Below are 213,687 nucleotides of genomic sequence, written 5' to 3' on the forward strand. Positions count from 1 at the left end.
ATTTATTTAAACAAATTTCACAGCTTAAAATACTTACAGCAGTACCCCTCGTCTGACATTTTTTATGGAAAAATCGTTCTGCATGCTGCTATTATTATTATGGATATTGTTAAAATGAAAATAAAATGCCGAAACTGTGTTCCTTAAATAGACCAGTGTCAACGCTTTTGAATTTTACATTTAGATATATAGGTCACGGGCTTCGTTTCCATAGTAACATCAATTTAATTCAAGAAACCACAATTTTCTAGTGAAATTTGAACAATTTTAGAACTTAGTTTTAATATATGAGTAACAAAGTATCAATGGAAACTGAAAAATGGGTATTACAAATCAAACTGTCCAATTTTTATTTGAAAATGGCCGTATTAAGTAACCTTTCACCCAGCTATATTCCCAATAACATTGGTTACCATCATCCATTTTCTTACATTCCGCATAACATTTCAATAAAACTATATAAAAGAAGCAAAATATTGATTATTATTCAGAGCGAAAGACACATAAAATATATTTCAGTAAATAATGGCTGTTTAAAAATAGTTCAAATAAAGAAAATGCAGAGAATTACGTACTTTCAAAATAAAAGCTATTAATTTTGCGCGGTAACTGACACGTAACGTCATGACGTCAATGACGTCATTTTAAAGCAACAATGTTTTGAAGCGTTTCTGCGGCAATTTATCAATTATTTCTGCATTATTTAACCATTAAGCATCAGATCGGAGACAGGTTCATGATTTCTTTACTGAAGAATGTATATACAAACACATTTGGTTTGTCGTAAACGTCGTCGTAAATCATCACGTTAGCTTCCGGTTGGGCATGCGCACATACAAATATGAAGGTAACCTACCTCCTTAAGTAATAGTAGTCCGTCGCACTCGTACCGTTAGGGTTAGGATTAGGGTTCTATCAGCAAATTTATTTTTACTACGCCTACACACGAAATTCTTTGGACACTTTCCGTGAAAATTCTCTTTGGATTTTTAACGCGATATCCTTTTAAGTTGTTAATATAATCAAAATCATGGAAGATGCTTAAATAAGACTTATGGACAAGCTATGTAAGTCTGTTTTGTGTTTAAGTATATTTATGCTTACATACAGTCGCCACCGCGTAACCCTTATCCGTAGGCGACTCATTATAGGCTGTTACTAATGTTAGCGGGAGGATCGTGCGCAGTACAGAAGGTGCTTCAATTCAAGAAGCTTTCCCCGAGTTCTTTAGCACCAAACACGAGACTCTTATTCCAATGTTAATAAGTTTTAATTGGAGGAGCGGGGCTCTTATAATACTCACGACCCCTAGAGCCATTGCATCCGCTCTCAAAAGTCAAGTTAATACACTACAGAACACTTTATTTCCCAATTACGAACCATCTCTGGTACAATATTGACTTGTACAATGTACAATTAGACATAAGTATGAAATTTAAGATTAAATTCTGATCAATGAAGACATTTAAATCAACAACATTTTTGAATGTAAAAAAATATACTGGCATAGCTAGCTATAAATAATCAAGTAGTTTTTACAATACAATTATTAATATTTATATAGATCTATCATAAATTACTAATTACATAAATAAAGTATAATTAGCAAACAGATTTTTTTGTGTGAGTGAGTGTGTTGGTCATGTGCGCGTGTGCTGGGACAAGGCGTTTTGTTGGGGAGGCTGCCTTTTTATAACGTGGCTTTTCTTGATGGATATTTATCCTTTTATAACTATATAAAGTTAACCATTTCCTATATCACCTGGTTAAAAATTGCGTTTGTAAATACCATTTTTTATAGTAAAAGATAAAATAAAAAAGGAAGAAAATACCTCATACGTTTACGAAATGACGAAAAGGAGACAATTGACCGAATTTTACCAAGTGTAGGACAAAATGACTCATTCCTGGAGACGAAATTACCAAAACGGGGACAATCGACTGGTGTATGAGTTGACTTAATTGCTATTGGCCGTCTGTACGATAGGAATTTAGTTTAAGAGAAATGAAAAATACCGAAGCTTCCAAATTCCTGATTTATTCTTCATTGAATTCTTTGCGAGCAATTGCAAATGCCTTGCCAACCTGAGAACAATAAAAAACAAAAAGGTTTATAAATGCAAGATATATTGAATGAAAATACTATGGTTTACATCTTGAACTCAAGAAACCTGTGGAAATAATCTATTTAAAAGGTCATTTGCTAAATAAAGAATTTACCAGTGTGTAAATGACGTCATAAACACAAAAATGGCTGCCTCCATAATCAGCCAATTTCTTAAATTTCAAACTGCCATATCTTTTTCAGTAATGGTTCGATTTTAAAAATTCTTTCAGCGTTATGGAAGATTTGACGATGACGGGTGTTGCACATTTCATTACTTCTCAAGAACGGACTCAATCAAACCGAGTCTGATATTATTCTTCTTGGTTGTATTCTTTGCTTCCAAAGGATCTTTTTACAGATTTTATTATTTCATATAAAGTGTCGGGCATTTCTTGCCCTTTAAATCATATTAAAATTTGTCCAATATTTTTTATGATTGTTTAGTTATGTAGACCAATACTAGATCGTTGTGCAGCCTACACAGGCTGGTCAGTTTACAGTCTGTCTTCGGTGTTGTTACATTTTTCTGATCCTTTGGGATCATGGGGTCTGTTCAATAGATGTGTAATAGAGTTCCGCTTAAGCCGGTGCAAGGGGGCGTGAGAGGTGTTGCACATTTCATTGCCTGTCATGAACAGACTCGATCAAACCGAGTCTGCTATTATTCTGCTTTGTTTCATTTTATGCTTCCAAAGGATATTTCAATAGATGTGTAATAGAGTTTTGCTTAGGGCTGGTAGAGGGGTGGTGGTGGGGGGAGGTGTTGCACATTTCATTGCAATCAAACGGAGTCTGCTATTATTCTGCTTTGTTGCATTCTATGCTTCCGAAGGATCTACTTACAGATTTTATTGTATAGTAACACCTTCCACTGCACGTTTATTGTCTTAAACTTGACTGCTTCGTTATCTGATATTCCAGGTTTTACTTCAACATTGTTGACCAGAGCACAGGTATAGGAAAATTTTCTCGGGGGTATATTCCGTCAGCTTGTGTGATCGAGCAGCTGGCTGCAGAATGCCGAGTTTACAACAGAATTATTATTACATAAGTTCTGGAATGAAAAGATATTGACTAAAAAGACTCAAAGCCGTTTGCGCATGTATATATGTATTGTTTCTTCCTCGGGTAACCAAGGAAATACTTGATAAGTTCTTTGGTTTGTAACTACAGATCTACCGTACACGAACATTGTCAGAAAGTTGATTTTACCATCGTCTTGTTGATGAAATGTTCAATTATTTTACAGCGAAACGAATTTGTTTATTGGCTAAGAAGACTAGCGTATATAAAGACAGGGTAATAAAAGGCATAGATCTTGGCAGTTGGCCAAGGAACTTCTGTGTTTATTAGCACAGTTGAGGGCTTATAAATTTCACAGTATGGTTCCAATAAACATGGGTCATTGTTTATTTGAAAGTCAGTCTACCTTATAACTGCATCAATAAGTGAGAAGAGGAAATAGGGTATTTTATTTTCAAACGTTTTAAAAATAAATATGTGATAACTTTAAAAATTAGATCTATTTTGGGCATTTCTTTATTTAAAATTGATCTTACGATTATATTTATATACAATACAAAATAAATTCGTTGTTTAAAAGAATCATACTCAAGAATGTATTACAAATTTCTCCATGTTTTGAAAGGAAAGGAAGTTCGTATTTTTTCAAGTTCTGTCTGGAGAAGTGAAAAATGTGACATTCACTCATCTAAAGTTTTATTTTACTAGATAGATAGAAAAATAGAAAAAGTATTCCTCAGTATACTGTGTATACTGTATACACAGTATACTGTGTACTATGTATAGATGAAACACAATAATTTAATTTTATCCTGCCACATTATATACCAATAATGATGGTTGCACGTATAAGAGAAAATGACTTTCCCATTCTTTTTGTATTGTATATAAATATAATCGTAGGATCACTTTTGCAGGTACGACCTTTTTCATTATTAAGATAATTAATTCAGCAGATAATGTTTGTCAATACAAAGATATTATTCAGTTTCACTATACCTGTGTTTTATCATTATTACTATTGTTATCATAAATTTTATTACTATCATTATTATTATTATTAATAATAATAATAATAATAATAATAACAACAATAACAATAATATTAATTTTACATTTACTTATGGAAAATAAATTTCTTTCAACTCCGCTGCACACATCTTCATGGTCTAGTGTTACATAATCGGTGATAAGCAGCAGGTAAATCGGGAGTTGTTTATTGAATTGGGGATGGGGGTGAGGGTGGGGGCACTTAATAACATAGTAGTCTTAGCAATACAGATAATATGTAGTATAAACACGTGGAAGAGTCTAACTTATATAGTAGTGGATCTAGGCCTTTAAGGTAACTTGACACGGACAACCAAGATGGCGTCATGAAATTTGGGTTGGTCACATTTATTTACTCGTATAGACGATATGCTATTAACAAAACGCGATAACTGTGGCCTTTATTTACTAATACCGGATCAACCCATAACAATGAAATAGGGAATCAGGTGGAAACATTACATGACAAATATCTTATATCACAAAACCGATGCAAGTTGCGGCGTGGTCTAGTGGTTAACACGTATGATTTGTAAGCTTACGGTGCTGGTTCGAATATGGGACGAGCTACTTTTTTTAATTTTTTAACATGTTTTTACCTGGAAAAGAATGCAGGTAAAACTATTTGTATCATGATTTTCTTGTGCACTTATACTAAGTACATATTAATATTTTTCAGAAGATCTCATATTAGAATCGATGTTAAATCTATTAACATTGCAAAATGAATAGAGAAAACTCTTGTAAGAATGAAAGCAAAAATAAATACAAAAGATAATATAAAAAAAGACCTGCAAAAATAGAATTAGTAAAATCATTTTTGAAAAGAAGGACTCGAACCTACACCATACAAACATAAAAAGAATAGAAATCCAACACACTATCCACTTGACTACAAATCTGTTATGGAATGACGCATCGTGTCTAGAGTAAAGAATACTACAATATACAAATGAACACCACTTATCGGAAAATACACCTGCTTTACCTGTTTTTGGATTTTACCAGGTACCGTTAAAATAAAATTATCGCGATCCATTAATACTACAGAGGTCTAAAGATGCATTTTAAGCATTAATACACACATATACAATTGTAAAAATGCATTTAATTTATAAAATTATAAAATTAAATGTTCTGAAACTCATTATGAAAACTATTCATTGTTTGTGCACATTTTGCAGAAAAGTTATATATCCAGACTGAATATAATTTATATCCTCATATCTTTGAATATGTCCTTTAGATGCTCCACCTATGAACAAAAGAATTTATGTAATGAGTTTTATGCTATTTGCTCTGGAATTTCGTTGGTAAATTATAAATTTCTATATTTGACACCCTAAAAAGTTGAAACCTGCCTGCTGTATGAGGGTCATTAAAAAGTTCCAAGTACATGTAAGTATTTTTGTTCTTATTTCTGAGACTTTACATCCTCACATAATTAGAGTTTTGAGTGCTGTGTTCATTTCTTAGTAATTCTACATTGTTTGTATTTTAATTTAATAAAACGTTTACAATCTTTTCAATCTGTGTCCTAGTTCAAATGTGTTTGCTACTGTTTGAATAACCCTCAATTTCAAAACTTCACTGACTTGCATGGAAATTTCATGGAAAGTGTGGGTCTTAGGCCATACTAAATTAATGTATGTTTCATGTAATTGAAAAGTATATTTTCTTGATTTTTCTGTTGCCTTCAAAACAATATAGAGCCAGTTTGATGAGGATTTCTGCATTTGAACATGCAAAGATCATTAAACACAATGTAATATATCCAAAATCGGTTATGTTTGGGTTCACTTTCTGTTCATAGGACTGGGTGAGTTATACGATAAACATATTTTTGGAATTGCATAGCCCCTTGTTACTGAATTTATTTTAAACAAAATATTGAAATTTGAAATGTATATAGGAAATTACAGAGCAAATAGCATAAAACTCAGAGGATAAGTTCTTTTGTTGATAGGTGGAGCACCTGAAGGACATATTCAAAGATATGAGGATATAAATTATTTTCAGTTTGGATACATAACTTTTTCGCAAAATGTGCACAAAAATTGACTAGTTTTCATGATGAGTTTCAGAATATTTGATTTTATAATTTTATAAATTAAATGCATGTTTACAATTGTATATGTGTGTATTAAATCATTAAAATTCATCTTTAGACCTCTGTAGCAGCATATCGTCTATATGAGTAAATAATGTGACCAACCCCAATTTAGTGACGCCATCTTGGTTGTCCACGTCAAGTTACCTTAAGGCATCGCCACAGTCACAACTCAGTATCAGTTCATATTTTCAGGCCGAGTATTTTTCTCTTGAAAATTGCACTAAAGCTTTAACAGCTGGTCAAATTATCATCAATATAAGAAGCATATGATGATTTATAGTACATATGCCGCTTGTAAAATATTTGAGTCTCGTTTAGACAGAAAATTTACCCCAAAATATTGAAATTTTATGTGCAGTAGAACTCCAATATAAAATATATTACAAAGACAAAATTTAGTTAATTTCATAGTACAATATGTATACTACAAACTCCTACGGATTTTTGTCGAAATTGTTCCTGGTTATTGCATTAGAAACAAAAAGACAACCCCATGTAAATTTAATTTAAAATGTTGTTTGTACATGCATTACTGACCACAGGTAGCCAGGTAAACCTATACATAATCCTATAATATTACCTGTTTATATACATGTAAATTATGTGTGAACAGATAACACAAATTGGATAAATTGATGGTGTTGGGACTTTTTTGTATAATTCAGTAATCAGGTAAAATTTCAAAATAATTTCTGAAGACTTTATTCTTCACGGTCTGCTTTACAATTGGCTGTAATTATCTTTGAAATGTATTGAATATATATCGAGTTTGACTGCAGATAAAATTGCAAAATTTTGTCATAAAAAATATCGAATAAAGGCATAATACAGGTAGTGAAATGCACATCCTTCTACTTGCATATGTTCACATAGATATTTAAAACATAATTATGACAAATTTATTGACTTTATAGTTACCACTTAGTCATCTTTTATTTTTATGAAAATTTGCATGTAAAATTTTGAGTCAAATGGCTGCCACTGTAGGCGATGCCTTAAGGATGATTAGGTACGACCGGTTGTATGCGCCTCAGAATTAGACCATATTGATCACTATAATAATATCATACAGTTACCTGAATCAGTTGGGCACCAGAATTGGTGTATTTCGTTTAAGCATGCTCCTTGTTTGAACAGGGAGTCGTATGACATAATAAGTTTTTGCACTGGTTGTGTAAACTTATTAAATACATCACAGCTGTCAAACTTTGCAAAATGTGATTTTAAATAAAAAGTAATGATGATTTAAAATACCCATGTGTAAATGTTCATGAATTTCTTATTACTTTTTTCCACTGTTACAAAATCTCCTCCACTTCCCACACTTTTTAACCATTTGAAACAATATTTTGTATGATGTAGTTTCAAGATCTGCCGAAACTATAAATATATGGTAAAATAATATGCATTACCCAGAATTAGCATACAGGGTATTCCCAAAATTTCATCTTTTTATATATTTTTGTTGTAAAAAGTACTGTTTTACCTCCATTTGTTTCACATGTGAATGTAAATAAATCTTGTTTTTTTTTCTGCCAGAAATGGAAAGATTGCAGTTAAATAGTTGCATCTCATTTGTATTCACTCAATTTGGAGAATGTTACCATAAAGGATGTCACCATCATCCACCTTTTATACTGCTGCTTGCAAATGGAGGCTAGACTGCATGGTGGTTTTTACTGCGATTGCTATGGTTAACCTTACTTGATACAAATATTACAAATCCCAGTAAATATATTCATTTTCATGATAAGAAAGTATTGCTTTTATGATAACTTTAATGTTTTGGACATACTTTTCCATTTTAATATCACTTAATCATATGACCTACGAGTACACTGATTCAGGTGATGGCATTTAGACATACCGCTTATAGGGGTCATGTTATTAAAATGGCTCTGATTTTAAATTGAAAGCTAGTTTTAAAAAAATTGGATCTCTTGAGGATGCACAAGTAAATGATGTATCAAAATAAGTTTATTTTGATATATTTAACCCAAGTTTAGACAAATGCATAGGAGATGAATCCTTATCCCCACCAATACTGGTAACTCCAGGCTAGAATATATATAGTGCAATTTTCCGCTAACTAGTTATAGTAAAAGGCCCTTTTCATGTCTATTAAATAAATATTTGATTGTAAAGAGGATTGCCATGGATTCTATGTGATTCTAGAATACAAATCCGTGTCGAAACTGCTGGGTAAAATGAAAGTGAAAGTAGGTATTTCCTAATGTCTGTCTATTTCGTAACATGCCTCAGTCACGTGACTTTAAATAGTTCTTCACCCAACCGTCAGTATTTTTGATAGCCTATCACTGTATATTAAGATAGCCTTTCAGGACATGGTTAGTCTTGTGAGAAGCGAATCAGTGAAATGTTGATTAAAAGATGTTATACATTGTTAATTTAACATTGAAAATGATAGCGGAGAGTACCGGATAACATTGACGTCATCTTAATTTCTAGGTCATTTCAAAACGAGGTGAAATTGTACATGAAAATATCTAGGTCATTGAACATGCGCAGATAAGATTTAGAAAATGGCGGAAGCCGAAGAACTGAAGGTATGACAACATTAAAAATATTTGAACTTTTCTTTTATCAGGAAGCTGCAGTGTCAACGGAGGTGATAGAAAATTGAGAACAATTGTTTGAATTCTTTATTTGTTTTATAAAATTCTTGGACAATACATTAGAAAATGTAAAATTGATTTTCGTCGCGTCTAAACATTAGCGACGCGTCGAAGAAATTACAACGCGTCTTAATTGTATTGAAATGCGTATTTATTATTTTATGATATGTAACACTTTTTGGGACATTTTTATTGCATATTTGTATTTAAATATATGAAATACGTGCCAATAAATTTAGTTCTATTCCGAATATTTGTTTGAAATGTAAAAATGCCGGTGTCACTTGTTTCCGCGATCTTGCAGAAATGATGAGAGAACACGAGATTCATGAGAATAATGCAATAGAATTCATAGTATATATTGTAAAATAGCTAAGTTACTTATATAAACAATTAGATCTACATGGAAATGTGGCATGTTTATTTTTTGTTATGTAACACAATATGGTAACATTGGATATGGAGAGTTGTGGAAACAGTTTGGACAATATTCAAATCCAAAGAAATACAGGCCATACAAAAATCTGGTTGGTCAGCCCATCCAGTGCTATCTTCCAGAAAAACTTGTAGCATCTGGACATTAATTAATTTTACATCTAGAGCTTTTTGCATCTTTGCTCCACTTGTCCGGTTGTCGTAAATTAAAAATGCAACCAACTTTTAATAAAATAATTCATAGTTGAATTTAACACCATCTAAATACAAACTCTGTGCCAAATCAAATGGTGTTGTAAATTTCTTTTGTAATTTGTTGTGTAATTATACCACTTGGCACATTTATGTCAAATTTGCTGTACATTTGTTGCATTTAAACCCATAAGGCCAGAGTTTTTTAATTTTTTGTTACTCCGATTTTGGGCAGAAAAATAAAACAACAGATGATAAGTGATCACTTCAAATGTGTTGCCTGAAAGGGTTTTAACAGTACTTTAATATGCATTTAACATTTAATATAAAGAAAATTACCATTCAGTATTTAACTTTTTATTAAATTATTATCATGAACATAAAATTGATGATTTCAAAAAGTAACAAAATCGCTCTTAGAGCATGGATACTATTTGCCCGCGGTCATAACATCTCCACAAGTATTAAATTGATGATTGAATAGGAAACCATCCGTCATTTTCAATGGTCTGATCGGCTGGTTTCATTTTTTTCGTGTACATACTTTTATTTTTAATTCTCAAACTTTTCTGACCAAGATTTTTATTTTATATATTTATTTATTTGTTGGGTTTTACCTCACACTGACACAATTTTATAGGTCATATGGTGACTTTCCAGCTTAAATGGTGCAGGAAGACCCCAGGTACCCCTCCGGGCATTATCTCAGGCAAGAACGGGCACTTTGGTAGAACCACCTACCTTCCTTCAGCCAGCTGAATATCTTCCTCACATGATGACCTGAGTGGGGCTCGAACCCACAGCCATTGGGGCAAGTGATTCGAAGTCGGGCCACTCTATATTTTATATTCATTGGTCAGAAAACGACTGCTTAGGAGAAAGCATAAGTAGCCCTGAAGGGGGTTTGAATGCAATGGAATATAGATAAATACCTCCTATCTGGCAGCTTGTCATATGTCTTCATAAGCATATCAAAGGTTTTTTCCCCCCTTCATAATAGGGGCCTTCAACAGGCCCCTTCCCTCAGAAATTTTTTTTTCAATCATGCAGTTTTCCCCAAAAATTGACTTTACATGAGGTTTTTATTCCCCTTTGCCCAAATACCGAGCTATTTTTTCCCCAAATCACAGGTCTGGGTCCCTTCCCCTCCTGGTAACAAAAACCCCCAAAAGCTGAAATGGATGACTCCTCTGTTTGGCAGCACTTTGTTGCTCCTTGGGTCACCTCAATATACCTCATCCCCATGTCATATATAACTCCCAAAGGCATGTCAAATTCACATTCAATGTAGCCATTGTTATTTACGTCGGGTGAATCTTCAAATGTTTTTCTAGCATTTTGTTATCTAAATTTTGCCAAAGTTTTTCTAGCTATTGTACCATCTTCTTGGCCTTTACAGAACTTGTTTTTCATTGTTTTATTGTCTATATACTGCATCCCAAATCAAAGATTCTGTTTTTCCATTGCGCATAAATGGTTCAAAGACAATCTTAAATTTCAGACAATCTTTTGTTTACGTACAGGAGATGCTTACATTTGAGCGGAAATCACGCCTATATGGCACTGACGGCTAATGCGCTGATGAATATCGATGTTGTCTTTGTCAGAACTCAGCAAAACATCAGTCGTCGGCCGAAAATAGTTTTGAAATTAAAAAAAAATATTTTTTTTAGAAAATGACGGAAAATTGGGTTGGCGGGTCTGCGTAATGAAAAATCAACGAACTCTGACCTAAACATGATTGCAATTGTGGAAGAACATTTTAAATAAGTTTATCCTTTGTTAATTTTTGTAAATTTTCTTTAAGTATTGTAGTTTGATTTGAGCAAAAATAAACCCCAGTAAAATATGTTATGTGTTGATTATTTACAGAACAGATGATTTGATAAACAAAAAGCATGTATTTTTTAGCTCGCCTGAACACGAAGTGCTCAAAGGTGAGCTTTTGTGATCGTCCTGTGTCCGTCGTCAGTCGTCTGGCGTCAACAATTTGACTGTTAACACTCTAGAGGTCACAATTTTGGCCCAATCTTTATGAAACTTGGTCAGAATGTTACCCTCAATAAAATCTTGGACGAGTTCAATATTGGGTCATCTGGGCAAAAACTAGGTCACCAGGTCATATCAAAGGAAAAGAGTGTTACCCTCAATAAAATCTTGGATGAGTTCGATATTGGGTCATCTAGGGTCAAAAGCTAGGTCACCAGGTCAAATCAAAGGAAAAGCTTGTTAACACTCTAGAGGTCACAATTTTGGCCCAATCTTAATGAGACTTGGTCAGAAAGTTACTCTCAATAAAATCTTGGACAAGTTCGATATTGGGTCATCTGGGGTCAAAAACTAGGTCACCAGGTCAAATCAAAGGAAAAGCTTGTTAACTCCCTAGAGTTCACAATTTTGACCCGATCTTAATGAAACTTGGTCAGAATGTTGCCCTCAATAAAATCTTGGATGAGTTTGATATTGGGTCATCTGGGGTCAAAAACTAGGTCACCAGATCAAATCAAAGGAAAAGCTTGTTAACACTCTAGAGGTCACAATTTTGGCCCAATCTTGATGAACTTAGTCAGAATGTTACCTTCAATGAAATCTTGGATGAATTTGATATTGGGTCATCTGGGGTCAAAAACTAGGTCACTAGGTCAAGTCAAAGGAAAAGCTTGTTAACACTGTAATGGCCACATTTATGACCATACCTTAATGAAACTTTGTCAGAATGTTAATCTTGATGATGTATAGGTCAAGTTCAAATCTGGGTCAGGTCGGGTCAAAAACTTGGTCACTAGGTCAAATCAAAGGAAAAGCTTGTTAACACTCTAGAGGCCACATTTATGACTATATCTTTATGAAACTTAATCTGAATAATCAGGATGTTGATCTTGATGAGTTTTAGGTCAAGTTTGAATCTGGGTCATGTGAGGTCAAAACCTAGGTCACCAGGTCAAATCAAAGGAAAAGCTAGATAACACTTTAGATGCTACATCTATGACCATATGTTAATAAAACTTGGTCAGAATGTTGATCTTGATGATCTTTAGGTCAGTAGGTCAGGTGAGCGATACAGGGCCTTCATGGCCCTCTTGTCTTAATTATTGAGACCTTTTTAGTGTTAAGTGCATACTCCATATATAAAACTATATTAAAATGCAGTTCCCGCACTGGGCTTAAAAAGTTTGAGTCATTTTTGTGTGGTAAGCATGGGGTGCAGGAGCCTGAAGGGGTTTCCGAATCTTTTTGAACATTTTGTATTATCCATTAGTAGAATTTGTAAATGGTAATAGTCTACTGTAACTATATTATATAGGTACCTGTAATATATATGATTGAGTTGATATTTATAGTACTTTTTACTGTCTCACCTAATCAGTGACCAAGCAAAGGCAGCCCATTTTTATTAGCTCACCTGAGCCCGAAGTGCTCAAGGTGAGCTTTTGTGATCGCCCTGTGTCCATCGTCAACAATTTGACTGTTAACACTCTAAGAGGTCACAATTTTGGCCAAATCTTAATGAAACTTGGTCAGAATGTTACCCTCATAAAAATCTTGGACAAGTTCGATATTGGGTCATCTCGGGTTAAAAACTAGGTCACCAGGTCAAATCAAAGGAAAAGCTTGTTAACACTCTAGAAGTCACAATTTTGGCCCAATCTTAATGAAACTTGATCAGAGTGTTATCCTCAATAAAGTCTTGGAGGAGTTCGATATTGGGTCATCTGGGTTCAAAAACTAGGTCACCAGGTCAAATCAAAGGAAAAATTTGTTAACACTGTAGAGGCCACATTTAAGACTGTATCTTCATGAAACTTGGTCAGAATGTTACTCATGATGATCTCAAAGTCCAGTTTGAATCTGGGTCATGTAGGTTCAAAAACTAGGTCACCAGGTCAAATCAAAGGAAAAGCTAGTTAACACTTTGGAGGCCACATTTATGACCATATCTTAATGAAACTTGGTCAGAATGTTGATCTTGATTATCTATAGGTCTTGTTCAAATCTGGGTCAGGTGGGGTTAAAAACTAGGTCACCGGGTCAAATCAAAGGAAAAGCTAGTTAACACTCTAGAGGCCAGATTTATGACTGTATCTTCATGAAACTTAGAGTGTTAATCTTGATGATCTTTAGGTCAAATTGGAATCTTGGTCATGTGGGGTCAAAAACTAGGTCACCGGGTCAAATCAAAGGAAAAGCTTGTTAACACTCTAGAGGCCACATTTATGACTGTATCTTCATGAAACTTAGTCAAAATGTTAATCTTGATGATCTTAAGGTCAGGTTCGAATCTGGGTCATATGGGCTCAAAAACTAGGTCACCAGGTCAAATCAAAGGAAAAGTTAGTTAACACTTTAGAGGCCACATTTATGACCATATCTTAATGAAACTATCTATGATCTTTAGGTCAATAGGTCAGGTGAGCGATACAGGGCCTTCATGGCTCTCTTGTTATGAATACAATGTACAAAAAGTACATTTCATTTTCTAAAATTGGCTAAGGAAAAGAAAAAGTATGAAGCTCCCAGTGCAATTAGCGCAAAGTTAATCAGGAAAACCTATAAAACCATTTTTGACAGCAGCAGTGACAGCACATTGAAAAAACAGGTTCCCTTGATCCTACTAGATCTATTATCAGTATCCATGCAAAGAAAAAGTTGTCCGACAGATTTAGTCCAGTTTCTGATGTAGGTGTCAAAAATATGCAGTGAATTTCAATTAAGTTATTTTCGTCACACAAGCAGGTTTGAAAATGTTTTATAAAGAGTGGAATTTTTAAAAACAGGAGTAAAATCATAAAACCGCCTCTATAGCCTAGTGGTAGAGCATTCGCTTTGAGTGCAGGAGATTGTGGGTTCGATCCCCGGCCGTGTCAAACCAAAGACGTGAAAAATGGTACCAGTAGCTCCCTTGCATGATGCTCAGCATTAAAAGGGAAACTGACTTCTCTCATACCCTCGATGCGATGGATTCCATCAGGAATGAGGTGTTGAGAGTGATTAATATAAGTTGTAGAACTTGCTTCAAAATCGACCTAAAATAAATTATGTATAAACTAAAATCATGTGGCTTTTATGAAAATATTTGAGGTAATATATTATTTTAGACAAAAAATACAAAATCAAGAATGGACTGTCATTTGTCATTAATGCTCATAACTGAACATATTCTTTTTTAATTTCAAGCAAATGGTATTAAGTTTCCGGAGAGCGGAACTTGTTGAGTTGCTGGGCTTTGTGGGAATGAACAAAGTTGGTGTTAAAGCAACCTTGCTACAGCGGGCAGTGACGTTGATAAACTCATCCAGAGGCTGTTCTGTGCCAGTTCAAATAAAAATTAGAGAACTTTATAGGTAAATATATTACGTTTGAAAATTCAGATCCCTGCTAGAAACGATAGTGTATATTTGCTTTCAGAAAATGGTGATGAGCTTCCGTGTGTCTGAACTTCAGGTTTTGGCAAGCTATGCCGGTTGGAGTAAATATGGAAGAAAAGTTGATCTTTTACAGCGAGCACTCTATCAAATAGAGAGACAACTTTCTCCAAGAATCCATCAAAAAATTAGGGAACTCTATCGGTAAATACTTTTGATGCGGCAACCTCTACACAGAATTCCACCTGTAAAAAACCTCTGTCAGTGTTTCATAGTGGGATCTAAACAGTGGTTTATTTATATATTAAAAAGTGTCACTTCATTAATTATGGAATGTGACCTTTTGTAATTTTACATGTAGATTCTTTGTCAGTGCGGAAGCATTATTTTCAAACCTTGGCAGGGATTTATTGCTTTTATAAGGAAGCTCTGTGTAAGAGATTGTTTATATGACTTAGGCTTTTTGATTTGTGTTCAGTTTTTGTTCCTTTACAACTAGAGCTAAACATTTCTCATAATGTTAGAACTTGAGAGTGAAATGGTTCCAGTTGATTTATACATAGAACTTTATTTCTTGTTAAAAGACCAAGTAGTCAACCAAGATAAATTTCATAAAATTGTTTTGATACTACCTTATAAACAAAGTAGAAAAAAAGACAATGGTACCAACTACCGAAAGAAATGTTTTTTTTCTTTCTTTTGAAGCCTAGCAATGAAAAAGGGATGCTTCATTGCTTGCAGAAATGTTTTGCTTTGGTGGTATAGTTAAATTGTTTACTTTGTTTTCGTTTGTATCGTTTTAAGTTACTTTGGAAAGAACCAGATATTTCCTATCTTTAATCTCCGCAAAATCTTACAATTTCTTTTTCTTTTCCGTTGTACAGGCAGATACACAACCCCTATGCTGTCGAGCCTCCGCGGTCGCGCAATGTGCCACGAGGTCAACAGCAGGTCACAGATCCCAGGTAATAAACTGATACAAATCTCTTCTTTTTTTGCCAATTTTGACAAATGGAATTAATTCTGTCAAGAGTTTTGCTTTCGGCTTGATTTAAAGCTTCTTGTTTTAATATTTCCTGTTTTATGTTATATTTTAATTTGACCAAATCACTTCATATGTTATTAATTGGATCTGGTAGATATTTACATATTTGATAAAGATTTAAAAAAAAAAAGAGAGAAGCAGATGTTTCTTATTCATTGAAGGTCATATTAAATTTTGCCTCCAGTAATTAGAGCTTAATTCAGAACAAAAGTCTGTATCATATTTTCTATAGTTATAAAACATTCAGTGATAAACGTTGTAAAAGGTAAATTTATGCAGAAACTTGCAACACCAGGTTGAGTCAGCCTTTAAAAATGTTTGTTTCCTGTACTTACGTTAAGAATTAAATGAATTATTCATCTCATTATATGAAAGGGGCAGCCTCCATTCTTCATCTCATTATATTAAAGGGGCAGCCTACATGTGAACATCAATATCCCAGTATTTTTAAAGTCAATAACAGTATTGTGTAAATATCAAAAATTGTTAATCAGTCGTACATCATTTATTTTGCTATAAAATGAGTATGGTATAAGGTCCATTTCATCCCTTCTATTTCATCTAACAATTCTGTTGTGCAAAGAATACTCTTTAGAGCTTTTCTATTTTACAGGTAACTAAAGTACTTTTAAAATAAATACAGATCTGATGTACTTTCTAGGATTCACAGAATCACTTTAGTAAATGGCTTATTATTTTCAGTTACAGACTTTCGAAGCACTTGCTTTGTTGTGAAATATTTAACATCCCTAGACAAGGCTTGTCCCATTAAATATGTTCTGTTTTTAGCATTTTCTGCAACCACCAAGTATTTGTCTAGTAGAGGCATACACTTGATTATTCAGGATATATTGAAGAACTGTATAATTGTTTACAATGATCAATTTCTCTGTTATTTAGTTATACACACTTTCTGTGCTTTGAGTCATTAGGTTATAAAAATATAAAGATATAGTATATAAGAAAAAGAACGCTTCATGATAAATGTTAAAACAAGGGTTAATGTTGGCTGTGCTGACTGATGCATTGCAAGGTGGATCTGATATGACCTTAAAATGAAGAAGAAAATTTGCCTTTAAGGACTAGCTTTAAATGGTTGCAAATTACTTTGTTTTTTTATCATTTTTTTAGACAATTAGAGCAGCTGTAAGTAAAAATCCAATTTATTACATGTACTTAGTATGGGAAATATTTGGAAATGAGTCGTCCTAGCACAGTATCTGGGGTATATGCTATGATTTTTAATGCCCCCTGGAGAAAGGGATTGGAGAGAGGGGCATTACGTAGTTGCCGCCTTGTTAATATAACTATTTAAAATGTGTATAAGATTTGCTACAGATCACTTTGTTTTGGATGTGAAACTTGTGTCAGATTTTGAAATCTATTGAATAATTATTAACTTAGCAAATACCCCAGACTGTCTGTCTTCCCTGTATTGGTATATCAAGTCATTTTCTGTAGAGCTTGAACCTTAATTTTGTATCTATTTTTGCGGTGCTTGTTTACAATATGCATGAACACAACTGCTACACATTTAAAGTAGTCTCGCTACTCGATCCAAGTTTCAGTTGTATGTTCTATATGAGCCGCACCATGAGAAAACCAACATAGTGCATTTGCGACCAGCATGGATCAAGACCAGCCTGCGCATCAACGCAGTCTGGTCAGGATCCATGCTGTGTGCTTTCAGAGCCTATTGTAGTGTTTCCTGCAGGCCTTTTTAACATGGCGCAGCGCCATGCCCCGTTTGAAGTGCCGCCAAGGTGCCCTTCAAGCTGCCCGTTTGCGCCATGTGCCCTTTTATTTTATCAGGCTTTTGGGATTTTTTTTGAAAAGTGCCCTTTCAAAAACCAGCCTGGATAGCCAATGTCCGCGGGGCATGTTCCGTGTATTGTACCCTCAATTAGCGGTTTGATCAACAGGTCGACACGTGGGTGCATCAACCGTGAATGACCCCGATTAAGAACTGACAGGATTATGCAATCAATTATGTTTATGATTTTTTAATTGGAAACAGTAGATGAAAATTTGTTTTTTTTAGCACGTCGTCGGAGAAGCTACATTTAGCCTTTTTACGGAAGAGATGATTGAAAACGGTCAGTTAACACATGATTAAAGGATAATTATTTTAAAAGGTTGTAATCAATTAAAATGTAGATTGATTGTCGCCATTTTTGATGCGCTCATTAGGCCTTTAAAAATAAATGTTGAAAAGTTTGCCTTTGGCGATCGCCGACCAACCCATGAAAAATGACCAGACTCAAAATGTTTTACATCAAGTTTTATCTACAAGATAATTTTATTCCTTCACGGGTATCATTTATAAAAATAATACAAGATAAACATTTAAGCTTCAGGGAAAGATACCAAATTCATTAAAATCGACAAATGTCTTGTTTAATAATTACGAAGTTTGTACTTTCAAAAGCACATTTATGACGCGCCGACGCAGAAGTCGCCACCATCTTGAAAATTTGAAAAAAAGTACATCGGTATGAAAATAAACCGATAACCTAGCGATTAGTTATAAAACCTGATCGAGATTTAAATGAATAAACTAAAAAATGCAAGGCCCTAGTTTTGTTTTAGTAAATAATTTTGTCAAAATAATTTTATATGGCTGAAATTTAAGTTGAAAGTGCACGGCCGCATTCAAGCAAGCCAAAATTTTGAATTATTATTCGCAATGAACCCTAGGTATTCACATGTTGTTTATTTTACTTAATACTGTATGATTAGATAGAAAAAAACCAGATTCTTAGTCAATCATTGATTCAAAAAATAGTGTATGTAGGCTGATCACTACCAAATAGAATTTTAAGCCTCTGCCGGTCTAGTCACAAGTAGTCCCCAAAAATAAATTAGTACTAATCTTTTTTCCTTTCCTAGTGCATTTTCTCGGCAGCAACGTGTTACTTTTACACTACCGCGTTTCAGTATGTATCACTTTGCTTCTAATGAAATTTGGCATGTTCCTATCGCATGCTAGATAAAAAAGGCGGCGTAGAAAATTTTTGTCACAAAAGAGAAATTGAAAGAAGCGAAAATTAGTAAATTCAGCGGGTTGTATTTAACGAAAATGTATTTTTCTTATATAAAATTTAACACCCTTTTATTTTTGTTTTTCTAAAGTAGCGATCTAGTTCTTTATGGGAATATAAGTGTCTGAAAATTGATATGCTAGAAAATGTCCGAAACACTGTTTGAAGTGGATGGATTTTATTTGAAATAAAGAACAGCTGGATTTAGTGGTGTTCAGCCTGTATCGCGAAACTTGATAAAAATAGTGGCAGACGATCTAATCTAGCAAATTTACAGCATGTACTTTTTTCGTTGCATTTTTACTTTCTTTTCGTATGCCCAAAACAAAAGAAAAATGTAACTTTCCATGTGATTTTGTCTTCTAATTCTTACTGACAACGAAGAACAATGGGTTTTTAAACAGCGATATAGGTACACCCGCCATTGATTACATGTAGATTTGACGAACTGCCTATGCTCTTAACGTAATTCAATGGTTGAAATGGTATGTGATGATTGACAAAATAAAGTTGGGCATTGATAGTTGTTCAATAAAACTTGTGCTTATTAAATTATCACCAGATATCTGTCTCATAGTGTTGTATCCAGAGAGTTATAAGATATCGCAACTTTTTACATCCTGGATACACACTATGTCTCTGAAAATGCAGCCAGCACTTCATGTTGGTAACAAAATAAAAATGTTTGAAAGTATGGTAAACATTATCTAAGGAATAATACAAATATCTACCCCATATCTGAGATATGAAAAATTCTCAAATGCAATGTGAAAATAGTATGTAAAATGGTTGTCTGTTAAAATGATGCCAGCAAGCGTACTTGGACGAATGCCCTTTCAGTGCCAAACCGCGCATTAAAAGTGCTCTTTTTCAACGGAAGCACCATGCCCCTTTTAGAGTCTGCAGGAAACACTATATTGCAATTAGAGAAACCGTTAACAAACAGCATGGATCCTGACTGCACGGATGCACAGGCTGGTCTGAATCCATGCTGGTCGTAAACGCACTATGTTTGTTTTCTCATGGTGCAGCTCATATAATTCCCATTCACATGGATCTTTTCAGTTTACAACTTTACCTAACCATCTATGGACTCCACCATTCCTCTTTGTAACAATTTTAAGGCTTGTGTTGAAATAGACTGCTGAATATAAAATTGTCTTGCCTTACTAAACTTGAAAACAACTGAAAATCTTTCCATTAACAGGCCTCGATCTTAACCTACTTTTGCTGGTAGCCAGCAGGGCTACCAACTTGTGAAATCAAGTAGCCCGACCAGGTTTCTGGTAGTCCCGTTTTGGAAAAGAGAAAAATATATTAAAGTCTTCGCCTTAATTTTTTTTCTGCACGTCCTTTTGGGCAAGTTAGTTAAGAAAACAACTTGCCTGAAAACATTTTTAATTGCCCGAATTCATTTTGTTTATAAATACAATGTATTTTAATTTATGCTTGATTCAAATTCAGTTATTTAAATGGTAGGCCCAAATAACCTACCCAAAATGGGCAGGCTAAGCCAACGTAAGTGGATAACCCCTGTTGGGAATATTAAAGTAACTAGCAGACAGAAATTATGGGAGAAAACTGTAGAAAAAAGTGAGGGCCTATACCAGTGTCTAGTTATATGCCAGGCGTGGGGTTCAAATTTGCATACCCTTCTAAAAATTACTTTTTTAGCCAGGGCCTTTAAAATATAGTGTAGCTGTTCAAATTTAACTGCAATAATGGATCAGCCTGATTAGCCCCCCCCCCCCCCCCCCCCCCCCCCAAAAAAAAAATGTTGTGTTTCTGGTGGCATGGCCAAAAAAAAGTAGGGTCGGTAGGTCGGTATTTTTTTTAAGCATTATTATCAAGTAAATGTAGCCTATTATCACAGTCCGGCGCGACGTGGACACAATAATCATCAACCCACCCGTGTTTAAAGCGAAAAAAAACCATTAACAATCATCGGTAATTATTTGTTGCTATACAAGTAAGTGGCCTTGTTTTCATCATCAATTAAAACCCCACTCAAAGAGCTAAAAGAAGTGTGTCGGTATCATGGCATCTGAAGTGGAGATCAAAGCGGTTTAGTTGCCCGAGATTGTCATGGCATTACGTCATGTTTTCGCGCCATGTGGCACATCACTGTCTGATCGTACGGCCTAGATTCTTTAAATTGCTGAGAAGAAATCAATAAAAAAGTATCTTCTTATTTTTAGCTCACCTGTCACAAAGTGACAAGGTGAGCTTTTGTGATCGCGCGGTGTCCGTCGTCCGTCGTCCGTCCGTGCGTCCGTAAACTTTTGCTTGTGACCACTCTAGAGGTCACATTTTTCATGGGATCTTTATGAAAGTTGGTCAGAATGTTCATCTTGATGATATCTAGGTCAAGTTCGAAACTGGGTCACGTGCCATCAAAAACTAGGTCAGTAGGTCTAAAAATAGAAAAACCTTGTGATCTCTCTAGAGGCCATATATTTCACAAGATCTTCATGAAAATTGGTCAGAATGTTCACCTTGATGATACCTAGGTCAAGTTCGAAACTGGGTCACGTGGGGTCAAAAACTAGGTCAGTAGGTCTAAAAATAGAAAAACCTTGTGACCTCTCTAGAGGCCATATTTTTCATGAGATCTTCATGAGTATTGGTCAGAATGTTTATCTTGATGATATCTAGGTCAAGTTCGAAACTGGGTCACGTAGGGTCAAAAACTAGGTCATTAGGTCTAAAAATAGAAAAACCTTGTGACCTCTCTAGAGGCCATATTTTTCAATGCATCTTCATGAAAATTGGTCAGAATGTTCACCTTGATGATATCTAGGTCAAGTTCGAAACTGGGTCACGTGCCATCAAAAACTAGGTCAGTAGATCTAAAAATAGAAAAACCTTGTGACCTCTCTAGAGGCCATATTTTTCATGAGATCTTCATGAATATTGGTCAGAGTGTTCACCTTGGTGATATCTAGGTCAAGTTCAAACTGGGTCATGTGGGGTCAAAAACTAGGTCAGTAGATCTAAAAATAGAAAAACCTTGTGACCTCTCTAGCGGCCATATTTCTCAATGGATCTTCATGAAAATTGGTCAGTGTGTTCACCTTGATGATATCTAGGTCAAGTTCGAAACTGGGTCATGTGCGGTCAAAAACTAGGTCAGTAGGTCTAAAAATAGAAAAACCTTGTGACCTCTCTAGAGGCGATATTTTTCAATGGATCTTCATGAAAATTGGTCAGAATGTTTACCTTGAAGATATCTAGGTCAAATTTGAAACTGGGTCACGTGGGGTTAAAAACTAGGTCAGTAGATTTAAAAATAGAAAAACCTTATGACCTCTCTAGAGGCCATATTTTTCATGAGATCTTCATGAATATTGGTCAGAATGTTCATCTTGATGATATCTAAGTCAGATTCGAAACTGGGTCACGTGGATCAAAACTAGGTCAGTAGGTCTAAAAATAGAAAAAACCTTGTGACCTCTCTAGAGGCCATATTTCTCAATGGATCTTCATGAAAATTGGTGAGAATGTTCAGCTTGATGATATCTAGGTCAGGTTCGTAACTGGGTCATGTGCGGTCAAAAACTAGGTCAGTAGGTCGAAGAATAGAAAAACTTGTGACCTCTCTAGAGGCCATATTTTTCACGAGATCTTCATGAAAATTGGTGAGAATGTTCACCTTGATGATATCTAGGTCAAGTTTAAAAGTGGGTCACGTGCCTTCAAAAACTAGGTCATTAGGTCAAATAATAGAAAAACCTTGTGACCTCTCTAGAGGCCATATTTTTCAATGGATCTTCATGAAAATTGGTCAGAATTTTTAAACTTGATGATATCTAGGTCACATGTGCTCAAAAACTAGGTCACTATGTCAAATAATAGAAATAACGATGTCATACTCAGTTGAACACTGGGTCATGTGGAGATAGGTGAGCGATTCAGGACCATCATGGTCCTCTTGTTTTTAAAAGCGAATGTGCAATATCCCGTATAAACTGACAGGTAAATGTGTCAAACGAAAATAGTAGATATCCTACCTCTGAGGCCTATTTGCCCTCAAGGAACATTATTGTTTGAAAAGAATATCTGACACAGTGTCGAGTCAAAAAAGACATGTACAAAGATTCATTTACTTACTAAACTTATTAAAAACCACAGCGACATCATACTGTTTTATTTTAAAACAATCATTGTTTTTATTTACGTTCAGGAGGTCCCGTAGGCCTAAACTATTCATCCGCAGTTGCAGAAATCTGTTTGCCAAAAATTGTTTTACACGATGTATTTAAATTGCTGCCCCTTTTTCATTATTTAAGATTTTTATGCCCCCGAAGGGAGGCATATAGTTTTTGAACCGTCTGTCTGTCTGTCGGTCTGTCAGTCTGTCGGTCTGTCCGCAATTTTCGTGTCCGGTCCATATCTTTGTCATCGATGGATGGATTTTCAAATAACTTGACATGAATGTGTACCACAGTAAGATGATGTGCAGTGCGCAAGACCCAGGTCCGTAGCTCAAAGGTCAAGGTCACACTTAGACGTTAAAGGATAGTGCATTGATGGGCGTGTCCGGTCCATATCTTTGTCATCGATGGATGGATTTTCAAATAACTTGGCATGAATGTGTACCACAGTAAGACGACTTGCAGTGCGCAAGACCCAGGTCTGTAGCTCAAAGGTCAAGGTCACACTTAGATGTTAAAGGATAGTGCATTGATGGGCATATCCGGTCCATATCTTTGTCATCGATGGATGGATTTTCAAATAATTTGGCCTGAGTGTGTACCACAGTAAGACGATGTGCAGTGCGCAAGACGTGCAGTGCACAAGACGACGTGTCACACGCAAGACCCAGGTCCGTAGCTCAAAGGTCAAGGTCACACTTAGACGTTAAAGATCATTTTTCATGGTAGTGCATTGATGGGCATGTCCGGTCCATATCTTTGTCATTCATGCATGGATTTTAAAATAACTGTGCATGAATGTGTGACACAGTAAGACGATGTGTTGCGCGCAAGACCCAGCTCCATAGGTCAAAGGTCCTAAACTCTAACATCGGCCATAACTATTCATTCAAAGTGCCATCGGGGGCATGTGTCATCCTACGGAGACAGCTCTTGTTATGCCCCCGAAGGGAGGCATATAGTTTTTGAACCATCTGTCGGTCCGTCGGTCTGTCAGTCTGTCCGCAATTTTCGTGTCCAGTCCATATCTTTGTCATCGATGGATGGATTTTCAAATAACTTGGCATGAATGTGTACCACAGTAAGACGACGTGTCGCGCGCAAGACCCAGGTCCGTAGCTTAAAGGTCAAGGTCACACTTAGACATTAAAGGATAGTGCATTGATGGGCGTGTCCGGTCCATATCTTTGTCATCGATGGATGGATTTTCAAATAACTTGGCATGAATGTGTACCACAGTAAGACGACGTGTCGCGCGCAAGACCCAGGTCCGTAGCTCAAAGGTCAAGGTCACACTTAGACATTAAAGGATAGTGCATTGATGGACGTGTCCGGTCCATATCTTTGTCATCGATGGATGGATTTTCAAATAACTTTGCATGAATGTGTACCACAGTAAGACGACGTGTCACGCGCAAGACCCAGGTCCGTAGCTCAAAGGTCAAGGTCACACTTAGACGTTAAAAGTCATTTTTCATGATAGTGCATTGATGGGCGTGTCCGGTCCATATCTTTGTCATTCATGCATGGATTTTAAAATAACTACGCATGAATGTGTGACACAGTAAGACGACGTGTTGCGCGCAAGACCCAGCTCCGTAGGTCAAAGGTTCTAAACTCTAACATCGGCCATAACTATTTATTCAAAGTGCCATCGGGGGCATGTGTCATCCTATGGAGACAGCTCTTGTTTAATTCTGTTTTTTGTACTTTCTTGTCAAAAGTCTGAATTTTATTACCATAGTATGTACTATTTATTTACTTTTAGAAATAAATAAATAATTAAGATCGTGCTGTTTGAAATTTTACAAATAATTGTATGAAACTTCGATCGTTTTTGTAGAATTTTGCCTACATTTCTGTTGACATCTTATTAAAATCGTTATAAGTTCAAACTGTATTACTTCTAAAGCGGTGCTGAAAATTTGAAGCGATTATATTAAAAAATGAATGCACTGCAAGCATTTTTTGTGTACGTGTCGATAAACATTTAAGTAACGGCGATACAATAGGTCGCAGGTGCTCGTGGAATGGAAAATTACTGGCATGACGTTTTGATATCCTTACGATTCGCGGGTAAATTCCAGTCGATCCAGGTAATTTTTAGGGATGTAATTTCTGAATTTTGTAAAGTTACTTTATATATTGCAAATCTGAAGTCATCAATTCATGCATAAATATACGAAAGCTAGTATTTAGGATGTTCATTTCAGATTCATGAAGTTCTTTTTGTAATTATTGTGAAAATTAAGGGATTTAAATTTCGGAAAAATGGCTGACCGGTGTAATGCGGACCGAAAATATCGTTGTCATTTAAAAGGAAACATCAGATAAATCGGTGAAATTTCATGCTTTTATTATTAACATGTTTGAAAACTTAGTAGCCCAACGGACTACCCAGCTTGGGAAATTCGGTCGTCCGTCTGAAAAACTGGTAGCCTCGGGCTACTGGGCTACCGTCAAGATCGAGGCCTTAATTTAAGCTGTTGAATGTATATTTTTATCTGATGTTAAGTAATGTCAGATAGACAGGTGTATAAATAATGTACAAGAATGAATTGTGCTGTATAATGAAACTGGATACCAGGTTGAAACTTTTGAATTCATATGTAGAGAAAAGTGTTTAAACGTTTGCTTCTCAAACCAATCGTCTCTCAATATGCCTCACTTCAGTAATTCCTTTTTTTATACATAATAAAATTACTTTAAGATTTACTGATAAAGGAAGTCTTATCAGTATTTCCGATTATCTATATTAAATGTGCAAACCAGACTGTATTATAATTATCTGCCAGTGAAAATGGCGCTCGCCATTTTACCGGATGTTATATAATCTGTGTGAACACTATAATTATCTTAGTGATTAATGCATGCAAGGGTTTTAATTGTGGTGCTGTATAGTAACATAAGAAAGTGTTATTCACAGTAGAAATGTTGTTGTATATGTTATGTTTGACAGTACATTGGTTATAGGGGAATGTAGTTGTATGGAGTGTAGTGTTTCATCAAATTTAACCTTTAACCTGCTGGTGGAAAGTGACTCTGCGTTTGCGGCCAGTGCAGACCAAGATCAGCCTGCACATTTGTGCAGTCTGATCATGGTGTGCACTGTTGGCTATTCAGTCGGTAAATTTTGTGTCAGAACACCCCTTCAAATAATAAATGGTATTACCCAAATTGAATGAGGGACCAGTCCATTTAAGAAATTAAGCAGGGTAATGGTTAAGGAAGTGGACACAGAATACTGAAAAGTCTTTGAATTTGATCCTAGTCTTTTAAAAACTGAAAACTCCTTGAAAATGACCAAATCCCCCCAAAATACAACTGAAAACATGCTTGAATTTTGAATAAAAAGTTCTTGAATTTCACTCAAAACTTGTTGGAAAATGTTCTGAGAAAAGTAAATTTATAAAAATAAAAAGTGAAGATAATAAGAATGAAAATTGTGCATTTCATCACAGTTTAACAGAGTCTAATATTTGCCACAGCACCATTTTGGAAGTTTTGGAACATTTTTAAAACATAGTTTGAACAAAAACAAAGACCTTGAAAAAAGATTTTAAAAAACCCTAAAAAGTCCATGAAAATTACTTGAATTTTGTCTCTGATTATTGGTAGAATCATATAATATATTCACTGTATGCGATTTCAGCAATCCTCAGTTGTTTTGAAAAGCTTTTTATGATGGATGTTTTGGGGAATAGCATAAAAGCATAGGAAGTTGTCAATAGTCAATTATAGGCCCACCCCGTTTACATACTAGGACCACAACCATGCATCCTTGTATGACATCTGAACTGGTATGTCAGTTAAAGGAGTTAAGTGATTCAGATAAGCTTCAGGTTTCTTTTAAGATATGGTTAAAATGAACACGTAAATGACATGCAAATTTTGTCGATGTACATGATTACAATAAAATGGTTGGTTACAAAACAAGTAGAGGTGTTGGGTTATGAAAATATGGAGTGTTTTCCAGTCAGATTCGTACTCAGTTATTTAGAGATATGTTAAAAAGTAGTTGGACAATATATTAAGACAAGAACTTATTGGTGATTTTCCTGATTACAGAACTTCAAGTACTGGTATGCAGGAGAGTAGCTTTATGGCTTGTGGGGAAATGGGTTTTATGGTTTAAGAATGTATGTTTTTTAGCATCCATTTACCTAAAGGAAAGAACACCTGTAAATATGTTCTCCATCTATTAATTATTTTTAAAAACTCTTTAATCCTTCCTTTTTCTGTAAGCATGCCACTTCCATTTCCTTCTGTACACTGTATCTTCCCTTTATATACATTGGCTTGTTGCTTGCTAAGGTTATGTTACTTTAATAGAGATAAATTTTCAGTCAACTGAACAAGTTCTTATTTATGTTGTGAATTTGTCAGTTACAGTTGGGGGTCAGTGGTTCTACTCAGTTCTTAACCAAAAGCTGGAATAGTCTCCATATGACCTGCATCATGTCTGTGTTACTCTTAACATAACAAAAACAAAAAAAAACAACAACAGAACAAAAGTTACTCATGGAAAATGAGTCAGAACTGGTAGGGAAACAAGAAAACCCAGATAGGTATCATAAACCAAATACTTACACAAGTTATAAGTAGTTTTATTAAAGTGCATTTTTCTTTGAATAAGCTGGAAAAAATTACAGTACAGACCGTTAACAAAAGAATTCATGTGTCATCTGCAGATAGACATTATCACCACTGCAGCAGCTGTCTATAGTGAAAAAATAGTTCTGTACTTTTATGATATTGTGAGCAGGCACTTTATTGATGTATGTAGTGATTTTTTATCTGATGACAGGGCACGACGGTATGGGTCCAGCAAGGTTACATCACAACAGTTACAGAACAGCGTCGGACAATCTGGTATAGTAACAGGTACTCTGCATGCTAGCTAGTTCAAGTAACTTTTTCAGCTAAGTCTTAAACACAACATTTAAATTTACGTTGTAACAATAATTTAGAACCAGTGTTGCCTAACCTTTAGCCTGCTGGCAGCAAGTAATTCTGCCTTTGCGACCAGTGCAAACTAAGATCAGCCTGCACTTCCATGCAGTCTGATCATGGTCTGCACTGTTCGCTTTTCAGTCGGTAAATTTTCAGTGAACAGCCCTTCGGACAACAAAATTTAATGGTATTGCCCAGCTTGAATGATGGACCAGTTCCTTTTAGAAATTTAGCAGGCTAAAGGTTAAACAAAAATACATTGCCTGGGCTTAACAAGCCCGGCTTTACTACTGGTTTTATCAGGAAAGTTGTAATTATTAGCTGAATTTTATTGAGTTTGCAGTATAAAGATTTGGAAAAAATGAAATTTTTAATAAACATACAAAATACATTTTGTACCCACTTGTTAGGGACAGGAAATGATAATCATGGTGATAAAAATATAATATATAACTGGTTAGGAAATGGGCACCGGACATGTGGTAAAATACAGACATGAAAAGTTATGTTGTTAGCTTTAACTATACACAGTAGTTGACTATGTCTATTGATTGTATACTATGTCATTATCTATGATACAATGTCATGTTATGAATGGCCTTAAGCCATTTTGAAATATGACTGACAATTTATATTACTGTCACAATCAGTTAGTTTGTAATAGATATAAACATCACTATTCATTTATGGCAAAGTTGTTAGGAACAACAGATTTGACATTATGATACTCCCATTTTAGCTCGACTGTATGAAGAGCTATCCTACTTACCCTGGCGTCGGCATCTTTTCGCGTCCCCGCCTTGGTTAAAGTTTTTTTTTACACTTTCTCTTTTTTCTCCATATCTCTGTAATTACTTGATGGATTTGCTTTAAACTTAAAATAGTTATTCCTCATCATCACCCACATCATATGGCGCAAGGGCCATAACTCTCGCACCAATATTTCATAAATTATCCCCCTTTTTTATGCCCCTGACGGGAGGCATATTAGTTTTCAACTGTCTGTTTGTTAGTTCGTTCGCCACAACGTTAACGTTTTGCATGAAGGCACTTTACTCGTGAACCACTGCACCCAGGACCTTCAAACTTCACATGCTGATAGTACTTATTGACCTGGTTCGCACAGGCCATGAAAAGTCCTTGAATTTGATGCCTACTCCTTGAAAACTACATGAATTTTGTAACAGTCAGAAACTACTTGAAAACTACTTGAATTTAGGAAAAAACGTACAAAAGATGGCAAAGAGTCCTTAAATTCGTCGGGTGCGAAGTGAAAAAGGACAAACATTTTAAACAGACCAAAATAAACTAAAAAACGACGAAAAACAAACAGCCGTTACCGCCATTAGGGCCTGCCACGGAGTCGCCGATAGTATGGTACGGTACTGTACTTTACGGGTTTTATGCTCTTTCAAGTAATTTTCACATTGTGTAATATATCCGCGATGCGTTGAAGGTCATTTTACATAAATCTTGTGTTACATTGTTTAATTTTGTCCTAAATTGGATTTAAATTGGTTATTTCTTGTCTCAGCAACAGTGACATTAAGCCCATTTTAGTCCTTGAAAATGGAGGAAAACTACTTGAAAACTCCTTGAATTTTTTTTGGGAAGGTCTGTATGAACCATGATTGAGTACACGACCCCTACTGACTTTGGGGTCACAGGGGCCAATGTTAACTTCTTGCATGAAGGCACTTTACTCGAGAACCACTGCACCCAGGACCTTCAAACTTCACATGCTGATAGTACTTATTGAGTACACGACCCCTACTGACTTTGGGGTCACCATGTCAAAGGTCAAGGTCACAGGGGCCAATGTTAACTTCTTGCATGAAGGCACTTTACTCGAGAACCACTGCACCCAGGACCTTCAAACTTCACATGCTAATAGTACTTACTGAGTACACGACCGCTATTGACTTTGGGGTCACCAGGTCAAAGGTCAAGGTCACCAGGTCAAAGGTCAAGGCGCTGCAGGGGCATTTGTCACCATTAGTGACAGCTCTTGTTACTTGGAATTTCAGGTTAAAGTTTTGATGCACTTCCACTCTATCTCAGTTATTCCTAAATGGATTGAATTCAAACTTAATGTAGTTGTTCCACATCATCACCCACATCATATGACACAAGATGCATTACTTTTGCACCAATATTTTATGAATTATGCCACCTTTTTGCTAAAGTATATTTATATAGTATTTTTTATACACTTTACCTTGATCTCTCTTATAACTTAATATTTTTGACACAGACTCAAGCTATTGTGCAATATCTTCATCCACCATTTGAGTCATTAAACACTCCAGTGACAGCTCCAGTTTCCTCAGATGTGCCCAGTTTCACTATCCAGCATCGAAATAGCCGAGCGCGCTGTCTCCTGTGACAGCTCTTGTTAGTTTGACTATATAGAGTATGGAGAGCTGTTGTACTTGACCTGGCATCTGTATTGCCTTCGCATTCAGGTTAATGTTTCAGGGCAAGTTTCTTAGTCTCACTATATCTTCTTGACTGCTGCCCCTATTACCATCAGGCTTCACATAAGGGTTGGTCTTGGTAAAGGGCAGACATCTGATAATTTAGGATAAGGTATCTTAAAGGTCAAGGTCACTAGAGGCCAGTACTGGTTCATATGTATGTATAGGTGCTATACACATGACACTTTAAAGAACCAGACTGTGCATTTTCAGCTAAGTTAGTTTGGCAGGCCTGTATATCTCATTTATTTTCTCCCTCTGTTCTGGAGGCTTTTTCCTGCTCTGTCTCTAGTCAGATCACTCTGTATCTGTACTTCAGAGGATGAATTTGATGCCCTAAATTTCTGCCTTTCTATGTACAGCACGTTTGAAGTGCTTATCATGAAAATGGGTGCTATATGAAATTATATAAAATCTAATGTTAAATGTTGGGTCAGATGTTATAACAATGCTGGTTTAATCTTTGGGGTTGGCCTCAGTTACCTGAAAGGTCAAGGTTACTAGGGTCAAATGTTGTAATTGTATTATGGCACGCTATATATTTCTTAACCTCTGCCCCTTTAATCATTAAATCTCAAAGATTTATCTGAATAATAGGCAGACATCTTTTGGATTAGGGCCCGGTACCTCCAAGGTCAAGGTAACTGGGGTCAGACTATGTACTATGTACTAGAATCCTTTATACCCCCACTTTAAAAACCCCCAACTCTAGTCTCCCCCGCAAACCCCCACTTCAACACATTATTTTTTGATTGCCCTCTTTTTTCGAATGGGCCCTGTTAAGCAAAGGTCTTGTTTTACATCTTATAACTGTATCATATAATTATGTCTCCCCAGGAGACATATTGTTTTTGCCCGTCCGTCCGTCTGTACGTCACACTTCATTTCCGAGCAATAACTGGAGAACCATTTGACCTAGAACCTTCAAACTTCATAGGGTTGTAGGGCTGCTGGAGTAGACGACCCCTATTGTTTTTGAGGTCACTCCGTCAAAGGTCAAGGTCACAGGGGCCCGAACATTGAAAACCATTTCCGATCAATAACTAGAGAACCTCTAGACCCAGAATGTTGAAACTTCATAGGATGATTGTACATGCAAAGTAGATGACCCCTATTGATTTTGGGGTCACTCCATTAAAGGTCAAGATCACAGGGGCCTGAACATTGAAAACCATTTCCGGTCAGTAACTTGAGAACTACTTGACCCAGAATGTTGAAACTTCATAGGATGATTGGTCATGAAGAGTAGATGACCCCTATTGATTTGGGGTCACTCTGTCAAAGGTCAAGGTCACAGGGGCCTGAACATTGAAAACCATTTCCGATCAATAACTAGAGAACCACTTGACCCAGAATGTTCAAACTTCATAGGATGATTGATCATGAAGAGTAAATGACCCCTATTGATTTTGGGGTCACTCCGTCAAAGGTCAAGGTCACAGGGGCCTGAACATTGAAAACCATTTCCGATCAATAACTAGAGAACCACTTGACCCAGAATGTTGAAACTTCATAGGATGATTGGTCATAAAGAGTAAATGACCCAGGGGGTCTTCCTCCACCATTAAAGCTGGAAAGTCGCCATATGACCTAAAATTGTGTCGGTGCGACGTTAAACCCAACAAAATAAAAATAAAAATAAATAAATGACCCAGATTGATTTTGGGGTCACTCCATTAAAGGTCAAGGTCACAGGGGCCTGAACATGGAAAACCATTTCCAATCAATAACTAAAGAACCACTTGACCCAGAATGTTGAAACTTCATAGGATGATTGGTCATAAAGAGTAGATGACCCCTATCGATTTTGGGGTCACTCCATTAAAAGTCAAGGTCACAGGGGCCTGAACATTGAAAACCATTTCCGGTCAGTTACTTGAGAACCACTTGACCCAGAATGTTGAAACTTAATAGGATGATTGGTCATGCAGAGTAGATGACCCCTATTGTTTTTGGGGTCACTCCATTAAAGGTCAAGGTCACAGGGGCCTGAACATTGATAACCAGTTCCGATCAATAACTTGAGAACCACTTGACCCAGAATGTTGAAACTTCATTGGATGATTGAACATGCAGAGTAGATGACCCCTATTGATTTTGGGGTCAGTCTATTAAAGGTCAAGGTCACAGTGGCCTGTTCATGTAAAATCATTTTTATGCCCCCCTTTGAAAAAGGAGGGGTATATTGTTTTGCAGATGTCGGTCGGTCGGTCGGTCTGTCGGTCGGTCGGAATGTAGACCAATCTGTTTCCGGATGATAACTCAAGAACGCTTGGGCCTAGGATCATGAAAGTTGATAGGGAGGTTGGTCATCACCAGCAGATGACCCCTATTGATTTTGAGGTCTGTATGTCAAAGGTCAAGGTCACAGTGACCCTGAATAGTAAAATGGTTTCCGGATGATAACTCAAGAACACTTGGGCCTAGGATCATGAAAGTTGATAGGGAGGTTGGTAACGACCAGCAGATGACCCCTATTGATTTTGAGGTCAGTATGTTAAAGGTCAAGGTCACAGTGACCCTGAACAGTAAAACGGTTTCCGGATGATAACTCAAGAACACTTGGGCCTAGGATCATGAAAGTTGATAGGGAGGTTGGTAATGACCAGCAGATGACCCCTATTGATTTTAAGGTCAGTATGTTAAAGGTCAAGGTCACAGTGACCCTGAACAGTAAAACGGTTTCCGGATGATAACTCAAGAACACTTGGGCCTAGGATCATGAAAGTTGATAGGGAGGTTGGTAATGACCAGCAGATGACCCCTATTGATTTTAAGGTCAGTATTTTAAAGGTCAAGGTCACAGTGACCCTGAACAGTAAAACGGTTTCCGGATGATAACTCAAGAACGCTTAGGCCTAGGGTCACGAAAGTTGATAGGGAGGTTGGTAATGACCAGCAGATGACCCCTATTGATTTTGAGGTCAGTATGTCACAGGTCAAGGTCACAGTGACCAGGAACAGTAAAATGGTTTTCAGGCAATAACTCAAGAATGCTTGGGCCTAGTGTCAGAAAATTGATAGTTGGGTTGGCCATGACCAGCAGATGACCCCTATTGATTTTGAGGTCATTAGGTCAAAGGTCAAGGTTACATTGGCCAGGAACAGTTAAATGGTTTATCTTCTTGTCCAAAACCATAGGGCCTAGGGCTTTGATATTTGGTATGTAGCAAAATCTAGTGGTCCTCTACCAAGATTGTTCAGATTATTTCCCTAGGGTCAAATATGGCCCCACCCCTAGGGTCACATGGTTTATATAGACTTATATAGGAAAAAACTTTGAAAAACCTCTTGTCCAAAACCACATGGCCTAGGGCTTTGATATTTTGTATATGACATCATCTAGTGGTCCTCTACTAAGATTATTCAAATTATTCCCCTAGGGTCAAATATGGCTCCGCCGTGGGGGTCACATGGTTTACATATACTTATATAGGGAAAAACTTTGAAAATCTTCTTGTCCAAACCACAAAGACTATGGCTTTGGTAATTTGTAATGTAGCATCATTTAGTGGTTCTCTACCAAGTTTGTTCAAGTTATCCCTCTTGGGTCAAATATGGCCCCGCCCCAGAGGTCATATGGTTCATATAGACTTATACAGGGAAAAACTTAGAATCTTCATGTCCATAACTTAATCATTCAAATTTGGACCACATATATAGTTTTGAGTGGCAAGATGAACCTTGACATGAGTTGACTTTGATCTTGACCTAGTGACCTACTTTCACATTTCTGTACCTACAGCCTTCAGATTTGGATCACATGCATAGGTTTGTGTACTGAAAAAAACTTTGACCTTGTTATTGACCTAGTGACCTACTTTCACATTTCTGAAGGTACAGGCTTCAAATTTGGACCACATGCATAGTTTTTTGTTCCAAAATAAAATTTGACCTTGATTTTGACCTAGTGACCTGCTTTCACATTTCTCAAGCTACAGCCTTCAAATTTGAACCACAAGCATAGTTTTGTGTACTGAAATGAACTTTGATCTTGAGATTGACCTAGTGACCTACTTTCACATTTCTGAAGGTACAGGCTTCAAATTTGGACCACTTGCATAGTTTTGTGTTCCGAAATGGAATTTGTGTTTACAGTGAGCAGATAATTTCTGTTCCTTGTGCAATTACTGAATGCATCAAGGGGGGCATTTCGTGTTCGACGAGCTCTTGTTTGGAAATAACTTGAGAACCACTTGACCTACAATGTTGAAACTTAATAGGATGATTAGACATGCAGAGTAGGTGACCCCTATTTATTTTGAGGTCACTTGATCAAAGGTCAAGGTCACAGAAGCCTGAACAGTGACTTGAGAACCACTAGGCCAAGAGTGTTGAAATTTAGCGGGATGATTGGACATGCCAAGTAGATGATCCCTATTGCAGCCAACCATCAGTGTCTCTTTGACTTTCGCTCCTGACCCCTATTGACTTCTTGCCTATAGGACTTTGCATTGGGGGAGACATGCGCTTTTTTACAAAAGCATTTTCTAGTTATCTTCTATGATTTCTTATTGTCTCTCTTACATTTTTCACCCACTCACTCTACACGCACATGAACACAGGAAATGTACAACAAAAATACATTTCGCGCATTTCATTTAACTTATATCGTATAAGAATGATACTTTCGTAAACATTTACAAATAGGTTTGCTGTCCTTGAACACCTGCTCACAGCTGTTGTTTTACTTGATGGTGGATATTGCAGTCGAAGTCTGTTCCCACTTACTTGTTTGTTTATGTCACAGGTTTGAGAAACCTGTGACATAAAAAAAGAAGTCAGTCACTCAGTACTTTCCTATTGTTTCAGGAGCAGTAGATTTTTCAAAGCGAGCACAGGACAGTTTGTCAGCGGCATCCTCATTACCTGTACATCCAGATGTTAGATTTAAACCCTTACCTTTCTATGATATCATGGGAGAGCTCCTCAAACCTACTAGTCTAGGTATGATATAAATATATGTATTTTCAGTTTCAGGCTGCAACAGATAAAATAATAGCTAACATCTTTGTACAGTCGACTCCACTTAATACAAACTGTCTTGATACGAATTTTCGGATTAAAGTCTGAATTCCCCGGCCGAGTCCTTCTATTTTCTTTGTAAAATTATTTCGGTAATGGCGAACTCGCTTCATACGAATAATCAGTAGATAGGAACACATTTTGGAAGTCCCAATAAGCTTAAATATTATACTTTTCCATCTTTTGATACAAATTAATTTTAGAAGTCGGGGCCGTTATAAAATGTGTTGAAAATAATAATATGGTCAACCTTGTGCCGCGTGGTAATTGGACAAAGGAGTAATTCCCACTTATTCACAAACAAACACTCGGTCCTTTGTGTGTCATTTCAATATAAAACAATTGAATCAATTGACAGGTCAAGATTAAAGAGGTGTAAATAATTCTAAACACATTATTGACGTTCTAGTGTCGATACAGGTAGGCTGTGTCTTATAAAATATACAAACTTTTATCACTCTTAGAATGATTGTTATATAGTACAAGCTTCAATGTTGGCGGTGGATATAATTTGGCGCTCTGGATCTCGACCGCACATTAAAATTTAAATTAATAAGTTTTACATGTGTAAGTATGACGTTTGTTGAGTAATTTCAATGTTATCTGAGTAAATTAACTTAATCAGTTTAAAACTATTAACTACTTTCATATATCGGAATCTATTCACCGATGATACCGGTGATACTGCCCAACTTGCTCGGACAAATTATCTGGTCATACATTCAATAATACGAATTTCGTTTGATAAGAACATATTTCTTAGGTCCGGATGAGTTCGTATAAAGCGAGTTTGACTGTATTTGTTTATATCAAAATTTTGGCACCTTTAAAGGTGAGCAATTGTTATTTCCCTATGTCCAGTGGCATCATTTGTCATTGTTATCAATGGTGTCGATTGTTGACACTGTAGAGGTCACAGTTTTTTTTTTGCCTTGTCTAAATGAAACTTTGCCTGAATTCCTGTCAATAAATTATTAGCTGAGTTTGTTACAGGGCCATCTGGTGTCAAAAATTGAGTCACTGGGTTAAATATTAGAGAGAAAAACTGCTAGGGGCAACATTACCTGTCTGGTCACAATGTTTGTCTCTGTGAATTACAAGTCATGTTCAAAACATGTTATCAGAAATGAGAACAGATCATAGATATACACTTGTACTTTGTTAACACTGTACAGGTTACATTTTCTGCTGTGATCTTTATGCATAACTTTGTAAGAACATTTATCTCAATAAAAATATCTTGGGGTCATACAGTAGGTCACTGATCAGGTTCATTATCATAGGAAAACCTGCCTGATTTACATAAAACAACATATTTGCTTTAATGAAATCTATGTAAAAAAAAGTAACGGCCTCTGAGGGTAAGTAGTTAAGGTTGTTGACTTTGAATCACTTGCCCCTCCCTGATTTTGGTTCATGCCAGTTCATTATGAAATAATGCATGAAGGGGCATCTTGGGTCATCCTCCACCATCAAAAGCTGGAAAGTCGCCATATGACTCATAATTGTGTTAAACCAAAGTCAAAAAGGATACTAGGCCATCAGGGCTGTGAACTAGGACAGTTTAGCAATACGGGGCTGTTTTTAAAATTAACTTTAAACAATGCGATATACTACCGTAGATACCCATGTATAATGCGCAGTTTTTTTACCCCTGGGACCACCCCCGAATCGTGGGTGCACATAATACACAGGTATAGACAATTTTCCAACTTCAAAACAAGTTTGTTACCGATGTTCGCCATTTTGGTAAAGGGAAACTACTCCCCGCGCTTACTGTCTCCGCTAAAATCTAAGATTGCCGTTACGTTCCGTAAAAGATCGAATGGTTTATTTTTCTTTCAAACAGAATTAATTATGTCTCCCCCAGGAGACATATTGTTTTTGCCCTGTCCGTCCGTCCGTCCGTACGTCACACTTCATTTCCGAGCAATAACTGGAGAACCATTTGACCTAGAACCTTCAAACTTCATAGGGTTGTAGGGCTGCTGTAGTAGACGATCCCTATTGGTTTTGGGGTCACTCCGTCAAAGGTCAAGGTCACAGGGGCCTGAACATTGAAAACCATTTCCGATCAATAACTAGAGAACCACTTGACCCAGAATGTTGAAACTTCATAGGGTGATTGGCCATGAAGAGTAGATGACCCCTATTGATTTTGGGGTCACTCCGTCAAAGGTCAAGGTCACAGGGGCCTGAACATTGAAAACCATTTCCGATCAATAACTAGAGAACCACTTGACCCAGAATGTTGAAACTTCACAGGATGATTGATCATGAAGAGTAGATGACCCCTATTGATTTTGGGGTCACTCCGTCAAAGGTCAAGGTCACAGGGGCCTGAACATTGAAAACCATTTCCGATCAATAACTAGAGAACCACTTGACCCAGAATGTTGAAACTTCATAGGATGATTGATCATGCAGAGTAGATGACCCCTATTGATTTTGGGGTCACTCCATCAAAGGTCAAGGTCACAGGGGCCTGAACATGGAAAATCATTTCCAATCAATAACTAGAGAACCACTTGACCCAGAATGTTGAAACTTCATAGGATGATTGTACATGCAAAGTAGATGACCCCTATTGATTTTGGGGTCACTCTGTGAAAGGTCAAGGTCACAGGGGCCTGAACATTGAAAACCATTTCCGGTCAGTAACTTGAGAACCACTTGACCCAGAATGATGAAACTTCATAGGATGATTGGTCATGCAGAGTAGATGACCCCTAACGATTTTAGGGTGACTCTGTTAAAGGTCAAGGCCACAGGGGCCTGAACATGGAAAACCATTTCCAATCAATAACTTGAGAACCTCTCGACCCAGAATGTTGAAACTTCATAGGATGATTGTTCATACAGAGTAAATGACCCTTAATGTTTTTGGGGTCACTCCGTTAAAGGTCAAGGTCACAGAGGCCTGAACATTGATAACCAGTTCATATCAATAACTTGAGAACCACTTGACCCAGAATGTTGAAACTTCATAGGATGATTGATCATGCAGAGTAGATGACCCCTATTGATTTTGGGGTCAGTCTATTAAAGGTCAAGGTCACAGTGGCCTGTTCATGTAAAATAATTTTTTGGAAATAACTTGAGAACCACTTGACCTACAATGTTGAAACTTAATAGGATGATTGGACATGCAGAGTAGATGACCCCTACTTATTTTGAGGTCACTTGATCAAAGGTCAAGGTCACAGGAGCCTGAACAGTGACTTGAGAACCACTAGGCCAAGAGTGTTGAAATTTAGCGGGATGACTGGACATGCCAAGTAGATGATCCCTATTGCAGCCAACCATCAGTGTCTCTTTGACTTTCGCTCCTGACCCCTATTAACTTCTTGCCTATAGGACTTTGCATTGGGGGAGACATGCGCTTTTTTACAAAAGCATTTTCTAGTTTCATATAAATTTAAAAGTATTTTGATGAAAGAAATGTTAATAAATCACAAAAATTATGATACTAATTAAAGATCGAGAATTATCTTTAACCGAGATCAAACTGTGAACAACATAATTGACACGAGGTGACACGTTAATTGACGGTAATTACTGGCTATTTGATCATGACAAAAAGACTATCACACCTTTTGTTATTGGTTTGAATTGAGAAGCTCATGTCATTTTGAAAGATACCATTCCGAAATATTGAATCAGCTGCTGTTTATTTATTCAAAATAGTTAATTAAAAAGGTAAAACAACAAATAAAACAATATTTTACTGGTTTTATTTTAGAGAAAACAAAAATCGATTGTACCGTGAGACCGATGCTGCTCTCCGCCACGGAAATAAAATTTATTACTGGTGTCGATGTAAACTCTACTTTCGTTTTCCATCCACCTCAAAATTGACAAAAAATGTTTTTTTCCCAGGATTTTGGGCCAAAATGGGGGGTGCGCATTATACATGGGTATCTACGGTACATTGCCTAACATATTCCTGAGGTATAACATGCTGTATTGGAAGTAGTATTTCTGCCATTGAAAATGGCAACTTTCAGTAATGATGAATATTCTGTGTTTCAGCCCCTAAAGGTCCGTCACGGTATCAAGAGACATATTTTGTATTTCACTTGACACCACAGCAGGCACAGGACATCGCGATGTCACGGGATTTCAGACCTTCAGCAAAATGGGAATATACAGTACAAGTACAACTTAGGTATGGCTTCTGTGATTGAAAAATGTTGTGTATCCCTCTGTTATGCTGGATATGTAATTAAAACTTTTCACACCTTACAAACTCACTCCTTTCTTATTTGAGACAAAAACTGGCTGTAAGACTGAGTTTTCTTCTTAGATATATTTCTCACTTTTCAAAGATGTAAAAATTGAGATTTCAACTTGGGTAAAAGATGAAATGTTGTGTATCTTGACACTGCAATCTCTGATTGTAATATAGAAGAAAAAGTTATATGTGAATGTTGCCATATGTAGGAAGTTATATGCTGTAATTTTTCAGATTATGTGTAGTAAGGCATTAACATACTGTGTTCCAGTTTATTTATTCCAGAAAATTTGTGTATACATTCTATATGTAACTGTAATGTTTGATCATACAGGTTTTGTTTCTTGGAGACAAGCTGTGAACAAGATGACAACTTCCCTCCAAGTATATGTGTTCGAGTAAATGGAAAGGTGGCACAATTACCTGTAAGTTTTTATGTCTTTATGTATGTGTAGATGATGGTGATCAAGTAGATGGTGTAGATCTGTAAGGCCTCCCCTTGGTCAAAAAAGTAAGAAAATCGATCTTTGTTTACCTTTACATTGAAAAGAATTCAAGGGGAGTAACTACCTATGGCTTGGGCATAGGTAAAAGCCGGTATAAGGACCCGGCGTCTGAAATGAATTTTGTATAAAATGTAAAATTAAGAGCACCCGCAAAAGCTTTAAAGAAATGCTGTTTTTCATTAAAATGTATATTACAAGGCATTACCATAACTCATCATTATGTTTTTAGCAAAACCTATGTAAAACTTTCCCAAGTTGGTGTTTTCACACGTTTTGCAAGTACATCAAACCAACCGTAATTACAAGTTGCCGCACACACACACGAGTCGATAGATGTTTGAGAAGGTGATATCGAAAAGGTGTTGAGAAGTTTGAGATAGTTTTGACAATACCTTGAAATACCTGTGTTTTCTATATATAGCATCTCATACTATAATGAAACTGTCAACTAAGTTGTATTTCATTTGGCGATTTTAATATGTAGTTTTCACAACTTTGTTAAATTAAGGGTGCCGCAACAATGGCTGAGCAATGCCGGGAAAATTGCATTTCCTTAAAGTGGAATTATACGCATTTCTCAAGCAAAAATCCAGCTGAAATAGATGTCTGTGTAAAAAGGGTGGGGGAAACTGTAGCTTTCAAACCACTATACGAAACTCTTCCTGTTGCCAGTACGAAATAATAACTTTCCAAATATGACTTTTCTTATTTTGACTGGGGCAGTCTTTTTAAGAAAAGTCAAACTGCGCGTAGGAGTTGCTTCCCTTCAACTTCAGAAATCTCTACCTACATGTAAGGGAGATCACTACGCAGAAGACTGAAGAAAAGAACTATTATTTTATTAGTCTGATTTCTTTATTTCTAAAGAATCAACTTTAAATACTTATGCGGCATTGTCGTTAATTTAACACATTTAAATGCACAGCAACCGAAAATTGCTTTTATAAAACATTCACCAAAAACACACTGTGTGCGATTAGATGCGCATAATGTCACTTTAAAGATTTACATGCTTTTGACATTCCTTTTTTTTTTTCCTGCGACCAATACAAGCATTATAAGCATTTTTCACTGCGTCTTACACATGAATGCGACCTATACTCGTATGATTACAGTATCTTCATTATGAAGTCAGGGAAACAATTAAATAAGGGTATTTGAGACATAATGTACAGTATTATCATTGGTTGTGTTACAATATGCATATAAGTCCATGACTTATGTTATGTTTGTAATATATTTTAGAATCCCATTCCAACCACAAAGCCAGGAGTGGAGCCAAAACGTCCCGGCCGTCCAGTCGACATCACATCATTATGTAGATTATCACCAACCATGCCTAATCATGTGGAAATATCCTGGGCCTCAGAATATGGAAGGGTAAATAAGACTGAAATATTAAATACTCACATGTGTGAAAACAGTAAGAAAAGAACTAAGATGCGGTTTACATTCAGAGTTAGTAGGAAATTGCTATAAAGCACAGAAAGTATCAAGGTATGTCTTGCTCATTTATCAGGTATAGCAATAAATATAAATACTTTATATACTTTATACCCCCCAAATAAACAGGCCCAGGGGCATTACAGTTTGTAAAAAAGAGGGGAACATTTAGTTTAGGGACCCAGTTTTTAAAATAGCAAATTTTATACTATATATATATATATATATATATAGCTCTAAATCAAACTTGCAGTGGATGTTACAAAACAACACTTTTTTTCAGGGTTATGTTGTATCGATAAACTTAGTGAAGAGACTTACCTCAGATATTTTACTGCAGCGGCTGAAACAGTTTGGTAATAGGCATGCAGACCATTCAAGAGCAATGAGTAAGTATTCAATGTTTTTATAAGCTCTGTTCAAACAATTGTGTTAATAGACCAGGTTAGTACTGGTACAGAATTGAGAAACACTGGTACTGTTACATAACTCGAATACTATTGGAAAAGAGAGCTAATAAAGAGATAATATCAAAATTTCAGGATTTAGAACTTAATATCAACAATAAACAGTTTCTGCCATCTTTATAAATTAGTCGTTACTGGTAGGGTCATGTTGTAAAAAAAAGATTTTGAATTATATTTCAGTTAAGGAGAAGTTACAGCATGATGCTGACAGTGAAATTGCCACAACTAGTCTCAGAGTTTCCTTAATGTGTCCAGTAAGTGTAGTAGGGTAGAGTATAAGGGTGCATTTATACTTCCTTGCTATTGAGCTAGCTTTTAAAAGGGATGTGGTAGAGTGTCCGCCTTATGTGTGAGAGGTCCAGGGTTCAATTCCCGGTCAGGCCTGAAGTATTTTCAGTCTGTTACATATTCCATAACTTCTTTTACTGGCATTCAATTTGTATTTGAACACGTAACATTAAATAGGAAGTTGCAAGGTTTATATGTGTGGTTTAGGAGAAGTTGATGATTTATCGATAAGAAAGGATATTGGAACTACAATGAAATCACAGTGAAGGAAATCATGCTCCTACTAATTAACAGAAAACTCAGAATTTTATTTACTATTATTGCAAATCTTTTTAAAGTGGAATTATGCGCATTTTTAGCTCACCTGAGCACAAAGTGCTCGGGGTGAGGTATTGTGATCGCTCACCGTCCGGCGGTCGTCCGTCCGTCCGTCCGTCCACACTTTCCTTTAAACAACATCTCCTCATAAACCACTAAGCCAATTTCATCCAAACTTCACAGGAATGTTCCTTGGGTGAAGCTCTACAAAAATTGTTCAAAGAATTGAATTCCATGCAGAACTCTGGTTGCCATGGCAACCGAAAGGAAAAACTTCAAAAATCTTCTTCTCAAAAACCAGAAGCCCTAGAGCTTAGATATTTGGTGTGAAGCATTGCCTAGTGGACCTCTACCAAATTTGTTCAAATCATGACCCCGGGGTCAAAATTGACCCCGCCCCAGGGGTCACTTGATTTTACATAGGAAAATCTTAAAAAATCTTCTTCTCAAAAACCAGAAGCCCTAGGGCTTAGATATTTCACATGTAGCATTGCTTAGTGGACCTCTACTAAAGTTGTTCAAATCATGACCCTGGGGTCAAAATTGACACCGCCCCAGGGGTCACTTGATTTTACATAGGAAAATCTTCAAAAAATTTCTAAAAATAAACCAGAAGGCCTACAGCTTCGATATTTCACATGTAGCATTGCCTAGTGGACCTCTACAAAATTTGTTCAAATCATGACCCCCGGGGTCAAAATTGACCCCGCCCCAGGGGTCACGATTTTACATAGGAAAATCTTCAAAAATTTTCTGAAAATAAATCAGAAGGCCTATATCTTAGATATTTCACATGTAGCATTGCCTAGTAGACTTCTACAAAATTTGTTCAAATCATGACCCCCGGGGTCAAATTGACCCCGCCCCATGGGGTCGCTTGATTGTACATAGAAAAATCTTCAAATTTTCTAAAAATAAACCAGAAGGCATAGAGCTTAGATATTTCACATGTAACATTGCCTAATGGACCTCTACAAAATTTGTTTGAATCATGACCCCCGGGGTCAAAATTGACCCCGCCCCAGGGGTCACTTGATTTTACATTGGAAAATCTTCAAAAATTTTCTCAAAATAAACCAGAAGGCCTAGAGCTTAGATATTTCACATATAGCATTGCCTAGTGGACCTCTACAAACTTTGTTCAAATCATGACCCCCGGGGTCAAAATTGACCCCGCCCCAGGGGTCACTTGATTTTACATTGGAAAATCTTAAAAAAAAATTCTAAAAATAAACCAGAAGGCCTAGATCTTAGATATTTGACATGTAGCATTGCCTATTAGACTTTTACAAAGTTTATTCAAATCATGACCCCTGGGGTCAAATTGACCCTGCCCCATGGGGTTACTTGATTGTACATAGAAAAATCTTCAAAATTTTCTAAAGATTAACCAGAAGAGCTTAGATATTTGACATGTAGCATTGCCTAGTGGACCTCTACAAAAGTTTTCAAATCTTGTTTTTAAAGTTACTTAAAGAAAATTTCAACTATATTTTCTCATAATTCTTTTGATTGATTTCTATTATGATCTTTTGACCTTGAAGACTTGTCCTTAAGTGCAATGATAACAGGTGAGCGATATAGGGCCATCATGGCCCTCTTGTTTAAGTAAAAATACAGCCGAAATAGATGTTTGTAAAAAGAGTGGAGGAAATTATAGCTTTAAACCCAATATACCAAATTCTTGCTGTTACCAGTATGAAATAATAACTTTCTAAATATGACCTGGGGCAGCCTTTTTAAGAAAAGTCACACTGCATGCAGAAGTTGCTTCCCTTCAACTTCAGAAATCTCTACCTATAGGTAAGGGAGATCACTGTGTAGAAGATTGAAGAAAAGAACTATTGTTTTATTAGTCCAATTTCTTTATTTCTGATGCATCAGCTTGAAATACTCATGCGGCATTATCATTAAATTAACACATTTAAATGCACAGCAACCAAAAATTGCTTTTATAAAACATTCACCAAAAACACACAATGTGCAGTAAGATACGCATAATGCCACTTTAAGAAAGGTGGCTGTCTTTGGTAAAGTTTGATTTCTTTAAAAGCTAAAATTTCAGCTAAATTTGATTTCACATTTTCATTAATTACAATTTGTTGTTTATATATGTAGGGCTGGGTACTATAATCAGTACGAAATTATGTTAGAGAAGAAAAAACGCTGAAAACATAGTGAAAGAAATGCAAATATTAGAAGGATTGGTATGGTCTTGGGAGTAACAGGGTTTGTTTTAATAGGTATTAGTGAAATAGTTATCTGATTTTACATAATATTATAGGTTATTTTAAAATTAAATTTTATTCTTGTTTATTTAAGTTGGGTAAGATGAAGATGCAGTTACCGTGTCGTGCAGGCACGTGTACACACATCCAGTGTTTTGATGCAACGACATTCCTCATGATGAATGAGAAGAAAGCCACATGGCTGTGTCCTGTTTGTGATAAACCTACTCCGTTCCATAAACTTATCATTGATGGGTAAGTACACGGTATATTACAATATATATACTTATTTTTGATGGGTAGGTTGCTTTGGAGATACTTGTCTACTGAATGGTGAAGGTGGCTGGTGACACATAATACCTGCTGGCTGGGAACACTGCTGAATTAGCATTCTTTCATTTAAAAAAGATATTCAGCTGACTTTTGGAAGAATATACCATGTGGATGCAAGTTCCTGGAATAATCTTTTTGATATTCCTATACCATGTATGCTTGAAAATTATGTGACCTGAATTGTGTATGAAAGGCTTCGGATGCAACAAAAACAATACATTGTTGATGAATATGTGCGTAAAGTTCTCATTTCCAAAAAAAAATACCATTGGTTAATATAGTTCTCGACAAGATTATTGAATAATCTTATTATGAATTTCAGGTTGTTTGTAGAGATATTAAAGCAGGTAACGGACATTGATGAAATCCAGTTTGTTGAGGATGGAAGCTGGGCACCAATAAAAGGCAATAAACACACGCACACTATCAACAACACACCAGCCAAACCTACAGCTTCCTGCTCTTGTAAGTTCCTTTTACTCTACAATAATGAAACATTATAATTTGAGGGGAAGATTAATTAGAATTAAAGGTTAGTCTACCATTTTGAGATATATGTCCAGCAGGTTGTAAACCTATTTTCTCAGAAGACACCAGGTCAGGATCCGAGGTTACAAAACTGAAAAATTTGGAGACCAATTGAAACATCAGATTGGTTGCTTTGCATCTGATAGGTTACTTCGGAGCACAATATGGAGATTCTCAGACTAGCGTTCTAACTGAGTTTATCATAACCGGGGAATGTGACTTGTAAGGAAGCAGACTGAAGGGCGACTCAGCAAGCTTCAAGTTTTTGTTACAGTTGATGTTAGATAAACTAAATAATAAATTGAAACTGAAACCATGTTACTTAGAAATATTTTATGTTCACCAAGTGGCCCTATCCAGAACTTCACACGATCATGGTCTTAAACTGTGAAGTATTTAAGAAGTCTCAATTTGAAATGTTTGGAGATCCTGTAAAACAGAGGCCTCCATACTATTTTGTTATAAGTGATCAAACTGGACATTAGGAGGGGAACATCAGTTTCACCATCTCTCAAGCATTCATTACTGCACATCTTTGTCTTCCTTTTTGCATGATGTGATTGTAATAGTGTATATAAACCTTGCATTTTCTCTTCATAAACATTTTCAGTGAATGATTTTCCTACAAGCTTATGCTTTTCCATTGAATATCTTGAATTTCTAATTAGAAGAATGTTCATGTTTGAGGCATCGCATTTAAATGTCACAGATTTAATATATTGTTAATATACTGTAACTGGCACTGTTTGATATGGCTTCAGATATGTCCTATACAACATTCAGGTCATTCCTTACAGTACCGTTGTATACCTGGCAATAAGTGTACTGTTACAGCTCAGCATTTTCAGAATAAGTTTTGTCTGGTTTTCTTGGGCAGTAAAAATATACAGAGTTCAAGAAATTTCAGTTAATATTCTGCTTAAAACTACATCTTACTCCTGCTTTAGTTTTTGATGTGAGGAATAAGTGTGGAATTACATCTAGTGAATTTCAAAAAGAGATAATATTTGGAGGTATACAATACTTCCTTTTACAGAAAGTGATTAAATTGTTGATGAACACATTCTAGCCATCTCTGTCATTAATCTTTAGTTCTGTTGGAAAAAGTATTCTCACTATCTAAGCTTTAGCCTGCTGGCAGCAATTGATTCTGCCTTTGCGACCAGTGCAGACAAAGATCAGCCTGTACATCCGTGTAGGCTGATCATGGTCTGCACTGTTTGCTATTCAGTCACTAAATTTTCAGTGAACACCCCTTCAAATAATAAATGGTACTGCCCAAATTGAAAGATGGACCAGTCCATTTTTAACCAGGTTTTCGTAGAAAACCAGTTATTAGAATGGGGTATGTTGTCGGCCGGGCGGGCGTCAGACTTGGTTTCCGCACAATAACTTTTGTTTGGAACAAGCTATAGACACCAAACTTGTTCTGTAGATAGATGATAAGGAGATGAAGGCTGGGATTGCATTTGGGTCAAGGTCAAGGTCGCTGTTGCTAAAAATAGAAAAATTGGTTTCCGCACGGTAACTTTAGTTTGCATTGATGTATTGAAATTAAACTTGGCATATAGGTAGCTTATAGAAAAATTAAGGTATGGATTGTATATGGGGTCATTGGGGTCAAGTTCAAGGTCAGGATAACTTATTTAATCTTCACACTTAGAAAATTTCACAGTAGCGCAGTGGTCTAGAGCATTTGGTCAAAAGCTACTTTTTAGTCAGTGAGACGGAAGGGCGTCGGTTCAAATCCTACTGAGATCAAAAAAAAAAATTTTCTTCTTTTTTTTTAGCTCACCTGTCACGAAGTGACAAGGTGAGCTATTGTGACCGCTTGATGTCCGTCGTGCGTAGTGCGTAGTGCATCGTCCGTCAACAATTTCTAAACAAATCTTCTTCTTGAAAACCACTGGGCAGAATTACACCAAACTTCACAGGAATGATCCTTGGGTGGCCCCCTCGCAAAATTTTTTCAGAGAATTGAATTCCATGCAGAACTCTGGTTGCCATCAAATTATCCCCCTAGGGTCAAATATGGTCCCGCCCCGGGGGTCCCAAGTTTTACATAGACTTATACAGGAAAAAAAGTTTAAAAATCTTCTTGTTTGAAACCACAACACTTGGACTTTGATATTTAGTTTGTAGCATTGTCTTATGGTCCTCAACCAAAATTGTTCAAATTGTACCCCTTGGGTGAAAAGAGGCCCTGCCCTGGGGGTCCCAAGTTTTATATAGACTTGTATAGGAAAAAGCTTTAAAAATCTTCTTGTCTGAAACCATACGACCTAGGCTTTTGATATTTGGTATGATGCATTGTCTAGTAGTCTTCTACCAAAATTTTTCAAATTATGCCCCTGGGGTTAAAAGAGGCCCTGCCCTGGGGTCACTTAGTTATTATGTGAGTTATATAGGAAAAATACTTAAAAAATCATCTGATCCTATTTCCAAGACTGTTTAATTACAGTTACCTGATGACCCCAAGTAATATGATGTCACTTGACTGTGACCTTGACCTACTGACCTACTTTCTTGTTTTTTAAGATACAGCTTGAAATTTTGATGACATACACAGTTTTGCCACAAATCGTAAAACTGAATTTCATTGACCATGAATGTGACCTACTGACTTTCTTCATATTTTATCATCAGTTTGACATTTGAAACATGTAGCTCATATTACTCAGGTGAGCGATCCAGGGTCATCATGACCCTCTTGTTTAAAGTACCTGTTGGCATTATGCAATTGAAAACCTGGTTTTCGTGGAATTTCCACATTTCTTGTAGAAATTTAGCAGGGTAAAGGCTAAGCTTTTTTCACAATTCTTCTAATATCATCTCGATCACAAGCTTTCATGATCTGTTATATGATATAGTGTTTGAGTGTAGTACATGTATTGTTGTGTCATATTGTTAGTAATACCCATCTTCCCAATTTTCCAGCTTCTAAAGAGAAAACAGTGAATTTATGTGGAGGTAATCATTCTTTCTAAGTTCTGTGCACTTTTCTTGCATACCTGCTCAAAAATAAAAATTCATCTCTGGCAAAACGCGAACTAGGATTTTCATTCTTTAAGACAAAGTTGTTAAGGTAGTGGAGCTATGCAATAATATATCATTGTAGGATTTTACATTTGGAGAATTTGTATCAAAGGAAATTGCCAACCAATACCTTAATTAAACTTAAATATCACTGTTAGGGGAAACTATGGTAGTACGAGAATGAAGGGTTTTTTGGAAATTGCCAAGATGTTTGGCTACATATAAGAATAAGTAAGGAGGAGTTTTTTTGTTTGTTTAGACCTTAAAAAGTAAAAATCTTCCTACAAAATGTTTACTTAATATAGTCATCAGACGAAGTTCAGGTCAGGTATGCAAGAACTGTAGATCCCTTCCTTGAGTAGAGAAATTTGATTTTACAGAATTAATCTAAGACTGCTAACTCTCAGACTCTCATTTAATACCATTCAACATCATGGAATGTTAGCATTAAGTGAGTGTAATTAAGGTTAGAAAGGCACTTTATATTCCGAGTTTGATATTGTCATTTGCTTACATTTTAGTTCATCACAGATCTGCCTATTTGTACACTGCTATGACTGTATATAATTTTTTACAAGGTCATTTGAAACTTCAATCATTTTAAACATCAAATTTCACCCTGTTTCATTTGCTGCCGGAATATGCATAGATTTAAGCATAGATTTTACGATTTCTTTGATATTGTATAGTATTAAATCTAGTGAATAAATATAATAAGTTCACCCCGAATCTGTAATTAAATTGTTTATATATATCCTGATAGCCTTTACCTAACTTCTGTTGTTGTTTTTAGATACCGAGGACTCTCCAACAGTATCACCAACCAAGAAGCCTAAGATGGAGGTGATAGATCTAACGTTAAGTGACTCGGAAGATGAAGTGGAACCTGTGCGACCACAGTCAAGTCATGAGATTAGTTCAGGGTGTGTTTCTCCACCAGTTATTAGTATTGATTCACCAGCGGGACCGTTATCAATATCATCTATATCGTCATTTGATAATGTTTCATCTTCACAGTCGCATTCTTCATACTCACCTCATTTGTCATCGTCGCCATCATCATCATCATCATCATCAAACAGTACAATAGGTTACAATTATCCGGGACCATCGGGGTCAAGGTCTCCCCCTCTTCGATCACCTACCTCTTCTCCACGATCGCACCTCTCTCCCCGATCTCCATATAAATCTCCTCTGAGGTCGCCTCAGTCCCCAATTGCTAGTCCTCACCCAATGTCGCCCTTGGCTACACCAACCAGTCCATATTTGCCTCCTTTTCCCAGCATGCCACCTTCTATGTCTATTCCAAATGTATATATGTCACCTCAAATGTCTACACCAATGCCTGGATTACCAATGGGTGAGGACAGAGAGATTGAAGAGTTCTTACAGGGTCTATATAGTGAATACAGATGATGTTCTCAGGGACTTTATATCGTCTTGGTTTGGATTGGCAGTCATGGCCGAGTATCTGGTCACGTACATGGTCTGTGTATGTAAAAGCTTTAAAAGCATACATGGTTACCAGTAGGTCATGTAAGAAATAGTTGGCAGACAAAGCAGGGATCTAAAGTAGGCCAGAGACATGTATAAAGATAATCCTATTTCTTTTGCTCTCATTACACTCTCATCTACTTGGGGGTCAGGCAGTTCTTTTATAATAAATGTGTTGATATACTTTTTCCAAAGAAGTAAAATGAAACTGGCTTGAAATTTATGAAGACTTAACAAATCCGATATAAAACATTGAGTTGAATCTTAAAATTAATTTTCTGTTTGTCAGATTCAGCAATAGTATCATTTGCCTCATCTGTCTCATTAATCATTGTAATCATAGTCTTCATATAGTTCTGTTTGTTTTCACTACAGCTAACTGTATTAGGTTGGTAGAGACACACTAAACAATCTTTATGTGACTTTCTGATTGCCCTTCAACTAAGTAAAATTACTTTACTATTATTTTGGACATTTTGTTAAGGATCAATTTTCCATTCTTTGTTCGAGAAGTTACTTGTGTGAAGAATAATTTCCCCTTCAATAAATTAGAAGTATAAAATGTTGTAAAAACAAATTTAAGCAAAAAATTACAGAAAAAAATGTCTTCTTTTTTTATCTGCTTATGTTTTTTTTTAGCATTAAACATGCAGCTTTGCAAAATCACAGGTTAGTTGAAGCCTATTCTTAGAAAAACTGCCATTGTTTTTCATTTATTGTATCCTGAACAGACTGTGATAAAATTGTATCATAAAAGTAATAAAAACTGTGAAATGATACTGTGAAGAATGATTCACTCTGGGTGAAAAAGTAGTTACCTACAGCACAAACAAGCCTCACACTGTCTCACAGGGTTGCCACTTACCTTGTTAAGTCAGTGAAAAATGATTTTTTTTTTCAAGGTCAGTGAATTGTCAGGGAAATCTTGATAATGGTCAGTGAAAAATGAAATTTTAGAAAAGTCTGGGGGAAAATGAAATTCTGGGTCGAAGTTTAAAATGTTCAGTGTCTGTGGCAGTCTTCAAGCAGTACTTATAAGTATTTCCAAACACATCTTGGTGTAATTGTGTATAAACATAATTTAAATGTGTTTGAATCAATTTCGTTTTTATGTTAACTTTGGAATTTTGAATACTGTATATATTTTTGGTATTTGTTAATGAAAGTTTGTTATATCTGAAACAAAATGAATATAAAAGGGTGGATTGGATGGCTGTAGGGGAGGAGGAGGCTGAAAAAATGATGGTATTGGTCAGTGAAAAGTATGGTTTAGTCAGGGAAATTCGTTTTCTTTTAAAGTAAGTGGCAACCCTGTCTCATTTTGAAGTTAAATTAAAGTTACTTCCTTAAAGGAATTAAAAAGTTGTATATATTGTTATATTGATATCAATATGTGATACACAAGGATAATTAACAAAGGCTTGTAGGTATAAAAGAATCAGACTCACTCTTCTATATCTTTGGTATTTTCATAAGAAATAGAGGTATTTGATAGGATGATTGTATTCTTCAGTGGAAGAAAATAGTAAATATGTACAGTTATACATACTAGTCATTATGAATGAACTATGCTGTATTATGATGCTCTGTTTTACTTAGTAAGAGAAATTGAGCCGCACCATGAGAAAACCAACATAGTGCATTTGCGACCAGCATGGATCCAGACCAGCATGCCCATCCTGCTGTTCGCTTTCAAAGCCTATTGCAGTTAGAAAAACCGTTAGCGAACAGCATGGATCCTGACTAGACTGCGCAAATGCGCAGGCTGGTCTGGATCCATGCTGGTCGCAAATGTACTATGTTGGTTTTCTCATGGTGCGGCTCAATTATTCTGATACAGGTCTTGTTAACATTATTAGCCCACCATCATCAGATGGTGGGCTATTCAAATCACTCTGCGTCCGTGGTCCGACGTCCTTCCGTCCGTCCGTCCTTCCGTTAACAATTTCTCGTTATCGCATCTCTTCAGAAACTACCAGGGGGATTTTGACCAAACCTTGTCAGAATGATGTATTGGTACTCTAGTTATGTCCCCCTGAAAATCAGACTGGTTCAACAATTTTTTAGTGAGTTATGGCCCTTTGTTTATTTCCATAATTTACATAGATTTATATAGGGAAAAACTTTGAAAATCTTCTTGTCCAAAACCACAGAGCCTAGGGCTTTGATATTTGGTATGAAGCATCATCTAGTGGTCCTCTACCAAGATGATTCAAATTATTTCCCTGGGGTCTAATATGGCCCCGCCCCGGGGGTCACATGGTTTATATAGACTTATATAGGGAAAAACTTTGAAAAACCTCTTGTTCAAAACCATAGGGCCTAGGGCTTTGATATTTTGTATGTGACATCATCTAGTGGTCTTCTACTAAGATTTTTCAAATTATCCTCCTAGGATCAAATATGGCCCCGCCCCAGGGGTCACATGGTTTACATAGACTTATATAGGGAAAAACTTTGAATATCTTCTTGCCCAAACCACAAAACCTAGGGCTTTGATATTTGTTATGTAGCATCATCTAGTGGTTCTCTACCAAGTTTGTTCAAATTATCCCCCTAGGGTCAAATATGGCCCTGCCCTGGGGGTCACATGGTTCATATAGACTTATATAGGGAAAAGCTTTTAAAATCTTCTTGTCAGTAACCTACAACATTCAAATTTGGACCACATGTATGGTTTTGAGTGGCAAGATGAACCTTGACATGAGTTGACCTTGGTATTGACCTTGTGACCTTCTTTCACATTTCTGTAGCTACAGCCTTCAAATTTGGACCACATGCATAGTTTTGAGCACTGAAAAAAACTTTGACCTTGACATTGACCTAGTGACCTACTTTCACATTTTTGAAGGTACAGGCTTCAAATTTGGACCACATGAATAGTTTTGTGTTCCGAAATGAAATTTGACCTTGATTTTGACCTAGTGACCTACTTTCTTATTTCTCAAGGTACAGCCTTCAAATTTGGACCACATGCATAGTTTTGTGTACTGTAACAAACTTTGACCTTTACATTGACCTAGTGACCTACTTTCACATTTTGAAGGAACAGGCTTCAGATTTGGACCACATGCATAGTTCTGTGTTCCGAAATAAAATTTGACCTTGATTTTGACCTAGTGACCTACTTTCACATTTCTCGAGCTACAGCCTTCAAATTTGGACCACTTGCATAGTTTTGTGTATCGAAATGAACTTTGACCTTAAGATTGACCTAGTGACCTACTTCCACATTTCTGTAGCTTTAAATTCAGACCACATGCATAGGATTGTGTACCGAAACAAACTTTGACATTGACCTAGTGACCTACTTTCACATTTCTCAAGCTACAGCCTTCAAATTTGGACCACTTGCATAGTTTTTTGTACCAAAATAAACTGTGACCTTAAGATTGACCTAGTGACCTACTTTCAAATTTCTCAAACTACAGCCTTCAAACTTGATGCACATGCATAGTTTTGTGTACAAAGAACTTTGTCCTTGAAATTGATCTAGTGACCTACTTTCACATTTCTCAAGCTACAGCTTTCGAATTTGGACCACGTGTTGTGTACGGAAATGAAATTTGACCTTGAGCTAGTCAGTAAGTCTTGAAATTTAGGAACATTCAAAAATGGCACATAGGTGGGCGCCAAGATCACTCTGTGATCTCTTGTTTTTATGTGTATAAGTCCATGTCCACTCAGAGGGAGAAAACATAAGTATACTGTCGCTTATTTAAACAGAAATAATTAGAAGAAGTGATATTTTCTTTCAGTTTTTCACTTGTGAAGTTTGCAGCAATTCATTTGAAGTAAATAAGTATTGGTTCACATTCCTATATATATATAGTCTGAATTGAAACTTTAGACTGTTCATGAATTGCCCAACAATCAAAAATCCAGACTTAACATTTAATTACATATGCTTGCTGAAGCAGTGCTAAAATATCTTGATTTGTTTCTGGAGTATTTTGACTACAGTAGGATTTTAGGAAATGCAAGCAAAAATAGAAAAATTGGCATTGTTTAAAGTTTCTGGTTTTCATCTTTATTTCTGACTTGGAACAATTGAGGATTTCGTTTTGATTTTTAACTAGCTATTTGCTAAGATAGAAGTTTTTGCTTTCAAATCTTAATCATTTGGACAAGAGATGATTGCAGTACAAAAATTGGTCAACAATGGGCAACCCTGTGAACTTTGATCACTGAAGTGTTTGCTTCAGATGAAGTAACCAATGTGTTGTCCTCTGAAAGTCGGTCACTAGAGTGTGTTTTTTTCTCCAATAACACACTCTGAAATTTGACTGAAATGCTCAACCCTTTGCAATTTTCCATTAAGTTGCCTTCTTAAAATTTGATCACCGAAGTTGTTTGTGTCTTTAGAAGTAAGGTAATTTTTCTTGAACTTTTAACATGTATTTGCTTATTTTAGCTATACAGAGACACTAATTGTGAATTGGGAAAACACTAAGTGCTTCTTGCAATCTAATTTTATTGGGCATAGGAACTCGGACTATATGTAGGGGAAACATTTCATGTTTAAGTTATTATCATTCATTGTTACCTTGATGCAATAATGAATTATCTATGATATTTGTATACTGTTGCATCAAAGTGGCTCGTGTAAGTGCTTCTTGTGCTCTTGTATAATTCTTTTTTATCCATTTTATGATCATAATTTTGTTCCTGTCTTGGTTTTAAATGGTTGAAATAATTCAATTTTGAATTTAATAGTAATCTTGTGTTAAGAACTGTACATTATTGAAAACTAAGATTTATTGGTTAGTGATATTGTTAAAATATTACACTTGATTCCAAAGAAGTTTTTAGTTTTATACGAGTAAGAGTAAAGACATTTGTTTTCTGAATTTTTATTTCATTCTGGTAAGACGAGATTTTTAACAAGTTTGGAGTGAAGTTGATATTTTATTCCGTGGTTGATTTGAAAAGAATATTTTGGTGTAAATATATTATGTTGTTAGTTTTTATTGTATTTTTAAATGTATTGTTGACTACAATTCTGTGGTTGCACAACTGCATCTGTGATTTTAAATATATTAAGTAAAAATAAAACAGATTACTGTACTGTAGATAATTCATCACTAAGCTCTCTATATGCTTCAGTACTGGAGTTTAATTCTGCAGAATGTAATTCTACATTTGAACTGAATGATTGATTGAAGTGATGCCAAACAATTGATGGAAGTTATATCAACCAATTAGTTTAATACCTTAATCATTAGAATATTGCAGTAATACACTGACGAGATATGAAAACGCAACAAACATATGCCTGAATATATTTTTTACTACAAAAAGTATCACCTTGAAATGTTCAACACATACACATCTCAGTGCTCTATACCCATTGTGTTAGAATTTAATCAGCACAACAGACCGTAAAAGTAACACAGTGGGTATAGAGTATCAAGATATAGATATGTTGAACATTTCAAGGTGATGCTTTTTGTAGTAAAAAATATATTCAGGCTTATGTTTGTTGCATTTTCATATCTCGTCAGTGTAGGTTGATGTCACCAGTAATATGGCTTTATATTGTCTAGCAGGACATTCCCGAAAAAATGTTTGATTTTGGTGAAGTCTTGCAAAACCCACCGTAAATTACTGAGGGTTGATAAAACTGCTTGTTAGTGGAAAAATATTTCAGTTTTTTTTTCTTTCGTTTTGTTTGCTTTAATATTTTATATAGACCGTTTTTTATATACATTATTCATGGACAGTATGTTAGAGGATGAAAAAAAAAAGATGTACCAGAATTTAATAACCATTAAATGATCAGTGAACTGGTGAACATTTTTGGAAATAAACTTTGCATTTTTGTCCTGAGAAATGCAATTTCATTTCGCTAGAAGTATCTGACACAGTAGACTGTAGAATTGCTTTATTTAGAAAGAAAACTTTTCATCCAACCTCTTTTCATTTTGTCGTCAACCATGTTCCTACTAAAACTAACTTTTACTTCAGAATATCAATCCCTTAACATAATTTAAGAAATTGATTTTGATGTTTTCTATTGATGTTAATTTGAAATACATATGTGTATTACTATTGTTTTAAAGCAGCCAACAGAAATGTACATATGAATTCAAGTGTGCTAAATAATATGATTTGAAAAGTATGTATTAAGATAAAAAGTTCCATGTTATGTTGATAATTACAGCCTGTTATAACAGTCTGTTTTAATGATTATTAAATAATTAAAATTACAATATGACTTGATTATTTTTAAGAAGTCATTTTGTGATTGGCAAGAGATATATTGATACAGTAAATTTATGTATTTATAGAAATTCTCAGCAAAAAAAATTTTTTTTAAACAATTATACAAGAGCACTGTAGAAGCACTTTTTATAAATTCTGTTGTTTTTCTGTTATATTTGTTGGTTGAACTTCTGAAATGTTTGAACTTGATTGTATATTTATATGTCTTGCCAAACAAATGGATTTCTTGTCCAGTGGCCCTATATTTCTGTCTTTAAGTATGCAGCTTGTGAAGACATTCATTGAATTCTGATATTACAAAGCAGTTGGCATTTAGTTTGCGGAGTGGCCAACTTCTAATCATTTAGCTTTTTAGCTCACCTGTCACGTAGTGACAGGGTGAGCTTTTGTGATCGCCCTCCGTCCGTCGTCCGTCCACAATTTCTTGTCTGCACGATAGTGGTTTCATTTATGATTTTATTTTAACCAAACTTGCACACAACTTGTATCACCATAAGATCTTGGTTCCTTTCTTGAACTGGCCAGATCCCTTTATGGGTTCCAGAGTTATGGCCCCTGAAAAGGCCAAAATTAGCTATTTTGACCTTGTCTGTGCAATAGCAGCTTCATTTGTGATTTGATTTTAACCAAACTTGCACATAACTTGTATCACCACAAGATCTTGATTCTTTTCTTGAACTAGCCAGATTCCATAATGGGTTCCAGAGTTATGGCCCTTGATAGGGCCAGAATTAGCTATTTTGACCTTGTCTGCACAATAGCAGCTTCATTTATGATTTGAATTTAATCAAACTTGCACAGAAACTTGTGTCACCATAAGATCTTGGTTCCTTTCTTGAACTGGCCAGATCCCATAATGGGTTCCAGAGTTATGGCCCCTGAAAGGGCCAAAATTAGCTATTTTGACTTTGTCTGCACAATAGCAGCTTCATTTATGATTTAATTTTAACCAAACTTGCACACAACTTTGTATCACCATAAGATCTCGATTCCTTTTTATACACCCTAAGAGATGTATTATGTTATCGCCTTGGTGTCCGTCTGTCTGTCTGTCTGTTGGTTAGCAATTTCCCTTCTGCTCTGTAACTCTTGAACCCCTTGAAGGATTTCAGAGAAACCTGACACAAATGTTCACCTCATCGAAACGATGTGCAGAGCGCGTGTTTTGGACGGCTCACTTCAAGGTCAAGGTCACACTTAGGGGTCAAAGGTCATATGACTTTGTTTTTGTGTGTATATTGCTCTGCATTTGCGTTGCATTGCAGTGCTCTTGTTTTTATTTGGCAGATCCTTCTTTTGTTCACTTACAATAATTTTTTTTAATTACTTCCCTTTTATGTTACTATAAATAGCTTATTTAGTAACTTTTTTATTATTGGCCGTAGGGAATTCCTGTGGTACAACATGGGTGGTACCTCCAATTTATAAGTGTATTTTGACATATCTGTACCTTTAAGAAAATTTCAGCTATATTTTCTCATGATTCTTTTGATTGATCTTGATTATGATTTTTTGACCTTCTTGTCCTTAAATGCAATGATGACAGGTGAGCGATATAGGGCCATTATGGCCCTCTTGTTGTAAGTTCAAGCTCTGCTTGTCTTATCATGTGAGGAGGCAAGGAGCAATTGGTGGTTGTGGAGTCATTGGATCTACCCTGGTGCACAGGCTCGTGCTGTCTGAGATAATGCCCAGAGGACAGAAGGGCTTTCTTACAGAATTTAAAGCTGGAAAATGGCCAAATAACCTGTCTTGTGCCATTGTGACTTAAAACCCAGCAATCGGACAAACTGAAAGATAAAGTCTGTTGAAATGTTATTTTTATTTTGATGGAGATTGAGAAAATGTTTAACTGTCATAAGTAGTTAATGGAGGAGTAGAAATAGCAAAATATTTCTGTATGACCACCGCCAGAACATTGAAATATTTAAGAATGTGATCTTGCTGAACTGAGGAATAGTGTGTTACTCTAGCTCCAGTCATCACACACACCATACTTATGGCCCTGGGCTTAATAAAAAATATGAATACAGTGAAAGGAGTTGGGGCACCAGTGCCCTATAGACACACATATGGTTTTATTTGCAGCTTAAACTTATTAGATTGTAACATGAATCATTTGTTGCACATTACATGGAATTACGAAAAGGGGGAATTGCATGTATGTGTTTTACAGATTATTATCTCTAAAGATGAAGACCAGGAATCAAATATAGATTGAACTTTGAGATTAATGAATCTATAAGATAAAATCTCTGTAGTAAGCTATTTTCAAAAGCCTAAGTGCACATCAGCATGTAGTCACATGAGAAATACATAACACAAACAGGATGTAGTCACATGAAAAGTTTAGGATGTGGTAAAGCAGGGATGTTTTGGAGACAAAAAAGAAAGTATTGAAACAAATTGTTAACTCGATACTTGAGATATGATAAAAGCATGTCTTCACCTGCATTAAAGCAACTAATTTCAAAGATATTTAGCAAAGATTAGTTATTATAATCTACTTGATACATACATATTTAGTTCAAATTGTAGCATTTAAATTTATCACCATTTCGCCAGCTTCCACGTCACGGAAGTTTTGCATATAAGCAGGTTTCTTGGAATCTACTCTGCTGGTTGCTTTCAAACTCCTCACAAATCTTTTACATCATAACACTTGCAGGCAAGTTGCAACCTAAATTGAGCTTTTATTTTGTCATAAGAATTATGCCCCTTTTTAGCACATCTGAACCGAAGGTTCAGGGTGAGCTACTAGTATAGGGTGGATGGTCAGTCGTCCACATTTTTACTTAAACATCTCCTCTGAAATTACTGGTCAGAATAACACCAAATTTGATTTGTAGCATCCTGGTGAGGTCCTCTATCAAATTTGTTCAAATGGGGGCATTTGGCTCCTTTTAGGGGTGGCTGGAGCTAAAAATAGAAAAACCTTTAAACAACTTCTTCTCATGAACTGCTTGATGGATCTTCATCAAACTTGGTCTGTAGCATCATTATAAGGTCTTTTTTCAAATTTGTTCTGTTGGTGGAACTTGACCCCTTTTAGGGGCAGCTAGAGCTAAAAATAGAAAAACCTTGAAACAACTTCTTCTCATGAACCGCTGGATGGATCTTCATCAAACTTTCTTGAAACCTCATTATATGCTCTTCTCCCAAATTTGTTCAAACGGGGGCACTTGGCCCCTTTTAGGGGCGGCTAGAGCTAAAAACAGAAATACATTTAAACAACTTCTTACCATGCACCACTTGATGGATCTTCATTAAACTTGGTATGTGGCATCATTATTATGGTCCTCTCCCAAGTTTGTTCAAATGGGGGCACTTGATCCCTTTTAGGGGCTGCTAGAGCTCAAAATAGAAATACTTTCAGTCTTTTTTAATATAAGATTTTTGATTCTTTTTTAAATTTGATACTTTGTCACAAGCAAGATCTAATTAGGCCAAAGTCAGCCTCAGGTGAGCGACTGAGGCCCTCTTGGGCCTTTAACCAAAACATTTTGTTTAGCCGTTAAGTGGATTTCTTAGAAAATTCTTTCATGTAACTGAACACTTTCTTACTCAACAATACTTTAGCACCATAAGATGGCCTCACAGAGTAGTTTCCATAACTCTGGTCTACTTTTTGTCAAATTTATACCCCCTTTAATAGAGTTTTTGTATAAGTTTGCAAGTAAGCAAATTTTTCAGAATCTACTTTACCAGATGGTTTCAGACAAAACTTTAGGGTCATGTGTTGAACTCCTGTTATTACTGAATGGACATTACCCAAACTGAAGAAATTGTTCCACTTTAAATACAAGTTTCAGAATGAGATGGTCCATAGTCCATCATCAGCATTTTAAGTGGTCAGAATTACAACTCTGCCTTGCATTTGAGCATTGACCTATCTCAAGTGTGTTTAAATGGTTACGCTCTGCTGCATTTAGGAGATGCCAAGACTAGACATAGAAAGGCCTTCAAGGAATTTCTTGTAAACATTTTGATGGATCTTCCCCCAACTTTGGGTGGAATTGTCCTTTTCCAGATTTGTTTTAACAGGTTTAATTGACTTTCTTTAGGGACTGTCAGTCTTGTAATGTTTGATCAAATGGTGCTGCTTAATGGCACTATGGGCCACCAGAGCTGAAAATAATTTTTAAAAAAAACTTATTCGCATGAGCCATTTAATGGATCTTCACTAAACTGTTCTTTAGCATCCTTTTAAGGTTCTGTCATATTCGATTGCTTTCACTTGGCACATTTCTCAGGTTTATTTGAATTGGTCTGTTTGAATGCTCAAAGACGCCAGAGCTTTAAGCAGTCTATACTCTACGTGGCATCTTTATGCTTCATTGTGTCTGAAAGGGCCGATGGACCGTTATTAAACTTAAACACTGACTGGCCAGAGCTTTAAATAGAAAAACTGTTAAACTACTACTTCTCATGAGCACTTGACCAATATGGCATTGGGTCATATCTGTTTTAAAAACAGCTCTAATTTATGTCAAATATATATTTTATGTCAAACAATAAGAATATTTAGCCTCCGAATGAGCTGCTTTAATGATTGTGGTGGCATATGGTTTTCAACAAAATTGTAATCACATGCATTTGATAATAATGATGTAACACATAAGTGGCTGGTGTTTTATATAATAGCCCTTAATCTTCGCTAATTTTCAAGATTTATGCATAAATAAAGCTTTTTTGATAACGTTTTTCGTAGTGTTTATTTCCATACATACAACTGCAGATAAAATGCTAGTCTAGATTATCGTAACTAAAAGGGGACACTTGACATCTGTGTTTAGTAATTTTGAGAATTGAGAAGCGTATTAATATGCAACTGTCCACCCAAAACATTTTTTCTTTAAAAGCCTTCATTTAGTTACTTTTAAAAATGATTATCCATGGTGTAAAATTTACTTAGAGAAAATATTTTTCTGAGGGGTCAGATCAAGTTGGTTAGTTTCTTGCTTTTCAGTGTACATAATGTATTGAGACCTTGAGTGAGGCACATTTCTAAAATTATTTTCTTAGAGAGTAGATTTTCTTATGTTATATAGCAAGTATTATACAGTCGCAATCAGTTTTCCAGTAAAGGTATTAATTGTTGAATGGTTTGGTGGGCAATAATAAAAATTATTTACGGGTGCATAGTTCTTGACTATTGCCCAAGTATACCATAAAGTGTTTAATATATAAAATGTCACAATAACATATGATCCTACAGCGTTCCTGTCACTGGTTTGATTATGGAAACAAACCTACTAAGCCTTATTTCCAAAGCCAAGAAACCTGAGCATTTACTGTTTAAACTTATTTGCATATTTAAGAAAGACTGACTATTTCAATGTATTTTCAGGTCCTCTACCCCATCGTTGATACTGAATGCACCGGCAGCGGCACCAAGTCCGTCGGCAATCTCGAGTGCACTGCATAATCTTCCACCACTTCCACCATTGACTAGTTATAAGAGTAGTGATAGTGCTGTACGGAGAACAAGCTTTAGTCCGGGACCATCTGATTCTCAAAATAATTCAGGCCTCAATCTTAGTGTGAACTCTAGAAACAGTAGCCCAGTGAAACACGGGGCACCAAGTTTGACCAGTCCAGCTCACAGTTCATTAATAGGCTTATCATCATCATCGTCTTCATCATCATCATCATCGTGGCTAACAGCACTCAGTGGACAAACACAAGGACAGAAAAGACCGCCTCCCGCTCATGCAAACAGTCTGCCCCCAACAAAACGTCCAATGGTGGAAAAAATTGCATCAGATTCGCCATCGTCCTCAAATTCAAATATGTCACCGCTTGTTGGTATGTATGCTAAATCTTATCAGAAGTTTTTTGGGAGCAAGTATTCAGTTTTGTTGTAAAACATGATACCTTTCTGGCTATGTTATAGATCTCGTTCTATCCTTTCTTTTTCAATGTAAACAAGCAGGCAAGAAACTGTTACACAATTGTAGATGAATCTTGCAAATTATTCTAGAAGCTTTGCAGAAAATATGTGAAGATATCATTTTAACATTTTAGCTGTGCCCAGTGCGATGCCAGTTACGCGAAAACAAGCAGCAAGTATGGCTGGAAAAGAGAATCAGTTCTGTTAAAATCAAAGTTTTGCATGCAAGTTAATTTTATCTTGCTGTTGAATATATAATTTACACAATTTTCCCAAAGAGAAAACCTGTTGACAGCTTAAGCATAGTTTTGTTTACTACTAACTATTTTATTGTTTTTTTATATCTAAACATTTTATTCAGTTTAATATTGCACTGAAATTCTAAACAATAACAAATAATTTTGATAATAACATAAGCATATTAAAGCCAGCTATTGAATGAAATGGTAATTTTAGCTCATCTGATTTTTGAAAAAAATCTACGAGGTATGTCATCACTTGATAGTCAGCATTGATTAAAAATTTTGGTTAGGCTCACCTTTTCTCAAAAAATGTAAGAGCTACAGCTTTGAAACTTTGCACACTTGTTTATCATCGATAGGTGACTGTGTAGGCCAAGAACCATAACTCTGATATGCATTTTATCAGAATTATGGTCCTTTTTTACTTAGAAAATTTGAATTTCTTGGTTAAAATTTTTCTTTAGGTCAACCTTATCTCAAAAACTACAAGAGCTACAGCTTTGAAACTTTGCAAACATGTTTATCCTCATTAGGTGACTATGTAGGCCAAGAACCATAACTCTTACATACATTTTGTCAGAATCATGGCCCTTTTTGTACTTAAAATTCTTAACTGTAACTCTTTTCTTTCATATTCTCCAGCACTTGCAGACAAGTGACGCAGTGCTCTTGTTAGTCTGTTTTGTTACAGTTAACACTAATTTTCACATTCATTGTCATTAAGAACAGATTTGTTGAAGTTAGTAAATAATGCTGTAAAAGGGAAACAAACTCTTGAGGTTATATATCAAGTGAGGTAATTCTTGGTTGAAATATTACTATGACCCTTTCTCACCTTTGAAAATTTGGTTAAGTTTTGTACGCAACCATAAAGCTGTTTATAAGGAACATCTACATAATTATATTGGATTAAAACTCAGCACTGAGATGCTGGAGAGGTTTTGTCTTGTATCCAAACACAAGTTTTATGACAGGTGGTCGCGGAAAATTTCTGGTATATACTTAAACAGCCAGTAATGCTTTTTTGAGGAGCTGGCTTTGAGGAAACCCTTGGACTGAATTAACATCTTTAAAAAAAAACATTACTTTGCTAAGAACTGGAAATAATTTTGAAAGTGTCAAAAGGAATCCCTAGATCATTTCTTATATTAAAAATCTGTAGCTTCCATAATGCTGTTCACAAAAGATTAAATTAACTTGAATCATGATGTGGTATTTTGCTTTAATAATCTGTATTAATATTTAATTGTATTAATATTGTGAGATGATTTTTATGTGTTGTTAAACAGCTTAAAAAAGAAATGAGCCGTGCCATGAGAAAACCAACATAGTGGGTTTGCGACCAGCAAGGATCCAGACCAGCCTGCGCATCCGCGCAGGCTGGTCAGGATCCTTGCTGTTCGCTTTTAAAGTCTACTGCAATTAGAAAAACCGTTAGCGAACAGCATGGATCCTGACCAGACTGCGCGGATGCGCAGGCTGGTCTGGAACCATGCTGGTCGCAAACCCACTATGTTGGTTTTCCCATGGCACGGCTCAAATGTTTTCAGTTAAGCATATAAAGTTGAGTATAAAATGATGTTCTAACCGTCATTTCAGATTTGGATCAGTTATGCAGTATACTTGACTCAGACAGGGATAGAAATAGCGAGGAGGTACGTAAATGCCAATGTTCTTGTGATAATTTTTTTTGTGTGTGGGAAAAATGTTCAGCCAGTCTTTGACTCGGCTATCAGGCCATGTTTTAATGCTGCTAGGCAGCGTACACATTTTCTCCCTAATTTTATATTAGAAATGTACCTGGCTAGAAACCAGTGGCTGCACTGGACCAGTATCTTGACAAAATTAATGTTATAATGGTTTCATTTCAATATTGCACATCAATGTAATATTTCATAGTGAAATCTCACCTGTGTCAAAAAAAACAAGATTCCTGGTCACTGGGACATGAAAATGGCATTATGCATGCTCAACATGTTTAATTTACCAAAGTAGCAAGTAGAGTAGATATTACCTGTAACCTTTCTTTTACATTGACATTAATTACTTTTAATTCCACGATATTAATTTCTATAAATATTGCACAGTTGAATTTTATGCTGTAAACAGTTCTATATAGAATTCATGATAAACTTATGTTTATAGTGAGCTGGCTTCTGCTGCTCTAAGAGCTTTAGACAGTCATGTTATCTTTAATATGCATTTCTTAGAAAGATTAAAAGTTAAAGAAATGTAAAAAAATATATAAGTAACCTGTTTTTGTCCAACTACAAATACTTGACCATTGGTTATATGGAAATAATTAGTTCTTTCTATGACCACATTTTAGTCCATCAAAAACATGGAATTGGCTGGATAGTACTAGTTATTTTTTATGCCCCCCTTCGAAGAAGGAGGGGTATATTGTTTTGCAGATATCGGTCGGTCGGTCTGTCGGTCGGTCGGAATGTAGACCAATCCGTTTCCGGATGATAACTCAAGAACGCTTGGGACTAGGATCATGAAAGTTAATAGAGAGGTTGGTCATCACCAGCAGATGACCCCCTATTGATTTTAAGGTCTGTATGTCAAAGGTCAAGGTCACAGTGACCCTGAATAGTAAAACGGTTTCCGGATAATAACTCAAGAACACTTGGGCCTAGGATCATGAAAGTTGATAGGGAGGTTGGTCATGACCAGCAAATGACCCCTATTGATTTTGAGGTCAGTATGTTAAAGGTCAAGGTCATAGTGACCCTGAACAGTTAAACGGTTTCCGGATGATAACTCAAGAACGCTTAGGCCTAGGATCATGAAAGTCAATAGGGAGGTTGGTCATCTCCAGCAGATGACCCCTATTGATTTTAAGGACTGTATGTCAAAGGTCAAGGTCACAGTGACCCTGAATAGTAAAACGGTGTCCAGATGATAACTAAAGAACACTTGGGCCTAGGATCATGAAAGTTGATAGGGAGGTTGGTCATGACCAGCAGATGACCCCTATTGATTTTGAGTTCAGTATGTCAAAGGTCAAGGTCACAGTGACCAGGAACAGTAAAATGGTTTCCGGGCAATAACTCAAGAACGCTTGGGCCTAGTGTCAGGAAAATTGACAGTTAGGTTGGCCTTGACCAGCAGATGACCCCTGTTGATTTTGAGGTTATTAGATCAAAGGTCAAGGTCACATTTGCCAATAATAGTTAAACGGTTTCTGATCTTCTTGTCCAAAACCATAGAGCCTAGGGCTTTGATATTTGGTATGTAGCAAAATCTAGTGGTCCTCTACCAACATTGTTCAGATTATTTCCCTGGGGTCAAATATGGCCCCACCCCCAGGGCTAGACACTAACCATTTTGGGCCACTGGTCCGAAGAGCAGTTTCCACTAAATTTTTAAATGAAACAGTTACTGGTCCTCCAAATATTTCACTGGTCCTTGTTGCTTTTCACTGGCCTCAGACCAGTGGACCAGTGTTAGTGTCGAGCCCTGACCCCAGGGGTCACATGGTTTATACAGACTTATATAGGAAAAAAATTTGAAAAATCTCTTGTCCAAAACCACAGGGCCTAGGGCTTTGATATTTTGTATATGACATCATCTAGTGGTCCTCTACTAAGATTGTTCAAATTATTCCCCTAGGGTCAAATATGGCTCCGCCCTGGAGGTCACATGGTTTACATAGACTTATATAGGGAAAAACTGAAAATCTTCTTGCCCAAACCACAAAGACTATGGCTTTGATATTTTGTAATGTAGCATCATCTAGTGGTTCTCTACCAAGTTTGTTCAAATTATCCCTCTAGGGTCAAATATGGCCCTGCCCCAGGGGTCACATGGTTCATATAGACAGAATGGTAGAACTTTTGTTTATAGTGAGCATATAATTTCTGTTCCTTGTGCAATTACTAAATGCATTAAGGGGGGCATTTCGTGTTCGATGAGCTCTTGTTGCATATGTAGTAGGAGCTGAAGTTTATTTGGTGTTTCATTTAATATGTTGATTGTTCTTAAAGAAAGTGCTCAACAAAAACATCAGATTGTATCCTGCTACCAGTTTCTAGCCATTGCTGTGTCATTAAGGTGTAAAGATTTTGCAGTAAGTCTCCTACTCATGGCTTAAGGTGATTCTTCACACCTGTGCAGGAAAATGTTTTTACAATAATTGACACTCATGTTAAGTCTGGACTGTTAAGGTTCTTTTGTGCTGGATAACTGCTTGAGATTTTGCTGTAATACTCCGTAAAAGATTAGAACTTTTAATAAGAGCCTATTTGGAAAATATATTTTTAATGAAACATTTTGCACTTTGATAAAAAAAAATGATTATCACTTTCACAAAAGAGTTACAAGTACAGTTTTATTTTGCAAGAATTGATGATGTTATAATTTGTATTTCAGATTGCCAGTGTTTTGCCATTCCCAGCTGATTTCCCATTGACTATGACATCAAACAATTCAAATAATATGAATGGTCTCAGTTCAAGGAACATTTTTAATGTCTCGCCCTCAGATGTTATATCCCTTGATTGATTCTAGTGCAGAATATTGAATGGAAGTGTTACCTCTGGGACTGTCTGTATTAAGACATGTTATCTCTGGGACAGTTTCGTCTTGTATAGGACAAGTTACCTCTGGAACAGGCTATATTTTGTCTGTATGGGGCAAGAAGAGTTAGGAGATTGTGTTGCTTAGTAGGAGGACAAACTGACCTACATTTGAAGACAACCCTAGTCTTAGTGTGCAGGAAGAATTCTGATGTCAGCAAGGAGGGCTGGCTTTGAGCTGTCCCATAAGTATATATACCAATTTATTCATAAAAGAGATGACTATTTTATTTCACAGCTGCTAACTGTTGAAGCAGTTCTGGTAGATATTTTGTAAACTATGCAGGGAGGACTGCATGAGTTTTATATATATGACATGGATCTTGTAGTCAAATGAAAATCACTTAACAAGTGTACATATTGATAAGGCCTAAAAAAAAATTGTTTGCTTCCAGTATATCGTAAGAATTTGCCACGGCACTAAATGTTTTTATGGCATTGGAAATTTTTTTTTTATTATTTTGGCTATTTTTTATACTTTTCAAGGGAAGTTACTCTTTCTTCATTGTAAAAAAAAAATTCAAAAATAAATTCCTTTCTACCTACCTTATTTTTTTGGGGCATGTTACAGGAAACAAACATTTTTTAGGCCTAAACATGCTTAGATTTGTACAATATGAAGATGTGTTAAAGAACAACTGGTACTGAGAGACTTACAGACTTGACCATTTTCTACAGTTGTTCTGTTTTTGTTTTTTTTATGCTCAAAGTAACAGAGTATGAGTTGAGATGTTGAAGACGAGTGTATAAAGGTGCTGATTCTTATATAGATACATTTATTTCTTACTAATGCAACTAGTGTTCATATTTATCATGTCCCTCTTTAAAGTGGCATTATGCATATCTTACTGCACATTGTGTGGTTTTAAAAAAGCAATTTTCGGTTGCTGTGCATCTAAATGTGTTAAATTAACGATAATGCCGCATGAGTATTTCAAGTTGATGCATCAGAAATAAAGAAATCGGACTAATAAAATAATAGTTCTTTTCCTCAGTCTTCTATGCAGTGATCTCCCTTACCTATAGGTAGAGATTTCTGAAGTTGAAGGGAAGCAACCCCTGCATGCAGTGTGACTTTTCTTAAAAAGACTGCCCCAGTCAAAATAAGAAAACTCATATTTAGAAAGTTATTATTTCGTACTGGTTGCAGCAAGAATTTGTTATATTGGGTTTAAAGCTATAATTTCCTCCACTCTTTTTACAAACACATCTATTTCGGCTGTATTTTTACTGTAAAAATTCGCATAATTCCACTTTAACGAGGAAGGCTTATACTGTACATGGGGCTTTTAATTGTGCAGTTTTTATTTCTGTGGATGTTTAAGCACAGTGAATTTGTTTGATGGTTACTTGAGATCAAGAAAAAAGGTCAAGGCGACTGAAGGTCAAGGCGACTGACATTGAGACTGAAAATGTTTTCCGCTCAGTAAGTGATGAACGCTTTGGTCTTCAAAGGTTTGTTGCCTGTGGTCAGTAGATAACCCTTATTAGCTCACCTGTCACAAAGTGACAAGGTGAGCTTTTGTGATCGCGCAGCGTCCGTCGTCCGTCCGTGCGTGCGTCTGTGCGTAAACTTTTGCTTGTGACCACTCTAGAGGTCACATTTTTCATGGGATCTTCACAAGATCTTCATGAAAATTGGTCAGAATGTTCACCTTGATGATATCTAGGTCAAGTTTGAAACTGGGTTAAGTGCCATCAAAAACTAGGTCAGTAGGTCAAATAATAGAAAAACCTTGTGACAACTTTAGAGGTCAAATTTTTCATGGAGTCTGTATGAAAATTGGTCAGAATGTTCACCTTGATGATATCTAGGTCAAGTTCGAAACTGGGTCACGTGCGGTCAAAAACTAGGTCAGTAGGTATAAAAATAGAAAAACCTTGTGACCTCTCTAGAGGCCATATATTTCACAAGATCTTCATGAAAATTGGTCAGAATGTTCACCTTGATGATATCTAGGTCAAGTTCGAAACTGGGTCACGTGCCATCAAAAACTAGGTCAGTAGGTCAAATACTAGAAAAACCTTGTGACCTCTCTAAAGGCCATATTTTTCATGGGATCTTTATGAAAGTTAGTCTGAATGTTCATCTTGATGTTATCTAGGTCAAGTTCGAAACTGGGTCACGTGCGGTCAAAAACTAGATCAGTAGGTCTAAAAATAGAAAAACCTTGTGACCTCTTTAGAGGCCATACTTTTGAATGGATCTTCATAAAAACTGGTCAGAATGTTCATCATGCTGATATCTAGGTCAAGTTTGAAACTGGGTCACATGCCTTCAAAAAGTAGGTCAGTAGGTCAAATAATGAAAAAACCTTGTGACCTCTCTAGAGGCCATATTTTTCATGGGATATGTATGAAAGTTGGTCTGACTGTTCATCTTGATGATATATAGGTCAAGTTTGAAACTGGGTCAACTGCAGTCAAAAACTAGGTCAGTAGGTCTAAAATTAGAAAAATCTTTTGACCTCTCTAGAGGCCATATTTTTCAATAGATCTTCATGAAAATTGGTCTGAATGTTCACCTTGATGGTATCTAGGTCAGTTTCGAAACTGGGTCACATGCGGTCAAAAACTAGGCCAGTAGGTATAAAAATAGAAAAACCTTGTGAACTCTCTAGAGGCCATGTTTTTCATGAGATCTTCATGAAAATTAGTGAGAATGTTCAACTTGATGATATCTAGGTCAAGTTCAAAACAGGGTCAAGTACCTTTGAAAACTAGGTCAATAGGTCAAATAATAGTAAAACCTTGTGACCTCTCTAGAGGCCATATTTTTCAATGGATCTTCATGAAAATTGGTCAGAATTTTTATCTTGATGATATCTAGATCAGATTCAAAACTGGGTCACATGAGCTCAAAAACTAGGTCACTATGTCAGATAATAGAAAAAACGACGTCATACTCAAAACTGGGTCATGTGGGAAGAGGTGAGCGATTCAGGACCATCATGGTCCTCTTGTTAGTTTTGGGGTCAGTAGGTCAAAGTCAGTAACCTTGAAACTTAAAATGGTTTCTGTTAAATAACTAAAGAACGCTTGGAAACATAATTGTCAAACTTCATAGGAGTCAGAAGGTGAAAGTTCTAGGTCACATTTACCTCAGTACTGAAAATGGTTTCTTGTCAGTAACTGAGAACAACACTAATCTTAACTTCATAGGGTGATTTTATTTTGATTAACAGGTGACCCCCTATTGTTTTGGGGGTCAGGTCAAAGGTCAGTGTCTCCTTGACATCAAGACAGAAAATGCTTCCTAATCAGTAATAGGTTCTATTGCTGCCAATCTTCATGTTTTGATTGCATGTGGTCAGTAGTTGACGCTTATTGTTTTGGGGGTCAGTGTATCAAAAGTCAGGTATGTCAAAGCTCAAGGCCACAAGGTTCTCGAGAAGCCAGAAAATGATTTCTGTTCAGTAACTGAAAATTATATACCCAGTTTCCTCTGACAAACGATCATGGGGATATACCGGGTATACTTTTTACAAACAGCTCTTGCTAAACTGAGTTTAGAGACCAGTCTCAGAATGCAGCCTTGCCATTGGTCAAATTCAAAATTGCTATCAAAATCAACCAATCAACTGCCAGAGTTTTGAGACTGGTCTCCAAAGTGAGTTTATTGCACTCTTGATGATGATAAGCTTATTAATTAACAGAAATGATGAAAATCATTTTCTAATGCAAGTAAAGTAGTGTCAGATTTATTTGAAGTTTGGTTGCAAATGTGTATTTTTTTGTTCAAATGTGTGATTAACAAATTGATATGCAAAGTCTTATCAGTCTCAACAGTTGTGAAAGCAAGCTACATGAAATGTAAAGAACAAAAAACCTGAAAATCATCAAAATTAACTTGCTGTTAAAATACAGAAAAGAACTATAATGTTGTAACAAGTTTATTTATGCATTGTATGCTTTTAAGTGCTCATTAACCCTTAGCCTGCTGCAGGCGAATTTAACAGCCTTTGCAAACAGCTTGGAACCAGATCAGACGCCGATTAAATCAGCGTCTGATCAGGTTCCAAGCTGTTTGCTACTCTGACAATATTTCTTCCAATTTTGGAGCAAATTGAATGAACTTTACTATTTTAGCAGAGGACATTTCCAGCAAACGACAATTTATCTAGCATGCTAAGGGTTAAATACTTCAGATGTTAAAATTTGATTTGTCTTGTTTGGTATAAAACTTGCCCTTTTTGGTATTTTAGAATTTAATCGATCAACAAAAAATGCTGATGTTTGACAGAATCTGTGTTAAAGAAATAAGAAAATAGTTCATCCACTATTTTTTTGTAAAATGAGTAATTGTATAAATGTCATTATAGCTATTTTTTGTGTTTTTTTCCCAGCATTTAGGTGTCATTTTGGGTTTTATTTGATCCATGTAAAATATTGTACAGTATGAAAAGTTTGCAGATGTCAAACCAGATGATAAATTGTTGCAAATTCAGTTCAGTCAGACTAAAACATTCTATTATAAAAAAAATTTGCATCTTTTTGTTACATTTTTCACATAACAAAGGTTATGTCTGGTTAATGTATTACAAGCAGAATTTTAAAGCATTATTGTCTGCCAGTATAGATATCATTATACACATCATCATTCAATAGTATAGTTGTAGTATTTCCTGATATAGTTTCATCTGTTTTTTAATGTTGATTATTATATTTTAAATTTTAGAATTGTAATACTGAAAAACGGCTACAAGTGCTAAGACTATCATACTCAAGAAAAACGTATTCCAATAATTTGTTATTTTCACATTTTTTCATTTCTGTTTTCTCTGTACAAAATCTTTATAAACGAAACTATGCCGGCTTAACTATCCTTTGCACACGAAACATGCAATTTCAGATTATCTTGTAATTTTCTCCCTAATTTTCTTTCTGTGTGTAGGAAAGAGATGAAAATAGAAGTGTGATACTTACTGAATGCTTGCTGGTTAAAGTGACATTATGCGCATCTAATCGCACACAGTGTGTTTTTGGTGAATGTTTTATAAAAGCAATTTTCGGTTGCTGTGCATTTAAATGTGTTAAATTAACAACAATGCCGCATAAGTAATTAAAGTTGATTCTTTAGAAATAAAGAAATCGGACTAATAAAATAATAGTTCTTTTCTTCAGTCTTCTGCGTAGTGATCTCCCTTACATGTAGGTAGAGATTTCTGAAGTTGAAGGGAAGCAACTCCTGCGCGCAGTTTGACTTTTCTTAAAAAGACTGCCCCAGTCAAAATAAGAAAAGTCATATTTGGAAAGTTATTATTTCGTACTGGCAACAGGAAGAGTTTCGTATAGTGGTTTGAAAGCTACAATTTCCCCCACCCTTTTTACACAGACATCTATTTCAGCTGGATTTTTGCTTGAGAAATGCGTATAATTCCACTTTAATAGTTAAAACTATTGCCTCAGGTACAAAGGATCAAGAGTCAGTAGTTTCAACTGTTGTCTGGCAAGTCATTCAGTAAGTATTTTATTCTCTGACATTACAAATAAAAGTTTGTATTTTTCTTCTTCAAGTTCTGACTTTATCCCAGCAAAAATTTAGAGTTGAACTATTGACTGATTAATAGCATGAAATATGGTCCGGCAATTTACAGCTTTTAACTTTCCCTCTATTAATATTTTGAAAACATTTAAAGTCTTCTCTGAAAGCACTGCCCTGATTTTAGAATAACTTGATTAAATAAAAATCAAAACGAAAGTGGGGGTCATGTTTGATGTAAGAAAGCTTCAAATTATAGTGGTGGTGTAAGACCTAAGTTTCCATCTGTTATTCCATTTTGAAAATGCTACCTAGATATCAAACATAGGCTCAGATGTGTGATTTCAGCACAAAAAACTTCAAATAAAGTAAGAAAAGCAACTGGGAACTAATTGAATATGCCATTTTACAACTACCATTTTTTTCCACACCATTTTCATATTTAGTGTCTGTATACCTTCAAACTCAGTTTTATGATCATGGAGCCTGATGATATTGTGAAATATACTTATCCCCAACCCTTTTTTGATCTGAGCAAACATGAAAGTTCTCGAGTCATTTACCCTCCCCGTTTGTTGGTTCAGAGGATATAGTTTTGTATTGTTCAGAAACCCCCACAACTTATTTTATCTTGGTCTCATTCTGGTGAAAAAAATCAGTTTAACCCTTAGCCTGCTGCAGGCGAATTTAACAGCCTTTGCAAACAGCTTCGAACCAGATCAGACGCCGATAAGCTGTTTGCTACTCTGACAATATTTCTTCCAATTTTGGAGCAAATTGAATGAACTTTACAATTTTAGCAGACGACATTTCCAGCAGACGACAATTTATCTAGGATGCTAAAGGTTAAAAACCTCTCAATATCAAATCCTGTATTAATCCCCTTCCTCTTCTCACCTATATTGTAAGTTGACAAAGTTTTATAATGCCTTTGTGAGTTATTACAATTACTGTGTATGTATACTTTTCTACATTTCTGTTGAATGTTCACATTTTACTCGCATTTTATTTATTTCAGTCAAATTTTGTAAATAGTGTAAATTATATTTATGTAAATATTTGAGTATAATTAGTCTTATAAATGAACATTATCTTGCTTGTAAATAACTTGATAATGTGAAATTCTCACCAAAATCAGATTAAATGTAAATAACTTTTACAGAATTTATGATATTTTAATGTCTTTTATGATGGAAAAATCACCCTGGTATTATCTGGCTAAATTTAATTGTATATCTTGGGATATCAAGCCTAAAACTTTGTCTGTTTTAAGATGGCCTTTCTACAGTCACACTTAATTGCAACTTTACACATGTCTGTCCATATATGTATTCCAGTTACACCTGCGAGGGTATGCATATGTTTTTATTACACATGTTTCTTCATATATTATATTTCTGGAATCGGGTGTGGTCACACTTGCATGTACATCTTCATTTCAGTAACAAGGTACAGTGACAAATGCCTGCATAAAAGTGTTAAGATTATGTGTGACACATGTTTCTGTGATCAGTGATTTTTAAAGCTAGATGATGTACCTTTCTGTTTCTTCTAAATTTTGAAATAAGTTATAAATAGATGTATCTAGTTTGAAATATATTTTCTAAAGTATAAAGAGTAAGTCCTGCCTGTTCATCATCTTTAAAGGAGATATGTAAGATCCTGTCCTGTGTAGCTTAACATTTGTAACTTTTGTTGAAGAACATAGGAGGTTTACAGTGAAACTTTTTTTTACTCAAACTCAGATAATTCGAATACCACCCTTTGCTCAAACTCTTCGTCAAGTCCCGCCAAAGTCCCTGTGTTGTATATTGTTTCTGTGGCTTGAATTACCGATAACTCAAACAAATTTTGCCAGTCCAGGCGGGTTTTAGGGAACGAAGTTTGACTGTATTTTATTTAACTATTTTCCTAATTTTGCATGTTTTGTTGCTTATTGTTAAAAAAGTTATTAAAGTTAAAATAGAAAATTGTTTAAAGAGTCTTGCCTTCAAATATGCCAAAAGTTGCGAAATTGAAACATTTTTTCTTGTGTATAATTACAATAAATAGTGTAAATAATGTTATCCAAAATTGTTCTATGTACCTGTAAGTGCGTAAAATAATGCACAGAAGAAATGTATTATGCAATTCTTATGGTGACCAACCTAATACAGCATCAGTCTGCTAATGTTTCTCTAACACTTACCTACTTCTAGCTACTACACAAGTCATATAATACTTATCAAAATATACCGATAGAAACAGTATGGTTTTAGGCGTGGTTTTTTGTGCTTGGTGCAGCAAAAAATGACTTTAATACTGATTTTTAATACAGGCTGAAAATTTACAATTTCTTTAGGTTAGTCTGGAGATGAGACTGTGATAGTACCGTTATATTATGTAGATATCCCTGTCGTGTAAGGTAACAAAGAAATGTGGTCATTGATTTTGAAATAGCATTTTGGAACAATTTGCAATTTTATGGTTTTGTGTTTTTAAATTAAAAGTTATTTGCTGAAACATATAACAGGTGAAACATATAGAACGTGTGACATATCTTAATGTTAAATGTTAACTGACTGTCAGAATACAAATAAATCTGTGAATACAGTGATATAAAGTTGTTAGTTTTTGTCGAGCCCGCTTGCGGAAGCGAAGACATAGTTGTTCAAATGGCTTTTCGGTGTATGTGCGTGCGTGTGTGTGTGCGTGCATCCGTCCGTCCGTCCGGATTTGTTTGTCCGGACCATAACTTTGACATGCATGGAGCAATCTTGTTTATATTTGGCATGAATGTTAACCTCAGTGAGACGGAGTGTCGTGCGCAAACCCCAGGTTCCTATCTCAAAGGTCAAGGTAACACTTACAGGTCAAAGGTCAAATTCAAAAATGACTTTGTCCGGAGCATTTCTTCTTCATGCATGGAGGGATTTTGATGTAACTTGTATTATAATTGCTGGTTACTAACTTGCTAATGTTACTTGAATATATGAGAAGTGTTAAGATATTTAACATTGATTATATGTGGTGTAAAATAAAGATAAAAACTTGTGAGGGAACAAGTTAAATCATCTTAATACAGGAACATTTCTTGAGTGGACTCACTCGCCGTATAGAACTGAAATACTGCTGAAAAAACAATGTTAGATCAAAGAGACAAATACAGTATACTTTGTTTATGTGCAGAAAATAGACAACTTGTACACTAACCAGTTTCACCAGGTGTTATTAGTATTTGGAGGCTGACCTTTTTAGAGCTGTATAGTGTAAGTAGGAAAAAGACTTGGTCAGGCAGAAGATATGAAATAAAATCTTCATCACAAAGATACGATGATAAGTTACTACACTTCTTGCCTTTTGGTTTCTTAATGCTGAAGATTTAGCCTTTATCCTATTCTTAAGTGACCTGTTCCAATTTTTTGTGTAAAATTGAATTTGCCTGAAAAATTGTTAAAACCTTTCTGTGTGAACTGATGTTGATCTTCAGTATAAACTTATTATCGTAGAAAGTTTTGAAAATATCTCATTAAAGTATTAAAACAATGCCTGAAAAGGAGTTAAACATCAGTTAACAAAATGACTTCTTCTCATGAACTGCTTGATGGAACTTTATCACACTTGGTCTTTAGCATTATTATTAGTTCCTTCCCCAATTTTGTTCCAGCTGGGGGCATGTTGACCTTTTTAAGGGCTGCTATTTAAAAACTAGACATAGAAACACATTTAAACGAATTCTTCCTAAGACTGCTTTTGGTGACATTGAGGCTGCAAACGGTTCTCCATAAATATCTACAGAGAACGCCTTTGTCTACAGGAAATGATTGTTTGGTCATTGGATGACCCTAACAATGTTTTTGGATCATAAAGCCAAAGGTCCCAATAACATCAAGACCGAAAATGGTTTCCTATCAATAATGGGAGAATGCGTTTGCCTAAGACTATCATATTTCTTGAGTTGTTTGCCTATGATCAGTAGGTGTTCCTTATCGTTTCTGGGTCAAGTTCACTGAAAATGGTTTCAACTGATTGTCAGGAAAACGCTTGTGTTTATTTTGGGTTAAATGTTTTTAGGTAATTTATAGGTATTAAGGTCAAAGTTCAAGGTCACAGCATAACTGAGACTTGAAATTACTTACCCGTTACAGCTAATTTGCAAATAATTTCCCGACCTTATATCAGTTATTTAGAAAGATACGCGGATAGATGAAATTTTATCTTCAGACATTATAAGAAATATCCTAGTTCTGTAGCTGACAGTTTAAGTCACGCACCAAGAAAGAAAACATTGGTCATTTCGTTCAGTATAGTGGTCAAGTTTAGAGTATACATGTATATTGCCGTCGTGAACTTCTGAACCCGACTCGTCCAGATCCCAATGGGCGTGAGTACGCATGTTTAAACTAAAATGTTTCAGGGACTCTGCGTTCACTATATAGGACGTTTTCTCTTTGCCGGAAACTGAAATTTTAACCACAAAAGGATCATAACCGCGTTCTTGGTTTTGAGGTTACACCTGTTAACAAGTAATATATTGTGCTTGCGCTGCGTTTCTAATAGGATATGAACTTTAATTGATGATAATAATAACATTAATGTGAAATTTAGTCATTTGTTTACAGCTATTCTGAAGCCTCAGCCACATCAGCCATTGTTCATATATTTATTGTTTACATATTATGTAAAAACAAGTACAAAATGTTTATATAAATCAGCCTACGCTAATATCCTACGAACATAAAATATATTTTCGTGCACATTAAATGTACGTACATCAGTCATTATAATTATGATCCTAGGTCCGCGCTTTGGTTGACAATCTGCGGTCTTTTTTTACCTTATGACATATAATAAGTAGAAAATCATTAATGTTTTGTTTCAAGTGACAGACAAGAGTATTGTCATTATATTATGCGTTAATGCGGTGATATTTCGCCAATATAAGACGTAATTTTCTATCAATTTCGCTGTCCATAAGAAACAGGCTGGTTGTCATTCGCGCGGTGAAGCGGAACGCGCATTACGGTGTAGTTTTAATCGTTTACCTGGGCTGTTTGTCAAAATTGGAAAGAATAATAGATTGTTATTTTCGACATTTACATTTGATCTACCATTAGCGGTACTTTCCGACGTGTTTATGTAACGGAATTTTCAGTTGTAAATTGTGAAAGTATGTAGAGGTATTTTCACAGTAGTTGGATTTTTTCCAGGGACTTTTTACTAATATCACTGCCTTATTCGTGAATAGTAATTGTAAATTACTTTGTCTTTTTGTAAACAAAATGAAACATTGACGTGTTAAGCGTTAACATCTTCAAGTGATAGGTTCGTGATTCAGGAAAAATTCCGTATGGATAAAATGTGGTGATTTATTCTGTAGAAACGTGCAAATTGAATATTCAATATGAAGACAAGTTTACGGATTATATTAACAATGTACATGTATCTGATGACCGGTCCTGGAAAAGTGACCTCTACTATGCCAAAAGGTAAGAACAGAATAATTTATGCATTTTGCTCAAATGCACGAAATGCACGTGATGTATCCTTACTTTCTTTAGAGTCATCATAGATACACGTGTATGAGTTTGAATCGCAACGTTTTACTTACATACCATACATATACACATGTATACCTACCAGTGACCATATATATTTAATTTTTACTGAATTAAATTCTCCCAATTAAATCTCACTTGAAATTTGATCTTAAAGTTCTAGTTAAATCTTACTTTATGTTTCGGGTAATATAAAAGCTTACACGATTTCAAAGACGTATATACATGATGTAAAGTATAACGCCAGTTTGACAGTTACCCAAATCAATACGCATGTCTAGATATTTAGCACATTTTGAAAGATGTTTAATACACATGTATTATTTGTGATTTAGTCGATACTGTACGTGCTACATCTTTAGCTGCATCTCAACTTTAGCAGGTTCACCTATTTACCACCGCAGAAGTATTGAATCTTAATCATGCTGTAATTGGAAATACCCCCACTGTGTGTTACAAGAAATAGCGATGTCGGGGCTATCATATTGTCCATTGAGGCCAGTTATTGAAATACTGTCCTATTTTCTTAAAGTGTGGTCAACTGTAAAGTTTTTTCGCCAAAAGGGCGCCCATTACTGGCAAAGAATGACGTTGAAAATGGCAGGTCATCTAATATATGATTCCGCTTCAAGAACTCGGAGGTCATTTGTTCGAGTCTCAAAGGTGTCGCATTCGACCTTTGTCTCTGCAAAAGAAAACGTGTTTATTAAACAGTGAGACAGTCAACCTTAATTGTGTGCCCTGTCGTAGCTACTCCCGAACCAGACATCTTCCTTGTTTGTGAGCAAACAAAATGGTAATTGTTAAAAAGTCACCTACACATAAAGAAAATGTCAAACGACAACTAAGAAATAACGATACTGATGAAGATAACGTTCATATACACACCGTCGCCATCTATTCTGAGTTTTTTGTTTCAGCTATTTTGCATTTTCCATTTAGAGAAAAACGGCCTGAAGTTACTTTGGCCATTTGGTAAAAAAAAGGTTATTTTAGGTATTCATGATTCAAATATTGGGTTTTATTGAGAAGTTTTATTGCAGTTTATTTTTTCATTTTGGAGAGTTCAATCAGTTTTTTTTCTCTGTACCATTTGAGCCGGAGGCTGGTATAAGGTGTGAGCCAGGGGCTGACGGAGATGTCACTGTGTCAGTTTGTCTGAACATGGTCATCAGGTCACTGAGGCCTCCAGCTATATTGAAATTTTAATCGAGCTGTTAACGATTATTTGACATTAAATTTATAATGTGGATCAGTGAAATTTACGAACGCGGAAATAACTTTCACTTGCTTTTTTGTAGGGAGTATATGTTATCTACAGCTGACGGGTGTTTTTTTTCCATTTATTATAATGTTAAAACAGAGATACATTACACGAAACAGGTACGACCCATTTTCCATAAAAATATAATTGATTTAAACATTCGGAGCGATTAGTTCGGATATAGTAGCTCTCGTCTGTTCGATAGTCCTTGAGAATAAAAACGATACCAGTACGTCAGTCCGTTCCTAGTAAAAAAAAACTACTCTACCTGATATTGATTGAACAGCTTATTTCTAGCAAAATGCTGGCCGTAGGTCTATGTAGATAAACAAGTATCAGGCCGTCGATACTGCAGTATCTTGCCAACCACAGATATTTGATAATACTGTGATATCAAGCACACGGGAGGTCTCTGCCATTACTGTAGTATCAAGCCCACGGCAGCTCACGGGAGATCTATGCGGATACTACAGTATCAAGCCCACGGCAGCTCACGGGAGGTATATATGCGGATACTGTAGTATCAAGCCCACGGCAGCCCACGGAAGGTCTATGCGGATACTGCAGTATCAAGCCCACAGCAGCCCACGGGAGGTTTATGCGGATACTGCACTATCAAGCCCACGGCAGCTCATGGAAGGTCTATTCCGATACTGCGATATCAAGCTCCCGGCGGATCTATGTCGAAACTTCAATGTCAAGTCCATAGCAGGTATGGGCCGTAACTGTAGTACCAAGTCCATAGCAGCTCTGTGTCGAAATTTCAATATCAAGCCAACGAGAGGTCCTCTGCTAATACTGCAATATCAAGTCTATGGAAGTTGTCTTCGGTAATACTGCGCCATCAAGCTCATGTCAGCTCTGTGCCGACACTTCAGTATCAAGCAAGTGGCAAGTCTATGCCAAAACTGCAGGTCTATTTCGATAATCAAATTCAATGTAGGCAGGTCTAAGCGAAAACTTCAATATCAGCCCCAAACCTGCAGTATCAGACCCACGGCAGGTCTTTCTTGAAACTTCAGTATCAAGTCCACGGCAAGAGTATGCCGATACTATATTATAAAACACAAGACAAGGCTATGCCGTTACCACGTTACTATGACAGCTCCATGCCGAAACACAAATATCAAGCCAGCGAGAGGTCTGTGGTAACACTGCGATATCAAGGCCACGGAAGGTCTGTGCCGATACTGCGATATACTCATGACAGATCGATGCTGAAGCTTCAATATCAAGTCCATGGAAGGAAAGCTGATACTGCAGTATCAAGCCCACGACAGATCGATGCCGAAACTTCAATACCATGTCCGCGGCACTGCAACATAAAGCCCACGGGTACTATGTCGACACAGTAGTATCAAGTGTTCACTGTAGGCCTATGCGGAAACATAAGTTTCAAGCCCACACAAGGTGTATGCCCATACTGCAGTACGTCTATGCCGGCACTGCAGTATCATGCCTGCTGCAGGTCTGTGCCAAAACTGCAACATCAAGCCCACGGCAGGTCTGTGCCGAAACTGCAATATCAAGCCCGCGGCAGGTCTGCGCCGAAACTGCAATATCAAGCCCGCGGCAGGTCTGTGCCGAAACTGCAGTATCAAGCCCGCGGCAGGTCTGTGCCAAAACTGCAGTATCAAGCCCGCGGCAGGTCTGTGCCAAAACTGCAGTATCAAGCCCGCGGCAGGTCTGTGCCGAAACTGCAATATCAAGCCCGCGGCAGTTCTGTGCCAAAACTGCAATATCAAGTCCGCGGCAGATCTGTGCCGAAACTGCAAAAGGTCTATACCAATACAGCAGCATCAAACCCACAGAACTTCAGTTGGAAGGTATATAATGTGCGTAAGCACTACACGTATCAAGTCCACGATAGGTCTATGGCACTAAAAACTAGGATATCAGCTGCGACTGGAAACTCTAACCCGAATCGCAAGTTTTGCATGTATTACAAACCACCATAGAAAAAAACGTTGATCAAACGTTTTGGTAATAATGTTAGAAATTCCATCTTTATAATTCGGCATCTTAAATTTGGGTGTGAATCAGTAATACAGTATAATTTTAACATCATGAATTTTACACTTTCATAAGCCTTTGAGATATACATTTGAGTCTCAAGAACATCTTTTTACTGATATTGTTATAATAACGCTGTTGTAACATAAGATGACAGGTAAACAATTTCAAGCCATTTCGTAATGATTATGTTTGCATAATTGCTATCTAATTATTTTGTAGTTTTACATTAATTTCACTCATAGATATCAAACAGTTTTCGGTCTCAGCTGAGTTTAAGAAGCAACAAACAAATATTTGTTTGTTTAGCTGAGTTTAAGAAGCATATTTAACTAAAACTAAATCAAATTCCAGTCAATACTAAATAATCACTTGAACATAATTAAATTTATTAAACATGAATTTAGATACCATTGTCAAAAACTGTTTCAATATCAAACTCAGCTGAGACTGAAAATGTTTGTGAACAAAAGGCCAGTTTGTGACTATTCCCCTACAAAAAGTGTACATCTGTACGTTTACTATCCTGCAAACACAACAGAAACATTTCTAAACATCTATGTTGGAACACCCCCATCAGTCGTCCGCAGAAACGTTTCTAAACATCGGTGTTGGAACACCCCCATCAATCGTCCACAGAAACGTTTCTAAACATCTATGTTGGAACACCCCCATCAATCGTCCCCAGAAACGTTTCTAAACATCTATGTTGGAACACCCCCATCAATCGTCCGCAGAGACGTTTCTAAACATCTATGTTGGAACACCCCCATCAATCGTCCACAGAAACGTTTCTAAACATCTATGTTGGAACACCACATCACTCGTCCACAGAAACGTTTCTAAACATCTGTGTTGGAACACCCCCACCACTCGTCCACAGAAACGTTTCTAAACATCTGTGTTGGAACACCCCCATCAGTCGTCCACAGAAACGTTTCAAAACATCTATGTTGGAACACCCCCATCAGTCGTCCACAGAAACATTTCTAAACATCTATGTTGGAACACCCCCATCAATCTATGTTGGAACACCCCCATCAATCGTCCACAGAAACGTTTCTAAACATCTATGTTGGAACACCCCCATCAATCGTCCACAGAAACGTTTCTAAACATCTATGTTGGAACACCCCCATCAATCGTCCACAGAAACGTTTCTAAATATCTATGTTGGAACACCCCCATCAATCTTCTGAATATCTATGTTTGAACACCCCCATCAATCGTCCACAGAAACGTTTCTAAACATCTATGTTGGAACACCCCCATCAATCGTCCACAGAAACGTTTCTAAACATCTATGTTGGAACACCCCCATCAATCGTCCACAGAAACGTTTCTAAATATCTATGTTGGAACACCCCCATCAATCTTCTGAATATCTATGTTTGAACACCCCCATCAATCGTCCACAGAAACGTTTCTAAACATCTATGTTGGAACACCCCCATCAGTCGTCCACAGAAACGTTTCTAAACATCTATGTTGGAACACCCCCATCAGTCGTCCATAGAAACATTTCTAAACATCTATGTTGGAACACCCCCATCAATCGTCCACAGAAACGTTTCTAAATATCTATGTTTGAACACCCCAATCAATCGTCCACAGAAACGTTTCTAAACATCTATGTTGGAACACCCTCATCAATCGTCCACAGTCTGAACATCTATGTTGGAACACCCTCATCAATCGTCCACAGAAACGTTTCTCAACATCTTTGTTGGAACACCCCCATCAATCGTCCACAGAAACGTTTATAAATATCTATGTTTGAACACCCCCATCAATCGTCCACAGAAACATTTCTAAACATCTGTGTTGGAACACCCCCATCAATCGTCCACAGAAACATTTCTAAACATCTATGTTGGAACACACTCATCAGTCGTCCACAGTCTAAACATCTATGTTGGAACACACTCATCAATCGTCCACAGAAACGTTTCTAAACATCTTTGTTGGAACACCCCCATCAATCGTCCACAGAAACATTTCTAAACATCAACATGTATGTTGGAACACCCCCATCAATCGTCTACAGAAACATTTCTAAACATCTATGTTGGAACACCCCATCAGTCGTCCACAGAAACGTTTCTATCTAAACATCTATGTTGGAACACCCTCATCAATCGTCCACAGAAACGTTTCTAAACATCTATGTTGGAACAACCTCATCAATCGTCCACAGAAACGTTTCTAAACATCTTTGTTTGAACACCCCCATCAATCGTCCACAGAAACGTTTCTAAACATCTATGTTGGAACACCCCATCAATCGTTCACAGAAAACATTTCTAATACATCTATGTTGGAACACCCCTCATCAGTCGTCCACAGTCCTAAACATCTATGCTGGAACACCCTCATCAATTGTCCACAGAAACGTTTCTAAACATCTTTGTTGGAACACCCCCATCAATCGTCCACAGAAACATTTCTAAACATCTAAATGTATGTTGGAACACCCCCATCAGTCGTCTACAGAAACATTTCTAAACATCTATGTTGGAATACCCCCATCAGTCGTCCACAGAAACGTTTCTATCTAAACATCTATGTTGGAACACCCTCATCAATCGTCCACAGAAACGTTTATAAACATCTATGTTGGAACAACCTCATCAATCGTCCACAGAAACGTTTCTAAACATCTATGTTTGAACACCCTCATCAATCGTCCACAGAAACGTTTCTAAACATCCATGTTGGAACACCCTCATCAATCGTCCACAGTCTAAACATCTATGTTGGAACGCCCTCATAATCGTCCACAGAAACGTTTCTAAACATCTATGTCGGAACACCCCCATCAGTCGTCCACAGAAACGTTTCTAAACATCTATGTCGGAACACACCCATCAGTCGTCCACAGAAACGTTTCTAAACATCTATGTTGGAACACCGCAATCAATCGTCCACAGAAACGTTTTTTAAACATCTATGTTGGAACGCATCATCAATCGTCCACAGAAACGTTTCTAAACATCTGTGTTGGAACACCCTCATCAATCGTCCACAGAAACGTTTCTAAACATCTATGTTGGAACACCCTCATCAATCGTCCACAGAAACGTTTCTAAACATCTATGTTGGAACACCCCCATCAGTCATCCACAGAAACGTTTCTAAACATCTGTGTTGGAACACCCCCATCAGCCATCCACAGAAACATTTCTAAACATCTATGTTGGAACACCCCCATCAGTCATCCACAGAAATATTTCTAAACATCTGTGTTGGAACACCCTCATCAGTCATCCACAGATCTATGTTGGAACACCCTCATCAGTCATCCACAGAAACGCTACGGCTGCTCCTTCCGGCCAGCATTACCCGCTTTATGTGCATCTATATTTCCTCGTAGTCATGTCTCGGCGTTTAACACACTTTTTCACGGTATACGTATGCAACTACCGTTTTGAAGGCTATTGATGATTGATGAAAAACTCACCGCAATATTACATTTTCGATCACACAATGACACAGCGGATATACTTTCAACTCAGTTTTTTGTTGTTACATTTGTTAATTTGAATCTTTTAAGTTCCTTTACGTGACTTTTTCAATTCATATTGGGCCCCGACATTACGCAAGTGATAAACAATTCTTTTCTGCAGCTCATTTTTTCCTTATTTTATTTGCAGATGAACTACCTTTCATGTTGTATTTCTTTGTTTTGGTTGTTTTTTTTTTTACTTTTCTTCTTTCTTTTCTTTTCATTTTAGAGCATTACGTATAATTATGTGATAGTTACAGCATTATGTCAAGCGCTCAGTTGTCTCTTCATTATCTTTATTTCATTTTAGCTGATTCGATAACATGGCCTGGGCCTCGTATTCATCAACGGTTAAAGTTTGAATCTTAGACTTACTATCCGCTAGTATTCTATTTACCATATCATTGTTAATGGCAAATTCACACGTGTAAGATTTGACTGAACTGCTTGTAGCTTTTATGCAAAGATGTGCTAATTAAACACTGACATATTATCGTGTTAAAGTCTAAGACGAATATGTACCAATTGTTCATCGTACCATCCCAATAATCTCTTACAAAAGATCTTTCGACTGCTTTGCTGTAACTTTGATGTCTCGACTGCTTTGCTGTAACTTTGATGTCTCGATTGCTTTGCTGTAACTTTGATGTCTCGACTGCTTTGCTGTAACTTTGATGTCTCGACTGCTTTGCTGTAACTTGGATGTCTCGACTGCTTTGCTGTAACTTTGATGTTTCGATCTTTCGACTGCTTTGCTGTAACTTGGATCTTTCGATCTTTCGACTGCTTTGCTGTAACTTGGATCTTTCGGTTGCTTTGCTGTAACTTGGATGTCTCGACTGCTTTGCTGTAACTTGGATGTTTCGACTGCTTGGATGTCTCGACTGCTTTGCTATAACTCGACTGTTTTGCTGTAACTTGAATGTTTTGACTGCTTTGCTGTAACTTGGATGTTTCGACTGCTTGGATGTCTCGACTGCTTTGCTGTAACTTGGATGTCTCGACTGCTTTGCTATAACTCGACTGCTTTGCTGTAACTTGAATGTTTTGACTGCTTTGCTGTAACTTGGATGTTTCGACTGCTTGGATGTTTCGACTGCTTTGCTGTAACTTGAATGTTTTGACTGCTTTGCTGTAACTTGGATGTTTCGACTGATTTGCTGTAACGTCGTCAAAGTTTCCATGGCTGAATTTCTCGTCATGCCTCCTAGATTGCAAGTCTACAGTCTCCATAATCACATGACTGTATTTTCATTAAGCTTTCCGAGACGGTATTGTCAACGAACTTTCTATGACCGTATTTTTGTAAAACTTTCTGTGGCCGTTTTGTCGTCTGACATACATTGACATCAAACATTCCATAACTGCATTGACGTTAAACTTTGGATAAATACATTATCGTCAAATTTTCCATAACTACATTGTCATAAAAAATTCCATACCTGCATTATTGTCAAATACCGTGATACTTTACTACGTATACATTGTCGTCAAATTTTCCATGGATGACTGCAATGTTGTCAAGCTTTCCATGGATACCTTATAGACGAGCTTTCCGTGACTATGAAAGTACTACTGAACTTAGAACATTGGAGTCTGTGATTCATGTTAGGAAGACACCAGTAACTTTGGAGGGATATAGTACTGGTACGAGAACCGCCTAACAATTCCTATATAAACGCGAAAAACATGCATGCTTGACGTGTGTAAGGTATTTAGTGGCGGCATATTTCCTTTTTATCTCAGTTCTCCCACACTTGAAATAATTGGAACGCGATACATTGAAACATTGGATACACCTAGTTTTGGCTCTTATATCCTGAATTTTGCGCGAGAGGTACAATTATGTTATCTAATTTCCAGTAGTGAATAATGTCTATATACTTAAATCGCGTCATATGTTAAAATAAATATTTTAGATACCCATGTGTTGTATTTTATAAGCTTACTGGTTAATTAAGTTACAAATTTATATTTACACAAAGTTAATTAGTCATTAATATTCATTGGGTTGAATTTTTATGTTTTCAAACTGTTCAACCTTCTTATTTTATCATATCTAAAGGTTAAAGTTTGTATCCCACTTTTTGTTTCATCATTTCAGTAAATAACTAATGTGACCCATAGAATACCCGCCCGGGAGCGCTGTAGTTATACATTAAATGATTTCCAATCAGGCGGTCACAGGTTCGATACCTGTGCGAGGCACTGTTCGCCTTGATGATTTGACGCGCTCTTTGTCTCTTACTGTGAAGTAACGTGCAAGGAACATATTAATGCTAATAAGGGTATCCAGGTACACTAGGAATTACTTCAAATATGTCGATTTTTTCTGTTCGACAAGGGGAACACTTGTCTTTTTAGCTCGTCTGATTTTTGAAAAAAAATCTACGAGGTATTGTCGTCACTTGATCGTCGGTGTCGGTGTCGGCATCTGCGTTGGTTCTCAAAAACTAAAGAGCTGCAGCTTTGAAACTTTGCACACTTGTTTATTATCATTAGTTGACTATGTAGGCCGAGAACCGTAACTCTGGTATGCATTTTGTCAAAATTATGACCCTTTTTTTACTAAAAAAATTTGCGTTTCTTGGTTAAAATTTTTGTGTAGCTCCACCTTTTCTCAAAACCTATAAGAGGTACAGCTTTGAAACTTTGCACACGTATGTATCATCATTAGGCGACTGTGTAGGTCAGGAGCGATAACTCTGATGTGCATTTTGATAGAATTATGGCCCTTTTTGTACTTAGAAAAATAGAGTTTCTTGGTTAAAATTTTTGATTAGGTCCATCTTTTCTCAAAAGCTGTTAGAGGTACAGTTTTGAAATTTTTCATTATTAGTTGACAATATGAGCCAAGAACCATAACTCTGATCTGCAATTTGTCAAAATTATGCCCCTTTTTTGTACTTGGAAAATCTGAACTATAACTATTTTCTTACATATCGTCCAGCACTTGCATACCTAGGCGGTGCTCCTGGTCTTCGACGTATGCTGTTTCACGAAATATTCCCTGCTAGTTTAAAATGAAATGCTTTTCTTATAAAAGGCTAAATATGAAATTATACATTTATTAAAATGCATATAAGATGATTACTTTTACGTATATTCTATACAAGTATATACTATGATGTAATACTTGTTTACACGAGTGACAGATGATCGATCATGGTACGGTTTACGCATACATGTGTAACATCATTGTCGAAGTGTAACCACTCATTCACAAATGTAGGTTGACCAGGTTTAGTATATTCAGAAACGTTATGGCCATAGTTTACCTGAAAATGTATAATATGTATCATAAATTTGTAACGAAAAAAAATGAACTGAAAAACGATTTAAATAAATATAATATACCCATAACGACATAGCATAAAGGAAGCAGCTAATCTTTCGAGCTTCATTGTTTGCAAATAGAACAGGGCAATATTCTTTCACTATTTATGTAGCTCAGTAGGTAGAGCGTCGGTCTACGGATCGTTGGGTCGCCAGTTCGATCCTCGGGCGGGGCGTATGTTCTCCGTGACTATTTGATAAACGACATTGTGTCTGCAATCATTAGTCCTCCACCTCTGATAATTCATATGGGGAAGTTGGCAGTTACTTGCGGAGAACAGGTTTGTACTGGTACAGAATCCAGGAACACTGGTTAGGTTAACTGCCCGCCGTTACATGACTTAAATACTGTTGAAAAACGGCGTTAAACCCAACACAAACAAACAAACAAACTATTTATATAAAGGTTATATTTTACTTTTATTTTTGTATGACTGATTATTGTGACGTTTGAACTTTAGCTCATACTGATCGCTAACACAATGTATGCATTCTGTAAACTTTTGATTAAGATTAATTCATTTAACCAAAGTTTGACTGGGTTAGTGCCCATAACTTTCGGGACACTTAGAACTGCATTGTTGTAAATTTTGACCTTACATATTTGTTTGTTAGTTTTATCACAGTATTACTAAATGTTGTGAATGAGTCACTGTCCGTCCGTCCGTCTGTGAACAAAGTGAATATACTCATAAAAATATCGTAATACAGTTCAAATCAAAGGTCAAGGACGGTAGTAGTCAAGTTTCATGGTATTATTTCGAAACATGACATATTCTTGCCCCTTTTCCCTATCACAGTCACTGAAATGTGTTTTTTTTAAGAAATTGGCAAAACATTCATCATTTGAACAGCAAAATGTCTGAATGTTTAGCAGTTTGCCTATCAAAGGAAGTTTTATATTAACTTCAGGTTCGTTCATACACACTTAAAGTGACATTATGCGCATCTAATCGCACACAGTGTGTTTTTGGTGAATGTTTTATAAAAGCAATTTTCGGTTGCTGTGCATTTAAATGTGTTAAATTAACGACAATGCCGCATAAGTATTTAAAGTTGATTCTTTAGAAATAAAGAAATCGGACTAATAAAATAATAGTTCTTTTCTTCAGTCTTCGGCGTAGTGATCTCCCTTACATGTAGGTAGAGATTTCTGAAGTTGAAGGGAAGCAACTCCTACGCGCAGTTTGACTTTTCTTAAAAAGACTGCCCCAGTCAAAATAAGAAAAGTCATATTTGGAAAGTTATTATTTCGTACTGGCAACAGGAAGAGTTTCGTATAGTGGTTTGAAAGCTACAATTTCCCCCACCCTTTTTACACAGACATCTATTTCAGCTGGATTTTTGCTTGAGAAATGCGTATAATTCCACTTTAAGCTTGCACTGGATCTGCCATTTCTGTTATAAACTGAACTCACGCTGCCGAGTTGAAATACTGTTGAATAGTACTTGTCGATGACAAACAGTAGCATTATACTTGACTAAACTCATTAACTGTGAACGCCTTTATATATCATGTATGCACGATCGATCAACAAAAATCCGGAATATTAATGAAATAGAATTGCCTAAGGACACTTGTATAGTAGATACAAAAAGATCTACATCGTTTTGTAGTGTTTATCTACTGAATTAATGTCTAATTATTGGAATACCGAATTTGTTTTTGCATACCGTGACTGTGCATACGTGCTTCATGTGGTTTCCTTGTATTATTTTCATCATCCGTTATCTGACGTCACGTCAGTTAAGTAAAAGAACATCCCTGGTTTTTTGAATTCGATATATCCAGTTTCGACATATACTAGTGATTTAGAACAAGATTATCCCCCCCTTAGGAAATGCTTCAGATCAGGCTCCTAGTGAGTCCCGGAAATTACTGTTACTCAAACTGCATTAAGAGACCACGAAAGGGAATCTCTTAACACAATGGTCTCTTTATACAACATAGATAGTTCTTTATCAATATAAATAGAAACTGAAAAAGTGATCTTTTAATGCAAATTGTCTTGTAATAGACGAGGTCTCTAAAGCAAGTGTGACAGTAATTTCAAAAATAAATATGCCAAAAACAGAGTCTATATAAGAGAGTTAGTACGCAAAATAACTGAGCTGACAGAGATAATATCTTAACTTATCCCGATATCATCCGTAATTACAGGATACAATTATTTGGTTGAAAGATTTATTTAAATATGGGCTTATCTGGGTATGGGGACACTTTATCTGGCAACTAAATGTACTTAAAACCCAGGCATTGTCATGAGGTTGACGAACGACTATCACAATAATATTAACAGCGCATTATTACAAAATCTTCGTAATATGTTTATATAATGTACTTACATTGACCTTAATTCCTGTGGTTTATCAAAGATATAAACGACTAACATTAAAATAAGTTCACGATTCATTATTTTGAAAAAAATAATTTAATACTGCATCTCATCGCAGTCGAAGTTTAGATATTCTCGACAAAGGGTGTCTTGATAAATGTATTTCAAGATTAAATTACCGCCTTGATAGCCTAGTGGAAAAGAGTCTGATTCGAGTGCGGGAGGTCGTGGGTTCGCTGCCTGGCCGCGTCATACCAAAGACGTGAAAAATTGTAATGGTAGCTTCCTCGCTTGGCGCTCAGCATTAAGAGGATAGTATTAGGACTGGTCAGCCCGATGTCAGTATGTGACTGGATGGGGTAATATTCACGTGTCTATGTCGTGATAGTTCAGTGTGGCAGCACAATAAAGCTGGGCATTGTGCTCACTGCTACAAGTGGACACCGTCGTTTACTAGTTTATGACTAAAAAGTTGAAAATGACGCCAATCCCGAACGCCTAAAATTATCAAAAGAAGATCAGGTATCCGCTTCCCTTCCTTTTTGGGAACCATATTTTTGCTTTGTCACAGTGTTACATTACGGTAAGGCAGACTGCAGAATCCAGTACCAGAAATTATTGAGCAATGTTCGTTTATATTCCTTTCATATTCGCATTTTGTTTTGTAGTTTTATACGGACAACAAAAGGGAATTTGATGACACTCGGTATAAAGATAGTTTACCAATTTATTTCTACTTTTACCTGACAGAGAATGTATTTATAGACATTCACTATTTATAGGTTATTAGCTTTGTATCGGGGAAATATGCACGAGTTCTTCATTGGAAATATTGCGCGACTTTAGGAGCGCAATATTCTTCCGCTGAAGAACGAGTGCATATTTCCCGATGCAAAGATAATAACCTTTTTATTACATACGCATCTACACGTATAAATATTATGTAGATATCATAAATATGTTCAATAGCCAGAATAGGATTGACAAAACTGAACTAAGTAGAAACAAATAGTGCAACAACACACACTGAATTACGTCACGCACCCGATATGAAATTCAGGCGTCAGTGTATGAAAAATATTGACGTTTCCGGTACAAGTGTAACTTAGCGGGGAATAGAATAGTGTATGTAATAATATACCTTACTTTTAAAGAACAAGCCAAGAAGTTGAAAGCGCCATGTTCACCCTTTATATCCCATATCCTTAAAGTGGAATTATACGCATTTCTCAAGCAAAAATCCAGCTGAAATAGATGTCTGTGTAAAAAGGGTGGGGGAAATTGTAGCTTTCAAACCACTATACGAAACTCTTCCTGTTGCCAGTACGAAATAATAACTTTCCAAATATGACTTTTCTTATTTTGACTGGGGCAGTCTTTTTAAGAAAAGTCAAACTGCGCGTAGGAGTTGCTTCCCTTCAACTTCAGAAATCTCTACCTACATGTAAGGGAGATCACTACGCAGAAGACTGAAGAAAAGAACTATTATTTTATTAGTCCGATTTCTTTATTTCTAAAGAATCAACTTTAAATACTTATGCGGCATTGTCGTTAATTTAACACATTTAAATGCACAGCAACCGAAAATTGCTTTTATAAAACATTCACCAAAAACACACTGTGTGCGATTAGATGCGCATAATGTCACTTTAATTTATATCAATTACTTTTTGAGCAAGGCGTGTCACAAGGTGAAAATGTGCATTTTTGACTATTTCGAGGGCTATAACTCTAGAAATAGGGGGCGGACCCAGATAAAAAATAGGAGGTGAGCAAGTTCATATCATGATTAAGACTCACACAAGGTTTCATGAATCTATATCAAACACTTTTGAGCTAGGCGTGTCACAATGTGAAAATGTGCATTTTTGACTATTTCAGGGGCCATAACTCTAAAAATAGGGGGCGGAGCCAGACCAAAAATAGGAGGTGCGCAAGTTCATACCATAATAAAGACTCATGCAAGGTTTCATCAATTTATATCAAATACTTTTTGAGCTAGGCGTGTCACGAACTTCGGACGGACGCACTGACAAGACCAAATCTATATGCCCCCACCACTCATTGTGTGGGGGGCACAAAAAGGGGCATAATTCTGTCAAAATTCAAATAAGAGTTATGGGAATTGTTTCTCCTGGTGTAGACTGTGATGGTTATTAAGTATTTTAAGTTTCAAGTCAAAAGCTTTGATAGTAACAGAGATATTTGACTTTATCGAAATCTTTGACCAAAAATACTAAGTTAAAAAGGGGCATAATTCTGTCAAAATTCAAACCAGAGTTATGGGAATTGTGTCTCCTGGTGAAGACTTTGATTGTTAACAACTATTTTGAGTTTCAAGTAAAAAGCTTTAATAGTAACAGAGATATTTGACTTTTATCAAATTTTTAAAAAAAAATCTAAGTTAAAAAGGGGCATAATTCTGCCAAAATTCAAATCAGAGTTATGGGGATTGTTTCTCCTGGTGTAGACTTTGATGGTAAATAAGTATGTTAAGTTTCAAGTCAATAGCTTTCATAGTAACAGAGATATTTGACTTTATCAAAAACTTTAACCAAAATTTCTAAGTTAAAAAGGGGCATAATTCTGTCAAAATTCAAAGCAGTGTTATGGGGATTGTTTCTCCTGGTGTAGTAAATAACTATTTTAAGTTTCAAGTCAATAGCTTTGATAGTAACAGAGATATTTGACTTTACAAAAAACTTTAACCAACGGCGACGCCGATACCGACCGACGCCGACGCTGGGGCAATAGCTCTACTTTTTCTTCGAAAAGTTGAGCTAAAAATGACTCATTCCTGTAATTTATTTCTCGATGCAGCTTTAAAATAAGATATAATTAAGCTTTCAGAAACAGCCTAATATTAATGATTGAAACAATCTAAAAGCATCGAAAATTACGCTGTTTTGTATCTTTGCGTAATGGCGGACAAGTTTAAATATATTTTGGACACTAAACACCTCGCTGTAAAGAATAAATAAAAAAATTGACGTAAAAATATCTCTGTAAGAAAAAAATATCAAAATCAGTTGCATGAACATTGTGTTCGTTTACATGTGTTTCCATAGTTCATTTGTATATTAGCTGAATGATGGGGTCACCATAGACCTGAACCTTAACACTTACCCTGCTAAATTTCAGTAATGAACTTGTCCTTCTTTCAATTTGGACAGTACCGCGTATGTGCAGGCTGATCATGATCTGTACTGGTCGCAAAGGCTGAATCAATCGTGTCTAGCATGATAAGGGTTAAACCCCGACTAAATATTAAGTTTGGCAATATCACGTTCAGTATTATTCAAAATTTACAAAAATAATGAACTCCCCTATCTCCCGCTTTGCTTTAATTGGATTTAGCGCTTTAAATGAAAGTTAAGATATTGCAAAATTGAAAGATTAAATCCTTGTGGTTAAGGCATAATTTAAATCTATCTTATTATGGAAAGTTTAAATAAAAGGCAAAGCTTACTGAGTTGAACTGAACTTGTAAATAAAACAAAGAGGTTGTACTTAAATAAGAGAATTCACGGGATATAAATCAGACGTGACACATATTCTGATGATGATGATGATCATGATGGTGATAATGATGACGGCGACGATGATGACGATAACAGTAAATACAATTGTTAACAGACTTTGATTTGTACTGTATTCTTTATTATAGTTTCTCTTTTGACTAGATCTTCAAACGTTCAAACGTCACAATTATCAGTCATACAAAAATAAAAGTAAAACATAACCTTTACATAAATAGTGACAGAAATGTGCCCTGTTCTATTTGCAAACAATGAAGCTCGAAAGATCAGCTGCTTCCTTTGTGCTATGTCGTTATGGGTATATTTACATATTTATTTAAATTGTTTTCAGTACATATTTTTTCGTTACAAATTTATGATACATATATACATTTTCAGGTAAACTATGGCCATATCGGTTCTGAATATACTAAACACCCTCTAGTGCCCCTGTTCTCATTTTCCTTCAATAAAGAATGGCACTTTACACATTTCTCAGGCGAATGAACATGGCTAGCTTTTTCTTGTAATATTGAAAAAAAATATTTCGACCGTTTCATAACAAAATCTGCATTAATGACAAGAATAAAGCATTTTTAAAGGACATTCCAATTTACCATTACAATTCCAAGAGTTACGATGCCCTTAAATAAGCCACCGAACGCGTTAGTATATTACAGCGAGGGATTTTAAATTTCGGCCCATTTTGGTGCTGACAACTTTACATGATACTCATTCATGATATGGAAATCTTTCTTTCTGGTTTTCAAAGAAGGAACAAGCGGCTGCTATATCTATTTTCATTTGAAAACGGAAGAATCTTCAGTCAAATCAGTCAAGTTAACAGTCTTTACTTTTAAAGGATTCAGTGTCTTCTTTAGTCACATTTTTTTAAAGTGACATTATGCGCATCTAATCGCACACAGTGTGTTTTTGGTGAATGTTTTATAAAAGCAATTTTCGGTTGCTGTGCATTTAAATGTGTTAAATTAACGACAATGCCGCATAAGTATTTAAAGTTGATTCTTTAGAAATAAAGAAATCGGACTAATAAAATAATAGTTCTTTTCTTCAGTCTTCTGCGTAGTGATCTCCCTTACATGTAGGTAGAGATTTCTGAAGTTGAAGGGAAGCAACTCCTACGCGCAGTTTGACTTTTCTTAAAAAGACTGCCCCAGTCAAAATAAGAAAAGTCATATTTGGAAAGTTATTATTTCGTACTGGCAACAGGAAGAGTTTCGTATAGTGGTTTGAAAGCTACAATTTCCCCCACCCTTTTTACACAGACATCTATTTCAGCTGGATTTTTGCTTGAGAAATGCGTATAATTCCACTTTAATGAAACCTTGCATGAATCTTTATCATGATATGAACTTGCACACCTCCTATATTTCATCTGGGTCCGCCCCCTATTTCCAGAGTTATGGCCCCCGAAATAGTAAAAAAATGCACATTTTCACCTAATTACGTGCTTCACCCAAAAAGTATTTAATGTTAATTCATGAAACCTTGCTTGAGTCTTTATCATAATGTGGCCTTGCACACTTGGCATTCTTCTTGAGAATTTTAGCATTTATTACATAGTTATAGTCCTTGAAATAGCCAAAATAGTGGATTTTTTGTTTGTGATGCTCATAGCTCAAACAGTATATGGTATAGAATAATTAATCCATTTCATAATTTTTTATTTTGAGGCTATACCCCATCAAGACTGCAAGCATTTGAATGATTTCCCCTTATTTGTGACAAATGTACCAGTGTGGGGCACACCCTGTGTGCTACAGACACATTCTAGTTATTTATTTTTTGTTAAAAGTCAAATATTTCTGTTACTATTAAAGCTTTTGTTGAAACTCTAAATAGTTATTTACTATCAAAGTCTGCACCAGGAGACACAATTCCCATAACTCTGTTTATAATTTTGACAAAGTTATGTCCCTTTTTAACTTGGATTTTTTTTACTGGCAAAGCTCTAATTCAGAGTCAAGCACTGAGAAAAGTCGAGCGCGCTGTCTTACGGACAGCTCTTGTTAAACACTGAATCGCTATATAACTGTGAAGACTTTCAAACAGTTCGTTTGCAGAAATATTTCGGCCAATTGTGAATTCAATATCCAGTGAAATCATCAAATTAAAACTTAATTTTAGCCAGAAGAAGGCGTATTTAGCTGGATTTATAGGACGATTCTAGAATATTAAATAAGATTACTCAGTTTTATTGAAAAATAACTTACCTTTATGTGTGACATACGTGTTTAGTTTTTGTACAGAGATTTGCATGCAGAAAAGATATGATGAAAAGTCTTTCGGAACGGTTTAAGCTTTTTGGAAGTACTCGAGTACAAATGAATATCTAATTAACAAAGTGTATAAATGTCATAAAAATATACTAAAACGTTTTCATTTCAAAGAACACTTTAAGTTTATACTGTCTTAAATATAGCAGTCTGTCGCACATCTTATGTCCATTTATGAAATTGTAACAAAATTAACACTTATTATTATTCGCTGCTGCCCAGCGACAGGACGTTACCACAATTGTACTCAAGTTTTACAGATGATATCTAAGGGCCCTCTTCCTAAAGTCCGAAATTACGTTAGACCAATATTAAACTGATAGACCACTTACTTTTAAGCATTGTATGGCGGCTAATTTGTGCCATTTCGCCTTCTCGCCCACGGCTCCACCAAGCGCCACCATACTAGCTTCCCTACCTTTGCCTTTTTATGTAGAGAGGATTGTTATAAGGACAATTATCCAAGAATTGTGTTGTAATTTTATGTGCGGTTACGAATTTGTTTCAGGGTAGCCTTCTACCTTGTTACATGATTCGCCGTCATAAAACCAAGTCCTAGAAGATATCGTAATTATCTCTGACTCTGGTCAGATCAGATAAAGCGCACTGGGAGTTGTGGTTTCGAATAATTACAGAGAAATAATTGAACTTTATCATGGAATATTTCAAATACCGGTATTCCAGGTTTGCGAATAAAAAAATAATAACAATAACATGAAAAGAAAACATATTTTGTTGTACAATTTTCAATATTCATCTTATTTCCTTTGTAAAGAATCTCCAATCACAGTGTGTACATACCACGTGGTTTGTGACGTCATTTTCGGGTATTACGGCAAGAAAATTTATAAACAAATCCGTCGATTCAGAACTTTAAAAACATTTCATTTTTTCACCGATTTGAATAATTCTTTTACGAGGCTCAAGCCAAGATTGTGGGCTATAAACACAAGGCAATGTTTTTCTGAAATTCTAAACAGTTTTTGCAAAGGTCCGTTCCAACCCTGAAATTCGGCAAATTCTTGGAGGATAATACGGCAAGAAAAACCCGTGTTTTACTAAATAATGCAGGATTGCTTTCCTTTACATTGCTGTGTCTTTCACCGCTGTTTATTTCAGTTCCAAGAAGGCCAGCGAACCACTTGACTTGAAATAAAATGGTAGGTTTCTCTATGAAAAATCTGTCTTCCGAAAATGCTAATACGGCAAGAATGATACGACGGCAAGCAGATTCATGAATACACCTATTGTTCCTTTACGAACAGTTCCGCGGATTATTGAGTTTGAGACTCGTTTCCTCATGTATAATACCTGTTTGCAGATTTCTTTAGCTTTTAAGATTAATTTCGGTATGATGTGATATGAAAGAACGGCTTTCTTTCAATGCTTCTTACAGATCGTTTAGTTGATCTATTAGAATTTTTCTGTTTCATTACATGTTATCTAATAACTAAGAGCTTTCAAGAGTAATTTCTTAATATCTACTTTATTTATAGTCTCAAAAGGTATCTTAAAGGCCTAGATTCACTACTATATAAGTGTCCCCCCCCCCCGCAATCCAATATACAACTCCCATCTTATCTGCTGCTTATCAGCGATTATGTAATAGCAACTGATTACAGGGCAATTAGCACAGCAGGGACCCCAACTAGACCATGAAGATGTGTGCAGTGGAGTTGAAAGAAATTAATTTTTCTTCTGTAAATGTGGAATGATAATAATAATAATTATTATTTTGATATAATGTAGAAGATAATAACTATTACTTTAATGTTGTAATAATGATAATAATAATAATAATAATAATAGAAATAATCATAATCATAATTACATGTATCATTATTCTCTCATTATTATCATTGGTATATTATTATTATTATTATTATCATTAGTATATTATTATTATTATTACTATTATATTACTTAAAGGATGATAAAAGATACAGTAATAATATTGAAAACAATAATGATAATAAAACACAGGTATAGTGAAAACTTCCTGTCAGCGAGTTTTTTGTGCTGACAAACAATATTTTTCGATTTGGAAATTGATTTTCATGTATTCATGTAATCAACATTATTTGAATATAAAATTATTGTGTTCTATCTATATTCAATTTTCATTTTCAGTATGTTGTCAAAAGGGACTTTTTTCATTCTTTGCTTTGTAACTTTGAAATTCACATTCTGTTTTCAATTTAGACAAATGTTATTTATAGTATTCTGCAAGCTTTAGATGAGTGAAAGTCACATTTTTCAGAAATATCACAATTCTCCAGACAGAATTTGAAAAAATAAAAATTTGCATGTTTCTTTCAGTAAGTTTCTCATTATTTCATTATTGTGAAAATAAGTTTCTGATTATTTTATTATTGTGTTTGATCAACAAATTTTTTTTTTTTACATAGAAATGCCAAAAAACTAGTATAACTTTAAAAATTACCAATTATTCATTAATTTAAAATAAATTACATCGTTTCCCCTTCTCACTAATAGATACACTTGTAAGGTAGACTGACTCTCCAATAAACAATAACCCTTGTTTATTGGAGCCATACTGTGATGGTCATTAGCCCCCAACTGTGCTGGTGAAGACAAAAATCCCTTGGCCCACTGCCAAGATCTAGGCCTTTAAAGATGAGTCCTTATTTATCTATACTGTTGCATCCTTGAATGCTAACAACCATCTTAAAATATTCAAACTGCCAAAATGTATACAAAAAGTGTTTAAAATTGAAAATACATCCTACATGTTCACATTATGTGTATACTTATAAAGCATTAGTGAAAGTTGGGTCTCTGAACAATGTCTATCAATAATAGTAATTGATAATGTATCGAAACTTTATATAGGATTAAGTCATTGAGATTTCGTGATTATTGTGGTAGATCTACTAAACTTTGATAAAAAAAAGCTTGATGTTAGCAAAGACAAATACTCGGATGACATATTTTAATTTCTTCAGAGTAATGACGAGAAAAGAGACTAAACTTAAACTTGAGAAACGATCTAAGACGTCAGTGTTCAGACACAGAATCCAACAAGCGAGTTCAAATGTGAAGTTTGTTACATCGTGGATACGTTCAGAACATAAAATGTTCAATCAAGTTACTTATTAACATAAAATTAACACATTTAATTATAGTACGTGATTGTGCAGACAGTAACAAATTTCAGGGGTGTGAAAATCCCAATATTTTTCACTTGTCCACGGACAAATGAGACTTAAAAATCTACTTGTCCGCAGTCAAAACTTACTTGTCCAGATTTTCAACATTTTAGCATGCAAATTATTCTTTATTTTGGACAATAATCTACAAGTAGTAACAAAAGCGAACATAACAAAGTGTGATACTGTAGCTGTTTCAAAAAATAAGCTTTCGACACTTTAGCTTGTGTTCGTCCGCGAGGCCGTCGAACATTCAACAGAAATACCTAAAGACTGCTCATCTTGCCATGTGAACCCATGTGAGAAAGCATGACACTTTCTGACTGTTAAAAAAACAAACTTGAAACTTCCTGACTCGTACTAGCGAGCTCTTTGTGCTTGTACTATTTACTTCAATTTTTGTTGGCAGAAGAACTTGTAACCGTTGAACAAATTTGTCCAAAACATTGTGATAATTGCTTACGTTTCCGGTTTCTATTCGACAAGTTACCGTGTGCAAAAATCGCACGAGATCATGACAGGGAACCAATCAGAACACAGAGAAAGAGCTGCTAAATTTAGACACAGTATGGTTTTCCCAAAACTGGAGAAATCGAGAGGCCCTTGGCGGGTGAAACATCCGTTTCTTACGTCAAATTCTTTTATAAACTCCATAAACTTGAAGTACTGTTCAGCGTTCCTAAATTATTCTTTCCTTTTTTCATTTCAAACCAGAAAATTTGTGCTTGTCCGCGGACAAACGGAATGCGAAAACTCACTTGTCCGCAGTCAAAAAGTCCCGAGTCGGACAAGTCGGACATAGGAATTCCACACCCCTGAATTTTAGAAATTTGTTAAACGTTTTGAAATCATCGGAGAAACATAACAGTGAAATAAGTAAAATTGGAAATATTCATTTTTATCAGACCCAACAAAGCAATGGCAATACAACAAATGCAAAATCAATAAAAGGGTCACCAAGCTAGCTTTGTAGTTTCCATATACGCAAGGACATATTATGTACATTGAAACTTAGTAATCAACGTTCATAAATGAAGACTGTGCAGCATCTTTATGTGATAAATTTGTATTTCAAAATTATCTTTTACTCAAAACAAAAATTTTACTGACGATTTGCAAACTAGCACATGTATATGATATAAAGTTATTGTAAGAGCAAAGCATTTCCATCTCAACTTTGCATTTGTCGTATCGTCCATTAATCACATTTTAATCAATGTAAACTATATATAAATACCAAAAACATACATGTGTATGCAATACTTCTTGTATGTCATATTAGAATGTAAAATGCAGATTCACCTTTAAAAAATATAGACAATATACAAAACTTAATGTGTTAAAATATTTTCTCAAATATTTGGACACTTTCAACGCGTAAACCAACGACTAGAACAATATAATAAATTCGAGTTTGAGTAAAACTTTTTTGTATCTCATAAAGACCACACCAACGTGAGAGAAAGAATTATTGCATGACCTTTGAATAAAGCGTTAGTGATTAGCCAAAGAGCACACTTAAGTGTGATATTGATCTGCTGCTGAGGCATACCTATCTGTTGGTGAATAAAACATATAGTTATCACAGACGGAAACAAGGGTCGGTGTAACATCTTCCAAATACAGGTCATGTAATGGAACAGTTGTCTACTACTAAATTATGACCCTAGTTATGGTAAAGACCGCAGAATCATTATTGAATCTAACTTGGGCTTATCATAAAACTTAAAAATCATATATCCAGTCATATATTGATGAAACCAGAAAGTGCTAAAACTTTATGCCCTAAAAAGGGGGCATAAAAGTAAAAGTATGAAAAGAAAAGAAGGTTTATCCTATTCGATAAACGTAACATTATAAATTTGAGTTTTATCAAAACTGTACAGTATTACATGCATTCTTCAGACCCCTATACGTATGTTGTCATAGTATCAAATTATTTTGGCAAACGAAACAATATCTTTAATGAACAATATTACTATCGTTCAAAATATCGTTTTAGAATCATGGTCGTAAAATGGAATGTAAGACTATACCTATACAATCTTTTTACTTGCCAAACATTATTCGTAAAATGTATTTTCAAGTTGTGTTAAACCGGCAGACTTTAAAAAATAATCTCGAGACGGCTATGACAGTCCTTTATCGCTCACACAGTACAACTGCTTGAACAGCAAAGCCCACCCCATCCTTCCTATGGACTGAAAGTGCATGAAAAGGTAACAATAATTTTGAAAACAGACCACTGAATTATTCTTTCTAATAAATTTTAGGCATACGGAAAAATGTTTTGTCAACACTTCAAAAATGAAACAGTGCTTTACTGTTTATAAACGGTTCCGTCTAGTTTAACATATCATGCACTAAGTAGGTAGACCCTATTTAGTATTTACTTACCTGCTGACAGAAGTATTTAGTTTTAAAGAACCAAGTCTCAACTGCTGTTAGGGACAATATGTGTATTCATGAATCTGCTTGCCGTCATATCATTCTTGCCGTATTAGCATTTTCCGAAGACATATGTTTTCACAGAGAAACCTACCATTTTATTTCCAGTAAAGTGATTCGCTGGCCTTCTTGGGACCGAAATAAACAGCGGTGAAAGACACAGCAATGTAAAGGAAAGCAATCCTGCATTATTTTGTAAAACACGGGTTTTTCTTGCCGTATTACCCTCCAAGAAATAGCCGAATTTCAGGGTTGGAACGGACCTTTGCAAAAACTACTTAGAATTTCAGAAAAACATTGCTTGTGTTTATAGCCCACAATCTTGGCTTGAGCCACATGTAATGAAACAGAAAAATTCTAATAGATCAACTAAACGATCTGTAAGAAGCATTGAAAGAAAGCCGTTCTTTCATATCACATCATACCGAAATTAATCTTAAAAGCTAAAGAAATCTGCAAACAGGTATTATACATGAGGAAACGAGTCTCAAACTCAATAATCCGCGGAACTGTTCGTAAAGGAAGAAGAGGTGTATTCATGAATCTGCTTGCCGTCGTATCATTCTTGCCGTATTAGCATTTTCGGAAGACAGATTTTTCATAGAGAAACCTACCATTTTATTTCAAGTCAAGTGGTTCGCTGGCCTTCTTGGAACTGAAATAAACAGCGGTGAAAGACACAGCAATGTAAAGGAAAGCAATCCTGCATTATTTAGTAAAACACGGGTTTTTCTTGCCGTATTATCCTCCAAGAATTTGCCGAATTTCAGGGTTGGAACGGACCTTTGCAAAAACTGCTTAGAATTTTAGAAAAACATTGCCTTGTGTTTATAGCCCACAATCTTGGCTTGAGCCTCGTAAAAGAATTATTCAAATCGGTGAAAAAATGAAATACTTACGGTGTTTTTAAGTTCTGAATCGACGGATTTGTTTATAAATTTTCTTGCCGTAATACCCAAAAATGACGTCACAAACCACGTGGTATGTACACACTGAATCAATTCGTGCGGCATGTGTTTTTATTGACGAAAACTACAACCCGCACTAAATTTGTTTTGGAGCAAAATTAATACATTAGCATCATGTCTCTGCTGCGCGCATAATACGCTCTACGGAAACATATCGCGTTGTCTTTATTTTTAGTTCACATGATGAAAGATTTGCTTTCGTGAGGACGCAAATTTTTCACCGGGGTCTTGCTCATGTGAACAACGTTAAAGGTATTGAATCACGCGAGTACCAACATACATATATGCCCCCCCCCCCCCCCCACCCTCCCTTCGAAGAAGGAGTGGTATATTGTTTTGCAGATGTCGGTCGGTCGGTCGGTCGTACGGTCGGTCGGTCTGTCGGGCGGTCGGTCGGTCGGTCGGTCGGTCTGTATGAAGACCAATCCATTTCAGGATGATAACTCAAGAACGCTTGGCCTAGGATCATGAAAGTTAATAGGAAGGTTGGTCATCACCTGCAGATGACCCCTATTGATGTTGAGATCTGTATGTCAAAGGCCAAGGTCACAGTGACCCTGAACAGTTGAACGGTTTCCTGATGATAAATAAAGAACGCTTGGGCCTAGGATCATGAAAGTTGATAGGGGAGTTGGTCATGACCAGCAGATGACCCCTATTGATTTTGAGGTCAGTGTGTCTTAGTTCAAGGTCACAGTGACCCAGAACAGTTAAACGGTTTCCGGATGATAACTCAAGATTGCTTGGGCCTAGGATCGTGAAAGTTGATAAGGAGGTTGGTCATGACTAGCAGATGACCCTATAGATTTTGAATTCAGTAGGTCAAAGTTCAAGGTCACAGTGACCAGGAACAGTAAAATTGTTTCTGGGCGATAACACAAGAACGCTTGGGCCTAGGATCAGGAAAATTAAAGTGACATTATGCGCATCTAATCGCACACAGTGTGTTTTTGGTGAATGTTTTATAAAAGCAATTTTCGGTTGCTGTGCATTTAAATGTGTTAAATTAACGACAATGCCGCATAAGTATTTAAAGTTGATTCTTTAGAAATAAAGAAATCGGACTAATAAAATTATAGTTCTTTTCTTCAGTCTTCTGCGTAGTGATCTCCCTTACATGTAGGTAGAGATTTCTGAAGTTGAAGGGAAGCAACTCCTACGCGCAGTTTGACTTTTCTTAAAAAGACTGCCCCAGTCAAAATAAGAAAAGTCAGATTTGGAAAGTTATTATTTCGTAATGGCAACAGGAAGAGTTTCGTATAGTGGTTTGAAAGCTACAATTTCCCCCACCCTTTTTACACAGACATCTATTTCAGCTGGATTTTTGCTTGAGAAATGCGTATAATTCCACTTTAATAGGGAGATTGATCATGACCAGCAGATGACTCCTATTGATTTTGAGGTCATTTGGTCAAAGTTCAAGGTCAGATTGGCCAGGAACAGTTAAACGGTTTCTGGACGATAACTTGAGAACGCTTGGGCCAAGGGTCATGAAAGATGACAGAGAGGTTCATCATGACCAGTAGATGACCTCTATTGATTTTAAGGTCAGTAGGTCAGAAGTGAAGGTTACAGTGACCGGGAACATTTAAACCGTTCCCAGACAATACCTTGAGAACGCTTGGGCCTAGGATCATGAAACTTGATAGGGAGGTTGATCATGACCTGTAGATGACACCTATAGATTTTGAGATCTGTAGGCTAAAGGTCAAGGTCACATTGACCCGGAACAGTTAAACACTTTCCGGACGATACCTTGAGAACGCTTGGGCCTAGAATCACTAAACTTAAAAGGAAGGTTGATCATGACCAGCAGATGACCTGTTGATTTTGAGGTCAGTAGGTCAAAGGTCAATGTCACATTGAACCAGAACATAAGAACTTTTGTTTACAGTGAGCAATTAATTTCTGTTCCTTGTGCAATTACTGAATGCATCAATGGGGGCATTTCGTGTTCGACGAGCTCTTGTTTCCTTCTGCAAGTCTACCTTCACATGTATGAATCATTAATTGATGACATTGATATCAGTATACTGCTTAATTAATGAAAATAATTTTAATTGATCCACCACTTGCGAATGTAGACTATTGCACGAACACAAATATTACACATGGTGTAAATATTTCGTCATGTGAACAGGGCATCCGTAAAATATGTGAATAAAATCACCAGATGTATGATAATCGGACAATCAGATACGCATATTTTATACTAAAAATGGGGGGAATTGGTGTGAACAAAAAACGTATGTTCTCATTAGCATGTAATGCCGTTTGATATAAATGGGAAAGAGGTGTGCATTAAATACAATACAACGAGGGACGTATAGTGTTTGAACTGACCGTCCGTTTGTCCGTCTGTCCGTCATACTTTTTTGGATAAACAACTCCTCCTTCAGTTTCCATCCAATTGTCCAGTGGTATATTTAAGACATACACCTACTTTGTTAGATTAAATTATCTCGAGCAGTCGGCATAATATGACGTGCGCTTGAGATAAAATGTTATAGTATTTGTTATAGTCTTATTTTTTTCAAAATTAGATTTTAATATTATTTTGTGTGATTTGAATGATCATACAGTTGACATAAGATCACTAAACTGGTGTCCGTAGGTAGACATTCCATTCGTCCGTCCGGAAGTCTTAGTCTGGATAACTTGTACAGTTTTGAATGGGTTTGGCGCAAACGTGCAGAAATATATAACCCTAAAGTAAAATTGATCATATTGTAAGAATTTTTTGAGCTATGGCCCTTCGAATATTACAGATTGGTGTATTGTGCATTACCAATAATCTTGTCCGGGTAATTCCGCTAACAGTTTTCAAGGGATTTGGCCTAAAATTGCATTTATCACTTATTTTATTGTTATTTTTTCAGCAATCAATATCCGGCTGGTCGGTGGGAAAGATCCTTCACAGGGACGTATAGAAATCCAGAGTGCCGACGGTAACGCCGGCGATAATCCATGGGGTACTATTTGCAATGACCAATACGAGGTAGATAATAAAGCAGCTACTGTGATATGCCGGCAACTTGGTTACCTCTGGGGGGTAAGTACAAATTTGATACCTCTTGAGAACGGTGTGAGTGGGTGTAAATACAGCATGACTTCCTTAGGGCGGTAACTATACACAATTTGGTTACATCTGAGAATTGGGTGGGGGTAGTACAACTTTGTCATCTCGGGGAGAATAAGTTACCTCGGGGAGTTTGGGTTAATTAAATACAACTACCTTGGGGAGTGTTTGTGTGTGTGTGGTGGGGGGGGGGGGGATAAGTATGACTTAGTTACCTTTGGGAGAGCGCGGCGGGGGTAAGTATGGCTTAGTTACCTTTGGAAGAGCGCGGTGGGGGTAAGTAGGACTTAGTTATCTTTGGGAGAGCGCGGTGGGGAGGTTAAGTTACTTGGAGAGCGCGGTGGTAAGTAGATAGTACCTTTGGGAGAGCGCGGTGGGGGTAAGTAGGACTTAGTTATCTTTGGGAGAGCGCGGTGGGGGTAAGTAGGACTTAGTTATCTTTGGGAGAGCGCGGCGGGGGTAAGTAGGACCTAGTTACCTTTGGGAGAGCGCGGTGGGAGTAAGTAGGACTTAGTTATCTCGCGGACAGTGCTACATCTTCACCTTGCATTAAACTGAGACTGCAGGACCGCGGCAGAAATGTTTCTTAAATGACTTCCGACCCAAATCCTCAAAATAGTTACTAACTCAGGCTAGAGCCATTATGATTTTCTTCTTTTATTACACATTTTGGAGGATAAATATGTTAATATACTGTTTGTATTACTTTGAATAAAGAACTAGTTTGTTCCATTTTGTAGGAAGGAACTGCAAATCGGGTGTTTTTATCCGGCGCCACTGACATGCCAATATTCCTTGACGAATTAGATTGTAACGGTTCGGAGACGTCCATTACTCAGTGCAGAAGTCGCGGCTGGGGCCGACATAACTGTTACCATCACGAGGATGTCGGCGCCATATGTCACAATACAACAGGTATTAAAATTTTATACATGTTTGCCTTTGTCTTATTCATGGCCAAAGTGACATTTTTCTAGAATATTAAAGGTGTACTCACAGCAACAGTTGCAATCAAACCTCTTTTTAAAAGCAAATAATGCAACCAGTCAACATGATAGCAGACTCGGTTTGATCAAGTATGTTTATGAGAGGTCATAAAATGTGAACACACTTCACGCCCCTAGCAACCGTTCAAGCGGAACTGAACATTGAATGGACTCTGTCTTGATAAAACTCTGATTCAAAAAGTGCAGGGCGCTTTTTTACGGCAGACACATTCACTGTATAACTGCTGTTTTGAAGGTTAATCGGATCGATAAGATGATTTCTTGTAGGCGTTTAATGCAACATAATAGCAGACTCGGTTTGAGTTAGATAATGAAGCGTGCAACACCTTTGTTACTAGTATTAATCACTTGTCAATAAAGGACACAATTTCCTTAAAATGTTTGAGCATATTTAATTTTTACCCCAAACTGTCTATTAGTAGCTTAGATAATACATTTTCCACAGTGTTTCACGTTTTCCAGCGCTTCAGTTTCGTTGTGAAAAAGGATATTATTTTTTGTTAATACAATATTCTCTGACATTGAGTCTGTACTTTTTCATATGTGCCCCCAAACGTTTCCAAATTTAGATAACAATCGACCGAGTTATAACCGTTTGATTTTATCCGCATTTTAGTTATGAACATAAAACATACGAATTTCTTGATAAATCGTAATCGTATTCGTCGTAGGTTTGAATATTTGATTGACATAGTAGAAAGTATTAATTAATATATTTTTATTCCACCCCCCTTCACCCCCCACGCCCGTCTTTGGCTTTCGGCTTTCACTTTTACATTTAATAAGCTTCATATGTTATCTGTTTATTTCCGTCATACCTTATGCTCAAATTAAACAAACTATAAATAAAATTGAATACAGTAAAAAAGAACCAGGCTAATTTGTAAAATACATTCCTATTGACAATGATTACATCATACTGTATAATGTGTTCCGTTAATTAGTATGCAAAGCATATTTCTCTTAAAAGTAAGAGCTAATCGACTTTTAAATTAAACCGCAATAAAAATGTCATAACATTTTCTCCAAAATATATTTTCAGTACATTCTTTCGCATGTTGATTTTACGACAACCGTTGTAATTAACACTGTCCGCCTGCACATGACTAATATTGATGTTCGGCGGGTTAACCAATCATTAAAGAGGGAAAAACAATATTTTACAGATAACATTGTGTTTTGCGTTCCGCCAGCACGTTTGACCAATTTATTTTGCCTATTCACGATTATTTTTTTATATGTCTGATCAGGTGTATAAGATTTAAGTTCAGCAAAATTATGTACCACTAAATCTTAAATGAAAGAAGAAGCGAACGGTATGAGTTAGGAGAGAACACGATGGTTGTACAAAAATGTTGTAAAGATGATAGATTAGAGTTAACTCCCTTGAAGCATTGAGCGCAGCAGACAAAGCCAGAGCTTGGTCAACCGCAGAAAGAAACTTTACAGAAATGATATAGTTGATAGATATTCTTTATTTCCTCCTATAAGAACAGCGTGCTGTTAAACGTGTTTGGGGCATGTCAACCTCGCACTTACCCTATGTACAACTAGTTAGACAAGACAGCAAGCTGTAACAAAATACCAGACGTATAAAGTAGCGTCAATCCGAGATATCTGTACACTGATGTACCCAATAACTTGCCCGAAGTCAGAGCGCCAAGAGCATAACTTTAAGGGGTTGGAACCCAAAGAATTGTTTGTTTTCTCCATAGTTCACTTAAAGACCTGCTCCAGTCCTACCTTTTAACCTTAAATTGTCACTGAAAAAGCATGAAAATCCTGACTATGAACTATGAAATAAAGTGTGGCGCGAGGCCGTTAACTGTTACCTATAGTAATCATAGGTTGCATACACACAGTAGAATTTGAATAGCCGCGGAGCAGGGCTTTAACTCTATAGATCTGTGTTAACGTGGTCGCGATTACCCGTTACCAAAATCACAAATGTTTTGAGCATTTTCCACACCCTCGTTACATACTCGCATTATATGATCCATAAACTTATATATTACAGAGAGAAATGATAAAAATGTGAAATCCGGCATTAATAGTATATAATTTATATTAGAATTTATTTTATGCTAACTAATGAAATAATGTATTCTATCAGTTAAATATTTTTATATCTCATCACTCACACTGTGAAAATATGAAATCTATATTTTCACACTGTGAGAGATAGCTCCGCCCCCTAATACATTGTGTATGAATTTTAAATTATTTGCTAAAAACAGGATGAAAATTGTAGTCGCACTTTGTTCTTTATAGTATATTTCTCGATCCAAATTATTTTACTTAATGAGAATTTCATAACGTTATGCAGCAACAAATAAAATAAAATGGAATTTTATGTTGTATGCGTCTTTCTAACGTCACAATACGTCTGACGTCATGTCTGTTTACGCGCGTCTGTTTCCCGCGCTGAGATTAAAAATTGTTGCAAAATGCACATCTCAACGTAACTGAGCATAAAATAAAAAGAAAATTTGTTTGTTTTTCGTGAATATTGAATATATCTCACCTCGAAGTGAGAAAGTGTTCACATTTTCACTCGCGCTACGTGCTTGTGAAAATATTTGAATTTTTTTCACTTCTCAGTGAAATATATTCCATATTCAGTCAAAACAAACAAACATCCTCTATATATACATACCTATACTTAGAATTTCCAGCCCAAGTAGCAGCATGAACAAAAATCTATTATCTAAGAAAGACTGAGATACGCGACTTCACCAAAAATATCAACACGTTGCACTTATTGTATTTGACTGAGATTTAATAAACGCTATTTCTGTTGTTTAATTTAGCTTATTTCTGGAGGAAATAATTTTAACAGTGACGTAGTTTTATTTCGGAGGCCAAACATTTGACTTAAAAACTGATATTAGTCTGCCATATACTCAAAATGATATGGAAGAAATGGACGTCTGCTTTCGTTGAGACAACGCTCAAATATTCTAGTTATGTTACAGTTCGATTACAGACCAAATCAAAACAGAAAAATGTTGGAGTGGTACAGGTGATGTACAACTATAAATGGGGAGACGCGTGTGACGATGGCTGGAACGATTATGCCGCTACCACTGTCTGTAAAGAGCTCGGTTTTGTGTACGGTATAGCTGAATGCTGTTCGGCTCTTGGACCTTCAGAATTCAGGTACATCACATCTCTTTCACTAAATATCCCTGTCTTTTTAAGATGATATAACAGATCGCTCAAATATTTCAAGTAGCTGTCATCTCACTCCTAAAATGTATTTTCCGGCTTTTTAACTTTTAGCATGTGGAATCTGTCAAGACTGGGGTTTTCTGCAACCTTAACTGTATTAAAGAGACATACGAACGTATAGTGGCATATTTCTACAACGAGATAGCGAAGTAGCTATCACGGTAATATTCCAAACTTTCAGGGAAATATGTGTATTTTTGTGATAATCTTTCAGAAAGTTTCGATTTACCATGATAATACTTTTAAGTATCGTCAAAGCTACCAAGCTGTCTCGTTGTAGAAATATGCCACAGTGCGAACGTAATTGATTCTACTGTTATCATAATCGAAATTGATTTGCTATCTAGCACTATTTAAACAGAATTCATACTGTTAATTGAGCCATTTGATGCTTAAGCATAGTAAAATTAAATCAGACATCAAGATATCGCACATAACAAAAATAGTGGCAATGAAATCGTTGACAGCTAACAGGAATATTACTCTTCGATAATTAATTTTAGAAAAGTATGTACATTACCCGTGTAAATAAAAATATAAAACTGAGATAGATCACTAGTGGTACGGGACGTTTGTCCTGTTGTTCCACAATTACTGTATTTCATTTTGCAACGGTATTTCATATCTTGCTGTGATTATTTACACCAGGCACACATTGCATAAGCACTTGTGTTGTTTAAAGCAAACAAACAAATAAATATCAAATACATTTAAACGTCACAACATTCTTTATGTTTTATGAAAAGTGGCGACGAAAGAGAAAAAACTGCATTGGAGTCATTTTCCTGCCTAGATTTTTTTTTTTGTACTCGTTCGTACGTCTCCTATAACACATTATATTTTTACAGCAACGTCGACCGATCATACAAGTACACGTGCACCGGAAATGAGACCAAATTAACTGACTGTAAGAACACGAGCTACAGGGGAATGTGTGATTATTCTCACCGTGCATCCGTTATCTGTCACAATACAACCGCGAACAATGTTGACACGAGTAAGCATAGTTTATAGACAGTCTTGGCACTCTCTGGCCACCTTATACAAATGAAAAATCCATAAAAATGGCCATTTAGACAGGACTGGTGGTGAAAAAAACCTATTTCTTGTTAGTAGTGCCTCCGGTGTCAACTGGGTAAAATCTTTAACTTTGAACTGCGTCATTTAAAGGTATGAAGTCACCTTTCACTATTAAAGCTTTGTTGGTGTAAGAAAGCATTTTAAAGCATTTGCATTTAGCAAATGATTTTCGTCACTTGCAATCTATTCAATATAGCTGGCATCGAGATTCTTTTGTCTGATAGTGGCTTACACTTATGGTAGATACTGACAGTAATATCTTTTTTATCAATAAATGCAGAATTATTGAAATTGTTGTAATCTGTGGCAGGTTTCGATATTCGGCTATCCGGTGGTCAGGATTACTGGGGCCGGGTAGAAGTGCGCCACAGCGGTGTTTGGGGTCAACTTTGTAACGATAGATGGAGTGATGCCTCAGCCAACGTCACGTGTAAGCAATTAGGGAAAGGCTTCATTGGGGGCGTGGCTTTTGGACCGGTGACAACGCCTGACTTGCCGTTCTGGTTGGTTGACGTTACTTGTAAGGGCACAGAATCGAGTATCGAGAAGTGTAACTACACGCAGTGGGGTGAACCTCTCCTATTTGGTTGCAACGCCGCATATGTGCTGTGCTACAAGAACACAGGTAAGGATGATCTGACGTCATACCTAGGATGGGATTTCCTTATTGTGACAATTTATTTGGCGTCAAACTAGGATGGGATTTCTTTATTGTACCAATTTAATTTGCGTCATACCTAGAATGAGATTTCCCTTTTTTGACAATTTATTTGGCATCATACCTAGAATGAGATTTCCTTTTTGTAACAATTTATTTGGCATCATACCTAGAATTGGATTACCTTACTGTGACAATTTATTTGGCATCACACCTAGGATGGGATTTCCTTATTGTGCCAATTTAATTTGCGTCATACCTAGGATAGGATTTCCTTATTGTGTCAATTTATTTGGCGTCATGCCTAAAATGGGATTTCCTTTTTGTGACAATTTATTTGACGTGATACCTTGAATGGGATTACCGTATTGTGACAATTTATTTGGCATCACACCTAGGATGGGATTTCTTTATTGTGCCAATTTATTTGGCGTGATACCTAGGGTGGGATTACCTTATTGTGACAATTTATTTGGCGTGATACCTATGGTGTGATAATCTTTTTGTGACAATTTCTTTGGCTTCACACCTAGGATGGGATTTCCTTATTGTGCCAGTTTAATTTGGCATAATACTTAGGGTGGGATTACCTTAATGTGACAATTTATTTGGCATGATACTTACCGTGTGATTACCTTATTTTGACAATTTATTTGGCATCATACCTAGGGTGGGATTTCCTTATTTTGCCAAATTATTTGGTGTGATACCTAGAGTGGGATTTCCTTATTGTGACAATTTATTTGGCGTGATATCTGAGATGGGATTTCCTTATTGTGACAATATATTTGGCGTGATACCTAGGGTGGGATAACCTTATTGTGACAATTTATTTGGCGTGAAACCTAGGGTGGGATTTCCTTATTGTGACAATTTATTTGGCGTGATATCTAGGGTGGGATTACCTTATTGTGACATTTTATTTGACTTGATACCTAGGTTGGGATTACCTTATTGTGACAATTTATTTGGCGTGATATCTGAGGTGGGATTTCCTTATTGTGACAATATATTTGGCGTGAAACCTAGGGTGGGATTACCTTATTGTGACATTTTATTTGGCGTGATACCTAGGGTGGGATTTCCATATTGTGACAATATATTTGGCGTGATACCTAGGGTGGGATTTCCTTATTGTGACAATATATTTGGCGTGATACCTAGGGTGGGATTACCTTATTGTGACAATTTATTTGGCGTGATACCTAGGGTAGGATTACCTTATTGTGACAATTTATTTGGCGTGATACCTAGGTTGGGATTACCTTATTGTGACATTTTATTTGGCTTGATACCTAGGGTGGGATTACCTTATTGTGACAATATATTTGGCGTGATACCTAGGGTGGGATTACCTTATTGTGACAATTTATTTGGCGTAATACATAGGTTGGGATTACCTTATTGTGACAATTTATTTGGCGTGATACCTAGGTTGGGATTACCTTATTGTGAAAATTTTATTTGGCGTGATACCTAGGGTGGGATTACCTTATTGTGACAATATTTGGCGTGATACCTAGGGTGGGATTATTTGGCGTGATACCTTAGGTGGGATTTCGTTATTGTGACAATTTATTTGACGTGATACCTAGGGTGGAATTACCTTATTGTGACAATTTATTTGGCGTGATACCTAGGGTGGGATTATTTGGCGTGATACCTAGGGTGGGATTACCTTATTGTGACAATTTATTTGGCGTGATACCTAGGTTTGGATTACCTTATTGTGACAATTTATTTGGCGTGATACCTAGGGTGGGATTATTTGGCGTGATACCTAGGGTAGGATTTCCTTATTGTGACAATTTCTTTGGCGTGATACCTAGGGTGGGATTACCTTATTGTGACAATATATTTGGCATGATACCTAGGGTGGGATTTCCTTATTGTGACAATTTCTTTGGCGTGATACCTAGGGTGGGATTACCTTATTGTGACAATTTATTTGGCATGATACCTAGGGTGGGATTTCCTTATTGTGACAATTTCTTTGGCGTGATACCTAGGGTGGGATTACCTTATTGTGACAATTTATTTGGCATGATACCTAGGGTGGGATTTCCTTATTGTGACAATTTATTTGGCGTGATACCTAGGGTGGGATTTCCTTATTGTGACAATTTATTTGGCGTAAAACCTAGGTTGGGATTACCTTATTGTGACAATATATTTGGCGTGATACCTAGGGTGGGATTATTTGGCGTGATACCTAGGGTGGGATTTCCTTATTGTGACAATTTATTTGGCGTGATACCTAGGGTGGGATTACCTTATTGTGACAATTTCTTTGGCGTGATACCTAGGGTGGGATTACCTTTTTGTGACAATTTATTTGGCGTGATACCTAGGGTGGGATTTCCTTATTGTGGCAATTAATTTGCCGTCATACCTAAGACTTTATTGTGACAATTAATTTGGCGTCATACTTAGGTTGGGGTTTCCTTATTACGACATCTTATTTGGCGTCAAACCTATGATAAGATTCCTTATTGTGAAAACTTAGTTGTCGTCGTAGATTTATTTTCTGGCCCTTTTGAACATTATATCTCACAAGGGTATTTGATTGGGAAAGGTATATCTTCATCACATATATTTGTTATTTGTTGCAGGAGTACAGGTAGATATAGTGGGTGGTTCAGTGCCATCTACAGGCAGGGTCCAGATCACATACGATGGATTGAAAGGGTCTGTATGTGCTGACGAGGAATGGACGGACAATGATGCATTTCTGGTAAAACCCACGTTGTTAAAATGACATTGTGGACCTGTTTCCTACCCTCTCTCTAAAAAGTGCCACGTTTTCTCTCTTGTTAAAACACCCCAAAAAGTGACAAGAACATCAGTTTTATGCTAGAACAATCAATAATGAAAAGCAATAAAATCAGTCTGATATTTTTCTGGATAATACATATTATAATAGTTTAGATATTTTAAAAATAAAAGCTGGGTTGTCATTGCCATGTTAAGGCGGTTGTATATTGGACCTCTTGATCATTTAAATATATATATCTTTGTAAGAACTCACTATAAGAACTCACTCCATCAATGAGCAGATAAAAAGAAATGTTGTATTTTTCAAAATATGTTTTATTAGCTCATCTGTGAGCGTTTGTGATCGCCCTTCGTCCGTCCACAATTTCTTGTGAACACGATAGAGACTACATTTTGCAACTGATTTTAATCAATCTTGGATTCCATGATGAATTCGTTAGATTCAATCATAGGTTCCGGAGTTATGGCCCCTTGAAAGAGCCAAAATTTGTTAATTTTTACCTTGTGAACACGATAGAAATGACATTTTCATTCGATTTTTACCACACTTACACTCAACTGAACTCACAATAAGATCTCAGTCCTTTCGAAAACCGGCTAGATTCCATCATGGATTCTAGAGTTGCTGCCCCTGAAAGGGGCAAAGTTTTCTATTCTGGCCATTTCAGTCATATAGAGGTTCATTTATGCTTTGATTTGATACAAACTTTTACAAAATGTTTATCTTGATGATCTCTAGGCCAAGTTTGAAACTTGGTCATGTGGGGTCAAAAACTAGGCTTGTTAACACCCTAGAGGCCATATTTTAGATCCTATCTTCATGAAACTTGGTCAGAATGTTTATCTTGATGATTCCTATGCCAAGTATCAAACTGGGTCATACGGGGTCAAAAACTAGGTCACCCAGTCAAATCAAAGGAAAAGCTTGTAAACACTCGAGGCCATAATTATGACCCTATCTTCATGAAACTTGGTAAGAATGTTTATCTTGATGATTCCTTTGACAAGATCGAAATTGGGTCATGTGGGGTCAAAAACTGGGTCACCCGCTCAAATCAAAGTAAAAGCTTTTTAACACTGTAGAGGCCACATTTATGACAATGTCTTCATGAGACTTGGTCATAATGTTTGTCTTGATGATTCCTAGGCCCTAGGCCAAGTTCAACAGGTGAGCGATATAGGGTCATTACGACCCTCTTGTATTCTTTTTTTTTTAACTTGAATTTATGAATTACGTTGATTCTTAAACAGAGGAATAACTCATTTCTAAAATAAAAACTGTTACATTTCTTCATTTAATACAGGTTTGTAAAATGAAAGGTTATGCCGACGGTGTGGTGAAGTCCCCGACGGGCAGCTCTGCAAACGTACCGCCATACTTCCTCAACAGACTTATATGTAACACTCTCACTAATTTGTTCATGTGTTCCACGTACGGATGGCGGGTAAAAACAGACCAGTGTAAACAAAGTGCACATGTCACGTGCTTCAGAAAAGGTAGTTTTCCGTGCTTTATTTCACATGCTATTATTCGTGATTTATGTAGCTATAGTATTAAGAAACTATGAATTATTAAGAAAAATTGTCGTATTTATTACATTAATACGTAATCGAATAGGAAGGTCGATGGTTCTACCAGGGTGGCCGCCCGTGATGAAACAATGCCCGGAGTGGCATCTGGGGTCTTCCTCCACCTATAATTAATATGTCAGTGTGATATTAAACCCAACAAAAAAAAAAATAAAAAAATAAAGCGTAATTGAAGTAACATTTAACAAGGTAGGTAAAATGAATATAAGAGACTGATTCACATACAGATATATTTAACTCATTTTAGCGAAGTTGTTCAATTACAGTAATCATTCGCCTGAAATTAATTTCTTTGATCAATTGCGTAATATCAAGGACATCTAAACATAATTATGTATACTTATTTCGTATATCATTAAGGGTAAATGCCACAGTTGCCTATATGTCTATAGGGCAAAAAATGTCCTACGGGTAGAATTTCTTTAAACTTTGTGTACTGACTGAGACAGTACACAAAGTTTAAAGAAATTCTACCCGTAAGAAAATGTTTACCTATGTACATAAAGGCAATTGTGGCATTTCCCTTAAAACATTTTACATACCTACTGAAGCCTGTATAAATATTGGATGCACAATCGTATACCTATTTCGCTCTACATATAAGGTGCGGAGTGGAATTGTTCCCCGTCTCTTATACACCAATATCAAAGAAAATAAAAAAAAAACTTTAAAAGAAATTTACATGTTTCACTTACCACTTGTCAAAGAGCCAGGAGGCAAAAAATGTTTGAACTGTCCGTTAGTCTATACATTCGTGACGCTCTTGTGTACACAACTCCGCCGATTTTGCCAGGACTATAATGCCCGGATATTTTGTACGCCCGTTTAAAAAAAACGGAGGCATAGTGAAATGTCGTTGTCCGTCCGTCCGTCAACATTTTCCATTTGCGGACTCTTAAGTCAGAGCTTGTAATGGCTACAGCTTGCAAATTCTACAAGATTCCATTGGTTTATGGGATCTATATGTCAAAGGCCAAGGTCACACTAATCTGGAGACTGAAAGTGTAACAGCAGTGACTTTCAAACTTAAAGACACTGACTAAGTACCGTTAGAGAAAGATTGACTTTGGAGTAAGTGGCTTAGGGGTTATGATCACTTCGCACACCCCTGTCGTTTCTGGGGTCACAGTAACTGGGAGACTGAAAATTGTTTTTGATGAAAATCATAAAGTATGTGGCTTTCAAAAATTACGTAATGACTGCGTACCACTGGAAGAAGATCCCAATTGATTTTTGGATCAGTGGCTCATTTATCAAGGTCACAGGTAACCCACTTCTATTTTTAACTGGCAGTTTAGCTCAGTTTCTTGCTGTTGTAACTTAGTATCCGACATTCGCCCTGTCCTGCCTATATTCCCCCATACCTTTCCGCACCTGTATTTGTTTTCATTCAGTTACTTTTTTCTAAGTATGCTCTCCAAAGCCATCCCTATCCTTCCTACACAACACACAAACACCTCCAAAGTAATTGTTTAAGCCCATTTTTACTGTCTTGTCCCTTTCTACTTGTGAACGGACTTGTTATGCCCCGTTAGACGGAGCTCTTTTTCTTGAGTTGTGTCCCTTCTTTTGACTTACTACTTTTGTAGTTTTCCTACAGGTTTCAATGTCCGCCTTATCCAACTGAAACTTGGTATACGTCATCCACATGAAATGAATATGTTCATATTTTTGGGACTTTTAAGTCCTACATTTTTGTGTATTTTGTTTCTGAGTGAGTCCTTCTCTGGACTTTGATCATAATATTATTTCATGAAGCATTTCCAGGGGAGACATTTGTCATTCAGTATTGACATTATTCTTGTTTCACATTAATACCGACGACTTGACATAATTATGTGACTTTCTGTAGTTCAGTTAAAGTGGAATTATACGCATTTCTCAAGCAAAAATCCAGCTGAAATAGATGTCTGTGTAAAAAGGGTGGGGGAAATTGTAGCTTTCAAACCACTATACGAAACTCTTCCTGTTGCCAGTACGAAATAATAACTTTCCAAATATGACTTTTCTTATTTTGACTGGGGCAGTCTTTTTAAGAAAAGTCAAACTGCGCGTAGGAGTTGCTTCCCTTCAACTTCAGAAATCTCTACCTACATGTAAGGGAGATCACTACGCAGAAGACTGAAGAAAAGAACTATTATTTTATTAGTCCGATTTCTTTATTTCTAAAGAATCAACTTTAAATACTTATGCGGCATTGTCGTTAATTTAACACATTTAAATGCACAGCAACCGAAAATTGCTTTTATAAAACATTCACCAAAAACACACTGTGTGCGATTAGATGCGCATAATGTCACTTTAAATTAAATCTCTTCATATGCCGAAGGAAAGGAATTCGATAAGACTTATATATATTTTCTTATAGTGCGATTAAGTGGAGGAAACGAAAATGCAGGCATTGTTGAATACTTTGAGAAAGATGCCTGGACAGGGTTTTGTAGCGAAGGATTCAAGCCAGAGTACGCTGTGTTGGTGTGTAAGGAACTAGGTCACAAAACCGGAAGTTTACTGCCAGCTGGAGCATACGGTTCATATCTATCAGCCCTTGGTCGGAAGAACCTGAAATGTCAGCCTAATGATACAAGCATTATGAACTGCGAGTATGACACCCAGGCATGCCGGGCCACCCAGTATGTATCGGTCAGTTGCCATGACGACACACCAGATAACGGTATGGGCTTTATTGCATGTCAAGAGATTTGTTTTATTGGCATTCTTAACTCTTACAAAATGGTAGAGATTTGGATGATATTCATTTGTTATCACTGTAAGAGATTGTCGAACTGCTGACTGCATTATTGTTCAGAAACCAGCTTTAAGATCGGATTGGAGTAGATCAACCAAACCATCTGAAATTATATTCGTTTTGTATATAATACACATTGTGTTACTCAGAACACTCGAAACTGAACAGGACCATAACGTTATTTTGGGTATGCTTGAATAATGATGCACTCCTGCAAGTTACACAAGAGGCCACGAAAACACATTTTTTATTAACATATAACTAATCTATGAATCAAATCACAGACCTCATCTAGTAGAATGTTAATTCGATATGTGTTTTCTATTTCAAGGTCCTCGGTATCAGCTGGTCGGCGACAGCCCCGACCCTGCGTACGGACGTGTGGACATCTACTTACACCACATCTGGGGAGAAGTATGTGCGACAGGCTGGACTGATACAGAAGCAGACGTGTTCTGTCGAACGTTGGGGCGAGGTTTCAAAGGGGGCGTGGCCGCTTATTATCACAAGCGACGAAGAACGCCTACACTTGTAACTGAAGTCAAGTGCAACGGAAATGAGACAGCGTTCACTGACTGTGTGATAGGAAACTACGCAACGTGCCTTATCTCACAACGAGCTGGTGTCGTCTGCTACAAGGAATCAGGTAGATATATCACCGGATAAACTAAACGCAAGAAAAACTCCTCAACAAATCAATTATTGCTCCCATGTCTAGAGTTTCAAAAACTTAACCCTTACCCTGCTAAATTTCTATAATGATTTTGTCCATCTTTCAATTTGGGCAGTACCATTAACTGTTAAAAGGGGTGATTAAAAAGATACTCACTGAATACTCAGATTATAGCTAACATTGCAAATCTTGATCATGATCTGCACTAGTCGCAAAAGCAGAATCAGTCGTGTCCAGCACGATTTTCCCAGTCTTGTTTATTGGACGGTATGCCATTCTTTTTCGTATGTTTTGAAGTGCATGTAGATCTTTATTGTTGAAAAAAAGCGCGCTTTATGAAACAAATTAAATCCACATATGTACCTCCGGTTTCTATCTTAAAAAATAATGGTATGCAGGTATGTGACCGTTCATGTCGATGAACAACAATTCTATTGTTTCAGTACAGCGCAGAAAACTGTGAAAATTGAATATAGTGGAGTCCCGTCTGATATATTTTGTAAATAGATATTACAGTCATTCTGGTGAGAATATCTATAATCAATACTAATCATTCCTATTATGCCCAGACTTTAGAGTAAATTCCTACTTTTTCGCGTCTTGCAGGCCTTTGCTAACCTTATGTGACAAGCTGCAATCTCAATAATGACATTTCAGTCGCTTATACAGAATGTGGGTACATCTACGTGTTAAGTTACGAAATCTCATCCGCTCCTTTTTTTATTAAAACTTATTGTTTACTACCCAGATGTGACCATATTTTTCTTAGTCAACCATTACATTGTTTTAGTATTTATGGGATTTAGTTTTGTATTCCAGGTGAGTGATTAAAACGATTTACAGATCATTATAGCAACTTTTTTGTCATATTGTTTACCTACAGCGAGACCGGAGCAGATTGTTTATCTCGATAAGTCCTGTTATAGTATGTTTCAATCAATTTAGAGGCGGATCTTTGGTTCAGTGTTGGCTGAGGGATCACGCTTTTCCAATTTAAACAAACCACATGCAGTACTTTTCAGATGAGACTTTATATCGAGGTCCTGTTAGGCATATTATAGGTCCTGTTACCTGGCACATTAAATACATTAACGGGGCGTCATCTACATGCCTTGACTAAAATTCTTCTCCAATTAAGAGTCAACTTAAAATACACTCACTTTGTCAGCCATTTTCTGTTAACCTTTAGCCTGCTAAATTTCTAAAATGGACTGGTCCATCATTCAATTTGGGCAGTACCATGTATTATTCAAAAGGGTGTTCAGTGAAAATTTACTAACTGAACAGCGAACAGTGCAGACCATGATCAGCCAGCAGGCTAAAGGTTAAAATGATATTAAACACTGCGATAATTAAATTGGCAACTCTTAAATGTAACGTTTAATAACGTTGCTATCAGAAAACAAAGAAAGTGTACATTTATGATTACACAATCGAATTTCTTTTTGTCGTGGTTATGTTGCTTGTTTTTTTTGTGTTTTTAGCTCGACTATTCGAAGAATAGTCTAGCTATTCTACTCACCCCTGGCGTCGGCGTCGGCGTCGGAGTAGGCGTGGGCGTTGGCGTGACACCTTGGTTAAGTTTTTGCATGCAAGTACATACAGCTATCATTTAAAGGCATATAGCTTTGAAACTTATTTATTCTTTTTCTAGGTCAATTACCTACCTCTCTGGGTCAAGTCCCATAACTCTGACATGTATTTTGAGCAAATTATGCCCCCTTTTGGACTTAGAAAATTTTGGTTAAAGTTTTACATGCAAGTTACTATCTCCAAAACTAATGCAGATATTGAATTGAAACTTCACATGTGTCTTCGGGGTTATAAAACTAGTTGATAGCACCAAGTCCCATAACTCTGACCTTCATTTTGGCCAAATTATGCCCCCTTTTGGACTTAGAAAATTCTGGTTAAAGTTTTGCGTGCAAGTACATACAGCTATTACTAAAAGGCATATAGATTTGAAACTTATTTTTTTTTTTCTAGATCAATTACCTACCTCACTGGGTCAAGTCCCATAACTCTGACATGTATTTTGAGCAAATTATGCCCCCTTTTGGACTTAGAAAATTCTGGTTAAAGTTTTACATGCAAGTTACTATCTCCAAAACTAATGCAGATATTGAATTGAAACTTCACATGTGTCTTTGGGGTTATAAAACTAGTTGATAGCACCAAGTCCCATAACTCTGACCTTCATTTTGGCCAAATTATGCCCCCTTTTGGACTTAGAAAATTCTGGTTAAAGTTTTGCGTGGAAGTACATACAGCTATTACTAAAAGGCATATAGATTTGAAACTTATTTTTTCTTTTTCTAGATCAATTACCTTCCTCACTGGGTCAAGCCCCATAACTCTGACATGTATTTTGGCCAAATTATGCCCCCTTTTGGACTTAGAAAATTCTGGTTAAAGTTTTGCGTGCAAGTACATACAGCTATTACTAAAAGGCATATAGATTTGAAACTTATTTTTTCTTTTTCTAGGTCAATTACCTACCTCACTGGGTCAAGTCCCATAACTCTGACACGTATTTTGGGCAAATTATACCCCCTTTTGGACTTAGAAAATTCTGGTTAAAGTTTTACATGCAAGTAACTATCTCCAAAACTACTACAGATATTAAATTGAAACTTCACATATGTCTTCGGGGTTATAAAACTAGTTGATAGCACCAAGTCCCATAACTCTGACATGTATTTTGGGCAAATTATGCCCCCTTTTGGACTTAGAAAATCCTGGTTAAAGTTTTGCGTGCAAGTACATACAGCTATTACCAAAAGGCATATAGCTTTGAAACTTACTTATTCTTTTTCAAGGTCAATTACCAACCTCACTGGGTCAAGTTCCATAACTCTTAACATGTATTTTGAGCAAATTATGCCCCCTTTTGGACTTAGAAAATTCTGGTTAAAGTTTAACATGCAAGTTACTATCCCCAAAACTAATGCAGATATTGAATTGAAACTTAACATGTTTCTTCGGGTTATAAAACTAGTTGATAACATCAAGTCCCATAACTCTGATATGTATTTTAGTCAAATTATGTCCCCTTTCGAACTTAAAACTCTTTTGATATTTAACATTTTGGGTAATAATTTCCTGCTTCTGTGACAATATTTCGAATAGTCGAGCTTGGCTGTCTTACGGACAGCTCTTGTTTTTTTTTTTGGATAGTCTCTGGATTTCGCTTCAACAAAGCCAAATTCATACATTTTCAGGAATTTAAAGGATTTCAAACTCCTACAGAATGCCAATTGCCAACTGCAGTTTCGATTGTAACTTGCGTGGCCTGCAATGTTACAAGCATCATAATTATATCATAATTATTACAGTAAGAGGAAACAAACTTTACTGTTGCATTTCCAAACGTGCTTTTATCTTCTAGCTCCAACTGTTTACCTGGCCGATGGCGGTATGAATTATGGGCGTGTCCAAATTAGCAATGATGACGTCAGCGGTACTGTGTGTGATTTTGACTGGACGGACACCGAAGCTTCAGTTGTTTGCAAAGAAATCAACAAAAACTTTACACAAGGTGAACCTTACAGGTAAATACTTAGTAGTCCGTCGTAGTTTTATGTTTTGACTGAAGGACGAAAGTATAATTATATCATTATGTAACTCACGACCCGACGTGCCATCTGTTTGAAAAGCACACTTCATCATCAGTTAGTCGGGGACCGTACAGATAGAAAGTCCTGACGATTTCATCAAATGAATTTCCTAGCCCACCTTTATTCAGAAGTTTCAAACAAGATTTGTACAATTATTTTTTTATGTTTCCAGTGGTTTAGCGTAACCACAAATCCTCGTGTTTAGTTTACGAATGTACTTTTAACCACAGGGATCCGTCACATGCTATGATAGCTGAGGGGAAAAAGTTTTATGATAGAGGGGATTTAAAAAAAAAGTTTTTTAAATGAAATTCAAGGGCTTTATATGTAAAAAAATCACCCATAAAAACATAAACATAGCCTCTAGCATAAAACTTTTTCCCCTCTATCATAGCATGTGACGGATCCCTGTGCTTTTAATTTGCTAGAACGCCCATGCATATGTAAAACCCCCATGTTCTGACTTTGAATTTCATAACTAAGACTACAGCCGCATGTATTATAATTATGAGTCACAGACAGGCTTTGTGCTCCGGTATCACCCTTCAAGTTTTCTTTTCCCAAAATGGTCGTATTTTCCTCTTTTGCAGTGATTTTCCCCAGTCCACAGGAGATGTAGTGATAGCCAATTATGAATGTTCGGGCCTAGAAAAGTCCTTGCTGGAATGTTCCAATGCGGGATGGAGGTCCGTGGCGGCTAGGAATTGTTTAGATCACAGTCACGATGTTGGAGTATACTGCTATGGACAAGGTACAGTACAGTCATATTATTCGCTGTTTCTGTCTCGTGGCGAGATATGTACACGTATATCCAATATTAAAGTGTGTTTACATAGTTTGAATGTCAAAAAGATACGAATGTATGTGTTCATAGAGGAACATATTAAACGGATATCTTCTATAGCAAACTATATGCTCGTTCTGCTACTTTCCAAGGTTTCTAACAGTTGTCTTCCCGACTGCTCATTTGATGAAAATAGTTGCAGAAATTGTATGCTTCATTAGTCTTTGATGTTGACCGGTTTTATGGCAGTATATGGCACGGTTCTCACAATGTATCTTGTATGGTTTTCTCCTGTTGTTATTTTACAAATTAATTTTGTTCATAAAACACATTTTTTTCATATTTTTTGTTAATGGCTGATCGTGTCAATTTGGGAAGTGTACTTGTTAATTTCATCTTTAGCACACTACGTATAAATTACTTTATACCGACCCACTTTTGTTCGTACGTCTGTTTTTCTTCTATAATAGCCCATGATGTAACTCCTAGTTTTTTTTGGTTTGCATCTGGTCGATTGTTTCATAGACTATATGCAACTAAATTTGTCTAAGTCCTTGTATAAATAGTTACTGCATCTGAAAGACGGAAAACACATGTTATAAAAAAAACTTGCGCCATACTCCAGTTTCACTGATTGTTTTATAGTACGTGTTATGGATGGTAAGAAGAACTCGAACTATGTGACTGGTCGCGTTGAAATATTGTCACCTACCAGCGGGGACCGACAGGACTGGAATGTGGTCTGTGGGGACGGATTCGAGCAAGCGGATGCGGAAGTAGTGTGTCGGGAAATGGGCTTTGACGCAGCTAAAGTCTTAGCCCCAGGGTCATTTGGTATGAAAATTTGTTACGAATTCTTTTGTATTTTTATTTTAATGTTAGAAATCACATTATGTGTGACATATTACTCATAACCATTAGATTGTACAGAACTTTTAAGCAATTGTCGAGTTCAATGTCAGGAAGAAAAGATATGCCCACGACTGCCAGACACGAATGCAGGTGTGTCGCGGAAACTACATATTCATATTGATGCTATATGTCTATATTTACAGGCGTTAAACCAATTTGGAAATTTTACACAAATCTGACATGTATAGCCGGTGGAAGTGACATATATACTGACTGCACATTCCAAGAGGGGACATGTAACATGGTTACCCATAACTACGCCAGTGTACAATGTTTCAAGTCGGGAACCAGCGCCGGTAAGTGACACCATTAATGTTTCGATATCTGTTTTTACTAATCAAACCCGCATTGCATAGTGGCGGGGCCTCCGTGGCCGAGTGGTTAAGGCCGCTGACTTCAAATCACTTGCCCCTCATCGATGTGGGTTCGAGAGTGAGGGCGTTGAATTCTTCATGTGAGAAAGCCATCCAGCTGGCTTACGGAAGGTCGGTGGTTCTACCCAGGTGCCCAGTCGTGATGAAATAATGCACGGAGGGGCACCTGGGGTCTTCCTCCACCATTGAAGCTGGAAAGTCGCCATATGACCTATCATGTGTCGGTGCGACGTTAAATCCAACAAAATAAATAAAATGCATAGTGGCATTGCCAGAAAATATCAGATCGTAACCTACTACTGGCATCGAGCTTAATATTAATTTTATGTTTCGATTCAGTACCTGGAAGAAGCCATCTCTCTTTCCTAACTGTTGCGTTTACTGTGAACAGAGAATGATCAGTCACATATTCAGCAGTACATATTTCAAACGAATAATCTAGATAACTTTTACCCTGCTAAACTTTTAAAATGGGCTGGTCAATCATTCAGTATGGGCAGTACCACTTATTATTCGAAGGGATGTTCACTGAAAATTTACTGACTGAATAGCGAACAGTACAGACCATGATCAGCCGGCACGGATGTGCTGGCTGATCTTGGTCTGCACTGGCCGCAAAGGTAAAATCACTTGCCACCAGCTGGCTAATTTAAGTAGGTTTAAGACAAATTATTCCAACCATAAAGATTTCAACAGTTTCATTTCAGTTGCTTTACCACCACGACTATACAAGGAATCTAAAATCTACCCTACACATTTTTCAGAAACGGAATACATAATAGAAGGTGTAAGTCACGGGCTGGTGATAGCCCAGCAGTACGGCATGAATGGAACAATCTGCGCTGACGACTGGGATGATACCGACGCCGACGTGTTATGTAGAAGTAAAGGGTTCAAAGGCGGAGTGGTTCTTGGTGTTCCGGAAATATATACAAGAACAGCACCGATCTGGTTTACCGACGTGCATTGCACTGGAAAAGAAAAAGATTTCTCTGAATGCGATAAGAACGAAAGTGTTCCCATAGAATGCTCTATGTCACTGAAAGCTGCAGGCGTGCTTTGTTATAAGAACACAGGTATATGTTTCAAAAGATGTGTGTGTTTGGTTGTATACTTGGTTTTAGAATATTCAACTTTTTAAATATTTAAGGGTTTATAATATTGAAGGAAAAAAGAGCTTGAACGGTCAGTTAGTTACGTGGCCTTTTGAGAGATGTCAGTAAGACTTTATTTTTAAGTTATATTTATATATATTTATAAGTTTATTTGTTATTTATTTCAAAGACAGGAATATGTTCTGTTGTGTTTCAGGTGTTCGTCTTAAACTCGTAAATGATAAGATGACCAACTTTTACGGTCGTGTTGAGATAGAAGTTGATGGTCAAAATGGAACAATATGCGATTCTGCTTGGTCAGCGTATGACGCAAGGGTCACATGTCGTCAGCTAGGGTTCCCGGATGGAGATGCATTTATGAGCTCATATTACGGACGCGGGACCGGTCCTGTAGTGTTGTCTGGGATGACGTGTGACAGCAGCGAGAAAAGCCTTCTGTCGTGTCCTAGTATGGGTTGGAAGGCGGTACAGTCTACCTGTCTTACCCATAAACGAGATGCAGGGGTCCGCTGTAAAAGGAATGGTATGTACAGAGTCTTTTACCTTGGTAAGACATCAATAATCATATATAACTATTGTAAATCGAATACTTGACAATATAACTTTTTTTCATATGATTGCTAAAACAGTTCTTCTTACAAAATTATCTGACACGTACCAGTCCAAGGCACATTGGCAATCTGGTCTAAATATTCCTGTGGTCTTTCACAAGATTATACTGCTTTCTACAAACAATTTACGATTTTACATATTAATAATTAATCTGCTTGCAGTTTTTACTGACCAAGCTGATAATTACGGCGCGGTGAAGGTCTGGCAAAATGGTGCCTACTATCTTGTTTGTGCCGACGAGTTTGACGATAGAGAGGCTGCAGTCGTCTGTCGCACCATGGGGTATCCTTTCGGCAAAAGTCTCTGCTGTGAAGCGTTTGGATTTCAGAGTCCAAAGATAGGGTTCATTGGCTCTAGGTGTACGGGAAGGGAGAGCAATTACAACGATTGTGCAAAAAGTTTCGGAAAAGCAGCAGCGTGTAGTTCAAAACAGTACGCGTCTGTCGTCTGCTCGAGGGAAAACCCGCTTGGTAACTATCATAAATACACACTGAAATGAACAGATACTTCTTATCATAACGCTTTGAAATAAACATCAGTGCACTTTTTGAAACCTTTTTCAGTATCTGTACGCATTATATCAATAATTTAGCCTACTTGTCGTCATTTACATACAACTGGTACTTAAGTTATTGAGGAACAAGTTTCAGTACAACCCTACATGAATGTAGCTACTGCTCTTTTATACGATATACATTTCATCATTTTAAGTATAGTTAGTGAATTGAATATATTTAAGTTTAATATGATTCATATATTAAACTTGTATATAGTTTCTGACGAAATAGGTAACATGTCTAGATCTCGAACACTCACAGTTTCCGGTTCTTACACTAGTTCGAAGATTGTTTTGAATGACCATTCTTTCTCCCTCCTCCAGGTATTGAAGTAGGTATAGAGGAGTACAGTGCTGGGATGGGTAGTGGGCCTGTTCTCATAGAGCATATGACACAGAAAGGTTATGTTTGTGCAGAAAACTTCGACGATAAGGATGCCACCGTGATCTGTAAACAGAAAGGATACACCGGGGGATATGCTTATAAGTAAGTGAATTTATTTATTTACAAAACACTCTATATTGTGAGGTAAATTTTCTTGTCAATTTTACAAAATAACAAAAGCAATCACTTTAATAAGCAAAGTAAAGCATAAAATATTACTTTTCGCTAAGAATTACAAACGGACACATATAAGCGAGTGCATTAGCATTATTTCTTAAAAGTGGGATATGTAGAGATATGAGGTACAACTAAATTAAAGCCTCTGCACAGCTGAAGTTTTCTGTGCTATTTAAAATGACAAAATAAAAATGTTTGAAAATAAGAGAAATTTGCATGTCAGCAAGTACAAAATACGGTAGATCTACCGAAACCACACATTGTAAAATATAAGAGATCAAATACAAGTTAATATACAGTATTACAGGTTAAATTCGTGTAATAAACTCGATTTTTCCCTTAGATATTACAATACTGATGTGCGCATGCGTGCTACATTAGACCTCCGCTGGATGCGGGGACCAGACTGTAATGGCACGGAGCAGCGTCTAGATGACTGCCCTGGTATTGATGTTGGTAATGTCAGTGGATGCTTCGTGTTGTCACATGCAGCTGTGTTCTGCTACAAAACACAAGGTAAGTGGTCAGATGCAAAACACAGTTCAAACACCTGTTATGTATTCTGAGTTGGATAATACATGGATCGTGTCACAAAACCTAACTCGAGTATTTTGATACAAACGCATTTTTAAGTGCACAAGTTCTTTCAAAGTACATGTTATTTGTAATGCCTGCAGTTAGGAAAGCCTTTCTACAATTAATCGTAGTAAATGAGCATATATACACGTTAAAGAACACTTACATACTAAATTAGAAATTTTGTTCTGGTTTTCATTTATAAGGGCTTGCCTTGTTAATGATTGGTATAAAAATGACTGAGTGTCTGCCGCTCATGTCTGCGGTAATGCTTCTTGGGTTTCATCCACTATCAAAAGCTGGAAAGTCACCATATGACATATAATTGTGTCTGCATGACGATAAACTCTATAAAAAACTAAAAAGTGATTGAGGTTTGAAAAATGATGTTAGAGAAATAAAAACGCTTATGTCCAGTATAAATACTACTTATATCTGTTGTCTTTCAGAACAGTCCAAGTTTGAAGTTCGTCTGCAGAATGCAATTCATCCTGGAGAAGGTTTTGTGCAGATCAAGGTCAACAATACATGGGGAAGCGTGTGCACGAAGAATACATTAATAAGGTGAAGATAGTTGATTAATAATGGCCGCCAGTTTTAATTTGCCACGCCAATATGTGGCAAAAAACAAATATTTCTGTACATGCTACCTTAAAAATCTTACACGTCAGTAAAGTACGTCACGTCCTCTTTTCAATTTAATTTAAAGCCACTAACAAAGCAGCAGCCAATTGCAACATTGAAAACCATTGTCCCATAGGAATGCGGTCTTTTCCCATGGGAAAGAAATGTGGTAAATCTTCCCATGGGAATGTTAATTTCCCACGGGAAAGTTAATTTCCCATGGGGAACTATATTTTTAGCTCGACTATTCGAAGAATAGTCTAGCTATTCTACTCACCCTGGCCCTGGCGTCGGCGTCGGCGTCACACCTTGGTTAAGTTTTTGCATGCAAGTACATACAGCCATCAATTAAAGGCATATAGCTTTGAAACTTATTTTTTCTTTTTCTAGGTCAATTACCAACCTCTCTGGGTCGAGTCCCATAACTCTGACATGTATTTTGAGCAAATTATGCCCCCTTTTGGACTTAGAAAATTTTGGTTAAAGTTTTACATGCAAGTTACTATCTCCAAAACTGATGCAGATATTGAATTGAAACTTCACATGTGTCTTCGGGGTTATAAGACTAGTTGATAGCAGCAAGTCCCATAACTCTGACCTTCATTTTGGCCAAATTATGTCCCCTTTTGGACTTAGCAAATTCTGGTTAAAGTTTTGAGTGCAAGTACATACAACTATTACTAAAAGGCATATAGATTTGAAACTTATTTTTTCTTTTTCTAGATCAATTACTAACCTCACTGGATCAAGTCCCATAACTTTGACATGTATTTTGGGCAAATTATGCCCCCTTTTGGACTTAGAAAATTTTGGTTAAAGTTTTACATGCAAGTTACTATCTCCAAAACTGATGCAGATATTGAATTGAAACTTCACATGTGTCTTCGGGGTTATAAAACTAGTTGATAGCAGCAAGTCCCATAACTCTGACTTTCATTTTGGCCAAATTATGCCCCCTTTTGGACTTAGAAAATTCTGGTTAAAGTTTTGCGTGCAAGTACATACAGCTATTTCTAAAAGGCATATAGATTTGAAACATACTTTTTCTTTTTCTAGATCAATTACCAACCTCACTGGGTCAAGTCCGATAACTCTGACATGTTTTTTGAGCAAATTATGCCCCCTTTTAGACTTAGAAAATTCTGGTTAAAGTTTTACATGCAAGTTATTATCTCCAAAACTAATGCAGATATTGATTTGAAACTTCACATGTGTCTTCGGGGTTATAAGACTAGTTGATAGCAGCAAGTCCCATAACTCTGACCTTCATTTTGGCCAAATTATGTCCCCTTTTGGACTTAGCAAATTCTGGTTAAAGTTTTGAGTGCAAGTACATACAACTATTACTAAAAGGCATATAGATTTGAAACTTATTTTTTCTTTTTCTAGATCAATTACTAACCTCACTGGATCAAGTCCCATAACTTTGACATGTATTTTGGGCAAATTATGCCCCCTTTTGGACTTTGAAAATTCTGGTTAAAGTTTTACATGCAAGTTTCTATCTCCAAAACTATTGCAGATATTGAATTGAAACTTCACGTGTGCCTTCGAGGTTATAAAACTAGTTAAGAGCAGCAAGTCCCATAACTGATATGCATTTTGGTCAAATTATTCCCCCATTTGAACTTAAAACTCTTTTGATATTTAACCTTTTTGGGTAATATTTTCCTGCTTCTGGGACAATATTTCGAATAGTCGAGCTTGGCTGTATACACGGTATATTTACATGGTTTTATTTTCAGTAATTTTGAGGCGACTGTAGTTTGCAGACAGCTGAACTTTAAATATGGCGTCGTTATTCCAATACCTAACTACCCTCGTCTGAATGGATCGGTCTGGTTAAGCAATATGAACTGTGTAGGAACAGAGGCAACGCTACAGGAGTGTCTATTATCTGGAATGGGGGAGACAATTCCTGACGAATGTCTTGCACACAAATACGATATGGCAGTCAAGTGCTATGCTAATGGTAAGTCAACAGTCTGAGTTACTAGGAACATACAGCTAGATTTAGACTGTATATAAGTATAATATATAGATATATATAATTTGACATAATACGTATACACGCTAAATATCATTCAGTATATAATTAAAGGTATACATTTAAGACATAAGAAGATGCTGCAGTGATTTCTACTTCCATATAAATAAATTAAGATGCCTAGAAACAGTTTTACTTATTGATTTATTATGAAAAATGAAATAGCCGTTCACGATTTCATGTGACTGTGAAATCAGTTTTGTTCGCGTTGGGCGAATTTTTCGCGTATTCTGCTCTTTTTAAGACCGCGCTAACATTCATCCATTATGTATACATAAATAGTTATCCAAATTAATGTCCTGTCCGGAATACTGCGAAATCATTTTTGTTCCCGAATACTACGAATAATGCGCATATATAAAACCTCGCTTTTCTGCCGTTTGCGCGAAATCTCATGCCAGCGAATTCAAATGATATCACAGAAATTGGGCACTAATTCTGACTTAATTACCACTCATCTGCATATGATCAATCTTTACTTTCAGTGCGAGTGTCCGCAGCTCCAACCCCGAACTTCGGTATGATACAAGTATTAAATGAAACATCCAATCGCTGGGTGGCAGTTTGTGACGTTGACTTCGACGACGTTGATGCACGAGTGGCGTGTAGAAACGTGGGGTATAAAGATGGAAAAGCCCAGTGTTGCTCGAGTCTCGGACCTAAACTTACATATTATAACCCTATAGAAGTTGCTAACGTGCAGTGCACGGGTCAAGAGACAGATTTCACCAACTGCACAAAGGATATGAGTCCAGGCGTGAAATGTGATTCCGGAAGTTATGCATCAGTGATTTGCACGGATGTTTCGCCGCCAGTAGAAGGTAAATACAGTAGTTGACCTAGATTAACACTCTAAATGTAGGCAGATCCCTCATATTGAATCATATGTTTGAGATACATTTCTAGCTCTTCTGATTTTTTGGAAAAAAAATGATGAGTTATTGTCATCACTTGATCGACGTCGGCGTCGGGGTTGTCTGGTTAAGTTTTATGTTTAGGACAGCTTTTCTCCTAAACTATCAAAGCTATTGCTTTGAAACTTGCAACACTTGTTCACCATCATAAGCTGACCCTGTACAGCAAGAAACGTAACTCCATCCTGCTATTTGCAAGAATTATTGCCCCTTTTGGACTTAAAAAATCAGTTTTCTTGGTTAAGTTTTATGTTTAGGTCAGCTTTTCTTCTAAACTATCAATGCTATTGCATTAAAACTTGCAACACTTGTTCACCATCATAAGCTGACCCTGTACAGCAAGAAACATAACTCCATCTTGCTTTTTGCAAGAATTATTGCCCCTTTTGGACTTAGAAAATCAGTTTTCTTGGTTAAGTTTTATGTTTAGGTCAGCTTTTATCCTAAACTATCAAAGCTATTCCTTTAAAACTTGCAACACTTGTTCACCATCATAAGCTGACCCTGTACAGCAAGAAACATAACTCCGTCCTGCTTTTTGCAAGATTTATGGTCCCTTTTGGACTTAGAAAATATCAGATTTCTTGGTTAAGTTTTATGTTTAGGTCAACTATTTCTCTTAAACTATCAAAGCTATTGCTTTGAAACTTGCAACACTTGTTCACCATCATAAGCTGACCCTGTACATCAAGAAACATAACTCCATCTTGCTTTTTGCAAGAATTATTGCCCCTTTTGGACTTAGAAAATCAGTTTTCTTGGTTAAGTTTTATGTTTAGGTCAGCTTTTATCCTAAACTATCAAAGCTATTCCTTTAAAACTTGCAACACTTGTTCACCACCATAAGCTGACCCTGCACAGCAAGAAACATAACTCCGTCCTGCTTTTTGCAAGATTTATGGTCCCTTTTGGACTTAGAAAATATCAGATTTCTTGGTTAAGTTTTATGTTTAGGTCAACTATTTCTCTTAAACTATCAAAGCTATTGCTTTGAAACTTGCAACACTTGTTCACCATCATAAGCTGACCCTGTACATCAAGAAACATAACTCCATCCTGCTTTTTGCAAGAATTATTGCCCCTTTTGGACTTAGAAAATCAGTTGTCTTGGTTGAGTATTATGTTTAAGTCAGCTTTTCTCATAAACTATCAAAGCTATTGCTTTAAAACTTGCAACAGTTTTTCACCATCATAGGCGGACACTGTACGTCAAGAAACGTAACTCTATCCTGCTTTTTGCAAGAATGATGGCCCTTTTTAGACTTAGAAAATCATGGGTAGGACAATATTTCTATTATACAAAAAAAATCAGATGAGCGTCAGCACCCGCAAGGCGGTGCTCTTGTTATATCGCTCTTCAGTTGGATAAACATCGATATTAGTTAATACCATGTGGTCACTTGCATACGTCACGTGTGTTTTACTTATCACATGCACGAAATAGGTATAGCAAGAAACACGTGCTGCACGTATTTATTAGATATTAGGAAACTTAAGAAATAATAAGATTATGTCTATCATAAAATGGATAATAGACCTCTCAAGCGTTTCTATGACAAGCAGATTTAAAATATTTGTTTACAGAATCCTCCCTTTGAAATATAATTATTTAATACCTAAAAGGGTATCATATGTTTTTTTTAATTATTGATGATACAATGATAAATTATTATTTTACCAGATTTACAAGTGGCTATATCTGAAGGCAAATCCTTTGGAAACATTGAAGTAAAAAGGTATGGTGTAAAAGGGGCAGTTTGTGATGCAGACTGGGACGACAACGATGCTAAAGTTTTATGTAGAGAATTAAACTTCACGGTAAGATATATCGCAATGATGAGATATCAATGCAATTTTATACATACAGAGACAGATTTAATTTCCAGGTATATATCTTCTGTTTCAAGAACATATTCTGAATTACTTAAAGCAAGTATGGGTCTTAACCCTTAGCCTACTGGCGGCAAGTGATTCTGCCTTTGCGACCAGTGCAGACCAAGATCAGCCTGCACATCCGTGCAGTTTGATCATGGTATTCACTGTTCGCTATTCAGTCAGTAAATTTTTAGTAAACACCCCTTCAAATGATAAATGGTACTGCCCAAATTGGAAGATGGACCAGTCCATAATAGAAATTTAGCATGGTAAGGGTTAAGACACCGGCAAAGGTCAACATAGTTTTGGCGCCAAAAGACGTTGTAGAAAAGACATTTTTGCATTCATATATTTTTCATTTATATGAAAACAGTCAGAGACTAGCTATCCTACTCATCCGTCTGCATCCATTTCTTAGACCCGAACTTGGTTAAAATTTTAATTTAATTCTCTTTCTCCCTCTCTTACCTATGCTTTTTTATATTTCACTTGATGGGTTTGGTTTAAGGTTAAAACAAGTGTTCCTCATCATCACCCGCATCGTATAATACAAGAGACATAACTCTGGCACACACATTTATTAAATTATGCCCACATTTTAATGTTTCGATGTATTTTAACTATATCTCTGTTACTTCTAAATATTAAAATAGTTGCTTCACGCCATCACACATATAATATGAAATGTAGATGTGCGTGATATTTTTTCTGGGATGGATGAAAGTGGATGAAAGGGAATGATACAGCCATGTCCCCCCCCCCATTCTTCCCCCCCCCCCCCAAAAAAAAAAATCTTCACTTATTTGAATTTATCTTGTCTATTCAAAATATTCACGCATGAACAGTTTTGTTTTCTCTGACAAAACTATATTGTAGGGTATCAATCACTTAGTCAGGAGGGAAACCGCGGGTCTCCTTATGGATGATTTTGGTAATTAATAATTTCAGTAAACAACATCAAAACATTTTGTAATATTTAAGTTTATTTAACATTTTTGAACTTTGACAAATTTGATTGGAAAGTAACAGCTAAAACATTACAAAACAAAATAATGATACTTCCGCCAATACCCAGACATTTTCTAAAAATGACAACCGGGCTTTGAATTAAGGTCCCCTTTTATATACCAGACCCCATTGTGACAGGAAAGGCCGTACCGGCGACAGTAACCATCAAAACAAATCAACACCCTTTACAATATTTACAAATTTATTTACATAAGATGATTATTAACAATGCATAGATGATATGAAAAAAAAAACAACTGATTATAAGAAAGAAAAAAATCAAAGTTCAGTATCTCCGGATACAAAAGATCTTACAGTTCCATTCTAAAGTGACGTGTCACAGTTCTTTAATTTATTTGCGAACTTTAAGTAGCACAATTAATATCAAAACGGATCTTGAAATAAAGTCCCTTTAAACCGTGAATACGTTGATTCCGTATTGGCTCCCTATGGTGGTAGGTGATTGCATCCCTGAGCTGACTTCAGAGGATAACAAAAATCAGCGTCTTTGCGGTTTACGGCACAACCATGGGACGTAAGCTCTGTGCTGGGAATATCACATCCAGGCGAGTGAAGACAAGTGAACCTCGGGCATTGTACTTCCGGGTTATGACATCACCAGGAAAATCGTCTGGCGGAAGAAGCTCGATCGAGCATAAATTTCTAGCAAGAAAAATTAATCAGACATAGATTCGTCTATAATGTCGGAAGGTGGTGTGCGCAAGGCATATCTAGTCCAGTCTATTTAAAGGGTAATGTCCCGCCAAATACAAAATTTCATGGGATTCACGGATAATCCGTATGCTATGACTATTGTCATTTTCACGGGATTCACGATATAGCCGGGAAATCTGACTACTTTGGCGCGGATTGAAATTGACAATTTGAGGCCCATTATAGTGGTTTTGGGGATAAAAACATAAATTACTGAAGTTTATAAAATATCAACTTTCTTATTACTGAACCGAATTTAACGAAATTTACATGGAAATTTAAGTTATAAAATACAGAAAAACATGAGAGGTATTTTATGCGTGAAATCTGACATTTACCTCAATAACTCAAAAATTTACAAAAAGATGATGCAATACCTGCATTTACACTACAGATTAAATAAGGCCCGTATGTCAATTTGTGACAGGATTACACCCAGGCATCGACTTGTATTTGATAACAGGTCTCAAAGTTCAAATTTCGTTGGGCCTACGATTGATTAGTGTGGCCAGAAACGGCCATAACTACGCAGCGCAGTGTAATCAAATAAGAACGAATAAAACAAAACATTCATTGATAGCTCTTGTTTCCTCCGATATGCTCAATTTTACTATCCAGAAATCGAAAACGCTGAGCGCCCTGTCTCACGTGACAGCCACCATTCTGACTGTTTTTATAGTTATAGTTGCATAAAAAATCAGAAAATGAAATTAAAATATAAAAAATCTGACTTTGATACTAACATCCAGTTGACAATGTGTTCATCACATTGAAAGCCAGGTTTTGTATAATTTTTAGCTCATCTGATTTTTTGAAAAAAAATGATGAGTTTTTGAATCATAACTTGAGCGTTGTCGGGTCGGTTTGGTTGCGTCGGCGTTGCATGGTTAGTTTTATGTTTAGGTCAGCTTTTATCCTAAACTATCAAAGCTATTGCTTTGAAACTTGGAATACTTGTTCACCATCATAAGCTGACCCTGTATAGCAAGAAACATAACTCCATCTTGCTTTTTGCAAGATTTATGGCCCCTTTTGTACTTAGAAAATATCAGATTTCTTGGTTAAGTTTTATGTTTAGGTCAACTTTTCTCCTAAACTATCAAAGCTATTGCTTTGAAACTTAGAATACTTGTTCATCATCATAAGCAGACCCTGTACATCAAGAAACATAACTCCATCTTGCTTTTTGCAAGAATTATTGCCCCTTTTGGACTTAGAAAATCAGTTTTCTTGGTTAAGTTTTATGTTTAGGTCAGCTTTTATCCTAAACTATCAAAGCTATTGCTTTAAAACTTGCAACACTTGTTCACCATCATAAGCTGACCCTGTACAGCAAGAAACATAACTCTATTCTGCTTTTTGCAAGATTTATGGCCCCTTTTGGACTTAGAAAATATCAGATTTCTTGGTTAAGTTTTATGTTTAGGCCAACTTTTTCTCTTAAACTATCAAAGCTATTGCTTTGAAACTTGCAACACTTGTTCACCATCATAAGCTGACCCTGTACAGCAAGCAACATAACTCCATCCTGCTTTTTGCAATAATTATTGCCCCTTTTGGACTTAGAAAATCATTTTCTTGGTTGAGTATTATGTTTAAGGCAACTTTTCTCATAAACTATCAAAGCTATTGCTTAAAAACTTGCAACAGTTTTTCACAATCATAAGTGGACACTGTACATCAAAAAACATAACTCTATCCTGCTTTTTGCAAGAATGATGGCCCTTTTTAGACTTAGAAAATCATGGGTAGGACAATATTTCTATTATACAAAAAAAATCAGATGAGCGTCAGCACCCGCAAGGCGGTGCTCTTGTTATTATTATGTTATCTATATGACGAAAGAACGAATCCTGCTGCGGAAATTTTGTGAAAGTATAACTTGATAACGTTTTGTATTATGTTGCAAACATGCATTTCTTCATCTTTTAAATAAGACAATAAATTAATGAACATAGTACTTTCATATTTATCAGAACCATTGCCTTCAACTTGCGTTTACTTTCATTTTTTTCTGCAATTGACAAAACACTAATGCCATGAATGTAAATTTGCATTTTCAGACTGCATGTTTTTGATGCACTTTTGTGTTGTTTTTGCCTACAGCATGATTTGAAATGGAGTTGTTAGTCCTTCTGACTATTTTCATGTATCTACACAATACAACTAGAACATAAAAGTATTACTGAGTAATTATGCTGATTGTTTTCTTTTCAGACTGGATATGCAACAAACGGTTCAAACAGTGGTGGGTTACCCATGATTTTGTCGTCAGTAAATTGTGTTGGAAGTGAAAAGAGTCTATCCAAGTGTGCATTTCCGCCATTGCAGGAAGGTCACGGGTGTAACAACCGCGGTACACGTGCTGCCGTTGTATGCTCCATGGACAGTGGTAAGTTCAGTAAAAATGTTATGCTGGTTGTGCCCCCGCCCCCCACCCCCCAAAAATCTTTTGGAGAACACTTAGATTTGCCTCATACGTCTGTACGACTGTCCTTCCTTCTGACTGTGTCCGTCCGTCCGTTCGAACTGGTGTCGTCCCTAGAGTCATCAAACATCATAGGATTGTAATTCAGCTTGTTACGTTTTATTTGGGATTTGATTCAGCCAGACAAGGGTTTTGGCCATTGACTTAACCATAAATAGGCATAAATGATCTTAAAAGTCTGTGTGGCATAATAATGTTTTAAAGGGTTTGTGACATAGAATCATGAAACATAGCAATGTTATCCATCGTGTTAAGTTGTGCACCTAGGGTTTTGTCCGAGATTTCACTTAGTCGGAACAGAACTATGACCCATGACTTAATCAAAAATAATTATGCATAAGGGACCTAAACGGTTGTGTCGCACGTATCTTATTAAAGGCACTCGGCTTTGTCTTTGTCTCTACATTTGTGCGGCCGGATGTCCGTCGGTCGGAATTTGTGTCGCTCATATCTGAAAAAGTGTTTGAGCTACAGTCATAAAACGTTATAGATTTGTCTTTCAGGATGTCTGGTTGAGCATCTAGGGTTTTGCTACGGATTTCATCCAGTAAGACCACATTTATGACCCTTGACTTAATACATAAATATACATAAAAGGCCTAGTCTCTCAAAATGTGTTTATTTTAAATCAGTTAATGTTACTGGTCATTTTCTATTGAGCAGAACCCATAAGATACCGAGTAGCTGATATGAAAAATAGCCGAGGTCGTGCTGAAATATACTTTGACGGACGCTGGGGAACAATATGTGACCTTTATTGGGAAGATGCTGATGCTGATGTGTTTTGCCGCCAAGCTGGTTACTTAGGAGGTGAATCTACAATACTGGTGACGAAGGGGAGCACGGAACAGCCTATTTGGATGAGCCACGTGGAGTGCAAGGGTGACGAGAAACGTTTCCTGGAGTGCAGAGCATCCTGGGATGCGAAAACTATATCACGCTGTTCACATTACGACGATGCTGGTGTAAAGTGTTATAATTCAGGTTGGGAACTAATTGATTGTATACTTAATTACAATAGCAGATAAAATTCATTTCATACGTAGTTGTCACGGGATCTGAAATGTTAGTCACTGAATAGGCGTGCACTAGTGACGTTCTGGTTTTTATAAGTATTTAAAACTTATTTTGAATATGAAGTAGTCTACACCAAATTGTATGTTGTATGGTGAGTTAGGTGTTTTACCACTCCCATTACAAATCAAATACACAATTCTTAGTTTCTGGAGTAAAATTGTTAACTCTAAAGAAGGTAAAATATGTTTGACATTGTACAAAACCGCATATTTACTATCTACAGTAAGTGCTGTGAAATGTAGTTGGATTGAGTTTGTGTGTGAAAGCCTGAACAGTCTTGGCCTTTCTTATTATTGGTTAAATTAAAGTGTTGAATCTAGTAATGTATTTAAGAAAATTGTTAAAAACAGAGCCAAAGATCAGTTTATACAGAATTGGTATAGTACAGTTCAGGATTCAAATAATTGCCTTAACTATAGAATGTATAAAGGGGAGTTTGTATTTGAAAATTATTTTAAGATTCTACCAACTGATCTTGCAATCACGTTATGTAAATTTAGATGCACTAACCATATGTTACCCATTGAGAATGGTAGATTTAATAATATTCCCAGAGAATTAAGATATTGCCATCTCTGTGCTTCGAATCTTTTAGGTGATGAATTTCACTATCTTTTTAATTATGCCCCCGAAGGGAGGCATATAGTTTTTGAACCGTCTGTCGGTCTGTCGGTCTGTCCGCAATTTTCGTGTCCGGTCCATATCTTTGTCATCGATGGATGGATTTTCAAATAACTTGGCATGAATGTGTACCACAGTAAGACAACGTGTCGCGCGCAAGACCCAGGTCCGTAGCTCAAAGGTCAAGGTCACACTTAGACATTAAAGGATAGTGCATTGATGGGCGTGTCCGGTCCATATCTTTGTCATCCATGGATGGATTTTCAAATAACTTGGCATGAATGTGTACCACAGTAAGACGACGTGCCGTGCGCAAGACCTAGGTCCGTAGCTCAAAGGTCAAGGTCACACTTAGACGTTAAAGGATAGTGCATTGATGGGCGTGTCCGGTCCATATCTTTGTCATCCATGGATGGATTTTCAAATAAGTTGGCATGAATGTGTACCACAGTAAGACGACGTGTCGTGCGCAAGACCCAGGTCCGTAGCTCAAAGGTCAAGGTCACACTTAGACGTTAAAGGTCATTTTTCATGATAGTGCATTGATGGGCGTGTCCGGTCCATATCTTTGTCATTCATGCATGGATTTTAAAATAACTACGCAGAAATGTGTGACACAGTAAGACGACGTGTCGCGCGCAAGACCCAGCTCCGTAGGTCAAAGGTCCTAAACTCTAACATCGGCCATAACTATTCATTCAAAGTGCCATCGGGGGCATGTGTCATCCTATGGAGACAGCTCTTGTTGTAGTTATTTCAGAAATGATACAAATTCTTTGCATTTACAGCTCGCCTCAATCGCGGTGACTATCGTACAAAACGGACAAATGGTATTGTGGAGGTATACGTCCCCTCAACCAGATTCGCTGCTAAGAATTGGAATACAATTTGTGCTGATACTTTCACCGACAAAGAAGCAGGTATATTTTTTTTATAAAGAATAGGTATTGGTCATACCTCGGATAATATGCAATATCTTTACAAAAGTTAAGTCAGTCTAAGGCATAGAAGAGCGTATTTGTTTTTGAGATACCCCATTTTTGAAAATTGTCTTGTTACTTACCTCTTGTCTAGACTGCGTATACTAGAATATCTGAAAAGACGAATAGAAATAAAATAATTTTATTTTTCTGGACCAATTTACTTGGTCATAATGATGACTTTCCGCCATCTTTTGATGATAGATGAAGACTTCGAGCATTATATCTGGCATAATTATGTGGGCATTTAGGAAGAACCACTGACCTTCTGCAAGTCAGCAGGTTGACTCCCTCACATGTGTATGGGTGTCGAACTATATTTCTATTTCGAGGTCAGCGATGTTTTTGTACTTTTTATAATGGAATGGTCCGTTATTTAGGTAGTGTTATTCGGTACGATAGTGGTTCTTACCTATATACGGCAAGGTAAATCATGCTGATTTCCCTAATCGGCAGACGAGTCTGTAAATTGAGCTCTCAAACGTCAAAATAAAATTATAAGTATGTGAAATAAAGAACTGTATAAGCATGCCTTTTTAGCTCGACTATTCGAAGAATAGTCTAGCTATTCTACTCACCCTGGCGTCGGCGTCGGCGTCACACCTTGGTTAAGTTTTTGCATGCAAGTACATACAGCTATCATTTAAAGGCATATAGCTTTGAAACTTATTTATGCTTTTTCTAGGTCAATTACCAACCTCACTGGGTCAAGTTCCATAACTCTAACATGTATTTTGAGCAAATTATGCCCCCTTTTGGACTTAGAAAATTCTGGCTAAAGTTTTACATGCAAGTTACTATCTCCAAAACTAATGCAGATATTGAATTGAAACTTCACATGTGTCTTCGGGGTTATAAAACTAGTTGATAGAATCAAGTCCCATAACTCTGACATGTATTTTGGGCAAATTATGCCCCCTTTTGACTTAGAAAATCCTGGTTTAAAGTTTTGCGTGCAAGTACAAACAGCTTTTATAAAAATTATAGCTTTGAAACTTATTTATTCTTTTTCTAGGTCAGTTACCAACCTCACTGGGTCAAGTTCCATAACTCTTAACATGTATTTTGTGCAAATTATGCCCCCTTTTGGACTTAGAAAATTCTGGTTAAAGTTTTACATGCAAGTTACTATCTCCAAAACTAATGCAGATATGGAATTGAAACTTAACATGTTTCTTCGGGGTTATTAAACTAGTTGATAGCATCAAGTCCCATAACTCTGATATGCATTTTGGTCAAATTATGTCCCGTTTCGAACTTAAAACTCTTTCGATATTTAACATTTTGGGTAATAATTTCCTGCTTCTGTGACAATATTTCGAATAGTCGAGCTTGGCTCTCTTAAGGACAGCTCTTGTTTATAAATAATGTATAGTATTGTTATGAAAAAATGAATTTTCTTTCACAATTTGGAAAGGACTTTCACATATTTTCCCGATATGTCAATTGTTAAATTAGAAATGTTATATATTAGCGGTTGTATGTCGTGTACTTGGCCATGATCACGGACTTGCGGTATGTTGTTCACCGTACGGATACAGCACGGCACCAATGGCAAAAATCCGGCCAAAATGTAACGGCACAGAAAATCAGATTACGGATTGCGAATACGTCAAAAATGACACAAGATGTAGCAGACAAAATTACGCTTCAGTTGCATGTTACAGTGGAACTAGAACTCAAACTGGTAAGCATTTCGGGTGGGGGAGATTGTGCAAATGCATTTTTAAGATAAATGCAATTTTATTTCACGCAATTGAAATGGTAAAGTCCCATGGAGTCCATTCCCATGATTTGTTAAGTATAGATTGAAAACTAAAGTAAAATCGTGCGGTGAAAAACAAATCTGCTACAGAGAACCGACTTTGTGCTGGTGGTGAGTCTGCCACGAGAGGACCAACTTTGCGGATGACACAACTCCAGCGGGTGGACCATCTATGATTTGATGAAAACTCCCACCGGAGGAACAGCTTCGCGGGTGAAAAAAGCCGCGGGAGGACAAACTATCTATTGACATACTGAAACAAACTTTGAATAAGTAATAGAGATATTTTAACCATTGCATTCGAATTAACATTCAAGTCAGTTTTAAGCATGTGATTAATTTGTTAGGAAGTAATATTTTGTGTATCACTTACCAGTACAAGAGTCTCTACTGTTTCCAGTTGATGACAGCTGTACACTATCGCAGAATACTATGGCAGTTGTATTATTTCAATATCATTGTCAGACTCAAGAAAATATTTGCTATGTTTCAACACATTATATCAGTATCTACAGTAAGTTTACATTATTTTCTTTTCAGAATATTCTGTCAGTCTAAAGGGATCACTGAAGTATACAGGTCAGGTTGTATTGAAATATCTGGGTGTTCCCGGTCGCATTTGTTGGACGGGATGGTCAGACGAGGACGCCCGCGTTGTCTGTAGAGAACTTGGCTTTAGAAATGGATCAGCCTATTATCATTACAAATCCAGTTTTATCTACCTTGATTATAATGGACCATACTGGACAAGCAGTGTAAAGTGTATTGGTAAGACATCGATCCTTTTTCGGGAGAGCCCATTCTCTTACGTTGGTAAAACTTTCGGCCCTGCCCTTTTGATTTCATATTGGTCGAATATTTATGCATTTATAAAATTGCTAATTCCGCTGTATCTCTTGCAATACGTGCAACATGATTTTCTAGAATCAGTCAATTTTCAAAAATTTGTAGTTGTTGTTAACTGAATTTGAACATTCGCAGTGAACAGTTCAGAAGGTGCACCGAGATACAATGTCTAAATAGTGTTTTGAAACGGGACACACTAGATTTCAATATAGAGAATCTGTGTTTTGATGACCTTTTACTTATCTGGCCGCGCTGATTTGTCAATTGTTTATTATTTTGTAGTTTCTTTTGTTATCCATAACAACAGTAATGATACAGCTTGCTGCTCAGCAGTTGTGGCAGTGAACGTCTTTAGGTTAAATTCATTGTTTGCACTACTGAAGTCAATGAGTTATAGTTTGAATATACCCTGTATACCTCAGTGTAGTAAATGAGGCATCTTTGAACCATCCTATTTTACAGAAATTGAAAGGAATTATAAGTAACACTCGCATTTATTTTTTACAGGAAATGAAACCCAGCTGAGTGAATGTCCCCACGCTGGGTTCGGTCATGTCAAGCAGTGTGAAGACAGAGGTCATTACGCTGGAGTCATTTGTTTTGATGAGACAGGTAGAATTGCTTGAGACTTTGACAATTTGTTTATAGGGGTCACAATCTAGTGCAGTGTATACGAGAGAATGTTGATGCTATGCAACATGGTAGCCGAAAACAAGTCGATTTAGAATTAAAGAAGTTAAATCTTCTCGTTGAAGTCCATTAAATTCTATTCCAGAATGAAGAGGTGCCGGTAAAACTTTTTAATAAGAAAGCTGTGCAAAAATAAGGGTTTGTCGATATTTTAATTTGACAGATTGTCTTTTAATTTGACACATTAGATACAACTTACAAATATTCTTACATTCTGTAGCGAAAATAAAGTGAACACTGCATTCATAAGAAAGTAAACAGGGTCTAAATGCTATTCAAATGTGTAAAAAAGCGCATTCTCATTCTGACGTACTCTTTGTTCAGTAAGTATAACATCTCAATATTTTAGAAATTCAGTAAGCTATACTAGAAATATCTGGCTATATGTGGTTTTCTTATTACTGAATAATAGTTTTAAAGTATGTATATAGATTTATTAATATGAAATAAGGAAGGAAATGGATTAGCACCATGTAACCTACTCCCGGCCTCGTTCTGAAACACCTATTGTTTCATCCTTAATACAGACTTATTTTTACATATTTTCACATAAAAAGTTTATTAATTGTTGATTCAAACAGAAAAAAGAATTAAAAATCACGATAAAATTTGTTAAGCGTTTTACATCTTCCCTGGTTAGAAATTATGTCACCACAGGCAAAATCCCAAAGCTACCAATAACATTCCTTCTTACCTACACTCCTCGTAAATAGATAATTTTAATTTTTATAATAAAAACTTGTATTTGTATTTGGTTATCCGCTATTGTTTTCGAAATGAGCTCTCATGCAGGTTTTATATTTAGACATTGCAATGAATAATGAAATATGAAATGAGAAACCTAAAAAAGATCGATGTACATGTTAGTTAGTTAGTTAGTTAGGGGTATTGTTTTGATGTGAATTGTTTGAATTTATCTACATTGTTTTTCTCATCCCTAAAAGAAAAGAAAAAACATAATAAAAGCTCTATTTGATGTTAATCTAGATGTTGCGTACCGTATTTCTGGAGGTAACCATCGTTACGGCAGGGTGGAGTTTACGTACAACGGAGAATGGCATACTATATGTAGTAACACGTGGGGAAGCGAGGAATCAAATGTTACATGTCGGCAACTCGGATTTGTCACTGGACAAACATACAGCGGAGAATACCTGGAAAAGCCGTCTGGAAAAGCATATGCCATCAATTATAGGTACACGTGGGTTTTATCATCAGAAATGAGTGGAAACATAATTAAGAATTATTTCAGATACAATAATTATAAATGATATTAATATGGTTTGCAACGGACATGCGTTTCTGAAAGAAAGTGAACTTCTCTGAGTTCAGTAAAGAAATCACAAGCGGTATCGCACATGTCAAGTACAAGGCCATGTATTTCATTTAGCTTTTCAGTCAACATTTGATGAGTAATTTAACATTTCTTAGAGGCAAGCTTTAAATCCTTTAGGATCATAGAGAGCATTTATTTTACTGTATTAGAATTCCGCTTAAGCCGGACGAGGAGTGTTGTATGTTTCACTGCTTATCATGAAAAGACTATGCTATTAATGTTGCTTGGTGGCGATCTATTCTTCCAAAGATCTTTTCAAAGATATTACTAAAGACACTGCTACTGTCTCTACAGTTGTGAGATTGTAAGAACATTTACATTCAAATGTCTACAGTGGTGCAACAATAACTGAAATGTTATTGGAAATAAATAACCACTATAATGCTTAGCGATTGAATCAGCATGCAACAAACCAATATTTAGTCCATATGTTACTATATTCTAGTAATGTTTTTCTCCTGCAGATGTAAGGGTAACGAAGAAAACTTGAACGACTGTCCTCACGAGGGTTTCCAGGAGTCGACATACTGTCAGACGCACAAAGATGACGAGGGTGTATTCTGTTACACAAGCGGTAAGAAATACTTTGGATGAGATTCCTTGTTAGTTTTAATGACTTATTAGTAGCACAATTTGTTTTCACCGTTTTAATGGTAATTTAGCTAGTAACAGCTACCTTTCCATTCAAAACTTTAGGGTTAGTTTTTCTCTCCTACCAGTTAAATTTTTTTTTAGCATTGAGGTTTTTTCTCTCGTGCCAGTTAACAGATATATTTAGCGCTAAGATTATTTTTGCTTTCATGCCAGTTAACTAGATTTGTTTTTGAGTTATTCTGTTCCTACCCACACGTGACAAACATATCCAATCGGAACATTAAGCTGGAACATTTCCAGGCTTAAGTAGTAAGTAGTGTTCTGTATCAAAATTTAATGATACGAACGACTTCAACGGGGACCATACCAAGGTGGGTCTTGTGCAAACACGGTTTTTAAGTTAAGGTTCAAGTGTTTAGCTACATCTAGATTCTATCTTCAGAAAACATATTCGTCTAAATATGTTAGATCTAGAATTCAGGGTGGTCAACCCGTGATTTTTCGGTAACATACACACGGAGAAAATCTCTTGATTCAGGTAACATTTTTGCTTCTTATGTTCTTATAACTTGACAGATTTTGATAAATTGAAAATCTTTAAAAGACAGGAAATGGGTGCTTTCTTGTCACAATTCATCTTCAAGAAATTCTTGATGCTTTTCGCGAATTGTTTGATGACAATACTAAGTTAAAGATGGAAGACTTTGTATGCAAAGGAAGGCACTCGTTTTTCTGTCGTTGACACTTTTTATTTTTGTAAAATCCATCAAATAACAAGGAAATTACAAACATAAATGTTACATCAATCGAGGGATTTTCGCAGTGTGTACGAAAAGTCACGTAGATTAGCCAACCTGGAATCTTATTTTGTCGAGTCAACTCCAGAATGGCAAAAATCTGATAACAGGCATTTACCTGTGTCTAATTTATACAGTTATAACAGAACAATCCAAGGTTTTCTTACTTGTTTTAGTGAAACTGTCTGGACCTGAGGGTTCTACAAGTACGAATGGAACAGTTTTGTATTACGTGAACGACACATGGTCTTTGGTTTGTGATGAGGATTTCGATGACGTCACGGCACGGAAAGTTTGTCGGGAGCTTGGCTTTGCAGACGGTCGAAGTATTTGCTGTTCAGCTTATGGCGAAGTAAATGTAAGGATATGATGATATGGATTTAACTAAAACTATCCTTTGGTTTGACAATCCTTACTGACATAAATAAACACATTGAATACATTCACATCCTTGTTAATGCACTAACTAACTATATCCACACAGTCTCAGTAGGCCCCTATATTTAAATATTTAAAGCTATTCTGCAGCATTGTAGCCCTGCAAACAGGTCGAATAAATTTTAAATTATTTCTAAATGTATGCATTTTCACTCTGTCAAATGCGAACTCGAAGTTTCTATGTATTTGCGTCTCGATGTGTAGCATTTAAAGAAGAATGTTGAAGTCTAGTCTACTATAGGAAGGCGTGACTATGTGTTGCAATTATAGGAAATAAAATGCATGTAAATTGTGTTTCAAAATGTTTAGTACTTTCAGAATGATCCTGTATGTTTGTTACTTTTAAAAGTGTTTTTGGAGCTATGACCACACATTCTGTTATAAATGCATTGTGTCTCATTTTGTTTGTCAGACATCAGTTAGACTCTGTCTCGAAGTAAAACACCCAGTCTCTTAGAATTCGAGATAGATCTACTAGGTTTCAGATAAAGAAATAAATACAGGCAAATTTAAGGTTCAGTAAAGTATTAGTGTAAGATTGTGTCACAGACGATATTTTCAACTATTGGCCTCTACTGGAGTATAATCTATCATTGGTCACATTTTGACTGCTGTTTGTGTTGTAGGTAACATGTAAAACACGGAATATGTAAAAGATATATTAAAAATAACGCTGTGGCAGAGGGCAATATTTTTAAATCAAGTTTGCTTACACATAGTCTGCCAGATCATGTTCTGGAATAAAGTTACAGAAGAACAAGTAACTAATTATGTTTGTTTTGAGACCACTGTGGCTGAACGATTATAGTCATATCACTTGCCCCTCACCGATGTCGGTTCAAGCCTCTCCCGGGACGTTGAATTCTTCATGTGAGGAAGCCATCCAGCTGTTTACTTACAGAAGGTCGATGGTTCACCTAGGTGCCTGCCCGAGATGAAATAATGCTCAGAGGGGCACCTGGATCTTCTTCCAACATCAAAATCTGTGAAATCGCCGCATATTGTGTCGGTGTGACGTTAAACCTTAAAAATAATGTTTGATTAAAGTTTAATGAAGTTTAACTCGTAATCACTGCTGGGTATTATATGCCAAACAATGACAAAGTTTGATAAGGTCTAACAAATTACTAACCTCAACTGTATGAGATGGTACGTTTTTCTTACATTGCAGCCAACAGGTCGATTTTCAAGACTGTCTCGTGTAAGAGGTTTTAAGTTTATTGAAAATATAGTTTAGATATGCAGGGCTTTTAGATTAGGGAATGCCATGCAGGTGCGGGATTTTATATCCATTTTATTCAGAAAACGTTCTTTTTTTATTTCAGAACATTGATTTTTTTCCAAACAATGCTTACACGTTAATTAAAACTTTATTAAATATAGTTTTGCAGTCTAGAACTCAAGTAATTTATAAGCAGGGATGCATATATTACATGTAAAGATTTCCTCCAAGTACGCGTTTGCATTGTGTAAAAAAACATGTCAGCCTTTCTTTTTACATAGCTCTATATGTATCGTTTTCATTCATGTATTATATCTGGAGGAGTGAGAGCACAGGCAGGTAGAATTACTATCTCTATATCATGCAGACTTTCGGAGAAGTAAGCCACAAATGGTTCCAACAACATGCGCTGCTTTAAGGCTTATGAATATGCTTTAAGTAGACACGTGTATGTAGTTGCTGAGTTAGAATTGTACATGTGGCATGCTGGTTACTAACAACATATTAAAGTTTTTATTGTACCTAACAATGAATTACTGCATTGTTGGAAGGAAGCTTAGACCAACAACACGGATAGATAATTGGCAAGTTGTATTACGTCGTTGTGCCAAACGGATCGTTGAAAATGAATACTACAAAAAAAAAAACGGCTTACATTTGGTGGAAACGTATAAGAATCGAAATGATATATCTTTTAAATATTTCTTTTGAATAAATATGTGTCGTTAAGACGCGGTTTATTATATGACTCGTGCTGCGTCCTCATGATCTAATTCCTACACGCCTGGACGCACGACATTGATTTTGTTCAACGACACCATCACTGTTTGGTAGCCTCTACTTCTTTGCTACTTTTTCGAGGAAATTATCAAGTTGAATGCTGAATATGTAATATGAAAAGAATATCATTTTCCAATTGATTACAGTAACAGTAACAGTAAGAATTTTCAAAATTTTGGTGACATGATTTACGTATATATTTCAAAGTATCAAGGACTGATACAGTTATTGAACATATTAAATAATCCGAAGACGCATTTTTAGATTTTTAACAGTAACTTGTTGTGTAAAATTTAGCCCACCTCTACATAAAGACTATATTTATTTCTCATTTAACTACAAGCAATACAAATTTACCTCTTACGAAATACCACGTCTTACCATTTCCTATGGTCTTCATAGTCTGGTTTGACTGTGCTTATCTTTTCACTTGTTTTTAATGTGTTGACAGGTATTCGGACCAAAACTAGGCAACTACAGTCTACATTGTGACGGGTCTGAGGAGAAGCTTGCCGACTGCCTCAAGTACAAAGAATGCTCCTCAAAGAGATACGCATCAGCTGTGTGCTTCGCAAGCACTTACACTATTGATGAAAGTAAATAGATACAAGTATTTGACAAATATTTTAAAACACCTCTTGATACATAATAAAACTTTGAAAAAAAAACAACAGAAAGTTATACAGTGACTATGAAACGGTTTTCGGCAGGTTGGTTTCATTTGGTTATATAGTTTTAGCGATTAGGTTAAATGCAGTTAAATAAAGAGCTTTGGTTGCTCTTTGAGTGGTTTTATATTTGATAATTTTTTCACCTTCTCAATTGCTTAAATACTTTTTTTATTTTAAACTATAATGTTCATTTTAGGAAAAAAAACTTTAATCGATGCATATGCATAAAATGTTCGCAACGCCTTAAGAAGGGAACTGTTTCTCCAGTATTTATTGTCCGTTTTATATTTTTTTCTCTGCAAGCTTTTCAGATGGACTTTTTTGCCTTGGATGGCTAATATAGCTATAACTGTTTCCTATCAATAAATTAAACTTTGAAAAATATTCCTTTTCTTGCACCAGACACATACACTTTTGGTCTTGAGAAACCCGGTCAAGGTCAAGTTGAGGTCACATATATGGGGGTCAAAGGTCGAATTTGCAGTCGTGATTGGGATGACAACGAAGCTAATGTGTTTTGTCGTAACCGAGGTTTCGCATTTGGTATTGCCTATCAGCACTCAGAAAACAACGTGTTGAAGGAGAAACGAGGCCCGTACTGGTTTGGAGGCTTCAACTGTTCGGGAGACGAGAAGACAATAATGGATTGTACACATTTAAACAGGACAAATCTAGATAACTGTACCAATTACGATATTGCTTCAGTTCTTTGTTACAACGAATCAGGTAAATTTATGTAGAGCTTTACTTTGTTATTGAAAATGAGTGAAGTAATAAGTGTAGAAACAACGTATTTATATCTACTTGTAAACAAAAAAATCCAAAATATCGTAGACCAAAAACTTTTACACAGTGATATTACAATGAAAAACATGTTTTGTTCTTCGATACATTCAGTATCGGAATGACTAGATATTTAAACTCACACGCTTGAAACGTATACATTAGACTAGCTGTTGCAAAATTTTATTATGTTGTGCTTACCTGCTTGTGTTTGTATTTGGCCTCATTCCTGACAATGTGATTAAGAGTTTATTTTCATTGACTTCGGGGTACTCCCCATGCTGGGGCTACAGTGGAGAGGGGTTGTTTGGGGTACTCATGCTGGGGGTACAGTGGAGAGGGGGTTGTTTGGGGTACTGCTCATGCTGGGGCTACAGTGGAGAGGGGGTTGTTTGGGGTACTCATGCTGGGGGTACAGTGGAGAGGGGGTTGTTTGGGGTACTCCTCATGCTGGGGTTACAGTGGAGAGGGGGTTGTTTGGGGTACTCATGCTGGGGGTACAGTGGAGAGGGGTTTGTTTGGGGTACTCCTCATGCTGGGGGTACAGTGGAGAGGGGGTTGTTTGGGGTACTCCTCATGCTGGGGCTACAGTGGACAGGGGGTTGTTTGGGGTACTCCTCATGCTGGGGCTACAGTAGAGAGGGGGTTGTTTGGGGTACTCCTCATGCTAGGAGCTACAGTGGAGAGGGGGTTGTTTCGGGTACTCCTCATGCTGGGGGTACAGTGGAGAGGGGGTTGTTTGGGGTACTCCTCATGCTAGGAGCTACAGTAGAGAGGGGTTTGTTTGGGGTACTCCTCATGCTAGGGCTACAGTAGAGAGGGGGTTTGTTTGGGGTACTCCTCATGCTGGGGCTACAGTAGAGAGGGGGTTTGTTTGGGGTACTCCTCATGCTGGGGCTACAGTAGAGAGGGGGTTTGTTTGGGGTACTCCTCATGCTGGGGCTACAGTAGAGAGGGGGTTTGTTTGGGGTACTCCTCATGCTAGGAGCTACAGTGGAGAGGGGGTTGTTTCGGGTACTCCTCATGCTGGGGGTACAGTAGAGAGGGGGTTGTTTGGGGTACTCCTCATGCTGGGGGTACAGTGGAGAGGGGGTTGTTTGAGGTACTCCTCATGCTGGGGTACAGTAGAGAGGGGGTTGTTTGGGGTACTCCTCATGCTGGGGCTACAGTAGAGAGGGGGTTGTTTGGGTACTCCTCATGCTGGGGGTACAGTAGAGAGGGGGTTGTTTGGGGTACTCCTCATGCTGGGGGTACAGTGGAGAGGGGGTTGTTTGGGGTACTCCTCATGCTAGGAGCTACAGTAGAGAGGGGGTTGTTTGGGGTACTCCTCATGCTGGGGGTACAGTGGAGAGGGGGTTGTTTCGGGTACTCCTCATGCTGGGGCTACAGTAGAGAGGGGGTTGTTTGGGGTACTCCTCATGCTAGGAGCTACAGTAGAGAGGGGGTTGTTTCGGGTACTCCTCATGCTAGGAGCTACAGTAGAGAGGGGGTTGTTTGGGGTACTCATGCTGGGGGTACAGTGGAGAGGGGGTTGTTTGGGGTACTCCTCATGCTAGGAGCTACAGTAGAGAGGGGGTTGTTTGGGGTACTCATGCTGGGGATACAGTAGAGAGGGGGTTTGTTTGGGGTACTCCTCATGCTGGGGGTACAGTGGAGAGGGGGTTGTTTGGGGTACTCCTCATGCTGGGGGTACAGTGGAGAGGGGGTTGTTTGGGGTACTCCTCATGCTGGGGCTACAGTAGAGAGGGGGTTGTTTGGGGTACTCCTCATGCTAGGAGCTACAGTGGAGAGGGGGTTGTTTGTATGTACTAATATTACACAGACATCTTAAGACAGGAATCCAGGTTGATCTTTTAAGGAAATAACTTATTCAGAACCAATTTTGAAAACATATAATTATTATATTCTCACATGTATATGAAATTAATGCAGTACAGCTTATCATACTAGCTTTAAAAACCATTAAAAAAATAAGACAGTTGTTGCGTAAGTCTGATTTTATCATACATTCTCTCCATCTGAAAAAAAAACTTATAAAGCTTCACGATGGAGGAGAAATGAAAAATTTGCTATGACATCTATTCATTGTAAAGATGAGACGAAGGCCTGTGTTGCTTAAAAAATCGCGGTGGAGAAATGTCTCACCTGGCCGTATATATGCGAGTTTTTCAATTTACCTCTCGGAAATGAACGTTATCAGCTAAATTTTCTTTTAGAAAGTGAAAGATATGTTCATCGAGAGTACTTGGCTTGTGGGTGTTTGTTCATTGTGGTTTTCATAAACTATAATTAGATCTGCACGTTTATCTGAGCATATTGTTTAAGAAAATAAACATTTTCAGGAAATGTTCATTTACAGGTGTAGAGTACAGACTTGCGGGCGGCGGTACCCACTTCGGACGTGTTGAGGTTTCTGTCGGTAATGAATGGGGTACAGTTTGCGATCAGTATTGGGATCGACGGGAGGCTAAAGTATTCTGTCGGCAATTAAATTTCACAGATGGAGAGGCAATTGGCGGTGCCCATTTTGGTCGAGGATCAGGGCCAATATGGATAAGTCATCTTGAATGTAAAGGAAATGAGAAACAACTGCACCAGTGTCCTCACAGAGGGTTTGCCAACGAATATTCGTTTGATTGGTGGTTTCCTCTCCCGTGTGAAACGCATAATGATGATGCAGGCGTTTACTGTTATAAATCAGGTAGATAAAAATGAAACACATAAATCAAGTAGTTCAAACAGGAACACGATGATGCAGGCGTTTATTGGTATGAATTAGGTAGTTAAAACTGAAACATGTTATGATGATGCCGACGTTTACCTTATAAATCAAGTTAATACATAAACCAGGTAGTTTAAAGTGAAACACAGCTATAAATTACAGCTATAAAGTAGGTAGTTAAATTAATTTGAACATATATCTGACTCAGTTAATATAACCGCCATATTTACAGTTTTGTTGCTGTGTTATCAGAGCATCGTTAAATATACCAGTAACCTTATAAATGACAAGAGTTTTTTTTTTGCTTTATGCCTTTTAAGAAGCGCTTTCATGGCATGTAAAACTTTGTATACAGATTTTTGAGGTATCATTATAGGTTTGTTTACACTTCTCTTCAAACGACCCCTCAATACTTTTGCAATATCTTTTGATATTACGAACAGAATACGTTTTTCAAAAATTTTCACGGGTGTAGAAAAGCATGTTAGAACACTAAAATTTCAACAAAATTATGTACCGTAATTCATTATCATTTTTTTTCTACGCCCATTGTTCATATTCAAAATGTCACAACATTTGTTTTGCTTATTTCACTGGAAGGGTTGATTATTTGTAGATATTCAATATTAGAAGAAAGTTCTGCGAATAATCTCCAATATTATATGTTTGATTTAAGTACGACTGAACTCTGGGCCTACTGCACACGCCGGTGGTTTAGAAGTTCACAAAGATGGTAAATGGTATGGTGTTTGTGACACTGGCCTTGACCTCAAAGCTGCTAGGGTGGCATGCAGAAGTATCAAGAAGGAGTACATAGATGCCCGAACTATACCAGGTAGATTTACAGACTTCATAGTTAGGATAGGAGGGAGTTTTGTCTATTCTTTGTTTAGAATGTATTTTAACACTTTCAAGTAATCGCCTGCAAAAGCCCGAAATGTTGAAATTTATCATAAGATTGGTGTTCTTCAGACATGCAAACTGCAACATTGTTTGTGAAGTTTATTTATAGAAAACTTGTGTCTGTTTCAATAAATATTAGCCAATCGTTTCAAAGAATTAATTTGATAAATGTTTTCACAAAAGAAAGAAAATAAAGAATTTCTTGACGATGAAATCTGTCTTTTTATCTATAGGTTCGGCTTATGGAAACCTGACTGGTGATATTGGCTTTACTAACGTGAAGTGTAGTGGTGATGAGGAGGATTTGGCAAATTGTCCGATGGACTTTACATCAACTTGTACAAGCGGGCACTATATTTCCCTGTTCTGCAGCAACACTACCATACAAGATACAGGTTGGTCATTATATTATATACATGTATAATACTACACATACTTAGTAAAGATTTATATCTAATTGCGCAAACAAGGGAAATATGTTCAGGAAACTCATTTATGTAAGGCATTTTGAATAATCAAAGTAACCTGATGTACTTTTCATCAAATAATACAACAGCCTGACGTCTCCATTACTAATATTTGCTTAGTACCTCTTCAAAAGCTAGATATATTTTCATCATAGTTTAACGTGGCTACAACATTTTTAAAGACGATTATCAATTTAAGAAAGGTAGTGGATATGTGATTCAAGGGAAGACGTCGTATTTTCTGCAGGTATGCCATTCATAAGTTATTAATAATAGATTACCAGATTTTTCAGCTTTTTTTGGAAACCAAAAGTATATACCCTTGTACATGTTAATACCACAGGTTTCAAAGTGCGTCTTGCACCCGATAGTTTAGCCAGTGATCTGCACGGGATTCTCGAGGTTCGCGTTAATGGTGTCTGGGGCAGGGTGTGTCTGCACGACTTTGATGACAGGGACGCTATGGTAGCGTGTAAACAGTTTGGCTATGATGGTGGTATAGCATATCTACATATTATGAAAAACGACAAACCGGTGTTATTGAGAGACGTCCAGTGCGTGGGTAAGGTGTTAGCTGTGTTACACTAGGTGTTAGCTGTGTTACACTAGTTGACCGTTCTAAAAATAAAAGTTGCGATACATGTGAAAGAAACTTTTTTTAATGGAAATTTTTAGAGGTTACCAAATTATACTGCAAATAAACTAGAAAATCTTCTACAAGTGAAAGTTGCTGAATGACTGCATGATATTTTAGATAAGTAATATTTTGATGAAAAAAGAAAATGTCAGATTGCAAAGATATTTAAAATATAAAATATCATATTTAGAAATCTTTATCTAACGTTATTTTATGACGATTATAGAATAAAAGCTCTGAACTAAGCATGTATGTAGTTACAAAGTGAGGAACATTTGTTGTTGTAAATTTCAGGCAATGAAACAACGTTTGAACAGTGTCCTAGCAAACAGATGAGCCCAGATTTAAAGAACTGTAATTACGCCTCTAACGATGCGGGAGTAATTTGTTATCGTAAAAAGAGTGAGTACAGTTTATCGCTATATTGTTACGCATGGCATTTTCATAAGATGTCCGGACACTTACGAAGGACTTAGTATGAGCAATTATTTTAGTAATTTATCAAAACTATTTCATCGAAATGCATGCTATGAACTTCAGAAAACATAGAAAACAGAAATAAATCAAAAAGAAAAAAAGACATAGTAATCCCAGATTTTATCTCAAATGATCTAAAAAAATGTGACAGGGATGATGTATTTTGTTGACATCGATTAATACATTAATACAAAAATGTATATTTGATGTACATACACGTGTATTGTGAAGATTATTACATGTCTCCATAAATCATGCTCTATAGTTCGTGTTATATGATTGGTGTATATTCAACACTGAATTGTGTTAGACATGAAATAAAAAAAAAAAACGAAAATGTATTTCTGCTGTCATGTAATAAATCACTTATTAAATAGCTTGTCGGTCCATAAGTGTATAGATTTAGATGTTTAACTATTTGGTAACCCTGTCAGATTTTTTGTAGATGACGTTGGATTTAACTATCGGATGGTCGGAGGTTCGAATCGGTCTACAGGACGTGTGGAGATAGGGTATGAGGGTCGGTGGGGAATGGTTTGTGCTTGGTCCTGGCAGAGTGCTGATGCCAGAGTTTTATGTAAAGCTTTGGGTTACACAGACGGAATAGTTGAATATACCGTTAATAAGTAAGTTTCTGTTTTTACATAGATAAGACTATTTGATTCAGAATGCTGACAAGTGGCGTACTGTCCTTTAACTCAGATATAATTGATAGGGTCTTGTCAAAGAATAAAAAGCCCTCCGTCTTTGAGAGACAATATCCCTGTCATTGGTCATTCCTTGGCTGCATTTGTTTTGAACACTGTCAAATCTTGAACAGGTCGTATATTGGTATGGAAATTATGTTTTACAAAATTTACAGCGTAATGATTATAAAACTTAATGTTGGTATGTTTTTGAAATTTTTAAATGTACGTTTTAAAAGCTTAAATTTTAAATCCAAAAATGTTTTCATTCAGTCAAATAATTGTTCAGTAGAAGTTTTAAAAACTGTTTTGTTCAAAATGATACAAAATGTTGCCGTTGTGCTAAAGATTATTGATTTTTTTGTAATATTCAAACAATAAAATCAGTCAGAATTGAATCTTTCCTTTTCAAATAATGTCATATTCAAACTGGAGAAAAGTCATTCAGAATTCAAAATTTCTTATCAAAAAGGATTGTTGATGACCAGCCTTCAGAATCATAAAATATGTTTTAGATTACGGAAGAGCTCTTACTACCATCTTTCGTTAGAGTGAAATCAGTAGTTTCCTCCCACTGAAGAATACGACTACGAAAAACCTCGAACTAAGGTACATGTCATTCTGACACAGTCTCAAAGGGCGATCAAGAAACAGTCAGCTAGAAATTGATGACTGAATAGAAAAATGATTGGATACTCTATCGTTTCAGATCACTTACATACAGTATGCCATGGGTTACCGGTTTCTTCTGTCTGGGAAACGAAGAAACGCCGATGACCTGTCTTAATACGGGATTTAACTCGACTTTCCTAACCGATCTTTGTATGGGTGGCCGCGATCCTGGAGCCTATAGTAATTGCTACAACGAGAAAGTGGGTGAGTCCAAAGTTGTTGGATTTTATTCTTATAATTATTGCTTGTGAGGCCTCTGTGGTCAAGGTTAATGACTTTTAGTCACTTGTCCCTTATCGATGTCGGTTTGAAACCTCGCTTGGGTGTAGAACTCTTCATGCGAGGAAAACATCGAGCTGGCTTATGGAAGGTTGGTGGTTCTACCCAGGTTCCCGCACATGCCTTAAACAATTTCCGGAAGGACAGATTGGGTCTTCTTCCACCATCAAATGCTGGAAAAGTTGCCATATGACCTGTAACTGTGTCGATGTGACGATAAACCAACAAAACTGTAAAATGCTGCCAAAAAGTATTAGTGTTTTTGTTTATTTGAGTTCACAGCTATAAAAGATCACGACACATTTTTCACCCAAAAATTGTTTAAATCAATATTTCAGACTCCATCGGACAGAAAAACATTTCCATCAGTGTAGAATTTTTGTTGAAGCAGGAAAAATAATTATATTGTTTTGTTTCTACGTGTGGTACATGTTCTAAAATATATCAAACTAGGCCACATTATCTGATTTTCTGACGGACGTACAAATAAAAGCTTAACTTGATACCAAGTTTACTTTAGGGCAAGTTTGTATAGTTGCCACCTACATTCTTGTTTATTTTTGTAGAGATTTACCGTGCATTATTAAGTAATTAATCACAGAAATTATAACTCTTACTAATCTCTTTATATTTGGACAAGATTTAGATATATTTAAATTGTAAATGCTGTTGCAGAAGGAAAAAATATTCGTCTTGTTAATGGACGAGATGAATTCAGGGGGCGTGTGGAGATATATGTAACGGGAGCGAACTCTTGGGGGACTATTTGCGACGACTACTGGGATGAAGATGACGCTATTGTCGTCTGCAGACAACTCGGATATTACGGAGGGACTCCTCTCAGACAAGCAGCTTTTGGTGCAGGTAGACAATATCTTTAATTTGCAAAAACACACCAGCAAGATTTTTTTCCCTAACAGATCAAGACAGTATAGCCTCTCCAAAGTCTGAGCATGTGCAATTGGCTTCAAAGGCTGAGTTTGTTCAAATATCTACCTATACGGGATTATGTCTTGGTAGTAGTTTCTTAAAGCACCATTAACTTAGGTTGATGTCATAATTTTTCATGAGAAACATAGAATGTTAACATATAGCTTGGAGATTAACGCAAAAAATCGTCTTTTTTTGAACGTTTGTAGAAGAAAGAATTACATGTGTTTATGGCTACTACAATATGAACACTTGCATCCTTTTATACAGGAACTGGTCCTATCTGGTTTGATAATGTGAAGTGCCGTGGGAACGAGAGTACACTGTTTGAGTGTGCACATCGTGGTATAGGAACACATAACTGTAACCACACTGAGGATGTTGGCGTCATTTGTCTTGGTAAGATCTTTTTGCAATATGTTACTTAACCCGTATCCTGCTAAATTTCTATAATGAACTAGTCCATCTTCCAATTTGGACAGTACCATTAACTGTTAAAAGGGGTGCTTACCAAAAAGATACTGACTGAATGGCAAGCAGTGCAGACCAGGATCAGCCTGCACATCCGTGCCGTGCAGGCTGATCCTGGTCTGCACTGCTCACAAAGGCAGAATTATACTTGCCACCAGCAGGCTAAAGGTTAAATAGTCACAATCTGCTTGGATATTTCAGCAGAATTAGAAAATATTCTTTTATAGAAAATGTATATCACCGTATACATTAACATGTAAATGTATCACATACAAGCGTATTGTATCTGTACAATTTCTTCGATGAATATAAATTTTTTGTTGCAGTAAAAATTTGTTCATTTTTATAGAGTCACCACCAATTACAACCGCAATCACGACTGTCAGTACCAAAACAACAACGAAGCAACCTTCTACGACAACAACAACAACGACAACAAAAACAACAACAAGCACGACAACTGCGCCACCTACGACACCATCGCAGAGACCACCAACCACACCAACATTAACCACAGCAAAATCTACCTCTACAACACCATTTTCAACCAAGAGAGCAACAACGACAACAGAAAAGAAAACCACCTCAACAACGACTGCAAAATCTACAACTGTGTCAAAATCAACCACAGCTCCAACGACTGCTTCTTCTACAAGTACAAGATCAAATAACATTACAGTATCTGCCGGACTGACTTCGACATCGAAAGCAAACCTCGGAGTGGTTGTCGCACTGCCTTTAGTTGCAGTATTATTGATTATTATTATAGTGGCTATTGTTGTTTGGAGATATAGAAGAGGAAAGATGCCGGGATATTCTAGAGAAAGATTTGATGATTCGGTGATAAGTCGAGAATCGGACGGCACGTTGTCTGCAAGCAATCAACTGTATGACTTGAACCTACAACCCACATCCTCTAGTGATATATCATCCCCGGGAGAAAATGGTAACATGAAACTTGGCAAAAATGGTAATGCATTCTACAGTAAAGGTTTGTCAAATGGTGATAGCTCCGCAGGTGCTTTTACAAACCCTCTGTATGAGGTTAGTAGAGACCTGGACTCAACAGAGAGTCAAAATAATATTGAAAAGACTCTTCCATCAAATGGGGAATTAACCTTCCCAGAGAGTGATATTTTTAATGATCATACAAGTGCATAATTCTTAACATTCCAAAATGCTCACTTTGAATTCAAAATTTATCGTGTAAGTGTTTTGAATGTTGACTTATAGTTGAGTTGGTAATTTGTTCATTTACAGTTCGCGAGTTGTTTATAAATTGTTTTGCATTTATTAACATTTAGCATTTATGACGGCAATATCTGGAAAAAAACAAGTTCTAGCTTCTGCATTATACATGTTTTTTATGTTTTTTATTCATAAACTTGCAGTTTTAAGCGTTGTGGAGACATTACATTATTTGAATGACGTATGTGATTTTTTGCACTGTCTTTGTAACATTTATAGTGCTCTTTTTTATGGGGTAATGATATGTCCTTTGTCGTACATTCATGGTCCGAAAATTGTGTTTATCCGGAATATGGTCACTCTTGTGTGCAGACATATTCGTATTCAAAATCTAGAAATTTTGAAGGCGCCCTAATTCTCAGAGTGACCCTTTTGTGTCCTCGGTATATACCCTAATGGTAAGGTCATATATTGCCGAGGCATACGTTTAGGACGTTTTGACAAGAAACATTCCTTCAAATATATAGTGTAGTTTTCGTTCACAAGGTCGACCCTCGGACTATGTGTCATTTCTTACCCTTTAAAGTTTTTGTCGTCTATATTTTTATTTCGGTATTACCGTTTCTTTTCTGTTAACCTTTACCCTGATAAATTTCTAAAATGGACTGGTCCATCATTCAATTTGGGCAATACCAGTTATAATTAGAAGGGGTGTTTACTGAAAATTTACTGACTGAATAGCGAACAGTGCAGACCATGATCAGCCTGCATGTGCAGGCTGATCTTGGTCTGCACTGGTCGCAAAGGCAGAATCACTTGCCACCAGCTGGCTAATGGTTAAAATAGGGTTGTTCTGTTAGTCTCTAGTATATATTATTGTTGCCAGTCTATTCTTTGCAACATTTGGATTATTTGTTACGAGTCTTCTTTCAGTTGTATGTTACTGACAGAACCAATACTAGGTGTTATTTTTTGCGATTTGTATTTTTTTTTGTACAAATTTTATACAAAAACTTTATAATATTTACAAATATAAGCAAAATTGAAGTGTAACCTTGTCGTGCAATATTTGTTTGAGTGTTTCAGTAACGAAATAGGTCCTTCAGATTTTAAACTAACGTTCAGTTTGTTATAGCTTACCATAACCCTTTTTTTACTAAATCAATGTTTTCTCTTGCCAAATTATCAAAATATCACATACAATAATTGTAAACTACATATAAGTAACACTGCCACGGATTACTGTTTACTAAGTCAATGATTTACGGAAGTGTTATAGTAAGGACTCGTTATTACACGTATATTACGATGTTCTACATGTTGTGACAGAACAGACATTGAACCAGCTGGTCTGGTCATATTTGCTGAGAACTTATGAGAATTGTGGAAAGTCATTATGTCTCCCACCACACAGTGGTGTGGGAGACATATTGATTTACTCCTGTCTGTGTGTATGTGTGTCAGTCTGTGTGTCTGTCACAAATCTTGTCCGCACTCTAAGTCGAACATTTCTCATCCGATCTTCACCAAACTTGAACAAAATGTGTTTGCCAATAAGTCCTCAAGCAAGTTCGAGAACTAGCCAGATCGGCCCAGGCACTTCGGAATTATGGCCCTTGAAACTTGTTTTTGATAATCAAAGCGTTGAAAGTCTGATAAGGCGGTTTAAGGCTTGGTGCATGGTTGACTCATATACTACTACTCAGATGATTAGGCAGTTGTGGGAGACATGCGCTTTTCTCAAAAGCAGCTCTAGTTAAACTCTACATTGTATGATACACTTTATGCAAAAAAGTCTACATACTGCCATTAAAAGCTTGAAAATTATATATTTCTAAAACACAGCGGTCTTCATAGAAAGCCTATCTTACCTGTTCTTGCTAATATAATATCTGATTTGCCTGTGAGGTGGGGCCTCCGTGGCCGAGTGGTTAAGATCGCTGACTTCAAATCACTTGCCCCTCATCAATGTGGGTTCGCGCCTCACTTGGGGCATTGAATTCTTGTGAGGAAGTCGTCCAGCTGGCTTACGGAAGGTCGCTGGTTTCACCCAGGTGCCCGCTTGTGATGAAATAATTCACGGAGGGGCATCTGGGGTCTTCCTCCACCATCAAAGCTGGAAAGTCGCCATATGACGTAGTAGTGTCGGTGTGACGTTAAACCCAACAAAAAAAATGGCCTGTGAAGTTGAAAGGTCATGTAAGGGGAAATGACAAACTACAGTGCACGAACCTCTGTAAAGTTTAGACTTCACTAAATCCATTAATTTACTCCCTTAAATTTTTTCCAAAACCATAAAAAAACAACATAGTTTTAAAAACAAGAAATTTATTTATTTCGTGTCATCGAACTTATAAACACTTGATCTTTATCGGGCAATTTAATGAATTAAGAGTCATTTTCATTCGTATATCCCGACTTATATAATAGTATAAAATTTGTAAGACTTTTGAGAGGAAGCAGAGATAGACTGTGTACGGCTTTGTAAACAGAAACATATCATGAGAGTTGTTAAATTATGTATTCATATTTGGTAATTGATATTTTCTGTTAAATAAAGTATATTTCTTTACAGTATTGTCGTTTGTTCTCAAGAGTAAATTCATTGAGATCTGTATGTAAAAGATTGTTATTTTAAAAGCATTGAATCTAATAATACTATTCACAATGTGTTAAAATTGTGATTATGCTAAAAGATTGTTTGGTTAAGAAATAGGACTATTTTGTGCCCCCACCACTCAGTGGAGGGGGGCATATAGATTTGGTGGTGTCCGTGCATCCGTCCGTCTGAAAAGTTTGTGACGCACCTAGCTCAAAAAGTATTTGATATAAATTGATGAAACATTGCATGCGTCTTTATCATGATATGAACTTGCACACCTTCTGTTTTTCGTCTGGTTCCGCCCCCTATTTCCAGAGTTACGGTCCCTGAAATAGTCAAAAATGCACATTTTCACTTTGTGGCGCGCCTAGCTCAAAAAGTAATTGATATAAATTGATGAAACCTTGTACGAGTCTTAATCATGATATGAACTTTTGCACCTTCTATTTCTTGTCTGGCTTTGCCCCCTATTTCCAGAGTTATGGCCCCTGAAATAATAAAAAAAAATCAAATTTCCACCTTGTGACACGCCTAGCTCAAAGTATTTTATATAAATTGATGAAACCTTGTGTGAGTCTTTATCATGATGTGAACTTGTGCAAATTCTATTTTTCATCTGGCTACACCCCCTATTTCCAGAGTTATGGCCCCTGAAATAGTCAGAAATGCATATTTTTACCTTGTGATAAGTATTTCATATAAATTGATGAAACCTTGCACGAGTCTTTATCATAATATGAACTTGCCCACCTCCTATTTTTCATCTGGCTACAACCCCAATTTCCAAATTTATAGCCCTTGAAATAGTATAAAATTCACATTTTCAACTAATGATGTGCCTACCTCATAAAAGTATTTGATGTAAATTCATGAAACCTTACATGAGTCTTTATCATGATGTGACCTTGCACACTTGCCATTCTTCTCGAGATTTTATTGCTAATCACAGAGTTACGGCCCTTGAAATAGCCAAAATAATGGCTTTTTTTGTGATGCTCATATCTCAAACAATACATGGCCTAGAATAATGAATCCTTTATGTAAAATGTTTGTCGAGGCTATGTAGGGTCACATTCGTAACAGATCGCATTTGTAACAGATTTCGTACGTATGCGATCGCATTCGTAACATGTAAAATGTGTTACGAATGCGTTTGTCCAACATGGGGGTTGACATGAGAAGCACATATGTATCATGTTGAGTTTTATACTGCAAATGTTCAATCAGTTGGTTGTCATCGCAACATCATTAAATGACTGCCATAAGCACCATGTCGTCGACGTCAAAAATGTCATAAAATTATTTGAGCCGCATCATGAGAAAATGGGCCTTCGGGAATCCTCGAACCTTTGCAACCATTGTGGCCCAGATCAGCCTGTGCATCCGCGCAGTCTGATCATAGCCCACACCGTTCGCTGTTATTTCAAAGAAGGCTTATTCTACCTGAATATAAAGTTTTCTGACCCTAATTCAGCTGCATAAATGCCAGGCCAGCCTTAATATAGTTTCCGCAAATTCACAAAAATGTCCGAATGCCAATTTTCCTGTGACTTGGCTCAATTTTATTATCATTTCTGCATCCACTGCCACTACCACTATAATATGATTACAACTTCAGCTACTTCTACTGTTACCTCGACTTGCTGAAATGTAGACCCACATGCTCGGGTCACTGGTTCGAACGCGGTGGCGACATACATTTGTAGCTATCTTTTGATATCCAGAGCTGTCTCAAGTTGGGTGACAAACAGGAAGTTGCTACGTCCTAGGACAAATTATATACAACTTGTCATGGGCGGAGTCGTTAGCCTTAAGTCTAGGAGGGCCCGACCTTGTGCATGCTGCGAACTAATGTCTATGAAATTTTAAGAAAATACACCTTAGTTTTAATTACCCTTACTCTACTGAGCTCGCTTGTAAGGAAATAGGCCCTCGTTTATTATAATCCCGCCGTAAAATAGTGGAGTTTGTGCGTTCGTGCAGTTATATATAGGTTCTTGTCCTTGGTATAACTTGCCCATGCATTGTCAGATTTTCAAATCATTTGGTACAAATGATCAGCTTTGAACTTAGATTTGTTTTGTTATTTTGTTGTAATATATACGTTTGTGTCCGGATCATAACTCGCTTTAGTCAGATTTCTAAATACTTTGGTACAAATAACCACCATTTATTGACAATCTGTAGTGATCATATTACACCTATTACCACAAACGACTCTAATTTTGGCACCCTGTAGAATTGTTTTGATGAATATTATGTTTGTTTGTTGGATTCAGAGCGCCTGTTTTCAACAGTATTTAGGTAATACAGTTTAGGGCAGTTAATCTTACCATTGATCCTAGAACGGACCAGTCCAAGATGATGATAATGATTATTATTATTATGATGATGATGATAATGATGATAAAAATGTCAAAAATATCAAAATCAGTACAACAGTATCTTTATGTTAGTAACAGACAACTTCCCAGCTTGAAACAGCACCGATAGGCGAAAATCGCAACAGATACGTGTAGTTATCACCCGGTCTTGAACGTGTATCCCTCGACACTCTAGTCGATGGTTAGTTCCCCCCATTAATATTGATTATACACTGGCTCATATACGAGTTTACACTCATACAATCGTTTACGGGTCTGGTAAAACGCAAAAAAGTTTTAACTGGGTGGATGAGAGACACTATATCTCTGGAAATTCCGGCCCTGACTGGGAATTCAACAGGCTCCGCCGGTTTCGTAATCTGCAAACGCAAACTCTCCACTGCACCAACCTCACCGATGGAGTTACCTGTGCCGCTCCTATAGAGATACAAAATAAAGTGTTTCCATACGACTGCAGACACCAGGCCCGGCAAGAAAACTCTCTTAGTAAATATAATCCAATAAAGTTCACGTCGGGGTTTTGAATAGGACATATTTCATTTGATGTATCAGTTGTCGTCAGTATAATTTTTTTTATTTTTTGATGTTCAGAATGCGAATTAGCAAAGATAAACAAAACGAAAACGAAAAACCTATCTTGCAGCGAACCCGCGCACGCCTACGACATGAGCAGTCTTTGAATAGTCAAGCTAGTCACTATTTAAAAGTATACATAAATGTATATATACCCGGTGTTCTACGAAAACAAGCTTTTACAAGACTCTATGTTTAGACTGCCATGCACTTGTTTTTAGTGCATTTTATTTGTTGTTGAAGGGACACAACCTATAAAAGTTGAACAGGGATTGTATGTGGTGTGCGTTTCCCTCTAATCATACAAATTCATATATTCATGCATTCAGTAAAAATGAAATCTTACAAACCAAAACCGATATGGGAAATTTATAAGTGACATGCACATGAAGTACCATGCTACTATGAACAGACCAGTCATGATAACGGTATTCTTTCCAAGTTTTATTGCCAGATAACAAACCAGTAACAACCGGAAATACCCCTCTAATCAACAAGAGGGTGGTCATGGCCCACTATCGCTAACATGAGTAATACTACATTATACATGTTATTAAATCTGCATTTTTGCCATTTCAGAGGCCATAACTCTAAGACAAATAGCGTGATGTGGCTACTCTTGGAGGAAAAAAGCAAGATCTTAATGATATATAATTTCAATGAAAGTTTGGTCAAAATCAAATAATAAATGTGATCTATGTCATGTTTACAATGCTAAAGTCAGCAAATTTTGTCATTTTAGGGGCCATAACTCCAGGACAAATGGTGCTATATAGCTGGTTTTCGCAATGAACCGAGATGTTATAGATATTTCTATACAAGTTTGGTCAAAATGAAATGATAAATATGGTCTCTATTGTGTTATATGGCTGTTTTTTAAGGAAGTGAGATCTTTTATAAGTTTAATAAAAGTCAAATAATAAATGTAATATCCATTGTGTTGACAAGGATAAAATCAGCATTTTTGCCAATTCGAGGGCCGTAACTCCAAGTAAAATGTTGCAATACGGTTGTTTTTGAAAGGAACCGAGATCTTATAGATCTTAAGTTGTGTGCAAGTTTAGTAAAAATATACAAAAACTGTGGTATCTATCACGTTCACAAGGCTAAAATCAGTAATTATTGCCATCTCTGGGCCAATAACTCCAAGACGAATAAGGTGATATGGCTGGTGTTGAAAGGAACCGAGATATAATAGATATATATACGTTCTGTGCAAGTTTTGTCAAAATCAAATAATAAATGTTGTCTCTATCGTATTCACAAGAAAAATGTGAACGAACGGACGGTCGTACGACGGACGACGTACAAAGGATAATCACAATAACTCACTTTGTCACTTCTTAAAAGTGAGCTAAAACATGTTACAAATGTGTTTCAGATGTAAAAATGCACTTTTTTGTTCATTTTTCCGATTGAAAATGACATGTGACAAATGTGACGTCACATCAAAAAATCGGCATCGATTACATTTGTCTCAAAAATTGTTACAAATGTGCTTGATTTCTGGTACATATGCAATCTCATTTGTAACACCTGTTGCTTATGCGATCGCATTTGAAACACCTGTTACAAATGCGATCTGTTAGAATGTAATCCTACAAGGCTATACCCCCTTAAGGCTGCAAACGGTTGAATTATTGCCCCATATTTGTGACAAATGTACCAATGGGGGCATACCCTGTGTCCTACAGACATTCTAGTTGGTACTATTTTGTTAGGATTTTTGCATTAATGAAAGGCCTATTTTTGAAACCTGGTTGTAGACGAGGATACTCCATCCCAAAGTTGAGTCCAAAAAGGGTGATAATTCTGAAGCTGTTCAGGATAGCTACTGTACTTACAAGTCTTTCGTGTGGAGAGGCTGTCAGTGACTTGCACAAAACAGATCAGTACTTTATGCGGAGGTCAGTTACTTGCAGAGAACAGGTTATCAGTAGTATTTCATGTAGAGAAGTCGGAAATACTTTCAGAGGACAGGTGGTGTGTAGTGGGTGACAAAATAAAAGAATTATCCCAGGTAAGGAAACTATTGAAGGGCAAGACATAATAACCGTGCACTAAATACCTGAAATTTTGCGTATGTGTAACTTTGAGACATATTCTTTATATGCTTCAAAGTTGTGTTGCTGGATAAATTGAAAGTGAATGTAGGTATTTTCTGATGTCTACCTAGTGTTTTATCACGTGTATGAGTCACATGACATAGGCCATATTTTGGGTACATTTAAATATAGACAGACCTTCAAGACAAGGGTAGTCTCGCAAGAAGTTTAACATAGAAAGCAGTAGCGGAGACATTCAATACTTTCTAACCTTTAGCCCCTTTGCCAGCAATGCGTTAGTGGAACAGTCCTGCGAAGTTTAGAGGATGCAGAAATATCCTTTTAAGAAAATATGAAGGAACGGACTGATGGTGGGAGGCCACATTAGTTCACCAGGAGTACTATGAAAGATCATTACCTGCATGCATATTTAACCGAGAGTCAATGCCATTTAATTTTAAACTAAATGCTAAAGATCCACATTGATTGATTGCTTCATGAAATATAAGATCTAGCCATTATTTCTATGCGGCGCCTCAAATACTTAGAAATGATCAATAATCTCCATTAGAAGTGAGAGAAATATCTGAAAAACAAAGCTGCTTTGACAAACTTATGTAAGCTTACAGACAGACTAAACGTGCTTAATGTGTTTTCACTCTACCAAAACGGGGCTTACAGTAAAAGAAAATGGCCAGAAAATGTGGGTAGTTGAAGTAGAACCGTCAGTTTTGGCAAATAGGCACAACTACATGAATGGACACGTATAACGTGCAGAAAAGTGTCATATTTACAGGGGAAAAGGGGAAAATTACGTCAAAAATCAAGACATTTATTTATCAACATTGCACCCAAACGCAAAACCTTGCATAAGACTTTTATTTATACTTACTAGTATCCGACTGTAAAGACTATATAGCTAAAGAATAAGCTTTGCGCCACAGCACTGGCATACTTATATCGTGAAATGTGAAGCAAAAACCCAATATGTCTGCAAAGTATAAGTTCTGTCTAAATTTCCGCCATTTTTGTTACAGCGATACATTTCGCTCACTTAATCCTTACAGCATACCACCATACGTCCTCCCCCCTTATAAAAAAGTTTATTTACGAATCATGCATAGAAGAATCAAGAGTATACTGCTGAAAGAACTGACTGACACTAGGTATGGCAGTGCGGGTTTGAGCTAATTATTTGGTGTGATACAAATGAGCGTGATAGTCATATTTGGTAGCTGGTATAATTACAGTTGTATGATTAACGCTTATTTTTCTAGTTTGCACAAATTTACGATGCATAGTCCTCAGAATTGTGATATACATAACAACTGTAAACTTTGAAAGTCTGAATTTCTGGCGTTGCTGCGATTCAAGACTTGTTCTTTTCTTGACATTAACTCTTAATTGTGATATACGAAAAGAGACACCACTTACATTTCATGAAAAAATACTATCTGTTACATTCTTTTAAATGGTAATAATAATATATATTTTGATAATTCCCAATTTAGCAAACGGAAATTATATTATATTTTGTTATTACTTTCATTCATTATACATGATGGCATGCACTCCACTTTGGTATCGGTCCGTCACACCTTTTTGTGTTCTCAACTCCTTATGTTTCCATCCAGTTGAAATGAAACTTTGTAAACATCATCAGTGTGATGTGGACATGCGCATGTTGTTAGTGCTTTTGCATCCATATTAGCTCGCCATGGCACAAATTGCGCAAGGTGAACTTTTATAATCACACAGTGTCAGTTGTCCTTTGTCTAACATTCTAGAAGGGGCCTCCGTAGCCGAGTGGTTAAGGTCGCTGACTCAAATCACTTGCTCCTCACCGATGGGGGTTTGAGCCTCACTCGGGGCGTTGAAATCTTCATTTGAGGAAGCCATCCAGCTGACGTATGGAAGATCGGTGGTTCTACCCAGGTGCCCGCTCGTGATGAAGTAATGCACGGATGGGCACCTGAGGTCTTCCTCCACCATCAAAGCTGGAAAGTCGCCATATGACCTGTAATAGTGTCGGTGCAACGTTAAACCCAACAACAACAAAAAACAACTAACATTCTAGAGGTCACAATCTTAGTCCAGTCCAAATGAAACTTGGTCAGAATGTTACCCTCAATAAAATCCAGTATAATTTAGTTACTGTGTATCTAGGGTCAAGAAGTAGGTCACTAGGTCACTGATAGGAAACCTTTAACACTAGAGGCGGCATTTTGTACTTCACCAGTATGAAACTTTGAATGTTTTTCTAATCGAAGGCATGTTCAAAAATGGGTTACATGAGGTCAAAAACTAGGTAACTAGCTCAAATCATGGAAAAACCTTGTTAACACTCTATAGAGGCCACATTTCATTTTAGATCAAAACTTTTTTCTCAGTTTGTTTGTCTCAGTGAAATCTAGGTCAGATTAAAAACTGGGTTACCAACAGTCAAAAACTAGGAAACAGTTTTAGATGATAGAAAAACATTGTTAACAATCTAGAGGCCACATTTTCTGTTTGACCTTCTTGAAACTTTGTCAGAATGTTTGTGTCTATGAAATCAAGATCAGGTCAAAAACTGGAGTACCCGAGTTCAAAAACGAGTTCACTAGGTCAGATCATGGAAAAACCTTGTTAACACTCTGAATGCCACATGTTCTGTTTGATCTTCTTAAAACTTTGTCAGAATGATTGTCTCTATAAAGTCTAGGCCAAATTTACAACTGGATTACATAAGGTTAGAAACTAGGTCACTTGCTCAAATTATTGAAAGACCTTGTTAACACCCTAGAGGCCGCAATTCTACTCGATTATCATAAATCATTGTCAGAATCTTTTTCACTGTAAAATTTAGGTAAATGTTAAAATTTTCGGCATCTAAGATCCTAAACTAGGTCTCTAGGTCAAATCATAGAAAAACATGTTTCACACTATGGAGGCAACATCTATCACTTGATATATTATAAATCTTTATTAGAATATTTGTCTCTTTGAAATATAGGTCAAGTTTTATTTTGGATTATCTAGGCCAAAAACTAGGCCACTTGGTCAGATCGTAGAAAGAATTTGTTAATAGCAAAAGGCCACATTTTCTACCTGATCTGCATGACACTTGGTAAGAATATATGTTTGTTTAAAATTTAGGACTAATTTGTAACTGGGTCATTTTGGGTAAAACTAGGTCATTAGGTCAAATCAAAGAAAAACTTTGTTAACATTTCAGAGGCCATTTTTTCAACTTGATCATCATAAACTTTAGTCAGAATATATGAAATCTAGGTCACGTTCAAAATTGGGATACCCAAGGTCTAAACTTATGTCACTAGTTCAAATTATTGAAAAAACATCGCTAATGATCTACGTCATTTAAATAAAAACTGCTCTGTAAAAATTTGTCTGTATGAAATCTAGGCCAAATTAGATACTAAGTTACCTGGGTAAGGGGGGCCTCCGTGGCCGAGTGGTTAAGGTCGCTGACTTCAAATCACTTGCCTCTCATCGATGTGGGTTCGAGACTCGCTCGGAGCGTTGAATTCTTCATGTGAGGAAGCCATCCAGCTGGCTTACGGAAGGCCGGTGCTTCTACCCAGGTGCCCGCTCGTGATGAAATAATGCACGGAGGGGCACCTGGGGTCTTCCTCCACCATCAAAGCTGGAAAGTTGCCGTATGACCAATAATTGTGTCGGTGCGCAATAAACCCAACAAAATAAATAAATATCTGGGTAAGAACTAGGTCAGCTTAGCGGTACAGGGCCTTCAGCGATTAAGGGATTCGGGCCCTGATGTATTTTAGTGTGACACGTGACAATGTGTCTGAAGGTTTTCAGTCATGGGAGACGTCTAGTACTATCACTCACTTGTGGAGAATGATTTAGTTACTCGTACAGGTGGCTGATTTCTGCAATTTCATTTTGGTGTGCCAGCGCGTTTGAAGAGCGCAAACACGCCAGTACGACTAATACCTTATTTGTCGTATCTGCTGGCACCCTACAAACGCGTAAGAACTACATATTAGCGCGCTAATACGACAAATATATCTGTGTCGTATCGGCGCGTTAATTGGTTGTTCTAACGTGTTGATGCCCATTAAAGGCCTAGATCTTGGCAGTGGGCCTTGGGATTTCTGTCTTCATTAGCACAGTTGAGGGCTAATGACTATCACAGTGTGGTTCCAATAAACAAGGATCATTGTTTACTGGAAAGTCAGTCTACCTTTAATCACACGTGTATCAATTAGTGAGAAGGGGAAACAGTGTATTTTATTTAATAAATATGTGATAACTTTAAAAGTTATACCTATAATTATTATCTGATTATAATATTATTATCATTATAATTTTTGATATTATTACTATATCCTATACTATTTCTATTTGTAATATTATATAATAATAATAATAATCAGATATTATGTTATTATTTATAAAATAATAATAATAATAAAGTAATTATTAGTGTTATACCCCCACCAAACATGTTTGGAGGGGGCAGCTATATAGGAGTCAGTTTTGTCGCGTCACGTTCCGTCCCGTCCCGAAAATTATATCTCAGTTATTATTAAATGGATTTGATTCAAACTTAAAATAGATGTTCCACCTTATCACCCACATCATGTGACACAAGGTGCATAACTCTGACACCAATTTTTTCAGATGTTCTACCTTATCACCCACATCATGTGACACAAGGTGCATAACTCTGACACCAATTTTTCATGAATTATGCCCCCTTTTACTTAGAATTTAAGGTTAATTTTGATGCATTTCACTGTATCCCAGTTATTACCAAATGGATTTGATTCAAGCTTAATTTAAAAATAGATGTTCCATCTTATCACCAACATCATGTGACACAAAGTGCATAACTCCGACACCAAGTTTTCATGAATTATGCTCCCTTTTACTTAGAATTTAAGGTTACTTTTGATGCATTTTCACTATATCTCAGTTATTACGAAATGCATTTGTTTCAAACTTGAAGTAGATGTTCCACATCATCACCCACATCATATGACACAAGGTGCATAACTCTTGTACCAATATTTCCTGAATTATATCCGCTTTTTGCTTAGAATTATACTATATAAGTCTTATATAGTGTTTTGATACACTTTATCTGTACCTCTCTTATTTTTTGATAATTTTTATACCTCCACCAAACATGTTGGGGGGTGGGGGCGGTGGGGGCGGTGGGGGGAGGCTATATAGGAGTCAGGTCGCGAATCTATTATCTCAGTTATTACTAAATGGATTGGATTCAAACTTAAAATAGATGTTTCACCTTATCACCCACATCATGTTACTCAAGGTGTATAACTCCGACACCAAGTTTTCATGAACTATGCCCCCTTTTACTTAGAATTTAAGGTTACTTTTGATGCATTTTCACTATATCTTGAAGTAGTTGTTCCACATCATCACCCACATCATATGACACAAGGTGCATAACTCTTGTACCAATATTTCCTGAATTATGTCCCCTTTTTGCTTAGAATTATACTATATAAGTCTTATATAGTGTTTTGATACACTTTATCTGTACCTCTCTTATTATTTGATATTTTTTATACCCCCACCAAACATGTTGGTGGCGGGGGGGGGGGGGGGGGGGCTATATAGGAGTCAGTTTTGTCGCGTCCCGTCGCGAATCTATTATCTCAGTTATTACTAAATGGATTAGATTCAAACTTAAAATAGATGTTTCACCTTATCACCCACATCATGTTACTCAAGGTGCATAACTCTGACACCAACCTTTCTTGAATTATGCCCCCTTTTACTTTGAAGTTTAGGTTAATTTTGATACATTTTCACTATATCTCAGTTATTACTAAATGGATTTGATTCAAACTTAAAATAGATGTTCCACCTTATCACCCTCATCATGTGACACAAGGTGCATAACTCTGACACCAACTTTTCATGAATTATGCCCCCTTTTACTTAGAATTTAAGGTTAATTGTGATGCATTTTCACTATATATCATTCTGATTGGCTTAGAGCTTTGAGCCAAAGGGAAGTAACCTTTTTTAAACTTTTGTACGAGTTACTTCCCCTTAAATTCCAAGAATAAGTCTATTTTTAGAAATTCTATTTCTTTTATTATTAGTAAAGACATTTGTGTGTGGTAACATGTGTCGGTAGGACACTTTTATGTATTCATGTTTAGTGTATCTCTAGTATTAAAGATTTTTATATTTACCTCATCCCTCATCCGGGGCACATATACTAGTATTCCTTATATACTAGTATTCCTTATATGTGCCGTTTCCATACCTCATGTTTTTATTTCGATGTAAATGAGATGTGAAACCAAAATTTGTAGTCCTGTTTGGCGCCATATAACCTATACTGTGTTGGTGCGCCGTAAAACCCATATAAATAAATAAATTATATGTGCCGCGGAAGCTCAGGATGAAGTACTCCAAAGACTAGTAAAATATTTTAATATATTAAGTTTTTTTTACGTTTTATATTGTTCTAAGTATTTTTAAAATTTCTTATGGTTGCCATTCTTCTGTGACAAGACCGTATGGTGGTGGTATAAGTCACTCCTGTGACATTAACACAGACTCAAGCTATTGTGCAATATTCATCCACCATTGGAGTCATTAAACACTCTAGTGACAGTTCTTGGCAGATTTAAATATTGTTGGTACACAGGTGTAACATCATAAAATACAGGTAAAGTTCGACTTTGGCTACAAACCACCAATTTTATATGTAGTTATGGCCCCTTTCCAAATTAAAATTTGTCAAACTCATGGTTGCCGGACAATAACTCACAAAAGGCTTGACAGATTTAGATACATCTTGGTACACATGTGTAACATCATAAAATACAGGTCAAGTTCGATTTAAATTGCACCTTATGGCCATGTCTTTCTTACGGTTGCCATTCTTCTGTGACAAGACCGTATTGTGGGGGTATTCGTCACTCCTGTGACAGTTCTAGTTATTATTATTATTATTATTATTATTATTATTATTATCATTCCATATTCGCGGAAGGAAAATTAATTTCTTTCAACTCCACTGCACACATCTTCATGGTCTAGTTGGGACTCCTGCTGTGCTAATTGCCCTTTAATACTGTTACATAATCGCTGAGAAGCAGCAGATAAGATGGGAGTTGTTTATGTTGGCACTTATATAGTAGTGGATCTAGGCCTTTACATACACCAAAGAACGAAAAACGTTTGGCGTTCTGGCGTCTTGGTACGTTTGAAGGGCGCCAACACACTAGAATGACAATCAAGCGCACGTATACGTTAAATATGGTATTTGTTGTATTGGCGCGCTAATGTGTCGTTCTTGCGTGTTTGCGCTCTTCAAACGCACCAGCACGCCAACATGCCAAAAGGACCAGTTAGTGCGCCAATACGAGAGACCCGGTATTTGTCGTATTGGCGCGAAAGTACAAGGAGCGTATTTATAAATTTATTCTTTATAAAAGCGTCATCCATACATGTATACATGAATATAAACATATACTGGGTGTCATTGAAAAGTTACCACTTAATATATACCTCTTTACTTTTTTATACAATATCGACGTCACTTTTTCATGGCCTGTGCGCGGTCTATTACTCATAGACCCTGTCTGATCATGTATCCTAACCCATTTCATGCCTGTCAGGTGAAAACAGCACATACGACGTGCAATTTCACGACATGGAAGTACGGCGTCAACCATGCCAATGGCCAGATGGCGTTGATCGTGCCTTAAACGTGGCATTCTTAGCACGGATATTCTGTTTTTTAACGTATTCCTTTTAGTATGTCGACTAACTTTCAAGTGCGATGAATGATTTGCGATAGAATTTTCGTACATGTCGACATTGCTGGAAAAAGTCATTTTGCACGTGCAGCCCGTGCCTCAAATGGAGTTAATCGAATTTGACAAATCTTTACACCAGTAACGTCTCAGTTGCATCAAAAATGTAGTCGTGTTATGCTTTTAACACAGTCCAATGCGATTTTTAAAGTATAAGGGCCATTAGGGTGGTAACTTTTCAGTGACTCTGAGTATATATACAATACATAAGGAAGACAACTTCCCAACAAATACTTTGCAATTCAGATCATATAGTATTGACATATTAGCTTATTTACACAAAGTGCACATATCCGGGAACGCTTGAAATTTCTGAATAGAAAGATCTATGTATAAAACGCATTGTTATTGATACATTTTTTTTATGAATTATCAGTTATGTTTACAAACACTGTCGTACGTTGTTGAAGAAATTGCAGCAAAGTTTGTACAATGATAAAATTATCCCGAGAGCTCGAAATCTTACATCAAACGCACGAAATTTTATCTCGAACGCACGATATGTTATGTGGAACGCACGGGATAATCATAAACATACCACCATACATTTGACAAATAATAATTAACTACAGTTTTACTCTCAGTAATTGATGGAAGAGAAGTGTTTGTACCCTTTAAAATATATGTACGTGCGTGCGTGCGTGCGTGCGTGCGTTCTTTATCATTATTAATGGTAGTATTGCAATGCTGTCAGAAACACGTTCATAATCTTATGTTTACAAGAAAAGGCATATCCACACTCTGATTGTTCTATAGATTATGAACAGTAAATGGAAGCTAAAGGTCACGAAATGGGGTACAGCATAGAAGAGCAATACGTTCATCGCGAAGAAAGTGTTCTTCTCAATAAATCAATAAAAACATATCAGCATATTTCCAATAAACACACAAAGTACTGAATATAACGTGCATGCAAGATGGCAGATATGAAAGTATAAATTTCTCACTTTAAAAAATGAATTGTATGAATATCCTCTTATACTATATACGGTAGTCGGGTTTCATCAGCCATCCTGTGCATTGAAAAAAGTCTTCGTTTGTTGTAAGATAAAGTATATCCATGGCTACTGAATAAAATTAATTCAGGCGAATTGCGACGCGCTTTTGATTATTTTCTTATGAAAGTACACATATTTTGTCAGAATTGCTTCCTTTCCTGAAGTTGATAAATTGTACATTTCGAAGTTCATGCACCTTATCCAACTCTTCTTGCTTCATCTTCAAAATCCCCTGGAATGAGACTCCTCTCGGGGAGATGGCAACATCACCAATAAAGTCTTTGCTGAAACTGTCTTCGGTGTCCAGCTTTTTAAAGTCTGTAGTCAATATGTGAACGATGGCCGAGTCGCATTCAGAAACAAACAAACTCCTGTCGTGAACACATATGCGCAACGGCTTTTTTATACTCCTACAAACTCCATGAACACATCCGTTTAAGTTTATTTTTACTACTAAATTCTTCACATGGTCAGTTACAAAAATATTCTTGTCCTCATCCGCAGCGACATAAGCGGGCTCCTTAAGCTGCACAGTTGTTGTATTCAAAGGAATATCTTTGATCACTTCTCCGACACGACTTAAAATTTTTATACCTGCAGGATTTGAGAATGTCACCGCTAACTTATCATTAACTGCTGCTATTCCCCTGCAGTTGCCTGGTGCTGATATTTGACCGGCGTCTTGAATCCTGTTGTCAATATACAGAAACTTAATTTTCTTCTCGTGTGGCAGCGTAACTGCCACGATATTTTCGCTGGTTCTCGTCATATCCCATGGGCCCGTAGAAAACTTAAGCTGTCCTTTTTTAATGAAGTTACAGTCATAGAGGACTACCAGACACCGTTGATAATCGGTCGCAACGACGCTTGTGGATTGCATTTCTATAAGTGTTGAATTGCCGACATGTTCATTACTGCTTTCTGAGTCGGCCTGTATATCGTTCTCAAATTCGCAGAACTCCAGTTGGCCCAAAGAGTCTTCTCTGACCGCAAGAGAATTTGATAGCGTATTCGGAAACAGCTGAAATTGTCTTATTTTCGTATCTGCCTTTATTGTCAGAAGAGCTGATTTCATTTCTGTTATCTTCACTGCAGTTTTCACTGTCGCTATGAACAACTGTTTTTTTTGCTTGGTCTCTTCAAGAAGGTCAAGGTCTGACTTTATCTCTTCAAGTGCATCAAGTTTAGCAGCGCATGAGTCATTCAGTTGTTTCATTTTTAAAGTATCTTCCCTTAACATTTTTGTTGATTCTTTCTCAATGTTTTGTTCCAGTTTGTCAAACTGTTTGTTTATAATATTTCTACGTTGCCTCACCTCTGTCAGGGCGGTTGCATTGCAGCGTCTGCTTAATTGATCTTTTCCTTGGATTCTCTTTTTCTGTGTTTTAAATAATTGCTCCATTTCTTTTAGTTCCTTTTTTACTTCATTATATAATGGAGCTTTATCAATATCTTTGGTAAAATCTGTAATTGCTTGCACAGAAATACATGTACGATGCACGGTTGCGATACAGGTATGACAGCCCAAAGCCTGGTGACCTTTACAATAAAATTTTATCGTCTCACCTTTGTGTTTTGCACAATCTTCCGACAGCGAGGTTGAAGCTTTTTTTCCTGGCATCTCATGCTGTAGTAACACTTTGTGATGTTTCGTCGGCTTCGGGACACAGTGGTAACTGGAACAGTCAAAACACAGGTAGTCCTGACAATCAACGCAGAACGCGGTTGCAGGTTTTTGTATCCCATCTACTTCGCAAGCTTCACATTTTAGATTTTTAAAAATAGTTTTATCATTTCCTCTTGATATTAACAAATGTGTGTGTTTTGTGTGTAATCTTTCAAGTGAGCAAAGCGAAATGAGATATTTTTCCGCCGGTTGAAAAGCGCGCGCAAATTTTATCGGTTATTATCGCTTTGCGCATTAAGGTAGCAGAGAACCATACATTATTTTAGTAATGTTCAACAAAGGAAGGTTGTTTTTGTTTGATACTTTTAAGATATTCCCGTTAATGTCATTTATACAAAACTCTTTTATCCAGGAAAAACTTCCAAAATTAATAACCTTGAAAATATACCTTAAGCATATACAATAATATATGGCCCTATGGTCTAATGGTAACATTTAATGGTAACACTCTTGTTGTCCGGGGTTAGATTCCCGATCCGGACACCGGAAATTCCTGAGACGCTCTTGTATGTCTTTCACTCAAACAAGGTGCAAGTATTGGATCTTCACAGACTGATTCGCGCGTATCTTTGCTTTACACAAAGCATGTTAAAGACCAACGAAGAAGGGTTAACATTTTTTATTTCCTTAATCCGTCCGTATCTTGTATACTGACCTAGAGCAAAGACATAGTAAGATCAAAGATAGTAAATGCACCGCTTCATAACTTATTTTTTGTAGTTCAAACATTTACAGGAACAGAATGTACAAGAAATAATTAATAATAGTATAATGCAAAGTGAAGGTTTATCAAACGCCGCCAAAATTAATAGACAGGGTAGGCAGGCATATTTTTTGAAAAGGAAGTAGAATTTATAGCATTTTCTTTTCTGCGGCGTTTAACTTCACACTGGTACAATGATAGGTCATACGGCGACTTTCCAGCTTTTGATGGTGGAGGAAGACCCTGGGTGCCCCTCAAAGCATTATTTCAGCCATGGGCGGGCATCTAGCCTTCCGTAAGCCAGCTGGACAGCTTCCTCACATGAAAGAATTCTACACTCCAAGTAAGGTTTTGAACCAACAGCGTTGAGGGGCGAGTGGCTTTAACCACTCGACTACTGAGGCCCCTCCTTAACATAAGATCATATAAATTCATGAGAGGATTTTTTACAGAGCCAGTTTTACAGCGACAAAAAATATATGCACCGTCAGACTTTAGTTAGGTAGGCTAGGTTTACTCTAAACAATCAATCAGAGGATTCCATATACCTTAATTAATAGACGCATTTCAAAATTACATCCTGTTTGGATCGTTTTACAGTATTCGTCGATCGTCGCTTTCATATCAGCTAAAATTACATTGAGTTCGGTTTCGAGGTCAGCGATGTTTTGTACTTTTAATAATGGAATGGTGCATTATTAAGGTTACCTGAATAAGGCAAGGTTAATCATGAACAGAAGAGAATATCATCTGTCTACATAACATATTAACAAATGACATGCAAGCATGTACAAATATATATATACATATTATACATGAGAGTGTAAACAAATTGTTACGTTATTTATACAAGGACATTGATACTCCTATCCCTTAGTTGCCTTAATAATATAATTTGAAATATATAGTCGATGTAATACTATATTTATCAAGTTTATAAATTTGAACATAAGGAAACTCGTTAAACCTGATGTTAAAATCAAAGGATTCCCTAATCGCAGATGACGTCTTTAAATATGAACTGGCAATCTGGATAACCGGATGGCTCGTACAAGGTCATTGCCCAACAATTAATAATTATTATTTATTTATTTGGGGTTTACAGGCGCACCAAATCAGTGTATGGTTTATATGGCCGCCAAACAGGACTACAAATATTTGTTTCACATCACATTACATCGAAAAAAACATGAGTATGGAATCAAAATTGTTACCTGCAGGAATCACGATTACAGCAAAACCAAGTGTTAGACCCTATTAGTCGCATCTTAAAGACATGGCAAGTAAGCAGTGGTTCAATATCTTTTCATACCAGATCGACCCCAGAACACATAGGGCCAAAATTAATGAAATATAAAAAGCGATGAATATGAATTTAAATAAAAGGTAGTAGGATAGCAAGATACAATTCCAGTGCCAAGAAGGAACAAGAAAGAATATACCAAACTTATGATAAATACTAAGACTCATAGACTGTAATTTAGTATGAAAATTTTAATGGACTGTATTTTTATCCCAAGTGAAGCAAAAAGCAATATTTGGTAACAAAATTAAAAGGAAATATAGTCAACATTTACACATTGATGAGAGTAATGGATTTCAAGGCACTGTCAAATGCATCCGAATACTGTAAATCATGAAGAAACATACGGGGGAGTGCTACTCTACACAGAATTTCTAATTGAGCATAAAGTAACAGACTTATCACTGTCATATTGAACATCGGTAATATGATGCTAAAATCAGATTTTCTTAAAAGACACCTTTTGGTCAGCTTAATCTTGTTTGATTTATATACAACAAATAGAAAAATGACATATGTTTGGGAGTCCCCTTTTTCGTATGTTATAATAGATTTAACAGATCTAAATTTATTTTTCAGAATCTTGTTATATTGACTTTTGTTAATCAATCTTTTTGCTTTTCATTAACTTATTTTTCTTTTCCGAATAACACATTTATGTTTCAGAACAATCAGTGTATGTTCATTCTCTCTCTTGCTGCCATTGTCGGTTTCGAAGTCAGCTGCTGAATCATCATGCGTACACGTGGAAATCGCTAGTTTGCGCATGATTTTCTCATAACTTGATTGATTTTAATTACATAACAAAAAGTGTCGAAGACAGGAAAGCTTGCTTTCCTCAATATAAAACATTAGCCAGACCGTGATTCTCAATATTTTCCTCTAACACTAGGTAACGTGCACACTGGGATTTGGACGAAGTGTTCGAAGAAAGTATTGAGAATTGTGACGGACACATTGTACCGAGGAAAGCACTAGCTTTGACTCTTTTTATCTTTTCAAAATCTGCCAAGTAATAAAGAAATTTAAGCAGAAATGTTACCTGAACCGAGTTATTTTTCCCGTGAGTACGATACCGATATCTCACGTGGATTGCATGTCACCCCGTGTAATTAAGGAACGTAATAACAATATTTCCGTTTGATTTTGAAGTTGTGCATTACCAAAATGTTTATTATTATTACAGTATGAAATTAGTATTTCATTACTCTTAACCCTTAACTAAACACACTCAGTTTCTAGTCTCTGCCTTCAGCGAAAATCATGTGACTATCAATTTGTAGCGGGCCCAAGGTCCAAGGGGCAGCGTAGATCCGATGTTCACTTCTAATACTTATGGTATTTGTGGAGTCAGTGTCCGGGTTACATCACAGGGCCACCAAATTAGGTACTCAAGATGGACATAGCTTCTTGCCTTGCAACCCATTCCATCACTTGAAAATTAGCTCAGTAGCAAAGCTCTCTTTGTTGGATTGTATGACGCTAGCTCAATTAACGCTCCACGAGAAGCATTACACATGCACACATTACGTCCGCGTAAGTTCCTCATGTGCTTTATGCGTACAGTTATTCAAGTTCACATAACCTCATCAGTAGCGTTATGCGGGAGACGTGTACATACTGTTTTGAGCAAGTCGAACAACTTCCCGCATAAAGCTAGGTCATGGTCGACAAAGCATGGTAACATGAGGATTGTTATTAAATATATTGATGATCTCGTCCGATTTGACCTCATTGTAAGTGTCTTCTTGGATCATTTTATCCACGCAATCCTTTTGCTTGTCCGACCGTCCGCCTATTTTGTCCGAGCAATTACTTTAAAACCGCAAAACGGAACTTCATAAAACTTGACATAGTAATGATAGAGAGCAAAATAGTCACACACTTTTATACTTTTTAATTAATCCCTCTTTTATATTTAATTTGTCCAAATGTGTCGACTAACTGTGCAACTGAAATAGTGGTTTCGTAACGGTAGGGGGCGGTGTGAGGAAGTTTGGAACGCAAGAACCATAACTTAATTAATGAGTTTTATATATTATGTCAATAATTGATTGCCTAAATGGAAATTGTATAAATGGATACTTAAAGGCAATATCTATTTTAAAGTGACATTATGCGCATCTAATCGCACACAGTGTGTTTTTGGTGAATGTTTTATAAAAGCAATTTTCGGTTGCTGTGCATTTAAATGTGTTAAATTAACGACAATGCCGCATAAGTATTTAAAGTTGATTCTTTAGAAATAAAGAAATCGGACTAATAAAATAATACTTCTTTTCTTCAGTCTTCTGCGTAGTGATCTCCCTTACATGTAGGTAGAGATTTCTGAAGTTGAAGGGAAGCAACTCCTACGCGCAGTTTGACTTTTCTTAAAAAGACTGCCCCAGTCAAAATAAGAAAAGTCATATTTGGAAAGTTATTATTTCGTACTGGCAACAGGAAGAGTTTCGTATAGTGGTTTGAAAGCTACAATTTCCCCCACCCTTTTTACACAGACATCTATTTCAGCTGGATTTTTGCTTGAGAAATGCGTATAATTCCACTTTAAGGGGTGTTTGTCCAAGAATGAATGTGATATCAATTAGGTTTTGTGATAGTGTAGATTGTATTTGGATGTCAGATTGTTGTCCTGTAAACTCGCGACAATGCGACGTGTCGCTCAGCATATGATACAACGAGCGATAATATGACATGACATCGAGACAATAATGTCCTTGTCGTGCGTCGCATTATGTGTCGACCGTCTACACTTCTATGTCGACGAATGACATGACTATACGAAACGATGCAAGATTGCAACAGGACGCTTGACATAGTATTAATGTTGCACGTCGTGTCGCATTGTCGTTCGCCTTGTTACAATGCCGTGCGTCATGTCGTGTGTTGCATCACATGTCGTGCGTCAATACTAGTGATATCATACTGAGTTCTGAAACATGTCCAATTCATGCGCGTTAATTCATATGGCTTACGAGTGATTAAAACGCTGATATTATTAACCATTTTGTAAGTTTCATTTATGAATATTATGGCATGAGGGTTGAGTTGTTGAAAAAATGTCAGTATTAATACACGAGGATTCGATTTTACATTGGAGTGCTTGTTCAGATTATTACGATTGAATTTGCTTAATTAATCAAGGGACAAAATTTAACTTTCTTAACTACTATGGATTGTTGAAGTTGTTTCCCTTCCCTTACAGGTTCATACACTTGACAATGTGTTATAAATGGCCAAATATGAAAAATAAAATTATTCTATTCTATTCTATTTTACGGTCCCACAGCGCTATATACAATATACATGTACTATATATACTGCCGATGATGTAATACAGGCGGACGCAGCACTTTAGTGGTAACATTATCTGACTACGAAACCAGATGTCATGGGCTCGAGCCCACGCTCCTCTAACTAAAATACCAACACCACGATAAAAGTCCCCTCTATAGGTGCTTTACGCCTGAGAAGCTAAAGAACCAGGGAAGCCTCTGGAACTGGAGCATGTTCTCAAGCTCGCACTGTCCTACTAACATTACTAACAGTCTTTTGGAGGAGTCGCCCGTATGGATTAACAGTGGCGGCTTTAAATAAGCTTCAAACAAACTACGTCAGACCACAGGTGGCAGTAACGTACCTAGGATACAGTATGGGTCCATGAGCCATATGCCCTTAAATTTACTACAATTATAATGTTTTCTTAGGAAAAATTGACAAAAAGCCATTTTGAAAAAAATTTTGCTCCTGTGACAACGAGCCATGAGAAAGGTGATCAAGAACAGTTTGACATGTGCATTGCTTCCAGGTCCGTATTTTTTTTTCAAAACAATATTTCCTTATCAATGGTTGGCCGCCTTTTCGGCAAAAGATTAATCTTTCAGAAAAAACTTACTTCAAGACCCAGTTCCAAACCGTTTACGCATCACGAGCGAGCAACGGCATACGAAACGATAGTGATTTCTCCACCCGAATAAATCCCACACATTTTTCGCATCGAAGTCCCCCCCCCCCCCCCCCCCCCCAAAAAAAAACACATCAAGCTCACAGTGCGAGTTTAAAATAACGTTATAACCGTTCATAACAGACTAAACACAAACTAACAAGACCGAAAACTAGGTTCAATCCTACTTTGTTACTTACAAATTCGCTATTTAACATTTTCGCTTTCGGAAATTACCTTCGCCTACCATGCTTACCGTTGACAAGACGGTGGTTGTAAAGAACGTTTTCATTGGCGGAGACAGTTTACGTATTTCAAACGTAGCGATAAAATCCAAAGAGTACCCGAATATAAACAAGCAGCGACGGCTCACGAGGATTATTTACCAAATTCAAAAAAAATAACAACTGGTAAGTAATTGAGTAGAATTGAACCTTATTTTTAGTCTTGATAGTTTACATTTAGCCTATTCTGACTGCTTGCAGTGCTATTTTTAACTGACATGGTGTACTTGATTTGTTTTACGGGGGAGACTTCGGTGCGAAAAATGTGTGGGATTTATTCGGGTGGAGAAATCACTATCGTTTCGTATGCCGTTGCTCGCTCGTGATGCGTAAACGGTTTGGAACTGGGTCTTGAAGTAAGTTTTTTCTGAAAGATTAATCTTTTGCCGAAAAGGCGGCCAACCATTGATAAGGAAATATTGTTTTGAAAAAAAATACGGACCTGGAAGCAATGCACATGTCAAACTGTTCTTGATCACCTTTCTCATGGCTCATTGTCACAGGAGCAAAATTTTTTTTCAAAATGGCTTTTTGTCATTTTTTTCCTAAGAAAACATTATAATTGTAGTAAATTTAAGGGCATATGGCTCATGGACCCATACTGTATCCTAGGTACGTTACTGCCACTTGTGCGTCAGACTATTTCATGGCAATATTTCAATTTTGATGACTTTTTCGCGAAAATTGTTAGTAAAACTAAATCCATTCCAAAACTGAGACGGACTAAATATCTAATCATGATAACTGCATGTGAATTTGTGCACCTTGGGATTTCTTTGGGATTTTGCTCCACAAGGCCACAGTTATTGCCCTTGACTCGGTCTCAAGGCCTTAAAATTTTGTGTCGCAGGTATCTCAAAAAGAACTTGACCTGGAGTCATAATCTTTAAAGGAATGTTCTTTAGGCTGTGAAGTTGTTCACCTGGGATTTTATTTAGGGGTTAACCCCTCGTACTCTAACCACCGCCACTTCCCACTCTCCCCAACAAAACCTCTTTCAGTTTCTTGATATTGTTTGTAGTGTCCATGCCCCAACCATAGGTAATGTAAAAGTTTACTTAGTTTTGCATTGTCAACAAGAATCATAATACTCTACAGTGAAAGAAATTGCAGGGCACCAATGTCATACGGACACGCATCTAATTTGTTTAATAATTTTATTAGTAATGATGTACTTTTAGTAAAAATATATATTACTATAAGCTGTTTCAGTTAAATAATGCAAGATGGAATCAAACTTGAAATCAATCTTGTATGCAAAGAATGCTTTTCAATGATGAAACCTTTATCCTGTTTTGGAGGGATACCAGCTAACTGTATTAACTTGTTTACTGTGCCCCCATGAGTTATTGGGGCATATAGATTTAGTTTTGTCCGTGCATCCGTGCGTCCAGCTGTCCGTCCGAAAAAGGTTTGTGACGCGCCTAGCTCAAAAAGTGTTTGATATAAATTGATGAAACCTTGCAAGAGTCTTTATCATGATATGAACTTGCGCACATTTTATTTTTCATCTGGCTCCGCCCCCTATTTCCAGAGTTATGGTCCCTGAAATAATAAAAAATGCACATTTTCACCTTGTGATGCGCCAAGCTCAAAAAGTATTTCATATAAATTGATGAAACCTTACATGAGTCTTTATCCTGATATGAATTTGCACAACATATATTTTTCGTTTGGCCCCTGAAATAGTTGAAATAGTCAAAAATGTACATTTTCACCTTATGGCGCGCCTAGCTCAAAAAGTATTTGATATAAATTGATGAAACCTTGCACAAGTCTTTATCATGATATTAACTTGCGCATCTCTTATTTTTTGTCTGGCTTCATCCCCTATTTTTAAAGTTATGCCCCCTGAAATAGTCAAAAATGCATATTTTCACCTAATGACGTGCCTAGCTCAAAAAGTATTTGATGTAAACTCTTGAAACCTTGCATGAGTCTTCTTGCACACTTCTTCTTGAGGCTTTAGCACCTATTACAGAGTAACGGCCCTTGAAATAGCCAAAATAGTGGATATTTGGTTTGTGATGCTCATAGCTCAAAAAGACACAAGGTCCATAACTCTGGCACGAATATTTTGTGAATTAAGTCACATTTTAACTTAGAATTTCAGTTTAATTTTGATGTTTTATTCACCATATCTCTGTTGTTATTCAATGGATTTGATTCAAATTAAAACAATTGTTTCACATTATCACCCAAATCATATGACACAAGGTTAATACTACTGGCAACAATGAGTTATGCCCCCTGTTTACTAGAATTGCGATGCACTTTTCCTCTGTCTCAATTATTACTAAATAGATTTGATTCAAACTTAAAATAGTTCTTCCACATTATTAGCCACATGATAAGACACATGGTGCATTACTTTTGCAGAATATTTTTCATGAATTATGTCCCTTTTATACTTATTTAATGTTTTGATACACTTTATCTCCATCTCTGTTATCACTAAATACATTTGACACAGACTTAAGTTATTGTTCAATTGGAGTCATTAAACATTCCAGTGACAGCCCCAGCTTTCTTAGATGTTCCCAGTTTTACCATTCAGCATCAAAATAGTCGAGCGCTCTTGTCTTTTGTGACAGCTCTTGTTATTCTTATAATAATTGCCTGTGGGACCTCCTTGGTCAAGGCTGCTGACTTCCAGATACTTGTCCCTCATCGATGTGGATTCGAAACCACGCTTGGAGTGTAGAACTATTCATGTAAGGAAAACATCCGGCTGGCTTACGGAAGGTTGGTCGTTCTACCAGCGTGTCTACATGCCTTAAACTCGGAAAGGACATATGGGGTCTTCTTCCACCATCAAAAGCTAGACATATCGCCATATGACCTGTAACTGTGCTAAAATATCCTACCAAAAGGTATTAGTGTTTTTGTTTATTTGAGTTTTATAAACGATCACGACACATTTTTACCCCAAAATTGTTTGAATCAATATTTCAGACTCCATTGGATAGAAAAACATTCCCATCAGTATAGAATTTTCGTTGAAGCAGGAAGAATAATTATATTGTTTTGTTTCTATGTGTGGTACATGTTCCAAAATATTTCAAACTAGGCCAGATTATCCGATTTTCTGACAGACGTACAAATAAAAGCTTAACTTGGTACCAAGTTTACTTAAGGGCAAGTTTATATAACTTTGCCACCTTCATTCTTGTTTATATTTGAGATTTACCATACATTTTTAAGTAATTTATCACAGAAATTGTGACTGTAACTAATCTCTTTATATCTGGACAAGATTGAGATTTGTTTTAATTGTAAATGCTGTTGCAGAGGGTAATAATATTCGACTGGTTAATGGACGAGATGAATTCAGAGGGCGCGTGGAGATATATGTAACGGGAGCGAACTCTTGGGGGACTATTTGCGACGACTACTGGGATGAAGATGACGCTATTGTCGTCTGCAGACACTCGGATATTATGGAGGGACTCCTCTCAGACAGGCAGCTTTTGGTGCAGGTAGAAAATACCTTTTATTTGCAAAAAACACCGGCAGGATTTTTTTCCTAACAATTAAACTGTATACCCTCTCCAAATGTTCTGATCATGTGCAATTAGCTTCAAAGGCTGATTTTGTTCAAATGTCCACCTACACAGGAAGTAGTTTCTTAAATCACCATTAATGTAGGAGATGTCAAAAATTTTCATGAGAAACATGGAATGTATAGCTTGGAGATTAACGCAAAAAATCGTCTTTTTTGAATGTTTGTAGAAGAAAGAATTACATTGTATTTATGGCTACTACAATTTGAACACTTGCATCTTTTTATACAGGAACTGGTCCTATCTGGTTTGATAATGAGAAGTACCGTGGGAAAGAGAGTGCACACCGTGGTATATGAACACATAACTGTAACCACACTGAGGATGTTTGCGTCATTTGTCTTAGTACGTGTTACTTAGATATTCACAATCCGCTTGGATATTTAGTTTATACAAATTTATTTTAGGTCGATTGTGAAGCAAGTTCTACAACTGATATTAATCACTCTCCACACCTCAATTCTGATGGAATCCATCGCCACGAGGGTATGAGATTAGAGAGGCCAGTTTCCCTTTTAATGCTGAGCGTCAACTGGTACCATTTTTCACGTCTTTGGTATGACGCGGGCGGGGATCGAACCTCTCGACCTCGAAGTGGACGCTCTAAAAGTAGGCTATCGGAGCGGCTTGATATTTTTAGCAGGCTTAGAAAATAACCCGTATTATATCTACATGTAAATCATTATTGGTAGCATATTGTTTCTGTACAATTTTATGATGTATACTAATAGCATGTTGCAATAAAATTTTGTTTATTTTCATAGAGGCGCCACCAACTACAACCGTAGTCACGACTGTCAGTACCAAAACAACAACGAAGCAACCTTCTACGACGACAACAACAACTACAACAAAAACAAGCACGACAATTGCGCCACCTAAAACAACATCGCAGAGACCACCAACCACAACAACATTAACCACAGCAAAATCTACCTCTACAGCACCAGTTTCAACCAAGAGAGCAACAACGACAACAGAAAAGAAAACCATCTCAACGACGACTGCAAGATCTACAACGGTGTCAGAATCAACCACAGCTCCGACGACTGCTTCTTCTTCAAGTACGAGATCAAATAATATTACAGTATCTGCCGGACTGACCTCGACGTCGAAAGCAAACCTAGGAGTGGTTGTCGCACTGCCTTTAGTTGCAGTATTATTAAGAGGTTAATATACGAATGGGTTGTGCCTTCTTGCCATAATGGCATTATGAAACTAGGTGCGCCATTATGGCTAGAAGGCACAACCAGCCGTTTATTGACCTTTTTATTATATACCTTCGCTTCATATTCATCTTGGTATTTTCATTTTACATATTTTTTCTACAAACTTATGGGACCAAAGCATCATTTGTATTGATATTTTCATCAACAGTGGCATCAATATTTGACAATCGGTCTGGAAATGATTCAGCACCCTTTCACCCGCCATAATGACGTTGCCACATGACGTCAACGTCAGAACGCGCTGACGTTCCGGTTACCCGGGGCCATTATGATTATGGCGCGTGAGGCGCACTGAGCCATTATGGCTTTGTCAATGGAGGCCGTTATGACCGTTTTAAACGGCTTTTTGTTACTATTTATAGTAACGTATATAATAATGACCGTTTTAAACGGCTTTTTTGTTACTATTTATAGTAACGTATATAATAATGATTATTATAATAAGAGGTTAATATACGGCTTGGTTGTGCCTTCCTGCCATAATGGCACACCTAGTGTAATAATTGCCCGAGGGCCATTATGAAACTAGGTGTGCCATTATGGCTAGAAGGCACAGCCAGCCGTTTATTGACCTTTTTATTATACACCTTCGCTTCATATTCATCTTGGTATTTTCATTTTACATATTTTTTACTACAAACTTATAGGTACTAAGCATCATTTGCATTAATTTTTTTCATCAACAGTGCCATCAATATTTGACAATCGATCTGAAAATGATTCAGCACCCTTTCACCCGTCATAATGACGTTGCTACATGACGTCAACGTCAGAACGCGCTGACGTTCCGGTTACCCGGGGCCATTATGATTATGGCGCGTGAGGCGCACTGCGCCATTATGGATTCGTCAATAGAGGTCGTACTGACCGTTTTATCTTTTGTTACTATTTATAGTAACGTATATAATAATAGTGGCTATTGTTGTTTGGAGATATAGAAGAGGAAAGATGCCGGGATATTTTTGAGAAAGATTTGATGATTCGGTGATAAGTCGAGAATCAGACGGCACGTTGTCTGCAAGCAATCAGTTGTATGACTTGAACCTACAACCCACATCCTCTAGTGATATATCATCTTCGGGAGAGAATGATAACATGAAACTTGGTAAAAATGGGAAAGCATCCTACAGTAAAGGTTTGTCAAATGGTGATAGCTCCGCAGGTGCTTTTACAAACCCTCTGTATGAGGTAGAGACCTGGACTCAACAGAGAGTCAAAATAATATTGAAAAGACTCTTCCGTCAAACGGGGAATTAACCTTGCCAGAGAGTGATATTTTTAATGATCATACAAGCGCATAATTCTAAACATTCCAACATGCTCACTTTGAAGTCTGAATTGATTGTGTATGTGTTTTTGAATGTCGGTAACTTATACTTGAGTTGGTAAGTGTTTATTTACAGTTCCCGAGGTGTTTCTAAATTGTTTGAATTGTCCCCCTTTGCATTTATTAACATTTAGCATTTTTGTCGGCAATATTTAGACAAAAAAGTTCTAGCTTTTGAATTCTAAATGTTCTTTGACATTTTCTTATTCATTAACTTGCAGTTTTAAGCGTTGTGGAGACATTACATCATTTGAATGACGTATATAATTTTTCCAACTGTGTATCATTTGAATGACGTATATAATTTTTCCCACTGTCTATGTAATGATTATAGTGCTCTTTTTATGGGGTAATGATGTGTCCTTTGTTGTACATTCATGGTCCGAAAATTGTCTTTATCCGGAATATGGTCACTTTCTTGTGTGCAGACGTATTCATGATATTTAAACTCTAGAAATTTTGAAGGCGCCTTTATTCTCAGAGTAGCCCTTTTGTGTCTTCAGTATATACCTTAATGGTAAGGTCATATATTGAGGAGGCATACGTTTAGAACGTTTTGACAAGAAACATTCCTCCAAATATATAGTGTGGTTTTCGTTCACAAGGTCGACCCTCGGACAATGTATCATTTCTTACCCTTTAACCATTATCCTGCTAAGTTTCTAAAATAAACTGGCTTGCAGGACCACATTCAATCTTATCATTCAAAGGGGTGTTCACTGAAAATTTACTGACTGAATAGAGACCAGTGCAGAGCAAGATCAGTCTGCACTGGTCGCAAAGGCTATTGTCGTCCATAAGAAAATATCGATATTAGTGCCGATCGTTATTATCTTATTTAATTTAGTATACATTATTGTTGTTTGTCTATTCTATGCAGCCTTTGGGGAATTTTCTTTTAGTTGTATGCTACTGATAGAACCAATTTTAGGTTTTAATATTACGATTTGTATTTTTTTGTACAAATTTTATATAAAAAACTTTAAAATAATATTTAAAAATATCAGCAAAATTTAATTGTATGACTTTGTCGTGCAACATTACATATATTGTAGGTCGTGCAATATTACTTTTAATATTCAGTAACAGAATTGATGTTTTGTGTATTCGTAAGAGTCAAGCTAGCGTTTAGTTTGTTATGACTTGTTATGTTGTTCTTGCCAAATTTGCGAAATATCACAAACAATGATTCTCAACTACATATACAGAATACTGTCATAGGTTTTTTTTAATTGACTGAATCGATGACTGACAACATTGTTCCAGACAGAACCCATTATTACATGTTTATAATGATATTCTACATATTGTGACTGAACAGACATTGGACCAGACCAGCTGGTCATATTTGCTGAGAACTTGAAAAAACAGTGGAAAATCATTGAAAATCTACATTGTATGACAAACTGAATGCTAGATACTACACAGGACCATTACAAGCTTGAAAATAAGTCTATCAGAAGCTTGAAAATGTGGCCATCAGAAGCTTGAAAATCTGGCCGCTAAAAGCTTGAAAATATATTTCCAAACGCAACAGTCTCTGCAGATGTTCTTGCCAATATAATATCTGAATTGTGTATGAAGTTGAAAGGTCACTTAAGTAAAAGCCATAAACTTCACTGCACGAACCCTGGTAATGTTTTTGAAATCTTAATTTTTAAAATTGACTTCTAAAAGACACTTCTGAAAATTATTCTGTTCCTTTAAATGTTATCTAAATCATAAAAAATCATCATGGTTTGGAAAAGAAAGAAAATTAACATTAATGTTATAAACACTGAATATCTATCGCGTAATTTAATCACTTTAGAGTTATTTTCTTTTCTTTTCTTTTTTGTATATCCCGACTTATGGAAAAGTATAAAAGTTGTAAAACTGTTTTGAGAGGAAGCAGAGACTGTATACGGCTTTGTAAACAGAAACATTCAGGGTGTCTTAAGGATAACTTCATGTATGGCTGCTGTATCCCACGCGAAAAATGTACTGCAAAAAGTATATGAAAACTCTGGAAACTGGTTTTAGTCTGTAAAACATTCTGGCGAAATCTTATATAGATTGAAAGGTTTCTTCAATCAGTGCATATCAAGATTTCTTTACTTTATTTACGTGCATTTTGTTACGGGATTCCCTGGGCGAGGACAACCCTGTAACTTTGGAGCATGGCGGTCAGTCACATTTAAAATGTACATTTTATTACTTTTTTGTTATTATACTCTGATGAAGTCCAATGGACGAAACATGTTAGTTTTGAAGTAAAAAGTATATTTCTGGAGTTCTTCGCTTTATCTATTTATTACTTTTTATGAAAATTTGTTATTACCCTACGCCCAACTCCTTTAATATGAAAGTATTCAAAGGTGGACTATTTCTTTTGATGTCAATATAATTCTAGTTTTACAGTTGCATTTGATGTATTTATTTTGGGACTTTTTACGCTTTTACAATAATACTATTGGCCGCCTTAATGAAGTTCCTGAGTTTCTATTCAGGAAATTTGATTTTAGTTGAAGACAGTGCTCATTAGATTTATAAAAAAAAAACGTGATTTGTATCGAATATCACTGGTGCTCTGTGTTTGATCCCGTCATTCTTAACAAAAATAATTATAACAAAATTGCGTTATAATAATAGAATTTCTCCAAATATCTTCAAGTTAATACATTTTTTTTATCCTGAATTATTAGGAGTGTGCTACTAGAGAACAACATATAATTTGCATTTGCAGCTGATGTAACTTTTGTACAAACATTGAGCACGTCAGATACCAAAATAAATTTCCACGAATATTTTCAATAGAAGTAATATGACGGCCCTTTCAAGTTGTTGGGGTTATACAAATATGTCCTTATAAAATCTAACAGCATATTAGCATTCCGTGACTTTCTCTGCGACTGCGCAAAACAATACCATGTATAAACGATAGATCGTTCTATAGGACTCCGAAAATTGTTACGATTTTTTTTATATTGTATCATAATATTGTAAGTCATTTTCATTCAATGGTCATTGTTTTGTTCACAGAAAAATTCTACATACAGTGAACCAACCATTCTTATACCTGCATTATTTTCGCAATATTTGACATCTGACAAACATTTTTATGAATTTGAAAATTAAGACTGTATGGAGAAAGAACATTTATGAGAACAACTCAATATTCAGTTCATCAAATCACATATAATATTATTTTTCGTCACTGCGAAAGACCGAGTCGTAAATTCTATAACTATATGGTTCCGCAAAGTACCATTAGCCAAATATATAACAGTCCGTTGTTCTTTTGGAGAAGTAGAAATGTTGGTTAGGTTCATGAAAAATATGGCAGTTAATACAGAATTTGGCCATGAAACTCGTGATTTGAGCCAAACTGAGCACATGATCTTTTTCTTACATCCTTTTGAGACGGATTCCGCAAAATCTAGAGAGTTGAAAAAAAACTGATCTTTTGCCAACGTTCCTCACAAATACCTTCTCAGATAGGTGAGGTGCCAACTTGCTAATGCTGCATAAGCACAAAACGCGCCTACGAGGAATTGAAGTAAGTACGTTATCTACCTTTTTTATTTTTGTTTTAGGGTCATATTATCTAATCCACTCGTGCGATCTATTTCAATAAAAATATCTGCATTTAGCTAAAGAGTTTGAAATACGGGTTAATGAGTATGTTTCGCATGCTTAAAAGATTGGTGGCCATTTAGCAATTACGTCGACTGTATAAGTTACGATATAGGTAATCAAGCTAGCAACGTTTGGGGAAAAAACAACATTTTTAAATTATTTTTTATGGGCCAAACATTTACATATACTAGGCAAAAGAGCTATCAAGTCTGTTACTAGCTGAATTAATTGACAATGGACATTTCACCCAATCTTTCTTCAGTATTGTAATGAATGTATATTTTTGGTAGTAAATTCATTTGTGAATTAATGAAGAAAAGCAAATTTGCAAGTCGGCTGTAATCAGCATGTACTTATTTTAGCAAGCTATAAAACTATCGCCTTGAAGTTCAAAATAATAACTAATAGTCCGTCTTGTAACTGATCAGAACGCTTTAATTTTATCAAATCATCTTCCCGAAACAAACTCCCTTGACGGATTCTATATAAGTCATATATCAAATATTTTAAGTCTATCATCCATTTTTCAAACTTTTATCACACTTCTGCCACTTGACCATCATATAATTTACTTTTAAGAGGAAATCCGACTACGATGCAAAAGACTACATGACTATTAGAAAAGTACGCTCTACTGACATTTCTTTGTTCAAACCGAACATTTGTTAGGAGACAGTCAAGATGCCGCCTTACAAAGAATTTCCTTCATTTTTTATCAATACAATGAACCAGAAAACATTAGGGATGGTGGAGCCCCGCCAGACATAACTTGTACAGAATATCCAGAATAACTACTTTTTTCTCCTGCAGCAAAATAAGAGGTAAGACAACCATTCAAGAACTGCCTAAGTTTCCGATCAAATTCTGTGAACTGATCCGTGACCACCGTGTTCTCATTGTATACACACATTATAAACATAAATACATTAATGGTGTTAGGTACTTTAAAAAATGATAATATTATTTATAAGAGTGCGATACATTGTGTACATACTAAACCGGATAATCACTTCCACGTCGTCAATTCCTTTAAGCCAACGGAAGCTGTGGTTATGAGAAGGCATTGCGCCGCATGGAGGATCATCTCGCGGATGTGCTTTGCAGTTGTACGGATTTTTGAACACAGCTAGACAAGTATGTCTGACGTAGTTTCTGAGCGTATTGTGCTAACAGTGCAGGGTCAGAATCAGACTCAAAGTAGAAAATGCACCGCCTGCTAGTCATTAGCAAAGTTATTTTTGTAGGTTAACGCGCCTTCTTTTAATCCTGTTGTATATAGAAGTTGATGTTTATACTAATTATGAATTTTGTCTGCCCAATCCTTCTGTTGCAATCGGTTAAAATGTAGCATCTCCTTAAATGACGTATTTTCTTCACTCCATTACGGAAGGCATTCAGGGGATCGCTTTTTTATAAAATTTCTTAGTGCAAAAGAAACAAAACATTCATATTAAAAACTAGGAGGTTTTTATCATTTATAAGCAATAAAATAAAATAGTTTAGGTCATCCAACAAATAGCTAATTTGAAAAGCAGCTATTTCAAATGATAAGGTTGCTTGGTCTCAGATGGTCTTGCTGTTGTTTGGCCACCGTAAGCTCGTGGCGAGGAATGAGTGGGATTTCCTGAGTCTGTCATTGTGTTGTTGCGCTTCTCGTAAGAAAAATGTGATTAATATACTGGAATCATGCAATTTTGTGTAAGACTCACCGCCGTCAAAGTAAAAAATGCTTTGTTTATAAAGTAATGAAAACTTTCAAGTGGTTTGTCGCCTGATTTATCACGGCCAAGAGTTCAAATGTGCAGGAATTGAACCACGAGATCGTTAGCCAGGGTGATTCAATATCTAAGTATCTGAAGGATTAACCGAGGTATATTACAGCTTGACCTTCCTTGTTTAAATTGCAATCAAATCGAGCCATGATAAGTGAAATATAAATATTACTCCAAGTCTTATTACCAAAGGTGTTGGTTTTTTTAGGGTTTTAGTTTGAAGGTGGTGCTAATACAATCTGACTAAAGTACTTGATCTTCTAAACGAAGATCTGAGAACGACCCATTCACATTCGTCTTCTGTATATTTTGGATTTCCAGTATTGCTATTTTTATGTTATCCAATCAGACGACTTGTTCGTTTGTCAAAGAGTAAGAAAAATATCCAGTTATTACAGGACTCGAACCCGGGACCCCTCGCTTACAAAGCAAGTGGCCTACCGACTGAGCTAACCGGCTATCTGTTACATTACGACATAAGAATTGTAAATATCAAAAGCCAATGCTACAGGTGGATTTGCAAGACGTTGTAAGCTAGGCTCTGATTGGCTAGTGAAAGGGCCGTCAGAACGAGGCAATGAATAGGTCGTTTTCAGATCCTATGCGTAGCGTAATAGGAGATGTACTTTAGTCAGATTGGTGCTAATATGAAGGTCTATGTAATCGAGAGAGAGAGAGAGAGAGAGAGAGAGAGAGAGAGAGATATATATATATATATATATATATACATATATATATTGTAGGTCTTGCCACGTGTATGAACTGAATTGAGCCATTTATGTGGGCTGTAGGACCAAAACAAGTTCAATATTGTTCATTAATGTTTTATGTTTAAAGGTGACGGTCATATAAGGGTCAAGGTCATTTATATATAGGGCAGTTTGTTGTTCTTGCCACAAGGATTGTCGAATGTGCGTATGAACCAAATCGAGTCATTAATGTGGGCTTAATGTAATCTGGTTCCTACAAACGGACGGGAAAACAGACTCAGGTTCTATCGCTATATGTCCGGATGCATGAAAACGCGTAAGTGGAAAATAGAATTTTCGCATTCTGTCTGAGCACGAGAACTGTTTATCACGAAGGGTGATTCGATCAGTATAGATTCATGTCTAGAGTAGATCTTGAAAAGAGCTGCATCATGTCTATAAAGGGGTACATCGCCAGATTTATGGTCAGTATGTGCTTTCATTTGTTAGAAACTGTAAGTAAATGTCAAAAAAGCGATTCAGAGAGTTCTATGCAACATTTCTTTGTAGAAAAAGCACGCACGTGGTCAAAAAAGTATGAAGAAAAGATCCCAAAAGCGTAAATAGTAATAGGCGTTTACTACGCTACTGATTTAAGGGTGTTTTTATCACTTATATACAATACAATAAATACAATACAATACAATACAATACAATACAACACAACACAACACAACACAACACAACACAACGCAACACAATACAATACAATCCAATACAATACTTTATTAGCATTAAACATCATATACAATGTTTATAGCTATGGAATTAACCTAACAATATGCAGTGAGAGCAATAGTTCATACATTTCTGAAGAACAAAAGTTATGAGTGAACAGAATAATACAATATGTTCATGACGTAATACGTATTTTGTTTGCAAAGAAAACAAATTTTGCAAGGTTGTTAATAATCTTTCTGGAAGAAGTTGACATAAGAGCATCAAATTTTTGAAGGGTTGGCCAATGGAGATAATATGGTTTGAAGTACTTAACTCTTAATTCTCGATAATGAGGACATACAAGAAAGAAGTGAAACTCCGTTTCCGTTTTTTGCATATTACATGATTTACAGATTATTTCTTCGTGCGGGATATTATGGTACCTTCCGGTTTCAATAAACAGGTCATGTGATGATACCCTGAACCTTGACAAAGCAGTTCTGTACTTGTTTTCAGTAACAGTTTCAAGATATTTTTCCAGTACAAAATTATGCTTAAAAATGCAGTATGTTTTCAAACGACTGGAGTATCACTTATATACAAGATATTGTATCAACTTGTTTTAATTGCGATGGAAATCCCTCAAAACGAAAGCAGGTCAAAAAAGTAGTCCGGCAAACGGACCTACTGAGGTGATACGGATTCAGAACAAGGAGGCGATAAGGATGATAAGCTGTTGTATGAAGCCTGTATTTTAAATGAAAGTTCTTGGGTAGGGTACAAAAAGGAATTTAGCCAAAACGCTACTTTCATAAAATATTGGCTTATAATATCAAAATACTGAATGGTTTGAAAATTATAGGATCCTGTCGTTTATCTTGGGTCTAGTCCCTTTAATTCCAATTTTTCCCAAAACTTTAAATAATCTCCAAAGAATCTGTGATTCTCAACTCCTCGAGTGAAATGAAGCACAGGTGCCAATAGGTGATCACGTTCTAGCATTCTTTTTGCAAACAGTTTAACAATTAAGCAACAAACAATCTCTGTTAAAATGGCATTTAATGAGTGTATATACTCTAGACGCAGTTCCGGTCTTCTGATATAATGGCTTGTTTAGAGAAACTAAAAATTTAATGGTTAATCAATGACTTGTTTGTATGGTATCAGTAAAACATGTAAACTTTGGGATGAACTGTCCGCAAGTGGCCGCTGATTTAATAGATGAAAAAATGATTATCAAATAGTTCAGAGATAACGAGTGTGAAATAGCAAGGGGTGAAGAGTCTGTTTTGGAAGATGTTTGTGGTTTAACAATTGAGAACAAGGTCTAGCGACACACTTTAAGTTACGTAACGTGGAATGCAGCTAACAATTCACCAGCTCAATATATCTGTCTCTATTTAAGCCAAGAAGGGGACACTTCAAGCGGTAAAATTTAGTTACAAACACAGTTCACATATAAAGGGTATCGTTTCAAAATGACTGCATCTTATAAGTGACCTTGTTCTGAAGACTGGAAAACGTACAAAGTCTTAAAGTCCCTAGAAGTCTAGCATACAGCTTTGGAGTAGAACTATACATTGATATAATAGGAAATTAGGACCAAAAACTTCTCAATTCAATGGAAGGTTTAAGACTGCCAAAAACCATACTCCATAGTTACATTACATAGCTTTCGTGATATATATATATTTTACTTTTTTTCTATGCAAATGGAGTACTGTAACAGTAAAATTGTACTTGTTTACAAAAATAAATGCTCAGTTTAAAATTGAAAATGATAATTATAACTAAGCTGATTGGAAAAGTCCCCACTATCTAACCACATCAAGCGTTTTTGATGGTATTGATGATGACAATGATATGATGATGATGATAATGATACTGCTGCTGCTGCTGATGATGAAGATGACGACAATGATGAGTCAAAATATGTTTCACCCATTCCTTTTATTGTCCAATTAAATTAAGGTATTGTTTTTTGTGTGTACTTCTAGTCTTCCTAGACATCTTCCTCAGATACGACATAAATAATTGAGGATAACATCAGAAAGAAATTGCATGACAACAATGCATTCACACAATCATTTGTTTCCTTTAATGTGATAAAAAGCCGCACAAACAATGTATCATGTTTATGCATAGGTATGTCGGCAAGTTTATTTTTGACAAAAGGAGACGCATTCAACAACAACAACAAAAAATATTTCTTTGAAGTTTTGTCTTTCCTTGGTAGATTAAACTGATACTTGGGTTGAATGAAAAAACAGTGTAACTCAATCACTTTAACGTACAAGTTACGACAATTTTCCGTTCAACCCTCGATTTGTTTTAATGTATAACAGGAAACAAAGTTGAAAAGCCGCATTTATCCAATTAAAGTAAACTTTCTGTGGAATTTTAGTTTTATTTTGTGCAATTGTGAAGTAGCCTACTTGATGAGTGATGCATTTCATAGAACAAAATTCCCACGGGAAGAGGAAAGATTTAACTGCGGTCTGCTCAAAAAGAGCAATCCTAAGTTGTAGTATGACAGACTTTATTAAACATATACATCACTCTCACGTGCTCTTATCTTCTCCACCCCTTGTTTATGCGATGCTCTCATCGGTTTGTCCAAACTGATGCCCATGTCAATATAATCCGGTGATAAAAGTTGATCACATGCTACCGTTAGCAGATACATCGCCGCCGCGATCCGACCATTCATATACCAGAGATTAATGTAATAATATTCTAGCGATACACAAAATTTGCTAGAAAACTTATTCTATTTATTTTTGAATTTGTATCAGTAAAGCTTTCGCTATGCATTCGGGAATTTTGTTATTTTTAACGGCAGTCATAGCGTATGTGACGGCACAGAACGTTCCAGCGGGATTTATTCCATTGCCTCCTCTACCGGTACAGACAGCCAAACCTAAAGTGACACCAAAGCCAACTCAAGCTCCAATTACGAAGAAGCCGATAGCGACAAAGGCGCCATTTAAACCGACGACAATGAAGCCTACACTGGCGCCAACGACACAACAGGCTTCTTCGGCTCATCAGGCAACAAGTCGGCAAGCATCCATAGCAACTCCAAAGCCCAAACCGTCTTGTGGTCTCAACATAAATCTTCCGAATACCAACTGCAAGGGAGGTAATAGCGCCGTGCAACAAACACTGCACACTTTGAAACAAGAACTAGACCGGACCCGACAGCAACATCAGACTCAAAATGCCGCTGTGCAGGCAATGATCACAAAACTCCAGACCCAACAATTCGGCTACGTCAACAAAATATCCGACCTTCAGAACGAAGTTAGGAACTTAGTGACCGCTTTCAATTCTAAATGTGGCTCAAAACCGATTTCCACTCTCGCTCCACCCACTGCAGCACCTCCGGCAACTGGAGGCTCAAGCCCGTTGCTCCAACAAGCCGTGCAGAACGTGAGGCAGGATTTGAACCAGGCAGTCAGTGACTTCAACAACAAAGTGTTCAACCTGAGCTCTCTAATGATAAGTGACCAACAGCAGGAAATGAAGGTCAGCTACTTACTATATCTTATTTCTGCATTTAATGATGTAAAAAACTGATTAAGTTTAACTAATTTTAAGCATCTATAAGAGAACTGGAAGCAGTTCTTATGGCGAACGTTTTATATAGATTTATCTGTTATGATCTTTCAAAAGTATCCCGTCTATTTCAGTTATTTAATTCCTTTTTCTCTACACCAATCTTAAAAGTTATAACTAAGTCTTAATGCCCGCTTGTCTTTTCTGATATGTCTTTAAAAATCAGTCTATACCGGAATCTCCAGATGGTGCTTCAGCTTTCTTTATAGAAAACTGAAATATAGGTTCATATACAAAGTAAACCTATGCAAAATTGAACAAAACGGCGATTTCTTCTTTATATTTTTCTTTAAGAGTTTACTTGAATAAAATTAACATCTAGCTAACACTTGTATAAGCACTCTGTCAGGATATGAAAATAATTTCTTACAAAAAGCCCGATAATAAATAGTTTATTCCCTCGGATATTATTAAAATTTTTAGCAAGCAAAACTCGCCAGCCCCCTTCTGTTAGTAAAGTCAAAAGACTTGCAGTAGACATTTTTCTAGCTCTATAAAATTCTTGAGTAGTTTTTGACGGAATTTCACGCCCATCTGTGATTTTAGCTCTGATGAAAATTATGTTTACATACAGCCTTTCTACAAAGATTCCTAAATATGTCTATTATAAGAAAAACACAAACGTTTACAAATGATAATGTATGTACATATATAATCAAAAATAATCCACAATACATTTAGGAACAATCATTATGGTTTTATTGCGAGGAAGTGTTACCAGGACGTTCAAGAGTTGCTAGAAAATGCAATGATATCACTGCGTGTCTATTCCTTGTCGTTTTTACTTTTTTTACTTACAGGTTCATCAGGGTATAGAATCTCAGATTCAGCAACAAGCTGGTGAGATCGGACGTTTATCTCAGCAAGTTAGAGATCTCAACATGCTCCTGCAGCAAATAAATACAACTGCTGGCAGCGGAGGTACTGGGGCCACTAGCGCAGATGTCGCTAAATTACAAGCTAAAATCAATCAGGTTGGTTTAATTTTTTTCTTACGTTTATTTAGACTTGTAAAATTGCAATTTCTTTGGATTAATCATTTTTGCCAGGACTGTGAGGAGTGCTTGAAGCATCAATATCTATGTCAGTACTAATGCCTAATGAGAAGCAGCCGCTCAATGATGTTATTGCAATTCAAACTTATGAAGTCACACAAATATGATTTATTTGACATGGATGTATGCATTCATTTCTCCTTTTTAATTGTATCTTCTATTTATACACCATATTTAATCAATTAAAACTACAGTGTATATAAAATTATTGTAGGTAGCAAACGACATCGCGCTGTATGACCAAAAACAACAAGGCCGGTTCAGCAGCTTAAACTTGAAAACAAGTTCTCTACAGGCGGAAGTCGGAAATCATACTAATCAAATACGCGGCCTGCAGACCAACTTGATTCTTGATCAGTCCCGTGTAAATAAAGTAGACAAAGATATAACAATTGTCCACGACGCGTTAGCACAGTTCAGAAAAACAACACTTCCTAAAATGAACCAGATCGAAGGTAAATATAAATATTCAGTTGCTTTGCACCCTAAAATATCTTTTATACATCATGACATTAGTTGACTATATTTTTAGAAGTTAAACATTTGAACATTGTGTTTATACTGTCATAATGGCCCAGTTACACACAAGGTCGGTCCCCAATCGGTCATTTTACTCGCTGTTTTGATCGGTTGTCATGCGTGAGTTTAGTTCTGGTTTTCTGTGTAACCGGCCATCGGTGATGGACAACTGTCTAATCTGTTAAAAACGTTTCATGTGTTGCTGGTAGGTGGCCGAAAGTTACTCAAACGGTGTTGGATCGGTGATAAGGATGTTTTCATCGATAAAAATGCTAAAATACTATCGGTTTTTATCGTTTGTAAATCGGAGCTAATCTGAGCTAAATCGGGCGTACCGCTGATTAATCGGTGTTTGATAGCTAGTCATCAGTGGTTAAACACTTTCCATCTGATATGGCCGGTGATTCATATGTGGTTATCTTTGTACGATCGGCGATATCGGTAATTAATAGCTTGCAAATCTCTTGATATAGGTTGCTGTCGGTTCTTTTATTAAAACTACAAGTTTAAGTGATGAGAACCGATTAATCATTTGCAGTTGAGTACTTGACCGAATAACATCATGGAGAATGGCAGAGCCATCCAGCAATTTGGTGTCATGTTGCAGCAGCAGGCAATTCTCAATGTCAGACATGCTATTCAACTCGTTCAGCAGCCCATAGCTGTTCATAGACGCCGCCGAAGGAGACAAAGGAGATGGTGGACCAGGCCCTGGTTAACCCAGGAGAGAAGGCTTCAATTAGGACAGTATAGCACCATTCTTGCAGAGTTGCGGAAGGGGACACCAGCTCCTTCAAGAACTATACGAGGATGACACCGGAAATGTTCGGCGAGCTTCTGCAACGCCTCGCGCCCACACTTCTGAAGTCGGACACCCACTGGAGAAAAGCCCTAGATCCCGGATTGAAGCTGGCGGTAACACTACGGCACCTAGCAGCAGGGGATTCATACCCTTCCCTCTCTTATGATTTCAGGGTGGCTAGGACAACAATTTCCCTCTTCATCCCAGAAGTCTGCGAGGCTATAGTACAATCATACAGCGAAGAGGTCATCCCTATCCCCAATACACCTGAAGAATGGAGGCCCATAGCTGAAGAGTTTGAAAGGAGGTGGAATGTTCCTCATGCATGTGGAGCTCTTGACGGTAAACACATTGCTCTGAGGAAGCCCCGCAGATCCGGCTCTGAATATTACAACTATAAAGGATTTTTCTCAATTGTGCTCATGGCTCTTGTTGATGCCAACTACGGGTTTCTGTGGATAGACGTCGGAGGTCATGGGCACATGTCAGATGCCCAGATATATAACAATTCAGAGCTCAATGAGATGCTAGAAGATGGAACCATTGGCTTACCACCTCCAGAACCTCTTCCAAACGATGACCGTGATATGCCTTACTTCATTCTTGGCGACGATGCTTTTGGGTTAAGGACCTATTTGATGAAGCCCTTTGGAAGACGCGGCCTGGAAAGGGAGAAGCTCATAACCAATTACCGGCTATCTAGAGGAAGAAGAGTGGTCGAAAATGCATTTGGCATCCTGGCGGCCAGATTCAGAGTGCTTCTCACAACCATGCAACAAACACCGGAAATTGTTGCAACCATAGTTGAATCGTGTGTGTGCTTGCACAATCTAATGAGGATAAGGTATCCCGGCCTACAACAAGCTCAACTGGACCAAGAGGATGACCAGCATAACCTTGTTCCTGGAGCCTGGAGAACGGATGAGATGCTGACCGCAATCCAGCAAGTAAGGGGCCATAATCGTGACGCAACCGACGCCAAACAGCAGAGGGAATACTTATCCAAGTACTTTAATAGTGCAGCAGGGTCTGTGCCTTGGCAAGACAGAATGGTAAACTAGCCGCAAGACAGTTTATAGTGAGATGACAGGACAAAAGCAATATTCATTCCTGAAATGACATTTGATTGTAGAGATCTTTTATAATTTTGTACTGTTTTGTTTGTAAGTTAACAGCTGAAACTGTTTTGTGCTACTTGATTTTGATAATAAAAACACAATTTGCCATTTATTTTGTTCATAGATTTTTAATATCATTTAACCTGAGCTACACTTATTTAATTAAGGAATGAAGATAACATCTTTATGTTTTCATCTCTCCACCATCCGCACTGTCATGAACATCAGAGGCATCGTCATGAACAGAATCGCAGGATTCTTTGCCAACTACTGTAGAATCATTCCCACTCATCATAGGAGAGACGTTACGAGGTTCAAGGACATCCACTGAGCAGTTCTCTGAGGAATGCTGCTGCTTGGATCCGCCACTACCGCTTCCGTCTTCAGCACCGACTGTACTACTGGTACCGTGGCAACAAGCTCTTCCCCTGACGATGGATCTTTTCGTGATCTGTGGGACCTCATCAGAGGCAGTCACGGGGGTCTTGCCTTTGTCGGATTTCTTAAATTTCTTTTTTACAGGCATTGTCAGAGAATTTCAGTCCAATGTGGCGCGGATTTAACTACTACAGAAACTGGAGCAAAACTACTGGCGACGGCCTATATAATACCGAGCAACACCCTACATCACCAATCGAACGCCGCCCTGTCTCCGACTAGCCACCGATTAACCACTCACAAAATATGACTGGTCACCGATCAAAAGCGTCCGGCAACCGATCAACAGCCGATGAGTACGTATGAATACCGATTGGCCACTTACAAATTAAACCCACCGATGACACGATGGCGGCAATCGATTGATCACAGATTGAATCCCTATTAACCACCGATCAAAACTGACGAAATGTCACATTTTGATTTTCATCTTTCTTCTATCGGTGGTAAGTATTTGTTGATCGGTTGCCTATCGGTGATATCGGTTGTAGACAGGTTGTCAATCGGCAATTTGTAAAATAATAAAATAATTCCAATCGGTATTTTTTCACCGATATAACTTATCTTTTCCCAATAGCAGTTGATAGGTGGAAAACAGGTGACCAATAGGTGATATCGATGTTAAATACGTTGTCATCGGTTCACTCCTAAAAAAAACCCCGATCAATCACCGATGGTTGTGTGTAACATATTGCTGGTATATTCTGATAGCTCGATTGCGATGAAAGTATTCCAGCCTTTTTTATAACCATTCTCAAGCCCGCTTCTTGGGAAAATCGGTGCTGGTTTCATAAGGGAAGGAGTGATCGTAGCCCGAATGAGTTCGAACCCTTCACCCTTGGGTTGAGTGGCAGACACCTTAACCATTAGACCATCGTTCTGTCTAGATTATTGACATGTTCAATATGATATTTTGATTAATAGCGTTTTTATTTGTCCGTATAATCAGGTTTTGTTGGTTTTCATTTATTGATAACATTTCGTTTACCTCATCCAGCACGTTTTGCAGAAGACATTTTTTTTGTTATTAAAGAAGCTACATGAATTTTTTATTAATCAACACTTTTAATTTGATGTTCTCGAAAATATCGAAAAGAACGAAAAACACTTTTTTCCGCAAAGTATATTTGGTACTACATATATTTATAAATTGACATTAATGTTATATGGTCATGGCATCATAAAAAATACGTGCTGAATGTCTAAATGTCAGAAATCAGTTAGCATTTTTGTCATGCAATAATTCTTCTAATACACGTTGGGAGTATTGGATGTGATATTAGAAACTTAGCTCATTTCTGAAAGTAATTTTGTACTTTCTTAACCAGCTGATGTGCAGTCATTGACCAGTAATATGACTTCCGTTCAGACAAGTGTTAAAAACGTAGGAGGTACCGTGTTCAAGTTGATAGCACAGATTGGTCAAGACGGTGCTAAACTCACAAGCCTAGAGGGACAGGTAGGAAACGTTGCTTGATTTTGATGATTGAAAATGAATGTTAATTATTGTGTTAGATTGTCAACATAATTTCCGCTTAATAGGAAAGTTGTATATTAGGCTGCAAGTACATTGTTTTACAGTTAATGAAGCATGTTTTGTTTGGTTGACCACTACTGTTGTTGCAATTTTAATGGGACTGAACTCCACTTCGGCAATAAAATACTTTACAGTATTCTTAGTCAGCTTCGTACGTAACGACCTTTAAAATTAAGGCAGGTTACTTCCGGTACCCTGTTACAAACGCTTTTCAATTTTGAGTGAAAAAAGTAGTAACAGGAACTAATTCTCACGTGTTTCCATAAGATACAATATGTCAGTTACTAAGTTTCAAAGCTTTCTTAAGATATTTCCTTTTTGTTCTGGAAGTCAGTGCCTTTAAAACATACGTATTTATATGAAACTATCATTTTTGTCCTTTAGCACAGCACATTTCACATCATGTCCAAACTGAATTAGATAAATACCTTTTTATACTTACGTAATCGTTATAAAATAAGAGATCTTATTTTTCATCTAAAGACCACACAGTTGAAGAAAGATGTGTCCAAAATGCAGAGCGACCTCAGCCAACAAGATACTGAAATAAAAGCAATTCAAAGCGGGATAACTTCGCTGAAAAATGCCATACCAATGAGTGACCTGAACAAAATGAACAATAACATCCTCCAAGTATTGGCCACGTTGACCAGCGGCAAAAGTCCAACCCAGCAGCAGTTAAAGGACCTTACACAGGCTATTACAACTATAACTAATAAATTAAAACAACTAAAACCGAGCACACCGAGTGGATAGACGTGAAGCTTTCTGAAAAATAAGCAAAACTTTTTTATGTTTGGCTGGCAAATGGCTTGATTTTAATCAGACTATATAGGACTTTATTTAAGCTGCCGCCGGTTAAAGTTTGTTAAAGTGTGATGATGATACATTTTCTAATACTAAAACTATTTAAAGTTACCTTCCGGCGAAGGTTATAATGCATATAAGAGAGATTTTGTTTGAAAAAATGAAAATAGGTTGTGATGTACGTGTATTGATGGAGGACTTTTCATTGGTGTTTGGAGAACAGTTTAAATTAGTTTCCTCAGGAAGCGGGAACAAGCTTAGAATTGTTGCCAGAGGCTGATAGGCCGTGAACAACAGTTCTAAATGTCAACCCATTGCCGGAGAAAATAGTTTTCACTGTCATCCTTAACACCCCTAAAACAGCTGATTTATTACGTAAATCATTTATCTAATTGTGATTTTCCAAAAGGACAACATTTGTGTTAGTAAATAGTTCTCCAAAGCGCTTTACGCGATCGCTTTCTATCATAAGCTCGATCAGAGACACCCGGTGGAAGATTTTAATGTATCTAAGATGCACATGAAACCATTAACTATAGAAAAACAGTCTGACAATGCTTTCGAGAAACCATTTGTATTAAGCAATGGCTAATGATATATTTTGTTTGGATATATACATATAATAACTTCGTTAGTAAGAGCTTAACCTTTGCCGGAAAGGTTTATTTATATCTGTCAGTGTATGTATGAATGTACACATAAATCAATTTAATCTTTTCTTGTTTCCCTGAAAACTAAGCTTCTAGAAGATCTTGTGTGTTTTTTCTTTACTCTAAACCCGTTTGAAAAGGCAAATTAAGAGTTACCCACCGTATTTCACACATGTAAGCGGGGCTTTATAAGATTAATTTATTGGGTAAACTGGTTCTTGTAATCTATTCATGTACAAAGTTCGTGAATATTGTTAAATATGTACACTTTTTTAAATGAAATGCTGTTTATGCGTAAAGATGGGTAAAACCACAATGGAAATCCTGGCGAATAAACGAATCGCGCTAGCGACTGATGACATATTGTGCTTTATACTCGTATAAACGCACAGAAATAATTTTCCATACTTTTTCAGCAACAACAAATTAGATTGGTTATTTACCCAAGTGTCAGAAAATCGTAATTAATTTCAGACAATTCTGGATAGAACAACCAAACAGACACGCCCTATAGTCAAATTACAATTCGCCTTCCGATAGAAAAACATTTGCATTGAAATATCTTTAGGGCCACTAAAAATTATATCGATTCAATTTTAAAATTTACTTTCAATGAAAAATGTTTAAGCTATAAATTAATGTTCATTTTGAAGCTATGGTTGACGGCTTTAGAAGAAGTTTTTTTTCGACCGACACAGTTTCTGGGAATGATGACAAATCTGCATGCAAATTCCCGAAATGGGGGGGGGGGGGGGGGGGGGAGGATATGATTTCATTGCACCGATGTCATTTATACGTAAATAATACTTTAAATAACAGTTTTATTTTTGCTATACATATTCCATAGTAACTGTTTTAAATATTATTAAGAGTTAAATGTTATTTTTGTGCGTTTAGATAGGCAAAACCCACACTGGGACTTCTTTGAAGTTCTTTCGGATCAATGGATCGCGCTAGCAATTCTAAGATGATTTGTAAAAGTTCTAAGGCGGTTTATTCCCGTCTGTTTGGACGAAAATAACATCCACAACTGATATTTGCATTTTTAACAGTAGCTTGATAAAAAGAAAATTTGTTGTTTTCTTTCCTTGCGTTATCAGAAAATCAAAATGAATATCGGACTATTTTAAATGGAACAGCCATTAAAACACGCTCACATTAGTTGATTAGTTGCAATTCACCTTCTCATACCAGTATAGTTACTGATATTTATTTAAAATATTCGTAAATGCAGTAAAAATTAAATGGTCAAGTCAGTTCAGTTTTGATATTTACCGTCGGATTAAGAAGATTTTGCTTTAATTTTCTGTGGTTTCTTTCCTGTTATGTTGGTGTCCGGTTGTTTTTTTTGCATGATTTTTTTTTCGCTCATTTTTTTTTGTGAATGGCGTCAAATCGCGTGTGCAATTTTGATATGATTTCATAAAATTATTTATACGAAAATAAACATTTTTCTCTATATATAAATGTGTGTGTTGCAAAGAAATATCATGCGAGCATAAGTATGTGACAGTGCTGGTTATTAGACCAACATCTACCAAAGTATCAACACTCGGAAAAAAGTATTTCACCAACGAATGCACGAGAAAACATCTAATGACGCATTTTAAAATCAATTTATACCAGATCTGGTTTCAATAAGTACACATTGTTCAAAACTTCAATTTAATTCGAAAACATGTCTCAGATTTAGATTTAAGTGGCAGTATATCGAAGGGTAAATGAACTAAAACGGCAAAAACAATACACTTTATACGCTCTTAATTAAATAAACAATATCTAGACATACAATGAAAACCTCTGATTTTTGTTTCTTCATCGTTTGCATCCTTACCACAAAGGTGTGAAAACGGAAACTTCATATAACCACACACACTGATTACACTCGAACAGTCGAACAAATACAATAACAGCTGCTATAAGAAGTACGCTACACAAGAAGTACATGATAAGAATATGCAGTGCTAAGCTAGAGCTACTTTCCAAATGAGTGCTCAGTCCAGAACCTTCTTAACAGACGCCATTGCTACTGCCATGTATTATGTGTGATTATAACACGCATTCTAACGCTGTCCAGATATTTCCCAAACAGTGACTGGCCGTTGAATAAAATCATTTTTTCGAGCGCGAAGCAATAACACCACGAGGGCACAACCCGATTGATATTATAATGCGCAAAATAACTTCATTCGGGCGGAAAATCACTTTGCGATATGATATTTCTATTGTAACACGAAATCAAGAACTATTAAGCACATCATTAATGGTATCCACCAAATAATTGCTTTTGTGTCGTTTTCTTTTCAAGCTCTTCGATTTGACGTTCAAAGCTATGACGTAATAATGGTGACGTACAAACAGTAAATTGCTGCATGATAACACGCAGTCTTCTTTGTTCAAGGGCTGTGTAAGAAACTTAGTGTTAGTATGCAATATATGCACTGTTCGTTACGCCATAGCGTCAAACGCCATAGCAGCGCTGGAAAAGAAAACCACATAAAACATGCAAATAGTTGGTGAATATCTTCAAGATGTTGATAATAGTCAATGATAGCGTGCTAGAATCAAAATAATATAAACAGCGATTTGCTTTTGAATAAAATCGTTGTTTGTCGTTCAGATGCATCTTCTTATATCAACGTGATATCATTCCTTCGCATCTGAACTTCAAATAGGGATTTCATTCAACGACAAATCAGTCTGGGATGAATTTGCTAAGGATTACATGTTAGTTTATGCGTTTACAGTAGCTTTCAATAAACATATGTAACTTTCCTTCTGAATGAGTATCAGAAAACCAAAATCAATATAAATATCGGGCTAATTATCTATTTGACATCTTAATAGAACAGCCAAAAAGACCAGCCCACATTACACTGTAATTCGTGTTGATGTGAAAATACAATTCCTGATATTTATTTAAAATATTGTTAGAACCAGTTAAAATCAGGGCTATTTTCTGTTTATATTTTCTTCTGAATATATTACTGTCGATAAACAAAATACTTTTAAGTCACTTCGCAAAATAAGAAACAAGTTGTCCATTTATAGAACAAATCAAACGCGTTTTCTGACTTTTTTCACTCTTTCATTTTTTACATATTCTGTAAAATAGACATCTTTTAGGTGTTATTTGTGTGACATAACGTCTAAATTCTTACACAGGTGCTGGAAAAATCCATCTAACACCCCAGGGTAAAAAGGAACTCTTGTGTTGTAAATGATGTATAACGAACCACATCTATGTGGTAGTTTTTACAGTATCTTTTTTTTTTTTTTTACGTAAAACCGGATAAAAATTAACTTCCGATTATAGATTTAGTTCCTCTTTGTTCCTTATGATATATTTCTCGATCAAAAAACGTTATTTTACGAAAAAAAAAAAAACACATAGCATTTCACTGCAGACAATAAAACAAAACTAGAACTAGAGCTATTACGTTGTTTTTGACTTTGTAACGTTATAACGTACTTCTTGTTTATGCGGAACGTAAATTTCAGGCGTTTTTTTTTTTTAAATAAAAGTGCTATGAGAAAGTCATTTGCTTAATTCTATTTGACGGTAATACGAATAGATTCTATCACCGGTTGTAAATGCAGATGGGAAAATACGGTTCTAGGGAAATTGTCTACCGCCTAAACAGTTACCCTTGAGCCAGGCATTCCCACCCGCACCTACAACCAGCGAAAAGGATATTTTATTCTTCAAACGATTGCTACATTTTCTTTACTCTTTGTCATCGAGTAAACTTACGTGTCTTATATAGGCGGTTAGATTTTTGTCAAAGGTTAGATCGCAGTCATGTGCAATTTCATGAATTAAATCCTTGCTTGAACTCTAATCAAAACGAGATTTTTGTATGTTTCATTACTCAAATGAATTACTGCATAGATATATTTTATGAGTACAAGACTAGTTTGTGTCTAAATGGGAAACGTAACATAAAATGTGTAATGTATTAGTTGTAATAGTAGAAGTAGATCTATATCTGTATTATACATACATGAGAAGTACATTGTCTATATATACAATAAATCAAATGTATGTTGTCACTCCATATTAGAGTTATAAGAGACTATGACAGCAAAATACTAAAATCATAAAGTGCAGTGTACAGTTATAATGATAAATAATAGTGCCTATATAAAATACGAATTTACATGGATTAAAACTGAAGAGTATAATAACATGCCACTAGTTGTAGATGCAGATTTATCACATGTTTGACGTCGCGGGAGTGAAATAAAGCCATAATAAATTTGATAATATACTTAACAAATAATCAAGGCATTCGCGTTGTTTATCGTCTAATACCACGGTTCAGAGTTCAGATGCGTAGGAATTGTATTTAGGTTTAATACTGAAGCATCTGAACGATGAACCGTGGTAAATTAGACGATAAATCACAAGAAGGCCTTGATTATTTTCATTCTGACATGCACGTTGATATATTTCAATAAATATGCTGCTGGAATTCATTTAAGCGAGGAGTAATGTATCTTGAGCTGAGAATTTTCTCACTTTGAGAACGTTAGTGAAAGCGGGGCCAGGCGGCTACATGACGTCAAAGTTGACGTCATAATGCTCTCTTACCGGTCCGTGCGTCAACAGTTGTTTATCGCAGGATATATTGCGTTTGATTTTCTTCTTTGTTTAACTGGAAATCAATTCGAGCCATGTTAGAATTAACAAATAATCAAGGCCTTCGAGTGGTTTATCGTCTGATTTACCACGGTTCAGAGTTCAGATGCGTAGGAATTGAACCACGAGGGTGTTAGCCCGAGTGGTTAAATACTGAAGCATCTGAACGATGAACCGTGGTAAATTAGATGATAAATCACAAGAAGGCCTTGATTGTTTTCATTCTGACATGCTCATTGATATATTTTAATAAATATTATGCTGGACTTCA

At 36.5% G+C, this 213,687-nt stretch overlaps 5 protein-coding genes across 22 annotated transcripts; 4 read left to right on the top strand and 1 right to left on the bottom strand.

Annotated features, from left to right (window-relative positions):
* Nucleotides 1–8,485: 8,485 nt before the first annotated feature.
* LOC123565325 (E3 SUMO-protein ligase PIAS2-like) lies at nt 8,486–75,516 on the top strand. Of its 17 annotated transcripts, none has more exons than XM_053550035.1 (18): nt 8,486–8,512; nt 14,732–14,898; nt 15,804–15,884; nt 17,096–17,110; nt 27,946–28,043; nt 35,402–35,536; nt 39,647–39,782; nt 40,183–40,273; nt 41,600–41,734; nt 42,081–42,186; nt 42,445–42,518; nt 45,193–45,353; nt 45,754–45,896; nt 48,897–48,929; nt 49,789–49,918; nt 62,065–62,522; nt 64,449–64,504; nt 67,227–75,516. In XM_053550035.1, the coding sequence occupies exons 1-18, from the start codon at nt 8,501–8,503 to the stop codon at nt 67,356–67,358; spliced, it is 2,163 nt and encodes a 720-aa protein (XP_053406010.1). In that variant the 5' UTR covers nt 8,486–8,500; the 3' UTR covers nt 67,359–75,516. The 17 variants fall into 17 exon arrangements, with proteins under 17 accessions (XP_053406010.1, XP_053406008.1, XP_053406011.1 ...); XM_053550033.1 differs by lacking the exon at nt 8,486–8,512 and adding an exon at nt 8,702–8,860; XM_053550036.1 differs by lacking the exon at nt 8,486–8,512 and adding an exon at nt 8,702–8,860 and having other exon boundaries at nt 27,946–28,031.
* A 2,177-nt stretch (nt 75,517–77,693) lies between these two features.
* On the top strand, nt 77,694–163,533 carry LOC123565324 (deleted in malignant brain tumors 1 protein-like). 2 transcript variants are annotated; one of them, XM_053550052.1, is made up of 45 exons: nt 77,694–78,382; nt 106,186–106,358; nt 107,126–107,300; nt 110,368–110,551; nt 111,472–111,620; nt 112,014–112,328; nt 114,974–115,095; nt 116,441–116,633; nt 119,095–119,400; nt 119,807–120,121; nt 123,537–123,699; nt 124,356–124,516; nt 125,195–125,383; nt 125,605–125,757; nt 126,600–126,911; nt 127,147–127,473; nt 127,724–128,032; nt 128,443–128,605; nt 129,024–129,196; nt 129,706–129,820; nt 131,626–131,852; nt 132,413–132,748; nt 134,523–134,659; nt 138,656–138,830; nt 139,590–139,910; nt 141,413–141,544; nt 143,079–143,291; nt 143,910–144,137; nt 144,723–144,827; nt 145,893–146,100; nt 146,706–146,815; nt 147,809–147,990; nt 149,242–149,271; nt 150,524–150,668; nt 151,146–151,469; nt 153,886–154,227; nt 154,925–155,083; nt 155,385–155,546; nt 155,962–156,180; nt 156,550–156,657; nt 157,178–157,358; nt 158,128–158,294; nt 159,045–159,233; nt 159,570–159,698; nt 160,120–163,533. In XM_053550052.1, the coding sequence occupies exons 1-45, from the start codon at nt 78,298–78,300 to the stop codon at nt 160,929–160,931; spliced, it is 9,423 nt and encodes a 3,140-aa protein (XP_053406027.1). In that variant the 5' UTR covers nt 77,694–78,297; the 3' UTR covers nt 160,932–163,533. The 2 variants fall into 2 exon arrangements, with proteins under 2 accessions (XP_053406027.1, XP_053406028.1); XM_053550053.1 differs by lacking the exon at nt 149,242–149,271.
* Nucleotides 163,534–177,510: 13,977 nt separating this feature from the next.
* Nucleotides 177,511–179,013, bottom strand: LOC123565323 (uncharacterized). The gene has a single exon (XM_045359191.2). It carries the CDS (start codon nt 179,011–179,013, stop codon nt 177,511–177,513), a length of 1,503 nt encoding a protein of 500 aa, XP_045215126.2.
* A 2,045-nt stretch (nt 179,014–181,058) lies between these two features.
* Nucleotides 181,059–190,049, top strand: LOC123565322 (integumentary mucin C.1-like). The gene is made up of 3 exons (XM_053549166.1): nt 181,059–181,065; nt 189,107–189,166; nt 189,640–190,049. Exons 1-3 carry the CDS (start codon nt 181,059–181,061, stop codon nt 190,047–190,049), a joined length of 477 nt encoding a protein of 158 aa, XP_053405141.1.
* Nucleotides 190,050–200,973: 10,924 nt separating this feature from the next.
* On the top strand, nt 200,974–208,874 carry LOC123566293 (early endosome antigen 1-like). Its single transcript, XM_045360248.2, has 5 exons — nt 200,974–201,758; nt 202,649–202,822; nt 203,118–203,358; nt 207,109–207,239; nt 207,801–208,874. The coding sequence occupies exons 1-5, from the start codon at nt 201,039–201,041 to the stop codon at nt 208,071–208,073; spliced, it is 1,539 nt and encodes a 512-aa protein (XP_045216183.2). The 5' UTR covers nt 200,974–201,038; the 3' UTR covers nt 208,074–208,874.
* Nucleotides 208,875–213,687: the final 4,813 nt, after the last annotated feature.

Source organism: Mercenaria mercenaria, chromosome 8 (genome assembly GCF_021730395.1).
Source record: "Mercenaria mercenaria strain notata chromosome 8, MADL_Memer_1, whole genome shotgun sequence".
Classification (NCBI taxonomy): Eukaryota; Metazoa; Mollusca; class Bivalvia; order Venerida; family Veneridae; genus Mercenaria; species Mercenaria mercenaria.

Excerpts from the sequence above, each read along its gene's own strand:
- LOC123565324 (XM_053550052.1), top strand. The coding sequence starts at position 78,298 with ATGAAGACAAGTTTACGGATTATATTAACAATGTACATGTATCTGATG. Across the intron at positions 116,634-119,094 it reads TGTCACGTGCTTCAGAAAAG|TGCGATTAAGTGGAGGAAAC; the intron begins GTAGTTTTCCGT and ends ATTTTCTTATAG. Across the intron at positions 125,384-125,604 it reads CTTAGCCCCAGGGTCATTTG|GCGTTAAACCAATTTGGAAA; the intron begins GTATGAAAATTT and ends CTATATTTACAG.
- LOC123566293 (XM_045360248.2), top strand. The coding sequence starts at position 201,039 with ATGCATTCGGGAATTTTGTTATTTTTAACGGCAGTCATAGCGTATGTG. Across the intron at positions 202,823-203,117 it reads TACAAGCTAAAATCAATCAG|GTAGCAAACGACATCGCGCT; the intron begins GTTGGTTTAATT and ends AAATTATTGTAG. Across the intron at positions 207,240-207,800 it reads TCACAAGCCTAGAGGGACAG|ACCACACAGTTGAAGAAAGA; the intron begins GTAGGAAACGTT and ends TTTCATCTAAAG.
- LOC123565325 (XM_053550033.1), top strand. The coding sequence starts at position 8,837 with ATGGCGGAAGCCGAAGAACTGAAG. Across the intron at positions 28,044-35,401 it reads ACAATCTGGTATAGTAACAG|GAGCAGTAGATTTTTCAAAG; the intron begins GTACTCTGCATG and ends CTATTGTTTCAG. Across the intron at positions 42,187-42,444 it reads AGACCATTCAAGAGCAATGA|TTAAGGAGAAGTTACAGCAT; the intron begins GTAAGTATTCAA and ends ATTATATTTCAG.
- LOC123565323 (XM_045359191.2), bottom strand. The coding sequence starts at position 179,013 with ATGCCAGGAAAAAAAGCTTCAACCTCGCTGTCGGAAGATTGTGCAAAA.
- LOC123565322 (XM_053549166.1), top strand. Across the intron at positions 189,167-189,639 it reads GAAAGAGAGTGCACACCGTG|AGGCGCCACCAACTACAACC; the intron begins GTATATGAACAC and ends TTATTTTCATAG.